General features: G+C 39.6%; 4 protein-coding genes, 2 long non-coding RNA genes and 2 pseudogenes across 29 annotated transcripts; 6 read left to right on the top strand and 2 right to left on the bottom strand.

Annotated features, from left to right (window-relative positions):
* Positions 1 to 24,986: 24,986 nt before the first annotated feature.
* Positions 24,987 to 25,279, top strand: LOC138918396 (large ribosomal subunit protein eL37 pseudogene; annotated as a pseudogene).
* A 31,618-nt stretch (positions 25,280 to 56,897) lies between these two features.
* Positions 56,898 to 103,102, top strand: SETDB2 (SET domain bifurcated histone lysine methyltransferase 2). Of its 9 annotated transcripts, XM_070239269.1 has the most exons (16): positions 57,076 to 57,588; positions 63,205 to 63,563; positions 68,565 to 68,632; positions 70,688 to 70,813; positions 71,822 to 71,887; positions 74,728 to 74,824; positions 83,539 to 83,761; positions 83,885 to 84,102; positions 87,841 to 87,957; positions 88,989 to 89,158; positions 90,355 to 90,574; positions 91,111 to 91,210; positions 92,501 to 92,591; positions 95,411 to 95,751; positions 99,122 to 99,210; positions 100,047 to 103,096. In XM_070239269.1, exons 4-16 carry the CDS (start codon positions 70,708 to 70,710, stop codon positions 100,162 to 100,164), a joined length of 1,956 nt encoding a protein of 651 aa, XP_070095370.1. In that variant the 5' UTR covers positions 57,076 to 57,588; positions 63,205 to 63,563; positions 68,565 to 68,632; positions 70,688 to 70,707; the 3' UTR covers positions 100,165 to 103,096. The 9 variants fall into 9 exon arrangements, with proteins under 9 accessions (XP_023477346.1, XP_023477347.1, XP_023477344.1 ...); XM_023621579.2 differs by lacking the exon at positions 68,565 to 68,632 and having other exon boundaries at positions 56,921 to 57,588; XM_070239268.1 differs by lacking the exon at positions 68,565 to 68,632 and having other exon boundaries at positions 56,929 to 57,588; positions 63,430 to 63,563.
* Positions 97,844 to 98,370, top strand: LOC138918397 (small nuclear ribonucleoprotein G pseudogene; annotated as a pseudogene).
* On the top strand, positions 103,053 to 132,194 carry PHF11 (PHD finger protein 11). 6 transcript variants are annotated; one of them, XM_070239292.1, is made up of 11 exons: positions 103,460 to 103,628; positions 109,697 to 109,819; positions 111,037 to 111,158; positions 116,515 to 116,622; positions 122,025 to 122,158; positions 124,195 to 124,238; positions 125,856 to 125,923; positions 126,989 to 127,052; positions 127,743 to 127,874; positions 128,912 to 128,983; positions 131,307 to 132,194. In XM_070239292.1, exons 3-11 carry the CDS (start codon positions 111,060 to 111,062, stop codon positions 131,450 to 131,452), a joined length of 867 nt encoding a protein of 288 aa, XP_070095393.1. In that variant the 5' UTR covers positions 103,460 to 103,628; positions 109,697 to 109,819; positions 111,037 to 111,059; the 3' UTR covers positions 131,453 to 132,194. The 6 variants fall into 6 exon arrangements, 5 of the variants coding, with proteins under 5 accessions (XP_070095392.1, NP_001376427.1, XP_070095393.1 ...); XM_070239293.1 differs by having other exon boundaries at positions 103,464 to 103,628; positions 109,705 to 109,819; XM_070239290.1 differs by having other exon boundaries at positions 103,468 to 103,628; positions 111,048 to 111,158.
* Positions 132,195 to 134,107: 1,913 nt separating this feature from the next.
* Positions 134,108 to 184,384, bottom strand: RCBTB1 (RCC1 and BTB domain containing protein 1). 8 transcript variants are annotated; one of them, XR_011427755.1, is made up of 14 exons: positions 184,245 to 184,384; positions 165,020 to 165,095; positions 164,741 to 164,910; positions 164,219 to 164,369; positions 155,928 to 156,094; positions 153,104 to 153,262; positions 150,392 to 150,499; positions 149,862 to 150,004; positions 148,653 to 148,843; positions 145,141 to 145,267; positions 144,620 to 144,749; positions 143,243 to 143,394; positions 142,543 to 142,673; positions 134,108 to 136,360 (listed from the first exon to the last, which is right to left on the bottom strand). XR_011427755.1 is itself a non-coding variant. In XM_001489925.7 (13 exons), exons 3-13 carry the CDS (start codon positions 164,864 to 164,866, stop codon positions 136,220 to 136,222), a joined length of 1,596 nt encoding a protein of 531 aa, XP_001489975.2. In that variant the 5' UTR covers positions 164,867 to 164,910; positions 165,020 to 165,095; positions 184,245 to 184,384; the 3' UTR covers positions 134,108 to 136,219. The 8 variants fall into 8 exon arrangements, 7 of the variants coding, with proteins under 7 accessions (XP_001489975.2, XP_005601260.1, XP_023477340.1 ...); XM_001489925.7 differs by lacking the exon at positions 144,620 to 144,749; XM_005601203.4 differs by lacking the exon at positions 144,620 to 144,749 and having other exon boundaries at positions 164,741 to 164,907.
* Positions 184,385 to 184,451: 67 nt separating this feature from the next.
* On the top strand, positions 184,452 to 193,146 carry LOC106781885 (uncharacterized). Of its 3 annotated transcripts, none has more exons than XR_011427757.1 (4): positions 184,452 to 184,958; positions 187,912 to 189,501; positions 191,059 to 191,189; positions 192,506 to 193,146. It is a non-coding gene; the product is annotated as an uncharacterized lncRNA (long non-coding RNA). The 3 variants fall into 3 exon arrangements; XR_002801017.2 differs by lacking the exon at positions 187,912 to 189,501 and adding an exon at positions 191,889 to 191,971 and having other exon boundaries at positions 184,495 to 184,958; XR_011427756.1 differs by lacking the exon at positions 187,912 to 189,501 and having other exon boundaries at positions 184,479 to 184,958.
* Positions 193,147 to 196,715: 3,569 nt separating this feature from the next.
* LOC102150635 (uncharacterized) lies at positions 196,716 to 208,232 on the bottom strand. Of its 2 annotated transcripts, none has more exons than XR_011427754.1 (7): positions 208,103 to 208,232; positions 206,299 to 206,419; positions 206,041 to 206,185; positions 204,396 to 204,535; positions 203,363 to 203,466; positions 202,300 to 202,372; positions 196,716 to 197,140 (listed from the first exon to the last, which is right to left on the bottom strand). It is a non-coding gene; the product is annotated as an uncharacterized lncRNA (long non-coding RNA). The 2 variants fall into 2 exon arrangements; XR_001378642.3 differs by lacking the exon at positions 196,716 to 197,140 and adding an exon at positions 201,075 to 201,505 and having other exon boundaries at positions 208,103 to 208,220.
* Positions 208,233 to 212,279: 4,047 nt separating this feature from the next.
* On the top strand, positions 212,280 to 214,726 carry ARL11 (ADP ribosylation factor like GTPase 11). The gene is made up of 2 exons (XM_014732078.3): positions 212,280 to 212,653; positions 213,452 to 214,726. The coding sequence occupies exon 2, from the start codon at positions 213,470 to 213,472 to the stop codon at positions 214,016 to 214,018; it is 549 nt and encodes a 182-aa protein (XP_014587564.1). The 5' UTR covers positions 212,280 to 212,653; positions 213,452 to 213,469; the 3' UTR covers positions 214,019 to 214,726.
* The last annotated feature ends 16,681 nt before the right edge of the window (positions 214,727 to 231,407 follow it).

Genomic DNA, 231,407 nt, shown 5'->3' with positions numbered 1-231,407 from the left:
CATGGGTTTTTGTCAAGAGATTAAACTGGCCAAACCATCTTGTTTAAAAATGTAAATACAGGCTTCTAACAAAGGCATGTTGGTAGTGACAGTAAAGGATTCATCTGCTAATATGTTCGTTCCTCAGGGAAGATGCTATTCCCAATCAAAATAAGAAAGTATAGGAAGTAAATACTTAAATGCTATTAATTTAATCTTGAAATTTAAAAAGCAAAGATTTTAGAAATAGAGCACCCATAATTTAAAGTGTAATTTTGTGAAAACTTAATGTTTTCTGTGTGTGTGTGTGTGTGTGTGTGAGGAAGACTGGCCCTGAGCTAACATCCATTGCCAATCTTCCTCTTTTTGCTTGAGGAAGATTGTCACTCATCTAACATCTAGGACAATCTTCCTCTATTTTATGTGGGATGGCACCACAGTGTGGCTTGATGAGTGGTGCTAGGTCCACACCCAGGATCTGAACCTGCAAACCCCGGGCTGCCGAAGTGGAGTGGGCAAACTTAACAGCTATGCCACCTGGCCAGCCCCTAATGTATTTTTAAATATGGTATATTTTGAAACTTAGAAACAACATTTGCAGTTATAAAAGGGAAAATTAAAAAGAACATAGAAAAATACTGACACCAAAAATATTAAATAGAACAGTTTACACCATATATAATTATTTTGTTTAGAAAGCGCCCCCACAAACATACAAGCAGTGTTCCTCCGGATGTATAATACCTCTTCATGAGAATTTAAAAGGCTAAAGGCTACAAAAAACATTTTTCATTATTATACATGTATAATTATAGAGTAAAACATCTTAAAATTATGGCTCTCTCTGCAAGTTTAGGAATTAGGTAGAAGGCTGAGTGGGATGGTTGGTGACAGGCTTAGAAGGCATTTGTAGGATTCTTTGGAATTAGGAGGCAGTGGCCTCGCTTGGAATACAGCCTGGCTCTGTGGGAATGCTGCTCAGAGCCTGCTTTGGAGTTTTCTGTTCCAGTTCCTTAGCCCCAAAGACTTTTAGGTTCTCTGTCTCCCACTACGTGTTTCCAAGCAAAATTCTTGGCTGCTGCTTCTGATGACAGATCTCTCCATTACACAGCTCACAAAAGTAGTTATTAGACCTATTATTATTTTAATCTCTCTCTGCAGAACTAAAATAACTCTAAGAATACGAGCTTAAATAAAGTGAAAGGTAATTATTTGTAAATAGTTGTTTATAATCCTTAAGAAAAATAAGCAAATAAAGCTTGGCTTTATTTCTTAATCTATATATCAATATTTACTATACATTCCTAATATACATATTTATCTAAAAACATGTATTTCTTAATCTGGTTCAGTTAAAGTAGACTTAAAATTTAAATACATCATAAAGTAATTTGGTTCTTAACCTCTAAGAAATAAGCATCAAAGAAGACTAGAAATTCCTCCACCAATTATTCCTTCAATTAGTAATTTTGTAAAATTTAGAGTTTGATTTCTTATTTTTAAAGAAAAGTTAAATGGAAATTATCCCATATCACTAAGGGGTATTAAGTGCCTAGTATCTTCCTGAGTCCAAGATTATACTCCAAGAGTTCTAGTATAGCTGAAAAAATTCAGAATTTGAAGAGTGGCACTTAAAATAACTCAGGGTTAAATTTATTTTTAAGTCACTTTAAAATTGGTAGACATACCAATCTATGATTCTAAGGCACAAAATAAAGACAAGATATTTAAAATATATAATAAGGCTGACTACATATGATTGTGTATATGTTTATATTTGATTCCTACTAAACACCATTTTTAAGTTGCACACAATGAAATCACAAAAAGTGACCTTCTATTAAGCCACAAAGAAATCAATAAATTTCCACAGGAGAAATGGTACAAGCTTCATCTTCTGAATAGAAGATGATAAAACTAGAAGCTATCTTTAAAATTTTCAACAGCTAAGCAAATGTTCTTTTTAAAAAATCCTATTAATACTTGAAAATTTAAAAAGAATATTCTTCTAAAAATTATTTGGACAGAGAATTAAAAGTACATTTACAGTGACTTCTACTTCAGGATATGATGGAGGAACAGAGACTGAATTTACTCTTCTGTCTTATAAAACTAAAAAACTGGACAAAATGTATAAAACAATGATTTTCAGACACTGGAAACCAGGCAGCTCAGCTCAGTAATTCCTGAGAGAAGAGAAACAAACAAGGTAAGCCTTCAATTTACCCAGGATGCACAGTAGCAAGGGGAGCCCAAACAGAACACGGCAGTCTCCCTGAGTTGAAGAGACAGAGTTAAGAATTCAAGAATTCACAGGGCAGAATGCCAGAGAGGAGAGAGCTACAGAGAGCCCCAGAGATCTGCAGAAGGTTCCCCTCAAATCTTCTGAGAACTGATCAGCACATGTCTGTGAAAAAATTCTCCAAGGCCAAGGAAAGAACCGTTGGAAAGAAGCATGCTGAAGAAGTCGCAGCACTCACACAGAGCTGGGAATAGTTCATGTTCCCAACAGCCAGAGTGAAGAAATCTCCTAAAATGTGGAAAATTAGGCTGAGTACACAGAAGGATATTGCCTCAGTAGTGTGACCAAATTAGCCCCAGATTAAAGGTAGCTCTGGTCTCTCCTAATAGAGATAACAAGTAAGCCTTGAAAGGATTGAATTCTTTCCAAATAAATTAACCGCATCCTAGGGTAGAATTCAAAATATTTAAAAGAATTTTTAGAAATCTAGCACACAACATAAAATTCACAATGTCTGGCATCCAGTCAAAAGTTACCAACCACGCAAAAAAGCAGATAACTCAATCAACAGAAAGCAACTCAGAAATGACACAAATAACATAATTAGTACACAATTCTATCTGAACAACTATTACAGATATACTCCATAAGTTCAAGAAAGTATATGAAAACATAAGTATGTTAAGGAGAGACATGGAATATATAAAAAAGACCCAAATCAAATTTCTAGGGATTACAATTTCTGAGATGAAAACTACACCAAATAGGATGCACAGACTGGACACTGCAGAAGAAATGATTAGTAAACTTGAAGACATAAAAGAAGTTTTCAGAATGAAACATTGAGGGGGAAAAAGGATCAAGGAAAGAAATAAAAGAACAGATCATCTCTCAACTACGGGAAAACTTCAAGCAACTTAACATACATACCATTTAGGTCCAAAATAAGAATAGAGAGAAAGTGAAAGAGAAAACAACATCTGAAGAAATAATGACTGAAATTTTTCCAAATTTAATGAAGATTATAAATCCACAGATCTAAGAAGAGCAACAAACCCTAAACATAAGAAACATAGAGAAAACGATACCAAGGCACAGTATGATCAAATTGCTTAAAATCAGTGGTAACAGAATGTCTTAAAAGCAGTCTGAGGAAAAAGACACGTTACATACAGAGGAAAAGAAAAGAAATGAGAGCAGATTTCTCATCAAAAACAATGCAAGTCAGAAGGTAGTGAAGAAACATCTTCAAAGTACAAAAGAAAATAATTCTCAATAGCTTTCAGAAACAAATGAAGACATAGCAAAGCCGAAAGACAGATCAAGCTACAAAAAATGTTAAAGGAGGTCCTTTCTTCAAGCAGAAAAAATATTACATTAAATGGAAATCTTCACTAAAGGAATGAAAAGCACCAGAAATAATAAACATGTAGGTAAACATAAAAGCATTTTTTCTTATTTAAAAAATCCCTTTATAAAAGAGGATTTACTTTTAAAGCAAAAACAATGTATTTCGGGATTTGTGACATATATAGAAGTAACATCAATAGCAAAAAGGCCAGAAACGGGAAAATGGAAGTATATACTTGAAGGCAGGCTGTGATAAGTTAAACATACAAACTATAAAATCAAAAGTGACCACTAAACAAACAAACAAACAAACGAAAAGACCCAAAGAGATATAGCTAATATGCCACTAAATGAGATAAAATTAAATAATAAAAAATACTCAATCCAAAAGAAGGCAGAAAAAAGAAGAAGGAATGAACAAAGTACTGAAGGGATGACCAGAAAACAAATAGCAAGATGGTGATTTCAACCCAACTTTATCAAAAACCATACTAAATGTAAATGGTCCAAACACTCCAATTAAAAATCAGAAGTTGGGTCTGGCACTGTGGCTGAGCGGTTAAGTTCACGCGCTCTGCTTCAGCGGCATGGGGTTTCGCCAGTTCGAATCCTGGGTGCAGACACGGCACCGCTCCTCAGGCCGTGCTGAGGCGGCATCCCACAGGCCACAACTAGAAGGACCCACAACTAAAAAATATGCAACTATATACTGGGGGTATGTGGGGAGAAAAAGCAGAAAAAAAAAATCAGAAGTTGTCAGATTACACAAAAAGGCAAGACCCAACTACATGTTGCTTTTAAGAAACCCACTTTAAATACACAGACACAAATAGGTTAAAGGTGAAGGAAAGAAAAAGATATACTATACTAATACCACTCAAAAGAAAGCTGAGGGGGCCAGTCCGGTGGCGCAGCAGTTAAGTTCGCACCTTCCACTTCAGTGGCCCAGGGTTTGCTGATTTGGTGGCCCAGGGTTCAGCAGTTCGGATCCTGGGTGTGGACTTACCCACCGCTTGTCAAGCCATGCTGTGGCAGGCATCCCACATATAAAGTAGAGGAAGATGGGCATGGATGTTAGCTCAGGGCCAGTATTCCTCAGCAAAAAAGAGGAGGATTGGCAGAAAATGTTAGCTCAGGGCTAATCTTCTTCAATAAGTTAAATAAATAAATAAATAAATAAAAGCTGAGGTAATTATAAATACCATCAAAGTAGATTTCAGAGCAAAGGAAACTAGTAGGGAGAAAAAGAACCATTTCTTAACAATAAAGGGGTCAATTTTACAAGAGGTCATAAAAATCCTAAACATTTATGCGCCAAATAAGAAAGTTTCAAATACATGAAGAAAAAGCCTGAAATGACAGGAGAAAAATACAAATCTACAAGTACAGTCCAAGATATAAATATTCCTCTTTCAATAATTCATAGAAAAAGTAGATAGAAAAATCAGTAAGGATATAAAAGACTTGAACAGTGACACAGTGGTTTAGCACCACTAAAACCAATTTGACCTGACATATAACAAACATACAAAATATGTTCTCTGACCGTATTAAATCAGAAATCAATAATAAAAGATAAAATTCCCAAATAATTTGAAACTAACCAGCGCACTACTAAATAATCTATTGCTCAAAGAAGAAATAAAAATGGAACTTAGAAAGTATTTTGAACTAAATGAAAATGAAAACATGGCATATCAAAATCTGTAGGATGCAGGGGCTGGCCCGGTGGCGCTGCAGTTAAGTGCTCACGTTCTGCTTCAGCGGGCTGGGGTTCGCCAGTTTGGATCCCGGGTATGGACATGGCACCACTTGGCAAGCCATGCTGTGGCAGGTCTCCCACATATAAAGTAGAGGAAGATGGGCATGGATGTTAGTTCAGGGCCAGTATTCTTCAGCAAAAAGAGGAGGATTGGGAGTAGTTAGCTCAGGGCTAATCTTCCTCAAGAAAAAAAAAAATCTGTGGGATGCAGGTAAAGAAGTATTTAAACAGATGTGCTTAACATTAAGTACTTACATTAGAAAAGAAGGCAGGCCCCAAGTTAACAACCTAGGCTTTCACTCAAAGAAACTTAAAGAATATATTAAATGCAAATCAAGGAGAATCAAAGAAATAATAAAGAGCAGAAATCAATAAAGTTAACAACAGAAAAACAATAAAAAATGAAAAATAACCTGATTCTTTGAAAAGATCAATAAAATTGATAAGCATCTTACAAGAATGATGGAAAAAAAACACAAAAATACCAATATCAAATGAAACATTAAACCATAAAAGAGCTATAAAAAACACAGATGAATATGTATTTATCTCTGGATGGGTAAGACAGTTTTTTCAAACCAGATCTGTTTAAGAATAATACATTGAATTTGGTTATGCACCCCCCCACTTTTAACTCATTTTGACATTTTCAAGAAACCAGGACAACTGCCTCATGGAAACTTTTAAGAATGTGTTTTGTGATGCCATTTAACTTGTCCCTCTATCCTCTGTATTTCCTAAAAACAAGAACTTAGATCTAAAAGCATAAAAAAAGTCAAACCTTTTTCACAAGATAATTTCATAAGCTTATGATGTATAACATCAGAAGACAACAATGTCCCGTTGTCCACTATTAGTGATCTATGACGACTGAGTAAGGGTAATAATAGTAAATTTCTTATTGAAAGGACTTGTTTGCCTTTTTGACTACCTAGTAAGGAATAGAGTGACACTTTGTCAACACACAAATATACAGTCTCTATCAAAACTCCATTAATGATTTTAGTATTCATTGATGATCCCTGCCTAAGTCAATCATTTCACCAGGGGTTGCAAACCGGTGATTTTTTAAAATTCTATTGTTCATCCTATGTTGGATGGCATTGTTTTGTAGGGAAGAGCTTCTCCTTAACCAAACTTCCAATGAAAAGTCATGATAATTGCTTAATTCTCTTCCTTTAATTACCAATTCTGAGAGTAAGAAGCTGGTAACATTCACTTCCAATGGTGGCAAATAAGATATTTTGGGTAAGAGAAGTCTTTCTCTTTTTTTGAATATCATTATAGGTTCATAAATCTTTATATATTCAATGTTTCAATCAGTTACAGGCATTATTCTTTTTGATGCTGTCCTTGTAGCCTAGATTCCCCCAAAAACCAGGGTCTGAAGCAAAAGACTTATGTAATATTTTAAAAAGAAATCCAATCACAATGAGCAGGAGTGAGGGACAAGGGCAATAAAGCAAAGGAGGAGGGAGAGCCAATATAACAACGCATTTTCAAACTGGCCCCCTATTTAATCTGTCAGACTGAACCTTTTAGAAACCATATAAACTGCATTTCAGGAACATCCCTAGGGTGCAGAAGAGAAAAAGCAGAGAAAAAATTTATCCACTGGCTTTCTCTTCCATTGATCAAAGGCTTTCCCAAAAGGGCATTAATTCCCCTATAGTTGAGTTTCATTCCTCTGTACTTCCAGGTGGCACATGTGTGGGTCTTCCCTGTGGACACTGAAGGAAGCGAGGGGCTCGCAGAATGGCAGGAAATAAAGCTGTTTAAGATTATGCCTGCCTCAGAGTTTGCATAGGGCTAAACGAACAAGTGAGTCCCAGAGAATCTGCAAAGATATATAAGAGGTATCTGAAATAATTGCTCAAATTTTCCCAAATTTGGCCAGTGGGAGTCCCTTCAAGATAGCTCCTGCGTCCTTTTGATACAATTCCACTAATTTTTCAACTTTCATTTCTTTCTAGTTCCACAAAATGTCCCAGCCTTACCTTGTATTTCTCTGTCCAATATCTGGAATGAGCCATTTCTCCAAGGAGCCCTAGTTCCTTTTAGTGAGGAATAGTATTTAGAAAAAATTTGGGTACTAGGCATATTCATTGCTACTGGGATGCCACTGCCTGTAGACCTCTCCGTGGTCAAAGTTAGGAAACACAGTTTTAAAAATCATTATTTACATTGATATCTTCAATTCTAATCTATCATTAGAGTTTTAACTCTACTTCTTTCATTTTATATTCATCTTGCCTTATATAAAAACTTGGTTCTAGGGGCTGGCCCGGTGGTGTAGTGGTTAAATTTGCGTGTTCTACCTTGGCAGCCCAGGGTTCACAGATTCGGATCCTGGGCATGGACCTACACACCGCTCATCAAGCCATACTGTGGCAGCATCCCACATACAAAAAATAAAGGAAGACTAGCAACAGACATTAGCTCAGGGCCAACCTTCCTCACCAAAAAAAAAATTAAAAAACATGGTTCTAATAACATTAGCATAATGCTGTATTTGCTTTATCTTTTGATATACTTCATATAGATTCAAAATAACAATACCAAAATTCATATTCATAACAATAAAAGTAAGGGATACAGTTTAGAGAATTTTTTGCAGTCAACTTCTAATTTAACTTTTAATGTACTGGTAAGTATACAGTATATGATTATCATTACATTAAAGAGTTCTAACATCAAAATGTTGAATTAGTTGACCTGTTGCAAAATCAAAACTTCTATTTTACATTGTTAATTCACAACTGAGAGAAATTTCATAGAATGAGATTTAAATTTTTTATTATTAAACACAGACTTTAGCAACCTACAAATGATGTAGTTCCGCGGAGTTGTTTTAGCTATTGAGAAAAGCACAAAGGAAGAGATAAAAATATAAATGATGCATATAGATTAAGTTATGGTCAAATGACGTGATGGTACACTAAGTAAGCAATGATTTTACAGTTACTTGAACACAAAAATGTAGTGGGAAAAATGATTTACCACCGTACTTGGCAATATAAGTATGCAGAATTTCAAATTACATCCTCCACCTTGGCAGTCACATTCACATTATTGAGTGTTCTAAGACTTAAGATTCCATCTTGGTATATATTACTGCGGCACTTCACTAGTTATAAGTATTGTAACTAGTTATAGAATTTTTTAAGGCACATTATTAAATTGATTAGTTCATCAAAATAACACACTGGTGGTTTAAAAAGAGCATACTGTCAACAATAACTGAGACAAAAATTGGTTTGTCGTGTTCAAAAAAAAAATCAAGACTCTACCATTAAAATACTAACCACACAAATATGTGTTTTTTATAATTGTTATATCTGCAATTTAGTGTTATCTGTTGGATTAAACTATCGTTAATTTTACTTTATTGGTTTTAGAGTTCTTCATGTTTAATTACTGTACTTGTTTTTTATTTACATATAAAAGCTGTAAGAAAAAGTATATTAACTGAAACAATCGGACTGCAAGCGACAGACCCAATTCTTATAAGTTTAGCAAACAGGTAAATTAAGGATCATGTAACCAAAAAGCCAAGGATTAGAGCAGTGGTTCTCAGCTGGGGAAGCACCTAGTGGGCAGAGGCCAGAGATGCTGCTAAACATACTACAATGAGAGAACATCCTCCCCCTAACAAGGAATTATCCAACCCAAAATGTCAAAAGTGCCAAGGCTGAGAGACCCTGGATTAAAGCTAACTTCAGCCCAAGCTTAAACAATATCATTGGAGATCTTTCTTTCTTTTTTTCTGCATTGCTTTCTCCTGTCTTGTCTTCATTCACAGTTGGGCTCTCTCTGCATGGTGGCAAAGACAGCCATTGCCAGATTATATGGCCTTGGTCCCCACAACCTCAAAAGGAGAAAAGCCCCTGAGCCTCTCTTTTAGCAGCCATACCAATCCCTGGAAAATGACTCTGGTCCTGCCAGTTCACGTAACCAGCCGTTAATCACTGTACCCACAGGAACGTGTGCTTCTGTGAACTGGCTTTGCTGCTGAGTACTAGCAGGAATGCTAAGTGACTGACAGGCCTATGAGGTAACAGAAAGGCACTGTGAGAGGCTCACCAGGAAAGAGCTACTTCAAGTCTTCTATCTAGCTTAGAGTCATTAACTGAAATGCTAGGTGAGATTATCTGCACTTGATTTAATTACAAAGCATATATAGTTGAATTCGCTCAGTTACACCTGTGTATTATATAATACGATTCCATAAAAAAGTCCAACCTGGTTGCTCAGCATCCACATCTACTCTTTTCCCACATCTATACTTTTAACAATGGTCCTGACTAACACTGAGCAAGTTTTCCAACTGTGATTAACAGTGCACTCACCCTTGCTCAAACTTGTTGACTGCATCCAGCTTCAAGATCTCTGTTGGTTATATGCTTCTCAATCAAGTCTGAAGTAGCTTCTTACAGTCGAGCATCCTATGGCTCAATGATAAATTTAACCCCTCCAATCCCCTGCAAGACTTCTAACAAACAAGGCAAAAGGAAAACAGGACACCAGTAATAAATACTCCCACACGAAAAAAGGGAGGCGAAGAAACATCAGTCCACAATATATAAGATATTTTGCTGGACAGAAAGAGCAAACTTTCCTGACTGGGAAGGGAAAATGAGTTTCTTAGTTATCAAACTGGTTGCCCCTGGTTCTAATCTCTCTGAACTCTGGGAGAATCTCCTCTACAAATTATCCTCCAAAATCACATTTGACAGGGTCACTGTGGATGGCTCCTGACTGAGAGCTTTCCTGCTGAGGCAGTCCACTTGTTCTGGGGTCAGATTTAGGGGTCTGGGAGTTTCCAGGGGATGGGAAGTCTCAGGCCTTTACTTCTCAGACTTGAATTTTTTTGACAATACAACTGTCTTAGATTCTCAATTGGCTTCTAATCATTTTGCCTCTTGTTTTCTAGTAATCAAAGTCAGAAACCATTGGATCTAGACCTGCTGTTGTGATTTTTGTCTCTAATCGGCTTCATTGCTCTGCCCATTACTCAAGGCCCCAAGATAAACTGCTTCCATCTTGGCCTCTTCTTCCAAACAAATGGGGCAAACTTGCCCCTGACAGTCAGGCTGCACCCCAATAGATTGCTTTGTATCTGGGGTTGACTGCTACCTTTGCCCAACAAAGGAGAAGAAGCAAGAGATGCTTGGGTCCTCAGGCTTCTCCTAGGTTCAAATCATATCTTTTCTTTCTAATTATATCTTTCATATTTTCTTTTCTTTTTTTTTAATATTGGCACCTGAGCTAACATCTGTTGCCAATCTTCTTTTTTTACTTTTTTCTTCTTCTTCTTTTCCCCAAAGCCCTCCAGTACATAGTTGTATATTCTAGTTGTGAGTGCCTCTGGTTGTGCTATGTGGGACGCCACCTCAGCATGGCCTGATGAGCGGTGCCATGTCCGCGCCCAGGATCTGGTTGGAACCAGTGAAACCCTGGGCTGCCGAAGAGGAGCGCAAGAACTTAACCACTTGGCCGTGGAGCTGGCCCCCATATTTTCTAATCTTATCTTCTACTGGGTTCTTTCATATCTTTCTCACACTTTCTGCCTCCCTGCTTTTGCTCACACTAATTTAGCTTAGGGCTGTGATCACACTGGAGAGAGAAACAGACAGATAAAATGCTTAGGAAGTTCTTAAGTTCTCAGAGTCTGTATATGCCCTTTTGGTTATCCTTTCCCATATAAGCTCATTCTTTGTCTTTTACTCAAAATCTTTTGACTCAAATTCTACCCAGGTGGAGCTTTGCAAAACCACATATTGCCCACTTGTATGACTCATTTCATGTGCCTGGGACTTTGCTCATTTACAATGTCATTATCATGAAAAGAGTGGCTTAAAATCTGGTAATTGGAAGTGATGGCTGGGGAGTCTTAAGGCTTCCATTGCTTTTGACTGGACCTTACTCAAATCATTAGATCATTCAGCATTTTTTATTGCAAAAAGGCAGAAATTTTACAGCTTGCTTTAGCCCTTACCTTGCATATATCTTTTACAACACCTCTAGCCAAGTACATTCATTCATTACCTAAAATAATAAAGCTCAAACTCAAAAACTCTGTCAAGACGCATATTTCTTTAAAAGGTAGGAATCTAATAAAAACAGGAGCACAGTTTTACATATGTTAAGTCGTTAAAAAGTATATAAATATTACAATAAATATAACACTTTACCTTGAAAAAGACCTGACATTTGCTTGTGGAAGTGGGTGTTAGAAGAGTTGTAGCTTGTGGGTTATTTTGAAATACTGGAAAAAGTACATAAATACTGTAATATATATGGCAACTTACCTTGAAAAAGACCTGACATTTGCTTGTGGAGGTGGGTGTTAGAAGAGCTGTAGCTTGTGGGTTATTTTGAAACAGTGGAAATAGGGTTCTCTGAAATCTGCTGGAAAGCTGTAACACCAAAGTGGATGAATGTGACTCATGTAACACGTGGTACATTGAGATAGCTGGTAGGTGTCTGAGGTGTATGCATGTGTACATTTTGTGTATTTCCTCTGTGGCTAGGTTTAGTCAGGGTGATTTCTGCATCCATGTAGTGTTTCTCACGAATGAAATTACACAAAAGCAAATGAGAAATTTCAATATGCTCAAATAGTTCCCTATCGTATCAATCATGTTGGAAAAATCTGTGTTTTCAAAACAAGTGTTATAGCAGAAATTACTACTATTCTTACCATCATAAAATATATGTATATGTTAGAGAATGCTAAAAAGTATTGTGGATTGTTTGCAATTTTGCTAATTTGGGTAACTCAGATCTCTTTTTTTTTTTTTTTTTTATTATTTTTTTTTTTATTAATGTTATGATAGATTACAAGCTTGTGAGATTTCAGTTGTACATTTTTGTTAGTCATGTTGTGGGTACACCACTTCCCCCTTCGTACCCTCCCCCCACCCCCCCTTTTCCCTGGTAACCACCGATCAGATCTCCTTCTCAATATACTAATTTCCACCTATGAGTGGAGTCATATAGAGATCATCTTTCTCTGACTGACTTATTTCGCTTAACATAATGCCCTCGAGGTCCATCCACGTTGTTGTGAATGGGCCAATTTCGTCTTTTTTTATGGCTGAGTAGTATTCCATTGTGTATATATACCACATCTTCTTTATCCAGTCATCAGTTTCTGGGCATGTAAGCTGGTTCCACGTCTTGGCTATTGTAAATAATGCTGCGATGAACATAGGGGTGCAACGGACTCTTGAGATATCTGTTATCAGGTTCTTAGGATAGATACCCAGTAATGGGATGGCTGGGTCATAGGGTATTTCTATTTTTAACTTTTTGAGAAATCTCCATACTGTTTTCCATAGTGGCTGTACCAGTTTGCATTCCCACCAACAGTGTATGAGGGTTCCTCTTTCTCCACAACCTCTCCAACATTTGTCGTTCTTGGTTTTGGATGTTTTTGCCAATCTAACGGGGGTAAGGTGATATCTTAGTGTAGTTTTGATTTGCATTTCCCTGATGATTAGCGATGATGAACATCTTTTCATGTGTCTATTGGCCATATTCATATCTTCTTTTGAGAAATGTCTGTTCATGTCCTCTGCCCATTTTTTGATCGGGTTGTTTGTTTTTTTGTTGTTAAGCAGTGTGAGTTCTTTGTATATTATGGAGATTAACCCTTTGTCGGATAAGTGGCTTGTAAATATTTTTTCCCAATTAGTGAGCTGTTTTTTTGTTTCAATCCTGTTTTCCCTTGCCTTGAAGAAGCTCTTTAGTCTGATGAAGTCCCATTTGTTTATTCTTTCTATTGTTTCCCTCAACTGAGGAGTTACAGTGTCCGAAAAGATTCTTTTGAAACTGATGTCAAAGAGTGTACTGCCTATATTCTCTTCCAAAAGACTTATTGTCTCAGGCCTAATCTTTAGGTCTTTGATGCATTTTGAGTTTATTGTGGTGTGTGGTGAAAAAGAATGGTCAATTTTCAATCTTTTGCATGTGGCTGTCCAGTTTTCCCAGCACCATTTGTTGAAGAGACTTTCTTTTCTCCATTGTAGGCCCTCTGCTCCTTTGTCGAAGATTAGCTGTCCATAGATGTGTGGTTTTATCTCTGGGCTTTCAATTCTGTTCCATTGATCTGTGGACCTGTTTTTGTACCAGTACCATGCTGTTTTGATCACTGTAGCTTTGTAGTATGTTTTGAAATCGGGGATTGTGATTCCGCCGGCTTTGTTTTTCTTGCTCAGGATTGCTTTAGCAATTCGCGGTCTTTTGTTCCCCCATATGAATTTTAGGATTGTTTGTTCAATTTCTGTGAAGAATGTTCTTGGGATTCTGATTGGGATAGCATTGAATCTGTATATTGCTTTAGGTAGTATGGACATTTTAACTATGTTTATTCTTCCAATCCATGTACAAGGAATGTTTTTCCATCTCTTTATGTCATCGCCTATTTCTTTCAAGAAAGTCTTGTAGTTTTCATTGTATACATCCTTCACTTCCTTGGTTAAGTTTATCCCAAGGTATTTTATTCTTTTCGTTGCGATTGTGAATGGGATAGAGTTCTTGAGTTCTTTTTCTGTTAGTTTATTGTTAGTGCATAGAAATGCTACTGATTTATGCACGTTAATTTTATACCCTGCTACTTTGCTGTAGTTGTTGATTATTTCTAATAGTTTTTCTGTGGATTCTTTGGGGTTTTCTATGTATAAGATCATGTCGTCTGCAAACAACGAGAGTTTTACTTCTTCGTTACCTATTTGGATTCCTTTTATTTCTTTTTCCTGCCGAATTGCTCTGGCCAGCACCTCCAGTACTATGTTGAATAGGAGTGGTGAAAGTGGGCACCCTTGTCTTGTTCCTGTCCTCAGAGGGATGGCTTTCAGCTTTTGTCCATTGAGTATGATGTTGGCTGTGGGTCTATCATATATGGCCTTTATTATGTTGAGGTACTTTCCTTCTATACCCATTTTACTGAGGATTTTTATCATAAATGGGTGTTGGATCTTGTCGAATGCTTTCTCTGCATCTATTGAGATGATCATGTGGTTTTTGTTTTTCATTTTGTTGATGTAGTGTATCACGTTGATTGCCTTGCGGATGTTGAACCATCCCTGTGTCCCTGGTATAAATCCCACTTGATCATGGTGTATAATCTTTTTGATGTATTGCTGTAATCGGTTTGCCAAAATTTTGTTGAGGATTTTTGCATCTATGTTCATCAGCGATATCGGCCTGTAGTTCTCCTTCTTTGTGTTGTCCTTGTCAGGTTTGGGGATCAGAGTGATGTTGGCTTCATAGAATGTGTTAGGGAGTTCTCCATCTTTCTCAATTTTCTGGAACAGTTTGAGGAGAATAGGTATTAAGTCTTCTTTGAATGTTTGGTAGAATTCTCCAGAGAAGCCATCTGGTCCTGGACTCTTGTTTTTGGGGAGGTTTTTGATTACCGTTTCTATTTCCTTACTTGTGATTGGTCTATTCAGATTCTCCATTTCTTCCTGATTCAGTTTGGGGAGATTGTAGGAGTCTAGGAATTTGTCCATTTCTTCCAGGTTGCTCAATTTGTTGGCATATAGTTTTTCATAGTATTCTCTTATGATCTCTTGTATTTCATTGGTATCTGTTGTGATTTCTCCTCTGTCATTCCTGATTTTATTAATTTGCGATTTCTCTCTTCTTTTCTTGGTGAGTCTGGCTAGGGGTTTGTCAATTTTGTTAATTCTGTCGAAGAACCAACTCTTTGTTTCATTGATCCTTTCTATTGTCTTTTTTGTTTCAATATCGTTTATTTCTGCTCTTATTTTTATTATTTCCCTCCTTCTACTGACTCTGGGCTTTGTTTGTTCTTCTTTTTCTAGTTCTGTTAGGTGTCGTTTGAGGTTGCTTAGGTGAGCTTTTTCTTGTTTAGTGAGGTGAGCCTGTATTGCGATGAATTTCCCTCTTAGGACTGCTTTTGCTGCATCCCAAATGATTTGGTATGTCGTGTTCTCATTTTCATTTGTCTCCAGATAATATTTGATTTCTTCTTTAATTTCCTCAATGATCCATTGTTTGTTGAGAAGCGTGTTGTTTAGTCTCCACATTTTTGCACCTTTCTCTGCTTTTTTCTTGTAGTTGATTTCTAGTTTAATAGCGTTATGATCAGAAAAGATGCTTGATATTATTTCAACTCTCTTGTATTTATTGATGTTTGCTTTGGTTCCCAAAATATGGTCAATCCTTGAGAATGTTCCATGTGCACTTGAGAAGAATGTGTAACCTGCTGTTTTTGGATGAAGTGTTCTATATATATCTATTAAGTCCATCTGGTCTAATTTTTCATTTAATTCTATTATTTCCTTGTTGATTTTCTGTCTGGATGTTCTGTCCATTGGTGTTAATGGTGTGTTGAGGTCCCCTACTATTATTGTATTGTTGTTGATGTCTTCTTTTAGTTCTATTAAGAGTTGCTTTACAAATTTTGGTGCTCCTGTGTTGGGTGCGTATATATTTATAAGTGTTATGTCTTCTTGGTGGAGAGTCCCTTTTATCATTATATACTGTCCCTCTTTATCTTTCTTTATCTGTTTTGTTTTGAAATCTACCTTGTCTGATATTAGTATAGCGACACCTGCTTTCTTTTGTTCATTATTAGCTTGGAGTATTGTTCTCCATCCCTTCACTCTGAGTCTGTGTTTGTCTTTGGGGCTGAGGTGTGTTTCCTGGAGGCAGCATATTGTTGGATCTTGTTCTTTGATCCATCCTGCCACTCTGTGTCTTTTGATTGGGGAGTTCAATCCATTTACATTTAGAGTGATTATTGAGACGTGGGGGCCTACCACTACCATTTTGTGTCTTGTTTTCCGGTTTTCTTCAGTTTCCTTTGTTTCTCGTCCCATGGTTTAATCTGTTCTGATGTAGAGCTGCTACTCTCTGTTGTTGTCCTTCTACTTATCTCCTCTGCTCTTGGTTTTGTAGCCCCTTTCCTTTTTTGGATTTTTCAGGAATGAGGGTTTTCCTGAGGATTTCCTGAAGAGGAGGTTTTGTGGCAATGAACTCCCTTAATTTTTGTTTATCTGGGAAAGTTTTTATTTCTCCATCGTATTTGAAGGATATTTTCGCTGGGTAGAGAATTCTCGGCTGTAGATTTTTGTCCTTCAGATTTTTGAATATATCATTCCACTCTCTTCTAGCCTGTAAAGTTTCTGCTGAGAAATCTGCTGATAGCCTGATGGGGGTTCCTTTGTAGGTTAGTTTCTTTAGCCTGGCTGTCCTTAATATTTTCTCCTTGTCGTTGACTTTTGCTAGCTTCACTACTATATGCCGTGGAGTTGTTCTTCTTGCATTGATAAAGTTTGGAGATCTATTGGCTTCTGTCACCTGAAGATCCATCTCCCTCACCAGATTTGGGAAGTTCTCAGCCATTATTTCTTTGAATAGATTTTCTGCCCCTTTCTCCTTCTCTTCTCCCTCTGGTATACCTATAATCCTTACGTTGCATCTCCTAATTGTGTCTGATAATTCTCGGAGAGTTTCTTCATTTCTTTTAAGTCTTGCTTCTCTCTCCTCCTCTGCCTGCAACAATTCTATATTGCCATCTTCCAAATTGCTAATTCTTTCCTCCATATTATTGGCCCTACTGTTCAGAGCATCTAGATTTTTCTTAATCTCCTCTATTGTGTTCTTCATTTCCAATATTTCTGTTTGGTTCTTCTTTATCGTATCAAACTCTTTTGTGACATAGCTCCTGAACTCGTTGAGTTGTCGGTCAGAATTCTCTCTTAACTCATTGAGAATCCTAATGATGGCTGTTTTGAAGTCATCATCATTTAGGTTATATATCTCATTTTCTTTGGGATTGTTTTCTGTGTATTTGTTACTTTCTTTCTGTTCTGGAGATTTAATGTATTTTTTCATATTGCTTGATGATGTTGATTTGTGCCTCCGCATGGAGATAGAGTTTAGTTGCTCCTTTCACTTGTTTCAGCTGCTGCGGTGGGGGGAGCAGCTGTTTATACTTCACCAACCAGGAACCCTGTCCGTAGTTGCTAACTGGGCCTGGGCCCCTCTTCGTAGCCACAGTGGCCCTTTGGATTCCCTCCTCTGCCGTGGGGGCCGTCACAGGGGGGCTTCAGGCTGCAGGTGCCTACTGTTGTTGCCCACCTAGATGCGCTCTCTCCTTGGGGTCTGCAACAGTGTTATGGGCTTTTCCAGCGGCCAAGGGTGGGATCACTTATATTTGTCGCTCCGTTGCTGTCGGCACCCACCAAATCTCACTTGTCCTCTATGGGTCGCAGGAGAGCTATTGGCATCTTCTACAGTCTGTGGTTAGTACACCTAGCTATGCTGCTTTTGCCCTGGGGTCTTCCAGCCTTGTGGCTGGCGGCTGGGTGCCTTCTACTGGTGCTGTGCAGAGGCTTTCCCTAAGGCTGCTGTGATCCTGTAGGGTTTCCCCCTAGGCTACTAAGCTGGGTCTCTGGAACTCTCTCCAGCCCCAGCCCTCTCCGAGATCTCCGGCAATCCCTAGCCTCACGGGGTGGGCAACGGCAGCTGGGGGTCGCCCCGCCCTCTGGGATTCTCTCCGGGCCTCTCCCGGAGCCGTGACTGCTCAGCGTGGCCCCTCTGCTAACGGCAGACAGAGAGTTTTGTCTGCTGCCCGGGCAGAGCTCCAGCGCTTCCCCTCCGGGTCGCCGAACCGGCCTTTGAAAGTTCCTCCGCCCCGGTCCTCTCCGAGATCTCTGGCAATCCCTAGCCCCACAGGGCGGGCAACAGCAGCTGGGGGTCGCCCCGCCCTCTGGGATTCTCTCCGGGCCTCTCCCGGAGCCCTGAGTGCTCAGCGTCGCCCCTCTGCTAACGGCACACAGAGAGTTTTGTCTGCTGCCCGGGCGGAGCTCCGGCACTTCCCCTCCGGGTCGCTGAACCGGCCTTTGAAAGTTCCCCCAGCCCCGGTCCTCTCTGAGATCTCCGGCAATCCCTAGTCCCACGGGACGGGCAACGGCAGCTGGGGGTCGCCCCGCCCTCTGGGCTTCTGTCCAGGCCTCTGCCGGGAGCCCTGAATGCTGGGCGTGGCCCCTCTGCTAATGGCAGACAGAGAGTTTTGTCTGCTGCCTGGCGGAGCTCCGGCGCTTCCCCTCCGGGTCGCCGAACCGGCCTTTGAAAGTTCCCCCGCCCTGGTCCTCTCCGAGATCTCTGGCAATCCCTAGCCCCACGGGGTGGGCAACGGCAGCTGGGGGTCGCCCTGCCCTCTGGGATTCTCTCCGGGCCTCTCCCGGAGCCGTGAGTGCTCAGCGTCGCCCCTCTGCTAACGGCACACAGAGAGTTTTGTCTGCTGCCCGGGCGGAGCTCCGGCACTTCCCCTCCGGGTCGCCGAACCGGCCTTTGAAAGTTCCCCCGCCCCGGTCCTCTCCGAGATCTCTGGCAATCCCTAGCCCCACGGGGCGGGCAACGGCAGCTGGGGGTCGCCCCGCCCTCTGGGATTCTCTCCGGGCCTCTCCCGGAGCCGTGAATGCTCAGCGTGGCCCCTCTGCTAACGGCAGACAGAGAGTTTTGTCTGCTGCCCGGGCAGAGCTCCGGCACTTCCCCTCTGGGTCGCCGAACCGGCCTTTGAAAGTTCCCCCAGCCCCGGTCCTCTCCGAGATCTCCGGCAATCCCTAGTCCCACGGGGCGGGCAACGGCAGCTGGGAGACCTCCGTGCCCTCCGTGTTTCTCTCTGGGACCCTCCGGGCGCCCCGAGCACCAGGCTGGGTCTCCCCGCCAATGGCGGGGAGAGACTCTCCCCGCGGGCTCAGGTGTGCAACTCCAAAGTTTCCCTCTGCGTTTAGGAGTAATTGCGGGGGGTTTAGGTAGGGTTCTGGTCACCTGTTTCCACCGTCGCTCCTCTGTTGTGTTCTCGCTCCTGCCCTAGATGTGCGTGGATCCTCTGGGGTCGCCTGTTGGAAGAAAGCCGCTTGCGGGTACTAGGCTGCCCGTTGGGGTCGGAGAGTTTTCACCTATTTCCACATCCTCCCGGAGGAAAGTCCATCCGCCTTCCGATGTATAGTCGCGTGGGTGTCTCAGACGTCCTGAGATGCTGTCTGGATATCCTTTGTCAAGCGATAAGTGTCCAAATAATTGTAGACTCGAAGGGCGAGAGACAAAGAGGACTACTCACGGCGCCATCTTGGCTCTCTCTCCAGATCTCTTTTTTTTTAAGTGGAATTTACCTCTCTCTTATTCCCAGCGGCTTTTTTTCTTTACTTTTCATTCATGCTTTTCGTTTCTCCATTTTACTCTATTCCTAAAGACCACAGTGTAAATTCAAAATACTCAAAGCTATACCTTCAGGTAGTCCAGGAATAACATTTGATTTATTCTTCAATAGCCTTATGCCAATAAGGGAGCCCCAAAGCAAAAAACCTGTTTACTGTCTTAGGACCTTGCCACGGACCCATATAACATAGATATCTCTAGTTCTTCTTTCTCATTATTTCCATTTCAGACAGAATTAACATTGTGGCCTGGACATTGCTTAAAGATATTCAAATTACTTTCACAAAAGCAGAATATAGAAGAAATGCTATAGGAGAAATGCTTTAGAGGTGTCCAAGTTGCACAGAAATGTTGGTTAATCGACAGAATGAAAAACACATCTGCAATTGTCTATTAATTGCTAATCTTGGCCAAATTTGGAAATCTTTAAAAGGTCTTGTAATTAACTTCAAGAAGATAGCAAAGCTTATTCTGCTTTCTCTTTTATGCTACTCTGCTTCCCATCTCCTTCTGTTGTTTTTTCTTTTTAGAAGAAGGAAGTTGAATAACAAAAATTAGGCAACACCCCTACTCCCATTGGCTGTATTTCAAAAACACCAGAGCAGAGTCTCCAAGAATGTCATTCTTTTGCTCACTTTCCAGCACTCCTCTGGCCCCCTGCTGGTACTGAGCTGCAGTGGCAGCTGCGATACTTAGCACCAGCAATAAGATCTACTATGCCAGTCCAAGTAATGACTGTCTTGTTTCCCTGATGCCAAGATAGGATATATCTATAGCTATATCTAACTAGCAATAAATAAATATAGCTATATAGCCTCTGAAGGCCTTTATGTGATAAGCTATTCTGAACATTCTTCAGATATCAAGCGGCTAGTTTCATAAGCCACAGAGTCTTTGAATTAGGCAGACCCAGATTTCAAGAAAACCTGATTGTGCATAAGTAACATATCTTTAAGTTGGAGATAATAATATAGAGTTCCAGGACTTGTTGTGAGGATTAGGTGAAATAATATGCATATATGCTTGGCACTTAGCTAAGTGCGAAATGTTAGACAATGTTCCACTCATAAAATAAAAAACCAACTCTAGTGTACATTAAAAGTACCTTATTTCATGTATGGCTGCCCTGTCACTACTCTGGAATGGGGCAGATCCACTGGAGTCACAAGTAGTGTGTAATCAACTTCATTTATTAGATGCACACTAGGTGCTCCAGAGACACACGCATTCACACAGCATTCAACCATTAACTACGTGTTTAAGGACTTTTTGTCTTAAAAACCAACAATAATAAAATAATTCCATTAAAGGATTCTGGTCACAGCATTTTTAAAAAGCATAGGATAGACTGGTAGAGTGTATTAAATATCTTTACTTGTAGTGAATAAAATTTAAATGACAAAAAAAAAAAAGCATAGGATAGGGATACAGAAACCCTGGATTTTCATCTAGCTTCATCATTTGCTTGCCTTGTGCCCAAGTCAATGAACATCTCTAAGCTTTCATCCCTATATATTTAAGGAGAAATAACTTTATCTATTCCTCACAGGATTATAGAAATTTTATGTTAAAAACACACATATGTAAATAACTAGACAAATTACTAACCTAGAAAACTAGTGAAATGGAATGAGTTTAAAGAATAAACATATTCTTTTTTTCTATGACTTAACCCTCAAATCAAACTGGAAAAACTTCCAGAAGCCACTATCATTGGACCCACCACAATGCAGACAAAAGAACAAAGTAAAAAAACACATTTACCTCATATCAGAGTACCCTAACCAAAAGCTAGAGTTGAGGTGGGGGCAAGGGAAATGGGACTATTAGCCATTTGATCTAAGTAAAAAATTACAAGCAATCTCAAAGGTTCTAGAAGCTGCACAGGGGTTCTACAATATTTGTGAGTTTGAAGTTAATAGTAGATTATCAAGGAGATGCTCTATAATTAATGCTTTACTTTACATTCAATTAATCTGTATCTTCCATCCCAACAAATAATTATTGGATAGTTTCTATGTGACACAAAGTGGTTTTCATAATGAACTTCCACTGATCCTGTTAATACTCTCAGGGCTGCTACTGGCTTATACGGTGCTTTGGTAAGAGTCAGATAAAGGGACAGGTGCAGCCAAGCAGATGCACAGATTAACCTGCAATGTTCTTAATACAAAGAACAAGTAGCCCTTCTTCCAGGCAGCTGCAGCCCTGCGCCAACCAGCCTGGCACATGTTTGGGTATGGGGGAACCCGGAATGTGAGCTGGATTTCAGGCCCCACTCACTCCCTTGGCCAGGAGCCTTTTGGCAATACACAAACCATACAACTAAATGTAATGGCCCTGAACACTTTACCATGGCAAGGCTCTGTTACAACTTTCTTATCACTTCAATGTATAAGATTCATTCATCCAACCATTTGAGGGCAATTTGTTCTTAGGGGATATGGAGTGGAAAAAGGAATTTATATTCTCACAGGGGCTACAACATGTACCAAAAATAAGTACAGCGCGAGGCAAAAAGTTATGAATCACAAAGGAAAAGACCAATAAAATACCATAAAAATTCAGCAGAGCCAAAAAAATACTTATCTCTTGAGGAATCACAGAATGTTTCAAAGAGAAAGTGACATTGGAACTCAGTCTTGAATGATAGGTATGATTTGGTCACATAGAGATAGGAACAAAGGATTAGGAAGTGCAATATGTAAATAACAAGCAATAATTTAGTTTATCAAAAGCAAATGCTATGTGAATGACAGAAATAAAAAAAAACTGGAAAAACAGATTGTGGAGTCAGATTATGGAGAGCCTTTAATACCAGGTTAATGAGTTTAAATGCTAATTTGTGGGCAAAAGGGAGCCATGATGTGATCAAAACTCTCTTTCGTGAATGTGAATTTGGTAGTGTATAAGAAGAATCAAAAAGGCGGAGAAATAGTAGATGATGAAATTAAAGGCAATTGCAGTGGTCTAGGACGACACTGAAAGTAACTAGGCCGGGGAATGAGAGGACTGTGTGAGTATCAGAGACAACTGAATAAATGTGGATGGTAATGAGAGAAGAGTCAAGACAGCAATGAGTTTCATGCCTGTGTGCAAGAGCAGATGGGTAATATCTTTAAAATCAGTAAGGACTAAAGGAGGAAAAACAAATTTTACAAAATAACCAGTTGCTTGATATGTAACGACTTCAAGGTGCCAGCAGGAATTCTGGATACAGACGCCCACAAGCAGTTGATCACACAGAACCAGAACTTGGAGAGAAAACAGAGCCAAAACAACATATCTGGGGGTCACTCATTCTGCCAGTGGAGTACGAGAAAGACTAAAAAGAGAGGGCAAAATTTTAGGGAACACCTACAGGTAGTGGTATAAAAAATAGTAACTAAAGACACAGTGGTCGGAGAGGGAGAGGAGAACCAGAAAACTATACTCACGTTACCAAAAAAAGAGAACTTCAAGAACGCAAAGTATTCAACAATACTGAATGCTGTACAGCAATGAGCATCCTGTGTAACCTATAATTTAACTTCAAAGGCCCTCTTTCAATTCTTACAGAGCAAAGGTATTAGGGGAAAGAGGGGCCCTCAGAGAACAACTTAGCTCAAGGAAAGGAACCTTTTAAGAATTCATATTCCCCTAAAATCCTAAAGACATGGGCTTTATAGTCAGAGAGACCAAAGCTGGGCTGGGACCACCAGAGCATACCGCAGCAGAGCTAAGAATAAAGCAGGCAGAGGACCCCAATCCAGTCCTCTGGGGAAACTGGTAAGATTGGCTCTGATAGGTAGCAGGGCTCAACTGCCCTACCTAGAACACTGGATGAGGGGTTGGAGGCTTACAAGCACCTGACACACAAAAAACCGTCAAGGGCAAAATTAGGATTGTAAGAGGGTAAGGATGAGGCAATGGAGGCACGAGCATACATTCCTGTTTCCGTGTTTGATAAGGAATGGAAGGAGAGCTTATAGGGCTAATGAAAGGGATATTTGTTTGCTTTTTTTATTTTTTTACTTTGAACCCTCAGGAGATTGAGTGAGACAGACGTGAGGAGGATGCAGGATGGGAAGGGGATGACTAACGAGGCGATATACTTGAGTCCACAGTAGAAAAAGGGAGCAAAAACATTAAGTGGAAAGTTTAACTTCCAAGAAGAATGCTATATATTTTTCTAAAACGAGAAGGAAAGAAAGTGTGAGTAAAGAAACCGTCCAGGTAAAGAGGAATGAAGTTAAGAAGCACATGATTGTTTCTATTTTCTCAGAAAGGAAGGACTCAAGGTCATCTAAACAGAATGAGGGTAGAGTAACAGGACGTGCGTTTGAGCAGAGTGAAAACTCATCTATCAAAAAAAACATATAAATACAGTAAGAAGAAAAGCTAAAGGCTAACTTACGTACACCAAATTCTAAGTTTAATAGTTACTATTCCACTTCTTTCCAAACAATGTAACTACCCTAAGTGAAATACATGTTATAGTTTTCCTCATTTGGAATCTACATTTAAAAAATAGGAAATTGACAGGGACACCCTTCCTCAAGCAAAAAGAGGAAGATTGGCAATAAGCATTAGCTCAGCGCCAATCTTCCTCACACACACAAAATAGGAAATTGAATAGAATAGAAAATATCAGAGTGTATCACATGTGATAAGAACAAATGTTTGCGAAACTTCTGCTTTAATTGCGTGTATGTTACTTTGTCACTGGGGTAATAATTTACCAGAATATTCATACTCTTTAACATAATAATTCTACTAACAGAAAGCTATCCTGAGAAAAAAATCAGAGATATGGTCAGATATTCAGTGATGTTATTGTAATGTTAATTATAGCAGGAAAGCCTGAAATATCTACAAAAAAGAAATAGTTGAATAAATTATGCTATGCCACCACCTTATAATAGAATATTATAGAGCTAGCAAAATAATATATATTTTTTTTGAGGAAGATTAGCCCTGAGCTAATATCTGCTGCTAATCCTCCCCTTTTTGCTGAGGAAGACTGGCCCTGAGCTAACATCCATGCCCATCTTCCTCTATTTTATGTGGGACACCTACCACAGCATGGCTTGCCAAGCAGTGCCATGTCCGCACCCGGGATCCGAACTGGCAAACCCCAGGCTGCCAAAGCGGAACGTGAGAACTTAAACACCGTGCAACCGGGTCGGCCCCAAAATAATATTTTTAAAGGACATATTTTCATAAGGAAATTAACATGTTAAATAAAAATCAAGAAATGGAACTAATATATATGAGTATTTCAAATTCACTTTTAAATTATAAATATATAGACACAACCATTTGTGTGTGTGTCTACATACACATATCTAATTTCATGAGGATACAATTAGAAGGAAATGCAACAAAATTTTAACAGTAATTTTCCTTGGATGTTAGGTTTATGGATTACTTTTTCCTTCTTTATTCTTTTGTGTAATAATCAGAAGCGAGATGAGGAAGAGAACATCATCATTTGGGAAGCGGCACAATACGAAGCACACAGGGTGCCACTGTTGTGGCTCAAAGGCCTACCGCCTTCACAAGGCGACCTGTAGCATATGTGGCTACCCTGCCAAGCCCAAGAGAAAGTATAACTGGAGTGCCAAGGCTAAAAGATGAAATACCACTGGGACCAATCGAACAAGGCCCCTAAAAATTATACACTGCAGATTCAGGCATGGATCCCCTGAAGAACAACACCCAAACCCAAGAGGGCAGCTGTTGCAGCATCTAGTTCATCTTGAGGATTTCAACAATTAGTTGCTCAATAAATGTTCTGGCTTAAAAAGAAAAAAAATTGAGTTTTCTACCATAGCATTTGTAAGTGGAAAAAGAATTTTTTTTTCTAAAAGCAACAGTTTTGTTCCTCTATATTGCAGGCATTTTAAAAAATGTGGGCTATGATATATTTATAATGTACACACTCTACACTGTTGTATTATGTATATGGGGAAGTCTGCAGACATTTGAGTTTCCATTATAACCCCATGGTGAGTAAAGTTACAAGTGCAAAGAAAAGGAATAGGTTTGCTGTTGTCTCAATTTTTCCTTCATCAGTGATAACTTTAATGACACCAGAAGGTGAGCTTTGTGAAGGCAGGGTCCTTGTGTGTTTTGTCTCTGCTTTATCCTCAGCATACAGCAGGCACTCAACAAATATTTGTGAATAAATCTCCAATTGATTTTTTTAAGATTATAAACCACTTTACTGTTCTGCTACTATATTCTTTGTCTTGAATCAAAAAGAAAGAAAGAAGGTCGGCCCTGTTGCCAAGTGGTTAAAGTTCCATGTGCTCTGCTTCAGTGGCCTGGGGTTTGCGGGTTTGGATCCTGGGTATGGACCTACTCCACTCATCAGCCATGCTGTGGAGGCATCCCACATACAAAGTAGAGGAAGACTGGCACAGATGTTGGCTCAGGGCTAATCTTCCTCAAACTAAAAAAGAGGAAGATTGGCAATAGATGTTAGCTCAGGGACAATCTTCCTCACCAACAAAGAAGAAAAAGAAAGAGAGGAAGTGCTAGCTTTTAAATGATGAGTGGGGGAACTCATTAAAAACAAAATTAGTTCTGTTTTGTTTTTTCCTGCCCCTACAAAAGGAATAGTGCTTTCTCTCTGGATAAGTTCATCTTAGGCTTACTCTGAGATGTTCTCCTTTAGTACTCACTTTCCCCATAATCAAAGAGCACTTATGTTGAACCCTATCTTCTAGAAAGTCCTGCTTTCACCCCAATTGTCTCACTGTTCATGGATGGGTAGATGCATCTAAGTTGGGTTTTAGTGAGGAGCGAACATGTCACTCCCTGTTACCAGGTTCAGACCAATTAGAAACCGGTGGCCTAAGATTCCAAATGAGAAGCGCTGTGGCCCCTCTACAGAATGTGCTTTCAAACCTTGACTATAACCCACAATAAAAAATATGCCTGACACGAAAACCCCAGTAACAAACTAACATACATGCAATTAAAGCAAAAGTTTCACAAAACATTAGCTCTTTTCACACGTGATGTGCTCTGATATTTTCTATTCTACTCAATTTCCTATTTTTTAAATGTGGATTACAGGGGGCCAGCCCTCTGGCCAAGTGGTTAAGTCTGCACACTATGCTTTGGTGGTCTGGGGTTCATCAGTTTGGATCCTGGGCACAGACCTACCACCGCTCATCAAGCCATGCTGTGGCGGCATCCCACGTAGAAGAACTAGAATGACCTACAACTAGGATATACAACTATGTACTGGGGCTTTGGGGAGGAAAAAAGAGGAAGATTGGCAACAGATGTTAGCTCAGGGCCACTGTTCTTCAAAAAGAAAAAAAAGTGGATTACAACCCACTCAATTGTTTTTTATGACCCACTAGTGGGTGCAGAGCAACAGTTGGAAAAACAATGCCAAGGAAACAGTGGACTTTCTTCTGGACCTGTAGGTTCTATGTAATGAGAGTATCTAGTCATTAAGGAAACTAACTCTGGAGCTAGACTGCCTGGCTTCACATACTGGCTCTACAACTTACTAGATGATCTTGGGCAAGTTATATAACCTCAGTTTCCTCATATGTAAAATGAGAATAACAATTGTACCTATACTATTGGGTTCTTATCAGGATTAAATGAATTAATACACATAAAGTTCTCAGAATAGTGCCTGATATGCAGTAAGTGCTATATAAATATTAGCTAATATTATCATTGCTGTGCCTACTGAGGAAAAAGAACATGCCCTGATATTTAGGTAGGAAAAGGATATGGCCAAGAGGTCCTACATGTCTTCACATTCCAGTTAGAAGTAGAAAAAGAAAACTGATAATCAAAACCTTCTACATAGAATCAAGCAAATGTTTATCCATATTCATTTGGTGTTGCTCTTTTATGTCTAACTAGATATTCAGATTAGATCTCACAATTTATGTAGGCACATAAAAATCTCATCTGTGGGTTAGGAAGATTTTTTCAAACACAGATACAGTCATCTGTTATCTGAATCCAATTAATTAATCAATTAATTAATTAATGGTTAGATAGTAATCCATTCTTGATTAGCGTTGGATAGTTAATTTTCAAATGGTGGGTACCTTATGTTCCAATTTTTAAAATAGCTTTATTGAGGTATAATTTACATATCACAAAACTCAACTTCTTTAAGTATACCATCAAACAATTTAAGTGAGTTGACAGAATCATGCAACCATCACCATTTCAATTTCAGAACACTTCCATTGCCCTTATTTGCACTGCTTGTCTATTTGCAGTCACTCTGTTTCTACATTTCATTATTTTAAATAAAGAAAATAATCATGCATTTCCAGACCATCCAAAAACCCCAATTTCCACAAATATTACTAACACACCCAACTTAATTATTTCACCCTATTGGTATCACATAGGAATTGCATTTTCCTTCTACAGGGTAGCCAATATGTCCTGTAAGGTAAATAAACGATAAAATGACGTATTAAAGATACTATCTAAATTGGACTCAGACATCTGGCAAAAGCAAATGCTGGGACCCATGAAGGGGTAACCTTTAAGGGAAAGGGAAGAGAAGGTAACAGTGATAAAATACACACCTTTGGGAGCTTGAGAGGAAGATGAGATTCTATCAGAAAAAAGACTGAAAAAACTGTATCATCATATTATCTTCTCCCCCAGGAAGTTTCACCAGTGATTATATGCAGATTTCCTATGGCGTGTTTTCTTTTTTTTTAAGATTTTATTTTTCCTTTTTCTCCCCAAAGCCCCCCAGTACACAGTTGTGTATTTTTAGTTGTGGGTCCTTCTAGTTGTGGCATGTGGGACGCCGCCTCAGCATGGCTTGATGAGCAGTGCCACGTCTGCACCCAGGATTCAAACTGGCAAAACCCTGGGCCGCCAAAGCAGAGCACGTGAATTTAACCACTCAGTCATGGGGCCAGCCCCTTTATAGCGTGTTTTCAATTCAGAAAGTAAATTTTGAGTAAAAACTTCTGTAAATTGTTATGCTTACAGAAAGTGAGAATAGTCACTAGGTATTAAAGACAAGCAATGGATAATACAAGTGCTGGCAAAAATGTGGAGAAACTGGGAACCCTCTTACACTGCTGGTGGGAATGTAAAATGGTGCAGCTGCTTTGGAAAACAGTTCCTCAGAAGTTAAACATAGATATCACATGACTCAGTAATTCCACTCCTAGGTATATACCCAAGAGAAATGAAAATATACATGTACACAGAAACTTGCACACAGTGTTCACAGCAGCATTATTCATAATAGCCAAAAAGCAGAACCAACCAAATGTCCATCAACTGATGAATGGATAAATAAAATATGGTATATCCATACAATAGAATATTATTGGGGGAAAAAAAGGAATGAAATACTGATTCATGCTACAACGTGGATGAAAACACTATGTGAAGTGAAAGAAGCAAGTCACAAAAGATCCCATATTGTATGACTCCATTTATATAAAATATCCTGAATAGGTAAATCTAGAGACATAAAATATATTAGTGGTTGCCTAGAGCTGGGAGGGTAGAAGAGAAATGGGAAATGACTGTTAATGAACAGAGGGTTTCATTTTGGGTTAATGAAAATGTTCTAAAATTAACTGTGGTGATGGCTGCGCAACTCTCTATGTTAAAAATTACTGAATTTTATACTTTAATGGGTGAACTGTAAGATATATTAATTCTATCTCAATAAAGTGCTTATATTTAAAAAACCAATTTTAACATGTATTTTTACCCTCTACTATTTTAAGCTCATGTATAGTAGGAGAAATAATCTTTACACTTTTAATTCATCAAAATATCTTCAAACAACTATTTGATAAATATAGTCTTCCAAAAGTTCTTCAAAAGCTTTCTTTCTTCCTTTGAATCAAAAAGTTCTATTTCACTAAAAAATAAGAAATGAAATTCAAAATTTAAAGTCTATAATGCTTGAGTCACAATTTTTCAATCAGTTTTACAATCAGTTTGTAAAGAAAAAAACAGCTTTATTGTTTTAATCTATTTGGCCCATACTTTTGCAAAAGATGTTGGATCTAAGAAACTTTAGCCATGGATTTTGAAACTTTTCTTTTTCTTTGCCAAAATCTGAACAAAGAGCTCAAACTCATTTTTTCTTTTATTCCATGTAGCAAGTAGATAAGAACACCATAATCCCAAAAGGGGATATTTCCAAACTCTAGGGCCAAGGTCAGCAAATGCCATTAAGTAAATAAGATTACTTAAATCGATTCTGTGTTTCAATTTGTCCATAGTTTTTTTTACACATTTTTCAGTCACAACCATCATAAAATGTAAGTAATGTTAAATATATTAACAGTGAAATTATAGGATGACAACTTTATACAGGGAAGTCTCAGTACCTAATTAGATATCTCTGAAAGAAGAATTAAAAAACAAGAATTTATTAATATTTCTCATGGTCAGAAGAAAGAAAGCCCTAATGAACTGACAAATACGCTAGCACATAAATTTAGGTATACAGTCATATTTCTCTTAAGTAAATTAATAAATTAGTTTCTGAAAAAGAATATATGAATCCGACAGTCTAAGGATACTACTCCACTTATCTTCACTTTATCTTTGTTAACTTTCTCATCTTTTATAAGTTTCCTAAATCAGCTCCTCGACCAATTTACTGGCATTTTGCAGTTTTATTTATACAACTTATGAATGTGTTAGAGACAGTAAATGCTCTCCAATATGCATTCTCCACATCTTCCTTAGTAACAAAATGCTGTTTTATTTCAGCACTTTGCCAAACAGTATAAAAACTCTATTTACCAGGCTCTTTTGCAGGAAGACAAGTCAATGTGACTAAGTCTGGGAAAATAAAATGCAACTACAGTCATATGCCGCAAAATGATGTGTCGCATATACAATAGTAGTACTGTAAGATTAGTACCATATGGCCTAGGTGTGTAGTAGGCTATACCATCTGGGTTTAAGTACATTTTATGATGTTCACACAACGAAATCGCCTAACAACACGTTTCTCAGAATGGATCACTGTTATTAAGCAATGCATAACTGTAGAGGCTTCTGTGAAGATGGAGTAGACATATTTCTATTTACTCCTCTCCCTAAGTACAACTAAAAATCCTGTACATTTTATTTAAAAACAGAAAGACTCCGAAAGATAGAGAGAAGGCAAATTGGCTAGGGACCTCAGGACCCAAGGAATGACACAGTAATGAGTTCCTTGAGTTTCCTTCTTTTTGCCTCATATATCCCAGACTTGATACTGGAGAAGTGAGTAACTCAGAAACACCAATGAGTGCAGACAAACCCTGCTCCCCCAAAAGACTGCTGTCTCTAGCCAAAGGACTATGAAAGGGGCAGCAAGATAGAAAACTTTTAGACAATAAAACTCTGCTCCAGTCCAGAAAAACACTGCAGAAAAAAGTGAGACTTCATCCCACCTCCACCAATGAAGACTAGGTGGAAAGCCTAGACTTCTATCCCTGCCTAGCTGTAATGAGGTAGCCAACTCCTTTCCCTAAACAGAGAACAAGGGTGAAGCTGGGACATTTATCCCCCTTGAACATTAACCAATACTCCCCACCACATCTTTGTCAGTGGAGACCACTTGGGGAACCTGGACTTCCACTCCACCCATCAGTCACAAGGTACTCTTCCCCCTCCCTGAGGGAGTGGTACCAGAAGAGGACTTGCAGAGAGTCAGGATTTTTACCACCACTCAGCAAAACCAAAGAAACCCCTCCATATGTTGTCAGTGGAGGTCACATGGGAGCAGTAATGAGATGCTCCTCTAGATGGTATCAGTGGAGGCCTGGTAGAGAGCCTGAACTCCCTCCCCTGCCCAAAAGTAACAAACGAGCCCTCTCCTCAGGGTATCAACAGAGGATAAGTGGAAAACCTGGACTTCCAGCACCACCTGGTGGTAATGAGGCAGTACTCCTCCTCACTCACAGGAGCAGTGCCAGAAGAGGCCTGCTAAAAGACAGATTTAAATAAGATACAGAATATTACAACATAATGCACAGGTGTCTAAGTTCCAGTCAAAACTCATTCATTATATCAAGAACCAATAAGATCTCAAACTGAATGATTAAAGATAATCAACAGATGCCAACATTGGATAACATAGATGTTTGAATTGTCTGAAAAGAAATTTAAAACAGTGCTCATAAAAAAAGCTTCAATGAGCAATTACAAATACACTTGAAACAAATGAAAAAATTGAAAGTCTCAACAAAGAAACAAGATACAAAGAAGAACCAAATGGAAATTTTAGAACCCAAAAGTACAATAATCAACATAAAAAGTGCAGTGGATGGGCTAAACAGCAGGATACAGAGGATAGAGTAAAGAATCAGTGAACTTGAAGATAGAACAGGAGAAACTGCCCTATCTGAACAGAGAGAAAACAGACTGAAAAAAATAGAGACTCAAGGACATGTGGGACTATAACAAAAGACCTAACATTTGTGTCATCAGAGTCCCAGAAAGAGTGGAGGAAGAGAGTGGAGCTGAAAAAGTATTTGAAGAAGTAATGGCTGGAAATTTCCAAAATTTGGCAGAAAATATAAACCCACAGATTCAAGAAGCTGAGCCAATCTCAAACAGCACAAACCCAAAGAAACCCACACCAAGATACATGATAGTCAAACTTCTGAAAACTAAAGAAAAAATTCTTGAAAGCAGCCAGAGAAAAATGACACGTTAACTATAACAGAAAACCAATCCAAATGACAGATTTCTCATCAGAAAACATGGAGACCAGAAGGAAGCGGCACAATATTTTTCAAGCTCTGAAAGAAAAGAACTCAGAATTCTACATCCAGGAAAAAGAAAAAAAAACCCTTCAGAAATGATGGGAAAAATCAAGATATTCTTAGATGAAGGAAAACAAAGAGAATTTGTCTCCATCCAACCTATTCATAAGAATGGCTAAAGGAAGTTCTCTAAGCCAAAGGAAATAATAAAAGAAGGAATCTTGAAACATTAGAGGAAAAAAAACAGTAAGAATAAACATATGGGTAAATACAACAGCCTTTCTCCTCTTTAGTTTTTAAAATTATGTTTGATAGTGGAAGCAAAAATTATAACATTGATGCAGTTCTCAATGAACATAGTGGAAATATTTGAGAAAACTGTATTATAAATGTGGGAGGGTAAAGGGACAGAAAGGTATGGTTTAAATGCTTCTCTCAAACTGGTAAAATGTTGACACTAATGGACTGTGATAAGTTATGTATATATAAGAGTATAACCATTACATTTAAAAAACTATACAAAAAGATACACTATATACATTATATAAATCAAAATGGAATTCTAAAAATGTTCAAGTAACTATAGTAAGGAAACACAAAGAAAACAGAACAAAAAGAACAAAAAGAAAATGGAAAATAAAATAGGAGACTTAAGCCTTAACATATCAATAGTAACATTAAGCGCAAATCGTCTAAATACATCAAATAAAAGACAGAGATTGGCAGAGTAGATTTAAAAATCATGACCCAACTATAGTCTATCTATAAGAAACTCACTTCAAATATAATGACATGCATAGGTTGAAGTAAAAAGATGGAAAAAGATATATCATACAAACATTAATCAAAAGAAAGCAGGTGTGGCTATATTAAAATGTAAGTAGAGAGAAAGTTGTTTTGGACTTCCAGGAAATTTCTTTAAATGGGTGAGGCGAGCCCTTCTACAGCTCATTTATCATGCTGTCCATAGCGCAGATGTGATAAGGTTCTTTAGGAGTGGCAGGTGAGAGAGCTTGAAGGAGCCTGAGAACTCAGAGTTCCCATCCCTGAGAACTCTGCAGAGCTGCATACCAGATCTTTATATGCCTGGACTTCTTTGTCACAAGAGACAAAAATGCCTACTTTGCACCATTGTTATTTTGAGTTTTTCTGTTATATGCAGCCAACTGTAATCCTAAAAAATACAGTAAATTGGTGTGCAGGTTAATTACCCTGAGTCTTTCCTGAAAGGCTTCCTCACGCCCTAGGTAATGGATATAATTAAGTGTTTAACCTTGAAATTAAAAACAAAACCCTAAACATTCCTACCCTGCAGGATCAGCCTCAATCAGCAGGTTGATCTTATCCTATATTATTGTTCTCTGTGACACTAGTTTTACAGCACTGTCCTGTTTCCAAATAGTCAGTCTTGAAACCTGACAGTTAACTTCAACACTTTCTTCTCTGTTGTGCTCTATTGTCAGTCTCTCAATTCTCTCTACTATTTTCTTTAAAATACCTCAGTCTCTCTTACCATCCTCACTGTTGTGATCATCACAGTCAAGTTTTATTGTTTATTATTAAAGACTTTCTGAAATAACTTGCTAAATGTTCTCTCTCCCTTCCAATCTCCTTTGGACACGGCTCTTAAACAAATATTTTAGAACTATTACTTTCAATATGGCATTCTACTTCTAAAAGAACTATAATAGTTTGCCACCACCCATCAGAATTAGCCTGAATTTCTGACCCTGGCATTCAAGGTTCTCCATAATTTAAACCTACTCTTTCTACTCAACCTTATCTTCAAGTAACTCCTCATATACTCCCATACCAACAATCTCATGTTGCTCTCCTGACTTTTATGCTCCAAGATAATCCCTTCTTGTTTAGCTAGAGCTTTTAAGTTTTGTAATTCAGTATTCATTACTCAACCAAAGCACATTCAAACTTCACTTCCTCCATGAAGCCTTTCTAAAACAAAGCTGCACTCCTCATTTGATAAATACTTCGAAGTCTCCAGTATGTCGGATCTACACTAGGTGCTGGGGATTAACAGAGAACAAGACAAACACAGTCCTTTCCTTCATGGTATTTAGGGAGTAATTAACATCTGCTCCCTCTCCTTCCTCACCACTCGCTTCCTCCATCCCTGAGGGAAGAGAATAAATAGGCTTTAGCATTGTTAGAACAAGCGTGCTTTTAGTAATGCATGCTATTTTAATAAAAATCATTTCCTAAACAATTCTACTCAGGTAATTAACCCCTAAAATACCATATTATTACCAATATGATTAGAAATAAATGCACACACATACACAAACACATTCGTATATATACACACACATACTAAAATACATTAATGTAGATAAATTCTTAATTCTGATAATCAGAATTTTCTCATGTGACAGTGCCTATACCTGCTGCAGGCAGAACTGTATCTTGTTCTTGAATCAGGGAACCCCATCTCACTAACACAGTTATAATAGCCAAGAGAGTTAGCCTAAGAATGAAAATTCCCTGTTTCATCATTTTTACAATCATTAGGGAGACACGAATGCTAGTAATAATATGTGAACGCAAACATATTAGTGTAACTATTTATAACTGTCTGTCTGCCCTAAGACACTCTGTAAGCTAGTTCAGTGCTGAACTTGAGTATCTTGTTTACAACTGTATCCTCACCACCTTGCATTGTTAACTAATTAATGAACTCTATTACAATTTTCTTTTCCTCTCTCAAAATTTTCTGGCCCTTCAAATCAAAACTCCACAGATAGACTGCAAATACCTTTACTAATTTTCAAGATAATGCAAGGCAATTATAAACTTAGCAATAAAGGAAAGAATAAATGTTTCCTAGGAATATTAGGTCAAGGAAAATTTGGCATTTAAAACTTTATTTCTTTCTTTTTTACTTAATGAACTTATTTATTGGACTGTAAACAACTAGAATGAATTCTTGTATTTCTCAAATTTATTCTTCTCTAATATTATTCGGTGTGCAATTCTTAGAAGAAAAAAAGCAAGAGCATTCAGCAATGAAGATAAAGATTTTAAAAGCCCATTTTTAAGTATTAAAAAGCATGCTGGAAAAACTCAGTCAAAAATACTTCATGAATGAAATGATACTAAATTAATTTCTAAGAATATTAGTAAGTATTATTCTCATATTCTCAGTATATAGTATTCTTCCCCAGTTATAGGTAAAAACTCCAAAAACTTAATGAAATCCACAAACCTAAGCATAGACATATGGTAGAGCTTGGGTGGGGACAAAAGAAGCAAGAGATGTGCTACTGGTGAAGGAATATGCTATAAACTAGTGATTCTCAATCACCTGCATTATCAAGATCACGTGGAAGCTGGTAAAACCAATTACTGGGCCCTGTCCCCAGAGTTTCTGATTAAATAGATTTAGGCAGGTGATAATTTGCATGTCTAACAAGTCCCCAGTGATGTTGATGCCGCTGGTCCAGCACTATACTTTGAGAACCACTACCACAGAAAGATGATTCTGAAGCATATCACAAAATATCATAATAAAGGTCACCTGCTGGAAGTCTAACTTTAGTAAAGCAAGCAGCAGAACAGCTGTACCTAATTCTGACTCTTAAGTGAGAATTTAATTCATTGTCCAGCCAGAAGGATCCAGAGTGGGTAGAGGAAATGTCTTCCTCCCCTACAAGACATTCTTGTTCAAAAGGGGGGAAAATGAGAAGCACACAGGGATCACTGAAATCCAGCCAGGCAAATGTTATAACTTCCTTAAGACTGGGTCCTAGTTCCATCTGGAAATGACTCTCTATATGACTCTGGACTGAACCCTCTAGGTTCAACCCTCTGAGTCATTGTTCCTTTTTCATGAAAGGTAGCACATATGTTTTCAGCTGAGTAGTTTTTTCAGCTTGCTCCCTGCTGTAGAAGTTTGAGGTTCCTAAAACTTCTTTCCATTTTGTACACTCTGTCTTCTTTAGTCCAAGGGGCCATGATCCTTAAAATGTAATTCTCTTAAAGCTTTCTGAGTCTCCTAGGAATCTTATTGGGGTTCTTTCTATTAAACAAAAGCCACAAGTACACATCTCTTCAGATTAAGTCCTTCTCTACCTTGAGCTTCTGCTGAAATGGCTGAAAGATAAGGATCATATCCTTAAGCTTCTTTAGAAGCCCTATTGTTCGACTGAATGGATCTGTCAGTCACACCATTAAGGTCTTTAGAGGGCCTTTTATCTGACTGAAAAGTGCTCTGAGGCAGCACCTTAGATCTTGCTTAAGCATTAACAACGGACTTTACAGTCACACCCTCAGCTTCATCCTTAGACCAAGTTCTCCTGACAATGCCTTGGTTTTTATCTCGGCTGGGAAGAATCCATTTCTTAATTTTGGCATCAGCAGCTATCTGGAGAGGCTGACAATGGTCAAAAGCATCAAGTCCTAGCTCTTTTTTGTTTATTAGACCTTTAACGTACTTGCTGTTCTCATATTTTACTATAAGCAGCAAGAATAAACTGTGGCACCTTCAATTCTCTAGACGGAAATCTCCTCAGCTAAATCATTCAGTTCTCTATGCACATTTTTTAGTTTCTACATTATTACAGGTGACAGTGTTGCTAAAATTTTTGCTACTACATTAGAAGGATCCCCTTTCCTCCACTGTCCAATAAGATTCTCCTCAGTTTCCTTTAAGCCCTCACTGGCAACCTCTTCAAAGCTTGAGTGTACATTTACTATCCTCAAACTTCATCCACCTTTCACCCACTAACAAGTTCCAAAGCCACATTCTCATTAATAAATATTTGCTATGACATCATACAAGTTCTGGTACCAAGATGTATTAGTTACTTATTGCATAACAATTATCGAAAACTTACAAGCTTAAAATAATCATTTATTATCTCACATAATTTCTGAAAATCGGGCATCTAGGAGTAGTTAGGTAGGTGGTTCTAGCTCACACATCAGGCTCAGGTTGGGCTGCAATCATCTGAAGGTTTGACTAAGGCTGGAAGAACAGCTTTCAATAAGTCATATGGCTACTGGCTTCAGTTCCTTGCTATATGGGCCTCTCCATAGGTATGCTCACAATATGGCTAACTCCTTCCACAGCAAGTAATTAGAAAGAGAGAAGGTGATAAAGATGGAAACTGCACTGTATTTTATAACCCAAGCGATGAATGGGTAAAGACATGGTATATATATATATATATATATATATATATATATATATATATATATCTCACACAATGGAATACTACTCAGCCATAAAAAGACAAAATCGTCCCATTTGTGACAACAGGGATGGACCTTGAAGGTATTATGTTAAGCAAAATAAGCCAGACAGAGAAAGAAACTGTATGACTTCACTCATATGTGGAAGATAAACACATGAATAAGGAGAACAGATTAGTGGTTACCAGAGGGTAAGGGGGTGGAGGGGTGGGTGAAAGGGGTAAATGGGCACATACGTATGGTGATGGATAAAAACTGGGCTACTGGTGGTGAGCACAATGCAGTCTATACAGAAAGTGATATATAATAATGTACACCTGAAACTACACAATGTTATAAAGTAATATGACCTCAATAAAACAATGTAAAAAATTAAAAATAGAATTTGATTCAGCATTTGACCATATGATCCAGCAATTCACTTCTGGGAATTTATCCAAAGAAAATGAAAACACTAATTCGAAAAGATGTATGCACCTTCATGTTCACTGCAGCATTATTTACAATAGCCAAGATATGGAAACAACCTAAGTGTCCATCGATGGATGAATGGATAATGAAGATGTGGCATGTATATGTATGTGTACTCACACTCACACTCACACACACACACACACAAACAGAATACTATTCAGCCATAAAAAAGAATGAAATCTTGCCATTTGCAACAACATGGATGGACCTTGAGGGCATTATACTAAGTGGAATTAAATAAGTCAGGCAGAGAAAGACAAATACTGTATGATCTCACTTATATGTGGAATTTGGAGAACAAAAACGAAAAAAAACCCACCAAGCTCACAGATATAGAGAACAGATTAGTGGCTGCCAGAGGCAAAAAGTGGGGGGTGGACAAAATGGGTGAAAGGGGTCAAAAGTTACAAAGTTCCAGTTATAACACAAATAAGTCATGAGAATTTAATGTACATCACGCTAACTACAGTTAATAATACTGTATTGTATATTTGAAAGTTGCTAAGAGAATAAATCTTAAAAGTGATCACAAGAAAAAAACATTTTTTTGTACTTAGGTACGATGACAGATGTTAACTAGAACTACTGTGGTGATCATTTCGCAATACATAGAAATACCAAATCATGTTGTCCACCTGAAACTAATATAATGTTATATGTCAATTACATCTCAATTGTTTTAAAAAAGCTTTTTTAGAATTCGAGCTCCTACAGATAGCTTATCAAACCTCCCTTTGAAAATTGCTGTATTATAACTATCAAAACAATTTGTGTGATTAAATCATCTGTATATATAACTTTCATTTTGTCCCAACAGCCCTTTAACTATAGCTCACACATACAGTCAATTCTCTGGACCCAAGTTATCTACTTGGAAAATGACAGATTCATGTCTGATTCAACCCCAATCTCCCGTAATGACAACCAAGTTATAATATGCATTATACTAACCTGGGTTTCGGGATATGAAAATATGAAAAACATTTACAAAACAGTATTTAGTTCTAATAACAAAGATAAAACAATTCAAAAACTCACCCTGAAGAGAAGACTTTTAGCTCCCTAACTAGACACGCACTTAACCAAATTAAGGTAAATGATTTCATGTGGCATGATGATAACTCATATAAGCAAGCTTTGAGTAGAATATAATTTTTCAGCAAACTTACAAAATATAGCACCAAACTCAACCAAATCAATGACATTGCTATATACTAATGATAGAAAGCTAGAACAGGCAAAGTAAAAAGTGATTTCACCAAGTACCTAAATATTTGAGAATTAATGTAACTCAGGACATCAATTCTAAGAAAATTTTATACCCTACAATTCTAAGTCAGTAAGAATTCATTCACTCCTTTAATTCTTTTAAGTTATATTTTTCACACTAAAAATTCATTTTTAAAAATTTAGGGACAATAACACATAAAATCTCAACCTGTTAACATAAAAGCTATTTTTACTTCAGAGCATTTACTAACACTTTTTTATCACATACATTTCACATAACTGTAATAATAGTACAAAATTTTACCTATTTGTTTCACTAACTATATAAAACATTAACCACGTTTCTATATAGACATTTTAGAAAAAATAATTTTTGACAACACAGTATTAACCTATAATAATTTACCTAACCCACTACTGCTGGTGGTTATTTACGTTATTTCCCATTTGTCACTCTCACAGTCAATCCCGTCAAACATTTTTCATGCATTTTTTTCTCCTCCTTATTTGGGTTATGTTATTATGAAAAAGTCCCACAAACAGGTCTACTGGGTCAAAATATACATTTTGAGGACTTTGATTTACATTAGTGATTTCTGAAAGTATTATACTAATTAAAAATGCTATCAGCATCAGTACACCATGAGGTTCACAAGAACCTCACCATCTCCAAGTACCTTTCTGAATTCTTGCTTATTTACAAAGATATAAAATGTTCTTAGTTTTCATTTGTATTTGTTGATTACTTGGGAGACTGAACATTTCCCTTTGTTTTTGAATTTCTTCTTATGAGAACTTTAAGTTCACATCAGTATTTCATTTATCCACCAGGATCTTGAGATTTCTCATAAAATTTAGTAAATTATTTATTTCTTATAAATATTAATTTTTGTTACTTGACTCAAATATTTTTCCTTATCTGTTTTCTTTTTTCATTTTGGTTTTACTAAAATTCGTTTGTACAAAAAATGTTATATAATTTATTAAATCTATAAAATACTCTTCAGTGTTTCTTTTACTCCAAAGCTGAGAAAGCTACCAGTTGCCCACAAAGTTGATAAATATGCTACTGGCTGTAATGCTTATTTTCCTTTTAATTAACCTAGAGTGTATTTTGATATATGATATTTAATTTAAATTTAGTTACAGAATTAGAAATTTGCACTTATCTAGAGAAGACCTTTCTCATACTGCTAACTGATGTGAAATGAGATAGGTTTCTTTATCATGTAGATAGTCAGGGGCAGGTGGGAATAAGATAAATCCAATAATGTGGAACTACAATAAATGCAATGAATACTGTGAATTTAACTGTACAATTTACCACAGAAAACCAGAAGACATGAATAACATCACCTAAAGGAGACAAAATGGCTCCCAGGCCTGCATAACTTGACTGTAACCTAATTCAAAGTGTTAACGTATCTATTTTGAAGGATGAGTGAGTCATTCAGAAGAGACACCACTGGAGCATTCAGTGGGGAGAAAAGGTTAAACTTGGTAAGGCCCATTCAAGCACACTGTAGGAGAGTTGTCTGGTTCCAGGGTCCAGTATATTCCTGCTATAGAGAGGAGTCTAGTATAGAAAAGGCTGCCTGAGGCTATATTTGCCTGATGTTATTAAATATTTGAATCCCAATTAATAATACCTGTTGTTAATATATGCATTCTGTCACTATAAGTTAGTTACATTTTCTAGAATTTTTAATAAGTGGAATCAAATAGTATGTATTCTTTTTTGTCTGGCTTCCTGCCTGTAGCATAACTGTTCTGAGATTCATCTACTTTGTTACAAGTACTGCCGAGTAGTATTCTATTATACAGATACATCAATTTGGTATTCATTTTCCTGTTGATAACCACTTTAGAGAAGTCTGGCAGTTTCTTAAAAAGCCAAACACCCACGCACCATATGATGCAACTATTCCACTCCTAGGTATTTACTCAAGAGAAAAGAAACTGTATGTCCGTATAGATTTGTAAATGAAAATTCATAGTATCTTGATCTGTATTAGCCAAAAACTGGAAACAACCTCTTTCCACTCATACGTGAATGGATAAATGAATTGTGGTATGCATATCTATAAAATGACACATTACTCAGCAATAAAAAGGAGTAAATTATAGATACATGCAACAACATGGACGAGTCTCTAAAATAACTGAGTAAAAGATAACAAAAAATGAGTCCTTATTTCCTGTCTTCTACCATTTTTTTCCCCCTCATTTCATTATTTTCCTTCTCTCGTTTAAAAAGGAAACACTCTGTCTTCTTTTGGAATAAGTCTTTACCTCCAGTTCACCCAGCATAAGGACCTTAGAATACCGAAATTCCAATCAACCCCTATTGGCTTACAGCCACTGTAGGCTAGTACAGTATTGTAGTTCCACCTTGTTCGTTAGCCACAAATTAGACATTATTATTATTATTACTGTTTCCTTCCACCAATACTGGTTCAGATTAATTCAGGTTTCCTTTACTCCCTATTTCTTCTTTCATTTCAAACCTTTCTCTTAGGATCCTTTTCCTCCTTCTTGCAGTATACCATTTAGAATGGTATTTTTTGAGGTGTGGGTTGTGACCTACTGGTCTCTCTGAGCTTGGCATTCTACAGCTTGACAATAGTGAGATGTGTATTTCTTTTTATTCACCCTGCTTGGGATTCACTGGGCTCCTTAAATCTGAGGATTTGTGTCTTTCATCAATTCTGGCAAATTTTTAATGGCAACTAAAAATATTGCCTCATTCCTATCCCATGTTTTCTTTCTGGAAGTCTGATTAGATCATATATCTTTTTTCTCTGTGTATGGCCTTCTATGTGGTTTCTTTCTACTTTTAACTGTGCCTTCCACGCTGGTTTATCACACCATTTAATTTTTAAGTTCTATTATTATATTTTTCATTTCTGATATTCTAATTGGTTCTTATTTTAATGTGCCTGGTCACTTTTATAGTCTATTATTCTTTATTTATGTTTTAGAATTCCTCTTTTATTTATTAACCATATTAAACATTTATTTTACATATTAGACATTTCTAATAGCTGAAATCTCTGTAGATCTGTTTTAGCTGTTTATGTTTTCTGCTGATTTTTCTTCAGAGTGTTTTGACTTTTTCCCCCTTGTTATGTTTTGTGATTTATTTAATGTTGTTTTTATTTGTTAGAATTTTAACTATGATTATTTGATAACTGGGTTGATAACTCCCTCCAGGGAGATTTGTGATTGTTTCTGCCAGGTACCAAAGAGTGTTACAGACCCAAATTCACTTCAAATTAAAACTCTCCAATTCTGGAGTTTTAGGAACAATGAAAATGGTGTAAATTAAGGCCTCAAATCCAAGTGAATGTGAGCTGGTAACCAGGAGTTATTAGGGGAGATTTTAACTATCTAGAGCTATACATCTCTCCAAGATGGTCTCTGATCAGGCCCCCTACACTTTGCAGAACCCAAGGAATTTTCCCCCGTCCCCATCCCTCTCCATGCACAAGTTTCTATGCCAAGAGAAACCCATGGATGTCCCCAAAGTATTCAGTGACTTCAGGGCTTGCTTACCTCACAGAATGTACTTGTTTGTTTCTAGCCCCAGAAAGTTTCCCTTATTTTCTTATAGGTTCATCCATTCATTTTAAAGGCTTTTTAAAAAAATACTGAATCTAGTATTTTATATATTTGGTGGATTTCTTGTCTATCATATTGCCAGAAATGAAGTCTATTTAACACTTCTGCAATTGTTTTGTAAAACTTAAATCAGGATATTCTATTTATTCCTGATAAATTTTATTTTAGTGTGATTCTATAGTCTACAAAGTCTGTCAAGAGCACTTACAATGCTGATTGACTTATTTTATTGGCTTACCTCAGAAGTTGTGTATCATCTGCAAATGCAACTTCCTCAGCCTTCACCAAAGTCACTGATCAACACAGCTTCTGACAAAAAGAAAACCTTAAAAATTAATTTTGAAAATCTTTATAGCAAAACCAGCATATTTTTTCTTGTTATCAGGTATATAAAATTATAAATTAAAAGCATCAAAATCATATCCAGATAAATCAAATTAAAATAGGAAAACATCCCCCTACCCCAATTACTTCAAGTGGTAGACCTTTTAAAAAAATCTCAATCAGCACTCATCTTCCACAGGAGGAAACACAACTTATTTAAACAAGTATCTCAAAGGCCACTGTTTACAAAAAGGCTGTGGAAATCTTAGAAGAGCTTTCAAGTGTCACAAAGGAAATTTTAAAGTGTTTTTTGCTTTTAACAGCATCATGAAAACCCATGCCTACCAGATTTTTTTCTTTTCTGCTTTGCCGTAATTTTAGTTGGCATCTTTTATTAATTTCAGTCATCAATGGCAACTTTTGTAAAATTTTAACCTCCAACGTCAATATAAGGATATGTGTGTGTGTTTACATTTTCCCAGCAGAAACAAGAGAAAACTTACACTTCTCTCCTCCAGTACGTTGCTCTTGCATGAAGAACATATAAACCACCGACTTTGGGTCTGCATCTTTACTTATTTTCTGAGCAGCAACTACAGGTTTAAATAGAACATTTAGCTCCTGATGTTGTTTCTTCTGAATATTTGATGTATATCCTGCAATAATGTAGTAGAAAAAGCACAGGCTTTGGAATCACATGGATCTGAGTTTAAATCACAACCTTTCTGAGGCTCTCAGGAAAATTACATCATGAGTCTCAATGGATAGCTTCAAGAGTCCAACGACATAGCAGGCATACATACATAAAGAGAGACAGTGCCTAGCACAGTGCTTGCCATATAATATGTTTTCTATCATACCAGCTGTCCTTCTCTGTAATTTTGTACATTTCCACTTTGCTCAATCTGTCAAAGGGCTTTCCAGACTAAATTTTCTTAAATCATAGTCTTGATAAACTTTCATTGTTTTGTTCAACAATTATCAACATTTTGTAACACCTATTATACTCAACAATATATATAAAATACTTTTAATATAGCAATATGACAACAATACTACTACTGAATATACCCTACTAACAAGGTACAGTCCAAAATCTATGTTCTAAAGTCACTAGAAATTGTTCCTTTTTTGTGTGGTTATGTCACCAAAATGCTATATAGTTATGTAAATTTGATTCAGTTCCTTTTCAGGTTTTCCTCTTCTTTCTATCTTTCTATTTAATTGTATTTTTGAATATGTAAACATACATGATTCCAAGACAAAATTACATAAGCAAGTTATATTTAGAGAAATCTCTCTTCCATTGTTGGCACCTTTCCCATTCCCTGCTTCTACATATAGATTACTCTATAGACTGTTATCTGCCTTGTTTTTTCCACTTCATAATATATTCTACAGATCATCCTATACTGGTACATGGAGACTTTCTACATTCTCTTTATGAATTCTGGGGAAAAGAGTGACATGGAAGGGACATCATCTACCTGGCGATTGTTGAACGTACTTTAATCAGTTCCCTAGTAATGGGCATTTTGGTGTTTCCAATCTTTTGCTAATACAAGTAATGCTGTATTACTTATACAAATATCAGTTTATATTTTATGCCATTGTGTCTTTAAAACAGATTCCTAGAAGTTACATGCCTGGGTCAAAGGACAAATGTGTTTGTAATTTTGCTGGATATTGCCAAATTCCCTCCTGGGCTTCATGCTTTTGCATCCCTACCAGCAATGCATCAAAGTGCCTGTTTCCCCACAGTCTACTTTGTGTTTTGTATAACTTTGGATTTTGGTGAGAAAGGTTTTAGTGTAGCTGTAATTTTTAGTGTAGCTTTCATTTGTATTTCTCTTTGTATGACTGAAGTTAAACATCTGTTATATGTTTGCCATCTGCGCTTCTTTTTCTGTGAACTCTGTTTCCATATCTTTGGCCCATTTTTCTACTCAATTGATGGTTATCTGCTTTGATTTTTAGGTTTTATTTTCATTACAGAGATTAGCTCTTTGTGATATAAGTTCAAATATTTCTTCTCACTTTGTCACCTGTCTTTTGACTTGGCTCATGACATTTTTCACCATGTAAATTTTTTTTTTAATATAGTGGAATTCATCATGGTGTTAATTTCATAGACTTTAAATCTGTTCCGTGGCTCTTTTGCTTTGTATGTTGCTGTTAAGAGATTTGTTGCTAACCTCTTCTTTCTGCCTGGAAGCCTAGAGGAATTTTTCATTATCTTGAAAAGTCCAATAGCTTTACCAGGACATGACTTAGAGATGACCATTCTGGATCAATTTTCCCAGTATACAACGAGGCTTTTCAATAGTAGATTTAACTCTTCTGCTGCTTCCAGAATGTTTTCACGGACTGAAGTTTAAATATGAGCTCTGCTATTATTCTTTCTTCTTAGGAATTCTAATTTTACATATTGTCTCTATTAATCACTTTCTCTTTTTACTTCTTCATTTCATTTTCATTCTTTGGCTGCCTTCATGTCTTTCCTCAATGCCCCTTATATTTAGTTTACTCCCCTTTAGGTACCTTGGACTTTAAGCTTCATTTTTAAAGATGATTTTTCTTTTTCTTCATTTTATTTCCTGAGTTCAGTAAATTCACTTTTCATATCTTCCTCTTTTTGTCCATTTCTTTTGGGGTTCTGAATTTATATTTGAGATTTTATCTCTGCCAATGCTTGTTTAAGGATATTTAATTCAGGTAGGAGTATTGTGCTGTAGTTTTCTTTAGCTCTGTAGCTGAATGTTTCGGGGAAGACTTCATCACTTGAAACATTTTTACTCTCATTTTACGTTTTCTACTTCTAGTAACTTTATATGGATGTTGTCTGCCATTTTCTGCTCCTATTGAAGTGTTTTAATTTTTGTAAACCAGACAACAATATTACATAGAATAGAGTGAGGGATTTGGAAGAATTACTGGATTTTTTAGTTCAATAGCACCTTTCATTGGCTTAATAGTTTTTTTCCAACCAATATCTCCTTTTTGGGTGGGAGAGGGGTCGATCTATCTTCCATTCTATTTCACCAGGATTCTTAATTTCTACTACCTCTTCTTTCTCTTTCCCACCAAGCCTCCAGGTAAACGGTGCCCCTGCCAAGTTATCTTCTTTTCACAGAAGCAGTACTTTCAGAGACTGCCTCTTTGGTCCCATGCACTTTCAAGTCCCTTCCTTCTGCCTAACAGTCTCAAACCCATTAATATTTCCCTCCTTAGGGTGGGGCTTTCTCTTTCTGAAGTTATTTTATCTGTAATCTACCGAGCTACATCCTGCTTTCCTCTCCTCTGTCTTGAATGAACAGTCTCAACCTCATTTTCCACTTTAGCATAGGTTCCAGAACTGGCTCAGCATTTCAGTGTTTATTTCCCTACATATCCATAATTTTAAATTATCTTAGACAAGGGTGGTGGTGGCTTAATTTGCTCTCCTTATAGACTTGTATAATTTTTTTAAAGGATGTATGGAGCGATTTGGACCTATGCCATCATCCTATGGAAAGCTGGAGTCAGGTTTTATTTTTTAACTATTTTTTAATTTTTAAATTATTTTCTAGTTTCATTGCATGTGGTCAGAATTTTGACTTTTTATTTTTTGGAACTGAGGTTTTCTTCGTAGTCTAATATATAATAGATTTTTATAACTATCCCATGTATACTTGAAAAGATGTATTCTCTCTTAGCAGATTCAGGCTTTGATAGAAATCTATAAGATCTGCCTTACTGATTATGCATTATGACTAAATTTTTTTGTCCAGTTAATCTGACTTATTTTGAGAGAGGTGTGTTAAAGTCCCCTACTATTAGCAGGTTTCTATTTTTCCTTAAATCTCTTGTAGTTTTTAGTTTATGAAAGCTGTTGCTGCATCACTTAGTAAACAGACATTTGAAAAAAATCTTCATTGTGAATGTAGCCCTTAGCTTATGAAATACCCTACCATCTTAATGCTTTTTGAACTAAATTCTGCCTTGCCTGATACCAAGATGATGATCTTGCTTTTTTTAAAATTTGCATTTAGGGCTGGCCCCATAACCAAGTGGTTAAGTTTGTGTGCTCTGCTTTGGGTGGCCAGGGTTTCGCAGGTTCAGATCCTGGGCGTGGACCTAGCACAGCTCATCAAGCCATGCTGAGGGAGTGTCCCACATGGCAGAGCCAGAAAAACCTACAACTAGAATATACAACTATGTACTGGGGAGCCTTGGGGAGAAGAAGAAGAAGAAGAAGAAGAAAAAAAAAAAAAAAAGACTGGCAACAGATGCTAGCTCAGGGCCAATCTTAAAAAAAAGAAGAAATCTATTAAAATAAATAAATTAATTAAATAAAATTTGCATTTATCTGATTTATCTTTGACCTTCCCTTTGTTTTTAAATTATTCATTTATTATTAATTCTCTTTATTATTCATACTTTTTACAACTATAACTTTTGTATACAGCAATCATTAAGTATGTTGAGCCCACATACATTTTAGTAATACATCTGGTATTTTTGCTATTGTGATAATGTTTTATGTTCTATTGTGTGTGTGTGTGTACACACGAATACATATAGAAAAATGTGTACATATCACGATATGATCTGTTTCCTTTGCTTTCTTTAGGTGAGGTATTTGTTTCAGTATGTAGAAAGTTTTTGTGTATCTTGTTCTTGGGATTAACTCTATCGTAATATCTTTATTTAATACTCTCTATTCCCCTCCCCTCTTTTTAAGCTACTATTACTTTCCTGATATTAGCAGTAACAAAATTAGTAACTTCCTCTTCCTTTCCTTTTCCCTCACCATCTAGTTTTGATCACTGGTATCATTTTCACTGGTGTTTTATCCTACACGTGTAAGGATGTATACTTACTTATAGTAATGTTTGGCTTCCATCAGTTAGCTTCAAGTGCTCTCATTTTCCTCACAGCTAACTCCTAAGAGGCAAACAACACCTTATTCCACTTTTCATTTACTCTCCTTCCCCTCCCATCTTTTTGTGGGTTGTATTATTTCTACATTGTCAGACTATATAACATTTACATCCCATTCTATCACCATTAATCCCATCTTTTAATCTCAGTGCTACATAAAATATATTCAATGCTCACCAGCTGACCTTATGGTGAAGATTCTCCAATCATTTCTTGGTTGTCTGAAATTGGTTGTCTAGTATATTCTCCAAGAAGGATTCAGAGGAACAATATTCTTTGTTTCATGTTTATAAATGTTTGCTGATGTCCGGAATTCTTGAAGGAGTTTGGTGAGATATGAAATATTTATTTCCTTGAATATTTAAAAAATGTTCTCTTGTTAGTATCTGGCATAAACTGCTGCTGCCCAAAATTCTACTCCAATCTGATTTTCTTTCCAGGTTGACTTGGTCTTTTTTCCCATGGATACAAAAGCTTTTTTTTTCTTTATTTTCAAAATCCAACAATTCTACAAGAATATATCTCAGTGTTAACTGCTCTGGGTTGAGTTTCCCAGATTCACAGTATGCCTTTCAACATACATAGATTTAAACCTTAATGTTAAGTGTTCTTGAATTATAGTTCTAATAGCTGTTCTGTTTTATTGCTTTGGTTTACATTTTTGTATTGCGGTAAAATTAACAACACAAAATTTGCCATTTTAACCATTTTCAAGTATATAATCCAGTGGCATTAAGTATATTCACGATTTTATGCAACCATCACCATTGCTCTTTGGTTTACACTTGGAAAACTCCTAACAGATATATTTTGGCTCTCTGCCTGTCTTGTCACTTTCTCTTGACTTCTTTAAAAAATCTTTCCCGCTTTGATTTTCTTCTTTCTATTCTCTGTTTCTCTTATTGTGCTTTCTGTGATGTATATTCATTGTTTCCTTGCTAATTTAATCGTCATTAAAAAAATATTCTTCCTTTTCCTAATTCTTTCCTGAGTTCTGTGAGCTCTCATTTCACATCCTTTTACGTTCTAGTCATCTCATTTCTGAGTTTCTTTTATTTACGATTTGTGTGGTTCTTTCAAACTTTTCATCTTTTGCTTAATTTCTCTTCGTTTATTTTGAAATATTTAGATCATTTTCATCTGCTTTGTGGCCACATTTTTTCTGGTGTGTTTTCATTACATGATGTAATGTTTTATGGCTCATTTTTAAGTTTTATTCTTATAATAACTTAGTATGTAGTTATATCATAGTTCCTTTCCCCATATATTTAAACATTGTCCTGGGGTGGGCCCAGTGGCACAGCGGTTAAGTGTGCACATTGTGCTTCGGTGGCCTGGGGTTTGCCAGTTGGGATCCTAGGTGCAGACATGGCACTGCTTGGCAAGCCATGCTGTGGCAGGCGTCCCACATATAAAGTAGAGGAAGATGGGCGCGGATGTGAGCTCAGGGCCAGTCGTCCTCAGCAAAGAGGAGGACTGGCAGCAGATGTTAGCTCAGGGCTAATCTTCCTCAAAATAAATAAATAAATAAACAAATAAATAAATAAAAATTTTAAAAAATAAATAAATGTTGTCCTGGACTAAGAAGAGGTTTGTACTTGTCTTTCATTGTATGGCTGTACTGTAGTTTTTAAAAATCCATTCCCAAGCTGAGAGACACTGGGCTGCTTCCAGTTTTTGGTGATTCCAAATACAACTGCTATAAAAATTTGCAGAGAGTCGATTATAGGTTTTCATTTCACTTTCCATTAGGAAAGCATACAATAGTTGTTGCGGAAATGCAAATTAAAATCAGAATGAGATGCCACTACATACCTCAAATAATGACTAAAATTTTTTTTAAAAAACTGCTAATACCAAGTGCTGGCAAGAAAGAGAAGCTAATGGAGCTCTCATATCTTGCTGGTAAATTTCATCCCAGGAGTGGGATTGCTAGGTGATATAATTAAAGTATGTCTGGGGCCAGCCCAGTGGCAGAGCAGTTAAGTTCACACATTCCACTTTGGCAGCCCAGGGTTTGCTGGTTTGGATCCTGGGTGCAGACCTATGCACTGCTTGTAAAGCCATGCTGTGGCAGGTGTCCCACATATAAAGTAGAGGAAGATGGGCATGCATGTTAGCAGAAGGTCAGTTTTCCTCAGCAAAAAGGGAGGATTGGTGGCACATGTTAGCTCAGGGCCAATCTTCCTCAAAAAAATAAAATAGGGGCCAGTCCGGTGGCACAGCAGTTAAGTTCACACGTTCCAATTCTCAGCAGCCCAGGGTTTGCCGGTTCAGATCCTGGGTGCGGACACAGCACCACTTGGCAAAAGCCATGGTGTGGTAGGTGTCCCACATATAAAGTGGAGGAAGATGGGCATAGATGCTAGCTCAGGGCCAGTCCTCCTCAGAAAAAAGAGGAGGATTGGCAGTAGTTAGCTCATGGCTAATCTTCCTAAAAATATATATATAAATAAATAAAATATAATAAAATAAAAGTATGTTTGATTTTCAGTTTAGTGGATACCAGGGGAAAAGTGGGGTGGGGGGTGGGCACAAAGGGTGAAGTGGTGCACCTACAACATGACTGACAAACATTAATGTACAACTGAAATTTCACAAGATTGTAACCTATTATTAACTCAATAAAAAAAAAAGTAAAAAAAAAAAAGTATGTTTGATTTTATAAGACATTGTTAAACTCTCTTCCAAAAGGCTGTGGTATATGCATTCCCACCAGCAAGATTTGAGTCCTACTGCTCTGCATCCTTGCCAGCACTTGCTATTTTTCTTCTTTTTTTGGCCATTCTAAGAGGTTGTACAGTGGTACCTCATTGTGGTTTTAATTTGCATTTTTCTCAATGACTATTCTATACTTTTATCATTTAACACAAAATGGTGACCATTTTCCTATGTCACTAAATAGCCTATATCACTTAGCACCCTTCAAAAACATTTCTCTTTTTTTTTTTTTTGCTGACGAAGATTGGTCCTGAGCTAACATCTGTTGCCAATCTTCCTCCCTTTTTTGCTTGAGGAAGATTAGTCATGAGCTAACATCTGTGCCAATCACCCTCTATTCTGTATGTGGGTTGCCACCTCATCATGGCTAATGAGTGGTGTAGGTCTGTGCCCAGAATCTGAACCTGTGAACCAAGGCTGCCAAAGCAAGGCATGCTGAACTTAACCACTACGCCATGGGGCCAGCCCCTGAAAATACTCCTTTTAAAAGTTTAAAATATAGCCAATCATGATCGATGTGCCATAATTTATAAAAACCATTCTTCTACCATTGGATATTTTTTTTCTTTTTTTTTTGAGGAAGATTAGCCCTGAGCTAACATCTGCCGCCAATCCTCCTCTTTTTGCTGAGGAAGTCTGGCCCTGAGCTAACATCCGTGCCGATCTTCCTCTATTTTATATGTGGGATGCCTACCACAGCATGGCTTGTGAAGCGGTGCCATGTCCACACCCGGGATCTGAACCAGCGAACCTTAGGCCGCTGAAGTGGAATGTGCACATTTAACCGCTGCGCCACCGGGCCAGCCCCTACCATTGGATATTTCTTATTTCTAATTTCTCACAAGTATAAAATGACACTGTGATCATAAAGCTTTGATGCCATCTCCACTTCCATAGAAGTTACATAGAAAGGGTGAAAGAGTATACATATTTTTGTCTCTTGTTACACATTCTGACAAATTGCTTTAAATATTTCTTTCTTTAATTACAGGTTAAATATTTTTCATGTAAGCCATCTGTGCTTGTTCTTTTGTCATCATGTGCTCATGTTCTTTGCTCATTTTCTGTCAGGGCATTGATGTCTTTATCTGTCGATTTCTAAGAGATGGATACGCTCGCCAAAGGTATAGATCACACTTTACATGTAAAGATAGGCTTACCTCTGACCTCCCCACTCAATCCTTTACTCTATCTGAAATATGAAATATTCTTCAAATGAGCAATATTTATCCAATATCAACTGCATGCAAACATGTTCACCAGACTCAGGAAGGAATCTTGCCTTCCATGGATTTATTTTGTTTCTCACAAGCCTGTTAGAAACGAAGTGACATAAAATATGCATAAATGAAGAACTGAATATAGGGTAAGAAGAGATTGTGATTGGATGAAATCTGTCTCCACTTCAAGGAGGAAGTTGAGCTAGGTATCAATTACTTTCAAAAGAAAATAATTTGGGGTAGTGGGAACCATTTTTACTGAGAGAAAAGGAAAGTGTAAAGAAGTCCCTAGGTCTGCGAGTGACAATATAGGCTACAAGCACAGTATTTGAGGGTTACCAGCTACCCACCTTAATCCTCCCAAATATAACTGTAGGAATCTATCATAACAGAACCATCCAGAGTTCATGTAATCATAACAGAAATGATGAAACTGTTACTTTAAAAATTTTTGTGATAATATAACTTTTAAAAGATTAAGGTAGAGAATAAAATCCTACACCTACTACCACTTGCAAATACTCGGTGCCCCCTACCACAATACATTTTAGCCTTTAACTGCAGAGTGTGGCATCTAACGGCAGGAAGTGAAGCAGCCATCTTGATCCACAGAATAGAGCTGCATGAGGATGGCAGAGCAACAGGTTAGCAGCTTGGGCCCCCCACAACCTTTTGTAGCAAAGCTACCTGATCAGCTCGTACTTTTACATAGAAAAGAAACAAACTTTTTATTTTATTAAAAACATTTTTTTAGGCCACAATTATTTTTCAGTTTTTCTGTTACAGTAGCCAAACCTATATGTTAACAAACACAAATTCCAAGTTGAGGAATGGGGGCTTTGTCAGTAATACGATGGCATATAAAATGTTTTTAAGAAAAATAAAAAGAGGTCTAAATTACAGAAGTGGCAATGAGAGTAGAAAAATGAAGCGGAAAGAATTTTGGAGGTTGAGGCTACAGATTACACAATTGGGCAAAAGAGAGAGGCAAGAATTTGAAATTTTTTAACAAGATATTTTTAAAGATTTTATTTTTCCTTTTTCTCCCCAAAGCCCCCTGGTACATAGTTGTATATTTTAGTTGTGGGTCCTTCTAGTTGTGGAATGTGGGACGCCGCCTCAGCATGGCCTGACGAACTGTGCCATGTCGGAACCCAGGATCCGAACCGGCAAAACCCTGGGCCTCCGAAGCAGAGCGTGTGAGCTTAACCACTCTGCCACGGGGCCGCCCTGAATTTGAAGTTTTAAATCTGTGCCACTCAGAAGATGCCTATACCATTAATTGAGACAGAAAATACAAAAGAGGAGGGAGAGTTATATACAGACTAATCAAGTCTGTCCAAAAAGCTGTGAGAAATGTGTGTTAAGTGCTCAAGAAAGCAGCACTTGACATAGAATTAGGGCTCATTTGCACGAAAATGATAGTTTAAGCAGCAGGAACAAATGAGATTACAAAAAAGAAGTTACAGTAAAGGTAAAATTTTCCTGTTTCAATGCCTCATTTTTTTTTTTTGGTGAGGAAGATTCACCCTGAGCTAACATCTATTGCCAATCTTCCCCATTTATTTTGCTTGAGGAAAATCAGCCCTGAGCTAACATTTGTGCCAGTCTTCCTCTATTTTGTACATGGGATACCGCCACAGTGAGGCTGATGAGTAGAGTAGGTCTGCGCCAGCGATCCAAACCCGTGAACCTGGGCCACTGAAGCGAGCACGTGGAAATTTAACCACTCAACCATGAGCCAGCCTCTCAGTGTATCCATTTTTTTTAAAAAAGCCAAATATATAATACTTTAAACATTTTCTCCTTTAAGTGAAATAATCTTAACATCTGTTATAATCAGTCTGTTTATCTCACAAGCAATTTCAGTAGTTAATGGGCATCCTCATGATTCAGGCATTTAATCAATTTCACTGATTAGCTGAACACCACAAACTGCAGTGGTCATTTTGATCTCTACATAGTTTTAACTCTTTTTTTTTTTTAGTCATATTGTTTAATTTATTCCCATAATGGACTACATTGGTTAGAGACTAGAAAAGTGATGGCAAAGTGAACTAAATTAATGAGGAATATAGAAACAATTCTGAAAATTAATATCAAAATGTTCTCAGAATGTGACATTTATATGATCAAAATTATTACAAAGCACAGCAAAGTATTTCTAGTACTTCAAAAATAATTTTAAAAAGAGGAATGATTAGGGCCAGCCCGGTGGGGCAGTGGTTAAGTTTGCACGTTCTGCTTCGGTGGCCTGGGGTTCACTGGTGCGGATCCTGGGTGAGGACATGACACCACTTGGCAAGTCATGCTGTGGTAGGCATCCCACATAAAAAAATGGAGGCAGATGGGCATGGATTTTAGCTTAGGACCAGTCTTTCTCAGCAAAAACAGGAGGATTGGCAGCAGATGTTAGCTCAGGGCTAGTCTTCCTCAAAAAATAAAAAAAAAACAAAGAGGAATGATTATTATTTGCAATTTGGTTGTTCAGTTACTGAGGGGGGGATATATCACATTTTAAATGTGTTTTTTTAATAAAGTGCTTATAATTACACTAAAATCTTCATTTATATAATCATTTAGATTTTTAAAGTACCAAATGCAATAATTCCAAACAGGTTCCGAGAGCAATTTTTGTTGATTTTTTTACGCTGAATTAGAGAAACAGATTTTAATTTGCCATTCTGTCACAAAACACCACATTCATTTAAAAGATGTTCATCAAATTTTTTCTGTTATAATTAAACAGCATCCATCATTTGATATCAGGAAAAAATTAAATTTGTATACATTATGAAATTGCAATGAAAAATAATCTTTAACACACCAATCTAAGTTAAAACCATTTTAACTTAACATTGTTGATGCAAAAGTGATATTTTAAAACATTCCACAGGATCTTCAGATTATATATTATGAAATCTAAAAAACAGTTCTTCAAAGAAAAATCTGAAGATATTTATCTAATTACTTAAAAATTACTTATTTACTTTAAATTACAGAACGTACTCATGCCATATAGTAAATTTAAAGTTGCAGTATTTTGATTTTAAGTTGTGTTAAAGAGAAACTAGAAAACCAATAAATTTTCTTCAGCAGAAGAGACCTAAGGCACTGATAAGTTTGGTATTCATTTACTGAGATTGTATACTTTCAAGAAAAAATGGCAAATAGAGTATTATTATTTGAGGGTTCATCTTCATTACCTAAATTTCTCTCTAGTAAGATCTCACAAAAGGATTATGAACTTTTCCTTAATATTATTTCTGTTTGTATTATTTGTAAATTGGAAGCAACAAATAAATTTCACTCAAACACAATGAAAATGAAGTTTTCCAGAAAGCAGGTTAAAAACTTATTTTTCAGTTAGGTTAAAAAAATGTATACCCATACCTCCCAATTATGGCTTTATTTTATTTATTCATTTAACAATTATACTTTTGAATATATGCCAGGCACTATTATATGGGAACGCTATACAAAGGTTTTAGCAAACATTTACTGAGCAGCTACTATGTGTTATTGGTGTTTCTTAGCCACTGATCTGTTACTTTATGAAAGCAGGTACTAACATGCATGTTAGCCATCAACTCAACACTAAATTAATAATTGAACTCTTGCAACTTAGGTTGTATAAGACACGTGGATTAAAAAGCAAATTTTAAAAAGAAAATTAAGTTTTGATCATTCAATTATGTTACTGTTGTTTTCTTTGGTACTCTTGCCACAAAACTTGGTACTGTTGCCTCGGTTGGATCATCAGTTAACCTTGAATAACTGAAAACCAAACTAAAGGCAATAAGATAAGTATCTTTGCTTTCTTCCCACGTGTCCAAACTGCTAAGGCAAATCACAAAATACTAGCCTTTTATGGGCCAGATTTTCGGTTCCGATAAATATCCCCCTCAAATGAAAGACAATGCGTGCTTTCTACTCCGATTTAAACAGATAATGAGGAAGAGGAAAAGAAGGTAATTCCTGTCTCCTTCCTCCCACCCCAAAAAGAGCTCAGAAGATGCTTCCCCCTACAAATGCTTTCCCTCCCGCTGCCCCATGACCAAGCAGATGAACCAACCAAGCACATCAAGACAGACCAGATATTTCTCATCTTCAGCAGATCATAACCAGGGAAACCAAGATCTGACAAAATTCCTCCTTCACTTCCACTGTTTCTGCAAACACCACCACTTTCTAGCTTTTAAAAGAGACCACTGCAGGAATGTTGGCTGCACACTAATGAATAAAACCGCCCAAACGGAGAACCCGCCGCCCACTACCACCAAAGGATGGCACTAGTCACAGGGTAACTACCGAGAAGAGCAAACACTTCAGCAGCCGCTCCCTCATTAACGACACAAAATGAAGACGTCTCTTTCGAACCTGAGGATAGTAGTGAGGCATCTCCCTCTCTCCCCGTCCCTTACCAGCCTTGTTCCTTCCTAAATCAGGCAGTCCATCAGCCAACTTCCTTTGTCAGTAATTAGGGCTTGATGGTCAGAATCTTTCCGAGACAAAGATGATTGGAATAGCTCCCAGGTACCCAAGGAATCAGTGTTAAGGCATTAGAGCCCCCACCAAGCCTACACAATGACAACCAAACCAAAGCGTGGCCTCCCCGCCCCTCCCATTCGTCGCTCTCCCGAGCAAGAGCTGAGACTCAGGCCAGGAAAAGCCCTCCCTTTCAAACAAGCAAGAACGCGCCGGGTCGGCTCCCTCAGGACCCGTCTACACCTTGAGGTACTAAGTAAGCTTTCAATAGCCAAGCTCAGTCCCAGCCACACACAAGATGGCAGCCAAGCACCTACCGGAGGAAACAGCTGCACCACCACTCCAGCGATGCCGGCCACTCGACCGCGGATGTCTCCATTGGCGCAGCCAGGGCGCGCGAGACAACCCGAGAGCGCTGGCAGCCAATCGGAAGGAGGCGCGCTCCGGCGCCACCGCGTTGCCGGCGGTACGCGCGCAGGGCCTTTGAGGCGTGGACCCAGTGGGGTATACAACCAATGGGCTCCCGGCCAGGTGATGGAAGTCGTCGGTGTCCGACTCCTCCCATTTAGGGTTCGTGTTAGGTAGGCCTGGACTTTAGAAATTGGGGGGTGCACACTCCCTGGCTGAGGCGAGGTGGAACAGTTGTTGCTGAGGTGAGATCTAGTACATGGTGAAGTAGGTCCCGGCCAGGGGACACTTGGGGCCGTGGGCTGTCGGTGGCGTGGAGTCGGAGAGGAGCCCGGCCCGCGGGGAAATCCAGCCTGTCCTACGGAGCGGGCGGAGGACAGCCGTCAGGTCCGGCGGGCGGCTTGGAAAACGCAGTGGAGCCCGTGAAGCCGAGGCACGGCCTTGGGTTGCCCCGCGACGGCTCCTCCGGCCCAGGACCTTGCAACCTCCCTTCTCCTTTCACTCACGTGCAGTCCCGGGCTGGAGAATTGATCGCGGGCGCACTGAGTTCTCAACCCCCATTTCGGTCTCAGTCTCCCGGTGGACACCTTAATATGAGGTGACTGCTCAGCAGCTGGGAACCAGAGGCTATAAAAAGGGCTGTAGGAAATGGACTGCAGTATAAAATCCAGAAGCAGAACTTGAAGGTCTAACCACTGACCCATTTCGCAGGTAAGACTGCACACGCCCTAAATAAGCAAAATCATTTATCCAGGGTCATGTAGTTGAGATCAGATCCTAAGAGCTTCTGACCTTGCTTAACCACAACCCAACAACTTCTTACCCAATAAGAAATTAAATAAAATAAGCAGCAGTATATAACTGTACCATTCGGCATGTGGAAGCCCACAGCAAGTTCTGTATGTATTAATGAATGAGGCCAAGAAAAGAGGTAACTTTGAGGCGGTAGAGTGGAATAATCAAAAACCATGGGCTCTGAAACCAGACTGCCTGGTTCCTTATTTTTTGTCTCTGCCACTTACAGTGTGACATGCTTTAGCTTCTTCATTGGAAAAACTGGCATGCTGATTTATCCCCTTTGATCGTTATGCAGATTAATAAGAATTTGTGAAGTGTTCAGAAGCGCGCCTGACACGTAGTTTAGACTCGGTAAACGTCCCTTACTGTCATCCTAATTAAAGAACAGAGAAGAAATGGTCACAGTTTCATAAGAGCCTATTTTTAAAAACGAAAAAGAACCGTAAATTGAAGTGAAACAGACCGACTCCTTCTCTGCCAAAATGAAAAAGTGAGAAGGGGAAAAAATGAACAAACTTAAAAATCCCTGTTGTGCTCCAAAATATTAACACTGGTTGTCTCTGGATGATGAGATTATGAGTGATTTAAATTTTCTTCTTTATGCTTTATTATATTTTGCAATTTTTTTCAGAGAACATGTTTTTACTTTTTTAAGTTCAGTTACTTTTAAATTTTCAGAAGCGATGGAGGACACTGGTGAGGCCCTCTTTAAAAAGAAGCTCTTACCAACCATGTTTATATGTTGTAGGTGGAAGTGTAAATTGGTAGAACCTTTCTGGAAAGCATTTTGGCAATGTGCTCCAGGAGACTTTAAGATAGACAATCCTTTTTTGAAAATTGTATACTTAAATTTTAAATTCAGCACACTTTTACATTCTGCTACAAAATTAGAACCTTACAGATAGAGAGCATAATTCACCATCCCTGAGTCGTGTCCCCCCTGTCCCCCCCACACATACCAAAGACTTGGGTGCAGAGCCTTCAAGTCTTTGTTTTATGTTTATATGTACTCTATATGTGCATATATGCATTCGTGATTTTTTTTTAAATGGAAATGGTGTCATACTATGTAATTTTGGAACTTTATTCACTTGAGTGTTTTTGCAGCGTGTCCATGTTATTTATATCTCATTTTGTTGTTTACAGCTCATTTTTTTTATCTGCTGGATAGTGTTCCAGTGTATGGCTGAATTGTTCTGTTAATGTAAAATATATTTCTTTGTCTCTTTTTCATATTAAATTCTATTTTGTGTGACATGTACTATATAGCATGTTTTATTTACTGTCCTCCTCTTGATGGACATTAGGTTTCTTCCAGTTTTTCACCTTAGAAACAATGCTGCAAGGGAAATCCTTGTATATGTTTTCTTGTGCACATGTGGTATCTCAAGGACATATATTTAAAAGTGGAATTGTTTGGTTTTAAGTTATGAACATTTTTAATTTTAATAGGTCTTGCCAAATTTGCCTCTAAAATACTTCTGCTAATTTATACATCCCACAAGTTGTTAATGAAATTTCAATTTCCCTACAATCTAGACCAACCAAGATACTATCATCTTACTTTTTGCATATCTGATGGATGAAAATGATACTCATTTAAAAAAATTTTTCATTCTCTGATTATTAGTAAGGTTGCAGTATCTAGTCATATGTTTATTAACCTATAACTTATGTAAATTTTTATAATTTCTTTTAAAAATTACCCACTTTTCTATTGAGTCATCTTTTTCTTAATGATTTAAGGAGTTCTTTATATGTCCTGTATACCATGTACCTGTATAATTTTACCAAATTTCTTCACTGTCTATGGCTATGTCCCCTTTTTGTTACTGTTGTTAAAATATGTTACAAACATTTTCTCTCAACTGTTTGCTTGGCTTTTAACTTTATTTTATTTTTGTTAGTTTCTGTTTATTCTGCAATGGCTTTTTCTCTTTTTTACAATCTTTAGGTCTCTTTATTTTACTGCATCTCTCTAAGACTTCCAGTACCATATTGAATAAGAGCAGCGGTGGCAAGTGTCCTCATCCTGAGCTCACTTTAATGAAAATGCTTCTAATGTTTCCTCATTGAGTATGATGTTTGCTGCTAGGTTTTAGTAGTCATTATCAGGTTAAAGAAGTTCTCTCTTATTCCTAGTTTGCTAAGTGTTCCCCCTCTTACCTCCTCCCCAGAATAGTTGTTGACTTCTATTGAATTTTTTTGTTTTGTTTTTCTGCGTCTGAGAGGATAGTTTTCCTCCATTTATCTATTAATGTAGCAATTTACATTGATAAACTTTCCTATGTTAAACCTTTGGGTATTCCTGGGTTACACCCTACATTGGTAATATACTTTTACTCTTGATAAAAATGTAAGAATAACAATGTTTTTGCATATTGAAGTATATGGAAAGGCCATTTTAAATCTGATTTGGCCTAAAACTTCTTTTTCCAAAACCGGACTGACTTATGGCCCCCCAGACGTGCATTGTACATCTGCTTCAAACATTTCCCCAAAGCACAGAATGCGCTCTTTAAAGATAGAGATGAATGTCTCCCTTTCTCTGAAGCCTATACCAGCACTTCTTTGAAGATAAGCTCTTCTTCCCAGAGAGCCAAGGTCAAGTTGACCTGGTATGTACGTGCTAAACTGCAGGAGGACATCTCCTTGTCACTTTGGGGGAAAAAATTGTTTTCCTGTTATGCTTGATGTATGTTCTTTGTTCTGAAACGATATGTAACCATGCTGTAAACCACACTTCTCTGGGGTGCTTTCTTCTCTGGGGAAGATAATGCTTCTGGGCTAGTCCTCAGCGTTGGCTCATTAAATATCAATCACTATCACTCTTTCTTATCTATAGATTGGTTATTGATTGTTTGCATCGACGCTCTACTGCTTTATATTTTTACATACTATTTCTGCTTCTCTACCCAGAAGTGCTTTTGGCCTTGAGTTTCTTACCCAAGGTGTCAAGGTTTTACTAATCATAAAAAAAGAGTTCAAAGCTTCCCATATTTTTCCTGCTTTGAAACTGTTTTGTGTACTATAGAAGTTATTCATTCCTTGAAAGTTTTGTAGAATTCATCTATAAAACTTTATGAACCTGGTGTACTGGGAGTAAGAGGTGGGGATGTGTGGCATGCAGCTCTTAAGATCTTTAACTGTTGTTTTAATTTCTTTTTATTAACATAAAAATATTTTTTATCTTCTTTTATTAAGATTTTAATAAGGATAATAATTTATCCCTCTAATTGGGATTTTTACTTCTTGAGCCTATTTGGTATTAAGTCAATCATTTCCATGAGATATTCATGGTGAATTGTTCTGTCACTGTAAAATATTTCTCTTTGTTTATTGGTTTTCATATTAAATTCTATTTTCTTTGATATGAATGTTTCTTCCTGTGTTTGCTAGTATGTCTTTTTTCATGTCCCTTCATTTCAACCTTTAGATGATATTTTGTGATTTAATTGGGTCTCTTATTTTAAAATATCATAGCTAGGTTTTGCTTGCAATCCAATCTGAGAGTCTGTCCTTTATTAAGTAAGATGAACATATTCACTTTTTTTGTGATTATTAACATGTTTGGCCTTTTTCTTCTCATCTTATTTACCATGCTTCTCTTTGTATCTTTTGTATGTTATTTTTCCATTTCTCTTTTTGAGGTAAGCCCAAGTTTTCTTTGTTCTACCTGTTTTCTTTTTAATGGACTACCTTTACGTTTTCAACCCAGTTTTTAAGTTTATGTTTTCCTAACAAAGTCTAAACTTAGTTAGTATTGATATCCTTCCTATGAAGAAGAACTTAGTAGTATGCTTCTACTTTACTTTCTCTGATCTTGTGACAATCCCCTTCCATCCCCCCTTCAAAAAAGAACATAATTTCCCATGGTTGTATCTTCTAGCATTTTTGTTTCATTTGTTATTAAAACCCATTTTTAGGCTGTATTTATCTAGCATTACTGTGTGTTACTCATTTATTTGCTCACTATTGCTTCTTGTACCTCAGTACTTCCTTCTAGGTTAGTTTTTATTCACGAAGTACTTCTTTACTTCTTTCAGAGAGTCTCTGAGTGGCTCTTTGAATGTCTGTAAAAGTCTCTTTTTTTACTCTCGGCATTGACAGATAGCTTGGCTAAAATAGTATTCTGGGTTCAGACTTAATCTTCCATTAATGTTTTGCATCGGGCATTTCTTTCTTTCTTTCTTCTTCTTCCTCTTTTTTTTTTTGGTGAGGAAGATTGGCCCAGAGCGAACATGTGTTGCCAATCTTCCTCTATTGGTGAGCTTGTTAAGTCTCTTTCGTGGTGTAGCTTTCCTCAGATGTTTGATGACTCTCGGTTGTGGACTCTTCTCCTCTGAGAAGGCTGGCTCTTCCTTTGCCATGTTGTGATGGTGATTGGCATTATCTCTGCAGCTTCCCATCTGTTTCCTTTCCCCAGAGAGTTCTCACAGACTTGGTACATAGAGAATTCCTTTTTTGTTTTCAGCATGACTATATATTTTTAATTTTAAAAAAATCTTCTAGGGGGCTGGCTCTGTGGTATGGTGGTTAAGTTCAGCATGCTCCACCTCAGTCGCCTGGGTTTGTGGGTTCGCACCTTGGGTGCAGTTCTTCACCACTCATCAGCCATGCTGAGGCCGTGATCCACGTATAAAGTGGAGGAAGGTTGGCACAGATGTTAGTTCAGGACTCATCTTCCTCAGCTAAAAAACAAAAAAGAACTTCTAACATTTCTGTGGATGTGGTGTGGGAATGGGAGAAGAATTTATCATATGTTGACTAACATCTTGAGACTGAAAATTGTTGATCTCTTTTTGACCTGTTAGTTCCACCTCTAGGTGTATATCTTAAGGAAATAATCAGAGATATATATAAAGTATATTCCAGCATTAATTATTATACTGGAAAAATACAAACAATCTAAATGTCCAATATAGTGTTTTATTTACAGTACTAATTAATCATTTATTAAAATTTAATTATTAAAATTCGTTAGTGTACTTTAATATATGGATTATTAACCAAAGTACATTATACAGCCACCTAAAAGTCATAGAAAAATATTAGTGATGGGGGAAAGTGCAGGACATGTTATCAATGAAAGATTATAAAAACTTATATATACTAAAATCCAAATTTTGTTTTAAAAGTATATATTGAAAGAAAAATAATAATAATTGCTAGAATTTATTGGGTCTTTTGTATATGCCAGGCACTATTCTAAGTGTTTGTCTTATTCTCACAACAATCCTTTGAGGTAGTTAGCATTATTATCCTCATTTTAAAAGCTTTTATAAAGTATTTATAAAATGGGGATAGTTTATGTTAATTAACAAATATATTAAATATGAATGATTCTTAATTTCTCTGTAATTTTCCTAATTTTGATATTTTATACATTTTCCCAGTTCATATGTATTCTCTTTTCATAATAGTTCATGCTGTTTTAAAAGATAGAGTTATTGTTGTAAGAATCTCTTTTTTTCCTTATATATTTTATTCTTTACAAATATGTCCCATTCTTTATTGTTTTCCTTACAGAGTACATTCATGGACCAAAAGATGAAGTTGGTATTTATTTTTAAAAAGATATTGTCAATGAACTGATATGACTATAAATATTCATTTGATAAAGATGCATGGACTTGTCATTAGTTTGGACTAGTGGTCATTTCTGAAAGTTTCTTCAACCACAATTTCTATTTGAAAATTGAAGTATCAAAGAATATTTGGTTTAGAATGGTATAATGATGTATTTTCTTTGAGGACTGCGAATTTCATAGAGACCACAGTTGGATCCCAGTTATATTCTCCAATCAAAGTGATTCACTCCTTTAATGAAGTTAATTTTGAAGAGTTTTATGTTTATAAACAACGCCAAAAGATGGGAGAAAGAAATGGTAGGTTGAAAAAACCATTCTTAAACTTTGTGTTTAAAAGTATATAGACTACTTAATGAAATTGAATTGTGGAATTTTCAAGGTTTTTCATTGCAAGCGACTTTTCTGAATTAAAAGGAGTTAAGGGTTTATTCTCATGTAGCCAACAATTTTGACTGTTTATAATTAATTGTGTATCTAATGCTAAGTCAGTACTTTAACGTACTTTTAAAAAATATTCTTTATTTCTTAGAAAACTTTTCAATTTACATAGAAATTGAGAGTTCCCATATTCCCTGCCCCAAGTTTATAAGTTTTGCCTATAATTAACATCTTAACATTTGGCTGCTACATTTGTTACAGTTAATGAACCATTATTGACACATTATTATTAACTAAAATCCATAGCTTATTCATATTTCCTTAGTTTTTACCTGATTTTTTTTTCTGTTCCAGGATTCCATACAGGATACCACATTACATTTACTCATCATGTCTCCTAAGGGTCCTCTTGAATGTGACGGTTTCTCAAACGTTGCTTGATTTTTATTTTGTAGGATTTTGTATTCAAGTATTTTGTAGGATGCCCCTCTATTGGAATTATTGACTGAATTTTTCTCATGATTGGACTGGGGTTATGGGTTTTTGGGAGGGAGAGATAAAGTACCAGTTTTACCACATTATATCAAGCGTTCATGTTATCAACATGGTTTCTCATTTTTTGATGTCGAGCTTGCTGACATAGTGTAATCTGGTTTCTCCACTATAAATTACTCTCCCCCCGCCCTTCCCTGCTGTACTCTGACAGGAATTCTCTATGCACTCCCGCATAAGGAGTGGGGCATTTATGTTCCCTCTCCTTGAGAACAGACTACCTGCACTAATTATGGAATTCTTCTGCAAGGAAGATTTGTCTCCTTTCCCTCATTTATGTGTTTATTCAGTATTTATGTCAGTATGTGATCATGGATACTTATTTTATAATTTGGGTTATAGTTCAGTACTGTTTTATTTTGTAACTCATATTGTCCCAGATTGGCCATTGGAACCTCTTTCACTTGGCTGTGTCCCTTTGAAGTACCCTCATTAATATAGGTTGTTTTTGTTTTATTTTGTTATTTTTGTTATTTAGCACTTCTTTATTTTCTGGTTAGAGGATGCTCCAGACTCATCTTGTATATTTCCTGTCCCAGTCCTAGAATCAGCCATTTCTTGAATGAGCCTGGTTCGTTTTGCTAAAGAATGCTATTAGAAACCAAGATCTGGATAACAGGTGTGCTTGTTGCTACGCGATGTCGTTGCTTATAGGCCCTCTCAGCTGTCAGAACAAGGAAATATATGTATACTAACCTGTATATACACATATCCATAAATATTTCTATATGTAACCATCTGTACTCTATATTAAGCTAAATATGAATTTATACTGATGTTTCCAAGTATAATCTGTCACCACATAGATCATTCTAGCCTACTCTCCTTGCTTATCGGTAAACTCCCACTCCCACAATGAGAAACGTGGTTCCCACTGTTATCCAGTTACTTAATTGTTTGTTTTCAGTATATACGTCTAGCAGTATCAGAAAGGTAAACTTACTCCCAGGTAGAAAACTTCAGTGCTTGTTCACAGTTCCTTTTACTTTTAGTCTTTCGGACTCCACTTATTTCCAAAGTTATTTAGGTCAGCACGTTTTCTACCCAATCCTTCAGTGAAGTTGTGTATACATTTGTAATACAGTCTCTTGTCACAATCTGCATTCCTTCCTGGGATCCTGACCTTTTAAATGATATTTTAAAATTTGCATACATTAGTATTCACTCTTTCTGCTTTATGACAAATGCATAATGTCATGTATCTACCATGGCCGTATCATACAGAATAGTTTCACCACCCTTTAATATACTTGTAATGTATGGATTGTTATACAGATCATAGTGTGGTAGTCTCCCCTTATCCATGGTTTCGCTTTTCGTGGTTTCAGTTACCTGCAGTCAACCATGGCCCGAAAATATTAAATGGAAAATTCCAGAAAATAAACAATTCATAAGTTTTAAAGTGCATGCTGTTCTGAATAGCATGATGAAATCTTGCGCCATCCCACTCTGTCTCGCCTGGGACATGAATCATCCCTTTGTCCAGTGTATTAACAGTGTATACGCCACTCATCCACTAGTCACTTTAGTAGCCATCTCAACTGCTGTGGTATCACAGTGCTTGTGTTCAGGTAACCCTTATTTTACTTAATAATGGCCCCAAAGCACATGAATAGTGATGCTGGCAATTTGGATATGCCAAGGAGAAGTTATTGTTGTTAATCTCTTACTGTGCCTAATTTATAAATTAAACTTTATCTTTAGATATGCATGTATAGGAAAAAACATTGTATATATGGGGTTTGCTACTATCTGTGGTTTCAGGCATCCACTGGGGGTCTTGGAACATATCCCCTGTGGATAAGGGGGTACTGCTGTACTGATTTCACTGGGACATTATCTAGGCCAGTGGTTCTCAAACTTTCTTTTGATCTCAGGACTACTTTATATTCTTAAAAGTATTTAAAACCTCTAACAGCTTTTGTTTATGTGGATAATATCTGTTCATATTTACTGTATTAGAAACTGAGAATCTTCAAAAATGTTAATTGTCTCATTTTTTAATAGTAAACCCAACATGTTAACGTAAGTTACATGTTTGTGAGAAATAACTATTTTCTGAAACAAAAAAAATTAGAAGAACATTGTTTTAAATTTTTACAAATCTCTTTAATAGTTGGGTTAATAGACGAGAGACTCTCATATCTGCTTCTACATTCAATCTGTTGTGATATGGTGCTTTGGTTGGGATGTATAAAGAAAATGAAGCTTCACCCAGACAAGAAATTGGAAAAAGGAAAAATATTTTAATAGCCTTTCAGATAATTGTGAATATTTTTCTTTCATACAACTACAAAACTCAACAAGTAGTCATTCCTTCAAGGTTAGTCATAATGTGGAATCTGAACTCTTATCAGTGAGGTTTTTTACACTCTGTTACATTAAAATATGTCTGTCTTGCACTTTGAATGGGTCTTTTACACATGTATGATTTTATAACATCATGCATTGGCCACTTGGAAAATACTGGTTCAGTGAATATGCAAATTTTCCAAATATTGATACATTTCATCATATAATATTTAAAAAATCACATTTGTTAATATTGCTGCCAATCTCATCAAAATGTGACTAATTATTGAGAAGCTGTCAAGCTTATCATGGCAGATGCAAAGTTTCCAAATTTCTAGTTTTAACTTTGTAGCTTGAATTTTATCATTAGCAACAAGTGCTGTCAGTTCTGTCCTTCAAGTGATAAGCTCACTTTGTTCATTTTTGAGAAAATGTGTGCAAAACACCCAAGTCTGAAAAACCTTAATTTTTATTAGTGGTTCTTTTAAGTAGAAATGGTTTTCCATGAAAAAAAAAAAAAGGCAGCTTGTTTAGCTTACAACTCACACAATCTCACCAAGTGCTTTTCCTTAGCCATTGTACTGTGGTAATCATATATGTTGCTTTATCCAGGACATTTTTAAGTGAGAGTGGTGGTGAAGAATACAGTGACTTACTGGTAGTTTGGTGCCACTGCCTTGATTCGTGCTAAGACACCAACACTCTTACTTACCAATGATTTTGTGCCATCACTTAATGTTAATACAGGAAGAAAAAGGGCAAATAATGTCTTAGCATTACTCTTAAAATAGTTTGACATAGTGTATTCTCTGAAAGGATTTGGGGACCCTCAAGGGTCCATAGAGCACACTTTGTGGATCATAGGCTCAAATATGTCTTAGAGATCCTCTAGACCGATGCCCTGAAGCTCCTGAAAAGATAGAGAGATACATATATTTCTGTGTACCTAGGTCATTATCCATGTATGTAGTAAGTACTCCATAAATATTCATCTATTAAATGAATTCAGATTAGTGTGATTCATGAGCATTGCCTGTTTACAAAGAATGTCTGTCTCAAATGAGATGTGGAGACACATAGTGTAAATATATAATTTAGTTATCTTCCTTCTTTACAAAGCTGCTATACTTCTTGCTTCATGATTATATTCTTACAATAAAGAGTCATATCTAGCTAAGTGAGGGAGCAAGAACAGTGGAGTTACCAGATGGTGTTCTGTATTTCTGGAGGCAAGTAGCAGCAATATTAATATACTGATTTGATTTCCAATTCAAGTACCTGCTCATGTACTCTTTGTAAATGTCTTCTAGTAAAATATACTGAAATATTTCCAGTTTTAAATTACAACCCTGAGCATGCATGTAATGCACAAAGAAGTAAAGAAAAGGAGCAAGAAACCAAAATTGTTTACATTTTAGTAACCATCTCTGCGGTCTACAGTTGAAATGAAATCACTCAAATATTTCTTCTTATGATATTCATTTAGCCTCTTTGTTCAAAAAAGTTAGTAACTGGATCTGTTAATCTCATTTATCAGATATGTTGGTTATCTCTCTTCTTACTTAATATTAGTGTGGTTAAAAGTTTCTATAACAAGAAGACAAAAATGATCAAGAGGGAAGACATGAGGAAGAAGAGCCATTTAAATATGAGAATGAAATCTAGCAGTATGAGATAATAAGGATGTCATAAGGAGTAATATGTTAAAAACCTAGAACAAGTAAATATGAATCGCTTAGTTACATTCATTTATTGTACAAGCAGATATTTTCATTGTTTTCTCATTGGCTTTATTTTCTTAAATTATATTACCAGTATTCTCTTTATTAATCCATTCCAAGACTAAGCATTCACCCTGTTCACTTTTTAAATAACTCATTTTTGGTGTCATGTCTTGACATTTCTAACAGTTTTAAATGATAGTCACTGAAAAACAAAAATTTACTTAAGTTCTGATTGCTTTCTTTCAGCATCACTGTTTATTTTCTCAGGCCAGGAGAATTGTGTATGATTCTGGAAGATTATAATGCTACCAAAAGCTATTTCTAAACACCTTTCAACATCCTTCCCCTCTAGATGTCCACCTCAAATAAAGACAAATCCCTAGTGTGAAGTATTGACTCATATCCATGAAAAGAAACATGGTAACAATAATCAATTAATTGCTTTCATAAATAGTTTTGCCTAAATGCAATGATCTTTGTTGTTATCTCTCAGTGAAAAACTTAATGATTCTAAGGATTTGGGGAAGGCCTTGCTTCACAAAATATTTTCCCCACTTAGCTGAATGATCTCTAAAATTCCTCAATTAAAGATTAATTCCTTTTGCCTAAGACTATATTCCCTGTTAAATTATATACAGTAATTTCTTGCTAACTGCCATGTGCTTATCTGCATATCAACTCCATGAGGCAGATGCTGGTATTATTCCCATTTTACAGATATGGTCACACAGCTATTAAGTAGCAATACTGGAATTCAAACCCAAATACATCAGAACTGCAAAGCCCAGATTGTTAATCACCACTCCTGTTCTTCCATTGACTCCCGAGGTGCTACTCTCCTGGGGTTCCCTTCCACCTGTTTGTTCCTTCTCGGTCTCCCTGGTTTCCTTTCTCTTGTACTTGTTCTTTATTTGTTGATGTCGTACAGAAGACCCTCTTCATTCTACATTCTCCCTAATCACATTTATTCTGTGTCTTCAGCAAGCATTTGTATGCTGTTAACTCCACAATTTGTGTATCTGGACCGGATATTACTCTGGAGCCTGTGTTTACAGTTTACTTGCCCTACTTGAATTTCTCTCTGGTCTCTCTACCTTTATTCCCTGTCTCAGTGAATATCATTACTATAATTATTGTTATCTGAGTCAGACACTTAGAAATCATTCTTGACTCCTCCCTCTTCCCACTGCTACCTGAATCACACCATAAGATGCTTAAACTTCTTGAGTGGCCCCTCATAGCCTTCCATATAAAAATGAAGTTGCTTAGCGTGGCACACAAGGCCATCCATGTCAGGGCCCCTGCCTACCTCTGAAGCATCATTCCTCATCCCTTTTGTCCTCTCACATTGCATTTGTTTCAAATATTGAAACTCGTATGAACTGTGCTGTGGGGAATTAAAAGTAGGCTTAGTCTTGTGTAGTACACATTGAGCCAGAGGGTTAACAGGGAAACAATGTTCCTCCTGAGGGCTGGTGGCGTGGTGGCGGCAACCCTAATTAGCCAGAGATACCCTTTGGGTAAGGTGACTTTGCCAGGGAGAGTTAGGATTCTGAGACCTAAGTCTCTTACGAAGATTCTCACTCCATTGCCAAACTTGTGCGTTATGGGTTTAATTTTTATTAAGAAAGATGTATTTTTGTAAACATACTGAGGTCTCTTCTCATTAATCCAATGGTTTCTCAAGTGACCTTTCTCAAGTGCAGTTATTATTATGTGCCCTCCTTTGCTTAAGGCCCTCTTAATTAATTTTAAACATACATCGATTTTAACATTTTATAAATAAATCGTGTTTAACATTTTAGATATTTTTGTTAGTTTTAAAGATGGTAAAGTGTGAGATTTGGCTTTTGCCAATTTTAGTTGCCTTTGTCATACTTCTGTTTTCAGCTTCAAAAGAATTATTTCTCTAGGAAATGTTTGATTAAGGTGTTAGCTTGCTGGGTGTCTGAAATGTTGGCTAATCTGTATAACTTTATTTATAAAACCTTTAAGCATTATTTTGCTTCATGTAGCCATTAAAAAGTTAGTATAAAAGACATTTTAAAAAGCTTTATTGTTGGACATTTAGTTATTTCAGCAGTTGTTGAGATGTTTCATTCTGAAAACATCTACTTCTATACTCAGTAGATGTTATATCCCTGAAACTTTTAAAATGGATGTGTGTGTGTACATATGCCCACTACCACCTAAAATGAAGTCATTCCTTCTGTTTTCCAGTTAAGAAGTAGTGTCACTAAAGTTTTCAACATGTTTCTTAAATTAGCAGAAATAAGTGAGACACTTAGATCATATTCTTTGTTTCTTGTTCTTTGTAAAGAAAGAATGACCAAAATCTTTTTCCTCAAGGAAAGCGCTAGACCAATTAAATCTTGATTTTATTTAGAAACCAAATGGCTTTCTGTAACATGAGCCTTGGGGAAATTATAGTCTATTTCTAATGAGCTCTTGGGCCATTCACTTTTTTTATTTTAGGTGATGCAAAAACTTTCTGGATGGAGCTGGAAGATGATGGAAAAGTGGACTTCATATTTGAACAAGTGCAAAATGTGCTGCAGTCACTGAAACAAAAGATCAAAGATGGGTCTGCCACAAATAAAGGTTTCAAGCAATAAAAACTTTCAATATGTTTAATGCTAAATATTACCCACTAGCAATAGTGTATAATTCTATTTCCAGTATTGTTTGTTTTAAAAGTTAAATAATTTCTTTTGTTTTCTAAGAATCTAGCATCAGGTCTCTTTGCTTTTTCTGTGTGTTCTGCTTCTATAGATACTTTACCGTACCATGGACATTTTGTAAAGCGGGTAAAGATGATTACTTTGAATAATAGCTACTGAATTTATCTCTTTTTATCTTAAGCCAGCTTTTTCCCCCATTTTATCTTTTTTTTCTTTTGTATCTTTCCTTTGTATACTTTGAGGAGTATTGCAGAAGAATTATCTGCCCATTGTACATTTGGTACATATCGAAAATATAGCAAAAATTATCCATTACCCCATCATTCAGAGACAACTAGTATTTTTTAAATATAAAAGTACATATAACTACATTTTGCCTACTTTAAATAGAACTTGTCCTACTAGTCTTCTGCAAGCAAACTTGCCTTCTACATGGGCAATCAATTCATTCATCCAAGTTTTTTTTTTTTCTCTTTCTTTATCTTCAACCCTGGTTGGTTGTAGTCACATAAGACTCATGTGGAAAGCTCCTTTATTCCATCAGAACATGTGATTTTTCAAGCAAATTTTCCCCCAGACCATTCTTAATACTTTCTGGATGTTCTTATAGCATTAATCTATTATGTACTTGTCCAAAAAATTAGTACTACTTTTCATTTTAATATTCCTTCTCATTCCTTTGTGAATCAGATATATCTAGGTTTGAATCCAGTTCTATCACTTCCTAGCTGAATGACCTGGAATAAATAACTTAACCTCTTAGCCTCAGTTTCTTTGTCCCTAGTGCAGATAATCATAAGAACCTCTCTAAGGAGTTGTGAAGATTAACTGAGATAAAGTATATAATTGTTTAGCACGGTAGCTGGCACCATGAATAAAGGTGCTGCTGCTGCTGATTGATTTCATTCTTGTTTCCCTTCCTTAACAGAATACGTTCAAGCAATGATTCTAGTGAATGAAGCAACTATAAGTAAGAATTCAACATTGGTAAAGGGTATGTACATTTCTAATCCCAATCTAGAGAATTTTCTGGTGTTTTCTTGACTTGAAGCAGGCCAGCCTTATTTATGTCAAGTTAACTAAAGATATTTTAAAATAAAATGTGATATCTATGTAGGTAAGTTATACAAATCAGTTTCCCTATTAAATGAAAAGTCCTACCCATCCAGAGATTGGAAATGTATCTCTTCTTCAAGAAAGCTTCTTGTATAAGAAGGGCAAAGAGAATTTGTTGGGTTTTTTTCCCTATCTTCTCCCCAAAGCCCTGCAGTATGTGGTTATATATTCTAGTTGTGAGTGCCTCTGGTTGTGCTATGTGGGATGCCGCCTCAGCATGGCCTGATGAGTGATGCCATGTCCACGCCCAGGGTCTGAACCATTGAAACCCTGGGCTGCCAAAGTGGAGCATGCGAACTTGACCACTTGGCCATGGGGCCGGCCCCAAAGAGAATTCTAAGACTGCAAACCACTGTAAACCCACATTGTGTGAAGAGCAATACTAGAAAGTTACTTTCTAGTGTAGATAAGCTGGTGGAAAATTTTTTCATATTAGACCATCAATCTTCCAGACTCTAAACAAATTCATTTTAGGAGGAATTAATCAAAGATAATGTACCAGGAGTAGAAAAGAAAAATTGAAAGTTATTTTATCAGAATCACTATCCTATAAATCTTAGTCTATTACTAGTTTGCTAAAATGTTGAGCAAGTACAACATTTACTAGATTTTAATTAACACTGCCAGATATTGTCAACAAATTGTGATAATCTTAACTGTCATAATTTGAAGCCTTAAGATTTTATTTTTTTTTATTAAAGATTTTATTTTTTCCTTTTTCTCCCCAAAGCCCCCCGGTACATAGTTGTATATTCTTCGTTGTGTGTCCATCTAGTTGTGGCATGTGGGACGCTGCCTCAGCGTGGTTTGATGAGCAGTGTCATGTCCGCGCCCAGGATTCGAACCAACGAAACACTGGGCTGCCTGCAGCGGAGCGCGCGAACTTAACTGCTCGGCCACGGGGCCAGCCCCGAAGCCTTAAGATTTTAAATCTCTGAAAATGTAGCCTAGCATCATCAGTCTAAACATTTTGTTATTCAAAAGTATTTTCAATTTCAGTAGCTAATCTATAATTTTAGAAGAATAGATTGTTTAAGAAAACAATCTTTTGCATGTAGTATCCTTCAGTAGCACTTGGAATCAACACACTCTTAAGGAATTACATTAGTTTTGCAAGAGACAGGCTTTTAAATGTAGGAGGAGGTAAGAAGAACTAATTCTAAACAAAGTTGTTGTTTTTTTCCTGAAACCATCTGTTTCTCACTCTAAAAGAAAGTAAGTTGAGTTTTCGTTTGGCTCTTTAAAGTAATAATGTCATCAATAGAAAGCTGAATATTATAATTTCATTTTCTACCCAGCTCATCTGAAATGTAGTGAATTTATCAAAATAAAAGAATATGTTTGCCAGTGATGGAGCAGTATTTTTAAGTAAGTAGGCAGTTATGTAATTGACATTGTTGTCAAGTGCACGGATAAAAACTTTCTAGTAATAAGCTTTCATGTTAGTATTTATTTTAAAAAGAATATTGAGACTGAGAGAAACAAAAAGACTTGATGTTGAGGTCAAAACAAGACATCCCAGATCCAGCCTAAACGCCCCAAACCACGAATTACCTTTCTTTTTTTTGTTTGTGTATAACTGTAAAATATTTGCTGTGTCCCCATACAAAGGATTGGATACTGTTTTCTTGAAAGGAATTGTTATTTCCCTTTTACCCCCTTATCTAATGATTAATTTTAAATCTCCATGTTTTTCAGTAAATCTTATTTCTAACTATGCTTCTATAAATATGTTTCATTTATATTTGTGATAAAGATTTATATGATTCATGCAAAGAAATTAGCTGGGAAAAATAAAAAATTCTTAATTAGTTGGTTATTATAGCTCTCTTCAACTATCAAATTTTTAAACTCTCTTTCTTTCCTGGAAAATTAAAGAGGGATATTTGTTTTCAAATTAGCCTAGCCAAGGAGAGACCTTGGATTGTAACTGAAACTATTCTTTTATTTACTTAAACGTTTTTTTCTTTTTAATAACACTGGTCTGCACTAAGGGACCAATGCAAGTTAATAACCTAAGGCAGGATGAGAATCACTTTTTTTCTTAAGGTCCATCAGTGCATAGGAAAAAAAGCATTTAAAAAAGATCTTTAAACCAAACATAGGATAGTCCACCTATCCATTTTTCAAAATAAGGACAGGAAATCTCTGGCTTTTTTCATTAAATACACAGCTTATTTCTATATTGTCATCATGTTAGAGTAAAAATAAATCAAGTAGAAAAAGAAGAGACAAAAACAAGATGAAATTAAGTGCAGAAAGATATAGGAGAGACTAAGAGAAACACTAAAAAACAAATGGAAAGACAAAAAGAGGTACCCAAATACCCCACCCCCCAAAAACAATAGTAGTAGAAGAATGAGAAAACAAAAGATACATAAAGTTTCCATTTTATGACCGTTTACAGAGCCTTTAAGAGTTATGTTATTTTCTGTAAAATAAGCAGAAGTAGGGATACTTGCTCTTCGTCTTAAAAGTTGATTAAAATTCAGATAAAGTTCAGGCCAAACTAGAGTTTCTGCAGTAGGAATCTGTTTTATCCTATCTTCTTTTCTTAATGTTTTTGAAAATATTGACGCCTCATTTTTTGGTTCAGTCTTGAAATCTTAATATGTTTGTAGATTTAAGGGCTAGTCAATAAAGATATTCTTAGATAATACAGTGAATGATTTTTAATTTGGTGTACTTGTTACTCATGTTTCTATTTTTTTCATGTAGATCATACATCTGTGACCCAAAATGAACAGGAAAACAAATCAATTTCATTGCCGTCTACATCCCATGAAGACTCCTTTCCGGAATACTGTACATTTCTGTATGTATATAGGTTAAATTTATTTATGTATGTAAAAGCAAAATGCTTTTGCTCTCAGAAAGAGATTTAATCTTTCTAATCATTTGACATAAGAATAGATAGAATATATAAAAAAGGATTCTTTCCCATCAAAAGCTTTAAAAAAATTGTAAATTTTAGTATTTTATGTAGGATAAAGGCTCATGAGTCCTTTAATAGGTTATTTATTTGTTAATGTCCCTAGGTAATCAAGCCTTTTGATAAAGTTTGGCTTTAGATCCCTTTGTGTATATTATTAATATACTGAAATCTACCATATGGCTATTTATTTTTAACTAGAAATTCTTTTTCTTGAATTATTTGTTTTAAAGTAGAGTATTGAAAAGAGTCAAAAGTATTTCTCTTAGTATCAGTTCAGTTTTTAAATGCATAACAGCTCTAAATTAGTATCAGAAGGTTATGAGAATAGGCTAAATTTTTCTGACCTTTTCTTTCTCTTTTGCCACAAATTCCAGTAAAGATCCTCAGCATAAAGTAGGAAATCTGACACTGATACTTAGTCTTTATTTTTAGTAGGTAAAGCCTGTGCTAAAACTTTCAAGTACTAGTTAAAGGGAAGCTTTTGAAAGTGTTTTGTGCTACGGCAGGGAACAGAATTTCAAAACACCAAAAAGTTTCTAGAGAAAGAAAATTCGTAGGTTTATTGCCTTATTTTGTTTGTCCTTTCAGCTACATATTAAATTGACCAAAAAAATTGTCAGTGTAGACTTATATTTTTTTCTTTTTAGTGTTTTTGAGAGTTGTAGATTGACACTATTACATATGATTTGCATTTACAAGTATTAGAGATGTCCTTACAGTTTGAGTCTAAAAGACTCATAAAACTTACTTTAAAATGCCCTCAGTTGGGGCCGGCCCGGTGGCGCAGCAGTTAAGTGCAGATGTTCCACTTCTCAGTGGCCCAGGGTTCGCTGGTTCGGATCCTGGGTATGGACATGGCACCGCTTGGCAAAAGCCATGCTGTGGTAGGCGTCCCACGTATAAAGTAGAGGAAGATGAGCATGGCTCTTAGCTCAGGGCCAGTCTTCCTCAGCAAAAAGAGGAGGATTGGCAGTAGTTAGCTCAGGGCTAATCTTCCTCAAAAGGAAAAAAAAACATGCTCTCAGACAAAGGTAAGTTCACACTTTTAAAACTCCTTGACTGGCCATTACAGTAGCTTACAAAACAAATTTTTTTTCTAGAAATTCTGACCTCCTGATATATAGCACAAGATTAATCACTGAAAATAATACTGGATAAGACAAGAACAGAGAAAAACCTAAAACCTGGCTGGCTCACTACTAGAGACCTCTTTTCATTACTCTTCAGAAAGAACTGTTCAACCAACCGTGAATTTACTTACCTGTACCGTCGTCCCAGCTACATTTCTCTATCTTACTCACAAGGCCTCATGAGAAATCAAGATTCACTGCTGTAGCATTCAATAGCATTACCAAACTTTATCGAAAAGGAAAATTAAGTTAATTTGTACTTTTCTCCCCTAGTCCATGTTGGCTTTTCAAATCCTAAGTGTTTAAAAACATGCTTGTTTCTCTCTTCTAGAAATTGTTCAGAGATCAATATTAAGCTAACCATTCTGTACTTTGTAGAATGTTACCTTTTTCCCTTTCTTAAAAAATCAGGGCAGCATTTTCCCATTTTTCATTCATATTTGAAGTTTTTTCAAGACCTTGAGATTTAATTTGTTTGGGCTTAGAATCTTAAATATATTTAAATAAACTAGCATTCTAGGATCCCTTTTTAACTATCACAGACTCAGTTCTTTTCATTTTTGTCTAGTCCCTCCAACTTGAGGGCGATACTTATGGATGTAAAAGACAAAGGCAAAATTGTTTTTGAGCTCTTCCTTCTCTCTCGTCAGTTAACCTTATGCTGTCTTTTCCCAAACTGATTGTCTTCTTAGTTCAAACACAGCTTTAAAAATTTTATTGTTGTTTTATTAGCATTTTTGGAAACCTCAGTTCTTAGTGGGTTTGAATCTTTGTGACAACTTTTCTTATAGGTTCACACCAATATTTTGTATTTGTAATTGGTCTTTTTTTCTTTTTTCTTTTTTTTTTTTTTTTAAGATTGGCACCTGGGCTAACAACTGCTGCCAATCTTTCTTTTTTTTTTTTTCAAAGATTGGCACCTGGGCTAACAACTGTTGCCAATCTTTTTTTTTTTTTCCCTCTGCTTTATCTCCCCAAACCCCCTGACCCCGTACACAGTTGTACATCCTAGTTCCATGTCTCTCTAGTTGTGGGATGTGGGATGCCGCCTCAATGTGGCCTGACAAGCGGTGCCGTGTCCGCGCCCAGGATCCGAACCCTGGGCTGCTGCAGCGGAGCGTGCGAACTTAACCACTCGGCCACAGAGCCAGCCTTTTCTTTTTTTCTTTTGTACATACATTCTTTTAAAAATCTGAGCTTCTTAGAGATATTAAATTGGTTTCTCTGTAGCTGCTTTCCCATCTCATTAGAATTATTTGTGATTGTGTAATTAGAACTTCATTTCCTTGGAACCTGCAGTTCTTCTTATGCTGTATTCCTATTCAGAGCCTTTGTCCATGAGGTCATACTTAACGTTGAGTTAAACTTTCTGAAATCTTTTCAGATGAAGGGACATGTCTAATTAGGCTCAGGTTTTCCTTCTTTGCCACTAAGAATTCCAAGGCCACATTTCATTCTTGACCAGAATTATCTTTAATTCCTTTTGTATTTCCTCTGCAGATCATGAGTTTATTACTTGTTTTGCTTTCAGTAGTTAAACTCCTAGAAGGCCAGCAGTCTCATAGGCAGACTGGCAAACTATGTGGCAAATCACTTAAGCCACAGGTTCTCAATCCCAGCTGAATTGCTCAAGAACATACAATTTGTTGATGGAAACACCAGAGTGAAAATCATAGGTCTGATAGGAAACTGGCTTTTTGTATTTTATTCTTGAGGTGAATTGAATTTCCATTCCATGTAAGTGAGCTATGACATAGGTAACTGTAAAAACATAAATTTTATTCCAATGATAATTCTTTTACAAAGATTTCTACTTTTGTAATGCCAGGAAGCCTGGCTTAATTCTTTTTCTTAGTCTAGTAGTTTGGTTTGTCAGGAACACACACCTATGCAAGCCAGCTTAAATAGTGGACTTTATTAGAGATATACCAGGCATGCAGATTTGGCTAGCATACGTGGTGAAAGTGGGCTTGCTCCACTGCTAAAAGACACAGGTGTGAGTTTGTCATTTGGCTTTTCATGTGACATGCACACAAATACCCAAAAGAGATTATTATTTTTTTTTAAAAATACAGACACGTACCTAACCTACACATACATATGTACACACACATTTGTAAATAAGCATTCAAGAACAGAAAAAGTAACACAGCAGACCACATAGGGACTAGAATTGGAGCTGGAAAATCAGTCCCTGAGGTCAAGGTCTACATTATTTAGCTCTGCTTCTCTCCATGTGTTATCAGTTGGTTCTTCTGTTCCCATATAGCCTAACATAGCTGCCCAAGCTAAACACTACATGACCTTCTAGTGCAAGTGTCACCTCATGGTATATATTTTTATATCTTAATATAAATTCTTGAGACAGACTATCAATAACCTAGTATGAATACATGATCCAACGTCTTTGAGTTCACTGAAATGAAAATGGCCACTTTTCAGAATAGGATGATCAAAAAAGGGACTTGGCAGAAAATAAACATGTCTATTACAGTCTTTAAGATGAATATAGCTTACGTTGATTTTATTTTTTATTATTTTGAGGAAGATTAGCCCTGAGCTAACATCTGCCACCAATCCTCCTCTTTTTCCCTGAGGAAGACTGGCCCTGAGCTAACATCCATGCCCATCTTTCTCTACTTTATATATGGGATGCCTGCCACAGCATGGTTTGACAAGCAGAGTGTGGGTCCATACCTGGGATCCGAACCGGCGAACCCCAGGCCGCCAAAGCAGAACGTGCAAAGTTAACAGCTGTGCCACCAGGCTGGCCCCTACATTCATTGTTTTTAAATATGCCCCTTCAAAGATCTTAAAGGATAGAATGACTTTTTACCTCAGACTTACCAAAAGCTAAGAAATCAGTTGGCAGTCTCTGAAGCCATGCTCTGCCTTGTAGTTCAAGGTGTCTAATGACAAAACAGTTCTCAAGCCACATACAAACTGAGAAGCTCCGACCGAGAGGCTGGCAGACAGGTGCAGACAATACCAGATAACCATACTTACCTACTTATCCTTTGTTTACCTCCAGCATTTTTATATTTTTGAAGGATCAGTAGCTAGGTTTACAACACTCCATAGGATTGGTTTTCTTTATTTTTGTTTTTGTTTTTGTTCTTCTCAGTAACATATCTTCATATGTATGAGAAAGTTAACCTTCTTCCCCATAAAATGGGATTGAAATTAGGTTACTTTACTTTCGAGACTTATAGCAAGTTGGTTTTCTTACATTTATTTTATGAAATGAGGCACAGATAAGAAAAGAATCATTTCTAAGGTTCATATCAGTGTTTCATTTCCATGTTTTTCTCCTTCTTGTTTCTAAGTTTTATTAAATATAATAAGATATTTCTCCCTGTGTTAATTGTTTGATAACTTGAGCCATACACCTCTTAATTTTTATTAGATTAGTCACCAGAAGAGTACATTTAAGCTGGGTTGGCTACCTTTCTTGAAATCCTAAGTTCCAAATTACGGATTTCACCAGCATATTTGCCATTACAAAGTTTAGTCCTAAGTTGTTTTGATTGTATATTCTTCCAGTAATGACTAACTTGAAGCTATACTTAAGTGTCACATGAGGAAATTATGTAAAACTACCTTGTAAACTGTAAACTACTGTACAACTATTAGTTATTATTTAAGAACTAAGGATAACTGGATACTTTCTCTCACATGCACCCTGAGTTAATCCTTCATATTCAGAAAAGAGCCTTTTGAGTCATCATATTAGTATTAACACATTGACATATTTGCCTTCCCCAAATATAGCACAACAGGAACAAAAAAAGATTATAGTTGAAATAGGGAAAATCAAATAATGACATTTGGAGAAAAGGATGCCACAGAAACCAGTTTAAATATAATTTATTTGGTTAAGGCAAGTTGAAAAGGGAAATGAAACATTCAGTTTACTGATTATACGACCCTATAGCTGTATAACTCACTTGAGAGTGAGTAGCCTGTATCAATACAGAACAAAGCCGCGAGAGCCTAAGAGAATTTATTCAGTGAATACTGAATGCAGCAAAACAAAGGGGGGTATATCTCAGGTAGACAAATAAATAGAATTGCTCAGAGTTCAGAGTATACTATAATGATTTATAAAAAAGAGTGATAGGAAGGAACTTGGCACTTGATAATAGGGGATTCCAGGCACAGGCTTTAAAAAACAAGAAACTATTGTATACCAAAATAAATAAATGAATGAATAAAAGCAATTACTAAAGTGGACTAGGTTAAAGAAGAAGTTAAATGGAAGAGTAAAATCAAAGGTGCATTATAGAATATATTTCTTAGTATGGAATGCACCCCCAACATTATTCAAAAACACTGAAATAGATTGAAGTTATTTAAGGGGAAACAATTTTTTAAAAGCCTTACTTGTTAGAAATACATACTGAATTAGTTGAGGTAAAAAGATATAATGTCTAGGGTTTGCTTTAAAATACTCTAGTTTGTTTCAGGGTGGGGCAAGAGGGGGGAGAATAGATGAAATAAAATAGGCAACATGTTGGTAATTATTGAAGCTGGATAACAAGTGTCAAAGATAAAGCCAGACGTTAGTTAAAGTGGTGAAAACAGATTTTATTCAGTAACTGCTGACAGTAGGGGAAAGGGCTGAGCTCCATTCTGATTTGTGCTGAGGTTACTGGCATTTTAAAGGGGAATGAGGGAGTAGGGAGGGAGGAAGGCACAGGCTCAAGTGAAAAATTACGGTTGGTCCTGTGTGGTCAGTGCACATGCCAGTGAGGCCAGCTGTGTGTGCTAGCAGGCAATCATGGAAGTTAGGATTCTGTCCTCCCGCAGAGACTGGAAGACAGAGGCCCTGTTCTTCCTGATGATTACCCTTCAAAGGAATGACTTTCAGGTCCTTGAGAAAAACACTCCTGAGTTGTAAGAGATACATATACATCTCAGAGGGACCAAGGAAAGTTTCACAATTGTAAAGCCCTTTTTAGTAAATTCTTGAAGAAAGAAAGGTCAGGGGCTTATCTTCAGGTGTTGGCTAGAAGAAACAGTAAATTCGCCTGGCAGCCTTGGGCTTTCTCAGGCAGGCACTTTATGGGGGGCGGTGGGGAGCACGGGGGCTGGAGTCATCCTAGAGACGTGGCAGTGTGCTGCTAAGAGCCTTGCAAGAGTTTGGTTGTCTCTTAGCGCAGAGGTTGGGACGGAGTCATCATGTGCCAAGAGTTCTGCAGCTCTCACAAGTACATGGGGTTCCACTATAGCAATCTGTTTTGAGAAAAATATACTCTTATGTGTATGTTTGAAAGTTGCATTAACAAAAAGTTATTTTTTAACGTATATTCCTGTCAAGCTAGTAATTCCCCTTCAAGGAATGTATGCTAAGATAATAATCAGGAATTTGGACAAGGATTTATGTATGAGGATGTTCATCAAAGTAGTAACATAGAGAAAAATTGGAAACAAATGTTTCCAACATTAAAAGTTTTATAAATAAATTATAGTACATCCTTTCATTTATTAGATTGTCCAAAATCCAAAAGCATGAAGAGCCATTGATTGATGAGGCTCTGCAAAAGCAGGCACTCTCATAAATTGCTGGAGGGGCTGACCCCAGGGAGAGCAATTTGACAATCTTAATAAAATTACTAATCCACTTACCCTGTGACCTAGTACTCCCACTTCCGGGAATGTATTCTTCAGTGATATCTTTACATGTATGAAAATTGTTATGTACAAGGTTATTCATTACATCATGGTTTGTAATAGCAAAAGATTGGAAACACTTGAGGACTAGTTAACTTGTGGAATTTACACAGAGTATTACAGCTGGGAAACGGATGGGGAACCTCATATCTGTGCATTCAGTATGGTAGCCCCCAGCTACATGTGGCTATTTATAAATTTGAATTAATTAAAATTCAGTGAAATTTAAAATTCAGTTCATTGGTTGCACTAGCTACATTTAAAAGTGCTCAGTAGCCACATGTGGCTGGTGAATACCCAGTTGAACAGCAAAGATATAGAACATTTTCGTGAATGCAGAAAGTTCTATTGGACAGTGCTGCTTTATATAGCGAGTATAAAAATATGTCTAAAACACGTTACTTTTATAATAAATAACAGACACCTAAAGATAAATAGAAAATATATGTAAAACAAACAGATTCTTTGTGAAAGTTTAAAACCCAAGTTTTAAACACATGAGATCTTTTCACAGATTTTACTTTCTTAATAACCTCCTCATTTTCTCCTGTCAGTTTACCATTTTCAGATGTGTCAGTATGGTGCCAGGTCATGGAAAAAATTCAGTTGGTACAATTGTTGAAGGCAAACAAACAACATAAAGGATTCTTGATGAATTAATTTTTTTTGGCTGGCTTTTAGTTCTCTGCAAGCAAAAAGCTTGAACCAAGCATGCCTGAAGATATAACCTTCCTCAGCTTGATAGTGAGTGCATGCTCTAAATGAACTCTGAATTTGTTAGGTGCTGTAGCAAAAAGTTATAGCTATAATCACAGCTTTCTGGAATATTCTGAAATTAGGTTGTAGTACAATGAGAAAGATATTTGGTCTTTGCCCAGGTCCCTGGCCATAGCTTCTAAAATCTTTGCAATCTCCTGATTAGTGAGAGTGTCTTTGGCATGCTAATGAGATGACTTTTGGTGAGGGGCTCATAGTTAGCTTGAGGATGGGGCATGGTCTCCAGATAGACTAAACTTTGGTTAGAAGTTTGAAACTTTCAGCCCTGCCTCCCAACTCCAGGGAAGGGAGAAGAGCTGGAGATTGAGATAATCGCCACTGGCCAAGGATTTAATCAATTGTGTTTACGTTAATGAAACCTCCATAACATAAAAATCTCTAAACCATGAGGTTCTGTGAGTTTCCTGGTTGGTGAACAGTTTTAGGTGCTGGGGTGGTAGCATTTATGGAGAGGGCATGGAAACTCCATGCTCCTTCCCACTTACCTTGCCCCATGCATCTCTTTTATTTGGCTGTTCCTCAGTTGTATATTTTGTTATTAACTGGTAATAGTAATTAAAGTGCATTCCTGAGTTCTGTGAGTCTTTCTAGCAAATTATCAAACCTGAGGAGGGGTTTGTGGAAACCCCAAGGTCGATCAGAAGTATGAGTGGCCTAGGACTTGTATTTGGCATCTGAAGTGGGGAGGCACTTTATGGGACTGAGCCCTTTAACCTGTGGGATCTGACACTAACTCCAGGTGGATAGCATCAGAATTGAATCGAATTACTCATTGAAGAAGTGGTGCTGGAGAAAACACCACAAATTTGGTGTCTGGAGCAAAAACCCCTTTGAGGTGTAACCTTTATATGACTGCAGAACATAGTAAAATGTTTATTTCAGAGCCTGGTTTATTTTAGTGGTATCTAAGAAGAAGATAATAGGAAGTAATTACCACTTTAGTGGGCAGTGCTTTTTAAAAATGGGAATTGTACTATAAATTTGAGATACTAATAAATAATTAATTTTAAACAGATTCCCCCAAAATAAGGAAATTTCTCCTCTGGAAAATAGAGTTGCAAACTTTAGAAAAAAAGAGTCATCTTCAAATTTATCTTACCAAAGTCATGACTGCTCTGGTGCCTGTCTGAAGAAAATGCCACTAACCTTCAAGGGAGAAAACCCTCTGCAGCTGCCAATCAAATGCCACTTCCAAAGACGACATGCGAAGACAAACTCTCATTCTTCGGCACTCCATGTGAGTTATAAAACCCCTTGTGGAAGGAGTCTACGAAACGTGGAGGAAGTTTTTCGTTACCTGCTTGAGACAGAATGTAACTTTTTATTTACAGATAACTTTTCTTTCAATACCTATGTTCAGTTGACTCGAAATTACCCAAAGCAAGAAGAAATTGTTTCTGATGTGGATATTAGCAATGGAGTGGAATCGGTGCCCATTTCTTTCTGTAATGAAATTGACAATAGAAAGCTTCCACTGTTTAAGTACAGAAAGACTATGTGGCCACGAGCATATTATCTAAACAGCTTTTCCAACATGTTTACTGATTCATGTGACTGTTCTGAGGGCTGCATAGACATGTGAGTAGAAAAACATGACATTTCAAAAAATCTTCTGAATGTAGGAGTACTTCAAGAAGTCTTGCTGTGTATTAATTTGTCTGTCTGACTGTCTCTGTCTGTCTAAAACCTGTTCACCAAAAGTCTGAAATGGAAAGATGTACTCTCTCACCAGCAATGGAAAAGAAAACTCTTTGGCAAATATTATAGTAATTTGAAAATTGTTTCTTCCTTGGATGAGTATGTGCTTTAATCTAGTACCATAATCATAATAGCAACAAGTACAGTTAATGCCATGTAACAGTGCCAAACACTGTGACATGTTTTACATAAATTTTCATATTTAATCCTCACAAAACTCCATGAAGTAGGTAATATTAGTTCCATGTTACAAATGAGGAAGTTGAGAAGCCAATTGTAAGGTCATAGGGCAACCAAATTGAAGAGCCAGGATTCGAACCCATGCTCTTTACCACTTTGTAATATGTTGTATTTTACAAATCATTTCCTTGCTACTTTTTAGAAAGTTAATGTGCTTATAATTTGTACTCTCTTCATCATAATATTGGCATTCCATAAAAAAATAAAACATGTTCCTGATGTATTGAGATTTTAAACACCACTTTGATTTAAAAATATGTAATATACATGTATTTGTAGGTATACCTATATAGAGTGGAGTTGCATTATTTGTATATTTAATTTAATGCAAATTTAGCTACCTGTACTAGGCAACAGAAAAAGAATGAGAGAGATGAAATAATTTAAATAGTATAGATAGTAGTTTTCACCATCTTCTCAGTTAGTTGGAGTGTGAGATGAGATACATAAATGTACCATTACCTCAATTTGGCTCCAGTTCCTTTAGCCCTGTCATAGAGGAAACCTCTTACTGTGCCAAGTTTTAGTCTATTTAAAAATGTTTTGATTTTTTTTTTAAACATTGCTTCTAAATATAATTCAACTGTATCTGGCCAGTCTCATTCAGTGCTAGAGAAAAAAACTGACTGTTGAACAATGTTTAATCTAGTTTGTGGTCAATTTATAGGATCTTTTAAAGAGTAATTTTGACTATATGTGATTTTTGCCTTTAGACTTTAGAAACTACCCCTCACACAATATGGAACACCAGTATACGTATTTTCATGTATTGGTCAGACATAACGAGAGAAATCACAACAATAAGCAAAGGCTGAATCTGGAAATGGACGTGAACACTGTGGCCAGGGATTCTAATTCTTACAGGAATGAGAATTAAACGTGTCCCATGCATGGCAGAGAGTGGGCACTGAGCTCTCCAGGGGGCTAGAAACAGGGACCTGCACAAGACTGAGAAGTAGGCTAATATCTCACAGGGCCTGGAATTGTACTAACAACAACCAGGTTTAGATCTGTGAAACGCAGAGGTGAGAGTCAGAGCAATGAGGAAAACAGCCAACATAGAGGAGCACACAGAAGTAAACCCCACAGAAAGTGTGATTTCAAACAGTCAAAGCACACAGAGACATTTAGGACCATGAAGGCATCATGAGTCCCAACAAATGAGAGAATTCACACCTGAAGAATCAGAGATAAGTGTAGAATCTGATTAAAAGAGACTTTAAAATAGATATGTCTAAAATTCCAAAGAAATAAAATATTAGCATCCATGTAACAAGAAAAGGTGATTTTTTTAAGGTGTATATGAGAAAGAACCATTTGGAAATATGGGAAATAAAACATATGGTAATTGAAATGAAAAACTAAATAGATAGACTAAATGGTAGCATCGGTATAGCTGAGGAAAGAATTAGTGAACTGCAAGGCAAAACTAAAGAGATCTCCCAGAATGCAAAGAGATAAAGCTATGGGGAAAATAACTTACAGCTTATGAAATGATGGCGGATAAGATGAGAAACTCCAACACACATCTGAGAAGAAAAGAGCTGCATTCAAAGAGAGAATAGCTGAGAATTTTCCATGATTGAAGAAAGATAGGAGTCCTCAGAATGAAAAAGCCTACTGTGTACTAAGAAGGGATAAGAAGATAAATGTACATCTAAATATATCATGATACAACTTAAAAAGTGTCTAGGGTAAACAGTAAATCTCAAACGCTATCAGATGGAAAAGAGAAAAAATAGGCTGACAGCATACTTTTCATCAGAAATAATAGAAGACAAAAAAGGCATATTAGCTTAAAATGCTTTAGGAAAATAAATGTAAAACTAGAATTCTGTACCAAGCCAGTCATTTTGCAGGGGGAGGGAGTGAGGTATTCAAACAAGGACACAGCAATTGAAGACGTGCATACCTACTTTCCAGCAAGAGTACTTTTAAGTGTTTCTAGAGCATTATTTTCCAAGCTACCGATTTAGTGGGATATAAAATCATTTAAGGGGTTGTAACTGGCATTCTTTTAAATTGAATAGTACAGAAAATGCCTATGTGCATCACACATGATAAAGTTCCATGCCACTGTTTTTTTCCATTTATACATACACACACACATAAATATGTGTGCCTATGTAGGATCATGAAGAAAATGTATCTCTTACTGTGAGTCATAATAAAAAATATTTGAATAATGCTACTCTAGAGATGCTTACCCATGTGCATAAGAATAAGGATGTTCATTGCAGTGTTGTTTGTTATATTGAAAACTGGAAGCAACTTAATTGAAGTGCTGTAGAAAAGTTAAAAGAAATTAACTAGATTTGTATATAACACAGATGGGTCTCCAAAACATTATATGGAACCAAAAAAGCAAGTTATAGCATAATAAATAGAGTAAAAATTTTAAAACAGTACAATATATTGTTTGTAGATATGTCTGTGTATGTAAAAGTATAAAGTATGCAACACCAAGCCTCTTGAGAGTTTAGTTTTATCTGTACTGTTTTATTTTATTTTTAAAGATCATGTATACAGTGTATGTGTTTTAAATTAGATACATAGGAAAAAGAAGGAATAGACGAAACGATGACAGCTAATTCTATGTGGTAGAAATATGGGTGTTTATTATATTATTATTTGTATCTTTCTGTACTTTTTAAACTTGGCAAACAAAATCATATCAAAAAAAGCAACTGTAGATTTCTACATCTGTAAGTAGAATCCAAATGAATGAATTTGTTTATTTTCTGTTGCAAACAGTTGCTATCATTCTATGACATGTATTATGTATATACAGAAAAATGCAGAAGAGAATCATAGAGGAAAAGACTTTCAAGTTGCTTGTTCAACAAAGGAGACAAGTCCAGAAATTTTAACCAGCTCACCAGTAATCACATATCTAGGTTATAAGATACCCAGTTTCCTTACTCCCTATCAAGTTGTAAGTCCCTGCCATGTTAGATAATCACTTAAATAGTTGGAGGAAAGAGAGCTTTATGGTTGCATGTTTCCTGCTTAGCAACATTATGAAAAACAGATTGTAGTAGTGAGACACCTAGCATCAGTCTCCCCAATCCGTTTTCATATTATTGGAGGGAGAGAGAATTTAAGACATCTGCAAAATCATGCATGCCCTTTCAAGTTTGACACACATAAGTTTATCCATTGTAGGAGAGTGGACCTAGGAGAATTTTCACAAACAAGCTTCTACTGATAGATGTTGTCTTTCAAAGAAGTCTATTTAAGGAAGAAGTCCAACTGTCCATGAGCCAAACAACTGTGCTAAATACAATTATATCCTTTTTTATATCATTTGCACTTTTATCAAGACAGTCTCTTGGTGCTTTTTTGTTCTGACTTCTCCATCCATTGCCTTGCTTTTAGAACAAAATGTGCATGTCTTCAACTGACAGCAAGGAATGCCAAGACTTGCCCCTTGTCAAGTAATAAAATAACCACTGGATATAAATATAAAAGACTACAGAGACAAATACCTACTGGGTAAGATACCTTGAGGATTTGTTGCAGGTTGTTTGTATCTTTGAAGGTGGGTACTTTATCATTGTGACCTATAGTCTTATAGATGTTGTTAAATCTTAATTTCTTATACCAAAAATCTCAAGGAATAAAAAACCCAAGCCTTTATAAATATAATATATAAATAATATATATATAATACAATATATAAATAAATATAATATATAAAAATATATATTATATATATGTAATATATATAAAAGGATATATATATTTATATATATAAGATATATATATATAAGAAATACACTGTGCAAAAAGCTCATCTGAGAATTGGGAATTTTCAACCTTTTAAGATTGTTGTTATTAAAAAATAAACAGAAACAGAAAACTTTTCTTCCTAGACATTCCCTTCCCAGACATTTTCTTCTTAAACATTTTTTTGTTTGGTTTTGTTTTTCTTGTTGGGAAAGATTCACCCTGAGCTAACGTATGTTGCCAATCTTCCTCTCTCTTTTTTCCCTACCCAAAGCCCCTGTGCGTAGTTGTATATTCTAGTTGTAAGTCCTTCTAGTTCTTCTGTGTGAGCTGCCGCCACAGCATGGCTACTGACAGACAAGTGGTGTGGTTCCACGCCCAGGAACCGAACCCAGGCTGCCAAAGGGGAGCATGCTGAACTTTAACCACTGGGCCATCAGGGCTGGCTCCCTTAGACATTTTTATAGAGCTAACATTTACTGTGTGCCAGGCATTATCTCAAGCACCTTAGAAATATTGACTCATTTAATCTTCACAAAACAACCCTATGAGGTAGGTACTGTCATATAATCCCCATTTTAAAAATGGAAAAATTGAAACAGAGGTTAAATCACTCATCCAACACCATGAAGCTAGTAAATGCTGGAGGTATGATGGGAACTCAGGCAGTCTAGCTGTAGGAGCCTTCACGCCTAGTCTACCTCCCTTGGTAATTATTAGTGAGGTAGCAATATAAACTGCATTTGCTCTTAATTTAGGATGCCTGGTTGATTTTCTCTTACATATTCTATTGACAGCATTTATGAATGCAGCCTATTGTGCAAGTGTAATCGACAAATGTGTCAAAACCGAGTTGTCCAGCATGGACCTCAAGTGAGGCTGCAGGTATTCAAAACTGAAAAGAAAGGATGGGGAGTACGCTGCCTAGATGACATCGACAGAGGAACATTTGTTTGCATTTATTCAGGTAAAGCAAAGGTTTGTTTTCAAATTACTCCATAGTAAGGTCTACCTTTCTGAATCTCCGTTTTATTAGTCAGGGCCATTGAGATCCTATAACAAGGACAAGAGCAACTTGCCTTCAGAGGAAGGCAAGTGACTGGGAAATTGAGTACTGAAGGGATGAGATCCCTTAGGAGCTCCTGGATGTTCCAGAAAAGAAAGACTCAGAGATAAAACTTAGGTTATTGTGTGAGGCACATTTTTTTTGTCTCCATGGCTACAGATGCTTTAGGGTAAGATAAGAAAACTTTTTAAATAGGAAAATTAAATGACTGACTAGCCAAGGTAAAGATTATCAAAGACTATCTTGTTTTGAGCTGTTAGAATTTAATAAGTTAATTTTGTGATAAATACCTGCATGTGGTGATTCAGGCAGTGACTTTAGGCAGCTCACTTGAGAGAGCTGCCCTCATTCAGAGCAAAACTTCCCAACCAGTGTGTTACTCTCGTACAGTTTCTGATTCTTTTGGGCCACAGCCCTCAGGCCAGACATGTCGGTCTTCAGTAGTCTGTACCATTTACCCCAGAGTGTCAGGCAAAAAGCCTCACTTTCTATGTGTACCATGAAATGAGAAAGGTTGAGTAAAAACGGCTCAAGAGCCAGTCTAAAGGAAATGTGCTGGACTGAGTCTTGACAGCTAGGCATCAGGGACCAGAGCAACCCTCCTCATCTAAAATTCCAGATTCATTTCAGTGAGGGCAAGAATTATCAGAATTCAGATTCATTACACTTAAATCCCTACCACATATCACCTACAGCCACACATACTACACAACTTGGCCATTCATCTCTCATATTTCTCAAAATAACTGATGAAAGTCAGCTGCCTATGAAATGCCAAATGGTGCCCAGGAAGTATCATTGGCATTGTCTGTGTTGCTAGAGATTTCACCTAAGTTATCTGTCTGATCCAGCTGCTAATTTTGACTCGATAACTGTAATTTTGAATCCCTTGAAAGAAAATGCATAAACTTTGATTTTAATGTTATGCTAGGACTTAATATGAGAACAGTAGGGACCTATCACCACAGATTTAAATAGGCCACTTTTATAGAAAGAGTATAGGTTTTAAGTTATAAAGCATTTTTATCTAGAGATGCCCTTTTGCTGGTTAGCAATTATCTTTTGTCATGGTAAATTCTTTTACTTTTTTCATTTAGGAAGATTACTAAGCAGATCTAACACTGAGAAATCTGATGCTATTGATGAAAATGGAAAAGAAGAGAATATTATGAAAAATATGTTTTCAAAAAAGAGGAAAATAGAAGTTGCAGATTGTGAGGTTGAAGTTATCCCTTTAGAATTGGAAACACATCCTAGAAGTGCTGAGACTGAGACCTGTCCACCTAGGTTGAGTAATAATCTGAAACAGCCTGTTCCGTAAGTAAGCTCTTAGGAGGTCAGTCAGGATTGATCTGTTTATGTTATTATCAAGACTCGTTCTTTGTCTTTCCTCTTTTTCTTTCTTATTTTCTCCCCAACTCCTTTGTATCTCCTATGTATTAGTTTGCTTCACAGTTGTAAGTTTAACACTGTGAGAAATCGAGGACACTTAGATTTAAAAATCTAACCTACATACTTTATTCCATCAGTGTTCCATTTCTGGAGTTTTACCTTAAAAAGTTTATGACTTTAATCAGGTTCTTTATGGATGTCGTATCTTTTGCAGTTCTTTTTTATTTTCTATCATCATTTATTTGCAAAGCTTTTCATAGATTTTCTTCATTTTTATTAACATACTTCAGAAATGATTGACTTTAAAATATGATTATATTTCCTCCTTCTAGTGAAGGCTAGGCATAGGTCTTATTTAGATTAATTTCTAATGGGTATTTATGTAGCAGTGATATTATCTATAATTCAAGATCCAGTAAAGAGAAGTTTTAGTGATATGCAGACTTTCTTTTCCTTTTCAGAGAAATGAAATGTAACAATACTTCAAGAATTCAATATCATTCAGTCATTAGAAGTCCTAAAGCCAAGACAGCCTTTATTCAACGCAATGGGGAAAAGATGGTAAAAACTGCAAAATGCAAATTGGGCCCTTCTGAGAACATTAACTATTATCTCTCCTTTCTATGTTTTACTTAGTTTAGATTGTTTGTGTTACTTAATTATGTGTAGGATTTCTTTTATTGTTTTGGAATGGGTGTACAGTTGAAGTATGAGGACCATGTTTTATTTACTTAGTATCCTCCATGGTGGTTGGCATGTTCCCACGTTAGATATATAAGGAGAATGCTAGTTATGATCTGACAGTGTGTTCCACTGAGCCTGAGACCTATCCAGTTCTGAGAATTTGTAGGAGAAGCTAAAGTATTCAAGAGTTGATAGTGATACATAATAAGAAAAAGAGTGGAGTAATTAGAAGCAGAGAAAGGTGCAGGAAAAAGAACAGAGGCAGACATAATGGTAGTTCACTGTAGGGCTTGTTGATGAAAAATAAAAACTCCGCCCTAGGTGGTGTGCAAATATTTTCCCTCTGCCTGGTGACATACAGAGGGTGCTTCCTCAGTATCACATAATTATGAAAAGATAGAGCTGTGGGATCACATAGGCCCAGGTTTGACTTCCAGCTTTGCTTCTTTCTACCTAAGTGACATCTCCATATCTATTTTTCTTTAACTATAAATTGAGGGTAATAGTATCTATCTCAGAGTTAAGAGGATTAAATGAGATAAACACCAAAACTTTGTGTAGCACAATGCTTGACACCCAACTAAGTGCTCAATAAATGTTGACCATTTAAGTACTTGAATAGTAATAACAATGGTCAGCATTAGTGAGCAGTTAGTTGAGTGCCAAGCATTGTGCTACGCATACACCCTTTTTAAAAGTTACTGCCATTTAGAGTGACTGCAGTGTCTACAATGCATAAATATAGGCAACTCCTTTAACCGTTTCTTTGAAGCAGAAACTAGCCAAAGAGTGTTTTGTCCTTGCACATCTTATAGTTGAAGCCAAATTTATAATCTGGTGTCAGAATTGAGGGATATAGACAGACGTATTTGAATTTTATTTTGAATTTTAATGTCTAAATACATTTAATGCCTAAAGACAGTCTTTACAGTCTTTATAGCTGTGGCTTACTAAACTATCTAGAAGTAGAATACAACCAAAAGGGCTCCATCGCTCCAAAGATTCCTTATGATATCAGCTTTGTGGCTTTCAAAACTAATCTAGTAGATACGATTAGTTTGTATGAAGTTTATGAAGATTGACTCTTGATAAAAGAGGCCTAACTGCTAAATTAAATTCTTTTACCTGACCTAGAAAATAAAGACATCTTCCTTGTCTTCTTTTAAGGGATTTACTTCCTCAGACTTTGTTGCCTCAGAAGATGATGGATTTAAACCAACCCAAGTACATCTGAACTCTAAAGCCATGGAAACGAAAAGTAGGCTTTGTTTAACTCTGTAATTGCCTGCCTCTTCAGCCTTTTTGTCTCTCTTGCTCAATACCTGTGGCTCGTTTTCTCAGACTCCATAACAAACATGCTGCATTCTTCATAAAAGTTACTACTTGTCTTGATCAAAGGTTGGCAAACTATGGTTTGTAGGCCAAATCTGGTGGCCCACCACCTGTTTATCTATGGCCCATGAGCAAAGACGATTTTTACCTTTTTAAATAACTGGAAAAAATGAGAATAACGATATTTCATGACATTTGAAAATTATATGAAATTATCATTTCAGTGTTAATAAATAAAGTTTTATTGGAACATAGCCACACTGACTTGTTTAGATATTGTCTCTGACTACTTCTGTACTGTAGCAGCAGAGCTGAATAGTCACAACAGACCATATGGCCCACAAAGCCGAAAATATTTTCTATTTGGCCCCTTACAGACCTTTGCCGACCCCTGGTCTAGATGCCAACAGTGATCTGATGCGTGGTAGGAAGGAGTGGGGTGGACAGCTCTGAGCCTATATAGTCCACCATGTCATCTATGGCTTTGGAAGCACTGTCCAAAGCAGCCATTTCCTAACTCTTTGTTTGGGGCTCCTTTAAAAACAAAGACACATGATTCTCCTGCAGTACTACAACCAGTGCTGCTGCAGGGGATGCTCAGTAAAAATATTGCTACCCTGAGTGCTTGTCTTTAAGTGTTGCTGGTCCTGCCACAGTTACTATTACAACCTGGCAAACCTGGATTTTGGTACTTTTGCATTTCACTAATCCCTCAGTGGAGAGATATTACTGAGAGATGACCCTTTTTGAAGAGCTGCCCAGCCTTTGCCTCTTCTCCCTTTAAGCTTCCTTACCCCTGCACCTCCAACTCCCAACCTGGTCTTAAAGGATGGAGATTGGGAGAGGCAAGGCAGCTCCTTGACAGAAAAGGTCTATCGAGAAAGGGCATTTATGTATTACAATTATTTCACCATTGTAGGGGAGGAAAATCTCTTCCTCTACCTATCTTGGGTTGTCTAGCTGGATCCCTGTAAATTAGACTGAGAGAAGATAGATTGACAAGAGAAAAACAAATAGAAGTTTATCACCATGTATTACCATTACCATGTGTACCATATATATAGTTCATGGGAATACGCAGAGATAGTAACTCAAAGAAGTGGCTTAGAACTCCAGCTTATCTAGCATCTTAGCCAAAGAATACTTCTGTAGAGATGTGTGTGTGAGTGTGAATGTGAGAGTGTGAGAGGAAGATTGGCCCTGAGCCAACACCTGTTGCCAATCTTCCTTTTTTTGCTTGAGGAAGATTGTTGCTGAGCTAACTTCTATGCCAGTCTTCCTCTATTTTATGTGGGATGCTGCCACAGCATGGCGTGATGAGTGGTGCTAGGTCTGTGCCCGGGATCTGAGCCTGTGAACTCTAGGCCACCAAAGCGGAATGTGCGAATTTAACCACCATGCCACTGGGCTGGTCCCAGAACAATACATTTTTAGAGCAGCAACAACGCAAAGGAAAAGGACCTTGAGTCTCTAGGGGCAGTAAATTGTAGGGAGGCAATATATGGAAAAGCAATGGTAGATAAAGGCTAGTTAGTAAAATCTGTTATATAGATTCCTCTGGTTCAGTCTCCAGGCTGATAAAGGTGTAAAGTTGTCTCCTGTGATTAACTTTCATCCTTCCTGGTAGGAAGGACACCTTTGTAAATTTGTGTCCTGCTTTTAGGCAGATAGAGGAAGAGCAGAGCTTTTCCTGCGTATGCTGCTTAATTGCCCTTAGCTCAAAATAATTCTTATGTCAAAAAGGCATATTTTGGGATGACATATTCTGATTTCCTTCAGCATTTAATGCACGTGAGCTATAATGAGTACTATTGCTTTTGTTTTTTTGTCGTTTTCGTTGACCACTACTATGTATATAGCAGGCACTACGAAAATCAGTTATGTACTATTATGTCTCACAAGTAACCCATGATTAACATACGAGAATATGTAGGAATAATAGCCAGCAACAGTAATGATTAAATCAAGAACACTAATTTTAGAGAAACAGAATTTCTTTGTGCCACTGAGTTAGGTGGCACAAGTGATATTTTTAAAATAAATGACTTTACTTATTCCGTTGGACATGCATTCATACTTTTGAATATTCTCAAAAAACTATTTCCATTATTAGATAAAAATCATTAAGCAGTTCATCATCTTCTAAAGTATTATTGTTTGTAAAAGAGTAATTATTGAATGATTGTCTAGCAAAAACACCAAATGCTAATCTGTACAAAACCCATAGCAACATAGTTATTGCTGTTGGCACTTGTAGAGGGTCAGTGACCCCAACGGGTGTTCTCAGGGCTTTCATTTGTGTCTTAAAGGCCTGGAGTGCTCCCTGAGCACTCACTGTGTTGTAGCTGTTTAGAATATTCTTAAATGCACATTCCAAAGTTGAAGAGAGGTAAGTCAGTTTGAGGAGTAGAGATTAAATACAGTAACAGGAAGCAACATATGTAGATTCTTAAAAAGGCAAAAAAGGCACTCTTATGTAGTAGGAAGAAAGCAGACTTTGGAGCCAGACATTTCTGGGTTTGTTACCCCACTTATTATTATTGCTGGTCAGGTGAATCCCGTAACCCTCAGAGGCTCAAAGTTTTCATTTGTAAAATTGGAGTACTACCTACCTTAACACATTTTGAAGATTACCTTAACACATTTTGAAGATTAAAGCAACTAGCATTTTATTAGTATTGTTAATCTCAGCACTATTGCTCAGCCAATATATTTCCTGACAATTCCTTCCAAAATGTTTACTAGAGGACTCAAGCTCAAACCAAATTGAAGATTCCGAAGACAATCTGCTGATTGAATCAGATGTGATAGATATAACTAAAGGTAGAGAAGAAACTCCACCAGGGGGCAGATGTAACCAAGCAACCACATTGGATAATCAGAATATTATAAAGGAGTTTGAGGTTCAAATACAAAAGCCCCAAGAGGAAAAATCTCCAGCATGTCAAAACCAGCAGGTCTTTTGTGATAAAGAGTTGCCAAGTGAAACCAAGAATACTTCATCTGATTCTCTAAAGAAGTTCAATAAAGGGAATGTGTTTTTATTGGATGCCACAAAAGAAGGAAATGTGGGCCGCTTCCTTAATGTGAGTATATGGGCTGAGATTCACATTTCTAAACAACTTTTTTTCTATGCTTTTTAACAAAATCATGAGGAAAATATGATTAACAGACTCTAAAGCCAGACTACCTGGATTAGAATGCCAGTGACCTCCACTTATATGACCTTGGGCATGTTAGCTGACCTCTCTATGCCTTATTTCCCACATTTATAATATGGAGATAATAATAATAATAACTGTCTTCATAGGATGTTGTGAAGATTAAGTGAATTATATATATAAAGTGCTTAAACGGTACCTAGGACATAGTAAACATTTGCCTAAAAAAACTAGAAGAAATGGTATATAAGAAAACTATTTATGTTTATTGAAAGGTTTTCAAGATTTGTTACTTCCAAAAAATCACAGTGGGACACAGAATAAGTTTCTCTCTTGAGTCTTATGTAATACAATAGGTCTTATTCAAAAATGCCTCTAAATGGCCAAAAAAAATCAGTTGGAGGTATTTATGTTTTATTTACTCTTAAGTTTTTAATTTTTTTAATTAATTAATTTGTTTATTTTTTGACGAAGATTAGCCCTGAGCTAACTACTGCTAATCCTCCTCCTTTTGCTGACGAAGACTGGCTCTGAGCTAACATCCATGGCCATCTTCCTCTACTTTATATGTGGGATGCCCACCACAGCATGGCTTTTGCCAAGCGGTGCCATGTCTGCAGCCCAGATCCAAACCGGTGAACCCCAGGCCACCGAGAAGCAGAACGTGCAAACTTAACTGCTGCGCCACAGGGCCGGCCCCATATTTACTCTAAGTTTTGAATGTTCTAGTGGCTTGGTGTAGAAAATCAGTACATTTATCAGAATATTGCATTTTACTATCTTACTCTTTTTTCCCCCCAAACCATAGTCATTTTCTGTTTGTGTATATGTTTGGGATATATGTAATGAGATTTATTTTCACTTATACTGAGAAATATTTATGATTCCTCTGATTTTAAGGTTAATTGATACTTAAGACTCCGGTTATTTTCATGATAAGAGGTATAATTTGTATTGTTGGTCATATCTCCTGTGTAGGGTGGAACTGGACTTATCTTGTGGCTTTCCCATTGGACTCCTATCCTGTCCTGTGTCTTAGCATCATATGTGGTTATCAAAGAATGTGTGGTCCCAGGAATCCTCTAGGGAAAAAAAGCCCTTCAACCCCTTCAATACTGCCCTTCAGCCTCCAGTCCCAGTGTCTCTATAGTCTCTCCTGTGTTTGGCGAACGGGACCATGTGGAAGCTGTGACCCACCTAATCAGGAGCTGAGCGAGGCCCTGCTGCATGCCTCCTGCTCTCTGGGTTCCACTTTGTCCTTGCTTATCATATCTGAGAGAGTGAAGAGGAGTCATGGAAGGAGGCTGAGAACTTTTATCCCCTCCACACATCCTTTGGAAAAGTTCATTCTAGCACACAGACCTGGATATGGCCTTAATTTCTCTCTTTGATCTCTATTAGAGCTCTTCTTCTTCCCTGTGGGGTGGAATTAGTGGGATGGGCAACCTTGACTTTTCCCTTAAAATAACAGTGAAGAAAGGGAAGCATGTGTGGCCTGTCATTGTTACAGGCATTCCCTTTGACACCTTTAAGGTAAGCTCAACGCCTCTTTAAAGTGTGGCCTTTGAATGGTTTGAAATTTATATGCAGTGATAATTTTACATGTAATTCAGCTGCCGTCAGAAGAGAAAATATTCTTAAATCAGAAAATCTTTAAAACCAAAGAGGTTTTTCCTTGCTAGGTGAATTTGCTTATTTGGCTTATTTCTTTTTGTCTCTCCTAGTTAGCAGTCTACTTGGTTAACAGGCAATAGAATCTTCTCCTCCCTTCTTCTGTCCCCCAAATGCTGTTCTCTATTCCACTTTGACTGCTTTTACACTATCACCAAACACCTCAGGAGCTGTTAAACATGTCGTGGGAGCGGTTAAAGAAGGATCTCCAGGAAAGGACTGTCATGGCTTTATTTCCTGTCGGTTATGTTGAATGGTGGCTGCACCAGAACAGTATGGTTGGTGTCACCTCTCCTAGTCAGCACATGAGCCAGGTCCCTCCCTTGTTTGTAGAAGGGAAAAAAACAGGGCTTTTCTTTCTTTAATTCAATTTTTTTGTATAAATAATATAGTCACATGATTTAAAAATTGAAATAAAATAAAAGCCATACAGAATACATGCAGCCAAACAGAATTCTGTTTCAAAGTAGCTCTGAGCCTGCCGAGTAGACACCATGAGTAAAGCTCACTGGCCCAAATTGAAAAAATGTATGGACAAGAAGTTATCATTGAAATTAAATGGTGGCAGACATGTCCAAGGAATATTGCTGGGATGTGATCCCTTTATGAATCTGGTGATAGATGAATGTGTGGAGATGGCAGCTGGTGGGCAACAGAACAATGTTGGCATGGTGGTAATAGGAGGAAATTGTATCATCATGTTGGAAGACTTGGAAAAGGATAAATAATGGTTGTGTTCAGCAGAGAAATCAGTTGGTCCCCCCTTCCAAAGGGCCTGTTTGACTATAATGTAAAGCTCAGGTCATATACATTCTTCATATTAAACTTTTTTGTTTTGTTAAAAAAAGAAAAACATACCTTGAGAAATACTGCACCCCCATTCATGCCTGCCCCTACTCTACCCTCTATAGTAAAATTATTTTTATTAGCTTATTTTGTATTCTTAAAAAGTGTTTCTTCGTGCAAATACAAGTAAATATAAATATGTGTTCTTATTTCTCCCCTTTTCTTACATAAAAGATAGTATATTATATTCACTGTCCTACACCTTGTTTTTTAAATTAACAATATACCCTGGGATCTTTCCATATCAGGAGACAGACAGCTCATTCTTTTTGTTTGTTTGATCTGTTTATAGCTTTATAGAATTCCATTGTGTGGATATACCAAAGTTTACTTAACCACTCCTCTATAGATAGACATTTAGATTGTTTCTAAATTTTTACTGTTAAAATCAGTGCTCAGTGAATAATCTTGCACATAGGTACATGTTCAGATGTATCTGTAGAATACATTCCCAGATATGGAATTGCTGAATCAAAGGATAAATGCATTTATAATAATGGTAAGTACTGGCAAATTGTCTCTTATAGGTGTTTGTACCATTTTGCATTTCTACCAGCAAGATACAAGAGTGTCAAAACAGGGCTTTTCTGAATGGGTTCCTACTATAAACAGAATTCCAATGAGCTATGATATTTTATTATATATTATCAAAAAAAAGGAAAGAAACAAAAATAAGTGAGTTGTGTTGGAAACAGAATGGTATTGTAATGCTTCAAAGAACAAGGCATCAAACTTTATGTTGTATCTAACCTCTGTGTTTAATTCTTTTTTTTAACAGCATAGTTGTTGTCCAAATCTTTTGGTACAGAATGTTTTTGTAGAAACACATGATAAGAATTTTCCACTGGTGGCGTTCTTCACTAACAGGTTTGAATTTTTTTAATATGATTTCATTTTGAAATTGTGACTTTAAAAATAACAATAGAAAAATATAAAAAGAAGGTATGTGCTATAGCCCCTCATATCTGGTACGCCAGAATATTCAATTATCCCAAACTGTTCCTAGTCAATAAAATTTAAACAGCTGAAATTTCAATTCTTATATCCTCGTAGAATTAAAACCTGAAAAGGCTAAGGATGGCAGGTCTCACCCAGTTCAATTCAGGGAATAAATGATGCAGAGTGTTAGATCTTCTGTAAGTCAGAACTGCCCCCAACTACCACACTCCAGGCTCATCACATCACCGGGTTTCACTGTTTGCAAAACACTTCCTTCCTCATGGATAATGACTAGTTTCTTCTTACTTAGGATTTTAGTAGATTTGAAATAAAATTGATTTTTCTTAATAAAAGAGTATTCCTAGGGGCCGGCCCGGTGGCGCAGCAGTTAAATGTGCACTTTCCACTTCAGCTGCCCAGGGTTCACCGGTTTGGATCCCAGGTGTGGACATGGCACCGCATGACAAGCCATGCTGTGGCAGGCGTCCCACGTATAAAGTAGAGGAAGAAGTGCACAGATGTTAGCTCAGGGCCAGTCTTCGTCAGCAAAAAGAGGAGGATTGATGGGAGATGTTAGCTCAGGGTTAATCTTCCTCAAATAAATAAATAAAAGAGTATTCCTAATGGGTGGGTGTTGTAGAGAGAGAATAAATCATTTTTGAGGAAGGTTAAGGATGTTAATATGAAATTGGTATAATCAAGTTTGGTTCATTTTGTAGTTATTCAAGGTAATTTATGATTATTTTTTGATTTCTACCTTCTAGGTATGTGAAAGCCAGAACAGAGCTAACTTGGGATTATGGTTATGAAGCTGGGACTATGCCTGAGAAAGAAATCCTCTGCCAATGTGGGGTTAATAAATGTAGAAAGAAAATATTATAAATCTGTAGCTAATGCCTGTTAACGAAACTAGCTTATCAAGCTGGAATTAGAGCAATGCAAGAGAACCCTCAGTCGTCAGTGGAACTAATTTAAGTTGTGTCCATCAGGAGAATTCCTTGCAGTTTGCCCTCATCGTGGGGGTTCATTTGCGTGACTTAGAGATGCCAGGAACAGAATAAGGGCGTTTTCAAACGCATATGGTATCCCTTGATTCTTACTGCTGTTCAACTTTACATGAGTAGGATGGAAGTGTATATTTTATATGAAGTACCACTGTACAATTTGTAACTTATTTGTAAATTATCTATTAAGAAAAACAAATGTCACAATAGAATTCAGCTGTTCTTATTGTTCTTATTGCTTTTGTGATTATCATCTTTGAGTTCATACCCCTGGAGGGCCACATTTCACATCTTTATTTAGAAAATTTATGTATGTTTAATTCCTGGCAAATAATTTACTATTATGAGCCATAAGGTGGGCAGCAGAGCCTGAGGAACATGTAAAAACTAACTTTATACACACTACTTCCAAGTATTTTGGCGCTAGTTGGAGAAGCTATATCTGGTCCATGAAACACTGTCCCATGAAACCATTCCCCTATGGGGAAGCTTTTGGTAAACTCTTTGAAATTAAGCTTCTTTTCCATGGATTCTCTTTACTCCTTCAATACAAGCACAGACAGGAAAAGAGGGAATAAAAACCTAGAGTAATTGGAATATTTTTGTTCTAGATAGAGTTGAGCCATAAGAAAAGGAAACCTAGAAACTAGCCAGACTTGGATTATTTAGGCCAGAAAGAATTGTACTGGGCAAGAACTTTACTTAAAAAACAAAATTCTACTGAGCTGTAAAGTCTGAAACAGCCTCTTGGTCTCTCCTGGTCATGATGGACAAATTGTTTTTCTAGTGAAAAAGAGAAAGAGCTACTTTGCTATAGGTTACCCAGCCCTGAGCATCTAGTGGAAAGGGGACTGGGAATCTCCAAGAGTTAAAACTAATTTTATCTATAACAAAGATGTACCTTTAGCTGCCAGGAACTTCCCCCTTGGAACCAGGATGGGAATACTGGCTCAAAAATGAGTAATTAAAAGTTCTGGTTTTTGAGAGGTTATATATTCTTTTCTTTTTCTGAACTTGATTCTGGGTTTAGTTTGGTTACCTTTCAAACAAAAGTCTCTTCTAAGTTTGGACCCAGTTTAATTTTTAAAATATATTGAACTGTATGAAAATTTTACTTGAAATTGTTTTAGAGAGTGGGAAATCAAAGAACTAGGAAAAGGAGCAAAAGATTATAACCCAACAGCCTGATGAGGAAAATGGAGAAGTCCATTTATTATTCACAAACTAAAGAGAACACACTTGATCAATATGGGAAATACTTTTTGTGCAGAAATTCTGACATCTTAATCTGCTTCAGTCTGTACTGGCTCTCAGCTGTCATCTTCCATCAGTGTCTTAGGGATTCCCTTTGTCTCTCTTATGTCAGATCTGTTTTTGGTTAAGTCCCATTATTTTCCTTTTCCTTGGTTTACTCTCACATATTGGGTTGAAGCACATCCCCCAGTAGCTTGTGAAAAGGAAAAATGAGAGGTAAGTATTTTGAGACCTTGCATGTTTGAAAATGTTATTTTACCCTTACATTTGATTGCTATTTTGGCAGGGTATAGAATTCTCAAGTAGCCTCCATGCCCAATTTTGAAGGCATCTGCTAGCTTCCAGGGTGACTACTGGAAGTCAGATGCCATTCTGTTCCTTATCTTTTGTATATATGACCCGTTTTTCTCTCTCTTGAAGCTTATAGCATTATCTTTGTCCCAGTGTTCTGTTCCTGGTAAGGGTCCATTCTCATCCTGCATACCAGGTGCTTGGTGGGATCTTTCAATCTGAAACCTGTGTCCTTCAGTTCTGGGAAATTTTCTTGAACTATTTCTTTAATGATTCCTCATCCATTTTCTCTTTCTAGAATTCCTGTTATTCAGATGTTAGACCTCCAGGATTGGTTCTCTGATTTTCTGATTTTTTTCCTCTTTATTTCCAGCAGTGTCTTCTTGCTGTACTTTGTGGGAGATTTTCTCAACTTAATCTTCTAATTTATATTGTTTTATTTTTCTGGTCTCATATTTTTAATATTTAGAGCCCTCTTTGAATGTTCTTTTATTTAGTAACATGCTATTTTTGGTTCATGATTGCAGTATCTTCTCTCTCAGAATATACTATTTGTGTCTATACACATACACACAAATTCATTGATTCATATCTATATTTTCTTCTTCCTGCATATTCTCTGACCTCCAAGGTTTATTTCTTTGTTTGTTTTCCCTGTATGTTTCCTTTGGTCTTTGTCTTTCTATGGGCTTTCCTCAGATAGTGATCTTGGCAGTCTACTCATGCTCAAGAGTGGAACCCTAAAAAGCTGAGATTATAAACTGAGAGTGGGGGTAGGGGCTCTTCAACTGCTTGAGCATGACCTAGCTGAGCTATTCAGTCTCTAATTCAGTCTCTTTAGAATTTTCTTTTGGGCTTGACATGGAATACTCTTCCTTCCTCCTGCTTGAAGGGCAAAAAAACTTGGCTACTGGAATCTGCTTTTTTCTTTCTTTTTGCAGCCCCACTCTCTTGCTTCTGCAGTCCATTTCTCTAAGACTATCCAAGTTATCCTTCTTAATATTCCCTTTTCTACTGTCCCTAATTTGCTTCCTTTCTCTCTTTAAAACTTGCTCAAGGTGCAAGACCTCCAGAAGTTTTACTTTAATTCCGCAGCAAAGCACCAACTATTATATGCTTCTTTTCCAGAACAAAGTATTTTTTAATTTTAATTTAATTATATGCATTTATGTTCTCTAATGTATATTTGTTACATGCACTGGAAACCTCGTCTTGTATGGTGCTGTGTACCCCATGGGTGCTAAATAAAGGCTTGCGACTAGCAACTGGAATTCCGGTCCGTTAATTCTGCCTCCGTTTATGATAGGCCCGTTTAGGCCAAACTCATTGGGATACAATTCTTAGAAAAAACGAGTAAATCCTCAGAAGAGCAACAATTTCTCCAGCCGAGCCCAGGGTCTTTGGCCGCCTTTCCTCCGACTCTCGGGAAAGGGAAAGTGGCGGCAGGGTGGGGAGCGCCTGGCGTGTTTAAAAGAAAAGATTCAGATTCGGATCTGCGGAGAAAGACAGCTCCTGTGTGAACGAGAACCCCATCTGCAAACCCAGCGTGTCTCGTCGCTGGGAGTTTTCCCCTGCCCCGGGGGAACAGTCACAGCGGATTTTACGAAAACGAAACTTCGCGGCCGCCCGTGAACTTCCGGGAGCGCGGGCGCGGCGCACAGCCGGCGGGAGCCGCCGCGGACACAGCCATGGAGCCCCACGAGGAGTCCACCACGGAGCGCCCCGCGGCCTCCTGGCTCCAGCCGACCCGCGGCGCCGCCTGGGCCGAGGCGCAGGACGCGCTCCCCCGCCCCACTGGTGAGTATCGCGCGGGGGCTCGGGGCGGGGCGGGGGCCCGCAAATGCAGGGCCGGCCCCGGGCCTGCTCTCTGGCCGCGGCCGCTTCAGGGCCCGGGACCCGCCTCTCGAGCCGAGCCGCCGGGGCTGCGCTGAGGAACTTGTCTTGGCGGCCCCGTGTCCCCTCCACCGGCCGTGGGGGCCGTTTCGCAGTGGCTCTGCGCCCGCCCGCCCCACCCCCCACTGCCCAGGCCTTCCCGTAAGAAGCGAGCGTGTCTTCCGTTTCCCTCTCCCACTGCTGATGGGGCAGCCCACGGCCACTGGCCGCTCCCTTAGGGATACCGGCACCCAGGGAAACCCGCGCCTCCCCCCGCGCGTAAACCAGTGCTGTCGCGGAAGGGCCGTCGGAGAGGGAGGCAGGAGGTGGGCCCCTGCTTGAAGAGAGTCCGCTGGGTCTCAGGAAGCAGTTTGGAAAGTTTCCACAGAGAATGGGACTTTTTGGAACCATCCCTTCGTCTCCATTTAGTGGTTCAAGCCTTCAGCGGGCCCTCTCCAGGAGGGAGGCAGCCGCTCGGCCCCGTGCCTTCGCTTGAGTGAGCATGTGTAGATCTGCTGTGATGTGCCAGGCGCGGGGCTGGGTCCTCGGGATACGGAGATGGGTTCCATAGACCCTGCCCTAAAGAATCTAATAGGCAGCTTGCATGTGACCTGGTGAGAACCACAGAGGCACAAATGAGGGGCTCCTAACTCAGCCTGGTGTTCAGAGAAAGCTTTTTGCAGGTCAGGATGCCTGATTTTTTGTTTTAAAAGGAGTCAACCAGAGGTAGCAAGGTTGAAAGGGTGGTCAGGACAGAAGTGAAGACACTAGTAAAGGCACCCGACACAAAACGTCGTATAATGGCAACCAGAAGCCAAGCAGTTGAATATTTCATTCAGTGTTTGTGTGGACTGAGGAGTTACTGGAAGTGAGGTTTCATCCTGACCTTTTCCCCAAATTCCAGACTCATATGACCAATTTCAGCAATACCTAGAATGATCTTAAACTCGTGTCTCCCAAAGAGAACCCTTGTTTCTCCATACATACCCACATACTCCAAACCTGCTCAACCACCAGCCTTCTTCATTCCATTCACCCAGTTGCTCAGATGGAAAACCTTGGGGGCTCCCTGCGGGCTTCTCTTTCCTCCTCCACCTCCCATCTAATCCATTAGCCAGACCAGTCAGCTCTGTCTTCAGAATATGTCTCAAGCCTGACTGCGTCTCACCACCTCCACCACTACCAAGGCAAGCCACCCAAGCCCAGGACACTGTCATCTCCTGCCTGGACTTTTGGTCTCCTGGCTTCTACTCTACCCTCTCATACAGACAGGACAGCACAGCCACAAGAAAGATCTTTAAAAAGCAAAGGGCAAGTGTGATTCTCTGACTCAGAGCCCTCCAGTAATCTCTCATTACTTTCAGAATAATCTCTTACTGTGGCCTACGGTGCCCCCCATGTCCTGATTTGATCCAGCCCCTGCCCATCTTGATGACTCTGCCACCCCTCACAGCCTGTGTGTCCCCTACGCCCCCAAACCTGTCCATGCCTCAAGGTCTTTCTGTTTGCATCCCATTTCTCACTTCTGCGCCATATTCAAATCTCTACTGAAATGTATTCTCCACAGCTTTGCCTGCCCATCCTATTTAATAGAGCACTCCACCCCTGCCCTCATTACTCTCTACCTCCTTCCCCTGCTCTATTTTTCTTCATAGCACTTATCACTACCTGAAGAAAAATACTTGTTTGATGTCTGTCTCTACTACTAGAATGTAAGTTCCATGAGAGTTGAAACTCTCATCTTGTTCTCTGATTTATTTCTAGTGCCTAGAACAGTACCAGGTAGGTTCTCATTAAGTATTTGTTGAAGGAATGAATGGGCTTGTATGTACCACTAGGGGGCTCAGCTTCTCTTCTGTAGGTGAACGAGAGGGGTGGTTAACAGGAGAGACACATGAGCAGTTGTGCATTTTAGATAGATCACTCTGGCAGCAACAAGAAGAGTGGAGTCATGACAAGGAAAGCAGAGGCAGGGAGATGAGATTACCAGAATGGACCAGGCGAAAGACAGGGCAGGGCAGTCCACCTTCCACCACTGCTGCCAAAACTCTCTTTCTCTTAAACACACGTGTGCATACGCACATCCGTACATAATGTGCCTACACACAGAGAGATCAGGTCATGGTACTTCCAGTCGTAATTAGGACTTGTTGGCTGCAAATAGTACAAAAGCAACTTGATCTAATTTAGGCAAAAGGGATGCTTGTTACTGAGAAGCAGGGAGACCAGATTTACAGACCCCCGGAGCATGGATGCTGTAGCATTTTCCAGAAAGGGCCAGGAATTAGGACCTGAGAAACCATCATAAACTGACAGCATTCTCCTCTGTCTCTTATTTCTGCATCTCTTAGCATATCTGCTTTGTTCTTTTCTTTCTTTGGTCCAGTTTTCCTGGTAATGGGAAAGAGGATACTGCCTTCACAGCCTCCCAGTTTTTATATCTCCTTCTTCAAGAAACCAGCCCAATCCGAACTAAAATTTTCTTTTCTGAAGTCTCTATATCTGAGAGATGGGCAGGTTGGTCCTCTGGGACTGTCAGCTGTGCCTAGGGAAATCAAGTCACATGATACAAACATCCCTGCTGGCGATCATCCCTGTGTATGATAGTGAGCTAGATCGATACCCTAAAGAAGTCCACTGAATATCCTACCCCTTGGCTGCCCACTGCCTCTGCCCCACAAGATAGTTATCGGTATTCCTGTTCATACATTCTAAAGCTGTCCCCAGTAATGTATTCTGATTATCCCAAATACTTATTCAGTCACACTTAACTTCTCCCAAAGTTATAGCCGGTCACATCATCCAGAGACATTGTGATGGAGCCCTTCATTTTCCAAGTGTATTACCAAGTTCATTACCAAGCCTCTAAGTAATGTCTACTCTTCCTCTGTTTTGGTCTTCATCCTTCGGGTGTGCAGTCACTGGACTCAGTGATAAAGTTGACTTTTCTCACTCCTCTGATATACAGTGGAAGAACTAAAATAGTAAACTGCAATAAAAACTATTGATCAAAGGAGAAAAAAGGAAGAAATTTCCAAGCCATCACTATAAATTGGTTGCCAGTCAAAAACATAGACCATACCCTACTGGAAGGGGATTGTAAATGGAATTATAGGATTAATGAAACTTATTCCATCAGTTTCACTCATATCTTCAGTGGCAGAATGTGTTCCTTGGCTATCTTATCTGCCTACCCCAGATTCTGTCCTCTGGGTAGGTTGCCTTTATCTGGTGGGCTTTAAGACCATCTCTGGGAAGAGAAGAATTGAGAAGACACCCCTGAACCCCTGCAGAGGGTGTGGCCTTAACAATCCCTTCCCAGATGGAGCTGGGCGTGGACATTGCTGAGGAACCAAGATTCACTGTGTTGGTTTGAGTTAGTCATAGTTCATGTGTTTGTGGCTTGTAATTTTTCTGCAGCTTCATTCTGGAAAACCTTTTGTGGCTGCCAGTTACATTTTTGAGAATTCTTGTCGAGTCTGTCTCTGTGAGTCCTCAGGCCTGCTAGACCCTGTAGAAGGACCCTGGGGAGCCCTGCTGATCATCAGTTTTCTTGGTCTCACCTATTGATGGAAACCAATGGGCTCTTCCCTAAAATGCCCTAGCCCCCGTGATTCACCTGTCTCTCTCATTGTCTGAATCTATACAGTTCCTGAGTTCACATGGTGAGAGATATCAAGTTAGCCAAATGTATTTGGTTCCTGAGTTTTGGATAACTCATAGAAAGCATTCAGATAGTGAGGGATGCCTGTCTCCGTAAAAGCCTCTATCGTGACTCCCCCAACTACAGAGAGTTATGTACATCCTTCAGTCTAGAAGAGTAAACGGGCTAGAAGAGCCAAGATCTTTTAGGAAAACTGTGATGAGGGGGCATTTTAGCAGGAAAAAGCCATAGGGGGGAGCCTGTGTGTCCCTCCCTCGGTTTTTGTCCGTCAGCAACTGGGAACAAACTCCAGGTCAGAGCATAGCAGTGTTGCCACCACCTCCCTATTCCCAGGTACCAAGACCCTAGGAGCCTGCCGACTTGGGAGTGCAGCTCAGACAGGCACAGAGTCCCCAGAGCAAGCACAGGGGGCCATGCTCAGGGACCAGCGGCCTGACAGCTTAGCCTAATGCAGCCCGCCTGTCTGAAGGTCCGGCTTTGCACAGGAAAAGATGATGCTGCACAGAAATGTCCAGCTCTTGTACAACAAGGGACACTGCGCCTCCTGTCAAACATCATATTATTTTACTAGGGAATTTTTAAAGGGAATTTTAGCACTAGTAATTTAACTGACACTTGTTTTTAGCCTGTGCTTTACACATTTTAATGTCCAGTTTGAGTGTTCTTTTAAATAAGAACACAGTATTCTATCAAAGTAGGTTTGGGGCTCAAGGTGAATAAAATTTGGGTTTTTTTTTTTTCTGGTTTTCATCCTAGGACAGAGACTTTGTGTTGTTAAGTTATTAAAATATGTTCTAAAGCATTGAAAATTTTAAAGTCTGGTATTGGTGGAGGAAGTGACAGGTCAATCGAAAAATAGAAGTACAGGAAAAAACCCAAATATATATAATACTTAAATATGTGAAAAGGAGATTTTAAATTCAGTGACTCATGATTATGAAAATAAGTTAGAGCCCCATCTCGTATTTTATAATAAAATAAATTTCATATTAATACATAATGTAACAAAATAAAAATTCTAGAAGAAGAGAGGTGTTTTCTAGATTGTGTCCCCCTCACCTAAGAGCAGACACTGTGGAAGATTGATAATAATTTTATCAAATAAAACATTTAAACATTCTGTATATCGAAGAACATTATAAACAAAGTTAAAAGATCACATTTTGACCAATGAAGGTTTAATATCCTGAATACATGACAAGCTCTTATAAATCAATAAAAGAAAGTAGAGAATAATCCACTAAAAAACTGGGCTGGGACATCAGTGCCAGAAAAGAAATGCAAATGCCACCTTATGGTATATTAAATTCATTATTATAGATTATGATCCACTTCTCTCTGCACTTCATGCTCTTTCCTTTGGCATGGTCATCCAATCTTCTGTCCTAGAAATACTTTTATAATATGTTTTAAATCAGGTAGACAGATACCCTTTCAATTTTTTTTCAAAGTTTTCTTCACTGTCCATGCCCATTTATTTTCCAAATAATCAGGTTTTTTTTCAAGTTCTTTAAAATAACCTTCTTGGGATCTAAGTTGAAATGACATTAAACCTAAAACTTATTTGGGGTAGAAGTGACAACATTATAATGTCCAGCCTTCCTATCCAGGAGCTCACTATTTTTCTTTATGTCACAGTGAGATTGAGCTTCTTAAAACAACTCTTTCGTCATGTTATGCCCCTGCTCAAAAACCCTTCCTGGCAACCTTTCACCATATTTCTCAAATTCTTTTCCAGCTTCCTTTGCACAGACTCTCCTCTTCAGCCTGGCTGGTTTTCTGTCTTGGCCTTTTCCCCCATCACTGCTTCTGTGGGCAACGTCCCTCCCACCCCCGTTCCCCTTTCTCTCCATCTCCAGGTTGTACCAGCTCAAGGCCCAGGGCCATGACAGCACTCCATCCCACAGGGAGCCCTTCCTCCTCTGTCTCCAGAGCATGTATTTTAGTTCTCACTCAATTAGCAGTTATATTACCTTGTGGCATTGATTCTGTTATTTTATTTTCCTAATTGCTATTTGGTCTCCTTGTTTATTTTGTAAGCTGCTTGAAGGCAACAATTCCGTCTCATATTTCTGTATATCCTCTGCTGTGCTGTTCCACACAGTAGCCACTTACCATATCTGGCTATTGAGCGCTTAAAACATGGCTCATCCGATTGAAAAATGCTGTGAGCACAAAATACACTGGGTTTCAAAGACTCACTACAAAAGAATGACTTAATTTTTATATTGATTAAATGCTGAAAGGCTAATATTTTAAATATATTTGGTTGAATAAAGCATATTATTAAAATTAATTTCATCTGTGTCTTTTTGCTTTTTTTCATGAGATGCCTAGAAGTTTGTCAGCTACACCTGTGGCTCACATTTGTGGCTCACACTATGTTTCTGTTGGACATTCTGTTGGAAAGCATGGGTCCGGAGCATCCGGCACAGTGACTCTCCTGCAAGAGGTGCTCCCAAATCGGTGGTTGGTTGACAAATGCAAAGAAGAAGCTAGCCCATTTCATTTCATCTGAAAGAATTTCCCTCAATGTCCCTGCTTTTTCCTGGTTGGGTGGGAGCCGGAGTACTAATCTGTATCCCCACTGTGAGGTAGGACCCAAATCCAGGCAACAGGAATTAATAAAGAAGAAATTCATCGGAGCGTGAAATAAATGCTAGCTCCAAAGTGCAGTCTTCTGGCTTTGTGAAATGCAAGACCTAATTTAAGAGAGATGCCAAGAGATCGTACACTTTTGAATAACAAAAAGGACTTTTAGGAGCCCCTTATGTGGTTAACCGCATCTAAATGTCAAACTTTCACCACTAAATGATAAAATAAATCTTTGTTTCAAAACGAGAATTTGACGATTAAATATAAAAGCTGTTTTCTACTACAGAAAAACAAGTAAATAAGAGGAGGAGCATTGGAAGGGACAAAGAAATGTTAAATGGATGCTGTGGTCAAATTAATAGCCAACTAGTAGGTTAGCGAGGGTTACCTCTCACTGACACCCCCAGTGGGATATTGGGAACAGCTAGCTTTTTCCTCCCTCTCTCTGCCTCTTCCCTGTTCTTCCTAGCTCTCCTTCTCTTAGATTTCTTTCCTTTCTTCCATTCCGCTCTTTTTAAAGCGAAATCTATTTTCTACCTTCGTGTCTCTTTCTCTCCTATCGTCTTATAATACTAGAGTAAAGCATGTTTAAATTAAAGTACATTGCTCATCTACTTCTTTGATTCACCTAAATGTATTTTGGAATATAGTATGACGTAAGGATCTAAAACAAATTTTTTTTACAGGTAGTTAACAAGAGCTCTATTTCTTGGATACACCATTGTTTTCTTGTTGATTTGTAATGATAATGATAATTATTATTGAGAGGTTATTATAGGCCAGGCAATGTTTTGAGAGCTTTGTATTTAAATTCCTGGTCATGTTTCCTGAATAAAGGTTTTCCTCATCTTTAAGCATTTTAAATGAATTCAGTTATTTTTTTCTTTTCTTTTGTTAAGCCATTAAAAAAAATACAAAGTAAGTTGCTTTTCCAGTTGGGTCCTGATTTTCTTTTCCCCCTAGAAGTTGAGAATCATAAAAACAAGTGCCCTGGTTTCTACTTTAAGACTGGTGGAAGTTATGAAGACCAAGAAACTCCACTTTTCCCTTTCTTATCAGGGATGTTACTTATAGGTGTCTTTCAGGTTACAGAAAAGATGGAAAAAAGGAACTGTGCACTCTGCCCCAAAGACCTCGAGTGTAGTGTCATGTATTTTGCACGATCAGAGAATATAGCTGCGCATGAAAATTGTTTGGTAAGTTACTTGAAAACACATGAGTTCTTTTAGGGAACGAGATACCGAAATAGATAAATGGTACTTTGGATACAAAGAATGACTAGTGGCTATGGTTTGAGCTTTTAAGTGAGGATTTGGGGATCATGTTTTTCTAATTTTTAAACTGTTTCAGATTTTATCACCTCATGATTACTTTTATTTGTAACTGATCAAACAACGAATTATGATGAAGAAGCTTCTTTAAAGATATTTTAATGACATATTTCAAATATAACAGATACTCATAGACATTTCACCCAGATTTGTAAAATTATGATATTTGCTTCAGCTTGATTTTTTTTAAAGAAATTAAACATAGTTAATGACTTTTTACTTCTTTCTATTCCCCACTCTCCATCCCTCCCCAGAGGTAATTGCTGTCACAAATTTAGTGATTCTTATTATTTTGTGTTTTTAATTTTATGCTCCCACCACATATATTTAAATATTTGTAAGCAAGATATGGTAATTGTTTTACATGTTCGTGGACTTTATAGAATTTTTATCGTTCTTTGGGTTATTGAGATTTATCCGTGTTGATAAACGTAGCTCTAAGTCTTTAATTTTAAATGTTACAGTATTCCATTTCATGACTATATCACTATTTAACTATTCTCCTGTGAATGAGCATTTAGGTTTTTCCAGTTTTTTTCTGTGACTTACCAGCTGTCGTGAACATCCTTGTATAGCTCTCCTAATTCACAGGAGAATTTCTCTGATCTAGGGCACGTAGCTGAAAGCAGAACTGCTGGACACAGGGAGGGAGCGCTTTGCACCTCATAAATGCGCCAAATTGCTATCCAAAGGGATTGTACCAAGTTTAGCTCCCACTGCTGTTTCAGAGTTCGTTCCTCTTCTTCCTTGCCAACACTTGACATTATGAGATTTTGGTTTTTTCCTCTCTGTTGAGTGTGAAATGGTCTCTCATTGTTTTCACTTGCAGTCCCTAGGTTACTAGCCGGGTTGCACCTGGTTGGCTGTGCTTTTGTGTGCTTCTGTTTTTCGCTTCTGTGACTTGTGTTCATAGACTACACTTTATCTTTGAGAAGTTGGTTTTTCTTATACTTATTTATTTAAAAATAAATAGATGCTAATTCTTTATTATATATTTTGGCTTTTAATTTTATTTATATTTTCTTTCAGAAAAGCTTATAATGAAGTTAAATTCATTATTATTTTCGTTTATAATTTATAGGATTTTTTTTCTGCTAAGAAATTCTTTTCCATACTAAGGTTCTTTTTTCCCAAAAGTTTTAAAATTTTGCTATTCTTATTTAGCTTCTTAATCCAGCTGGAATTTATTTGGACTGCCATGTAAAGTAGGGATCTACTTTTATTTTTTTTCATTTAATTAATCACTTTTCCCAGTACTGTTTATTGAATAATCTATCCTTTCCTCACCAATTTGTAGTGATAATAATGATTACCATTGTTATTATTTGGTGTTTGCCGTGCGTAAGGTAATGTTCTGGGAATTTAACCTATGTTAGACTATTGATCCTCACAACCTTAAGAGGTTGTGTCTGGCTGCACGCCTACTGAGCAGTGCGGGATAGGTTGCAGAGAGACTAAAGAAAACACTGGAGACAGCATATGAGATGTAAAGGTTTATTGGGTCTTACTTACAGGGAGTGTCCAGGAGCGGCCTGCTGGACGGAGTTGTACACCTGCACTCTCGACCATGAACAGGGAGGGGTTACTTATATAGGCAGGGGAAGAAAAGGCTGTGTGCTTGCCAAGAGGGACTGTCCTTGCATGGCTGCATTGCAGGGATCAGTAGCTCTGGGGGAAGGGCTCTATGTCCCCTCAGAATGTGATTTCATTGAGAGAAAGTTACAATACCCAACAGTTGGTGTCCTGCCCAGAAGGGGGCCAGAAGGACCCATGGTTAAGGTAGGACACATAGGCTAGTGCCCCTACAGGTAGGTTATTATGCCCAAACTAAAGAGGAAACAACTGAGACACAGAGAAATTAAGTCACTTGCCCAAGGTCACACAGCTGTAAGTGACTGAGCAAGGATTCTCACCCAAGATGTCTAATTCTGGAACCCTCACGCTTATCCACTGTGCTAACAACGTGATATATTGCACGTGCACAGATCTGTTTCTGGCTCTCTATTCTGTTGCATTGATCACTGTGTGTACACCTGAGCTGGTACAACACTGTCTTAATTACTATGATTTTATGATAAGCTTTGACTGCTTTTTTTGGCACATTGAATTTTTGGATCAGCTTATCAGGTTTCACAAATATTCCTCGTGGAATTTTAACTGGAATTCCATTGAATTTATAGATGAATTTGGGAAAAAACAGACACCCTCATGATAAATGAGTCTTTTTATATAGTAACAGGGTCTGTCTCTTCAATTATTCATGTCTTCTTTTATGAATTTCAAAAACGTTCAGTAAGTTTTTGTCTGTAGAGGTCTATAATTTTGGGTTAGGCTTATTCCTGGCTTTGTTTTTTTTGTTTTTATGTTAATTTTTCCTAATAGCGCTTTTCAAAATGTGCTATTATTGGTATATACAGACACTATTGATTTTTTTTATTGATCTTGTCCAACAATCTTACCAAACTCTTATTAGTTCTTAAAATCTTTATATTCATCTGGATATTTTATTTAGACAATCCTCATTTGTAAATAAAGATGATTTTATTTTTTTCCTTGTAGTTTTTGGGCCTCTTTTTCTTGTTTTATTGCATTTTTCTGGAACATTCTGTCATAGTGGTGATTAGAAGCATTTAAAGTAGGGAGCCTCATCTTGTTTCTTATATCAACGGAATACTTCTAAGATCTTATTAAATTTGTGTATACTTTAGGTTTTTAGTACTTTGACTTTATTAAAATAAGGAAGTTCTAGTTTGCTAAAATTTACAGTATTGAATTTATGAAACAGTTTTTCTCACATTTATTGCAATGATCTTCTGGATTCTTTTCTTCTCTTTCTCTAGCCATGCACAATGCTGGATGCTTTATCTTTTTTTTTATGTACACAGTTTGATGGTTTTTTTTAAATGTCAAACTTACTGAAAAGCTGCACAAACAGTGTAAAGAACTTTTTTTGCTGTTGGCACCATCTGAAATTAAATTGAAACATGGTGTGTTATCTTTCCCAAATACTTTTAGTGTGTATTTCCTACAAACAAGAACATTCTCTCACATAATCACAATATAATCATCAAAATCAGGAAATTAACATTAATATAGGGACCAGCCCCGTGGCCGAGTGGTTAAGTCCGCTTGCCACTTTGGTGGCCCAGGGTTTCATCGGTTCAGATCCTGGGCGTGGACATGGCACCGCTCACCAGGCCATGCTGAGGCGGCGTCCCACATAGCACAACCAGAGGCACTCACAACTAGAATATACAACTATGTACTGAGGAGCTTTGGGGAGAAGAAGAGGGAAAAAAAAGAAAGATTGGCAACAGATGTTAGCTCAGGTGCCAATCTTTAAAAAAAAAGAAAAATTAAATATATTATTACTGCCTAATCCTCAAACCACTCAGGTTTCACCTACTCTTGTAGTAACGTACTTTATAACAAGGATTCCAGTTCGCAGTTGCATTTGGTTTTCGTGTCTCAAATTTTCTCCTTTTAATCTGTTAGTAATATGTTTTCTGCTGTTAAACCATTCTGAGATTAACACCAGTTGATTATGATGTTTTATTCTAATATACTATTAATGTTAATTTGATACTATCTTTAGTTAACTTTATTGGTATAATTTACATAAAACAAAATGCTCTCATTTTAATATACAGTTCGGAAAGTTTTAAGACATTTATTTACCAATGTAACCACCACCATCATCAAGATATAGAATATTTCTGTTACCCCAGAAGGTACCTTCATGCCTCCTTGGAATCAGTTCCTCCCCACCCCCAGTCCCTGTAGATGGATCTTGTCTTTTCTCGAATCTTATATGAAAGGAATCCTACAGTATGTATTCTTTAGTGTCTGGCTTCTTTAGCTTAGCACAGTATTTGGAGATTCTTCTGTGTTGTTACATGTATCTGTATTTCGTTCCTTTTTATTTCTGCATAGTATTCCATTGTATGGATATATCACAGTTTGGCTATCCATTCACCTGTTGATAGACATATGTGTTATTTCCAGCTTGGGGATATTAGGATAAATCTGCTATGAACATCTGTATGTGAGACTTTGTGTGGACATAGGCTTTTACTTCTCTTGAGTGAATATAAGAGGAATGCTGGATTATAAAGTAAGTGCTTTAACTATAAAGGTGATTGCATCATTTTATACTTCTACCAGCAATATGTAAGAGTTTCATTTGTTCCACATCCTCATTGACACTTGGTATTTTCAGTCTTTTTAATTTTAGCCATTCTAATGAATATATATTGGTATCTCATTGTGATTTCAGTTTGCCTGAGGGTTAATGATATTGAGTATCTTTTCAGGTGCTTATTCGCCATTTATCACTCTCCTTCTATGAAGTGTCTCTTCAAGTTTTTTCCTATTTTTAGTTGAATTTTTTTGTCTTATTATTGAGTTGTAAGAGCTTTTCCCTTATTCTGGATACAAGTCTTTTGTCAGATATCCATATTGAGAATATTTTCTCCCAGTCACTTGCTTACATTTTTGTTTTCTTAGCAATGTCTTTCAAAGAGCAAAAAGTTTTAACTTTGATGAAGTCCAACTTAACTTTTTCTTTATAGTTTCTGCTTTTTATAAGAAATCTTGGCCTATGCCAATATCACAAAAATTCTCTCTGGTTTTTCATGTCCTTTGTTATTTGAGTATATGAGTAATGTTGATCTTCAGTTCAGAGGTAGGTTGGATTCTTGGGGTTTCAAGTAACACACAGAAACTTGAGCCAACCTAAACATAAAAGGGGCTTTGTAGTAAGGTTGCAGAGGCATTTCATGGCTCCTAAAGTCAGGCACGCAGGCAGGTGTAAAAAGCAGGAGCTTGAAAGATGCCAGGAACCCAGGATGTCCTCTCTCACCCTCATTTTTGTTTTTCTCTCTTTGCAGAGTGGCTTGCTCTGACCATTTAGCTCAGAGCCTATTCCATTCCCCTAGGATAGGGAATCTGATTGGCCTGGCTTGGGGTCAGGGCCCCAACCAGGTCCACTTAGCCATTAGGGGTCTGGGTTATGCAGTATAAAACATGCCCGGGGATCAGGGCCACTCCCAAAGAAAAGTAGGGTGGCTTGTGATCTGCTCACACACCCCAAAAGGTGGTCACTGTTCTACCCCCAATCCATCTTCCACTCCTAATGAGTTCTTTTTGGTACTATTTTCTGACTTGTAGCTTTCAACATTACTTTGTGCATACTCTGGATTTTTTTTTTCCCAATCTGCAGCTATATTCTTCAGCACTTGTGGAATGTGAGGATCATGATTCACATAATGCTGATAGAAATTTTGATGTGAAATCAGTAAAGAAAGAAATCAAGAGAGGAAGCAAGTTGGTACGTATGAAAGATTTTTTTACTTATATAAGGTGAACAGACCCTCAGGGGGTGCCTTCAAAAGAAAGTCTGTTTGATTGATAAACCAGGGGTAGAGATGCATCTTGGCAAGCTGAAAAATGTAGGACCTGTACTGGAAACTTAGATTTGACTGAGAATGTAATATTTTAAAATAAACTACCACACTTTTTATCAGCAAAGTAAATCTTAGTTAGAATGCTTTTGGTTGTAAGTAGAAGGAACCCCAACTCAAACTGGCTTTAATAAAAAGAATTCTTATTTTCTCACTTAGCCAGAGGAAAAACTGGCTTCAAGGTTGGTTGATTCAGTGGCTCAATTATGTTATCAAGGGCCCGTCATCCTTCCTGCCCACAACATCACCTGGTCCCTTTGTGATTACAGGTGGCTACAGGCAGCAACTGAAGAGTCAGGCTTTCTTGTTCCTGTCTAGTGAAAGAGAAAGTTCATCCCCAAGCATGGAATAAGAGCCCTTGCCCTTCCAAAAGTTTAATTAGGCTGCTCCCCTCTTCCTGCACTAGTTGCTAGAGGTGAGCATAACTAATCAGATCTACCCTTGGAGCTGGGGTCAGCTCCCTGTGGGAAGGAAGAACGCTGAGTAGTTACCCTACTGGGTCCATTACAGTAGACTTCCTCTATCAAAGGCTCTTCACAGCTTAACAAGCAGTACGGCAAGAGTGAGCACCTGATGCCCTTACCACAATGAGGTTAATGATCTGGAACATTGATTGTTTCTAAGGTGTCAGCATACATGGACAGTTTCCATGCAGCCTGAGGTGCTTTGAGAGGGGTCAGCACTGAACACTCTGCAACAGGCACCTCAGTGCACTTGGGGCTCAGGAAGCCTTCCTAGTTGGGAAGGGAGGTGAAAACAAAGATGGGGAAGGGGGAAATTCCAGAGAGAGGGAACAGGATGTGCAAAAGTCTAGATGGCAAGAAAGAAATGGCACATTGATAAAACTGTAAGCATATGACTCTCCATGCGTTCTCTTTACTGACTTCATGGAATTCCGTAGGATGCACCAGAACGCTTGAAGCCATTCCCTTATTGTTAGATAATGGGTTGATTCTCGTTTTTCACCATAACGACTAATCTTTGCACATTATCCTTGTGTACTTGTTTGAGTGTTGCTGTGGAGCACATTCCTAGAAGTAGAATGGCTGAGCCAAAGGGAATTCCCTTTAAAAGTTTTGAAGCACGCTGGCAAACTGTCCCCCGCCAAGGTTGTACCACTTTAAACTTCTGTCCATGGTGGATGAAAGAACACTTTTCCCAGCCCTTGACAAAAGTGAACATCACAGATCTTGTTATTTTTTGCCAGTCTGACGGAAAGTTTTACCTTGCGTTTATTTCCCTGATCACTGGACAGGTCAAATACGATTTCTCTCCAGGCATCTCCCGTCCTCCCGGCTCACTCGGCTCCAGTAGTTCTTCAACGATCCCTTTACCGTCAGGCCCCACCTCACAGCCATGGTCCCACTGCAGTCACCCTGTTGCAGACACCCTGTACGCCCCGCCCCCACGCACCACTTCCTTACTTGCCTAGAAAGCCCCAGCCCTGGTGAAGTGCACCCGCCTGTTGTCTGCAGATGCTGAGTAGCACTGGCACTTGAGCAGCTGCAACTGGAGAAAAACCCACAGATATGTTGACTGATCGTAGATTCATGGCCACAAACCTCAAACAGACCCTCGACACTTCACCCTTCACCCTCCACATTTACTATTTCACATCCTCTCATCTCTCTTCAAAACCTCTCCCCACCCTAACTTCTTATCTCCAAGTTGATGACTATGGCTGATTTTCTTTTTGATAGACTTTTATTTTTTAGTGCAGGTTTAGGCACAGAACAACTGAGGGGAAGGTACGGAGATTTCCCATCTGCCCCCTGCCCCCACACATGCACAGCCTCCCCTTTATCAACGTTCCTCACCAGAGCGGTGTAAACCAATGAACCTACACTGATACACCATAATCACCCAAAGTCCAGAGTTTACGTTACGGTTCACTCTTGGTGTTATACGTTTCTTTGCCTGATTTTTACTGAGAAAATGGAAACCATCAGACAGGAGTTCCTACTGTTGAAACCACCGCTTACCCACCTCTGTCCCCAGACTCTCAGACCTCCCTCCTGTCAAAGCCAACCCTCCACTTGGGCTTTGGAGCCCCCTCCTCCCCTCCTTAAGACTAGGCTCTTACACCTCCCTCTGCCCCCTTCACATCAGTACCCCCCTTTCTACTAGATGTTCCTTTCGGCATATAAACATGATCAACTGATCATGTCATCTTAAAAAGTAAATCCTCCCTTATACACAAAAAACTGGTCACTTACAATGTCACTTCTCTGTCCTTAGTTGACCTTTCAGCAGTGTTCATCACACGGTTATCTGTGCCCTGCATCCTGAAGCACTTTCTTTTGACTTCCTAGACACTCTGCAAGTATGTCTCTTACCTTTCTGGCTGCTTGTTCCCAGGCACCTTGGTTGTTTTTCCTCCTCTGGTTGACCTCTGAAGTTTGGAGTGCCCAAAGCTTTGTCCTGGGCTCCTTCTTCAATCTGAACATTCTTCCTATGTAACCTCATCCATTTCCTGTGCCTTCAATACCATGCTTATGCCAGGGACTCTATCTCCAGCCCCGACGATCAACCTGACATATCTGTATGGATATCTAATAGCATCTCATGTTAAACTGGCCAAAAAAGACCACAGCTCCATCCCCTACACACTCCAGAAAAACTTGTGTGCTCTTCACCTCAATAAACAGCACATCATTCATCCGTCATCATCTCATCAACCTCCCAGCCAATATTGAGCTCACACCATCACCCTACAGTCCCTGCATCCTCTACCTCTCTCTCTATCACTGATCCGCCGTTATGAAGTTGCTGATCTCACTCTCTTGGACAGTTGTTGAACGCTACTAATACTAGTCCTGCTTTCTCTCCTTGCTCATCCCTGCCGCAGCCCATTCTCCACACAGCAATCAGAATAGTGTCTTAAAAATATTAACAGTTTATGCTCCTCTTGCATGAAGATAAAACCCCAACTCCTTACTCTGCCTCATAAGCCCTGCATGACCCAGCCTTACCTCCTGGATCTTATCTCAGACTCTTCCCCTTGGTCATGACTCATCTCTGCTCCAACAACACTGGCCTATCCCTCTTGTCCTTCTGGTAAGCTTGCCAACAGGAAAGCTCATTCTTGCCACAAGAACATAAGGCCTTCTGCTTAGAATGTCCTCTCCTTGCTTTTCTGCGTTCTAGGAGCTCTTATTATTCAAATCTAACCTTCTATATCACCTCCTTAGAGAGGCCTTTACTGACCACCCAGTCTGAGGTAGGGACCAAGTGACACTCTGTCACTTTGCTTTATTTTAATTCTCTACAAAACATATATCTATGTTTTTAGGTTTGCTTTATTTGATCACTGTGTGTCTGTCTCCACTAGAACGTTCACTCCATGCGGGCAGGCACCTTATCCACCACAGTTGCCCCTTCTCCTGGGCCCGTGCTTGCTGCATCACACTACTCAAGAGTCTAAATGAATGAACGTGTGTTAGCCATTTGTATTTCCTCTGTGATTTATTTGCCTGCTCCCATTTTTCTGCGGGTTATCAGAGTCTTAACCCTTAATCAAATATGCAGCAAACATTGTCTTTTCCTTTTAATTTTTTTATGCTATCACCATAAGAATAGAAGTTCAAATTTTTTATATACAGTAGTGTCCCCTTATCCACATGGGATATGTTCCAAGACCCCCAGTGGATGCCTGAAACCTCGAATAGTACCAGACCCTATATATACTTTGTTTTTCCCTATACATACATACCTAGGATAAAGTTTAATTTATAAATTAGGCACAGTAAGAAAATATCCAAATTGCTGGCATCGCTACTCTTGCACTTTGGGGCCATTATTAAGTAAGATAAGACTTATTTGAACACAAGCACTGTGATACCACGACAGTCGATCTGGTAACTCGGACAGCCACTAAGTGAGGAGCCGGCAGGTAGTGCCTACGGTGTGGATACGCTGGACAAAGGAAGGATTCACGTCCAGGCGGGACAGAGCAGGAACATGTGAGATTTCGTCACACTACTCAGAACAGTGCCCAATTTAAAATGTATGAATTATTTATCTCTGCAATTTTCTATTTAATATTTTTGGACCGTGGTTGACTGCAGACAGTTGAAACCGTGTAAAATGAAACCGTGGCTAAGGGGCGCTACTGTAGTCAGATCTGTCAGTCTTTCTCTTTGCAGCTTCTGGGTTTCCTGCCTTGCTTAGAAAGCTTTCCTCACCTCAATACTATTCTTTTCTTCTTTCTGTTATATTTTCTAATGTTCTAATTTTTACTTTTTTATATAGTTAGAGCTTTAATCCATGTAGAATTTATTTGGGAACGTATTGTGAGGTAGAGATCTAACTTTTATTTTATTCCTACACATATAGTGAGATGGGCTCCCCAAATTAAGTGATCATTCTTTGTGCTCTGTTTTGAAATTTCACCTTTAGCATAATCCAATTTCTCACCCAGAGTTGAATTTTCTTCACCTACTTATAGAGTTGCTTGTACTAACCTGGGAATATTGTGTGAGCTGTCGCATGATTTGCAAGGTGGTTTCATTGTGCCTCCACTTCATTCAGCCGGAGCATGATGTAAACCAGCCTTGATCAAGATTCGGATTCCCCTAAACTAACTGGGTTTCTGTGGCCATGCATGGTCCTCCTAGCCATGTCTACAATACTTTCTTATATAACATACCAGATCAACAGACTAATATGTAAAAGCGAGAGATCAAATAAATTGAACTAAGAAAAAACTTACTACTCAGGGTTTTGGGTCTTTTTAATTTTTGACCCTACTATATAGATTCCCAAGAGATTTCACTTACTTTATCTCACCTTGTCCTCAGTAGTAACTCTGTAAGACGGGCATTGTTAACCTCAGGGAGGAATCTGGGTCTCAGAGAGGGGAGGCGACTGGCTGGAGATCACACAGCTCTTAGTGGCACAGCCCGGGGCTGCCCTTGCCACAGGCTTAGTGTCCCTAATAGGACCCCTTGCCTAGAGCTTGACAATTTTGCCAGCCTGCTTTTTAGAAATCTCTTTTAAAAAGAGAGAAAGAGATTGTTTTTATTGAAACAAAAAGGGTTTTCTGCTTTTAATCAGATAATTATAAAACAGTCTGTCCCAGGTATTCTAGTTAGCTAAGGTTTTTGCTGAAATTTCAAAATGAGCAGCCAAATGCTAGTACCTAATGTTTGTAGCTGAGGACGTTAGGGCTGCTGACTTAAAAATAACATTTAATGACATCTTTAACTTTGAATTTTAACAAAGATTATGAAAAACAGATGCTTACTCGGTAAAATCTATTCTTCTGTAGAGATGCAAATTTTGTGGTAAAAAAGGAGCCACCGTGGGATGTGAAGTACAAGCGTGTTTAAAGAATTACCACTTTTTCTGTGCCAAGAATGACAACGCAGTTCTACAAACTGATGGATCTCAAGGAATTTATAAGTATTTAATAAAACAGTTTAAAGCCACATTTGGGGGATTGGAATAAGGAATGGTTAGATTAACAAGGAGACTTTTTAGGCTAATTTTATGCAAATGGTTTCCAAGTAAGAACGTGGTTTGGGGGATGCCCGGTTGGGAACCTGACGTCACAACACCCTGCCTGAATGTCATAGGGAGAAAATAAGCAAGATTGGTTTTGGTTTTGGTTTTAATCTTCCTACATACTTTCTTTCCTGGTTGAAAGCACTGGCTGTCATAGTGGTCTGAGTGACCTAATGGGTGAGACCGGGAACTGGTTCACACTTGCTCTTTTCTGCAAAGAGGAAAGGAGCCTGACTTGTCAGCCACAGGCCCGTGGTTTATCCCTCTTGACTGCCAAATGCATGTGTTTTCCCACCAATGTCACCGCCATCTTACCTATAAGTAGCCTCTAAAAATGATAAACTATGCAACAAATCTGGTAATCAGTCTTTACGTCCTTGAGGAAACATATCCTGTGCGTATTGCCTTTGGCTTTTAAATCTTCCTTCACTACTTCCAGTGATTCTTTAATGTTGATTTTGACCCGGTAAGGCATATTTCAAGTCCAAGAGAATTATGTTTGTTTTATCCAGGAAGAAAGTTGATCTTCCTTCTGCTGAATTGTAATATTCCCCTTTCCACTATTAGTATTGACCCTCCCACAGAGCTCCTTCTATTATGACTTCTCCAGTGACCTTACACACCCACTAGAAAGACTGTTAGTAGCAGAGCTACAAGATCAAAGAAAAGGGAGTCAACTTCCTGCTATATCTTAAAGTTTGAAAAAATTACTGATCACACATTAGTAGCACCAGTGAATAGAGACTCAATAAAAAAATCATTTTTGTCGTTGTTTTATCAAATATCAGGTGAACTGTTGTGCATTTTTAAATTGAATTTAAACATTCAGGGTGGCTGTCATACACGGGACACCTTGCTAGTTGCAGTGAGAATGTAAGAGGAACAAGATATAGCCAACACCTCAGAGATGTTATCACCTCATAGGAGGACCAGAAAAGTCAAAACTAATAGAAGCATGTGGCATGATAGGAGCAGGAAGAGATTTACATGAAACCAGCTTGGCCTTGAGTTGATAATTGTTGAAACTGGTTGTTGAAACATGGGGGGGGTTCATCATATCTCCTCCACTGTTATATATGTTTGAAATTTCCATAATAAAAAAAATTTAAGTACCTGGCAAATGAAAGTGCTCAGAGATACAGAATCCAAAGGGTTAGGAGATTAATTTTGACTTGAGGAGGGGGTGGGGTTGCTAGGAAGACTGCAGGAGGGAGGTCGAAATTGGTGTAAGACAGGAAGAATTCATGTGTTCCCATAGGCAAAGGTGACCCTGCATCCAGGGACAGGACCGTAAGGAAAGGAAGGGAAACGTAGCTGGGGGCTGAGGAGGAAGAAAGGCTGGAAAGAAGATGGGGCCTGAGCAGCTCCTTAAAATTCACTCACTCCGTTTGTTTGTCGCAGCCTGCTATGCTACTTTCTCTTCTGGGGCACTGATCACTTCTAGGTTCATGAAATTCAAATCTAAGATCTGGGAGAGATGCCTCTGGAGCCAGAAAACTACTTTCCCCCAATGAACACATGCAATTGTGTGCTATTTATTGTTGAAAATCAGCAGAACTCTGTGTAGTCAGATGAGAATTTATGTCTTAGATGTTGATCTTTAGGTATCTCTATACAGTAAAATCCCACTGACCACTGTATACGAGCTAGTATCGTTCAACATCTTTAGCCAGCACTCCCTCCTTCAGAGAGTGCCCTGACCTCGCCGAGGTCCGAGCGCACGGAACGCAGCTGGCAGAGGCTCCACCTGCACTTGATGTGGGTCAGTAACCTACACAGGTCTGAGCAGCATTGTTCTTTAACAAGTAAATATTTAGGGTGAAGTCATCAGGAAAAATAGGTTAGTTCCTTTTCAAATCACAAGAAAATAGGCATAATATTTGAAAAGTTTAAATGAAAATATTTAACAGTTTTTTTAAATTGCATGTTTACAGACTTTTTTGCCAAGTACATGCTCCATTGATCAACACTCAAAATGGTAAGTCTCTAAAGTTTAGTATTGTAGATTTAAAGACAGGTAAACATTTAGGTAAGACATGGGATAATCTGATTTACTAGCCTCACTGAATTAAAATACACACTTTTAATTTAAAATTTTACGTACTATCATAATCTTAATAAAAAAAGTCAAAAAAAATTTTTACGTACTTATAAAATTGTGCAGTATGCAAGGTAATGAACTAGCTTTTCTTCTTTGTGAACTAGACCTACTCTCAGCAAACCCTTTGCCTGGTGTCTTCCATTCTCGTGACGGTCAAAGAGCCCAACAGAGACATGGAAAAAGCTTTGACTTTTGTGACTGCTTCTCTTCTAAAAGAATGTTAGAATTTTCAGTTGATAAAATGCTGCACATTCCCTGAATGAAATTTTCCTAAGAAGGCACGGTTAGCATTTCACTTCTAATTAAGGAAAATCGGATCCTGGCTAACTGGCGTTACGAGATGTACATTCATTCATGAACGGCCACCGAGCGCTGCTGGGACAGCAGCGTCCTACCAGCGCTCGGTCTGGACCGGAGTCCCAGGCTTCTTTGGAAAAGGCTTAGTTCTGTATCATGCCAACTGTACTTTGCAGCGGTAAACACCACTCTCTAAACAAGATCATTACTCTCATTTTTCAGTTATTACCCTTTTAACTTATCAGGAAATACTATAAAAAGTATTGCTGTCATCAGTGTTTATTGACAGGGAAAGATGCCAGTAACGTATTAGTTTTAAAAAGCAGATTATAACACTGTCTGTAATGAATCCTCTCCCCAGAGGCAACCATCATTTTTTCATTGAATTCTTCCAAAAATTTTCTGTGTATCCAAACATACCTAACACTGTATTTTGCTTTTTTCACTTAATATATCTTAGAGATCCTTCCATATCAGCCCAAGTGGATCCACCTCATTTGTAAAAGGCTGCATAATAGTCCATTGTGTATATTATTCAGTTGTATAACTGAACCACAATTGAACCAGTCTCTGCGTGATAGACATTTAGGTTATTTCCATTTTTTTCTATCACATTTAATACTGTAGGTAATATTTTTCTCCATTCATCTTTGTGCCTTTATGCAACTATACTATTGAGAAAACTTCCTGCATGTAGATTGTTGGATGAAAGAGTATAAACACTGAAAACTCGGATAGCTGTTGGCCAGTTATCTTCCAAAGAGGCCACACCAGCAGTAAATACTTACCCAAGTCTTTGCAAATATTATTTATTAAACATCTTCATCTTTCTCAATCTGATGTGAAAAAATCCCGTTTTACTTTGCGTATCTTTACTTATGCATGAAATTGAGTGTTTTCCCCTACCTTTCCATCAATTATATTTTTTCCTGTGACCCAATCCGTTTGTTTTTCTATTTAATGAATCCCCTCCCCAGAGGGTTCCCAATTTGCCCATTTTTCTACTCAACTTTTTCTTATTGATTTATAAGATCTTCTAATACTTTAAACATTGGCATTTCATCATATGTCGCAAACATTTAGTCTGTTTGCCATATCTTTTGACTTTGTAATACCTTTTGGCATGTAAGAGTTTTATATTTTATGTCATTAAACATCAGTCTTTTGCTTTATGGATTCTGGTTTCTCTGTTTTCAGCTGATTTTTCAGGAGTGAAAAGAAAAAGAGGAAGGAAGAGACGTCTCCCAGAAGGCATTTACATACAGGTAATTTGACTTCATTTAGGTATAGCTTGAAGTTTCTTCATCCAAAGTCCTTATTTTAAGCATTCTGAATTTCAGGTGAAATGATGATAGAACAGTAATGAGATGGGTATTGGAAGTTGGAGGGGCCACCCCATGGCCTAGTGGTTAAGTTTGGCATGCTCTGCTTCAGTGGCCCAGGTTCCCGGGTGCGGACCTACACCACTTGTCAGGGGCCATGCTGTGGCGGCAACCCACATACAAAAAAGAGGAAGACTGCCAACAGATGTTAGCTTAGGGCAAATCTTCCTCAGCAAAAAGAAAGAGAGAAGTTGGATGTGTCTTGGGTATCCAAGCATATAACCCTCAGGAGGTGACACTCCCACGACTCCTATGACATATCCCTTGACACCAAATCACAGTTGTATGTCACTTAACATTGAGGACATGTTCTGAAAAATCATTGTTAGGTAATTTCATCGTTATGAAAACATCATAGAGTGTACTTACAGAAACCTACATGGCATAGCCTACTATGCCTAGGCATGCCTAGGCTATCTGGTACTAATCTTATGGGACCACTGTCATATTTGTTGACCAAAACGCCATTATGCGGCATATGACTGTAGTGAGAGGATCTGAGCACACAGGGTGCTGATGGTCTTAAAATGGGCAGAGGTGCAGCTGAGCATCCTTATGGAGCCAAGTATTCCCAGCTGTGTGATCCACGCTTGACCTAATTTGTACCTCTTACAATTTTCTGGATTACTATGATGTGTAAAGCGTATGAAAATGTTTTGGGGATTTGAAACAGTTTTTTACACATCAGCCCATATAAACTAAATTCATATGACCCAGCAACCTTCACCTCTTGCTGTTTATACAAGAGGATGCTTGGCACACCACTTGATGTGTTTTTATACAAAACAAAAATACATTTGATGTTTACATCTACAGAGGAGTATGGGGCATGATTTTCACTGTGGGTGTATCATTGAATTATACACAACAAAGGATTGGTGTTAATTTTATGCAATGTTAAATGCCAACAGTAAAATCAGTATAATCTTGCTTTTTCTCCCCTTCTAGCCATCTGAAGCAGAGACATTCACTAGATTGATAAAACAAATGAATGAAGATGGCAGACAAACAGGTTTGCTATAAGTTTTGTCTGTAACGAATGTGACCTACAGTACCTACAGAAGTGATGACCCATGTATTTCAAAGTTGGTACCCCATGTTATTCCTCTGGACTTTAGTAATTAATTATGAGTAGAAATCTTGTATCATAACTATCCACTCTATCATAACTCCAGCAGATCAAAATCACTTAGGTGGGGATGGTCCGTCACTCTTCAGTATTAAGAAAGGATACACTTCTTGGTATAGAAGCCACGGCTGGCTGAGCTCAGAATACAGTGATGTGCCACCCCTCACACTGTGACCTCCCCCAAGAAACTGAAGCCAGTAATTGTAGCTTTCCATTCTTTAAGGAAATGGACATTCCATAATGACACACAGTAACTGTGACAGAAAAAAATGAGACAGGCTGTCTTCTCAAAGATATGAAGCTAAATTTAGGAAAATCCCCTTGATTCATATAATTGTTCTGAGCAGAGAAGATATTTTCACTTTTCAAAACATTTCATTCATTGTTTCAGCTAGAAAAAAATGAGGTATGATGAAATTACAATTAATGGAGAAGATGAAGGTGCTGTGCGTGTTATCTTACTAGTCATGCTCATCCACCACTGGCACGGTCTGAAGAAGTGACCATAAAGTGACCTAGGGTAGCTTCCCTCAGACAGACCATTTCCTGCTAAAATGTTCTTCTTATTCTTAGATGCAACTGTGAAAGTCGATTTTCTTAAGAAATGTAAGGAAGCAGGGCTTCTCGATGATTTCTTTGAAGAAATATTAGACAAACTTCATTTGATTCAGGAAAGACTCATGGATGAGACTACCTCAGAATCAGGTACGGAAACAGTAAAGTTTCTCCATATAGAGACTTCTCACAGACTTACATGTAAAACAAAACGAAAAAAAAAGTACTGCACATTTTCTTTCCAAGCTATTTTTTTTTCTTTTCTTCTTTATCTCATTCTTTCATAAAATTCATTGTTCCAGATGTCTTCTCTTTTATAGGTCCACAGGATGTGGGTAATTCACAAACTCAGTAACTTAGTAAAACACACCCCGATGCCCTGGAATTTCCCAGAGGTGCATAACTGAGTGTGACCAAGAGAATGGGGACCTTCAGAGCCACATTCAGTCACACATTCGCTCCCCTGCTGCTGAGAGCACTTCTTGCTAAGATCTGAGGATGGCATTATGTTAGTTTTGATTTGACTCAAATTCTATTCCTTAATAAACCAAGTGTCTTTTTTTGTATTGCAAAGTATAGAAGAAAGAATTTTAATTTAGTTAATTTTTTAATTTAATTAATTTTAACGTTTTGATTGGTGTTTGGTTTAGTTAACTGTGGCCTTTCATAAAAAGCTCTTGGGGAAGCCAGAGTTCCAGGTAGACAGCCACTTAGCCTTCTTATAACCTATATTATGAGCTTGCACACTTTATTAGAAAGTTAGGTATTTTAAAAGGAAAAGCTGAACACTCCATATTTTAGGCAACAATGTAAAGTTTAGGATCATTTGCAAGGGCTTATTTTCTCTAAGACAAAACCAAAAAGTGAAGTTAAGAGCAAACATTTCCAAAAGCTCATTCATTATATTCTTTTATTCATTCATTCTTTTCTGCAGACCGAGCGCTTCTTAAACTGCAGCCCGCCCCTCGGAGCCCCAGAACGGCCTGTCAGAGCACAGGCAGCTGGGCCCCAGCCCGGCAGCTCTGCATTTCTGACAGCTCCCGGGGCTGCTGCTTCTGCAGTCTCACCTGAAGGTCCACAGGAGAGGACTGCTCTGCTCACTCTTCCTTATTTTGGGTTATTTTGTGAGGCGTTTCTCTCTATATAAATTAGTTAAATTAAAACTGAAAATGTTCTTCTCCCTCCAGAATATAAAGAAATTGGAACTTCACTTCTTGACTGCAGATTGTTTGAAGATGCATTCATGAGTTTTCAAACAGGTATACAAGTTATAACTGAGCAGCAAAGTCTATAAATACTTATCATATCATGTTGAAATAATATACTATTCAAGTGATAATTATATTTTAGAAGAATGTTCATTGTTTTACTAAATGAAAAAGCTCATTATAAAACAATGACCCCTCACACACAGAAGAAAAAATACATAAATACGCAGAGGCACACATGCATACAGAAAAACTGCACCCAAATGGAAACAGTAGTTATCTGTAGGTGGCTGAATTATAGTGATTTGTCTTTAGTGCTGCATTGTATTTTCCACATTTTCTGCATACACACAGTACTTTCATAATCAGAAAAAACATTTTAAAAAGTAGAAACAACAGGGACTGGCCCCATGGCCTAGTGGTTAAGTTCTGTGCACTCCACTTTGGCAGGCCAGGTTCATGAGTTTGGATCCCAGGCATGGACCTACACCACTCATCAGCCATGCTGTGGTGGCGTCCCACATACAAAATAGAGGAAGACTGGCACAGATGTTAGCTCTGGGCTAATCTTCCTTGAGCAAAAAAGAGGAAGATTGGCAACAGATGTTAGCTCAGGGCGAATCTTCCTCAGCAAAAGAAAAAAAACATAGAAACAACAACAAATTGATTGCAACATGGGAGATTATTTGGGTGCCGTGTTTGGGAATTAGCAGGAACAGGTGAGGCTCCTGCAGTCTCTGCTCTCAGGCGGCAAGGCTGTGACAAACCATGCTGGCCCCTTGTCTCCCTCTCACTTGGAATGCTATATACGAATGTAAATTCTCCAACATTAATCTTCCACTCTACTGGTGCGGGGAGGGTTGTGACTGACCAATTCTAAAGTTTATCAGGAAAAAAAAGCAAGGATAGCCAAAAAATTTTTGAAAAAGAAGAAAACCTCATGGGGGCAGAGACTCAAACTTTCTACAAAATCTCAACCATTTATTGAGTAGGTCCTTTCACCGCTGTTTAAGATGCCTTCAAAACAGGCTAAATTTCCAAATTTTAAATAAAATAAAATTTTAAATAAATTTTTATATATGAATCTGATCTGACTTTCCATCGAGGCTGCCACAAACAGCTGGGCAGGCTGTATACTGCACATCCTGGTGGGACTGGGGGGAGCAGAGATTCACAAAGAATTTGGCGCAAATGGCCCCCCCCAAAGTCGCACAAACAGGCCCTTCACTCTTCTTTTCTATAGATGTATTTGTCTATCCAGCAAATGGTATTAGGACAATTTTCTCTGGGGAGAAAATATTAATTCATATCCCTGTCTCAATATACACAAGCCTTTCTCATTTTTGTTTACATATTACACATTTCTGTTTGAATTTTGTATTTATAATCAGCAGAAAAATATTTTTTTAAATCTACCAAAACTAGTGTATCTTTTAAGAGTCTCTTGAGAACGTCTGCATACAGCTAATAGGAATATCCTTATTTTTTTAAAAAGCAGTCTTTAAAATCTTTTTCTAAAAAGCTTTATTTTGTAGGGGACTTTCATCTGTGTTTATTTTTCTTTCCTATAAAAGTTATGTGTTTGGAACACGTCACACGTCACTGGGTGGGTTAGTTGGGAGTGTAGAGAAAACAGTGTGTTGGGGGTGTGGGGTACCAGGCGGACACACTATTTGGAATTGCATGAGAACCAACGTAAAAGGCTTAACTTTTGACACCCCAACTGATAAAGACTTTCTTGCTCAATTTAGCCTTTCTAATGTGCCAGAAATTTAACCACAGGGATATAGGTATTCTAAAGAAAGATTGTGTGTGTTTTAATATTTTCAGTTATGAGTTTTTAAGAAAATGACATTGCCACTGAGTAATATTATTTATAAAGCCCAACTAAAGTATCTTCTTCCTAAGTTTCCACAATAAAAGCCTTCTTACTTTTAAATAAAACCAAAAGCTTCTCTGTGACGTTAACAATTGAACACATTTTTATGGAAGATTTGCCCTCATTCTTGATGCTCTGACCACATGCTCTCTCGATTATCCTCTCTCCACAAATGCATCTAGTAGAGCATGAAGGTTATAATCGCTGCTCTCGAGTTCTCAAACATACGCAAAAGGGACTGGTTCTGCTGTAAATGTATACGAAATCTTAAAGATGGACTGACCAGCTTTGTGTGAAAAGTGCAGAATTCTACCCTGAATTAGAAGAAAGGGGAAGCAAAGGCGTAAGAGAACCAGGTCCTGCTCAGAAGACCCAGATTCTTGCCTCTGGGGCACAGCATTGTGTCCTCTGCACTCGCAAGTGAAAGGGGCCAGAAATAGCACATTATTTATAAAATTATCGAATAATCTGAAATCATTCTATTTCTTCTTATAGAAATAGAGAATAAAATTCATCAATCTGAAGAAAGGCGGCAGCAGCTGAAGGAAGAGATAGAGCTACTTCAGGACTTAAAACAAAGCTTGTCCTCTCTTCAAGAAAATAGGTCAAGTTCAACTTCACTATCTTCTTTGTCTCCTTAAGGACGTCCGTTTCCTGAGTCAGGCATAGCTGCGAGCAGGCTCGGAACTGGAGACCCAGCCTGCGAGACCCACACATCTTTCAGGACCGGGCCTCTCATTCCTCTCTGGTCTGCCACCTTCCATTCCTCATCAGCTCTTGCCATTCTTGCCAACTGACACTTCGTGCCTGACTGGGTGTTTACTGCCCTCCCTTATCATCTCACTTCTACCTCCCCCCTCCGATGAAATGTTTCTCAGGTTCTGCTTGAGTAAATGGGATCACGCCTCCCATCTCCCCCACCTTCTGCAGGAAAAATCCTGCAGTGGCTTCCTGCTGGTGTGTTGCCTCCCACCCCTCCCCTACTCCAGGGATCTAAGTTGATTCCAGTCACAGACCAGGTGCTCCTTACCCCCAGGGCCTTTGCGCCTCCTTCTGTGAAGTCTTAACTGCCCTTTTACCCGTCTCTGCCCACTCCTCCTGCAGATCTCCTTACACCAGTTCTCCTACTTATTCCATCTGAGAGTACTTTTCCTTCATACCACTTCCCAGTGTAACCCACTGTCTCTTCCATCACACCCCTAGCATGTAAGCTGACAGGAGGAACTCACTATTCTGTGTTTCGCTATTATGTTCCCAGCACCTAGCATTCTTAGTAAATGTTTGTTGAATAAATGCATAAACTTCTTATCTTTTGAGACTAGTTCCAGCTCATAATGCCTCTTAGATATAATAAATTTGAATATTCTACTTTTACCAAATTTACCTTCTTGTCACAAAGTCTGCTTTTTAAATTTCTTCCAGCCACAGTCACCACATGCACATATGTCATCTTCAAAATAAACATTTGAATTTAAAACTGGACTCTGAATAAGAACATCAGTGGGACTATGCAAGAACGAAAAAAACTGATAGTTAAGCTTCGTCTCAACCTAACAATATACAAGAACGATTTTTATGCCCCACCACGTCTGACCCCTGAAAACCTCAAATTCACATTTCTAATTTTTTACCATAGTACTGATTCACAGTAATGCTACATTTCAAAATGAGTTTGATCCGAGTCCCCAGAACGGTGCCTGGCATGTAATAAGTACTCAAAAATTATCTGTTGAGGGAAGAATATGATGTAGGTGAAAAAGAACATGGCCCGTTGTAATGGCAACTCCAGCCCAAGTCATTATTACCTGAAGGACAGAATCTAGATCTGGTTTCCAAATATGGCTGCACATCAGGATCACTGGGGACACTTAAAAACCAGAGGCCAAGACTCCATCCCAGACCCACTGAAGAAAGATCTCCCCTGGAATGGGTCATTACTGCAACCTCTGCTTCCTCCCGATAGACCCTCCTATAGCAAAGCTCATCTCAGTAAGTTTTGAGATCATGATCTTTAAAAGAAAACCTTTGTCTCCCACTTTGCTTTCATATTTAATCTGTCATTCATGGTAGGTAATTTGGCACCACAGAGCAACGTGTGTTTGGCAGTCATAAAGGAGGCAAATACTGGGCAAACTGTTCAAACAGATCCAGGTTTGTACTTTAGCTGTGTCACTTACTGCTGAGAAACAGTGACCCAATGATTTAACCTATCTGAGCCTAGCTCTCCCTACCTTATGGTACAAAATGTGGGCACTAAAAAAGAAAATGTACGTGAAGCACAGGGCACAATGCCTGGTGCTGTGGGAAATAACTGTATACACACAGACGCAAGCTCACGCTCCCCTGGACAAGGTTTCCTCCCAGTGGGCCCTGGCTGCTTGTCTCCATTTTAATCAAACTCACTTGCTGGTGGCGAGCTCTGAAGGCTCAGCAGCCCCCACCTCTAAGCCTTTGCTGGTGCCACTTACCTGTTGTTCTGGAAATGAGCTGAAAGGACGCTTTGTTTTCCCCTGCACCGCACAAAAATCTGAACAGAGTTCACAATGACTGCTTCTCATATTAACTCTCTTAGTTTCTCTCACTATTATGAAAAGCTGTTTATAAATATGTTATTGTTATTAGTTCCTAAACCTCTCTCTCCTTCTCCTAACGATTTATACAGTCCTCAAGGACTGGAACTATGTCTTTCCCGTCAGTTATAAGTACCCCAAAGGAGCCAGATAGATTTTTGTGTTATGACAGTTCAGCTGTACTATCTTTTGGCAAGAATAAAACCAAAGGATTTCTATGGGTGGGGGTGGGCGTGTGGGGGGGTGTGTGTGTAGCTGAGAGACAGTTGACGTGTTCATGGTGGTCTCTATTTTCAGCCTGATACCTGCTAAGAATCACAGTACTGAGTTTTTTTTAATTGTGGCAAAATACACATGAAATTGACCATGTTGTAGTTCTATGGCCTTAAGTACGTTCACATTCTCGTGCAACCGTCACTGGCATCCATCCACAGAACTCTCTTCATCTTCCCCAAATGAAACTCTTGTACCCATTAAACAGTAACTCTCCATTCCCTCCTGCCCCCAGGCCCCGGCAGCCACCATTCTACTTTGTCTCTATGCGTGTGACTGCTCTAGGTACCTCACATGAGTGGAATCACGCAGTATTTGTCCTTTTGTGACTGGCTTATTTCACTTAGCATAATGTCCTCAAGGTTCATCTAGGTTGCAGCATATGTCAGAATTTCCTTCCTTTTGAAGGCTACATCTTAACTGATTTTTGAGGAAGAAAAACAACTCTCCACGCCTGTTTTAACAGATTATTTATTACTATGTCATTCTAAACATTACATAAATACAGCCTATATGCTAGAGTATCAAACATTGTTCCAGTAAGAAGTTCAAGAGTACTTTTAGGCCTGTTTTAAGAAATATGAATACTTTGGCTTTCATTATTACATCATGAAGAAAGCAATTCAAAGAATAGTTTTTATCTCCTGCTTAACAACAGGTTACGATTAACAACAAAACCGAGTAGAAAAATAAGAGTGTATTAAAAAAAAAAATGAAGTACTTTTTCAAGGACTTATTCCTGTTCTCTTCACTACATACATAGGCAGATTACTCAGTAATGTAATATGAGAAGTGGTTCTTCACCTATATTAGGAACTCAGTAAATATTTGTTGAATGAAAGAACACTATGCAAATGGATCTACTACTTTAATTTGTGCTTTTTTTTGATGTTTTTTTTCAAGTAGGAACAATAGTAAACATACCGAAGGTCTTGTTTTGTCCAGATCATAAGCCTACAGAACACTGATTGTTACCAATACTACCCATCATAGCTAATAATCAAATCAATATGCGTTTATCAACCTAGTAAGAAAAAGTCTACCATGTTGCAAGGCTTCAATCACTTGTGACATGGTCAAGAAAAGGGGGCTGGGACTTCTAGGTTGGTGGTTATTTCACCTTTCAACGAATTCCTATCTTTGGGCCCTCATCTCCACCCCACCCCCCCACACACACACTTAAAAACGTTGCTAAAAATAGTATCTGCAGCATCTCTTCACCTTCTTGCTAATTTGGCTCTGAAATGTATTCAAGCTCCAGGTTCAGATCGGGGACCTTCCAAACAGAAAAGAGTTCACTAAGGGAGCCCCTACAAACGGAAATGAGTCCGTGGGCCAGAGAGCAGAACAAAGCTTTGTTCTTAACGTAAGCTCAAAGGACACACATGATAAAACTCAGAGTTGAGCATTCTTACCTCCCAAGGTCACACCTCATAACCAGACCAAAAATACCCCATAATTTTGACCCTTTTTCATAGTTAAATTATGCTCAACCTCATACCTAACACAATTAAAAGGAGAGGAGAATCAAAAGTGAAAGCTGGAGAAGTGTCAGCTAAGCCGGTCTGGGATGGTCTCTGCCTGACACAAAGGGAGAAGGCAGGTCTCATCCAGTCCCGTGGGGAAGCTGCTGTGCGAAGCGCCACAGCAGGGGTGATGCACAGCAGCCATGATTTAGGAGGGCCAGAGGACGCGGAGCATGTCACTGTTTCCCTCTTATGATTAGCACTGACAAGGGAAGGGGCGGGGCAATTTAAACTTGAGTTCTCAAATTTTATCTTAATAAAAGTGTTTACATTGTATAGTAGTGAAGATTCCAATTTATAAAATATTCACCTTTGTCCAAATGAAGTTTCTTTCATTATCAACTTTTCATGGAGAGTCCTAATTTACTACTCTTTACGAGCTTAAGTCTTAGAGAAATCTTGGCTGACCTAGAAATTTATCTTTGCATAATTATCATTTCAATAGGTTGAATTCATATTAAACTGAATATTATTTTGATACACCGTGAAATTAAAAAAAGTCATCCATAGTGCAAACCCACAAACAAAAGCCTAAAATGATCCTAGCTATTCCTTCACAGTAAGACTACTGAAGTAGCAACCAATGCAGCACTTCCACAGGCCCCAAAGTCAGCATCTTCAGTTGCTGGGCGGGGGGGGGGGGCTCTGTGTCTGTCTCACCACTCACACACGATCTCAACTCCTGCTGTCAAAAGGGTTGCTGATATGTGAGCCAGGAGAGTGCCACACACCTCCCCTTCCCAAGTTCACAAGTTCCTCTAATCAGGAACAAAAACAAAAAACCACCAGCTAAATTTTCACCCTTTAACAATGTTCCAGCCAAACATAAGGTCACATTTAAAATATACATAGCTGGAAACAAGCGTTGTTTAAAACGGGTTCAGGAAAAGACGCACATCTTTCATACATTCCTACACAGAGACCTGTATCTCGGACGTGAAAAAACCCACTCGGAGAATGACATCACCCCTCGAGCACAAACGACACACCATCTCCCATCACCTGCCCAGCACTCACACAAACCCAGCAGCCTCGGGCTTCAGTTCTTAAAGGCTCCACATTTACTGGCTTTAGCAATGAATTCCTTTAGCAGAGGGCCATCCATTTGCCAAAATGCTGCAGTCTGTGTCACTTCTGTCAAATGATTGATGCAAAACTTAAAGCAGAATTCTTCTAAATCCTGGACACACACGACAAAAAAACAAAACAAACAAGAAGAGGCCTTTTTTAATTAACTTTGAATTACTTCTCTCCAAACCCCTCACCCCAAATCTCTTACCCTCCCCCGGAAAAGAAAGTTGAGGCCTGAAACCTCAAACTAGGCAAATAAGTGACCAGAGGCAGGTGTCAGAAAACACACACTATTTGCTCACACACGGGAAGAGCAATGATGCCCCTGCGTCAAGTGTGACTCTTCATAACAGACACACACGGTCTATAGGGGAAAGTCTCCTCACGGTCACCACAGGGTCTCGTCACACTCACAGACATTGTTTTAAAAAGCTGAAAGCAACTTTAGTCCATATCATATGTTTTACCACATTCAAGAAGTCAGAGAAAGGAATTAAGATGCGGATAATTTAGTTTAAGGAAGAAAAAATTTTAAGAAATAGAGAAGTGATGAAGAGATTTTAGAGAACCTAAAGGGATACATTAAAAACAATTCCAAGCACCTTGAATTCAGTTTCGTGCTCTCCTGAAGTAAAAATGCCTTCATTTTTAAAGCCACAAAGAATAATATGCTGCAACTTCTACCACACTAATTTCTCAGTCGATCCAGTGAAGAATATTCACAGATTGGATTTTTCAGTCACACAAATGGAAGTCACCAACCACCAACACTCAGAAGGGAAGTAATATATATAAGTGGTAACCGGAACAATTTACAAATCTATTCTTGCCTATGCGAATACATCCTTTCATCCTCAGCAAAACTCTCCTATAACGCTGTCTGTTCCTTCAAATGTGGGAATGGATATTTATGAAATCAATTTGGTACCTGGAATGTATACAAAGGCTAAGTATATAAAAGCAAATCACACTAAAAGCTCTTATCACAAATAGCTTGATTTTTATAGCTTGGCCGGCTACACTGAGGGTCAATATTCAGGGTTCTTTCAAACCAGAAACTCAACAACATTTAAACTGCAGGGTCTTGGCTTCACGTTTCCAGCCACCATGAAGTGAGAATTTTAGGCAGAGTGAGGAAGGGCCCGCACAAACATATGGACACACCCCTTTCCTGCTCTCTCAGTGCAGACCCTGCAAACAAATATTTCCTTATTCCAAGGGTCCCTTTGTCCCTCTCTGAAAGATGCCCCCCTCCAGTCATATAATCAGTAAGAAACAAACCACAACCAACGTGTATCAGCTGCTGCCAGAGTCTTGTTTTTTGGGTAATTCAAAATGCATTTAAAATGTTAGCACAATCTCGGGATACATGTTTTCTAAGAGATTCCCAGGGGCCGGCACCCTAGCCAAGTGGTTAAGTTTGCGCGCCCAGCTTCGGCAGCCCAGGGTGTCACCGGTTCGGATCCTGGGCGAGGACACGGCACTACTCATCAGGTCATGCTGTGGTGGCATCCCACATGCCACAACTAGAAGGACCCACAACTAAAATATACAACTGTGTACTGGGGGGATTTGGGGAGAAGAAAAAGAAGATTGGCAACAGATGTTCGCTCAGGTGGCAAGCGTTAAAAAAAAAAAAGAGGTTCCCAGTGGGCTGAATATACAGCTGAATGCTCTATGTATTATAATAAACTAAAATGTTAAACTATATAAAATGTTTCCTCTCATATTAATATTAAAGAAACAGCACTACTCCTAGTATTATAACCCAATGGTTAATAAATAGCTCAAGGGACTAAATTATATTCCACAGGGAGATAAGTCCTATTTTAATCTTATTTAGCAAAAATAGAAAACTAGTTTATCTACATGTAACTTAGGAAGAAGTGGCCAGTCATGAGCACAGAAAGTTCTTCAAACCATGTAATGTACCAGATAAGGATCTTTAAATATTAAGTTTTAATTATATAATTTCAAATTCAAAGGAAAAGAAGAGTGCTCTAACTCCTGGCACTGTAAAACCTTTGTCACTTCTATGTCTACTAATTTAGATTTCAAGATCTTTGTACCATACCTGAAAGAATTTCTTCAGTCTACTAATTGTACAGATTACCTTGAGTATAAACTTTAAGAACTTTTTAATATAGCACAGGCATATAAAGAGTGCTTCTAATTATGAATCTGTTCCTAATCTATGGAAATATTCTATCAAACTGCCTTCCCTTCACCTCTGATTACTTGGAACTGGTGAGATTTCTCGGTATTCAACAAACGTTTAACGGCTTCAAATATTAACTACAAAATGCTGAAAATAATCTAAATCTGGGTTGTTTAAATAACTAATTGAACCTGGGTTGAGGCAGATCCTTGGAAAAGGAAGCACTGAATGCACCAGGAGAGAAATTAGACAGAAACTGGAACCTGCAAGTTGATCTGCATGAACCAGAGAGGGGCTCAGCCAAACAGACTCACTCAGCACCCAATTCCCTGAGCCAGTTTGTCTTTCACTGTGAATCAGACAAACATCCTTCTGATAATTCTTAAATACTATAAGAACCTAAATGATCTCCTCGCCTCATTCTGCCAATGATCAGAGCTTCAATTACCTAGAAAAGAAAACTCAACTCTTATCCAACTAATGAGTCAACTGTAACAGCATACTGGGCTGTAAACAAGACATTTCCAAGAAGGACAAGAAGGATCACTTGACCAGTAGATGACACGCGTTCATCACAGAAGGAGACTCTTCTCAAGGCCCATGGAACAGGGAAGTGGGAGAGGGTGTAAAATCAAGGGGGTCTAATACAGTGTTCTCGGTATTCTAGAAACTAAGTCCACATTTATGACATTTCGCAGTGAAATTATTATAAAGTGGTTCTGAGGCAAATCAGATAAAAAAATCAGATTTGTTGTAATTAGCAAAGGAGACCAAAATATAAAACTGCTATTCTGAAATAATTTATAAATTAATTCCAAATGTTTAAATGTTTAAATTAAATTATTTCAATCCCTACATACTATAAAATAAGTTGTTTTTCCTTTCCACCGATTTTCTTTAGTAATCAAACAAAACACAGAGAATTGATGGTCCCAACATCTACATTTTTAAAATGCTAATGCAGCCTTTAATGGAGTTCTTATCCAGTCTTAAAATCCCAAGCTAAGATGGTTGAATGCCAAGACTTCTTGTGGAAGGCCACTTGGCCAAGGTAGGACAGGTTCCCTCTGTGTCATTCCAGATTCCAGATGGCAAGAGACTGTGAACCACACCTCTGTCCAAACTTATTGTTAAAGTAATTACAGAAGAAAACTCAAAAATCAAGTCCAGAATTCATTTTATAGTATATCAAGTAAAAAAGATTCCAGATCAAAGTGAGCTGTTTTTTGTTTTTTAGAATGTGTTTAAACATCTTACCATATGGGAAAAACTAAAGAAAGGTGCTTTCTCTCACTACCCAAAACATATTTTACAGTCTACTGATCATGGAAAACTTTTAATTTGCCCCTCTGACAGAAGATAAAAATGCTGAACATCTGGCTTTAGCACAAAGTTTTCCAATACTCATATCCCAAACCAATTTTGGAATTAGATTCCTCGGCTCATGTTTATTGCTTCCCACCAAAAGCAAAATTTTAAGACATAAGTTGATCAGCAGGTAGAATTGTCTGGAAGGTTCTCTACTCTGGTTAGACAAATACTACTACCCAAATGTTTCTCCTAAGGTTCAAATACATACAGAAAACAAAAATTTCCTGAAAAGGAACAGTATAAACAGAAGCATTTCAAAATTTTATGTGATACAGAACTATCTTGAGACAACGTTTTATTCACATTGTCTCCACTGATGTCAATATTTTTGGGTTTGTGCTAGAAGAATATTTAAGTGCTTCTTCTCCAAAGCCTTCTTTACTTTATTAAAACCTGTAGAAAGTCTGACAATGCATTCATAATACAAGGGTTCCACAACAACTAGCCTACTTCTTAAAATCTTCATAACTACTAAGTCAATACATTTTTTTTTGCTTTTATGTTATGTACATTTGCTTCAAAATTATCTTGTCAAAAGAGGGTATTGAGGAAGTGCAATAACTTTTATTGAAAAGAGAAGAAACGTGAAAAGCAGGCAGTCACCATCTTCCAAGCATTTCAACCCACGGGATGAAGGGAAAGTCATCTGGCATGCCCAAGGCGAGCTTCGGAGAATAACCGTTTTTGCAGTTAATTTCCAATCTGACTTAGTAGGAGTGTCTTCCCATTAACTAATAGATACAGTAAGTGGGTTTTATTTCTATGTTCTAAAGACTTCATTTATTTACTTACTACATTCTATAGCATTAAAGAAAATGTAAAAAGTACATTAGTCAATTACACAACTCCTACCAGAACCAAAAAAAAAACAGCCTAGAAAGAAAAGTGATTTTTTTCTCTTTATCTTCTATTTTCTAATTTTTCTACATGAAATGTGTAATATTTGTTAAGTTTGGGGTTGCTGGGTTGTTGGGTTTTTTTTTTTTTTTTTTACATTTTCAAAAAGCACACCATCATGGTGAGGAGTTTCAAATATACACATTCATTCATTTAACTCAACATATATTTTTGATTGCCAACTATATGCCCACACTGTGACAGACTCGGGAATCACATGCATTTTGTGGTCTCAAACAAGGGATAGTTTTTAATGTGTTTATATTTAATACGAGAAAAATGAAAACTAGCAAAGGAAATGATCATAGAGCTGGCATGGGTAGAAGTGGCATAAGGCTTTTTCTGTAAACTTTCTGGGGTAAATTTTAGCTGAAAGAGAGGAAGAAATTTCCAGCAACTAGAGCCAAGATGTTTGTGTCTGCCCAGGAGGTTCTGATGGGTTTTAGTCAATTAGCAGGATCCTAACCACAAGAATACGGAACTCATTAGCCGTGAGGAGGAGTATGGAGAGACACAGAGAAGATTCTAAAATCAGTCACCAAATGGAAAGAAAAGGCATCGACCAATTTAAAATTCTGCCATTGGGTGGAAACAAAATCTAAAGAAATAACATTTCTAATAAAGAATTTCATGGTGTCACAAAAAGGGCAGGGAAAAAAACTATATTTCCATTTCCTATTAGAAATGATTTACTTTGATTCTATCTGCTGTCAGGCTGCAGAGAATGTCAACTATATTTGACCTTATCAAATATTTATAATAACAATATAATCTCAAATAAAAATAGGATACATTTTGAAAATACAAGACATAATGGTCCATTTCGATCCCTAAGTGCGACAAAGATGAAGTGTCCTTCACATCTCTGAGGCCACAGCTGCAGGTCTCTGCGAGTGTTTGGTAAATTCCCTGATACCAGGTATTCTGCCTCATTGTATGACAACAAAATACCTACAAGAACAGACTAATTGTGCCATTTAGGGTGCATACCTTATCTAGATATCTTGAACTCCAAAGCTATTGCTCTCTACCTTTTATTGTCGATGAGTTTGTAAACCCACCATACCAACCTTCAGTTCACTAATTATCCTTAACGCATCCTTCAGGTGGTATAACCTTCACTCAGTTCAACAAACATTTATCATCTAGCACCTGCTACATGCCAGGCACTATTGGTACCCAGATGAACAAGACACAGCTCCTGCTCATGAGGAGCTTACAATCTGACGATGCTGTGGTTCTTAACTTCAAGAAAATGCACGTAAACACAAAATTTCAGACTCCCAAAAGCCCATTCATTCACAGGCTCTCTAGAGATCCATGAATCCCAGATTAAGAACTCAATCCAGTGCAAAACAAACAAGCAAACAAAAAGGAGTCCAGAGCAAGTTCTTCACACACAGATAATTGCGAGTTACAATCAGACAGTGATAGAATTTCAGAGCATACATAGATATAAACCACACGGCATCCTTGCCTCGTGACAGGGGAGAGTTGGGGAGACAGCAAAGTGGGTCTCGAAAACAATAAATATGCTGACCTTGAGAAATCCTTGAGGCTAAAAGATGCAGTTTGTTAGTCCAACTAGGTAAGGCACTTTACATTCCAACCTGCCGTACAGCTGCTGAGACCTCAGCTAGTTTCCTTTCTTAGTTAAAAATGAAAGTAGAGGAGCAATCGTTTTTGAAACTATGAACAGAGAACAAACAAGCAAGGCTAGAGTTCATTTTTTTAGGGACCAGTCAGTTCATTGATAAGAGACGTGAAATTATTCAGCATGTTCCTTGCCTCACGTGAGTAAAGGGGGTAAAGGAGCCCAGGGGCAGTCATGGTGGTTTTGGTGTCTGTTTGCTGTGCTATGTTACCTCTGCATCATATCTGACCGCAGCAGAAAACAATGAAAAGGCATTCTCCACAGTGATTCCTCGCTTGATAATGTGCTGACAAAGTTTTTTCAGTCTATTTTCACAGTAAGACGTTGCCAAATCCAAAAGACCTGAAAATAAAAAGGGTGAAAGATTAAATCAAGTTTATGATAGTTTCCCATAATATATAAACATACATATTTTATTTGGTGAACAGTTATGTAGATAAATCAGCAGAAGTTTCTTAGTGAATAATACCCTGAATTTTACTAATAAAATTTAATTCATTTTAATTAATTAAAATAAAATTAATAGAATTTAAATAAATGCTCTTTTTACTCCCTACTCCCCCCACCTCCAAAACATTCCTCTTCTATACTCACTTTATACAAGTTCTTCTATAGTACAAAGGGGAAAAAATGGAATTTCTCACCCTCATCTTGTTTCTGAAATGATATGCTAAATCCATTAGCAACTTCAGTCTTAAAAAAATTATAAGTCCACAGTCATAAATAAACTGTCCATAATTATTAACCATGATGACTACACAATACTATTTTTAAAGACCTTTACATCAAATCTTTTTTAAAAGCCATGTAAAGGCCAATAAACCTGACACTTTTTACATTCCAGTGCTATAAGAATATGATGAGATATATTTTGACCATGTAGCTTGGCCAGTCCCAAGTGGCCGAGGTACCTATAGCATCCTCAGGCGGCAGATCAACTGCATCTGTGTAGAGGTACTGGAGAAAGGCACGATACACTGGGTAAGAAAACTGGTCTATTTCTATCACTTCCTTCATGTCCTCATTCCAGTAGGACTGAAACATGGATCGAAAGTGCTCACACCTAAAACAGAACAGTGAAAGTTACCCAGTTAGGTTGATGGACTCAGATAAACAAAAATCACAGATATCCTTAAGTGCTTCAGTATATTTGGGCCTGCCCACTCCAGGATCATGAATCTGTAGCTAGCACCCTAAAAGCATTCCATGTGCAAGGGCTTTACAGTCAGCTTTCACGTACACTCCCATTTCTGATGAGTACTTCCTGTTAAATATTAAGCATCACGTGTAAACCAATTCACTTTGGCACTTTAGCTGACTACTGTTTCCATTTGACGGTCCCCATTCAGATCAAGTTTCTCTGCTCACTTGTTTATTTTTAAAAGATGTTGTACAGAAATGCATTTTAAACAATGAAATTAAAGGAAATTCAGAAACGAGAGTTCAAACTTTTGACTGTATATTATATCATTTAAATGATTCATTTGTTTTTTTGATTCATGTAATCAGCATATACTTAAAACTGTTTTAAATGTTAACTGGATTACATTTAAGCTGATTATTGTTCCATTAACTTACACGACAATTTCCCTCTTTTCTGACTCCTCTTCAAAACAGCCATCACTCCTGTCTTATTCCTCGCCTTTGCCCTGCTCCCTTTTCCTTTCCTTCCAAGACTGTTACCAATTTATCTATAAAACACATTCACTAGGAGAGTCATGTATTTCAAGAAAACCTAAGCAGGTCTTTTTGTATCCTATTTACATGTACCAATCCACCTGTATGAGGAACTGATATCTGAATACAAGATTTTCTTAAAGTATAACATACTTTAGAGTTTTAAAAAATCATCTTTTCAAATTCTTTTAAAATGAGATACAGTAGAAACAAACACAAAATATTTTCAAAATCCACTCAGAATACCTAAAGAATGGCTCCAGTTACATAAGAAATTACTTCATCTGAGCAGTAAAAAGAAATAGCTGTCTAAGCAAGGAATAATAGATAAAATGGGTCAGAAAACGATACATGAAGGGACTAGGCTGGCCAACCACAGGTTCATAGAGAGAAACATTTCCAGTTCATCTTTTCAATTAATATTTTACTCCCTTAAGTAACGAATGACATATGGCTTTTTAGTTCCCTTAAAACATGTGATTTTGTAAATAAGTTTCTAACTGAATTTCCCAAAACACCTGTAAATGGCCAGTTTAACTCTCAATGGTCTGATCTGACGTGCCTCTTTCTCTGTAACGGCAGTCTCAGTGAGCAACAGTCCAAACACTTACTAATAATATGAAGTTCTGCACTTTTATACAAAGAGCTCCTGCCATGTACTATATCCAAAGAAACGTCTTCAATTGGGAATGAGATGTCTCTGCGGGCCAGAAGTCCAGCTTTCCTGACTATAAGAGTTATCTGCTTGGGGAAAATAAATCTTTAATTAAAAGTAAAAGAGGACATGTGCACTTTCCACTGACAATCTTCTATATGTTTTTTAAACCATGTAAACAAATGTTTTGATGGAAATAAGTATTCACAAGATCCTTCACTTTAAAAACAATATAGACAAATACCTATACTACCATGTTACGCTTTTCCTAAAAGGCACGTGAGTGCGTGCACACACACAAATATGCAAAACTCTCCGATAATGAGTGGATTGATACTATCTGCAAAAATATTAAGTTGCGCCATTTCACTCTACTGCCAAGGTAACTTCGTATCAGTCTCCATTTTGTGGAATAACAAGAAATGGAGAATGCAACACAGTGAGGTTACTGATGTCTCTAAGCTCACGCAAAAATACCTGATTTTCAAAACAGCTTTATGGACGTGGATATATTTCCCATCAATTCGAAACTTCAAATCAGCAGTTTCTGGACTATCAAATTCTTTCTTCAGTGACTCTGCAACTGTTAAAAAGTCTTCATGTTCTGAAGGCGACAAACACATTATTAATACAGGAAGCTCAGGAAACAGACTCAAGATCTGAAAGACTTCAAAAAGATAATTATTAGCATAATGGATGATTCCAGTAGATTCTTTTCAAAAGAGTTCACGCCTTATTTGACAAATCAACTTCACAGTATTAAAGTAAGTATCCCAAATCTATAAACTACAAAAAAAATGTATTTGGAAAGACTAAATACCAGTCTTACATTCTAAGCTAAACATTAAAAATGTGTATTTTCAAAAAAAGAAAAAGTTATAGGTAATCTATGATTATATAACTACTCTCTCAAAACTTGAGTAGTTCTCTCTAAGGCTAAGAATTTATCGATTTTCATTGACTGAAACACTAAGAACACCTCTGCTCTGCTTTGGGGTAGTTTCAAGGGGTTGGTCGTTCAACTCAAGGAGTGTCAAGAAACAAACTCACCACTTAAGTGATAATGCTAAGAGTCGTGTTCTTACACAGAGAAACCCTTTTTCCTAGGTATCTGGAATCTAAACATCCCTCTTAACCCTAAAAATTAATGTACAAAGAATAATCTTTACATATCATCTAAAAACGGAGCAAATTTACTTAGTAACAATGTATACTCAAAGGGACTACTTTTACAAAACTGTGATCACATTGCCTGATAAGAAGGAGAATTGCTGTTATGATAATATATAAGTAGAATCGTGTTATTATGAGGGAAAGTAAAGGCACTTGTGCAAATTCACACAACACTTTCTTGTGCTTTATATGTATGAACAAAGGAAAACAAGTAGAAGGCTAATGGGGAAATTTAAAAATTCCAGAGATCCTCATCGGCCCTGAAACGAAGGTGCTATAGACAGAAGGGACAGGTGCCCACTGCCCACAAGATGAGAAGGGGACTCAATCAAAGAACTGAGCTGCGCCTCTCAGTAGCCTTGTGATACCAGGGCAAAACTTAGAGGAGGTACAACTGCAAAAACCCAGGCTGAAACTTAACAAATGAGCTTATCCATGAGCTTTACTATCAGAATCTCCCAAGGAAACATCATTCCCCTAAACCCTGTGACCTTAACCCACAGTCCACCCCCAACCCCCACAATGCCGAGATCTCTTGGCTATAGAGGAAAGGTGGACAATCTCTCAAAAATCAGGCTTTTCCTGACCCTGTAACCTGGATCCCCAGTGAGTAAAAGAAAGGGAATGACTAGGACAGCCAAGGAGTCCAGGGGTCTAGACTGCTACCCACCCACGCAAAAAATAGCTTCTTATCAGTGCCTCAACTTCTGCATCTAGTCATAACGGTTAAACTAACCCTTTCCTCTTGGTTTCAGGCAACAAGTATAAAACCTCCTTTCAGAGAAAAAATATTCTTCAGAAGCATGAATTCACCTCTGACTTTCTTCCTAACACTTAGCTGAGATCACAAACTGAGAGGAAAAAAACACTTCTGACTTTTAGTGGGTGGAAGGGAAAGAAGTTATCTGGGAGAAATAGTCAATGACCATATTTTTTCCAAATTTAACATTAAAAAATGTTCAGATGTTTGTTCTGAAGATGATGTTAGTGCCATTTTAAGATGCAAGAGGCTGGGGAGCCTTTTTTTTTTAAAGATTGGCACCTGAGCTAACAACTGTTGCCAATCTTTTTTTTTTTTTTCTGCTTTATCTCCCCAACTCCCCTCCCCGCCACCCCCCTTACACAGTTGTATATCTTAGTTGCAGGTCCTTCTAGTTGTGGCTCATAGGACGCCGCCTCAACGTGGCCTGACAAGCAGTGCGATGTCCGCGCCTAGGATCTGAACCCTGGACCGCCATAGCAGAGCGCGCGAACTTAACCACTCGGCCACAGAGCCGGCCCCTGGGGAGCCTTTTATAAACATGTCCAGGTTAAGCAGTACACAGGAATCTGACGATGTGTACCGAGCGCTTCCACTGTGCATGCCATACATATGTCTGTGATTATCACCAAATAGTCCCATTCTGGGAGCTAAATTTTTTCTAATCACAATATTCACTGCAAAACAAATACTGTATTATAGTTAAAGAACCTGGAAATGTTCCATTTGCTTCACTTTAAGTTGAGCAGCAGCTTAACTCTTCCTAAACACTCTTGCCCCCATGACCATAAAGACTGGTCACCTGATAATGGGACAGCGCCAGCTGTCTGACACACCTGAGCACGCCGTGTATTACAGACTAGCCTTTAATATCCATGGCTGAGAAACCCAAGTTCTCGGTTGTCAAGAGCTACATTAATTTTCAAGCACAGGGCATCATGACCCACTTATTCCCTCTGCATACAAACGAAAGAAAAACTTAGAAGAACTACACCGGCAAAAAGACAGAAATGAACAAGAAATAAAAGGAAAAGAGATTAAAATAATCTTGTTAATGACCAGTCAGCTCTACATTTTAATATTTTCTATCAATAATGGACTCTTAAAGATGGTGATATTCAAAAAAGGAGAAAGATTATGTAACCAAAGATCACCCTGAATTCCCCTATCCTTTATAAAACCTCTGTTCTGATGCCCTTCTAAAATAAAACTATTCAAGAGACTAGCTGAAAGAAAAAGAGAGTTGACACATCACCTTAAAAACCACAAGTTCTTCACTTTTTTTTAAAGTTCATTTTTGGTTCATATTGTATTGAATTATATAATAAATTTAATATAACAAAAGCACATAAGAACAGGTTACTAAAATATTTGTACATGGATGTTCACAACAGCACTATTCACAACAGTCAAAAGGAGGAAACCATCCAAGTGTCCATCAACAGACAAATGGATCTAAGAAATGTGATATACACATACAATGGAATATTATTCATCCATAAAAAGGAACAAAATACTAATATATACTACAACATGGATGGGCCTCAAAAGCATTAAGTAAAAGAAGCCAGAGAAAAAATGGTCACATATTGTATGATTCTACTTATCCGAAATATCCAGAATAGGCGAATCCATAGAAACAAAAAGCAAACTGTTGGCTGCCAGTGCTTGGGGAAAGGGAGAATAGGGAGTGACTGCTCAATGGTTATGGGGCGTTCTTTCAGGGTAATGAAAATGTTTTAGAACTCGATATAAATGGTGGTTGCACAACACTGTGAATGTACTAAATGCCTCTGAATTGTACACTTTAAAATGGTTAATTTTATGTATGTGACTTTCACCTTAATTAAAATGAAAACATTTAAGGGGAGAAAATAGTTAAGTCCATATAATATTTCATAACATGAATATATTCTATTATACAAATCTAATTTGGGCCAAGGTATTAAAGCTAATTCTGGAACCTAAAAGAGCCACAGTCAGCAAATACGCAGGAAAACTGGTAAGTTGATATTACCCTCCTTCCTGGGTGGAAAGCAGCCCTGAGCTTTCTTACCTACAGACAGGAGGCGCCACGAGACGGCGGGAGAGGCGAAGCAGGCGAACACGTCGTCCGTGCAGGAGAAGTGCGTGAGGTGCGGCAGGATCACAGACTGGCCCCGGCACTGGCCCCACATGTACACGTGCCCTCCCTGGGTCTTAGCAGCAGACGTGTGGGCAGAGTGGCAGGCTGCAATCTCTACTACCCTAGAAAGTTTTCAGAAGGATGCTTGTCACTTTTTTATCACAGAAGCCCATGGCACACCACACAAGGTAAATAAAACATTCATGCTTGGAACACCTCAAAAAACAGCCCAATTCGAGGGACATTAGCTGCCAAGTCATATGGACAAAAACCACAAGATCAGAGCAAGGGCCCTATGTTTCCCCCTTCCTGGTCACCCCACTTCTCATCCTAACCTCGTTCTGAGTTAGGATAAATAATACATACTCTTGAGGAAGATTTGGAAAAAGGGACTAGAAACCAAAGGAAATGAAGAAAGTGGACTCTGACAAAATGTCCTGATAGTTCTGGGGGCTTAGACAGCAGCAAAAAAATACTGTCTTCAATATACCATTTCCTTACAAGTAGGACTTTTCCTCTCATGCCCTACCAGAGCTCAGGACACTCATTAGGCTGATAAGCACTGGTCTATGCATGACGGGCTCTGAACATCCCAAACCAAATGGGCGTCAAGCCAAACTTCCTACATTTCTCAGTATGCCTCTTAGGCAGGGTTCCGGAATCAGAAGTCAACATTCTATAGCTTGGTGGGTAAGATCTCACAATTTGGCTGAACAAACACTAAGCATCTATTCCAGGAACACACATTAAATCAAATCAATATTTAAACAGACATGTCCTTGCAAGGGCAGATTTTATTTATTTAGAGTTGTCTTAGTTGGCTCAAAGGAAAAGTTTGTACCACACTTTGAATTTCAACTTGGTGACAGTCCCTCTTTTACGCCCCTGCTAAATGGGCAACAAGAAGTCAGCAGGAATTATACCAAGACGCATTAACGCCTACCAATCACAGGAGGTTTAGAAAGTTGCACAAGAATCGTATCAACCTCATGTTCATTCTGGCTGGCACTCAAACTCATTTGTTCAAAATGAGAATGTTAATAAACAGAAGAGTTCCAAAGCCAAACACCACAGCTATAGCACACAAGTCCCAAGTCCACAATGCACACACAATCCCAAGACATGGTACAGCCAAGTTACCTTTCTTTCTCCACCATGATGTGTGCTGGGCTTAGCAGGTTATTTTTATTGCCAGTTCCCAGCTGCCCATATGTGTTAGCTCCCCAGGCATAGAGCAAGCCCTCGTCTGTTAGTGCTAGAGTGTGTGCATAGCCGCAGACAATCTGCAAGTAAATTTGAATGGTTACCATAAACAGGAAAACAGGAAGGGCAGGGAAAACATCTACTTAAAGATTACAGCCAGCTTCTGCAGAATGCCAATTCATCATCAGGTGTGGACTGACATTCTCTGGAACATTAAAAAAGCATTAGAAAAGCCTAAACCTGAGACTACTGGATTTTTCCATTTTTTCTTGTCGAGACTGACATGCCAGCACCACGGTCTTCCTTCTCATGATGGGAATTCAGAGAGGATGTAATACTAAATGTGGAAGGTGAAGGCACAGGGTACTGTTCAAAAAGATTTACTGAAGAGTAAGTCTCCCGTATCCCTTCACGTCAGAGCAGGGAAGACAGACGGGGATCAGCAGCTGGGAGTCGACCACACGTACCTGGTTCACGCACACGCTGTGCAAAGCTGCCACTCTCACAGGGGTCAGCTGATTGCCATTGTTTCCCAAGCCCAGCTGACCATTGCCATTGTAACCCCAGCCATACACCTTAGAGACAGAAAGGGGGAGAACAGGCTTTTAAAACTGCTAGTGAGAGGGAAGAGATAAAAATGCAGTCCATCTAAACAAATCGGGTACACTTTTTTCACTCCAACACCCGTGCTCTACGCTATGTGATCCTACGCCGATCTCCAAACAGATGACATTTTAGGGGTATGGATGACAGAATTTGGCCATTCCTACTCTATAACTTACTAGTTGGATAGCCCTGGGCAGGTCACTAATTCTTATTTTATACATGAGGAAGCTGAGGCTCATTAACAATTATTAAGCACCGTCCTAATAACGAGTTTTTGGTCACAGCTTAACAGGTGAAATGGACATACGACAATTTCTTGCAGCCAGGTGGCAAGTGCTAACAATAGAGATATAATCAAGGCACTACAGGAGCAGAGAGGAGAAAGGACTGAGCTCCAGGAAGAAAGTTCAGGGAAGGCTTTTCAGAAGTGGAAATTTGAGCAGGGCTGCAGGATCAGTGGGGGTGAAGGCATTCCAGGGAGCGGGCAGAGAATGTGTTGGAGGCGGGTCCAGAAGACAAACAGCTGGCCTGGTTGGACACACCTCAGTGGAGGGAAAAGACTAGAAGGAAAGATAAGGGCCAGGGGATGAAGTGCCCAACACAAACGGGTAACGGAATGCATCTATGGATCTGCCACTGGAATATTTCAAAACGGAGATTAATATGATTAAATTTGCATTTTGGAAAGATCATGCTGGCCGCAGTGTGAAGGGTGACCGGCATGTGTAAGACTAGAGGCAGGAAGACCATTTGGTGGATAAATTTCTCTCTCATCAGCAAAAAGGTGAACTCTGATGAGGGTCCAAACTAAGGCAGTGACAGTGGGACCAAGAGAGAGGGAGTGGATCAGAAAGAGGTTAAGGAGGCAGGCAGAACATGGTGATCCCTTAGCACCTGGAGCCAGAGGGCAGTTATGAGATGAAAGCGGCAGAGCTGGGCACAGGTGTGACAGGAGTGTTAGAGGTTTAGAACGGCCAGCGTGGGAGAGAAGAAAAAGTAGACCAGGAACAAACAAAAGGTCTAGCTCAAATTAGAAACCCGAGATGTGTGGTGGCACCACGCCCCAGGGCAGTGCAGGGCAAATGGGCATCGGCTGGGGCTTTTCAGGGCAACATGATAGATGGGGAAAGGGGACACGGACTTTAGGGCACTAGCAAGAGATGGTTAAAAATGCTTTCAATGTTAGAAGTGTAAAACGTTTGAACTTTTTGGACAGAAATTTGGTAACAGCTATCAGAATTTTTAATGGCATACTCCCTGTCCCAAAAATCCTATTTCTGGGAACTTCGTCTATAGAAATACTTGCATAAGCGTACAAAGACATACACATGCACAAGCAGTAACACAGGAAATCAGTGCGACACTGTTTATAACAACAAATAATTAGAAACGATTGGAACATCCATCAGTAGAGCTCTGGATGTGGGTCATCCATATAAGAAACACTCACAGGTTTCATTTATTTTCCCCTGTTAAAATAACCACATAATAATAATTTTAAAATTAAATTTATTTTTTCAAAAAAAGAAGAAGTGAAGAATACTGGAATGGAGGATGTTAGATGACTATCCCAAAAAATTCTGAAGTCATCCAGGAGGATATCAGGATTGATTCAAAAAAAAATAAGTTAATGGAGGTGGACATCCAGTAAACTCTAAAGCACCCCAGCACCCCAATGCATGATTCCATACGTCTGTGTCCAAAGATGTGTCTTTGTATAATTTCTGTGCACTAAAACATGCATAGATGGTAACAGATCCATTTAAGTAGAAGTTGCAACCAGAATAATTTTATAGAAATAACCATCAGCTCAAAGGTAAGCATGCTAGAAGGTCACTGAAAAGGGGGGCTTGTTTTGGGGGGTTTTTTTGGTGAGGAAGATTGTCCCTGAGCTAACATCTGTGCCAGTCTTCCTCTATTTTGTATGTGGGATGCCTCCACAGCATGGCTTGATGAGCAGTGTGTAGATCCGCATCTGGGATCCAAATCTGCAAACCCCAGGCCCCTGAAGAAGAGCACGCAAACTTAACCACTACACCACAGGGCCAGCCCTGCAAGGTGGGTTTCTTAAAGCAGCTAACAACGATCAGGATAAAAACGTCTGCTTTCACAAGTTGATTCCTTCTGTGAACAAACATTCCAGATGTAGGCAGGGAGTTCTGCAGAGACTTCGAAACCACTGGAGTCACTGACTGCTTATCAACATCATCAGCTAACTTAAAAGAGTGCACAGTGGGTTCTTCCCTCGAAGAAAGAGGTAGTATTGAATTCTTTAGTCCATGACGTTACATCACAAACACACACCTATAAGCATTAGACTATCTGAATCTTGCAAAAAAGTGAAACTTAGACACATTAGAATCTTTACTTGCAGATAAATCTTGAAATTCAAAAATTCATACTGAGGAGCAAACATCCTCTGGTTAATCCTCAGTCGGTAACAAGTTGACTGTCAATGGAGCCATCAAAACAAAGCACTCTTCCTTCCATGACCTAATACACGCACCTCATGAAGAAAATGACCTTTCCTTGAAGGGGAGGTGGAAGGAGAAGGGAATGGAGAGACAGCTCACCTCACCATTGTCCAGAACAGCCATGGACGAGGTCTGACCACAGGCAATCCCGACCACCCTCTTAATATGTAAACAGTTTGTAACTTTCCGGGGAGTTGGTTGATTTGCAGTAGATCCTGATCCCACCTGGCCACAGTTGTTATATCCCCAAGCAAACACCTGCAGAGGGAAGAGAAAAAGAAAAAGAAAAAGAAAGAATAGTAAGGGTGAAAATTTTACCTCTAACACACGACAATAATCATAAAATAAAAATAAACCCACTTAATGAGTACCTACGATGAGTAAATGGCTCTTAGTGCTTTATATGCATTAACCTATTTTATCCTCATAGTAATCCTGTTAAGATGACCCTGGAGGAAACACTATTATCATCTCCATCTTATATATGGAAATGGAAACACAGAGAAGTTAAGTGACTTGCTTGAGGTTCCCCAGCCAGTAAGTAATGGAAGTAGAATCTGAACCCAAGCCATCTAGCTGAGCTCTTAACCACTACGCCGTACTCCCTCTATAATTCTGGCAGCTATATCTGTTTTTTAATCTGGAATCAAAAGGAAATGACATATATGCCACATGAGTTCCAGTGACATGAAAAATCTGCTTAACCCTTTGGGCACAAATACTCATTTTTTTCATGGAAACCTTTCAAAACCAAACTATGCTTTTCCCTGTCTCACTAATCCCCAATATTCGACATTACATAAGCTCTCCTGACGACTCAGGACCATCGCAGCTATAATGATCAATCACAGTTCCATATCATAACACAGCAATGCTCCAAAGCACTAAGGAGACATGCGTCCCTACAGAAATGACACTAGGTTGTTGGGCCATTATATTTTCTTTGAGTTCTCATTTGCTGCCTGGCAGCTCTAAGCAGCCCCCTCCTCAACTGCATCCTGCTTACTTTTGGCCTGTGATCTGCTCTGCCATAACCTGAAAATCAGATTTCTAAGGGAGAGAGAAACAAATAGATCTCTAAGCTAGTTAAAATCTAGTTACAAAGATGAAAAACAAAACAAAAATCACTTCCAGTTAATTACCAACTGATCCCATCAAACACGAGTGTGACAGAGAGAAGAATTAGGGAAGGGGAGATGTTGGCAGTAGAGGAAACAACTTCCTGCAACACTAGGAGAATTTCTAAGGACCACTTCCACCCCTCTTCACTTGCCTACAGGCAGTGGTCCTCACACATCCTGAGTTCTGGTTTCCACAATTCTTCCTTTCCTCTGTCAGCACTTTCTATGTGAGTTCACATGTCTGATGCTGCCCAAGGCAACGACAGTAAAACCCACTGCTGATGTCTTAAGAGAATATAGGCTACGGGTTCATTTCACGGGTACAAAAGAAAGAACCCGCAAGACTTCTTAAAAGTGGATTCACAGGAATATCTAGTAAAATAATGCAAAATATTTAGCACAAGTATCCAAAGAAACATATGCTTATGGTTAAAATAAACCAGGAATCCAGGCGATACAAATTAGTGAGCTCTAATTTCAACAATCATTTTTCTTACACTTGTCAAATATCCCAAGTTCCCTTGCAATGCAGCTGCCCTTGATGGGAACTGGGATTCCACTAACCAAGAAACAACGGGTTCCAGGGCATAAGGCCTGTGTGCTAGGCCTGGCTATAGCACATCCCAGCTACGAAACCCTCATCTCCCTGAGCTTCTTTGGTTTCTTCATCCATAACCTGCCCTACTAAGTAAAATCAGTGTAACACCACTGAAGGATTTTAAACAGGGGAACAATATGATCTGATTTGTGCTTTAGAAACCACAGTGGGCAGAGAAGTAATATTGGACAGGGAGACCACCTAAAAAGCTATGGATTAAGAGAGACCATGGCAATTGTCAAGGCAGATGACAAGGCCTGACCTAAGGTGATGGAGATGAAGAGGAACAAAATGATACAAGAAATTAGAAGGTAGAATCAATAGGATGAGTAACCTTTAGGATAAGCATGGAACATGGAGGGTGAACAAGTGGCAGAGTACTAAAATGTTAGTAAAGTTATTTCCTATGACATCATCACATTTACTCAAAAACAAAATAGACCTTAAGGGATGGGGTCATTAAAAAAAAAAAACAGAAGTACGGAACACTGTCATACACATCTGATTGTAGCTTAGCAAAAAGCATGAGACTCATCTGCCTTAAGACTGAAGTCTACTGTCATCAAGAGTGGTCCTAATCACAAAATATAGGTTGGGTTAAGAAAAAGAGTCTGTTCCCACAACGTGTTTAGCTAGGCACACAGGGCTACTTGTTCACACTTTACCAAGTACAACTATGGTCATCATTTTATTTTTTTAAAAGCAAGCACTTTCACAATAGGCAAAAAGGTGTAAACAACCCAAATATCCATCAACAGATAAATGGATAAACAAAATGTGGCATATACATACTCAATAATAATTTGTTAATAATATGCAGGAAGGAAGGAAATTTTGACACATGCTACCACATGATGAACTCTGACGATATTATGTTAAGTGATATACGGCAGTCACAAAAGGACAAATACTGTATGATTCCACTCATATGAGGTACCTAGAGTAGTCAAATTCATAGAGACAAAAAGTAAAATGGCGGTTGCCAGGGCCTGGGGCGAAGAGGAAGTGGAGAGTTAATGATTAATGGGTACAGAGTTTCAGTTTTGCAAGATGAAAAGAGTTCTGTTGGTGGATCGTGGTGATGGTAGCACAATGTGAGTGCACCTAATGTCACCAAACTGTACACTTAAACATAGCTAAGATGGTAAATTTCCTGAGTATTTTACCACAATTTAAAAATAAAGAATAAAATCAGGGCACTTACCTCTCCATCAGCTGCCAGAGCCATTGAATGATGTGAGCCACAAGCTACTTCAACCACTTGCTTGATCAAGAGATTGGTGCAGACTTGAATGGGAGCAATGCCTTGGTTGGTCGTCCCATTCCCAAGCTGGCTATATCCATTGTGGCCCCAGGCATAAACAACTCCATCTATACAAGACAGCCACACAAAAAGAATCAGCTCTAAGAAGACATGGCAACCCCTGTACTTTCTTCTCCAGACTCTCTAAATTGATTTTCCAATCTGAATTTCTTTCACATTGCCTCCTCCCCCCTATAAAGAAACCGCTGATGAGGGTGAGCGAAAGAGGGATGGATGAGAAAACAGGATAAACAGATGCAAAATAGTTAAGGGAAACGACTTGGTGCTAACACAGAAGGAAGATGAGCTTTGTGGTCAGAAATCAGTTTACATACAATCATGCACTGCCTAACAATGTTTTAGTCAATACAGACTGCACGTACAATGGTGGTCCCATAAGATCATTACACACCACAGAGCCTAGGTGTGTAGTTGGCTATACCATGTAGGTTTGTGTAAGTACACTCTATGAGGTTCACACAATGACGAAATCACCTAACGATGCATTTCTCAGAACATATCCCCGTTGTTAAGCAACACATGACTGTATGCAAAAATTAGACCTTTCTAAACACTTTGATTCACCTCAAGAGTTTTTGTGTTACGTACCAAGCAAAAGGCAGAAGACACAGGAAAGTATCACTAATCTTTACCATCATTTTACTAAATACCAAGTCTCAGGGTACCCTGGGATGGGGAGGCGGTCACTCACTCACGAAGTACAGAGGAAAGAGGTACACTTTCTGTATATACTACATATAAAAACCACAGAGCTTCTCTCAAGCAGACTATTTATTGGTATGAAATCTGGCTGAATTTTTTTAATGACTTTTATCTTTTTTGGGATTCTGACAGACGTAACTTTTCTGTTTTGTGTCCTCTCTGGAAGTATCACCGTTTCATGCATCTCCTCGCACAGCATGCTGAGTATCGAGAGCAGATATACTCTTCTCATGACTTTCCCATGGTAATAAAACATGCTGACCTATTAAGGACAATCTAGACCTGGAAACAAGGATATCCAAGAGCAAGAGCAGAAACCCAACTGTTCTTATCGGGCTGTGACTCACCGACAACAGTCCCCAAGCAACCAGAGTAAAGGTATTCATAATTAAGTGGGTTTCTGATTTTCTAATCTAGAATGACAACTCAACAAAGGTAGGGTCCCCTTCCAAGTACAAGCCAGATCTAGCGACCCTCTGACACATGTTTCTCAAGAGGTTTCCCTATTACAGAAATTATGACTAAAACCAGAAATGGGAAATTTTATCTTAAGAAGGATGAGGCACAAGACGGAAAGAAAGAAAGAGCATGAAACCTGAAAGAAAGATCCACAATGTTACGTGAAAGTTATATCAGGTGATAGAAATTTCTAAACCTAGGAGTGTTTTAACTCCTAGAAGACAAAAATAGACTTGAACAGATAGAAATATATACACCTTGTTCTTGGATAGTAAAACTCAATACCATAAAGATGCTAGTTTTTCCAAGCAAAGTTATAAATTTAAGGTAATGGCAATAAAATGCTTCAAGTTACTCTCTGGAGCTAGACTAATTGACTAGAAAGTCCACTAGGAAGAACAAACAAGAATAAATAGGAAAACCTTAAAAAAAGAAGTGAGAAGATGGCTAACTTTACCGATTAAAACCTATTAAAAGTTTCTAAAACTAAGATTAACTCTAGGACATGAACAGACAGACCAACCAATGGAACAGAGCTGAAAGTCTAGAAATAAAACAACTGCATATGGAAATAAAGTCACGTGAGTTGGGGGAAAATGAACTTTTTACAAGTTGGGTTGAGATCACTGGACGGTCATGTTGAAAAATTAGATTCATTCCTCACGCCACACACCACAAGAACTTCCCAATGAATCAGAAATTTAAATGTAAAAACTAAAACCAAACAAGAACTAGAAAGAAAAAATTAGTGAATTTCTCTATAACCTGGGAGGAGGGAAAGCTTTCCTATGACTCAAATCCAGAAGCAATAAAAAGAGTGATAAATCTAGTTACATATTTTAAAAAACTTTACATGGAAAAAAATAACCACGAGCAAAGAAAAAAATAAAATACTCTGAAAAAATACTCATAATTTATATTACCAAGAGACAGTATCTCTAATATAAAAAGAGCTTCTAAAAATACAAAAGAAAAAGACCACGACCCCTACAGAAATATGAATCAACAGTTCACAATACAAGAAATGTAAACGGCTCTTAACTATATGAAAAGATGCTCAATCTCACTCATAAGAAGAAAAGTACAAGTAACAGAAGATCGCACTCCTACTCACCAAGGCTGAGTACCCACTTGCTGAATGCCCACTATGCCAATAACTGAGACCAATGCAGAGCCTTGATACAGCATCACCCCTCAAGGAGACCAACTAGCTATTTGGTAGCAAGGTGACTCCAATGGACCCACTCTATCCAAGAAGGAGCAGCCATTCATAATGATGAGACTCTACATATAACAGAGTATTTACTCTACTGACACAAGATCCCACAAAACATCTCATCAGACCAAGGGACCCATTTTATAGCAAAAGAGTGCAGTAGTGCTGACATGACCACAGGGCTCACTGGTCCTATCAAATACTGCAACATCCAGAAGATGCCAGCTGGAGAGAGTGACAGCAAGTGGGCCGAAAGCACAACTGAGGCATTGGCCTAGAGACGACACCATGTAAGGATGGGATGCCACCCTCCAAGGTAAACTTTACACCCTAAATCAATGGCTACTACATGGTGCTGTGTCCCTAAAAGGGAGACTACACGAGTACAGGAACCAAAGTGGATATATGAGTGGCCCTGCTGACCATCACTCCCAGTGAACAACTTGGGGAATCTGCGCTTCCGGTCCCTACGACTGTACATTCTATAGGTTTATAAGTCCTGGTTCCCTAAGCAGGAACACTCCCACTAAGGGACACAGCAAGAATCCCACTGAACTTTAAGTTATGGCTGCCATAGCCACTCTGTGCTCCTCTAGTCAAAGGACCAACAGGAAAGAAGGGGAGTTACCCTCCTGCCAGAGGCAACAGACCTAATCAGCAGGACCAGGAAGACTGCTGTTATGTAACGGGGACTGAGAGGAGTATGCTTGGCACAGAGTGACATTTGGTGGTCTTTTGGTACACACTTGCCCAATAGTGATGGTAAATAGAAAGGTGCAGTAGCCATGGCCAGAGTACACAGCCTGGTCAAGGGCGCATGCCCCTCAAGGATAACAGTCTGGGTCATGCAATTAGGTAAGACACCTGAGCTGGGAGCTAGCCAAACATGAGAGGAATCTGGGAGGGGTTCTAGAGGAAGGAGGCGATGAGCATCAGTTGTGGGCATGAGACCAGTTGCAGCACAGAGGCTGTCATTCGTCCCACTAATGATCTTTTTTTAAGTTTTCCCTAGGAAAAGAGATCCACCCGAATCCTGGAGGAGCTACACCCAAAACACATAGGAAGATGTGGACCTGAGCAGTGCATGGGAGAGACTTAGCGAATGCTGTGCTGTGCCACCTAGAGGCCCCTCAGGATTAGGGACTTATTCCCCAGACACTAGGAGTAGTGCCAGCTGCCCATTCTCAGCCATCAGTTCTCTCCAGGTTTGCCCTTGGCAATTACTTCCTTATTAATACATTATTTTACTAACTGTAAAACAGTATACATACATCTTTTTTCCCTTTTTACTTGATGAAGCATTGGAAAAGAGAACTTCTCCCAAGATGGCTTTCAGTCCTAATTCCTCGGGAAGCCTTCAAAGCAACCCAATCCAACTGGACACCAGAGTCTACTCTCCCAGCCCTGCTCTCTAACAGACCAAGGATGACACTTCAGGATCACTTGAAGCTTAAGAGATGAGCAAAATTACCCAAAGATATGACAGTGAAGCAATACCAGGCTAGAAGGGAGAGTGGGAGTGGGAAGGGAGAGTGTAAAGAGAGGCAAAGAAGTATCCCATGAATGTCTGACCTTCAAGGAAACTCAGTTTAGCCTTCAGAGACTGGACACTGAGTTGGAGAAGTGGCCAGAAACAATTAATTTTGTAAGTAACCTAATTTAATATTGCTTCAGAAGACAAAAAGAAACCCACAAGCCCTAGGTCTGTATGTGAAGTAATAATACAAAATGAACACTGATCTTCAGAGTAGTCAACAGGTGGGACTAGAAGTTCAATTTAATAACGTAGCACCGGTTAAAATATTCCTAAAATGCCCTTTAGAAATACCATGCAAGGCAGTAAAGCATGGAGAACTGAACACATGTTTTTATCTTTAGTCCCTCCCAAGCCCTACTGAAATGATAGTAATGGGAACAACAACAAAAAGGTGTAAACACTCAAGGACAAGGAGAATAGAGAAGAAAACACAACATGAGAGATGTCAACAAAATCTGGGAAGATGGAAAGCAGACGGAGATGGTAAGCAACACAGCTGACCAGAGAAGGTGACACCTACATCTGCAAAAAGGGAAGTCAATTGCAGCCCTGGACTCTCAGGAAGGTCCAGGGATTGGAGGGACCAGGGGCCACAGGAGATGCAAGGGCAGGATGCAACTAAAAACAGAAGGAGTTAGACCCCAAATCTTCATCTTCTTCCTGCAGGGTCAGGCAACTACCCCTCCCCAGCCCTGGAAAAAGACAAGAGACTAAACAGCATTTACTTGCTGTGAATTTCTTAACATCACTGCACTATAGCCCAACTTCTCCCTTTGCCCAAGCCTGCTTCCCTCCCTTACCCTACATAACACAACAGTGAACATAAGCTGGAAGATAGTCTAGAGAGGCCCTAAGGCAGCAGTGAGGTGCTGTAGTGAGAAAAGGAGAACTGGGAGACAACATATGGAGTACTGAGGTCCCTGCCCTTCCCCTGCTCACTGAAAGTTAGCAAAAACACATATCCAGGTCAGGAATCTGGAGGATTCCACCCTGCAGAAAGTCATATACTGATAATGGGAGCATCCCTAATGATCTCCCTGAAGTGAAGCTCAGCGCGTGACGAGTCCCACCGTGAAGACAGTCCTCCCAGTGTATGAGTGCCTGGCTCCTACCTGTGGACAGACAGCCGAGGATCACTAAACTTTCAAAGACAGCCTCTAACGCAAAAGTCAGACAGCAAAAAGCATAAAGAGAAATAAGAAATTTGAAAGAAAGAAAAAAAAAGAAATAACACAGAGAACAGAAGATAACTTAAAAATAATCTGTAACAGCCTCCAAAGACACTGAAGCAATGAAACAAGAACGGGAGGCTCTAAAAATGCACAGTTAGAGAACAAGAAAGAGAATTTGGAAATGTAACTGCAGAAATGTTAAAATTAGATATAAGGATTGTAAGATAAAGTTGAAGAGATTTCCCGGAAAGTAGATAGGAGAGAAAATATAATAAAATTAGGAGGATCAGTCTAGAATCTCTAACTTCCTTCTAAGAAAAATTCCAAAAAGAACAGAGGAAACAAAGAAGGGAAATTATCCATGAAATATTATAAGAAAATTTTCTAGAAATGAAGGAATTTCCAGACTGATGGGACAATAGAACGACCAAGACAATAAATTAAAAAGTACCCACACCAGAATACATAATCATGAATATTTCAGAAAGCTTCAGGCAAAGGATCCTTAAAGCTTCCAAAGAGGAAAAAACAATCATATGCAAAACAGCAAAGTCAGAATGACATCAGACTCTCAACACCAAACCCTGAAACTTGAACGGTGCAATGGCTTCAAAATTTTGAGGAAAAATGATTTCCAAGCAGGAATTCTAAGCCCAGCCAAATCACTGATAAATTGTATGGGTAAAATAAAGACACTTTAACACAGTGTCTCGGGGCCGGTCCCGTGGCCGAGTGGTTAAGTTCATGTACTCTGCTTCGGCAGCCCAGGGTTTCACCAGTTCAAATCCTGGGCACAGACATGGCACCAGTCGTTAGGCCATGCTGAGGCAGCATCCCACATGCCACAACTAGAAGGACCCATAACTAAAAATACACAACTATGTACCAGGGGGCTTTGGGAGAAAAAGGAAAAATAAAATCTTTAAAAAAAAAGACAGTGTCTCAAAGATTTCTCTCACATCTGCTTCCTTGGGAAACTATTAGAGAACGTGTTTCACCCAAATGAGGGTATAATCCAAGGAGGAAGACATAGGACACAAAAGATAAGGAATCCACAAAGGACAAAGATGAAGGGATTTCCAAGGATGATGGTGAAATGAAGTTCTAGGTTGACAGCTCTGCAGCAGGCCTAGAGTGACCAGTCCAGCCTTGAGCAGGACAGAGGGCTCCGGACATGACCTGACACACTCAGATGGGCTGATAAGCCACAAATTCTGCTGTATAGAAGAGTCTGGATATACATTAACAATAGATGTACAGATAAGTCAATGAACCTTAGGGAAACAAACAGTTGTACAAGAAGAGAGATGGCTTAGCTATAGATAAGACTCACAGAGTCCTAAAAATGTAAACACTGAATATCGATTTAACCAAAATGGTGATATCACTGTATTGAAAGGATAAGGGGAGGAAAGGTAGAGGAAAGAGAGCTAAATTCTATCTGTCATTATAAAAGTCAAAGGATAAATACCTGAAATTGAAATTCAGAAATAGCAGTATTATAAGCATGTTAATTAAAAAATTAAGATTAAAATCAGAAGACACATTTGAAGAAGTTAAAAGCTTTCCACCTAAAGAGCAGTTTCTAAGAGTGAGGAGGGGTGAGGGAGAGGTCCTTCTGTTTTTTACTAAAAGTCATACACTATTTGATGGTTTAAAGTGTTAAACTGTTTTAAAACTATTTGATTGTTTGTAATACACATATAATACTCATGAATATACATACATAATAATATACATATTATACACACATATGATACATAATGTATAGCATGTTTAATATATATTATGTAAAATGTATGACAATCAAAATTGAATTAAAAACAAAAAGAAAAATATTCCCACAAGAAGACCACTTATTTGTATTTATTTTATTTATATCTATCTTAATAGTAACACTCAAGATAGTTAAAATATATGACCTAGTCTCTGAAAATAATTGCAAAAGAAGAGTTATAACTTCCCAAGGCCACCAGTTTGAAAAAAACCAAGAATCTGTTTTAGTATGTTTGCTCTAAAAAATGCCTCAGTTCTTTATGTTTAGAAATCAATGACTAGTTAAAATTGATATGTTAGGAAAAAATTAAATCATTAGGACACAAGGGATGACAAGCTAAACCAGTCAGCAAAGTAGTAAGTGCCTCAAAGAGCCAGTGTGGCGCCAGAAGGCACGACTACACAACTCGGAAGGGAGATAACCACCTCACTATACTCAACACCAGTTATACTCACGCTATGCTCAAGACCAGACGATCACGCTCAGATCTAGCTCTCACAGCTTGAGAAAGATGCAGAGAACTTGAGTGGATTCAGCTATGAGTTAAAGGCAATTAAAAAGCTCAATACTGAGACTCAAGGCAACATCCAAAGAAGCTGTGATTCCCCAGTCTAGAGACAGAAAAAGCAGAGAAGCAAACCATCCCCCAAAGGCCACCCTACAGGATTAGCAACAAAAAGTTAAAGACCTCTTCTAGAGAGAGTGAGAGCCAATGCGCTTGAAATATAACGGGAAGAGCTTAGCGTGGACATAACAGATTCTCAGAGAGTTCTGGTTGCCCACAGTGCAGATCAATTAGCAAAGAAGAATGCACAGTCTCCTCCTTTAGTGACCTTGGGGAGACACAGAAAAAAGAATCTACCCTGCGTTCTTTCCATATGGCACCCACATGAATGCCAGGGAATAAACTATGATTTCTTGAACTCAAGATTCAGAAACTACACAAAGAAAGGAAACCCAGTATTATCTGCATTTATGAAAATGTTTCAAGTAAAACCTGAAAGGTGCCTCGCTACCACAAATCCATTGAAAAACTAGGCTGAAGGACCCCTTCATTTGCTGTATCTAATCTTCCACAGCTTTACATAAGTTCTAAACCCTCAGAAGTTTGCTTAATTTGCAAGTCATTCTATGGCTGTTCCAGAGTTAGCCTGAATTTAACTTTTACCTGCTTTGTGTACTTCCCCTCAGAAATTAAGAAACAAACCATTCCAAATTAATTACTTGATACTGCCCTACCTCCCCTTAGCTTAGAATTAACTGCTCCATTTCCCACAAACTGAAAAGATGGACTTGTTCCCTCTTTACCTTCAGTGCTGAGAAGAACATGTGGTCCACTCCCATAACTAAGGCTTTTGATCTTCTTTCCACATAAGGCTTCCAGCTTTTTGGGTATAAGTGTACTCTGGTTATCTCCAGTTCCTAGACAGTTACTATAGTTCAGTCCAAATACAAAGACCTAGGAAACAAATAGTTTTCTCTGAGTCATTTGGCCTAAAGTTACTCTGAAAATAAGACACACTCAAGTTCAGTCTGACAGCTCAGTAGGTAGGAAGAGACTGATACGGTTGTTAAGGAAAATCCAACCTCTGCGGACAGTTCTTAAGTTTTAGAATATTTGGTTATCTGTGAAACTCAAAGAGTAGTAGGGGGAGAGGGCTATTAAATTGAGAAACTGAAAGAAAAGACAAATTCTATTCAAGACACAGTCTTCTTGAATTTCAGGTTCTCTTTATCCTCCACCTTTTCTTAGGGTTCAAACTACACATTTTAAAGCTCAACTCCAAAATGAGCCTTAAAATAAAACTCTGGGTTTTGAGAGATTCGTACCTCATCGTTGTCAGTAACGTAGAGTGCTTCATTGGCTGAGGTGCCAAAGACACACGCTTTCCGAATAGATGCAATTTCTTGAGGTGAAAGCAGAGTGAAGATTGGCCACTTTCCTACATCCACCATGACTCTGGCTTCAAGTAATTCCTATAAACAAGCCGACATCTCTGCTGTAATAAACAAAAAGGATTCCAAGAAAAAAATTAACCACTAAACCAACTTAAAAAAACGACTGTTAATAAAAGGAAACAAAAGCTAATTCCAGAATAAACGACTTGCCTTTGGTTAAATGGATCGCTCACTTTCCCCGGCAACGTGTCCAATCCTTCCTCCACCTCCACACCCGGGCCTTTTCCTGTAAAGGGGGGAACAACTTGCTAGAACCAGTTGTTGGTCTTGCCCACTCACAAGTCAGTGCTTATCTGGTACATACATGCTCATATGCACCCAGACAGCAGAAAACGGAGAGTAGACATGCCAACCAGTTGAAATCAGGGTCTCCCGTCAGGGATTTCTTCCCCACAGTACTGAGATAAAGTTAAAGGTTACAATATTAGTTTATCTAAGACAGTTAATGCTCAACTAGAAGTGTGTGTATTATAAAATCAGAATCATTACCTCTACCTCCCCACTCTCCCACGACCATGCACTGGAAGACTCCCATCCCTTGTACAAAATCACTGCCACACGGAGCCACCATTTGATGATGGGAATGGAACATCCCTCAGATAGCTCAGGGGGCAAAAACATGAAGAAGCACCAGCCCAGGATTTACTGGATGAAACCTTAAAAGAAAGTATTACATTCTGGTCCTGATTTATATGTCCACACTTTCTACACAAATGCAGACATTTCACGCTGAGAAAAGTTACCATGAATGAGGGTAAAACAATTCACCCCAATCTTGGTGTTAGAGCTGATGACTACAACCTTCATGCAAGTAGCAATTAGCTTAAACAGTACCCTATAAAAAGTAAAGATATGTATAAATTTCCGGAAAACTTTAAACTTGATCTGTTTAAGGACTTTTATACAAAGAATCCTGGTCATGGCTCCAATTCTTCTCGGGTTAAAAAGTATTTCTAGAAATTCCAGGGGGCTGCACAAGCACAAACCCTTTCACGTCAAGTGAGTTTCTATTCTGGCTCTCACCTCTGGAAACTGAAAATAGAACCAAATGGCTGATAAATACAACCAGAGTTTCCTAATGAGGTACAGAACTCTTCAAGTTCCTTCCTACTCACCCTCTTCTCAGAGCTCTAAAAATAGCAGAGAGGCAGGCTCAAGACCCAGGTCTTTTTGGTTCCAGGGCCTCTGACAGCATCCATGGAGCAAGCCTCAGGCTTGCGCATACTTAGCCAAGGCCTATTTCCACCATCCAGGGATATTTTTTCTCAACAGCACCAACTTGGATGACAAAGGTCAGGTGCTTGCTATGCCCCAAGTTATCAAACCACATATTCAATAAGCATTAAACACCATCAGGACAGGCACAGCCAGACTCCTCAAATAACATGTGAATGTTCCGAAAAGTGTGCTTGCATGGGTGTATGGATGGGTGGGTGGGTGGGTGGGTGTGTGTGTGTTTGTTTGTGTGTGTGTGTGTGTGTGTGTGTGTGTGTGTGTGTGTGTGTGGGTGGTGTTGGTGGGAACAGGTAAAGGATTTGGGGTAGGATAAAAACGAAAATACATTAAGAAATTTTGTTTCAAATGGTACAAAAGAGCATACAAAACTAAATCTCCCTACCATACCTCCCCACCCTCTCCTCAAAGGCGACCACTGTTAGCAGTTGTTTCTAATCCCTTCCAGAGAGAGTGTGTACTTAACACAGCATTACATGTAAGTGTGTGTGGAAGCTTTTTCCCCCTACTTAACAGCACATCTTGGAAATCATTCTCTATTGGCACATGTAGATCTACTTCATTTCTTTTCAATGGAACATACAGCACTCCATTACATCGATCTAACAATTTACCTGTTTCTGCTAAGCAACATTTATTTCCAGTCTTTTGCTAACAGTAACAATACTGCAATTATTGTTTACATATATTACTGTATATACATGTCTTTTCTTACACATAAATTTCTTTTTTTTTAAGATTTTATTTTTTTCCTTTTTCTCCCCAAAGCCCCCCAGTACATAGTTGTATATTCTTTGTTGTGGGTCTTTATAGTTGCGGCATGTGGGACGCTGCCTCAGCGTGGTTTGATGAGCGGTGCCATGTCGGCGCCCAGGATCCGAACCAACGAAACACTGGGCCGCCTGCAGCGGAGCGCGCGAACTTAACCACTCGGCCACTGGGCCAGCCCCTCTTACACATAAATTTCTAAGACAAATTCCTAAAAATGTAATTGCCAGGTCAAAGTCTAATATTACCTGTAACAGCTATTTCAAATTGTCCTCCACTGACATAGTACCAACACATAAAATAACCATCAATGTATGTTACCACACGGTGTATTATCATGGTGTCTCAGGTTTGTTTCACCTTGAGTCTCTCTTTTGATGGGTGAGGTTGGGCATCATTTAAAAAAATAATCACAGGGGCCGACCCCATGGCCGAGTGGTTAAGTTCGCGCGCTCCGCTGCAGGCGGCCCAGTGTTTCGTTGGTTTGAATCCTGGACGCGGACGTGGCACTGCTCATCAAACCACGCTGAGGCAGCGTCCCACATGCCACAACTAGAAGGACCCACAATGAAGAATATACAACTATGTACCGGGGGGCTTTGGGGAGAAAACAGAAAAAAATAAAATCTTTAAAAAAATAATCACAACTATAGCATCAATAACTAATGCTTCTTGAGCACTACGTGCCAAGCACTGTTCTAAGTGTTTTACATTTCTTAATTCATTTCATCCTCACTTTACAGACAAGGAAATGGAGGGAAAGAGATTTTAAGAACTTGCTAAAACGAGTAAGTGGCAGAGTCGGGACCTGAAGCCACACAATCCAGTGGCAGCGTGCACACTCTTCACCTCTCAGTCTCATCTGTTTAAGAGCTCATGCATCATCCTTTTACATAAGAAAAAAGAAGCTCCACAAATGGCCTGCCCTATGCCTCTTACAAGACAGACAGGGAAAGGAATTACAAGAAGGGAAACAGTATAAATGCCTATAAACAGGTAGATAACTTTCAAGAAAATCCAGAAGCATATTTTCCCAGAAAATGAACCGTGTAAAAGTTAATCTTTAAAATGTAATATTTTATGTAATATACAATTACCTTTTAAATAAATAAATGGCGTGGAAAAGAATTAGCTGAAAATATGATTCACTTTTAAAATTACAACACAAAGGGATATTACCATTCAAAATGGCACAATTCCTGACAGCAGAATAATTATTCTGAAGTCATTAATCAGTTACAGGCAACTATGCCCCAAGGGTGTGGTAACCTGCTGAAAAACCAAGCTGTCTTTCACAATGACGGCTTATTTTACGTACTGTGTCTACCCACTGCTGAATTACTTGAAGCTTTATCTCACAAGATACTTCTCCAAAGACTTGTAATTTAAGAGTCAATAGAGTAGTTTCCCGGTTGGTTAACACGTGGAGATTTGGGGCAGAGGAGCGCCCTTGGAGAAGGTACAGAAGCTCCTCACACTTCCCATATTCCTTGCCCTATGCATCTCTTAAATCTGGCTGTTCCTGAGTTATATCCTTTTATAATAAACCAATGATACAGAAAAACAGTCAATATAAAACCCAGGCCATATATCATCCATGTCCATACCCATCATAAGAGCGAAAGCACCAATAGCCCTGGCAGAGTGGAAACAACTGAGAGTCCTGAGGCCTGTGTCTGAGTCCAAGATTCACTTTTAATCAATCTGAGTGACATGCCACTTACCTTTTGAGCCTGGGTTTCCAAAAAAGTTCTTCTGTAAAAATCTATTAATTGTATATTCAAGATATAATAAAGAAGCTATGAGGGATTTCTGAATGCACAAGAAGAGGAAGGGCAGTAATGCTGGCCAAGCAGGTAATTACTCCTAGCAACACAATCAGGCAAAACAAATAAAGAACAGGAAGGAGGAAACTAACAATGATCAAGAGCTTGCTTTGTTGTAGACACTGTTAGGTAGCTTCACGTACATTGTATTTCATTTAATCCTCACAACATTCTTGTAAGAAAGAGCTCACAATCCATTCTTAGGAGATGAGGAATGAGGCTCAAAGGCAAAATGACTTTCCAAGGTCATAGAGCATTAAGTGGCATACTCAGTATTCAACTCTGGGGACCCCTCTGATTCTTCTTCCAGAGAACATCAGTCCTGACTTTTCAATGGCTAAACTTCTCCAACATTACTTCCTTCTGACTTTATCTTGCCTCATAAATGTACACCCGCATCTGTTTTTAAAATGCTTCAAATACAAAAAGTACTTCCAAAAAAAAATGTGTTCCCCAATATGGCTCTGTCTAGATTTGCCTGGTTAAATCTCATAAGTGTCATTCATTCCTTGATTCTTCGAAAAACCACTGGGAGGCAGGCTTTGGAGACCAAATATGACCTTTGTCCTCAGGGAGCTCACAAGAGTGTGTGAGCACAAGGTGTGGCCAAGGGCTACAGACTGCTAAGGCTAAAGTATGTCTTCCTTAGACTACATTCAACCTGGGCATCTGATGACATGAACAGGACAGCCTCAGAATTCAGGTAAGGTTCTCCGAGAGGTTCTGTGGAGGTATTAAAACCCAGCATGTGCTATGTGCTATAAAGAACAACAGATCAGAATCCTGAGCTTGGGCGTGTGACATTTCTTTACTAAGGCAGCACAATATAAATGTAAATGGAAATACCACCAAAATTTTCTAATTAACTCAAAATTACCACCACCATCACTACAATTAAATTACTGTGGTGAGATATTTAATTACCCATTTTCCTCGGGGCAGTTGTGCCATTGCCACTATTAAGAAAATGATACTAAGTATCATAAGTCTATCAATTTCACAAGACTTAATGTTGGACCCTCTATCACAAAATTATAAAGTGTTCATGTATACTACTAACCCAAAAAGCTAAAGCAGGTGGAATCACTAAAAATTAACTAGCATTTAATCTTTTATGAAATCTGTATCAGACTTAAGAACCCTGTGGCTGACAATGACTCAGAAACACAAGGATCTATCACAAGAAGAGTGGTATTAGGGCAGCTCTGATGTCTTATGACATCTACTAAATTTGCCTAAACATGACGTAGAAGTATTAACAGTTCATTCTAATTGTATGGATTTCACTTTAAAGGAATATAAATAGCTCAACTACATTTCATTGAAATCCTTACTCTAGAAGCTGCAAAAAAATTTAGACTTGTCAAATAATAAAATGTGAAGTTCTCTTTTTTTCCCAAAGATTTTATTTTTCACTCAAATAAACAAAATCAGAAATGAGCCAGGAGAAATAACAACAGACTCTGCAGAAATACAACAGATTATAAGAGAATACTACAAAAAACTATATGCCAATAGAATGGATAACCTAGAGGAAATGGATAAATTCTTGGACTCCTACAATCTCCCAAAGCTCACTCAAGAAGAGGCAGACAATTTGAACAGACCAATCACAAGGAAAGAGATTGAAACAGCAATCAAAAACATCCCAAAGAATAAAACCCCAGGACCAGATGGCTTTCCTGGGGAATTCTACCAAACTTTCAGAGAGGATTTAATACCTATCCTTTTCAAGCTATTCCAAAAAATTAGGGAAGATGGAACACTTCTTAACATTCTATGAGGCCAACATCACGCTGATACCAAAACCTGACAAGGACACCAAGAAAAAAGAGAACTACAGGCCAATATCACTGATGAACATAGATGCAAAAATTCTAAACAAAATTTTGGCAACCAGAATTCAGCAATTCATCAAAAGAATCATACATCATGATCAGGTGGGATTCATACCAGGGACACAGGGATGGTTCAACATCCGCAAATCAATCAACGTGATACACCACATCAACAAACTGAGGAATAAAAACCACATGATCATCTCAATAGATGCAGAGAAGGCATTTGACAAGATCCAACAGCCATTTATGATAAAAACTCTGAACAAAATGGGCATAGAAGGAAACTACCTCAACATAATAAAGGCCATATATGACAAACCCATAGCCAACATCATACTCAATGGGCAAAAACTGAACCCCATCCCCCTGAAAACAGGAACGAGACAAGGATGCCCTCTATCACCACTCTTATTTAACATAGTACTGGAGGTCCTGGCCAGAGCAATCAGGCAAGAAAAAGGAATAAAAGGAATCCAAATAGGGAGGGAAGAAGTGAAACTCTCGCTGTTTGCAGACAACATGATCTTATATATAGAAAACCCCAAAGAATCCATTGGAAAACTGTTAGAAGTAATCAACAACTACAGCAAAGTTGCAGGGTATAAAATCAATTTGCATAAATCAGTAGCATTTCTATACTCCAGTAATGAACCAACAGAAAAAGAACTCAAGAATACAATACCATTCACAATCGCAACAAAAAGAATAAAATACCTTGGGGTAAATTTAACTAAGGAAGTGAAGGACCTATATAATGAAAATTACAAGGCCTTTCTGAGAGAACTGGATGACGACATAAGGAGATAGAAAGACATTCCATGTACATGGATTGGAAGAATAAACATAGTTAAAATGTCCGTTCTACCTAAAGCCATCTACAGATTCAACGCCATCCCAATCAGAATCCCAATGACATTCTTTACAGAATTAGAACAAAGAATCCTAAAATTCATATGGGGCAACAAAAGACCCCAAATTGCTAAAGCAATCCTGAGAAAAAAGAACAAAACGGGAGGCATCACAATCCCTGACTTCAAAACATACTACAAAGCTACAGTAATCAAAACAGCATGGTACTGGTACAAAAACAGGTGCACAGATCAATGGAACAGAATTGAAAGCCCAGAAATAAAACCACACATCTATGGACAGCTTATCTTTGACAAAGGAGCTGAGGGCATACAATGGAGAAAAGAAAGTCTTTTCAAAAAATGGTGCTGGGAAAACTGGAAAGCCACATGTAAAAGAATGAAAATTGACCATTCTTTTTCACCATTCACCAAAATAAACTCAAAATGGATCAAAGACCTAAAGGTGAGACCTGAAACCACAAGGCTGCTGGAAGAAAATGTAGGCAGTACACTCTTTGACATCAGTATTAAAAGGATCTTTTCGGACACCATGCCTTCTCAGAGAAGGGAAACAATAGAAAGAATAAACAAATGGGACTTCATCAGATTAAAGAGCTTCTTCAAGGCAAATGAAAACAGGATTGAAACAAAAAAACAACCCACTAACTGGGAAAAAATATTTGCAAGTCATATATCTGACAAAGGCTTAATATCCATAATAGATAAAGAACTCTCGCAACTCAACAACAAAACATCAAACAACCCAATCAAAAAATGGGCTGGAGACATGAACAGACATTTCTCCAAAGAAGATATACTGATGGCCAATAGGCACACGAAAAGATGCTCATCATCGCTGATCATCAGGGAAATGCAAATCAAAACTACACTAAGATATCACCTTACACCCATTAGAATGACAAAAATATCTAAAACTAATAGCAACAAATGTTGGAGAGGTTGCGGAGAAAAAGGAACCCTCATACACTGCTGGTGGGAGTGCAAACTGGTGCAGCCACTATGGAAAACAGTATGGAGATTCCTCAAAAAATTAAAAATAGAACTACCATACGATCCAGCCATCCCACTACTGGGTATTTATCCAAAGAGCTTGAAGTCAGCAATCCCAAAAGTCCTATGCACCCCAATGTTTATTGCAGCACTGTTTACAATAGCCAAGACATGGAAGCAACCTAAGTGTCCAGCAACAGACGAATGGATAAAGAAGATGCGGTACATATATACAATGGAATACTACTCAGCTGCAAAACAGAACAAAATCATTCCAGGTGCAATAACATGGATGGACCTTGAGAGAATTATGTTAAGTGAAATAAGCCAGCGAGAGAAGGACAATCTGTGTATGACTCCACTCATATGAGGAATTTAAAATTATGGATTAAGAACAGTTTAGTGGATACCAGGGGAAAGGTGGGGTTGGGGGTGGACACAAAGGGTGAAGTGGTGCACCTACAACATGACTGACAAACATTAATGTACAACTGAAATTTCACAAGATTGTAACCTATCAATAACTCAATTAAAAAAAAAAAGATTTTATTTTTCCTTTTTCTCCCCAAAGCTTCCCTGTACCTAGTTGCATATTTTTAGTTGTGAGTCCTTCTAGTTGTGGCATGTGGGATGCCGCCTCAGCATGGCCTGACGAGCAGTGTCATGTCCGCACCCAGGATCCGAACCGGCAAAACCCTGGGCCAGCGAAGTGGAACGCGCAAACTTAACTACTCGGCCACCGAGCTGGCCCCTGAAGTTATTCTATTAATGCACTGAGGAGGAATCTTCAAATGGTCTGCTCAACCTAGGCCATCCTGGATAGGCACGCACCTTGGTAATTATTCAGCAGTTATTAACTAAGTATCCTAAGGAAGGCAATGCATTGCTTTTCCTTCCCACGTTGCATCCCTCACATGAAGCATTCCGAAGGAAGATGCTAACAGAAAGCTAAGTCATGCGCTTATTCCCAAGTTAAAAACAAAACAAAAACAAACTCCACAAAACACAAATGTACCCTGTAAGGCTTAGCTATGCTATAAAACAATACATACTAGATGATTACAATTTTTTAAAGTATAATATATATAGAAAAAAGGATATACATATATACACCAAAATGTATTTCTCTGGAGAGATTACAGGTGATGTTTCCTTTCTTTGTATTATTAAAATATATTCCAAATTCCAAACACTTTGTGACCAAAAAATAAACAAATATTTTAAATGAAAATAAAAGCTTGATTATTTGAATTATGTTTACCCTGCGAGCTATTCAAAGTTTTAAGAGGTATTCTTGCCTTAAATTCACAACCTAGGGTTGCAGAGTGCTTCAGGCAAATCTGTAAAGTGAATTATTAATATTAAATTAAATGTAGAAAGTGGGAATGCAAAATGGTGCAGCCAACATGGAAAACATTACGGCAGTTCCTCAAAAAATCAAACAGAGAATTCCTGCATGATCTGGCAATTCCACTTCTACTATACACATCCAAAAGAATTGAAAGCAAGACTCAGATACATAGTTGTACACCAACGTTCATAGCAACATTATTCACAACAGCCAAAAGGGAGATATCCCAAATATCTATTGACAGATGAGTGGACGAACAAAACGTGGTCTCTATATACGATGGAATATTATTTGGCCTAAAAAGAAATGAAATTCTGACATACACTACAAAAGGGATGAACCTGGTGAGCTAAGTGAAATAAGCCAGACACAAAAGAACAAAAATTGTATGATTCCACTTATATGAGGTACCTAGACCAGCCAAATTCATAGAGACACAAAGTAGAATCGTGAAGGCCAGAGACTAAGGGGAGACGAGTATGGAGAGGCATGGTTTAGCAGATACTGAGTTTCAGTTTGGGATGATGAGAAAGTTCTGGAGATGAATAGCAGTGACACTGGTACAACAATGTGAATGTACCTAATGTCACTAAACTATACACTTAGAAATGGTTAAAACGGTAACTTTTATGTTATGCATATTTTACCACAATTTTTAAAAATCAAACTATGATCCCATAGGCTTATATCAAACCTGCATTCATAAACTCAAAGATGTATTTTAAAAAATTAAATGTAGAAGAGTTTCAGTCCTAAAAAATATTTTTGGAAAAGTACAATCATAATTCATTAATTCTGTCCTGGGAAGGCAAGTTCAGATTAGGGAAATTCTGAATGGAACATTTCTAAAAGGAATATAGCCTTCTTAGAACTTTCCCACACAACACAGCAATTCAAACTAGACACAGTAATTGCTATGATGACCCACCCTTCCAGAGCTTGACTGATAATCATAAAAATCAGTTGCAACAAGCACATCAGTTATACTAAATAGTTACTTCTGAAGTACTTCAATCAGATAGCGGTTTTTTGTAATCTTTTTTTAATCCATTATTTTATTTAGGAAATACTTTCTCAAAAATAACATTACTATGCTCAGCCTGAATTACCACTCATTGTGCATGAGTAGGTGAATCAATGATTTTTTTTGCTGTACGGAGATAAAGCAAGAACAGAAGAGCAGAAAAGAGAAAGGTAAGCAGAGGTTGGAAAAGAGTTTAACACCCTCAGAGGATAACATACTAACCCACTTGGACCTCTACATTTTCTTTCGCACTTGAGAATGTATCCTATATTCCCATGGACTTATTCTGTATCCATTAGCACTATAGATCAATAGCTCATTCCCTGGGATGGCTTTTCCTAGTGACCGGCACTGTCCATTAGAGAGTTTGCGGCATAGGGAAGAAAGGTTGTTTTATTTGACACCCTGAAAGCAAATTAAGTCAAGAGGACAAACACAGACCTTCCAATTTTAGAAGTCTACATTTATAACTGGAAGACTAAAGGAGTAATATAGCAACCAATCTTTTGGTTCCTCTAAGAGCACATTTATCTTCTCTTCCCCTAGGAACCTAGAAGCCAGCCCTGGTGGTCTAGTGGTTAAGATCTGGTGGTCTCACCACCTTGGCCTTGGTTTTCTTCCCGGTCAGAAAACCACATCACCCATTTGTCGATTATCATACTGTGGCGGCTGCATGTTGCTGTGATGCTAAAAGCCATGCCACTGGTATTTCAAATACCAGCAGGGTGACCCATGGTGGACAGGTTTCAGCGGAGCTTCCAGACTAAGAAAAAGTAGGAAAAAGGACCTGGCCACTCACTTGTGACCAGTCTGGCCATGAAAACCCTATGAATAGCAGTGGAGCACTGTCTGACACAGCACTGGAGGGTAAGAGGATGGCGCAAAAAGATTGGGCAGGGTTCCACGCCACGGTGCTAACGACAACAAGGAACCAAATATTAAGGGAAGGTGGGGGGAGGGTTTGGTTCTACTGATCTAGCAAAAACATATTTGAATATGGTTACAGAGGTTTAAAAAACAACAGGAAATGGAGAAAATAGTACAGGCAAACTTTGCTGTTGATGAAATAATGGTCCCAATATTAAACAGTATTAGAAATTTAGGGTAGACTTAAAAGCCAGCATGTGGCTTCCACACAGACCTCAACTTCCCCATTCTAACCAGATGTATTTGACACAAAGGAGACTGATGCCACCGACGGAACTTTATACTTCTAGACCTGTCTTCTGCTGACCTAAAGGCTTGCTAAGGAAAAGAGGTCAGAAGAGAGTGAGCAACCCTGCAGAACTGGTTAGCACCAAGATTATGACTCTTCCGGTGTCATTCTTGGGGCATGAAGTGAGCTTGTCTTATTCTTTATTGTGGAAGCTGATATTCTCACAGGAAGCAGGAAGGACTCTGAATGTCTGAACAATCCATTTAAAACGGCCTATACCTTCTTCAGCATACAAGCCATTGCTGGGTTTAGATTATTTGCAACAGCAGTGTCAAGTAAGAAAAACGAATTTTTTAAATTGCGAACAATTTTAAGTAAATTAAAGCAGTTATATGCACAGTGAAGTTTCCTAATAGAATTTGTCTATCTTCATAAACTAGATGAGTGATTTTAGGTATCAGTTTGTGAAGCTGTCTTACACTAGGAATTTACTTATAGTTAATGAGCTATTGATAAAGTCTAAGATATCTTACAAAAAAAGGACTACCGTATGATAAAGTGAACAAAATAATAACATATATTAATTCTTTTTCTGACGATGACCTCACATACCAAGAACGCTGAAGGAAATCATAAAGAACAGTACAAAGTCAGTTCCTAGGAAGTGGAAAACTAGAATGCAAATATAGGTGGAATAACTAAGCAAGCAATGGGATACAACAAGCAAATATATAATCCATGTGATACGTATTAATGTGTAAAGGGAAAAAAAATTATGTGTACAACAGTTACAACTACATAAAATTTATATATCCCAGAAAATTGTTATATGAAATCCCAGAAATCAAATTCTCAGTATTCTAGTACATGAGAAAATGTGTTTTCTCACTGAAGATGACCCAGTTTCCTAGAGGAACAAATGTGTTCATAGCCTTCTTCCTTGTTCACCAATGGAAGTTCCCATTCGGGCACAAAAGACTTAAAAGTGTGGTCATCTTTTCTCTATTTTTGAGAACATTATATTTCAACTCTAGGAAAACTTTCAAATAGACAAGTTCGAGGATTTGGGGTAAACTTTTGGGGTACAATTTTACAATTTGTTATGTCATACACCTACACTACAGCAAAAGCAATTCAAAAAACCTCTCAAGTTACAGAAGAGCCAAATGTTACTATTATCAATTTTTCCATATTTATTCTGATGAGGTTTTTTTGAGACAGAGCAGATGCTACAACTCTGATTTAGACCCCAAATGTATTTCCCAGGTCCAGACAAGGCCCTAAGATAGAATCAGCCTCAAAAATTTTTAAATAAAAATATACTTTAAAACTATTTCACCTATTCTATGGAATAAGTACTGCAAAGAGGCAAAGTTTCAGAGATTTGTTGAGACACTGATGCTGTTACTGCCCCAGCTGCTAAAACACCTGCCATCCACTTCTCTTTTCTGCAAGTTCACCATACTACAAGAATGAAAGGGAAAGAAAGAACGTCCTGAATACTTGACAAATTCCACAAAGACTAAGAGACTCTAAGAATGTAGCTCCAAAAAAGTTCATGCCATATTTCATAAAGATGCATCTGTATGGGTGACAAGGTAATCCTCCTACCTTCATTAAAAACAGCATGACTGCTGTTTCAGAATTTCCTGACACTCACTGTGACTGCCCTTTGCCTCATCAGTTTTGTCTACATTCATCACCCATTTAAGAGGACTGTCACTTCTCAAATGCCAACAAGTCAACAAGTTAGTTGACTTGAAGCACAATTTGCAATAGTGGCCGCTGGAAACAAGGCTTGAGCCCTATCATTCGAGGAGCCGCTTTCATTTCATTGCACAGCTTTAGGCAATTCTAGGACATAGTACATCTGATAGGTCATTGTGAAGTGAAGAAAGAATTCTATTGAAGCCATGTGCTCAGGTTAGAAAAGCAGACAACCCAAGTGGCAATAGGATTAGCAGCAAAAACAAACAAGCAAGCATATCCAGGGTTGTGAAGCTGAATGTGACCTTATAAAAGATTGCTTTTAAGAAATACTTTTCTTTTCACAAGGAAACCAGAAAAGAAATCTTAATGATTAGAAATAACTTCCTTTTATGGTTTGATCTTTGTTGCACCAAACATAGAGGCTTCGCAAAATAGGCCACACAAAATAGATGGGTCAACAGGTTGAAGAAATGGATAGAACACAATAACACTTCATTTTATTTTTCTGATGAGTCCAAGGCTAGAACAGAGGGGCCCAAGTTCAAATCTATTTATGGTATCACGAACCTTTCTAAGTGGACCGCTCTAAAGCGATTTCATCTACTAGTCTTCACTGCATGAAAAGTAACAACTGTACCCACGATGGCCTAAAGCCAAACTAAAAGAGTAGCAATGTCAGGCAGAACCATACTATATTCATTCAATAAATGTCTACTGAATGTCCCCTAGGTAAACAGGACACAGAGCCAACAACCACAACCACCCACTCCCGCAGCCCCCAGAACTTACACGGGGAGAGGGTGTCTAGACACATCAACAGATGCTCACCACAGTGCAGCCAGTGCTCTGACGGGGAGGTTCGGATGCTATGGAAGCACCACAATTGGGAGCCGTCAACTACTGAAGAGGAGGCAGGCACCTGGAACAATGAACATACATGCCAGGCAAAGGTCTGGTGAAAGAAATTTAGCACGGCTGTAGCCAAAAAGCTTAGACTTTGTCCTAAGAGCAACTTGTAATCACTGAAAGATCTTAAGCAGGGAAGTGGCAAGATCAGAAGTATGTTCTTGTAAGGTTACTGTGACTGGATGCAGAGATTAGATGGGGGCGAAGGAGGAGTACTTAGAGGGAGCCTAAGGTGAATACAGCAAGCCAGGAAAGAAAGAATGGAAGCCTATCCCAGGAAATGGAATTGGAGAAGACTGGACAAGAGAAAGACTCAAGAGGATCCTGTAACTGACTGAATAGGAGAAGGGGAGCTGGATAAGGGAAAGGCAGAGCTAAGGAGTACACCAAGATGCTCAGCTTAAGTAACTGAGTGAACTGTAACGCCACTCACTAGGACAGAATACAGATATGAGGATATGAGGAGTTCTACTCTGGACACTTGAAGTTTCAGATACCTGTGCCATAGGAAAGTAGATATGTCCAATAGATATATGTATAAATCCAAAGCTCAAGAAAGAGCTCTGGATTGGAGATCTGGAAATCTGGCATGAGATCACTCATGAGAAAGTGTATGGGATAAGAAGAGAAGAGGATCCTGGACAGAACTCGAAGAAACTCCAATGGCAAAAAGACAAGGACACCCCCATAGAAGAGACTGTGAAGGAACAGGCAGAGATGGAAGAAAATCAGAATACAGTGGCATGGAATCTGGGAATGTGAGCATCACACAAAGGAGGTCCTGTCAGAGCCTAATGCTGCTGAGAGACCGAACAAGGTAAGGACTGAGAAATGTGCACTAGAGTTAACAAGGAGAATTACTGGCAACCTTAACAAGAAGAGTTTCACTGAGGTTGTGGGTGGACCACGCTAGACTGCAGCAGGTTGAGTGTGTATGAAAAGCGAAGAGGAATCAATGAGCATAAACAACTTGTTCAAGAAATTTGTGAAGGAAAAAAGAGAAATAGGGTAGCAACTGTAAAATGGATTGGAGTTGGAGGGCATATTTTGGGTGATCTTTTTATTTTAAACATGTTAGAAACTTGAAAATGTTTAAATGTTAATGGAAAGGAGCCAGTAAAGATAGAGGGGAGGACACAAACTAAACGAAGTTTCTAGCAGAGAATGGCGTCTGAAGCAGATGTATAAGATAAGTTGGAGGGAATTTCTTTCTTTTTCTGTGTGTGTGGGTGTGTGTCTGTCTTTCTGCTAATGAGAGTCTGCATTTTTCATTTCCACCCGCAATTTATGAGGGCTCTAATTTCTCCATATCCCCACCAACACTTAGGATTGCCTGTCTTTTGCATTATAGCCATCTTAGTGGCTGTGAAGCGCCATCTCATTGTGGTTTTGATTCACATTTGGGGGCATTCTCTTCTGAGGTCACCTATTTTTCCCTGTGAAGAAAGAGGGACGGCTTTCTGTTGAGGGGACGTAGCAATAGAAAATGGACTGGAGCAATTAAAAAAAAAAAAAAAAGGGTGGAAAAATCTGAAGCCAGCCACCTAGAAGGATAGGAAAAAGCACTGACCAGGGAAACCTAAGAAGATGCTAAGATAGAGCCTAACGGAAGCTGGAGACCATAAGTCTATAAAGGCAGCCATCTGATCTCCCGCGAGACTTTCTTCTCCAAGAAAGAGGTTTTTTTAAAACTGACCTAACAGAATTGGAATGGAAAGTTGCTCAGAGGACTTTCTCCTTTAAAAGAAATGACAGAGGTGCTACTGAAAAATCCATCATTTTGTTTGTTTAAAGTCCTGTAACATACACATTAGAAATAACAGTTTACGTAAGATTCACTCTCCTTGACCCTTGAGAACAAAGCACCTCTCATACACGCGTTCACTGCAGCAGATCTTATATCCGTACTGCAAGGACTTACAATCACAGTGCTAACTTCATCAAATGACAAACTGCAAGAAATAACACATACCCACTGTCCCAATAATAGATTTTTTTTTAAATATTTTATTTTCCCTTTTTCTTCCCAAAGCCCCCCAGTACATAGTTGTGTGTTTTTTAGCTGTGGGTCCTTCCAGTTGTGGCATGCTGGACGCCGCCTCAGCAGGGCTTTACGAGCAGTGCCACGTCTGCACCCAGGATTCAAACCAGCGAAACCCTGGACCACCGAACGAGAGCGGGCAAACTCAACCACTCGGCCACAGGGCCACTCCTAATTTCTTTAAAACATTTCAGATAATCATATCACTACGTGTTAACTTAAGATTGATCATAACAATCATATATACAAATAATAACCAAGTACACAAAAGAAAATGATTTTTGACTTAATCAGTTACCTTGTAGGGTATGAGATATAGCTACAGCCTTTGGTTTAACTAACTCAATAAATACATCTCTACGTAATATGCAGTAAAGATTTATTTTGGGTTTTTTTTGTTTTGTTTTTTTTGAGGAAGATTAGCCCTCAGCTAACTACTTCCAGTCCTCCTCTTTTTGCTGAGGAAGCCTGGCCCTGAGCTAACATCCGTGCCCATCTTCCTCTACTTTATACGTGGGACGCCTACCACAGCATGGCGTGCCAAGCGTTGCCATGTCCGCACCCGGGATCCGAACCAGCAAACCCCGGGCTGCCACAAGCGGAATGTGCAAACTTAACCGCTGCGCCACCGGGCCGGCCCCTGCAGTAAAGATTTAATTAAAGATTTATCATTAACACATGCTACTGTATATGTTGACTACAATTCTGTGCTCAGGGATCACATCTTGGGACTGATATCTGTGAATGAGATTTATACCTAGGGTTTTATGGCACAAGGCGCTATGTTGCTCTTTCAGTTATCTTTTGCTGGGTAACACAGCACCCTAAAACTCAGTAACTTCAAGCAATAACAATCTATTCTCTCAATTCCATATTTTGACTGCACTCAGCTGGAGCTACTTATGAGGTCACAGGCACTGGGACCTTGACTAGGGCTGAAACAAGCCTCACTCACACACCTGGGCCACTCCAGGTGGTTTCTCTTTCTCCATCTGGTCGGGCCCAAGCTTGTACACATGTTGATTGGCTTCCAAGAGAATGAAAGCTAAAGCTGCCACGCTCTTAAGGACTATGCCCAGAACTGGGCACAACATCACTTGCGCCACATTCTATTAGTCAAAGTAAGTGAAAAGCCTAGCCTATGCAGCAGAAACAGACTCCATCACTTGATGGGAGGAATGGCAGCCAAGGACAGGGATGGGAGGAATTGCTGGCAGCAGTCTTTGGAAACACTCGACCATAGCTGTAAACAGTATTACTGGATGTTTCCACTATACCACTTGAGCTCAGCACTGAAGCACTAGAGAGGGGACAGACTTTATCTCCAAAATTAGAACTTTTTCTTACGCATCAAAAAGAATATCTCAGCCAAGATATTCTTTTGCCTCAGTGGAATGCTAACCTCAGAAAAGCCACGGAATCTTCTTTTCTGGGGTTGTGGGAAGGACAGACACCATCCTTCAGGAACGGTCTGAGTATAGTCTCACCTAGATGGGATTCATCATCTCCTGAAGTCATTTCACACCTTACAATTGATTATGTATGCACACATATAAGCTCATTTTTTAAAGTGTATCTAATACTAAAAAATATAGAGGTAACCCCAGCTACTGGAACTCTTGCTATCCAACTCTATCTAAACTGAAGAATCAGATGTGGCTAAATTCTCCAATACTCAAACTTTGGCTCTCCTAGACTCAGGAATGAAGAAGATATGGATATCACACTCTCTCCTACAATCTGAAATCTATCTGAACACAGGAACCAGTAAACTTGTAGCATAAAGTACTTATACACCAGTGTAATGTATCAACTGTTGTAACCTTTAGATGGCATAATTACAGGTGATGTACATTCGTCTTCATGCTTCTGTATTTTCTAAATTCTTTCATTCTTGCAAAATTTAAAAAAATAAGTCTATATTGTGGACCTAGTGGATTTGGAAAAATTTTTTAAATTAAGTCCATATTGTGGGTCAAATACATAACTGATGTAGATAATTATTTGGCTAACTGACCTCCTCTAGGAAGTCTATTCTGGTTAAACTCAGCCAACATTTATCATACACCTCCTGTACATTCCTCAACATTTACACAATATGTAACATGTTTAGTTTTTTTTTTTTAAACCACAGAATATTTAAAAATGTGTCCTAATGTCCTGGCTGGACTCCTTGAGGGCCCAAACTTTGTTTCCCATACATAACTTAGTGTTTAACGTAGTACACACAGAAGGAATAGTATAATAAGGTCTTTGACTTCCCTTCACAGTTTCATCTTCCCCACTGTGACTTTCAGATAAAGGAGGACACTGTCTCAGACCTCCCAGCTTGAGCTGTTGATTATTAAGATGGAGCCAAGCCTTTGCTGGCACATATACTCACTCTTTAATTTAAAAAATTTAAAGGAATTTTTAAGTTGCAAACTTGATAGCTTCGGTTTTTAATGGCTATTTGTTTTCTGAAGTTCCCTGAACTTGATCATTTGAAGCGCACACATAAAAATCACTGTAGAAGAAATCCCTTTAAAGATTAAGGTCCTTCCTCTTCAAGAGAAACAGACTAGCCAGTAGAAGAAAAAGGACCTACCTAGAAGTATTAATAAACAGACTGGTATTAACAGGAGGGATTAAAAGACAGCGATCTCACAGATTAACTGCTATACGTATTAAGACAATCTAAATATACAGTTACATACTCAACCCTGAAAGCAGTTCAAAAAGGTGAAATTCAACCAGTGCTCATTTCAAATGGAAATTTTCTCAAGCTTAAAACAGACTACACGCTGCCATTCCTTTCAGCTTTATATACCTTGGATGTTTTGATGTTACTAGTCCACAACGCACACGTTTCAGAAACTCAGTTTTTGCCTCCAAGGGCTATAATCCTCCCCCAAAAATAATAGGTCAAAGACAAATAAGACTTTGAATCTGATTTTTTTTTTTTTACGATTATAACATTGCTTTATAAAACTGTAATCCCCAGCTGGAAAGAGTTCTGCAGCAGATGACTTCCGAATGTCTCACAGGCAAACAGATATAAACAAAAAGCCACTTACGAAAACAGAGCGTGCCTCGATGGTCATCTTAAATAAAATACAGCAGGTAGGTTATCCAAGTCAGGACAAGAGAAATGTCATTTCACTCAGTTCACCGTGCTCCTGGATAAAGGTCCCTACTAAGCGAATACCCCTTGGGGATTCCGTGTTGTGGAGGAAAGGGAAACTGAAGAATATGGTTTGTGACACCACCACCCTCCGGAGGAGAAGGAGGAGATGCTAAGATTTGGGAGAGAGCCGAATGAAGGTGGGGAGCGTCGGAGGGGAGGTCTCTCAGCAAAACAGCACCTAAAGCAGGGACTGACTTCAGCTATTAGCAAAACTGCGTCCATGCAGCTCAAAAAAGAGAAGGAGCAGGAAAAGTTTCCCTAGCCTCTCCCCACCCTTTACCTCCTCCTCTGGGAGGAAACGCAAGCTGAAGTACCAATGGAGCCTGGCCCGCGGCCCGATCACCCGCCAGGACGCCGCGCCCCGCGGGCCGGGGAGAGGGACGGAGGGAGGGAGGAGGGAGGACGGAGCAGGAGTAACGGGGCGCCGGGCCGAGGAGAAGGGCAGGTGCGGGAGGGCCTCCGCGGGCTCGGCCTCGCGCCCCCCTGGCTACCTGGGAGGCCAGCCGCTGCCGCGCGCCGTCCAGCCGGGACCTGCCGCCGGGAGCGCCGCGGGCGTCGGAAGCCCTGCGGGCCGCAGAGCCACTAGCAAGCGGGTTGAGCGGGAGACGCTCGCGGAGCAGGAGGCGCGGGAGGCGGGGCGCCACGGCCCGGGGCCGCCAGGTCACGTGGCCCGGGCCGCCCCACGTGACGCCGACGCTGCGCGCGGGCCGGCGCTCGGGGAGGCCGTGCACCCGGCCCCGCCCAGGGACCTGCCGCTCGCGCCTCGGCTGCTGGCCGGGACTTCGCTAGAAGCCGATTGGCCGTCCGAGTCCAGCCCCCAGGTTCTGCAGAGAGTCGCGGAGGAGCTTGGTGGCTGGTGGCGCTCGCAGGGTTTGTCTCTCAGGGAACCAGGGACGCGCTCCTGCCGTCCTCCTGGGCCAGCGGACCAGCCCTCCCCACCCCCAAGGGATCCAGGGCTGAAAAGCGCCTGGAAACTCCTCTACCTGATCCGTCGCGCGCCCTGCGCATTCTAGGCACTACCCAGGGGTCTTTGCCGGGGACAGAGGGCCTCGGAGGAGAGACTCGTTTAACTCCAGAGACGTAGCCCCTCTACCCACCTACTGGTCGAAAAGCGCCTAAGTAAGGCCAGGGGATGGGGAAGGCGGCAGCTGCACCAAGACCAGAAGGAAGGAGGGGGCTGAGGAACCGCGCCCAGGTGGTGGAAGGTAGGCAGAGGCACCTTGGAAGCGGGCTGTCTAGGTTAGAAGGGACCAAGAAGGCAAATGACTCAACACTTTTTATAAATGAGTAACTGAGGCCGGGAAAGGGGATGCCTCATGCCGATCCAGCCTATCATCTGTTGAGATCACAGTCATCTTTATCAAATACTGTACAACTGTCTGAAAACGCCCAGTTGGCTCCACAGGACAAGTCCAAACTTAGTGGCATAATTTTCCAAACAATCTTGTTCAAACTTACTTTTCCCATTTGAGTTCCGGTGAGTAAACAGGAAAACATTTCCTTTTCTAGGTGTCACCAAACAGCTCAGCTGATGTACTGGAAGAAGCTGTCTTTTCCATATCTTCTGGCACTGCTTCAACGCTACTCTAGACTCTGGCTACAGAGAATTCCTGTTTTCCCCCAGTACTCAGCTTTCTTTACATTACTTACTTTTTCCCTAAGTTGTTTTACTCCTCTTTGCGTTTGTTCATTCTTTTGCCTCTGTCTGAAATGCCCTGAATCACTGTGCTATTCTCCCATAAAGAAAACCCAAGATGGACAGTAGCTAAAACAGTAAAAACAGATTTTATTCAGGAGCTATTGCAATAGAGAAAAATAGACCTCGGTATAGAATTGGGCTCAATTCCCCTGTCGTAATAGTTGCGAATAAAATTTTTACTGCTTTACTGTCCAACTCTGATTTTCTTTAACAACCCCCAAAGTACACATCAGTCTCCTACTCATCTCTCAAAATCAAGGTCAGATACCACCTACACTTATTTTTCTTCTGTGGCTCCTTCTCCCTGATTGAACAGCTTTAGCAACTCAAGTTCATTAGGACAGTGTCAGCTATAACTTCTTTGGTTTCCAAGACACTGTACATAATCTGATACCTAAGTCTCATATTGCCCAGGAATGTACTGTACGTTTCCTGTAAGAGGTAAATTGCCTATTGCGGTCTTCCTCTCTAGATTATAAATTCTCAATCAGGACTTTTGGGCTTAGCACAGTGCCCTCAGTAGCTGCTGAATGGGGGTCCATGTGGTAGACCCTCGGTATCCACTGAGTGAAGTGGCTTGACCAAGGTTGTAGCAGATCGGTGATTTTACTGAAAGGGGCCTACTTTGGTCAAGGGAACTGAAGTCAGTTCTTTTAGGCCACAACCTGATCAAAAGAACTAATGTAAACATGTGTGTTTGAGTCATTAAATATTTCCTGAGCACTCACTGCTTATCAGGTGCCAGATGCCATACTTGGAGCATCTTGGAGGATAAAAAGTTGGATAAGACATGGTTGCTGATCTCAAGGAGTGTATATTCTGGTTCTTTCTTCCAGTTCAGGGTGAAAAGTTTCCTGATACAGAATGCTAAGCGAACACAAATGAGGGACCACGAATTAGATAGGGGATCAGGGAAAAAATTCCTGGGAAGGTGAATTTGGAGGACAAGCAGTAGTTAGATGAAGGAGGGAGGGAAATACCTTCCAGAAGATCGAGCAGTATGTTCAGAGGTAGAGAGGCGTGAAACAGTGTTATTTATTTAGGAAAAGCAAGTAACCCGGTATGGCTGGACTTGGTGACCTCATTTACCTCTGGGACAAAGGAAACCTAATTAGGTTAACATCCATGTACTTCAAAGAATGGCATATCTAATAGTACTAGTATTATTTATTGGATTTGAGTAACTTTCCATCAGACAAATCATCGGCTCTTCACCTAAAATTGGCCCGAACTAGTACTAGGTGATTTTTCACTTTTTTTTTTCGGCTCCGAAAGTTCTCTATAAATGTTACCTAAAAATAGCAAAATTACTTGTTCCAAACAAGATTATTTTAGAGCACTCTAAACTTTTTCTACAGGGCAAAAGAACTCAATTTACAAGTAGTGCTTTAAGGAAGAAACCAGGCTCTACCTCCAGTGGGGGGAGTAGTGGGGCGGACTACTCCTCTTAGTGCTAATACTCGACTATGCTGGTAAAAAGGATCTGTCAAGAATCTCATAAAGTACAGTTAATGTAAGGTGGAGAAGGACATAGGAGAACGATTCTGATCACTCTTGGGAGCTTCAGAATTTCTTTTCAAAAATCAATCTCTCAGTAAGTGGAAAATCAGAACATCGTCTTTTGTTCCCTTTTCCTCCACTGTGCCCGTCATCTGTGAGTGTCCGTTTGGGCAGATGTGGGTCAGCCAATCCAGCCCAACTTCCTTCAGTTGGACCATCTAATGCCTGATTGTTTGTACCTCTTACACAATTTTCTCTAACTCCTGACTGAATCCACCTCTTACACAATTTTCTTTGCCAAGAACGTCTGGAGGTCCCTTAGGCAGACACTTATTTTTCATAGGCCACTGGAAAGTCCTTGATATTGGGCGAGCACAATTAAAAGGAATTTCATTTATTTCCTCCAAGACATAAATGTTATTTCTTCTGAGAGAATGGAAACAGCTGGGAGCAGCTGGATTATCTCCAGCTTTTCTTCCCTGCTCCTTCCTTCCTCTTGGGGTTGGTCAAGATTGAGCAAAATAAGCCAGAGAACCACCAACTCGTGTAATGGCTAAATAGGGAAGAGCTAGGTCACTATGTAAGATTGTTTACCTGTTTCTGCAATACACAGTTGGGAAATCTGTTCTGACAGTCTCAAAAGCCATATGGTTATTTTTGGTAATTGAGGCTGACATAACTGTTTTAGGATTTGCAAATGTAATAAAATATAGAATCTATCTAGAGGGAGAAATCACCTTGATTTTCAGTTAACTTAACCAAACAGGTAAACATAATCAGTCACAATAAGTTTTACAATCTCGATCATTATTGGTCAAACTACTTTGGGGAGAATTTCTGCTCTGACAGTTGGGATAAATAAACGTGGCATAAAACAGAGGGGGAAAGGATTGAGAGAAGTGATAATGGAGAATTGGAAAAGAATTTTTATTCTCATTCCTTTTTTCCCTCACACCAAGAGCCAGATGAATTCCCTTTGCTCACCATGCAAATGCATTAAATAAACAAACAAGGACAGGATAACAGTCTTCTTGGGGGCAATGTTGCAGGCTACAAACTGAAACCCTTTGTGATCTGGCACAGTGAGAACCTCAAGGCCTTTACAAATAACAATAAGCACTCACTGCCATTGACTACAGGAGAAATAAGAAGTCACGGATGACCCTGTTCCTCTTCCAAGCTGCCTCCTGAATTGCTATGCCAGAGAAATGGAGAATAACACACCTTTCAAGATTTCGCTTATTTTGATAAAGCTCCCAGGCAACCTCCTTTTGTTGGTGTTCCTCATCCCAATATCAAAATGGTGTTTCTTCCTCCAAACACTACTTCTTTGATCCAACCAATGGATCAAAGAGTTATAACAGCTTTTAAGGCCTGCTACCTGAAGAGGACCTTTGTCCAGACTATTGCTGCAACTGAGGGAGAACTGAGAAGACACTGAGGCAATTCTGGAAGGATTACAACATCTATGACCGCATCAAGAACCTTGCTTGTGCGTGGGGTTATGTCACCAAGGAGTGTATGAATGGCATCTGAAAGAAGTTACTTAAGAGGTTCATTCATGACTTCAAAAGATTTGCCAAGGATGAGGAGGTTGTAAAAATCAACAAGGCTGTGGTTGAGACGGCAGACAACTTTACCCTGAGTGTGGATGAGGATGACACCGAGGAGCTCCTAGAGGTGGCTCCTGAGGAACTGACTAATGAGGAAGTGTTGGAACTGGAACAGGAGTGCGTAGCTGAAGAAGAGGCAAGAGAAAAGGAAACTACAGGAGAAGAAAGAGAAGAACCCACAGTGACAGGGTTTAGCAGGAGCTTTTGCAGACCTCAACAAGCTCCTTAAAATGTGTGAAAACATAGACCCCAACACTGAAAGGTTTTCATTCGTAGAGAGGAACGTTCACGGTGCATTACCTGCTTACAAGCAAATCTATAATGAATAAAAGAAACAAACCAAGCAAACCACCATGGACACATTTCTGAAAAGAATGACACCTTCTCAAGAAGAGCCTCAGGCAGGTTCTTCAGGAGAAGAAGGCATTGTTAGCACAGGTGATGACAGCTCCATGAGTGTTACTGTCCCTGAAGACCTTCCAGTGGGAGAAGATGTGGAGGTGGAAGCCAGTGATATTGATCATCCTGACCCCTGTGTAGACCTAGGCTAATGTGTGTGTTTATGTCTTCATTTTTAACAAAAAAGTTTAAAAAGTAAAAACATAAAAAGTGTTAAAAATGGAAAAAAGCTTATAGAATAAGGATGTAAATAAAGAAAACATTTTTGTACAGCTATTCAATATGTTTGTGTTTTAAGCTAAGTGTTATTACAAAAGAGTCAAAAAGTTTAAAAAACTTTAAAAGTTTATAAAGGAAAAAAGTGACAAGCTAAGTTTAATTTATTATTGAAGAAAGAAAAATATTTTTTATAAATGTAGTATAGCCTAAGTGTACAGTGTTTATAAAGTCTACACTAGCGTACAGTAATGTCCTAGCCTTCACGTTCACTCATGGACTCACCTGGAGCAACTTCCAGTCCTGCAAGCTCCAGTCAAGGTAAGGGCCCTATACAGGTTTTTATCTTTTATGCCATATTTTTACTGTACCTTTTCTGTGTTTAGATACACAAAAACTTAATTATTGTGTTACAGTTGCTTACAGTATTTAGTACAGTAACATGCTGTACAGGTTTGCAGCCTAGGAGCAAAAGGCTATACCATATAGCCCAGGTGTGTAGGAGGCTATACCATCCAGGTTTGTGTACGTGCGCTCTATAATGTCCACACAATGACAAAATTGTCTAACGACACATTCCTCAGAATGTATCTCCATCATTAAGCAACACATGACTGTACTGCCATGGCTAAATGATCAACTTGCCAGCAACAGAAACCATTGCTAAGACCCAACACCACACTATGCCTTGAAGATACCAAACAGCAACTTGGTGGAAAGGTAACCATACAGGTCTCCTTCCGCCCTAGATGGGCCAGTCATTTATTTTAACATGAATAGAAACACAAAAATGTGTGTCTATTTCCTTTCCTGCCTGCAGAGTCTCAGCCAACATGACTATCCAAGGGCTTATATTGTATTTTGTCCACCCACATGCCATCCCATACCTCACTGCATCCAACCAAGGCACTTACATTGATGTGGGGTCCGTGAGCCGAGGAGTCGAAAGAAATATTTCTTGGACTCTCAAGATCTGGCAGTAGTGCTCTTTTATGTAGAGAATAGTGTGGAATAGCATGGGGACAGGACCCATGGGCAGTCAGGCTGCTGCGTGGGGACAGGGCCCACGGGCAGGAGGAGCTGCTGCTGCTGCCCCCGCTGCTGCTGCAAACATGGTGGAGAGTAAGGCTAAATTTAAGGCATAGGTATGTGAGCCATCTCTTTACAAGACACAGGAAAGAACGTGTAAAAGAGTTAAAATGGTATCAGTGCAGGTGGGATCTGGCCATTGGGTGGTCCCACAACTTTTAGACAAGAATCAAATCAGATTAAGTAAAGGCCAGAAGCCACCACCCTAAATCAGTTACATGAGGTTGCCAGACAGTAACCAACTTAAGTCCTTGCCTTCCCCATTAAGAGTTTCTAGAGATAAGGTCATCTCCCTTCTTCCTGGCACAGAGAGGGAGGCATCTTTACAGATGGAGGTTTCCCTTACAAATATAAACGTCTCCCAACAAAGGGCAAGCAAACTCTGCTCCTCGGAGCCTGCTTCTCATCTGCACTTTTAAAAGTAACCAGCCTAAAAATCCTCATCAACATTATGCAAAGGAGATATAGCAGTGGGCACATGACATGGAATCCATTAGACCTATCACATGGCATATCACCCAGAAGCTATTGGCCTAATAAGCAATGAACAGCCTATTAAAAGCTTGACAGAAGTGTCCGCTTGGAGATGATACCTTGTGAGGATAAAGGGCTACCCTCCAGGATGCAGTAATGCTCCATCAATCACCATTATATGGTGCTGTATATCCCCAGTGGGAGAATGCCTGGGAGTGGGCTCTAAGGTGTGGAAGCAGGAGCGTCCCTATTTACTATCCATCCCAGTGACTCACTTGTGAATTTGTGCTTTTCATCCTCAAACTGTAACCACAGGTTTAAAGGTCTTGGTTTCCTAAAGGGGAACATTTCTACCAGGGAACACAGCAAGAATCTTCATTGGACTTTAAGCTACACCACCACCCAGGCACTTTGGGTCTGTGGGGACTGGAATCGGCCACCCCCAGGTATGTCTCTTTGGCATGAGGATTATTTGAGGCTGACTGCTTTTGATAAACTGGGACAGGGAAGGAGGCTCCAAGGAGTGGAACTTGCTTGCCCTTTGTTAGGAGACATTTACATTTGTAAGGTAAATCTATCTGTAAAACATCTGTGCCTCCCTCTCTGTACCAGGAAGGAGAAAGGAGATAACTTTCTCTCTAGAAACTCTTAGTGCCAAAGGCAAGGACTTAAATCTACATTTTATTGTGCTTGTCTGGTAACCTCCTGTAACTGATTTCCCTCCCCCTCCCAACGTTGGCATTTCTTTAAGGATTAAGCATCTTTCCTTAGGCTAGGAACTGATTGCTGTGCTCACCTGTGACCACCCAGCTCCAGACAATAGACTTGCCTCCTGCTATGCCCTCCGAGATAGCAGACCACTATCTGCTGTATCCATCAAGCGCTGTGCTGACAGGGCAATCTTGTGACTATTGTGGGAGGGACATTTCAATCATATGTGAAATATCCTGTTTGGGGGTATATAACTACTCTGTGCACCCCACTTCTTCAGTGCCCTTTCTTCCTTTGGGAAGAAGGGCCCCAGGCCATGGTCCTCATAAAGCTTTGTTTAATTTTCTCTTGCCATTCTGTCTCATGTGAATTTAATTTGTTCTCTGGCTGGACGAACCCACTTTGGATAGAGGAAATGTCTTCCTCCTCTACAGGTTCCTCATGCTAAGGACCAGCAGGCAAGAGAAAGATCTGTCGACGAAAATAATCCATAACCAATCTGTAAATGAAAATTTGGGTGAGTTTATTCTGAACTAAAATCCGAGGACCATGGCCCGGGGCCTTTCTTCCCAAAGGAAGAAAGGGCACCAAAGAAGTGGGGTGCACAAAGTGGTTATATACCCCCAAAGAGGGTGCTTTACATACGATTGAAATGTCCCTTGCACAATAGTTACAAGATTGCCCTGTCAGCACAGCACTTGATGGACACAGCAGGTAGTGGGTCTGCTATCTTGGTGGGCGTAGCAGGAGGCAAGTCTATTGTCTGGAGCTGGGTGGTCACAGGTGAGCGCAGCAATCAGTTTCTAGCCTAAGGAAAGATGCTTAATCCTTAAGGAGACGCCAACGTTGGGAGGGGGAGGGAAGTTGCACCTTTACCTCAAGGGTCTTTTGCTCTTGCCATAGGGAATCTCTAAAGCAGATATACAATGCATGCTCAACGGCCTCAGTCAGGCCCTTTTGGAAAGAGAAGGTCAGGCCGAATTAGGTTTATACCAAATGGCTTCCTCATATTCTCTAATATATCCTATTGCTTGCCATTTTTATTTGTCAGATCCTGGCGGGGGTAATTGACTCCTATCAAGAGGCGGTGGAACTGCTGTTTTACAACTTTCAGTACTGTCTTGTGCAATTTTGATGGCAAATGGATAAGCACAGCAGGTGCAGCCTGAGAGGAGCATGGTAAACAGTAACTGGAACTCATCAGTTTTGAGTGTCTGAGTCACTCCACTTGGTAAAACACTTAAACCTTCAGAGGTGCTAATCAACAGTGAGGAAAATCTGGAATGGACAAGAGACAAGGGAGAGGATGAATATAAGTTGCAGTCTCAAGACCAGCTGTAGGAGCAGAGAGGTTGTAGTTCATCTTACTAATCTTCCTTTTATAAGTTTCCCCCAGGAAAGAGGTCCACCAATGTACTGAAGGAGCTACTCTCAGAACTCATATGAAGAAAGTGGATCTGAATGGCACAAGGTCTGGACCATCCCGGAAGCTATGCTGCCCTTTCCAGACCACACCTGTCAGCCCTCTTAGAAATTGCTTCAGCTGAAGAGAGCTGCTTTGCTCAGTCAGGTCCCCTCTGGGCAGCCAGTGTCCACTGACTAATTGACACCCAATCCTATTTTCTTTTGTTCCACAGTTGTTGATTGCAGGACTCTCTAATAAACTTCCTATGTGCTAATTTCCATCTCAGAGTCCACGTCTCAGGAAATTTTATCTGTGACAGTCCCTCTAGAGTAGATTACAGTTTGGAGGAGAAGAAAACAAACAAGTCAAATAAATTTGTGATTTGTACTCCAAAGGAAATGAACCAGATGCAGTGATAGCAAATAACAGGGAAGGTGCATTTGGAGAGGAGGTGACATTATAATAGGAGGTGAACTAGACAATAGGTAGAAGACAGTCATGTGAAGAGCAAGTAGAAAAGTGTGTTTCAGAAAGAGGAAACAGCTTGGATAAAGGGGCTTCCCAAAGAGCTTAGCATGTTGAAGTACCACCCAGAGCTTTGTAGTCCTTTTAAGGGATTTTATTTCAAATGCAATGGGAAGCCTTTAAAGGGTTTTTAAGCAAGAGAGTAAAATGTTGTGATTTGCATTTAAAAACATTCTCTCTGATAGTGTGGAGAACAGACTGGATGGGAGGAAACCATTAAGGAGATTATTGCAATATCAAGAAACATGCCCACCCAAAGTTTGCCCCTCCCTCCAAACCATGTGTCATGTGCCCAAGACCCTGGAATTCCCAGCCCACCTCCAGGACCTGCATGGGCCTCTTCCCCATGTCCATCCTCCCAAGGACAGACTGCACATCTTTAGGGTCATAGGTGTCCAGGGAGTGACTGTCAGAGGGCTTGGAAGTGGAGTGTCCACAGGCATGCAAGGAAGCCCCTTGCAGTGGGAGATGAAGCCAGGATTGGAAAACAAGGGATGAGCTATGGGGAGGGACTGGGATGGTAATCTCTCCCTATCCTGCCAAATTCCAATGTGGATTCCAAGGATTCCAAGAATCATAAATTTGAGGCTTGGCTATCTGGGTCATTAAAAAGCTATTTTTAAGCTATATTTGTCAAGATAGGAAGATAAAACATATTTTATTTAACATTTTGATTGTTAATCAACAGCTTGATTTTCAACTTGTAAATATTTAGACATATGGTATGTGGGCCTCCATTTCTAATTTTGCCCTGGGTTCTATAAACGTTAGGGATGGACCTGAAAGTCACATTACCTACAAAGAAACAATATATAGACAAAGCTGTCTTTTTATCACAAAGAGTAGGGGTCAGCCCCATGGCCGAGTGGTTAAGTTAGCACACTCTGCTTTGGCAGCCCAGCGTTCACCGGTTCGGATCCTGGGTGTGGACTTACACACCACTCATCAAGCCATGCTGTGCTGGCATCCCACACGGAAGAACTAGAATGAGTTACAACTAGGATATACAACTATGTGCTGGGGCTTTGGGGAGGAACAAAAAAAAAAAGGAAGATTGGCAACAGATGTTAGCTCAGGGCCAATCTCCTCACCAAAAAAAAAAAGTATTAACAAAAATAAAAAAAACCAAAGAGTAGATGCCAGAGGATGATGGAATATCTTCAAAATGATGGGGAAAAATATCTGTATATCCAGTTAAACTAGCATTCAAAGGTGTGGATAAAATAAAGACATTTTCAAACCAAGACAAAGAGAATTTCTCTCACATACCCTTGCAGAAAGAAGAAGATTAAACTCAGGAGGAAGGATTAGAAGGCAAGAATCAATAATGAGCAAAGAAATTAGCAGGCACATTGATAATGTTACTGCACAAAAATGGGGTTCTCCTACCTGATGTCCATAAATAAGCCAATTAATTATGGCATCAGCTTTTGGTAGAGAAATCAGCTTTATTCTGTGAGACATCTGCAGGGAGACTGGGACTTGTGCCCTCAGATCTGTCTCTCTGATCAGGATTTGGGGAGAAATTTAAGAAGTTAGGGAGAACAGGCTTTGATTGGTGGCCTTCAAGCATTTGTGGTGAGGTTCTAAACATTTATGGTAAAGGAGGGAAGGAATTTTAACATCAGATCTTCCTGAATGACCCCTCACTTCTGATAAAAGTTTGACTTTTAGGTTCCAGTCATGTCCCTGATCCTTTGGTTCCATGGAGAGGAGAATCTTTGGTTCTGTGGTCATTTCAGGTCAAGATTTCTTCTGCACATGCTCTGGCTACATGACTTTGCAAATTTTCTGAAAGACAATTTCTTAATTACTCTGTTGATAAGATGGGATCAGTTGCAACTGGTCTTGGAGGGTCCATGGTTATAGTAAGTCTAAGTAAACATTGACCATAAAAAAATTACTAGTTTTAAGAGGATAAACACAGCATGGAACTAGACTATTACATAGCAATCAAGTTGAAGGTGAAAGGCAAGACTGAGTTAAAACATCCTAAGGTCCTCATGATGTTGAATATACAATGTTAAAAATTTCCACCTATAACTTTTAATATTTTTAAGGAAAACATCTTAAGCAAATATGCAAAAAAGAAAGAAAAAATGAATAGTTAGGATGAAGGACGGAATAAAAAAAGCAAAATAAGTTTAACTGGTAATACATATAAAATTGCCCTTTTTTTCAATATGGAAAATCAGGCACTAATTTATTCTTTGTAAATTTCCTCTAACCAAAACCACTGACCATAAAATACCACCTCTGCCACTATTATCCCCCAACTATAAATTACTCATCCATAAAGAAAACTTTATGAGAGCTGTTGCTCTTCATTTTTATAAAACTCCATGAAAGATAGATATTAAAATGTTAGAGAAAATCTTATATACTTGGAGCTTTCAAACCAATGAGTCAATTATCATTAACTGTTTGCAAAGACTCTACTGTTTTCTGTGGACAAGACAAAATTTAAAAAGTGCCTGTTGGGGCCAGCATGGTGGCATAGTGGTTAAGTTCACACGATCCGCTTTGTTAGCCCGGGTTCACAGGTTCAGATCCTGGGTGCAGACCTACACGTTGTTCCTCGAGCCATGCTGTGGTGGCGTCCTACATATACAGTAGAGGAATACTGGCACAGATGTTGGCTCAGGGACAATCTTCCTCACCAAAAAAACAAAAAAAAAGTGCTGTCTTCAGGCAGCTTACAATCTGATTAGGGAGAAACAAGCTATACAAACCCACCCAGGATAAACCCTACGATAGAAGACAGCAAATGGCAAGAACCTTGGATGGTATAAATGTCACAGTTCAGTGCAAGTGGGATCCTCTGACTGAATATGTGAAATTTGATCTGGGCTTTAAAAGAGGAAGAATTTCTTAGAGAAAACTGGGAATAGGCATGAGCAAAAGCTCTAAAGTATCAAAAGTGTTGGAGCCAAGAAAGAAGACAATTTCAAGAAAGAAAGGTAAGCATTGAGTGAAATAGTGAGAGAAATCGAGTGACTCATAAGACAGACTGAAGTCATCACAAGGAAGAAATAATTTTAAATATTATTTTAAAGATGGCAGCAACTTGAATTTTTTGTTTGACTTCCCTTCTTTTATATTCTGTTAATCTTTTGGAAAAAAATGTAGAAAATATAAATACAAAATACTGACTTTCTGCAAGTTACACATATGAATAACTCTGGTTTTTACTACTTCCACATACAACTTTATTTCCTAGACCTTCTGTAGCCTAAAAAGAAAGGCCAAGTCATGTATACTGCAGAAGGGAGCTCCACACTATTGCTGTGGAGTTTTAGGCTCTAGGTTTGTATTATTAAGAGTCATGATACCAATAACACTAACATTTATTCAGCAGGTATTTTGTCAGGTATTATGCAGAATGCTTTACATGATATTTTAGTTAATGCCAGCTGCCTTAATAGATAAACCCAAGAATCTCATGGCTTAACAAAATAGAAGTATACTTCTCACTCATGTAAAGTCCAAAGCGAGTGTTTCTAACAGGCATAAATCTCTCCTTCAAGCTGTGATTCGGGGACCAAGTTTCCTTCCACTTTGTGGTTTCACCATCCTTAACATGTGGCTTCCAGGGGGAACTCGCAGAAGGGGAATGAACAAGGGGGACCACAATGGCAGATTTTTGTGAGCTGAGCCTGGAAGCAGCACGCATCTCTTCTGCTCACATTCCATTGGCCGGAATTCAGTCACATGGCCTCAACTAACTGCAGGTGGAGATGGGAAATGTGGTGTAACCTATTTGCCCAGGGAGAAAAAGAAAGGGTTTCGTGAACAGTTTGCCAGTCTCTGCCACACATACATTATTTTTTCCATTTAATCCTAACAATTCCATAAGATATGTACATAATTTATATCACTTTACAGATGAGGAAGCGAAATTTTGACAGGCGAACTTCCTCACCTAATAGCTCACAGTGAATAAACGGCAGTGCTCGAACTCAAACCGAGGCAATCTAACCCCGGAAACCATATTCCCTATCAAGTTAACCACAGTATGACTGACATTCGTGTTACTGAAGAAGAATATTTAGGCCTTATTTTAGTTATAACAAAGGGATGACGATTTTAGAACCGTGAGTAATCCAAACTCATCATTTTAGCGATGAAGAAATTGAGATCTAGAAGTAGAATGTCCTTCACAAGGTCAAATCATTGCTTCTCAAGTACCATACAATGTAAACAACATTTTGATAAGAAAATATAATCTTGACAAACTAATAACTTATGGCCTCCTTTCTGAAAGTCAGCTTCCTAAAAGATGTGGTTTAATATAGTTAAAATCAAGCATTAAGATTTGTTTCCTAATGAACTTTGTATTTCCCATCTGTGTGTGTGTGTGTGTGTGCGGGCGCGCGCGCGTTTCGTCCTGAAGAGGAAGCCCAGCATAGAGTAAGCCTGCCACCATGTGGCGTGGGCTCAAACCCAGCATCTGTTAAACACTTTATTCCCATTTATTTTGTTTGCTTCCAGCTTACTGACTAACCAACCTAGATTTGATATACTGCCTGATAAGCAATTCATACTGAGCTAGGGTGCATTCTACAGGCTTAAGTGCTTTTTTATTTCAAGATACATTTCTTTATCCAGTTCTGAAATTACTGCAATATTTCCAAATCTGTTACAGGAGTGACCAACTTCTAAAATGTGGCCCAGGCACGTTCACAAGAGGTTTATTCTAGCGCTTCACAAACAAGAAAACAAACTAAGCAATTAGCAGGATTTATCTCAAACCACTCAAAAGTTAATCAATGAGCCAGATTAGAAGGCAGAATTCCCAATCAGACAATAGGTATATCAAGAACTGTTCAAATATGTGTAAAACCCCCCAAAGAAGAGGGAGAGTCAGAATATATGCAGGGATCACATTTCCTAGAGTTTAAACAGTATATGAGCTGAATATATTATAACATGCCAGGCAGACATTTCCCAGCCCTCTCCCTGCGTTTGTCAAAATAAGAATGACATCTAAAGTTGTTTAAAAGGCAGTAAATTTGGCAAGTGGCTAAATGGAAACCTGGTATTGCTGCCGCTTCGAAGCGTTGTTACAAAGCATTGGGGACGGGACGTCAGTACTCATATTTTGATACCGTTTTTAAATGTCTCTCCTTTGGTCCAATTACTACTTCTTTTTCTACCACTGCAAACTCAGAAATATCCATTTCACATATAACTCACTTGATGTCACTGGGGAAAGCAGTTAAAGAGAAGATAAGTTTTTAATGCTTGATGGTGAAAAAAAAAAAAAAACCTCACAGTATCGTTTTCCCCCCTTTATTGGATGGTGAGTTCATGAAGATAAGCCCACATACTGATATGTAAATTTATTATTCCTACATCATGAGTTAGCTGAGATGGGAACATCAGTTTAACCCAGTTACTGGGTCTCAATATTCCTCTAGGAAAAAAGGGGTGCCAATGGAAACCCAAGCTTCTTTACACTCCAGATTTCTCCCCACCTCCTCACCTCCCCATCCCTCCACATCTTTCCCAAGCATGGGTATGTACCAAGGTTAAGAACACCACTTGGGCTATGTTTTCTAGGGGCCAAAAGTACATGAATAATGCTGTATTGTGTAAATACCCTTTTTTGGCGGAGAGCTCTGCCTTCCCTCTAGAGCAGCCGTTGAGTTCCCTTCTTGTTACTACTTGTGCGGCCGGGAAGATTGGCCCAGAGAAGCCGCACCAATCCCTGTTCTAGGAAGGTCTTCTGCAGATGGCTTAAATCAGCTCAGTTCTAGAGATTGGGCCTTATATTCTGGTTCTTGTCCATTCTCCTCTTTGGTCTTTATGCTCCAGATCAGCCTTTCCTCATCTTTGAAGTGATAAATGTGGGTTTAGGAATGGAGACCACTTAGTTTTGCTTAAAGAGCTCACAATGTGGTCTAATATAATCTAATTCAGAAGGATTCTATAGAAAGATTTGCAGTATTAGTGCAATTAAATGTATTTAGCTGATCATTGTCTAGATTCACGATTGGAGGAAAAATGTCTCCTTTGTGTGAAAAATAAATGTGTTGTTCTATACGAAATTTCTCACATTTTACAAAACAAATCATTCTCTTCTCTATGAGCCTCTTTGCAATATATGGTGGATATTGCTAAATAGTATCAGCCAAATTACAATTCATAAAGAATAACATCCCACTTATGTGGTAAAATATTCTAGACAAAGATTTAATATCCAAAGTTTAGAATCTAAATAGTATTTGGTATTGTGTAGTAGATTTCATCTGTGTAGCCAGATTTCACAAATCTGGCAATATAAGTTTATTTTTAAAACTTTGCTCCATGGGGGCTGGCCTGGTGGCGTAGTGGTTAAGTTCGAATGCTCTGCTTCTGCAGCCGGGGGCTCACGGGTCTGAATCCTAGGTGTAGACCTACACATTGCTGATCAAGCCATGCTGTGGCGGCGTCCCACATACAAAATAGAGGAAGATTGGCATAGATGTTAGCTCAGTGACAATCTTCCTCAAGCAAAAAGAGGAAGATTGGCAACAGATGTTATCTTAGGGCCAATCTTCCTCACCAAAAAACCCAGAAAACTTTGCCTCATGAATTAATATATTAATTTATCTGTGAGAAAAACAAATGACAACTGCTATTTCTTTCTATTTGCTCATAATTCTAACCTGAGAGATCCTCAAAGCTATAAAGGATATTTGTCCAAAATCTACAGAAAATATTATACTTAATAAAAACATTGAAGCATTACCACTGAAGACAGCACAGATTTTTTTTTAAATAGCTACAAATTCTTTGGCACTCCTCCCCCTGAGAAATGGAGTCTACATATACTCCCGCTGAATCCAGGTGGGCTTATAATTTGCTTTTAACCAACGAAACGCAGCAGAAGCGGCCCTGTGTGACTTCTGAGGCTGGGTCAGAAAAGGTGATGCAGCTTCCCACTTGTTCCCTAGAATACTTGCTCTTGGAGCAAACGGAATAATGGAATGTGAAATAGAAGGTGGAAACATCCGAACCCACACCTCCATGTAAATATATGAATTAGTGTATAATAAAGGTGATATCTCAAGCCATTCAGAAAAAAAGTTAGCTTATTCAATAAATAGTATATATTCATCTAAGTTGTTGATTTTCTTGGGATAAGCTTGTCCATAATATCCTCCTTGTCAGTTTTTTTAATGTCTCTAAAATCTATAGTGACGTCCCTGTTTTTATTCTTCCTGGTTTTTCTCTTTTTTTTCTTCTTAATCAGCCTTATCAGTAGTTTATCAATTCTATTAATCTTTTCAAAGAATAAGATTTGACTGTTGATTTTCTATTTTTCTATTTAATTGATTTCCAATCTTATTTTGATTATTTTATTTCTTCTACTTATTTTGCAATTAGTTTGCTTTTCTTTTTTCTCTGTTTTTAAGATTGACACTTAGATAATTGATTTTATAAATTTCTTCTTTTCTAACATAAGTGTTTAAGTGTATAACTTTCCCAGTGCTTTTGCTGTAACCCACAAATTCTGATATGTTGTATTTTCGTTATCATTCAGCTCAAAATATTTTCTAATTTCCTTTGAGATTTCTTACTTGATTTATGGGTTATTCAGAAGTATGTTGTTTAATTTCCAAAAATTTAGGGTTTTTCTGGATAACTTTCCATCATTTATTGCTACCTAAATTCCACTTGGGTCACATAGAAGGTATACTCTGTGTGATTTCAATTCTTTTAAATTTATTAAGACTTGTTTGGGGGCTGGCCCGGTGGCACAGTGGTTAAGTGCACACTTCCCACTTTGGTGGCCTGGGGTTAGCTGGTTCGGATCCCAGGTGCAGACCTATGCACTGTTTGTCAAGTCATGCTGTGGTAGGCATCCGACATAGCATAGAGGAAGATGGGCACAGGTGTTAGCTCAGGGCCAGTCTTCCTCAGCAAAAAGAGGAGGATTGGTGGCAGATGTTAGCTCAGGGCTAATCTTCCTCAAAAAAAAAGACTTGTTTTATAGCCCAACATATGGTATATGTTGATAAATGTTCTGTGCTTCTCCATCTTCCCCCAATGTAATCATTGCACACATTGACAAGACAGCTTCTGTTCCAAGGTGGCAAATAGGATCCAGGTAGAAGCAGGCTGGCAGGCTCCATGCTAGGAAGAAGACTGCAAATTACCTTGAAGGAAATAGACTTCATCATCTCAAAAAATAAGAACATGAACCCTCTGGCTGTTACCACATATGTCCTCTGATTCAGGGTCTCTATTGTCATTCTACCTGGTTCCATGGAACTTGAGAAAAATGCTATAAAATATGCATGCTATTTTTAAAAATTCAGAGAGCAAAAAAGATCCCTTGGAAATAAAAAAAAATATATAATGGTTGAAATGAAAAACTTAACAGAAGAGTTGAAAGATAATATTGAAGGGATATTGCAGAAAGTAGAATGAAAAGGCAAAGGCAAAGAAAGGAAAGAAAATTTTTTAAAATTAGAGAATAAGTCGTAGTTCAGGAAACAAATAATAGGCATTCCAGAAAGAGAGCGCATAAAAAATGGGGGAGAATTCAGGAAGATTTCCCAGAATTGAAAGTAACTTACTTCTAGCATTAAGTGACAGAGTAAAAGACCCACTAAGTTTTTAACATAGTGGATGAAAATAGACTCATACCAAGACACACAATTATGAAATTTCACAATTCCTGGAAAAAGGAGAAGATTTTATACACTTCCAGAGAGAAAGAAAAAAGTCACAATAAATGGATCAAGAGTCAGTCTGGCTTTAGATTCTCAACAGCAACACTGGAGGCCAGAGCACAATGAATCAATGCCTTTAAAGGTCTGAGAGAAAATTATTACCATCCTAGAATTTCACACTCAGCTGAACTATCAATCAGTTGTTAGAGTAAAATAGAGACATTTTCAGGGATTCAAGGTCTGAAAACTCACCTCCCATGCATCCAAGAGGCTACTGAAGATGTGCTCCACCAAAATGACAGAGTGAACCAAGAAAGGGGAAAACCTGGGATACAGAAACAGAGAATCCAACGCAGGAGACAGAGAGGTCAAGGGAATCTCAAAGAGGATGTGCATATGACGTGGAGAGCAATGAGTTCAAATGGAAGTAGTACGATTTCAGAGACAGACACAGTGAGGACTGTTATCACCAAGCTATCTACAGTCATCATAATGTCTTTACCTGGAGGAAAAAGTTCCCAGGCAAGCCTGGCTCAGATTCTTATCTGTCCTTGGCCAGCACTGATCCTGTGCTAATGAAGTTTCTCCCTCCTCTCTACACCCTACAGCCAGGATCAGCTGAGGATACTCCCTGCCCCCTAAGAGGTATTGTGATTTGCCCATTCCTGAGATCTGAAGGTAAGCTTTGAAGTAGAAAATACAGAGCAGTCTCTTCCTACTGACCATGTTCCTACTGGTTAACCAGCACTGGGCCCACACTACAGGCTTGCCAGCTGTAAGCCCTATGCTTCCTAAGACTCTGTCATGGCCTTGCCCAGAAGCGGTCTTGTAAAACTCCCAAGCAAGCTAAATTCAGACTATGACTCAGACACTCTCTTCAGCGCATCTTTTTCAGGGACCCTTCATCTAATAGTGGCAATGTTCCTTCTTAGTTAGATTTGTGCTTGCTTCTCAGTTTTCTACTGATAACTTTTCACATACACTTAGATGAAAATAGTGATTGACAAAATGATATAACATTGATTGAGAATAAAAAAGAAAGAACTAGGCTGGGACAAATCAAAATCTGTTTAAGCCTCAGTTTCCATACCTATAAATGAGGACAAAAAGATCTTACCTCTCAGAGCTGTTGGAACAGTAAATAAACTAATGTAGATATCATGTATGTTACAGATTAGGGGCTTAACCACTGACAGCTATTTCTCTAAATCTCAATTTAGTAAGATAATTCCTTTAATGTGTGAGTGTGAGTGTGTTGTGTGTGTTTGGGGGTATACATAAAAAGTGTAGTAAGGGTAAAGCAGAGGCAACTTACATCTGCTGAAGTCACGGAAGCTTCCAGAGAAGGCAACTTTTGAGCTCTTGCAGAAAAAATGTGGAATGTGACAAGGCCTCCTAGGAGCCCCAGAAGCCTGTGAGCTATGGCAGAATCAGAGATTTGGTAAACTGCAATAGTTTATGCCTCATATATGTTTTTACATTTTACTATGGAAAATTTCAAATGTATGCAAAATGGAGAGACTAACATAGCACACCCTGTCTACCCACCTTCAACCGTGCTGAGTGCACAGCCAATCCTGTTATATTTATATCCCAAGCTGCTGCTTCTCCATTGCCAGATGATTTATAAGCATATCTCAGAATCGTATAATTTCATCCATAAATATTTTAGTGTTAGACTTTTTGTGTTTTCTTAAAGCTTTCTCAATATTTACTAAATTCTTTAAAATAATACAAAAATAACTAAGCGGACCTACAAGTACTAATATCAAAAGATCACACAACCATATTGTGAAATGAAATAAGTAAGTTACAGACCTCACAATTTACATTTAAAAATACCCAAATCACCAAAAACAACAATAAAATAATAAAATATATCTGAGTGCTCCAAAATAGGTAAGTATATAGAAAGATAACTGTAAAAATATACATCAGACGACTGATCCTGATTATCTCTGAAAGGGGAGTAGTAACTTGGAGTGTGAACTTAGGAATTTTGCCCTGTAGATTTTTATATTGTTTGCCTCTTGTACAGAAAAATATATTCCTCATTATTTCTGCCATTTCCTTTAATAAAAAGAAGAGAGTTAAAGTACACACAGTTTGCTTGTTGCTGCCCAGAGTGACAGTAACTCATCTGGGAAACGTAGAAAAGTGTCAAGTGCTGATCTGTTTCTAACTATGAAGTGACCTTCCTACCTCCTTCCAAATCAATTTTTTTTTTTTCCTGCCAACTAAAAATACCCTATCCAGTTCAGGAAATGTGGCTGATTGAATAGCAGCTGCTGCCGAGGACCTACTTTGCATATTGAAACAACCTTGGAAGAAAAATAGCAAAAGCTCACTGTCATCAGCTTCTGTTTTGAGGCCCGGCTGGAGCTCATCCCACACATTTGTCTTGGCCTCCGAATTACCCTTCCTGCACATTTTTCAGGAGACAGTCTCTGGCCACTGTTTCTTTTCCCTGTTAGTGTCAGGAAGCTTCCTGCAAATACGGTAAAAGCAGAAACTGAAGGTGCTTCAGTGCAAAGCTAACATCCCATCCTTCAGATCTTTCTGACACTGTTTCAGAAAGCAGATCAACTGCCATTTCCTTTTCCTGTTGTTTTTTTTTTTTAGAGACAAAGAGATCCACTGCCAAGATACTATTTCTGGTCAAAGGGGGAGAGAGAGCAAAAAAAGACAGGCAGGAAAATTTCCCCCAGCTTTGCCACGTTCCTCATTTGGTTATAAAGAGATGGCGTCTCCAACAAAATGGAAACTAGAAATAGCAGACGGGTCTGGAAGATGAGCTCTGCTGTAAATGTAAAACACTCATAAGCCGCTTAAAGTGATAAGAATTCAAAACACAATTTGTAATGCAAATTAAAGACATTTTAAAAGAGTCTACAATATTATATTCTATATCTAATTCTATTATATGATGTCCTGGTCTCCATATGCAAGAATAATGACCTCCCCCTTTCATATGGCATGCAGATGCATTTTGACCAGTTTTTAAAGAAATAATGTGAGAAACTGTACAATGTTGCTCACAGCTGCTCAGTAAAAATTGCATTGTATCTATAGAATATTAGAGCTGGATGAAATTTTAGAGATTAGTCCAAACTTCTTCTTGCTTTACAGATTGGAAAAGTGAGGTTCAGAAAGATTAAATAACTTACCCAAGGTAACACAGATAGAAAGTGGCAGACCTGGGGCTGGAATACAGACCTCTTAGTTTTTCAACCCACCTTCTTCCTCGTTTATGACGGTGCGTCACTGATCCAGCCACGCTGTCCTGCCCTGTCTCTCATTTGCAAGATAGCAGGCAAGAATTACTGCAGCATTACCTCTGAGTTCTTACTTTTAGACTTGATGACCATGCTAAACAAACAACGAATTATGAGCCCCTGAGATACGTACGTGCATGTGCACACTCACACAAACACACAACACACACACTGTTAACCCATGTTAAAAGACAAAGGATTTGGAAGACACCTTTGTATTGTGAGAAGAGAACCTTCTACCATGGAATGTTGAGGAAGCATGGCAGTTGCCCACTCAACACCATTCCCACTTTTTTCTCGCTAAGAGTTGCGTGATTTTATTGGGGGATTGCGAGGTGGGGGGCAATATGATCAGAAGTGGACCCAGCCTGGCCAAGACAAGTAATTTCACTTTCCAGGCTAATGAGATATAAGAGGCAATTGGCTGGGAGGCTTTAGGGAAATATTTGTTTCCCGATAAAATAAATGCACACGCATGCGCACGAACACACAAGGCGACTGCCATCTTTCTCCCTCCCGCTTTTGAATTCAGTTGTTCGAGGATAAGATGGTTGGTGTTGTTGCACCAAGGAAAGGAAACAGCGCCCAAAAGTTGATGATGCCAAAGCAGAAACATGGAAAGAGATGGGTTCCTCGATGACACTCTTGAGCTGCCAAACCGACCTGGAACCACCTCCCTCCTTGCTTGTGGTCGTGTGAGATAATAAGAAAATCTTACCGTCTCAGCCACTTGTGGCTGAGTGTTCTGTACCTCGCAGCTGAAAGCGTGGTTACTGTGCCTCTCTGAATCTCATCCTTTTCCTTGTTAAATGGTGATAACAATATCTGCCTGGCAGAGTGGTTGTGAGGAGGAAATGAGGTGCCTAACATAGAGGAATTCAATAAATGGTAGCACAAATACCATAATTATTATAACTGTTATATTAAAATTCTCAACCGTGGGAATGTTTTCCCCACTCCTCAATCTCCATGATACCTGGAATGTTTACCCTATGACAGTGGTCTGGGGTCAGTACAACCAGTGGCCACCTCCTCTCCAAATGCTGAGGAGCTCAGGCATAGATGCTGTGGGCCTGGGAGCTGGTGGGGAGAACAGCCTGTAGGGGAAAAAAATAAAAAGAAAACTGGAGCGTGTAAAATCAACGTATGACCTGTAGTGCAACACGGTGACATATTGAAAGATCTGAGCAAGCCATAACGCGGTCATTTCTTCTATCCTTAAATGCCAACTCAGGCAGTCTAGCCAGTGGAAATAATCCAGATGAAGAGAAAAACTTTGTTCACAAAATCTTTAATTCAGCATTATTTTGGAAGTAAACCATAATATTTCTCCTTGATGTCATCTAACTATGAAGTCAATATAAAAATTTTTATTGGAGACAATGTAGGAGTAAGGCAACGTAATTTTCTATATAAAGTTAAATGAAAAAATCAGAATACCGAAGTAGATGGACACTCTGGTTACAACCACATGGAACACAGCTATAATTAGGCCAGACTATAATTGGCAAATCGGTTGTTAAGTAAGTGCAGTGGAACACAGGAAATAAGGGGGCTGTGGGTTGCTGAAGAAACTCTGGCCAGAAAAGGGAGGAAAGATGAGAGAAGATGACAGTCATCATAGTGGGACACACAAAGGGCATTGTTTTCTCTCCCCTAAGGCCATTAGGTGGATTTCAAAATAGTCCGGACAGCTGAGCGCGGAGCTGCAGGACCGGGCAGCAGAGATGCAGCCCTTGGCGGGGAGCTGCGTCCTGAGAAGGCCTCCCAGCAAGAGCCCCAGCCCGGGACCCTCCACACAGGCAGTGGGGAAGATGGACGAGGAAGACACCCCAGCTCATCAGACACCGAGAGGGAGGCACAGAGCGTCCGAAACCTGGGACTTAGGGAACACAGGGAAACAGCTTCCACATGCCGTTTGCTGGATAAATATTTCTTATAGAATGTTTCCTGTTGGTTCACTCTCTATCACGAGAGCCTTGTTTGTAATCGGAGTACTAGGAAAGCATAGGCAGACAGATTTCTGTTTTCTTGGGAGTTCTGTGGATGGCAATATATCAGCAATAGTCCATGAAACCAAGGAAAAGCATGGAAGTGCACACAGCTATTATATATATTTAAAAGGCATATAAAAATAAAATTAAAAGTATATTTATGTATTATAAACATAAGTAAAATACCTTTGCAATTAGCATCTACAGTATCTTATACATGATTTAGATCTTCACATATAAAAATTCCGACCCATCATGAATTTGGAGATTTTTGGGTGGTTGACTGGCACTTTTGCACGCACGCTTCTGCGTCTGCCCCTCTGCAACCGTTGTACATGGTGACAAGACAGTGTTTGGCTCCAAGGGAGCTCAGAGGACACTGGTATATGCCAGGCTCCATGTAGGAAGGTGACTGCATGCATGCCACCTTGAAGGAACAGACCTCGCTGACTCAGAGAGCAAAAAGATGAACCCTCTGGCCGTCACCATGTATGACTTACGATTTGCGGCCTCCCCCTGTCGTTCCCCCTGGCTCCACCATTCCTGATCTTGCTCATCCTTTCCTCTACCCAACTATCTCCTCCTCTAGGAGGGGGCCCAAAACAGAGCAACTCACCTCTTGTTTTATATAATGAATATTTTATAATGTCTATTTTTGATCTAGAAATGAAAATCACAAATAGTAAGATGTATCTGCCCACATAATCTTGAAAGAAAATCAATTTAATACTGTAATTATAAGATAAGGAATAAATCAAAGGAAGGTAAATATAGTAAAAAGAATACCTCTTTCCTTACATAAGTGCTCAGGGACAATCACAGTAATGAAGCTGTCAAATTCTTGCATCTAAATGTAGCATTAGCGTGGCTGCACAGCCCCTGACACGGTGTTTCCGTGCGTCTTATCAGCTCCTTTGGTGCCAGGGCAGTGCTGCCATCAGTCATGTGCTTTTCTAAAACGGTGAACAGCTCACGCTAAAGCTCCAAACAAAACGAAAGGCAAGCCTCCCTTAGTTCGCAGAGTCGTCACATTTCTGGAAAATGTAATGTATGTGAAACTATGCAACAAATAGTCATGTTTACATACAAAACAAAATTAGGTTCTAGAATCAGATCATTTTTAAACAGAGAGGTTGTAAAAACGACATCAATGTCTGGGGCATCCAAAAGTTGAATTTAAACTCAGGAAGCTTTCTTTCTTGCGCAGCATGGCCCCGGGCCATGATCTCTGGCCCCTGCCCCCAAGTCCCAGGGCTGTGCTCCAATCAGACTTTCAAAGTGATGCCATTAAGAATCACTGCTCTCAGTTTAGGAGTCGACCTCGTGCTCTCTGCCCACTTTCTCCCAGCCTGGGGAAAGCCTAACCATGAGCATTTGTACCTGTAAAAGGCACGCATAAACACAGTGCACCAGTGGCCGCCACCCCAAATTCAGACATACTGCTTAGGGTTGCCTAATAATTGATAGTCTTAGATGGAGTTCAACGTCTCAGGGAACTTCAGCTGTCAGCATGATTGGAGCGTTGATTCTCATCACAATGCCCCCCAAAGATGCTCTCCCATGCTCGCTCACATCACTCACCAGTGACTGCTGAGGGGTAGGGAAGTTGGGCAGCCCAGGGCTGCTGGCTGTAACTCCTCCATTGGCTTCCGCTCATCCTTCACAGAGACAATAGCTAAGAAATTCTGAGTGAGAGAAGATTTACTCAAGAGATTAAATGCCTCAAAGTATGTTGCCATTTGGAGAAAAAAAGGAAAAACTAATGCATCATACTAGCTTACATACGCACAGACTATCTCTGGGAAAATATCTAAGAAAGCGATGATATGGGGTCTTCCCCAGGAAGGACCTGCATGGCTGGAGGACCGGGGTGAGAGGAGACCTGGACACTCAACCCTTTTGTGCCTTTGGGATTTTGTATGGATAGCTTGAAAATAGAAATAAATAAAATCTGATTTTTAAAAGATGCAGTCCTTGGAAATAAGATATTACTTGAGTATCGCAAGTTGAGGAAGTGAGAGACTAGAGAAAGATGAAGTCACAACAAGACAGAGAGGTGGGGGTTGCTATGGAGCCCAGGAGCAGGAGGGCTGGAAAGGAGGAATCTGTCAGCGTTTCTCCAGTACTCCCAGGAGAACAAAGCTGTGTTCTAGCACTCTCCTCCTTTCGACTTATCTGTAGAGAGGAGACAGGAAAGCCATCACCAGGCTTTGTTCCATGACAAACAATCCCTCAAAAACCACCAACTTTCCATTGTTTCCAAACAGCTGGTGTGCACATAATTTGCTTGGTTGATTTACTCAGTGCCCTGTGCATCCACCACGTGCCTCTCCTTCCCCCGCTGCCTCCCCGAGGTGTGCTGCACAGAGAACCAGCCCCGATCTTGGGCCAAATAGATCGCATTGGAAATGCAAGTAGTATCCTGGCTTATACACCGTTTCTTTGTGAGTGCAGTATGCCTGATCCTTCGGGCCTGACTACCTGTATGAGAATTGGCAAAAGCCTATTTCTAAACTCACACTCTGAGCCATGGGGCTCTACCCAGTGGCCCTCTGGGGAAGTCCTGAGTTCTTGGGGTGGTAGAGCTGGGGCCCAAGACCCTCACCCCTCCTGTCTCAGTGAGTCCAACAGAGACCCTCTCCTCTATTACAGTTCTAGAAGCTGCAGTCACAGGGTTACAAAGTTGCTGTGTCCCTTTCCAACACACCTCTATTCTTGATGGCTTCCCTTTCCTTATTTCATAGGACTAAACTGGAACGAGGTCCCCCATTTGGGGGCAAAGTATGTGACGTGCCTTAACTTAGTTAATCCTCGCCCAAAACATTTCAAGTTAGGTACCACTATTATAATTGTCACCTCTACTTTACAGGCAAAGAAACTGAGACACAGCGAAATTCAGGAACAAGTCTGAAGTGACACAGCAGATAAGCAGTGGATGCCAAGTGTGTCCCCAGATGGACTAAAACTAAAGCCCACCGCGTTACCCTCTGCTCCGCGGTGCCTCCCCGGACTGCAGCCCTTCTAAGCTCCCCATGTGAGAGTGTCCAATGAGAAGCTCCCCTCCTTGTTGAGCTGAAGGGGTGGGGTTGGGGAGTACAGAGGTAACTCGGCCCACAAGGGCCTTGGGTAGAACTAGGGTCATATTCAAAGTGATGGCTATCTCCCTGGCTCTCATCTTCTCCAGTTAATACAGGACTTTAGCCCTCAAGAAAGGTTCCCTTATTTCTGAGAGAGCCTGAGCAGTGTCCCTGAAGGGCAGTGCCTCTCCAAGATCCCAGGGCCAACACCAAAGAGGGGTCTCTGGATGCCCTGTACACTGCCCATGTGGCCGCAGGTTTCCCCAGAATCTTTGGGGCAGGAGGCCAGGGGAAGTGTCCCTCCCCTCACTGTGTCACTGAGCAGCCTGGCATGGTGCCTCTGAGCCCCTCAAGTCACGTCTTCTTCAGCTCCTACTGTCCCCCGCACCCCCCCGCCCCGGGCCTCAGACATGTGCCCCCAGGCACACCTAATTCTTAGCCTGCCCACCCCAATCCTCCTGCAGATCCAGTCCTGGCAGGATTCCCACTGGTTCATCAGCTGGGCCCAGACGGGACTGAGTCCCAGCTTGATCTGATTGCCCTGCGCCACAGACGAGACGGACAAGCCCTCCTCCAGATGGTCTTTATGGCTTTGAGATTGCCCTGGGATAACGACGAAGATTCTTTGCTTGACCAAACTTTATTCAGGCTCCTAAACCTTCTCCTAGGCCCATCTGTGCACTGCCTTGTAAAATCGAGTTTTAGCAAGAACCCTGCTGAGTCGGTTTAATCAGAATCCCCACTCTCAATATCCAATCATGCTTGATATCTGATCGGGTCCCTCACCCCTGCCCCTCTTCTAGACGTCTGATCCCCCTTCAGCAAGAATCCTGTTAGGTCAGCTTAGCCAGAACCCCCCTTTATCCTTCGTGTTTCCTCTTGGTAATTTTCCATCCACTGACCCCTGTCCTGCTCCTGGGCTGTAAACCCCCACCTGCCCATGCTGTACATGGAGCTGAGCCCAGTTCTACACTGACGTCTCTCTTCCCCTATTGCGATAGTCCTGAGTAAGATCTATTTTTGCTACTTTAACTACTGTCCAGCTCTGGTTTTTCTTTGACAATAATTCCACCTCCGTCATCCCTTCTATCTTGCTTCTGTCTCTCACCACACTCCCCGGCCTTTGCAAAACGACAGGAGCCTACACCCACAGGCCCTCAAAAGAGCAGCACAATGGTCACGTCAACAACACATAACACAGTGGAGGCCCTAACGCAGTGGCGTCCATGTCTCTGACTTTTCCTAACACTGCTTCCTATGAAAACATAATAGCCTGACAACCACAATTACAATGGAGTGTTAGCTGTGTACAGAGCACTTTCTCAGTGAGTAGACGACAAGGTGAAAGAGAAACAGATGATTCTAAACCCCAGCAGGATCATGAGCAAATTATTTACCCTGTCTGAGCCTGTTTCTTCATTTGTAAAATGGAGCATCATAATAACCCCCAACTTGGTTCTTGACATTTTAATGAGGTCACGTGTAGGAAAGCAGAAAGCGCTACACGAACGTTACTGGTTACAACTCAGATCCTAGTCAGAGAGCTACCAAATTCTGACCAGCCAAATTTTTAAAAATTATATTTTCTGAAGATATTATTTTTACTGGGAAAAACATAATGATATCGTTCAAGAAAAAATTAAGCAATAACTTTAGTTGCCCATAGTTCCGCCACAGTAACACAACTTTTAAATTGTTACGGTTTACCTTCAACCGATACACCTATTTTTTAGAGTGTTTTAATCATACTTAGGCAGTTTCTTAAAGCATCTATGGTTCCAAGCAAACGACAGAATCTCCAGGCAGCAGAAAAACACTGAGGCACGTGCTGGAAGGAAAAGGCCCAATTCTCAGAATTCCCCACCCAGGAGGTCACAGGATTGTAAGGGGAAGAGAAAAAGAAAGGAGCCGATCTTGGGCACAGCTCCGAAGGGTCACTCTCCTTCCTGCATTGAGTCTGAGCTCCTAAGAATCAGGAGTTGGTGCTGGACCTTGCCCTATCCAGAGCTGAAGGGCTGGCCACGTCCTGGTGGCATCTTCCCAGCCAGAGGACTGCTCAGGGACCCCTAGGGCTGAGGGAGGGGCAGTGGAGCCCGCCCCAACCCCCAACCACCTGGGAAAAGGAAGCAGAAAAAAGAGAAACAGCAGCAGTCACCACACTTCCTCCACATCTCACTCTTGGGACATTACTGACTGGCAGAAAGCAGCCACACAGGAGCCGCAGAGGAGGAGCTTTGGGCCACAGCCTAATAACACGGAGGTAACTTCAGTGTTTTCTCTTCTACCCCCGGGATGAGGAATGAACAGAGGCTGTCTTATTTTCCTCCGGGGGCAGCTGAAATATTCTCCTGGTGGTGAGATGTCCCTTCACCTGTCCCAGCCAGGTTTCCTCTGACTAAGTTGGGAACAGGTCTTAGGCTTAAAATTTGAGATTCTTGAAAAACGTGAGTAGTGTTCTAGAGGTGATTTACCTGGGTAAGACGTTGGAAGAAACCACTTTGCTCTGACTGGTAAATTTGTCCCCAGTTGACAGTATTTATGAATAGCCAGTGTTTACAGGGCACGCTGCTGGTCCTGCGGGGAGTTCCAAGGGCAGCAGGAGTTACTATGAGCCGGGGCCACCCTCTTCCCTCAGTGCACTGGACCCAAGATAGCGTCCATTTCAGGGTCTAGGCTTACAGGAGGAACAGGAGGCTAAAAGCCACAAACTAGCAAGAATTGAAGACATCTTTTGGTCATTGCTACTGAACTAGGAATGTCTGACTGGAGCTTCCTTTCGCCTCCTTCTCTAACTGCTGAGGAATGTGAGCCCACTTTCTCTGAAGCGGCCTTCCCCCTCCCTGCCCCCAGCCCCCACCCCCTGGAGAGAGGTCAGCTGATGGTGACTCACCCGCCCTTACTTCCCAGCCCTTTCAGAGCCCAGGCTTGCATTTGAAACCTGACATTGTAAAGACACTTCCTGCTTTTGGAGTAGCCTCTCTTCTTCCGTGAGCCTGCATGGGTTTGTGTTCCCTAAGAAAAGAATGGCTGATGTGTGCACCTGGCCTTTCTCCCCTAGGATTTAGCAGCAGCCACCATGGGTTCTGTGAATTCCCGAGGTCACAAGGTGGAAGCCCAGGTGGTGATGATGGGCCTCGACTCAGCCGGCAAGACCACGCTCCTGTACAAACTGAAAGGCGACCAGCTGGTGGAGACCCTGCCCACCATCGGTTTCAATGTGGAGCCTCTTGAAGCCCCAGGGCATGTATCTCTGACTCTCTGGGATGTTGGGGGGCAGACTCAGCTCAGAGCCAACTGGAAGGACTACCTAGAAGGCACGGACATCCTTGTGTATGTGCTGGATAGCACAGATGAAGCCCGGTTGCCCGAGGCCGTGGCTGAGCTCATGGAAGTCCTAGACAACCCCAGCATGGCTGGTGTTCCTTTCTTGGTGCTGGCTAACAAGCAGGAGGCACCTGATGCTCTGCCGCTGCTTGAGATCAGAGACAGGCTGGGCCTGGAGAGATTCCAGGACCGCTGCTGGGAGCTCCGGGCCTGCAGCGCCCTCACTGGCCAGGGGCTGCCCGAGGCCCTGCAGAGCCTGAGGAGCCTCCTGAAGTCCCGCAGGCGGTGTGTCTCCAGGTGAGCGCAGGTAGGGCAGGGACTGGGGAGAGCAGGAAGTCTTGACCTGCACAAAGCAGCTTATCTTCGGTTCGTCTGAACTGGAAGAACCAGCCAACCCTTGAGAATCTTAAACTCAGTTTATCAAACAAGAAATCCTTCTGCTCTTGGACAAGATGTTTTCTTTTTGGGACTTTTGGCACTGGTTTTTATGTTGAAAACCAACTATTCTTTGAATGATACTGTAAGGATAAAAATATACCTCAACCAACTTCATTTAATAACTTATTACTAAGTGTGAACAGAGCAATTGTAATAATAGAGCGACAAGTGGCTGTGTAACATTAATACCTAAATTCACGGAGGGAAAGAGGTTTCAAAATCCGATGAGAATATGGTCTGGACGTGGTCCTGATCTTACGAGCAATTTTCCCTAGTAGTCCCTGGGCACGTGCCTTGACGGCTCTGAGTGCAAGCAGCCAGGGCCGGCAGGATTGAGCCAGCAAGGCTGCTCCCACAGAATCTTGGGTTTAGAAGTTCACTGGGGCGCTCAGCCAGGGGTTCGGGCCTTCCAAAATTTATCCTCGTCTCCAATCCCATGTAACTATTCTCTACCCTTTTGTCATCTTGTGTTGGTCTTTTTCTAAAACGCTTCATTTTTTAATTTCTTTTTTCCTTCTCTTTTTCCTTCTTGTAGCACATATGTTTCCATAAAGATCAGATTAATCAATGATTTCATTTGTTTATTCATTCATTTAATCAAAAAATATGGAGAGGGGCTGGCCCCGTGGCCGAGTGGTTAAGTTCGCGCGCTCCGCTGCAGGCGGCCCAGTGTTTCATTGGTTCGAATCCTGGGCGTGGACATGGCACTGCTCATCAAACCACGCTGAGGCAGCGTCCCATATGCTACAACTAGAAGGACCCACAACGAAGAATATACAACTATGTACTGGGGGGCTTTGGGGAGGAAAAGGAAAAAAAATCTTAAAAAAAATTTTTTTTTAAATAAAAAAAAATATGGAGAGCATTGAATTTGTGGCAAAAGGCACTGAGCTTTTAGATATGAACCAGGTCCTCCTGACGGAAGGTGTGAATTTTGAAGATATCTATAAGAGAAACAAATCACTCTTGTTATTAATGAATACTTTCTATAATCTGAGTTTTTTAATGGCACACGGCTTATATTTGGCATCTGCTCTCGTGTTAACCAGCTCTAAATGTTGGCTCTTCCTCCCCATCCTGGGCTAACATCGGCCTCCTTATAGCTCCTGGTGGTAGTTCTGCCCTCTCTGGAGTGACACAATATAAATTGGCCTTCCAGACCCTTCCAACGTCTCAGATCTGCAAGGTCCCTCTACCCAAAGTCTTCCCTCCCTGCCTCAGGTTAGGTGTGCCTAGTTCTTTCCAATATTTGTCAATTCACGTGTTTCAAGACTTCCTGAGTCAGACACAGGAAAGTGCAAAGATACAAAGACAAATGAGACAAGGCCTCAGGCCTCCTGGAGCCCTGGTTGGGGAAGCAGTAGACTATAGCTCCCATAAAAATGCGAGGACAGAGGCTCAATCAGCAACTGCTTATCGAGCACTTACCAGGGTCAGAGATTATCTCTAATTCCCCCAACTCTGCAAAGGAGGTATCATTCCCATTTTATTGAATTAAGAACTGAGGCTTGGAGAGGTTTTAACTTGCTTGAGGCACAGAGCTTAAGTGACATAACTGCAGTTTGAAACCAGACATGTCTAGCCCTAATGATGACTTCATTGTTCCACAAACTTCTAGAAGGTTGAGGCTGAGGTTGACCTTCAATCAGCAGCTGCGATGGGGGTGCATCTAGTCCGAGGGAAGAGACTGCTTGGAAGCACGAGGGAGAGTGTAGGAAGGATAAGTAAACCCGAGTGGTGGCTGTAGGGGTGGAGGAGTGGGCGAGGGTGGCACATTAAATAGGAAATAAAACTGGAAAAAAAGTTTAAGTTGGGAAAGGCTTGGACTTTCATAATCAGGAGTTTGGCTTGGTGAAGTGAAATCATGTGACTTGACGTTTAGGAGGATAACTTAGTGGCAGTGTGGGGGCGGAATAAGGAGAAAGAGGGGACCCTGGGGGTGGGAAGGCAGGGAGACCAGCTAGATACCCATCGCAGTAGCAGAGGAAAGGAAGAGAGATGAGGAAATTGAGAGCCGTTTCCAAGGGAAAAAGCCGAGAGAGTAAGAATTTGAAGACGGCTCAAGACCTTGAGTCTACATGACAGGAGGGATTGGAATGGCATGAACTGAGAAGGTAGACATAGGAGGAACAGTGTGGGACAGGGGCCAGAACCTCCGGGTTCTGCTTTTGAAATGCTGGGTATGGACGTGTTGATAGCTTCTTTCAGATTGTTCCATTATCTGCAGTCCTCGAGACACCAGGTACCCTGCTGATGCACCTGCTGGTTCGTGCTCACGGAGCCTCATTTCCTTACGTGATTTGTTGCTTTTTATCGTGAGCTTGTCTTCAGTAGGCTTTACCTTTCCTGTGTGAGAGCACGGGCTCCAGGGTCTCAATTTCTGTCAGATGATTTTTTCTTTGCGCCCACGTCCCAAGATAGGCTATGTGCTTCCTCGTCCTTCCCTGAGCTCGTGGGCAGCACTTTCGAATCCCCTTTTAAGGAAAGGGTATCTCTTTGATGCTCTTGCTTTTCTGCTGACCTCAGACCAAAAGTTTCTCTCCTCCCAGCAAGCGTAAGGCCACGTCTCCCATTCCGTACAGATGTGTCACCTCAGCCCAGTACCTAGAGCCTCAGTTCGGCTCCTCTAGGATCTGCATGGGCTCCAGGCTTCCAGCTTACACTTAACTGTATGGATGTGGTTTCTCTCTTCATTGTTGCCACTTGAGGATTTCCCTTTCTTTTGCTCAACGACAGCATATATTAAAATAAAATATTTTTTTGGTTATAGTTTACTCAACATTTCTCTGACTCTGTAAGGGGAAAGGATCCATGTATCATGCGGCTAGATGTCCTGAACGTGTTCTGGTACATGGCCCAGAGCCTTCCCCAGGTGCTGACAGGAGGGTGACATGATGAGATCTGTACTCAGGAAGATAACCTGTGCAGCAGCCATGTTTGGGTGGAGAGAGGATTCTGAAGGCAACAAGACAGGTAAGAGGATGACCAGAGTGCCTTTTGACTGATATGCACACTATTGGCACATTGGTCTGAACGAACATCCTGTCACCGCAGCAGCCCCATCATGCTGTGGGCATCTTTTCCCCATTCTCTTGACAGTCCCCCTGCTTCAGCCAGGCCAGTCTCCTCTCTGACACTGGGACACACCCTGCTCTTGCCCAGGTGTGTGCTCCTCGCGGGATGAGAAACGTGGACAAGGGGGCCAGCAGGTAGGTCTGGGGGTGTGCCGACAGCTCCAGATCCTTGAAGAGAGGTGTGCTTGGTTTTAATAAGCCCCAGGAAGTTGCCTTTCATCGGGTCCCTTGGAAAAAGCCCCCTTGCCTGAAGTGAGCATGGGAATCCTACAGGACGCAAGGCCCTGGGGCACCCTCCTGGGATGTTGGATTCCCGTCTATGTGTGTGCCCTGGCCTGTCAACCTTCCATGTCAGCAGACAGTGCTTGTAGTTGCAGTAGTGACCCCAGAGGTGGCAGCAGTCCTCCAGGGTCACACACACTTAGGGAAGCCTCCCGACTCCCCTGCTCCTCCTCAGACCTAGGTTTTCCTCTCCCCGCCTACTGTTGGAATCCTGCCCACTGTTTAAGGACCCTCGGACCCCACCTCTGCAGGAAGCTTTGCCTGCACACGCCAGCCCCCGTTCATCCTCTCTCTGAACTCCTGTGGTGCTGACTGGCCAGGGCCCCCTTCCTAGTGCCCAACATGGTTCCGCCTTAACTGGGGAGGTTCCACATGTGAGTATGTGGTCTCCCCAGACATAGCATAAATTCCTAGAGATGAGAGGCCGTCCCTTACATCCTATGGCCTTTGTCAAAGCCTGAAACAATGTCAGATACTGAGACTTGCTCATAAAACACCTGGGTGAGTAATCAAGCTATTGACCCGAGTGTCATGGCACGGAGTCCCCAGGTCCTCTGAACTGTCCAGAACAAAATCCAAAACATGAGAACGCCAAGAGGCTCATTGGCTTGAGAGCCAAAATGGCAGCACAAACTTATACTTCAGGCATCTTCTGTAGTTCAAACAACAACAAAAAGTCATACATACTCTTTCTAGAACATGTTACACTCAGAATGACCTGACTCTTAGTCTGTGTGGGAGGTGGGTGCTAAGTGGGGACCTAGAGCCAAGAAGTGCCCGAGAGGAGAGTGTGGAAGGGCTGGCACAGGTAGTGGGGTATAGGGCAGGACCCCAGCCTCGGGAAAGGCTGAGCCCCTAGAGGTGGCCAGTGAGACCAGGCGCAGGGCCCAGAGCCAGGGCCCCGGGGGGTTGGGGGAGGCGGCAAGGATGTGCTACTGTGTCTGGGCAGTGGCCTGGCCTTCCCCACTCCAGGGTTACCAATCCCTCCTTCTGCTTCCACCCTGACACTAATGGCTCTGGGGGGAGGGTGGGACCCCATCCGTTTTCAAAACCTTCCCTGAAGACCACGAGGGAGCTAGCCTTCCCCGCCAGGGAGCAGGAGTGGCAACAGGTCAAGGCTGGCCCTTATCACTGGGAATCCACACCCCTTGCTGTCACCAACTGAAGGGAGGGGGAGAGGGGGTGCGGTCAGTAGTCAGCAGGGTGGCCTCAGTTCTTGCCTCCCCACCTGAGGCAGGCCGGAGCCCTTGGGGACATGGAAGCCTGGGTGGGTAGACAGAAGGGCCTCCCCTCCTGCTTTTCTGCTCAAAGATACATGTATATATGCATACATGTATTTATATGTATATATTTTACAGAGCCACAACACAGGGAAAACAAGTCGTGCTATTTTTTATTTTATTTTATTTTATTTTTTGGTGAGGAAGATTGGCCCTGAGCTAACATCTGTTGCCAATCTTCCCCTTTTTTGCTTGAGGAAGATTGTCCATGAGCTAACATCTGTGCCAATCCTCCTCTATTTTGTATGTGGGATGCCCCCACAGCATGGCTTGATGAGAAGTGTGTAAGTCCGTGCTGGATCCAAACCCAGAACCCCTGGCGCTGAAGGGGAGGCTGTGAACTTAACCATTACGCCACCAGGATCGCCCCTGATCTCTGTTTTATTTTGTTTTTTAAATGGTGCTCTCCTTCCCCTAGAAGTATTTTTCACTCAGAGGTCCCTGTTCCAATTCACCCACACCTTTCAGATCCATCAGCCCCCCATTAATCCATGAGAGTGAGGCAAGGAGCGGGAATGTGCAGAGCGGATGTGGTTGTAAGGTCAGAACAGCACGTGTCTGTTTCCTTCTTATGCATAGGTGAATCAGATGGTTTAATCGTATAAACGAATCAGATGGTTTTTTCCTGCAACCGCTGTGTCCAATGAGAATTGTTCTGCTTTGGAGAACTGATTACCCCTTTGTGCAGAAGGTTGAGTTTCTCCCTTTCTGACTCTTTGATTTTGAAGATTGTTCTCCTTCCCTTCTTGGTCAGAATCAATCCTGTGGTGAAAGTAAGAACCACAGGAGTGGAGTTTTGGTTTGGTCCTGCTGAGTTTTGGTTTTCAGTTGTCCATCCTCACAGTTCTACACGCTCGCCTCCTCTGGCTGAGGCTGGGGTAATTGTGTCCTTGAAAGTGTCACCCAACACGTGGGTGAGCTGGGACCTTGCCTTTCCTTCTCGTCCTCGAGGCTTTAGGTCGCTCGTCGACACGTCAGTCCCAGCCTCAGCCTTAGGTGAGGTGGTGAGGTCACCTCAAAAAACATTCGCCTTTTCCTCAGAACCAACATGATGCAAGTCGACAAGGGTGGGGCGGCTGCTCTCTTCCAGGAACCCCCCTGCCCCCACATCCTCTGCCTTCCGACAGACAGGAATGATGAGAGTGGTAATAAGTCTGTGCCTCTTGCCTGAGCCTGGATCAAGATGGGAGAGTCCCTGAGTGGGAGGTGGAAACCCCAGCCTTTGCTGCCACCTCTTGGGCCTGTAAGGGCAAATACAGGTTAAACATAAGAGGCTTAACACTCCCTGTTGAAAATAGGGGAAGATATTTCTCCTCCCTCCCTTTTCTTAGAGCATTTCCTTTAGAAAACTTGTAAATTCTTTCCTCTGTCTCTTTGAAATGTATGCAAATCTTTTTAAAAGCTAAATGAGCCTCTTGCCAGGTTTAGGGCTCAGGAATGTCTTTCTTGAGGACCTGGGCACCATCCCTTTGAAATGTAATCCTCAAGGGAGATGGGGCCCCTGTCTCCCAACCTCTGTGCGAGGAGAGGAGCCTAACTGGGCGGGAGCGGTGCTCCAACCTCCTGTCATAAAGACATGAGAAGTTTGTTTTTCTTTAGGATGAATCCAATTAGCTAACACAGATGGTGACCCCAATTTCCAAGTGAATCTAGGATGAACGCTGTGTGACAAATGGTGCCGTCAGGTCCTGCGACTTGAGGACTGGTTATTGTTTATCGTGAGACCATGCAGGTAACGGGCTGTATCTGCCTGGCTGTGTAAAGGCTGAGATTTCTTTCTGTCTGTGCAATCTCTCAGCGCCTTGCCTGCGATGCACATCACATTCTGGCTTAACGCTTATTCAAGAACGAAACTGTTTTCTTTCTCTACCACCTCTGTGGAGAGGTTTTCTGGGTTGGCAGGAGATTTGGTTTTAATTCTCTTTCCCCCCACCAGACCCCACTGGCCTGGGTCTGCGAGGTTCTAGTTGCTCCCCTGATTAGTAAAACGACGTGGGTAATCAACCCGAACACATCTACAAGGTTTCTGGAGGGCACTTCATCAGGAATGATGGACATGAATTCCGTCTGACCCAGGGCACTCTCCTCCTGCAAGATTATGAGGCCCCGTGAGTGCCTCTGGACTTACCAAGAAAGATTTCTCCGGCAGTGGACGGTGACCCATGCATTCCCTACCCACACGGCTCGTAAAAGCAGCAGCTCAGGAAAAACAAAAACAATTTTAGAAAGGAAAAAAGTCTTTTATTTTTACCACATTGTCTTGGTTTCTACTCTGACACATTCACCATTAAGGAAATATGGTTATGCAGCTTCAGATTATAAGTATTAAAAATTTTCCATGAGAAATGGCATTGTTCTGCCTCAGATTTCAAGCTAAAACCTAATAACGATTCCTTCTTCCTTGCCTCCCCACAGCAGCCTGGAACACATGGATATCTTTGCAGCTTACTTCAAGCGTGAAATTGCAAACCTATACAAATTTATTCTCATAAAATCACTTCTAATTCTTCAAATAAAAGGAGGCATCATGATTATAAATTATCTCTGGATTATGAGAATGACACCATATCATTTTGCAATTTTTATTCTACCTTTTCTTTGAATTCCGCAAACTTCAATTTTGTATGGCATTAAGTGTTGGCTTAACCTGGAAGAAAAAATATAAAGGATACAAAGAAATGTATATATTGGGGCTGGCCCCGTGGCCGAGTAGTTAAGTTTGCAGGCTCTGCTTTGGCAGCCTGGGGTTTCACCGGTTTGAATCCTGGGCACAGATATGGCACTACTCATCAAGCCAGGCTGAGGTGGTGTCGCACATGCCGCAACTGGAGGGACCCACAACTAAAACTATGTGCCGGCAACTATGTGCCGGGGGGGCTTTGGGGAGCAAAAGGAAAAATAAATTTCTTTTTTTTTAAAAAAAAAGAAATGTATATAAAGATTTTCAGGGTTATGAAAATTCTTCTATAAGAGAATCACTACCAAGATGGAGATGCAAGCCCCACCCTCTGCTCAGTTGGTGCTGTCTGAGTCCGCAGTTGAGTGAGCGGGCTGGGAGCCTGCCCTTGAAGTCAGTCAGAACTGACTAGAACACCAGCTCTACTCCTCACCAGCTGGGTAAGCTGGGGCAAATTATTTAACCCAACTAAGCCCCGGCTGCCTCCTGTTCAGAATGGGAATGATAATAAGAGGTACCTCAGAAAGTTCTGGTGAGAATTCAGTAAGATAATGTGCTCATCTGGTCAACTTGTATCTCTTGAGCACCTACTATGTGCACTGCACTGAGCTATGTGCGAGAGCTACAAGGATGGAGGAGCTACAAGCACAGTCCCCGCCCTTGAACACACAGTCTCACTTTCAACAACGGACCACTATTAATATTAAGTCATGCTAAAGAGCGTTAAAATTGCAAATGAAGCATAGAGTTCTGGGGGCCAGACCCCTTCTCCCACTCTTAGAATTCTTCAGACCCAGATTTGTTCTGGAGTAAACAGGGTGCCATGGCTGGTGAAAGGGTAGAGGTGGTGGGAGTGCAGGGTCCAAGACTGCTCTTGCGATTCTGAAACTCCAGGCCCTTAGCCTCCATGCTCCTCCCTACCACCTCTATTAACATCTCTGTTCTGGTGCTTCTCTTCTGCCCCTCCCCAGTCCAAAGCACTTTCAACTGAGAAGCAAAAGCCCATGATTAGTGTCTCCTCCACACACTTTAAATGCACCCTCCTCCTTCAAAGGTTTGTAGGTTCAATCCATAGGAATGATTTCAGAAGCCTGGGCATTGAACCCTACACTCTATTCCACTCCTCTCTGAAATTCTACAATCGCAGAGTCATCCCTGGGATTTCCCTTTAAATGTGAATGAATTCTCAAGATGTTTTCAGGAGAGGTTTTGTTAAGGAAGTCTTGATGCAAATAATCTATAATCAATCTAAAAAATCAAAATTGGAGTGAGTTTATTATGAGCCAAGTTTGAGGATTATAGCCCAGGGTCTTCCTTCCCCAAGGATGGGAGGGCACCAAAGAAGTGGGGTGTATAGAGTGGCTATATATTGTCTTGGAACAAAGAGCATGCATCACAGATAACAGGAATGTCTCTTTTATTACTGTCATGAGATGTTTAGCCGACACAGCAGGTCTGTAGTCAGCAGGTCAGTGGTCACAATGTGAGTACAGCAGTTCAGTAATTAAAGCTTAGCTTCCAGGAAGAGATGCTTATCCTTAAAGAAATGTTGATATAGAGCCAGCCCAGTGGCGCAGAGATTAAGCTACATCCCTATCTTTAAGGTCATCATTCTTGTCTTTGGGACATTGTAAACGTTTTAAGTAGATGTACAATGCGTGCTCAACAGGCCATGTCAGGCCCTTTTGGAAAAACAAGGTCAAGCCGAGTTAGTTTTAAACCCAATGGCTTCCTCATATACGCCAATATATCCTATTGCTTTTCATTTATTTATAAGAAGCAAAGCTCAAAGTTGAAAACAGCTGAAAGAAGTATAGGGGTGCTGCCAAAAAAGAAAGGGCTGGAATGTCACAACTTGCCTAAAGCTATAATGAATGTGGGCCACATATCTGTCATTGTCCATGCAGCAAGAACCTACTGTGTGCAGAAAGCAGGTCCAAGAGGGAAGGTCTGGGTGTGTGGGAGGGCCACCTTCTCAGGCACTTTGAAAAGGTGGCCTCGAGCACAGAACTAACTGGCTAGCCCAGGATCACCCCTTCAGGATGGGGAGTGAGAAGGGAATTAATAATCTGGCCCCTCCTTCCTCCCGCTCTCCCATTGTCTCCATCAGGGATTGGCTTCCCAGGGTGCGGAACAGGGTACACAAGGGTGGGGCATGGCAACTGGAAAATCAGCAGCACCAGCTCTTTATTTCTGTGCAATATAAAGTGCTAAAGTCCAAGATGATTCGGGCTCGTGAGTCAAGGAGTCAAAAGAAAGATTTCTTGGACTGTCAAGGTCTGGCAGTAGTGCTCTTTTATTCAGAGAATAGCATGGAGTAGCATGGGGACAGACCCATGGGCAGTAAGAGCTGCAAACATGGGTTGAGGGTAGGGCCAAATTTAAGGCATAGGTATGTAAGTTCTCTTTACAAGACAAAGGAAAGATTATGTAAAAAGTCATTAAAATGGTATCAGTGCAGCTGGGGTCTGTTATTGGGTGGTCCTGTAACTTTGGCTAGCAATCAGATGGGATTAAGTCAGGACGTCTTATGCTTCCCGGAGGATGATATAGATCAGTATGTAGGGCAGGACGCCTTGATCCTCATCACAAGGGACAAGCAGTCAGAAGGTGGCTTCAGTTTTTAATTGGAAAAGCCACTTTTTCCTCAGTTGTATCCTACACTTTGAGTGGGGCTTCTCTGAGTGTAGAACAACATCCATAACCCAGGAAGAAAAGGAACTGAAGATCACAAATCCCTGGGCCTAATCCTACCTGGGGAGGGAGTCCATTTGTTTAGGCCAATATTCCAAACTCTTCAAGCAAGTCATCTGCAAAGGGACCCCCTTCTACCACTTTGAAGATAAGATCGAGTTCTCTAGGTCGATCAGATGATCCTGAGGAATCAAGAGCTCTGGGGGTGGGGATGAGAAGCCTGCTGGTTGTTTTGTTCTGACACAGCCATGGGTCACACGTTCTCCCACAAGCTTTGGGGTGGCCCCGCCACGAGCCCTTCCTCCCCCTCCACCGGTGACGATGATGCAGGAGATTTTGGAAAGGAGCTCATGGAACGCTCGACCAGTGGTTCATCCTGGGGAACTTCTCAGGCATTGTCTGGGTGGAACATTAAGAGCTGGCTGGAGACCTGACTGAGAAGCCTAGACATTCACTCCTCAGGCTCTGCCTGCAACACTCCGGTGAGTTCAGGCTAGAATATGATGAATATACTACCTGATGGGTGTCTTTAGGAGGGACAGAGAAAGAAAGAAAGTCGGTGAGACTCGTGGTCTAATGTTGTGAAATGCAACATACATGGAATTCTACTCTCTCCCCAAATCTCACTAGAGAAACAGCAAAGAGATTATAAAAAAGGGCCAAACCCCCCAAAGACAAAGAAAGCAGAAGAGAGAGTAGCAGGCTTGAGATAGCAATAAAATTACGGAGGATGGAAGGTGACCTTATAGACCAGAGAAAGTGGAAACCTAAGTTGGCTGGGGGTGGGGGTGTATGTGTGTGTGTGTCTGTATAGCTCAAAGGATTTACTTTGTGCCAGGCACTAGTCTAAGTGTTGAAGGTGTATTAACTCATGTAATCCCCCAACAATGCAAGAGTTCGTACCCTGATTTTGGAGATGAGGCACAAAGAGGTTAAATAACTTGCCCCAGGTCATGCAGCAGAATTTGACCCTCTGCAGAGATGTGGCCCCAAGACCACACTTTGTACAGCCTCCCAGTAGATAAGCAAGCCCTTCTGCACCAAACCCCAGGAGACTTTGGGACTTGGAATATCAGGGAACTTCAAAGTGGGGCTGAAAACAGAATTGGTGGAAAGTCTGTACAAAGAGACAGACCCACAGGCCTCACTATTGTATTCAACTACCCCTCTGCTGCTCAGTAGAGTCCTGTTGGTTTAGGCTCTGGAGGCGTTAGTCAGTTGAGGATGAGGTGAGACATCTATGGAAAGAAGAGAATTCAGTGGACGTTTGTGAACTGACCGATGAGGCTGCTCAGCCCCTTCCCCATTCAGCTCCCACGTGCTGCAGTGAGGTTTACACACCCCACGCCGGGTCTGGGAGCTCCTCTCTAGGAATTCTGACAGGCTGGAGAGAAGGCAAATGATGTTGACATTTGAAGGTCCTCTGATGAAATAGTTGGCTCACCAGTTGATAAGTCCTGCCCATGTCCCTAGGACTTACACAAGCTTCTAGCAGCTTTTTGGTATCTTTCTCTTTTTTCCACCTACCTTTTTATTATGGAAAAATGTAAACATACAGAAAAATTGAAAAGACAGTATAATGAACACCCAAAAACCCACCTCTTGAGTTCTGCAATTGTTAACATCTTAACATATTTGTTTTATCTTTAGATATATATGTGTGTCCATATATTTTTTCTGTACATTTGAAAATGAGTTGCAGACATGATATTTCACCCCTACATATTTCAGTATCTCCAAAGAATAAGGATATTATCAGACGTAACTCAAATCCATTATCACACCTAAGAAAATTTAAAATAATTCCCTAGCATATTCTAATATTCAATCCATATTCAAATTTCCCCCATTGTCCCTAGAATGTCATTGCATTTGGTTATTATTTCTCTTTACTCTCCTTCCTAGAACAGTCGCCCTTCCTTTTGTTTGCCCCATATTGTTGACATTTTGAAGGGACCAGGCCATTTAACCGAAGGAAGATTTCACATCTGATTTGTCTAATTGTTTGCTTGTGGTGTCATTTAACTTGTCCCTGTATCTCTTGTGAATCCTGCCAACTGGAAGTCAGACCTAAAGGCACGACGGGATGCAGATCAGACTGTTTTGGCAACACACGTGGGTGAAGTTCTCTACTCCACTCTGCGTCACATCAGGGGACGTCTGCGTATCTCACTGGCAGTGGAGCGAAGTCTGACCCCTCGGCAAAGGCAGTGACGGCCACATCTGTCTCCCTGCTAAAGGTCCACTCTTTCCCTCACAAGGGCCCGTGGGTAACAGCAGGCACAGTGTGAACACCCTGCGCAAGGCATTACTCAGATGTGAACAGGCGACAAAGGATGACAGGACCTCCGAGAAAAAGCCTCCAACACGAAAGAGCCAAAAACAAACAGGAAAAAAGCAACTCAGATGAAAGAAAGACCAGTGCAGGAAGCGAAAGAACACTTCCTCCAACTGATAAGTGTTCTCAGAAACAAGAGAAGACAGCACAGCCATGAGGCAAGATCGCTATAAAACATATTTAGAAAACAAGAAAGAGCTCTTGGAAATCTACACTGAAAAATCCAATATGAACTTGGGAGATAAAGCAGACACAAAAATCTCCTAAAAAGTAGAACAAAGATAAAGCATGAAAAATAGGAAATTAAAACAGAAGAAAACTTGAAGATTAGTCCAAAAGTTGGCATCAGAATAATGGGCGTTCTAGAAATAGGAGAGGAGTAGAGGGAGGTGAATTCTCAGATAAATAAAACACAAACATTTCCCAGAACACATGAATTTCCAGCTTGAAAGGGTCTGTGAAATGCCCAATACAAACATATTTTTTTATGAAGATAAACACAAAAACACAATATTATGAAATTTCAGAACATCCTAAAAGAGAAAACAGGTCATATATAAAAGATCAAGAATCAGAGTGGCGGGGCTGGCTGGGTGGTGCAGCAGTTAAGTTCGCATGTTCCGCTTCGGTGGCCTGAATGTTTGGCAGCGCAGGGTTTGCTGGTTCGGATCCCAGATGCGGACCTACACACTGCTTGTCAAGCCATGTCGTGGGCAGGCGTGGGCATATAAAGTAGAGGAAGATAAGCGTGGATGTTAGCTCAGGCAGGGCCAGTCTTCCTCAGTAAAAAGAGGAGGAATGGCAGCAGATGTTAGCTCACAGCTAATCTTCCTCAAAAAAAAAAAAAAAAAGAATCAGAATGGCATTAAACTTCTTTTTTTTTTTTTTCTGATTTTTTTTTTTTAAGATTTTATTTTTTCCTTTTTCTCCCCAAAGTCCCCCGTACATAGTTGTATATTCTTCGTTGTGGGTCCTTCTAGTTGTGGCATGTGGGACGCTGCCTCAGCATGGTCTGATGAGCAGTGCCATGTCCGCGCCCAGGATTAGAACCAACGAAACACTGGGCCGCCTGCAGCGGAGCACGCGAACTTAACCACTCGGCCACGGGGCCAGCCCCAGCTTCTTTTTTTTTTAAGATTGGCACCTCAGCTAACATCTCTTGCCAATCTTCTTCTTCTTCTTTTTCTTCTTCTTCTTCTCCCCAAAACCCCCCAGTACATAGTTGTATATTCTACTTGTGAGTGCCTCTGGTTGTGTTATGTGGGATGCTGCCTCAGCGTGGCCTGTTGAGCGGTGCCATGTCTGCGCCCAGGATCTGAACCAGTGAAACCCCTGGCTGCCGAAGCAGAGCGTGTGAACTTAACCACTCGGCCATGGGCTGGTCCCTAAACTTCTTAATAGCAATACTGAAGTCTAAAAGATAATGGAGCAAAGCCTTCAATTCTGAGGGTAATTTGAACAATGAAATTGTACTATGGCCCCTAGAACAAAATAAATATCTATAAGTCTATGCTGATATAAATAAATGAATGATAAATAAATGGAGAAGAGACAGCTCTACCCTACAAAAGAATTCCATTAATAAATGTAAGAGAAATGAGAAATAGAAAATTACCATTAAGAATATTACAGTGATAAGGGGCTGCCCCCGTGGCCCAGCGGTTAAGTTCGCACGCTCCGCTTCAGCAGCCCAGGGTTTTGCTGGTTCGGATCCTGGGCGCAGACATGGCACCGCTCATCAGGCCATGCTGAGGTGGCGTCCCATATAGCACAACAGAGGCACTCACAACTAGAGTATACAATTATGTACTGGGGGGCTTTGGGGAGAAGAAGAAGGGAAAAAAAAGAAAGAAGATTGGCAACAGATGCTAGCTCAGGTCCCAATCTTTAAAAAACAAAGAATATTGCAGTAATAATTGTAGGCAAGATTCACCAATGGATGCTAAAATTAGTGGGTAAAAGTTTGAGGATAAATAGGATATTTGCATAGTCTTAAAGTGTGTCTACCAATATATTTATTAATTAAAAAAGGAATAACGGGCTGGCTCCATGGCACAGCAGTTGGGTGTACACGTTCCAGTTCGGTGGCCTGAGGAGCTGTTCCAGATTGGAGGAGACTAAGAAGACTCAACAAGCAAACGTAACGTGGGAACCCTACTGCATCCTAGAAAACATTATTGGGAAACTGGTGAAATCCAAAGTCTGTAATTGAGTTAATGGTAGTTTACCAAAGTCAATTTCTTCATTGGATCCTTATATTATGGCTAAGTGAGATGTTAGCATTAGGGGAAGCTGGATAAAGGCATTAGATAGAACTCTGTAATGTTTTTGCAACTTTTCTATAAGTCTAAAATTATTTCAAAATAAAAAGGAAGGGGCCAGCTCCGTGGCCGAGTGGTTAAGTTCGCGCGTTCCGCTGCAGCAGCCCAGGATGCGGATCCTAGGCGTGGATATGGCACCGCCCGTCAGGCCACAGTGAGGCGGCATCCCACATCCCACAACTAGAAGGACCTGCAACTAAGATATACAACTGTGTACAGGGCGAGTTTGGGGGAGATAAAGCAGAAAAAAAAAAAAAAAAGATTGGCAACAGTTGTTAGCCCAGGTGCCAATCTTTAAAAAATAAATAAATAATAAAAATAAAAAGGCAAAAGAAAACCCTCTGAGAGAAAATTATTTCCAACCTAGAATTTTGTACCCAATCAAATTGTCAATCAATCGTGAAGATAAGAGTGATGACATTTTCAGACATGCATGAACTCGTGCACCTTTTATGAGAATAAAACAAAACAAAGACATGGGATGCAGGCAATATGGAATTAGACATGAGAGGGAAGCAAAGGCCTTTCCAGAACAAGAGCTATGCAGAGGCCTCCAGGACAACCTGTATAGATGGGAGCAAGAGGACGAATGGTTTCCAGAAGAAAGATGCCTCAAAAAAACAAAGAAACAAAACCAATAGTTTACCTTGTCTATTTGATTACATCAGTGACATTTTCAGTTTTCATAGTTTAGGGTTGTATTACTGATAAGTATGTAGAAAACTAAGCAAACAAATAGAAAAAAAAAAAAGGCAATTATCAGCTCCTGGGGAAACAAAAAGTTGCACAGAAAGGAAGTGTAATCAGAGTACACTAAATGGCTCAGCTGTGAACAACTTGTACATAGTCAGAATAATATAAACACTAAATATTCATTCCACCAAAATATCTAAATTGGGAAGATGGGTGAAGGGAAATACATATGTGAGGGGGAGCATGGGGGAGAGTGTAAGAGAGTTAAATTCTTGTCTTCCAAGGTGGGAAGAGCATAGGTTATGCATAAAGTTGAAAAATCAAGAAACAGCAATGCAAGCATGGAAAAACATGGAAAATGCCAGAAGACGCAGCTAAAACAGTAGCTTCTGGGGAAAAGGAATTAGAAGTTAGCAGGGGTGAGGCAGGAGACTGCTGTTTTCCATTACAAGCCTCTATTTTTACTTCACTTCTTAAACCAGATACCTGTATTCTTTTTATAAAAATAAAAACTACATGTTGAATAATAAATAAATAAGTTGAGAGCAACCAAAACACCGCTGGTAACCATGCTTACTTAATGGTGAGTTTAGGTGTACACAGTCAACCAGCGTGGGCTCGGTCAGGGTCTCCGCCCTGTCTGTCCGGTAGTCCCTCCTGTTCTGATTCTTGGGTAGAGCTGATCTTCACCTGACTGGGCCTCAGGGGCCCCCACTTCCTTGGTGCTTTCCTCGCCGTCCATTTGTCAGCACTTCAGGCGTGAAGTTCGCCTCCCTTAGCCACGGACAAGTTCTTTGGTTGCCACACTGCGCTTCTGCTGTCTGCTTTGGCCCTCTGCTGCCTTGCCCCTCCTCAGAATCGCTCTGGTGGTGTCCCGGTTCCCTGGCCTCAGGGAGCCTGTGAGCTTCTTGAGGAGCTTCCTGGGGGAGTAATGCTGTGAGAACCAGCCACTAAGAAACAAGTCTTTTTTCCCCTTTCTTTCTTTTTTTTTCTTTCTATGTCACCTTCAGAAGTTTCCCAGGATGGCTGGGTTCCCTGTAGCATCTTTGCAACAAAATGCTACTCACAGCAACTAGCAAAGGAAATCCTCCGGCTTTTTCCTGTGTGCCACAGGTGAACATGGTGAACGAGCTTCAGCTAGCCTGCTGTCTAAGGAGGACAGGATGAGAGACATGTACAGCAGAGCTCCCAAGGCGCTCCAGGGACCTGAGGTGAGAGGCAGAGGCACTGAGCCACTGCAGCCTGGGGAGAGTCGGCCGGCCGAGCCTAGCCCGGATCAGCCAAGTTCCAGACAACACACAGAGCTCTGAAGAACAATGCCTATTTTTGCACGCTGCTGAGATTTTTGTGGGTTTTTCTTCCCTTAGCATTAGCTGGTTAATACAGGCACTGAATGTTGGAAACTGCCTCTCTAGGTTTAATATCAAGATTTCACAGGTTTATAAAATGATGCTGAGGGATGGCATCCTGAGTACAAATCAGGAAAATAGCTTGAGTCTTTCTGAGCTAAAGAAAAGAAGTTTTCACCTCAGAAAGGGGTGGCGGATGGAAAAAGACCTCCTACTTACTTAGCATGTGCTCTGACGTTTTATACGGGAGAGTCCAACATAAACGTGGTCATGTCAAGGGAACGAACATGCACCCCTGGATGTTGTGGAGGAGAGGGTGGCGACAACGCTACTTCTCAGTTTTAAGTTGTGTGAAATTGCATATTAGAACTCTTAAATTCCTTGGTTTCCCAGTTTCACACCTAGGCATTGTCCCTGGCCGTAAAAAGCTCTCCCATTTAGGGGGTGTTAAGTTGATCTTAACGTCATGTGAATGCACTGATGAGATCCTATGCTGAGAACAGGTTTTAGTAAAGGGTAAAGAGCAGGCAATGGGTTCTAGAAG

The sequence above is a fragment of the Equus caballus genome, chromosome 17, assembly GCF_041296265.1.
Source record: "Equus caballus isolate H_3958 breed thoroughbred chromosome 17, TB-T2T, whole genome shotgun sequence".
In the NCBI taxonomy this organism is placed as follows: Eukaryota; Metazoa; Chordata; class Mammalia; order Perissodactyla; family Equidae; genus Equus; species Equus caballus.
Note: the sequence above shows the minus strand (reverse complement) of the source record. Positions and strands in the feature narration are given on the sequence as shown.

What these genes read in the sequence shown, in the direction of transcription:
- ARL11 (XM_014732078.3), top strand. Translation starts at nt 213,470, where the DNA reads ATGGGTTCTGTGAATTCCCGAGGTCACAAGGTGGAAGCCCAGGTGGTG.
- SETDB2 (NM_001389497.1), top strand. An exon ending in AATCTGAAACAGCCTGTTCC is followed by an intron (nt 90,575 to 91,110) that starts GTAAGTAAGCTC and finishes TTTCCTTTTCAG; the next exon opens with AGAAATGAAATGTAACAATA. An exon ending in GTGGCGTTCTTCACTAACAG is followed by an intron (nt 99,211 to 100,046) that starts GTTTGAATTTTT and finishes TCTACCTTCTAG; the next exon opens with GTATGTGAAAGCCAGAACAG.
- PHF11 (XM_070239290.1), top strand. Translation starts at nt 109,697, where the DNA reads ATGCCTAGAAGTTTGTCAGCTACACCTGTGGCTCACATTTGTGGCTCA. An exon ending in CAGAAGGCATTTACATACAG is followed by an intron (nt 125,924 to 126,988) that starts GTAATTTGACTT and finishes CTCCCCTTCTAG; the next exon opens with CCATCTGAAGCAGAGACATT. An exon ending in TGAGACTACCTCAGAATCAG is followed by an intron (nt 127,875 to 128,911) that starts GTACGGAAACAG and finishes TTCTCCCTCCAG; the next exon opens with AATATAAAGAAATTGGAACT.
- RCBTB1 (XM_001489925.7), bottom strand. Translation starts at nt 164,866, where the DNA reads ATGGTGGATGTAGGAAAGTGGCCAATCTTCACTCTGCTTTCACCTCAA. An exon ending in CTCTGGCAGCTGATGGAGAG is followed by an intron (nt 153,263 to 155,927) that starts GTAAGTGCCCTG and finishes TTCCCTCTGCAG; the next exon opens with GTGTTTGCTTGGGGATATAA. An exon ending in GTGGCGCCTCCTGTCTGTAG is followed by an intron (nt 145,268 to 148,652) that starts GTAAGAAAGCTC and finishes TGTCGCCTTCAG; the next exon opens with AACATGAAGACTTTTTAACA.